General features: G+C 50.7%; 89 protein-coding genes across 89 annotated transcripts in view; 44 read left to right on the top strand and 45 right to left on the bottom strand.

Annotated features, from left to right (window-relative positions):
* Positions 1-1,129: 1,129 nt before the first annotated feature.
* KD926_006444 (uncharacterized protein) lies at positions 1,130-2,392 on the top strand (the record flags this gene model as incomplete). The annotated part of the gene is made up of 1 exon (XM_053099429.1): positions 1,130-2,392. One exon carries the CDS (start codon positions 1,130-1,132, stop codon positions 2,390-2,392), a length of 1,263 nt encoding a protein of 420 aa, XP_052956879.1.
* Positions 2,393-3,975: 1,583 nt separating this feature from the next.
* KD926_006443 (uncharacterized protein) lies at positions 3,976-5,360 on the top strand (the record flags this gene model as incomplete). Its single annotated transcript, XM_053099428.1, has 4 exons — positions 3,976-4,034; positions 4,090-4,208; positions 4,263-5,135; positions 5,206-5,360. 4 exons carry the CDS (start codon positions 3,976-3,978, stop codon positions 5,358-5,360), a joined length of 1,206 nt encoding a protein of 401 aa, XP_052956878.1.
* An 801-nt stretch (positions 5,361-6,161) lies between these two features.
* KD926_006442 (uncharacterized protein) lies at positions 6,162-9,286 on the bottom strand (the record flags this gene model as incomplete). The annotated part of the gene is made up of 2 exons (XM_053099427.1): positions 6,162-7,120; positions 7,183-9,286. The coding sequence occupies 2 exons, from the start codon at positions 9,284-9,286 to the stop codon at positions 6,162-6,164; spliced, it is 3,063 nt and encodes a 1,020-aa protein (XP_052956877.1).
* Positions 9,287-10,326: 1,040 nt separating this feature from the next.
* Positions 10,327-12,453, top strand: KD926_006441 (uncharacterized protein; the record flags this gene model as incomplete). The annotated part of the gene is made up of 4 exons (XM_053099426.1): positions 10,327-10,478; positions 10,540-10,834; positions 10,891-11,428; positions 11,486-12,453. 4 exons carry the CDS (start codon positions 10,327-10,329, stop codon positions 12,451-12,453), a joined length of 1,953 nt encoding a protein of 650 aa, XP_052956876.1.
* Positions 12,454-12,940: 487 nt separating this feature from the next.
* KD926_006440 (uncharacterized protein) lies at positions 12,941-14,005 on the bottom strand (the record flags this gene model as incomplete). Its single annotated transcript, XM_053099425.1, has 1 exon — positions 12,941-14,005. One exon carries the CDS (start codon positions 14,003-14,005, stop codon positions 12,941-12,943), a length of 1,065 nt encoding a protein of 354 aa, XP_052956875.1.
* A 1,377-nt stretch (positions 14,006-15,382) lies between these two features.
* KD926_006439 (uncharacterized protein) lies at positions 15,383-16,213 on the top strand (the record flags this gene model as incomplete). Its single annotated transcript, XM_053099424.1, has 1 exon — positions 15,383-16,213. One exon carries the CDS (start codon positions 15,383-15,385, stop codon positions 16,211-16,213), a length of 831 nt encoding a protein of 276 aa, XP_052956874.1.
* A 1,486-nt stretch (positions 16,214-17,699) lies between these two features.
* KD926_006438 (sterol desaturase family protein) lies at positions 17,700-18,699 on the bottom strand (the record flags this gene model as incomplete). Its single annotated transcript, XM_053099423.1, has 3 exons — positions 17,700-17,755; positions 17,823-18,494; positions 18,546-18,699. 3 exons carry the CDS (start codon positions 18,697-18,699, stop codon positions 17,700-17,702), a joined length of 882 nt encoding a protein of 293 aa, XP_052956873.1.
* Positions 18,700-19,305: 606 nt separating this feature from the next.
* KD926_006437 (uncharacterized protein) lies at positions 19,306-20,697 on the top strand (the record flags this gene model as incomplete). Its single annotated transcript, XM_053099422.1, has 2 exons — positions 19,306-20,266; positions 20,315-20,697. 2 exons carry the CDS (start codon positions 19,306-19,308, stop codon positions 20,695-20,697), a joined length of 1,344 nt encoding a protein of 447 aa, XP_052956872.1.
* Positions 20,698-21,037: 340 nt separating this feature from the next.
* Positions 21,038-21,683, bottom strand: KD926_006436 (uncharacterized protein; the record flags this gene model as incomplete). The annotated part of the gene is made up of 2 exons (XM_053099421.1): positions 21,038-21,500; positions 21,562-21,683. 2 exons carry the CDS (start codon positions 21,681-21,683, stop codon positions 21,038-21,040), a joined length of 585 nt encoding a protein of 194 aa, XP_052956871.1.
* Positions 21,684-23,840: 2,157 nt separating this feature from the next.
* On the top strand, positions 23,841-24,527 carry KD926_006435 (acyl-CoA N-acyltransferase; the record flags this gene model as incomplete). Its single annotated transcript, XM_053099419.1, has 1 exon — positions 23,841-24,527. One exon carries the CDS (start codon positions 23,841-23,843, stop codon positions 24,525-24,527), a length of 687 nt encoding a protein of 228 aa, XP_052956870.1.
* A 728-nt stretch (positions 24,528-25,255) lies between these two features.
* Positions 25,256-26,755, bottom strand: KD926_006434 (N2227-domain-containing protein; the record flags this gene model as incomplete). Its single annotated transcript, XM_053099418.1, has 4 exons — positions 25,256-25,830; positions 25,883-26,255; positions 26,316-26,573; positions 26,669-26,755. 4 exons carry the CDS (start codon positions 26,753-26,755, stop codon positions 25,256-25,258), a joined length of 1,293 nt encoding a protein of 430 aa, XP_052956869.1.
* A 5,418-nt stretch (positions 26,756-32,173) lies between these two features.
* KD926_006433 (phosphatase PAP2 family protein) lies at positions 32,174-33,508 on the top strand (the record flags this gene model as incomplete). Its single annotated transcript, XM_053099417.1, has 3 exons — positions 32,174-32,254; positions 32,328-32,833; positions 32,902-33,508. 3 exons carry the CDS (start codon positions 32,174-32,176, stop codon positions 33,506-33,508), a joined length of 1,194 nt encoding a protein of 397 aa, XP_052956868.1.
* A 5,124-nt stretch (positions 33,509-38,632) lies between these two features.
* On the top strand, positions 38,633-40,162 carry KD926_006432 (PLP-dependent transferase; the record flags this gene model as incomplete). Its single annotated transcript, XM_053099416.1, has 1 exon — positions 38,633-40,162. The coding sequence occupies one exon, from the start codon at positions 38,633-38,635 to the stop codon at positions 40,160-40,162; it is 1,530 nt and encodes a 509-aa protein (XP_052956867.1).
* Positions 40,163-40,510: 348 nt separating this feature from the next.
* Positions 40,511-42,393, bottom strand: KD926_006431 (homeobox domain-containing protein; the record flags this gene model as incomplete). Its single annotated transcript, XM_053099415.1, has 2 exons — positions 40,511-42,231; positions 42,318-42,393. The coding sequence occupies 2 exons, from the start codon at positions 42,391-42,393 to the stop codon at positions 40,511-40,513; spliced, it is 1,797 nt and encodes a 598-aa protein (XP_052956866.1).
* A 595-nt stretch (positions 42,394-42,988) lies between these two features.
* KD926_006430 (glycoside hydrolase family 72 protein) lies at positions 42,989-44,789 on the bottom strand (the record flags this gene model as incomplete). Its single annotated transcript, XM_053099414.1, has 5 exons — positions 42,989-43,701; positions 43,750-44,511; positions 44,559-44,584; positions 44,632-44,669; positions 44,715-44,789. The coding sequence occupies 5 exons, from the start codon at positions 44,787-44,789 to the stop codon at positions 42,989-42,991; spliced, it is 1,614 nt and encodes a 537-aa protein (XP_052956865.1).
* A 998-nt stretch (positions 44,790-45,787) lies between these two features.
* Positions 45,788-46,191, bottom strand: KD926_006429 (DUF2406 domain-containing protein; the record flags this gene model as incomplete). The annotated part of the gene is made up of 3 exons (XM_053099413.1): positions 45,788-45,900; positions 45,949-46,023; positions 46,071-46,191. The coding sequence occupies 3 exons, from the start codon at positions 46,189-46,191 to the stop codon at positions 45,788-45,790; spliced, it is 309 nt and encodes a 102-aa protein (XP_052956864.1).
* Positions 46,192-46,598: 407 nt separating this feature from the next.
* Positions 46,599-48,576, bottom strand: KD926_006428 (uncharacterized protein; the record flags this gene model as incomplete). The annotated part of the gene is made up of 7 exons (XM_053099412.1): positions 46,599-46,832; positions 46,994-47,087; positions 47,156-47,328; positions 47,397-47,583; positions 47,629-47,828; positions 47,889-48,265; positions 48,423-48,576. 7 exons carry the CDS (start codon positions 48,574-48,576, stop codon positions 46,599-46,601), a joined length of 1,419 nt encoding a protein of 472 aa, XP_052956863.1.
* Positions 48,577-49,244: 668 nt separating this feature from the next.
* On the top strand, positions 49,245-50,527 carry KD926_006427 (uncharacterized protein; the record flags this gene model as incomplete). Its single annotated transcript, XM_053099411.1, has 2 exons — positions 49,245-49,406; positions 49,487-50,527. The coding sequence occupies 2 exons, from the start codon at positions 49,245-49,247 to the stop codon at positions 50,525-50,527; spliced, it is 1,203 nt and encodes a 400-aa protein (XP_052956862.1).
* Positions 50,528-51,284: 757 nt separating this feature from the next.
* KD926_006426 (sulfotransferase family protein) lies at positions 51,285-52,349 on the top strand (the record flags this gene model as incomplete). The annotated part of the gene is made up of 3 exons (XM_053099410.1): positions 51,285-51,402; positions 51,494-51,773; positions 51,890-52,349. The coding sequence occupies 3 exons, from the start codon at positions 51,285-51,287 to the stop codon at positions 52,347-52,349; spliced, it is 858 nt and encodes a 285-aa protein (XP_052956861.1).
* A 297-nt stretch (positions 52,350-52,646) lies between these two features.
* Positions 52,647-54,416, bottom strand: KD926_006425 (class I SAM-dependent methyltransferase; the record flags this gene model as incomplete). Its single annotated transcript, XM_053099408.1, has 10 exons — positions 52,647-52,889; positions 52,950-53,335; positions 53,396-53,421; positions 53,473-53,591; positions 53,644-53,679; positions 53,743-53,787; positions 53,956-53,962; positions 54,012-54,065; positions 54,146-54,180; positions 54,261-54,416. 10 exons carry the CDS (start codon positions 54,414-54,416, stop codon positions 52,647-52,649), a joined length of 1,107 nt encoding a protein of 368 aa, XP_052956860.1.
* Positions 54,417-58,608: 4,192 nt separating this feature from the next.
* Positions 58,609-61,543, top strand: KD926_006424 (uncharacterized protein; the record flags this gene model as incomplete). The annotated part of the gene is made up of 4 exons (XM_053099407.1): positions 58,609-60,314; positions 60,380-60,631; positions 60,686-60,799; positions 60,871-61,543. 4 exons carry the CDS (start codon positions 58,609-58,611, stop codon positions 61,541-61,543), a joined length of 2,745 nt encoding a protein of 914 aa, XP_052956859.1.
* Positions 61,544-62,257: 714 nt separating this feature from the next.
* KD926_006423 (RTA1 domain-containing protein) lies at positions 62,258-63,293 on the top strand (the record flags this gene model as incomplete). The annotated part of the gene is made up of 3 exons (XM_053099406.1): positions 62,258-62,426; positions 62,499-62,741; positions 62,815-63,293. The coding sequence occupies 3 exons, from the start codon at positions 62,258-62,260 to the stop codon at positions 63,291-63,293; spliced, it is 891 nt and encodes a 296-aa protein (XP_052956858.1).
* A 361-nt stretch (positions 63,294-63,654) lies between these two features.
* KD926_006422 (uncharacterized protein) lies at positions 63,655-64,917 on the bottom strand (the record flags this gene model as incomplete). Its single annotated transcript, XM_053099405.1, has 5 exons — positions 63,655-63,974; positions 64,025-64,089; positions 64,176-64,549; positions 64,610-64,680; positions 64,734-64,917. 5 exons carry the CDS (start codon positions 64,915-64,917, stop codon positions 63,655-63,657), a joined length of 1,014 nt encoding a protein of 337 aa, XP_052956857.1.
* A 963-nt stretch (positions 64,918-65,880) lies between these two features.
* KD926_006421 (alpha/beta hydrolase) lies at positions 65,881-66,680 on the bottom strand (the record flags this gene model as incomplete). Its single annotated transcript, XM_053099404.1, has 2 exons — positions 65,881-66,219; positions 66,288-66,680. 2 exons carry the CDS (start codon positions 66,678-66,680, stop codon positions 65,881-65,883), a joined length of 732 nt encoding a protein of 243 aa, XP_052956856.1.
* A 1,015-nt stretch (positions 66,681-67,695) lies between these two features.
* On the bottom strand, positions 67,696-68,073 carry KD926_006420 (uncharacterized protein; the record flags this gene model as incomplete). Its single annotated transcript, XM_053099403.1, has 1 exon — positions 67,696-68,073. One exon carries the CDS (start codon positions 68,071-68,073, stop codon positions 67,696-67,698), a length of 378 nt encoding a protein of 125 aa, XP_052956855.1.
* Positions 68,074-68,756: 683 nt separating this feature from the next.
* On the top strand, positions 68,757-69,680 carry KD926_006419 (EXPERA domain-containing protein; the record flags this gene model as incomplete). Its single annotated transcript, XM_053099402.1, has 4 exons — positions 68,757-68,988; positions 69,044-69,207; positions 69,276-69,510; positions 69,595-69,680. 4 exons carry the CDS (start codon positions 68,757-68,759, stop codon positions 69,678-69,680), a joined length of 717 nt encoding a protein of 238 aa, XP_052956854.1.
* Positions 69,681-70,148: 468 nt separating this feature from the next.
* Positions 70,149-74,585, bottom strand: KD926_006418 (cytochrome P450; the record flags this gene model as incomplete). The annotated part of the gene is made up of 6 exons (XM_053099401.1): positions 70,149-70,600; positions 70,674-71,522; positions 71,597-71,779; positions 71,836-72,625; positions 73,276-74,231; positions 74,297-74,585. The coding sequence occupies 6 exons, from the start codon at positions 74,583-74,585 to the stop codon at positions 70,149-70,151; spliced, it is 3,519 nt and encodes a 1,172-aa protein (XP_052956853.1).
* A 7,924-nt stretch (positions 74,586-82,509) lies between these two features.
* Positions 82,510-83,856, bottom strand: KD926_006416 (uncharacterized protein; the record flags this gene model as incomplete). Its single annotated transcript, XM_053099400.1, has 1 exon — positions 82,510-83,856. The coding sequence occupies one exon, from the start codon at positions 83,854-83,856 to the stop codon at positions 82,510-82,512; it is 1,347 nt and encodes a 448-aa protein (XP_052956852.1).
* Positions 83,857-85,243: 1,387 nt separating this feature from the next.
* KD926_006415 (uncharacterized protein) lies at positions 85,244-86,747 on the top strand (the record flags this gene model as incomplete). Its single annotated transcript, XM_053099398.1, has 6 exons — positions 85,244-85,352; positions 85,419-85,588; positions 85,642-85,681; positions 85,740-85,897; positions 85,965-86,471; positions 86,547-86,747. The coding sequence occupies 6 exons, from the start codon at positions 85,244-85,246 to the stop codon at positions 86,745-86,747; spliced, it is 1,185 nt and encodes a 394-aa protein (XP_052956851.1).
* An 810-nt stretch (positions 86,748-87,557) lies between these two features.
* KD926_006414 (OPT family small oligopeptide transporter) lies at positions 87,558-92,708 on the bottom strand (the record flags this gene model as incomplete). The annotated part of the gene is made up of 19 exons (XM_053099397.1): positions 87,558-89,066; positions 89,487-89,709; positions 89,762-89,791; positions 89,864-90,014; positions 90,068-90,141; positions 90,191-90,321; positions 90,369-90,393; positions 90,439-90,541; positions 90,593-90,635; positions 90,681-90,724; positions 90,779-91,164; positions 91,209-91,331; positions 91,381-91,465; positions 91,514-91,563; positions 91,612-91,770; positions 91,822-91,927; positions 91,981-92,036; positions 92,081-92,091; positions 92,139-92,708. The coding sequence occupies 19 exons, from the start codon at positions 92,706-92,708 to the stop codon at positions 87,558-87,560; spliced, it is 3,879 nt and encodes a 1,292-aa protein (XP_052956850.1).
* Positions 92,709-93,323: 615 nt separating this feature from the next.
* On the top strand, positions 93,324-95,018 carry KD926_006413 (uncharacterized protein; the record flags this gene model as incomplete). The annotated part of the gene is made up of 1 exon (XM_053099396.1): positions 93,324-95,018. The coding sequence occupies one exon, from the start codon at positions 93,324-93,326 to the stop codon at positions 95,016-95,018; it is 1,695 nt and encodes a 564-aa protein (XP_052956849.1).
* A 2,192-nt stretch (positions 95,019-97,210) lies between these two features.
* On the top strand, positions 97,211-102,451 carry KD926_006412 (uncharacterized protein; the record flags this gene model as incomplete). The annotated part of the gene is made up of 10 exons (XM_053099395.1): positions 97,211-98,794; positions 98,841-99,083; positions 99,131-99,220; positions 99,268-100,013; positions 100,063-100,238; positions 100,285-100,482; positions 100,534-100,644; positions 100,693-100,938; positions 101,003-101,809; positions 101,868-102,451. The coding sequence occupies 10 exons, from the start codon at positions 97,211-97,213 to the stop codon at positions 102,449-102,451; spliced, it is 4,785 nt and encodes a 1,594-aa protein (XP_052956848.1).
* A 9,139-nt stretch (positions 102,452-111,590) lies between these two features.
* On the top strand, positions 111,591-112,992 carry KD926_006411 (putative histidine acid phosphatase; the record flags this gene model as incomplete). The annotated part of the gene is made up of 2 exons (XM_053099394.1): positions 111,591-112,205; positions 112,270-112,992. 2 exons carry the CDS (start codon positions 111,591-111,593, stop codon positions 112,990-112,992), a joined length of 1,338 nt encoding a protein of 445 aa, XP_052956847.1.
* A 1,453-nt stretch (positions 112,993-114,445) lies between these two features.
* On the top strand, positions 114,446-114,970 carry KD926_006410 (uncharacterized protein; the record flags this gene model as incomplete). The annotated part of the gene is made up of 1 exon (XM_053099393.1): positions 114,446-114,970. One exon carries the CDS (start codon positions 114,446-114,448, stop codon positions 114,968-114,970), a length of 525 nt encoding a protein of 174 aa, XP_052956846.1.
* A 2,256-nt stretch (positions 114,971-117,226) lies between these two features.
* KD926_006409 (inorganic phosphate transporter) lies at positions 117,227-118,912 on the top strand (the record flags this gene model as incomplete). The annotated part of the gene is made up of 1 exon (XM_053099392.1): positions 117,227-118,912. The coding sequence occupies one exon, from the start codon at positions 117,227-117,229 to the stop codon at positions 118,910-118,912; it is 1,686 nt and encodes a 561-aa protein (XP_052956845.1).
* An 880-nt stretch (positions 118,913-119,792) lies between these two features.
* KD926_006408 (flavin monoamine oxidase family protein) lies at positions 119,793-121,505 on the top strand (the record flags this gene model as incomplete). Its single annotated transcript, XM_053099391.1, has 1 exon — positions 119,793-121,505. One exon carries the CDS (start codon positions 119,793-119,795, stop codon positions 121,503-121,505), a length of 1,713 nt encoding a protein of 570 aa, XP_052956844.1.
* A 115-nt stretch (positions 121,506-121,620) lies between these two features.
* Positions 121,621-122,639, bottom strand: KD926_006407 (sulfurtransferase; the record flags this gene model as incomplete). Its single annotated transcript, XM_053099390.1, has 2 exons — positions 121,621-122,380; positions 122,488-122,639. The coding sequence occupies 2 exons, from the start codon at positions 122,637-122,639 to the stop codon at positions 121,621-121,623; spliced, it is 912 nt and encodes a 303-aa protein (XP_052956843.1).
* Positions 122,640-123,077: 438 nt separating this feature from the next.
* On the top strand, positions 123,078-123,407 carry KD926_006406 (uncharacterized protein; the record flags this gene model as incomplete). The annotated part of the gene is made up of 2 exons (XM_053099389.1): positions 123,078-123,094; positions 123,149-123,407. The coding sequence occupies 2 exons, from the start codon at positions 123,078-123,080 to the stop codon at positions 123,405-123,407; spliced, it is 276 nt and encodes a 91-aa protein (XP_052956842.1).
* A 1,046-nt stretch (positions 123,408-124,453) lies between these two features.
* On the bottom strand, positions 124,454-126,021 carry KD926_006405 (uncharacterized protein; the record flags this gene model as incomplete). Its single annotated transcript, XM_053099387.1, has 4 exons — positions 124,454-124,845; positions 124,900-125,042; positions 125,093-125,727; positions 125,782-126,021. 4 exons carry the CDS (start codon positions 126,019-126,021, stop codon positions 124,454-124,456), a joined length of 1,410 nt encoding a protein of 469 aa, XP_052956841.1.
* A 771-nt stretch (positions 126,022-126,792) lies between these two features.
* On the bottom strand, positions 126,793-131,554 carry KD926_006404 (P-loop containing nucleoside triphosphate hydrolase protein; the record flags this gene model as incomplete). The annotated part of the gene is made up of 3 exons (XM_053099386.1): positions 126,793-128,610; positions 128,658-131,156; positions 131,207-131,554. The coding sequence occupies 3 exons, from the start codon at positions 131,552-131,554 to the stop codon at positions 126,793-126,795; spliced, it is 4,665 nt and encodes a 1,554-aa protein (XP_052956840.1).
* A 2,532-nt stretch (positions 131,555-134,086) lies between these two features.
* KD926_006403 (NADH-ubiquinone oxidoreductase subunit B) lies at positions 134,087-136,019 on the top strand (the record flags this gene model as incomplete). The annotated part of the gene is made up of 5 exons (XM_053099385.1): positions 134,087-134,376; positions 134,536-134,617; positions 134,745-134,846; positions 134,920-134,982; positions 135,090-136,019. The coding sequence occupies 5 exons, from the start codon at positions 134,087-134,089 to the stop codon at positions 136,017-136,019; spliced, it is 1,467 nt and encodes a 488-aa protein (XP_052956839.1).
* A 433-nt stretch (positions 136,020-136,452) lies between these two features.
* On the bottom strand, positions 136,453-137,727 carry KD926_006402 (aquaporin-like protein; the record flags this gene model as incomplete). Its single annotated transcript, XM_053099384.1, has 4 exons — positions 136,453-136,542; positions 136,601-136,671; positions 136,739-137,293; positions 137,478-137,727. 4 exons carry the CDS (start codon positions 137,725-137,727, stop codon positions 136,453-136,455), a joined length of 966 nt encoding a protein of 321 aa, XP_052956838.1.
* Positions 137,728-139,898: 2,171 nt separating this feature from the next.
* Positions 139,899-141,410, top strand: KD926_006401 (FAD binding domain protein; the record flags this gene model as incomplete). Its single annotated transcript, XM_053099383.1, has 4 exons — positions 139,899-140,036; positions 140,087-140,888; positions 140,955-141,242; positions 141,298-141,410. The coding sequence occupies 4 exons, from the start codon at positions 139,899-139,901 to the stop codon at positions 141,408-141,410; spliced, it is 1,341 nt and encodes a 446-aa protein (XP_052956837.1).
* A 394-nt stretch (positions 141,411-141,804) lies between these two features.
* Positions 141,805-142,353, bottom strand: KD926_006400 (uncharacterized protein; the record flags this gene model as incomplete). Its single annotated transcript, XM_053099382.1, has 1 exon — positions 141,805-142,353. The coding sequence occupies one exon, from the start codon at positions 142,351-142,353 to the stop codon at positions 141,805-141,807; it is 549 nt and encodes a 182-aa protein (XP_052956836.1).
* Positions 142,354-144,397: 2,044 nt separating this feature from the next.
* Positions 144,398-144,952, bottom strand: KD926_006399 (uncharacterized protein; the record flags this gene model as incomplete). The annotated part of the gene is made up of 1 exon (XM_053099381.1): positions 144,398-144,952. One exon carries the CDS (start codon positions 144,950-144,952, stop codon positions 144,398-144,400), a length of 555 nt encoding a protein of 184 aa, XP_052956835.1.
* A 2,229-nt stretch (positions 144,953-147,181) lies between these two features.
* Positions 147,182-148,689, top strand: KD926_006398 (Zn(II)2Cys6 transcription factor; the record flags this gene model as incomplete). The annotated part of the gene is made up of 3 exons (XM_053099380.1): positions 147,182-147,221; positions 147,285-147,766; positions 147,838-148,689. The coding sequence occupies 3 exons, from the start codon at positions 147,182-147,184 to the stop codon at positions 148,687-148,689; spliced, it is 1,374 nt and encodes a 457-aa protein (XP_052956834.1).
* A 156-nt stretch (positions 148,690-148,845) lies between these two features.
* Positions 148,846-150,404, bottom strand: KD926_006397 (aldehyde dehydrogenase family protein; the record flags this gene model as incomplete). The annotated part of the gene is made up of 2 exons (XM_053099379.1): positions 148,846-150,264; positions 150,357-150,404. 2 exons carry the CDS (start codon positions 150,402-150,404, stop codon positions 148,846-148,848), a joined length of 1,467 nt encoding a protein of 488 aa, XP_052956833.1.
* A 620-nt stretch (positions 150,405-151,024) lies between these two features.
* Positions 151,025-153,594, top strand: KD926_006396 (GMC family oxidoreductase; the record flags this gene model as incomplete). The annotated part of the gene is made up of 4 exons (XM_053099378.1): positions 151,025-151,288; positions 151,345-151,416; positions 151,469-152,896; positions 153,370-153,594. The coding sequence occupies 4 exons, from the start codon at positions 151,025-151,027 to the stop codon at positions 153,592-153,594; spliced, it is 1,989 nt and encodes a 662-aa protein (XP_052956832.1).
* A 154-nt stretch (positions 153,595-153,748) lies between these two features.
* Positions 153,749-154,971, bottom strand: KD926_006395 (uncharacterized protein; the record flags this gene model as incomplete). The annotated part of the gene is made up of 3 exons (XM_053099376.1): positions 153,749-154,082; positions 154,216-154,703; positions 154,783-154,971. 3 exons carry the CDS (start codon positions 154,969-154,971, stop codon positions 153,749-153,751), a joined length of 1,011 nt encoding a protein of 336 aa, XP_052956831.1.
* Positions 154,972-157,546: 2,575 nt separating this feature from the next.
* KD926_006394 (OPT superfamily oligopeptide transporter) lies at positions 157,547-160,534 on the top strand (the record flags this gene model as incomplete). The annotated part of the gene is made up of 12 exons (XM_053099375.1): positions 157,547-157,784; positions 157,843-157,899; positions 157,952-158,028; positions 158,079-158,237; positions 158,299-158,429; positions 158,480-158,762; positions 158,824-158,999; positions 159,064-159,670; positions 159,723-159,977; positions 160,031-160,148; positions 160,199-160,285; positions 160,341-160,534. 12 exons carry the CDS (start codon positions 157,547-157,549, stop codon positions 160,532-160,534), a joined length of 2,382 nt encoding a protein of 793 aa, XP_052956830.1.
* Positions 160,535-160,826: 292 nt separating this feature from the next.
* Positions 160,827-161,712, bottom strand: KD926_006393 (class I glutamine amidotransferase-like protein; the record flags this gene model as incomplete). The annotated part of the gene is made up of 4 exons (XM_053099374.1): positions 160,827-160,951; positions 161,002-161,183; positions 161,241-161,356; positions 161,416-161,712. The coding sequence occupies 4 exons, from the start codon at positions 161,710-161,712 to the stop codon at positions 160,827-160,829; spliced, it is 720 nt and encodes a 239-aa protein (XP_052956829.1).
* Positions 161,713-162,199: 487 nt separating this feature from the next.
* KD926_006392 (amidohydrolase) lies at positions 162,200-163,843 on the bottom strand (the record flags this gene model as incomplete). The annotated part of the gene is made up of 1 exon (XM_053099373.1): positions 162,200-163,843. One exon carries the CDS (start codon positions 163,841-163,843, stop codon positions 162,200-162,202), a length of 1,644 nt encoding a protein of 547 aa, XP_052956828.1.
* A 460-nt stretch (positions 163,844-164,303) lies between these two features.
* KD926_006391 (major facilitator superfamily domain-containing protein) lies at positions 164,304-166,360 on the bottom strand (the record flags this gene model as incomplete). The annotated part of the gene is made up of 7 exons (XM_053099372.1): positions 164,304-164,534; positions 164,591-165,463; positions 165,521-165,592; positions 165,657-165,948; positions 166,003-166,073; positions 166,136-166,224; positions 166,282-166,360. 7 exons carry the CDS (start codon positions 166,358-166,360, stop codon positions 164,304-164,306), a joined length of 1,707 nt encoding a protein of 568 aa, XP_052956827.1.
* Positions 166,361-167,316: 956 nt separating this feature from the next.
* KD926_006390 (uncharacterized protein) lies at positions 167,317-170,166 on the top strand (the record flags this gene model as incomplete). Its single annotated transcript, XM_053099371.1, has 5 exons — positions 167,317-167,412; positions 167,532-168,161; positions 168,212-168,887; positions 169,138-169,746; positions 169,838-170,166. 5 exons carry the CDS (start codon positions 167,317-167,319, stop codon positions 170,164-170,166), a joined length of 2,340 nt encoding a protein of 779 aa, XP_052956826.1.
* Positions 170,167-170,502: 336 nt separating this feature from the next.
* On the top strand, positions 170,503-171,072 carry KD926_006389 (uncharacterized protein; the record flags this gene model as incomplete). The annotated part of the gene is made up of 1 exon (XM_053099370.1): positions 170,503-171,072. One exon carries the CDS (start codon positions 170,503-170,505, stop codon positions 171,070-171,072), a length of 570 nt encoding a protein of 189 aa, XP_052956825.1.
* Positions 171,073-171,628: 556 nt separating this feature from the next.
* On the bottom strand, positions 171,629-173,920 carry KD926_006388 (PHB depolymerase family esterase; the record flags this gene model as incomplete). Its single annotated transcript, XM_053099369.1, has 5 exons — positions 171,629-172,348; positions 172,401-172,568; positions 173,099-173,332; positions 173,399-173,497; positions 173,570-173,920. 5 exons carry the CDS (start codon positions 173,918-173,920, stop codon positions 171,629-171,631), a joined length of 1,572 nt encoding a protein of 523 aa, XP_052956824.1.
* Positions 173,921-174,882: 962 nt separating this feature from the next.
* KD926_006387 (ankyrin repeat domain-containing protein) lies at positions 174,883-176,463 on the bottom strand (the record flags this gene model as incomplete). The annotated part of the gene is made up of 1 exon (XM_053099368.1): positions 174,883-176,463. The coding sequence occupies one exon, from the start codon at positions 176,461-176,463 to the stop codon at positions 174,883-174,885; it is 1,581 nt and encodes a 526-aa protein (XP_052956823.1).
* A 1,249-nt stretch (positions 176,464-177,712) lies between these two features.
* Positions 177,713-180,105, bottom strand: KD926_006386 (haloacid dehalogenase; the record flags this gene model as incomplete). The annotated part of the gene is made up of 5 exons (XM_053099367.1): positions 177,713-178,157; positions 178,241-178,720; positions 179,317-179,450; positions 179,507-179,629; positions 179,803-180,105. 5 exons carry the CDS (start codon positions 180,103-180,105, stop codon positions 177,713-177,715), a joined length of 1,485 nt encoding a protein of 494 aa, XP_052956822.1.
* Positions 180,106-180,355: 250 nt separating this feature from the next.
* On the top strand, positions 180,356-180,733 carry KD926_006385 (uncharacterized protein; the record flags this gene model as incomplete). Its single annotated transcript, XM_053099365.1, has 1 exon — positions 180,356-180,733. One exon carries the CDS (start codon positions 180,356-180,358, stop codon positions 180,731-180,733), a length of 378 nt encoding a protein of 125 aa, XP_052956821.1.
* Positions 180,734-180,974: 241 nt separating this feature from the next.
* On the top strand, positions 180,975-185,270 carry KD926_006384 (ABC transporter ATP-binding protein; the record flags this gene model as incomplete). Its single annotated transcript, XM_053099364.1, has 10 exons — positions 180,975-181,279; positions 181,333-181,387; positions 181,467-182,068; positions 182,126-182,552; positions 182,609-182,764; positions 182,817-183,393; positions 183,444-183,622; positions 183,678-184,207; positions 184,255-184,370; positions 184,417-185,270. 10 exons carry the CDS (start codon positions 180,975-180,977, stop codon positions 185,268-185,270), a joined length of 3,801 nt encoding a protein of 1,266 aa, XP_052956820.1.
* Positions 185,271-185,683: 413 nt separating this feature from the next.
* Positions 185,684-186,885, bottom strand: KD926_006383 (uncharacterized protein; the record flags this gene model as incomplete). Its single annotated transcript, XM_053099363.1, has 4 exons — positions 185,684-185,940; positions 185,991-186,055; positions 186,118-186,503; positions 186,571-186,885. 4 exons carry the CDS (start codon positions 186,883-186,885, stop codon positions 185,684-185,686), a joined length of 1,023 nt encoding a protein of 340 aa, XP_052956819.1.
* An 811-nt stretch (positions 186,886-187,696) lies between these two features.
* On the bottom strand, positions 187,697-189,589 carry KD926_006382 (cytochrome P450; the record flags this gene model as incomplete). Its single annotated transcript, XM_053099362.1, has 5 exons — positions 187,697-187,914; positions 187,982-188,083; positions 188,151-188,453; positions 188,573-188,627; positions 188,804-189,589. The coding sequence occupies 5 exons, from the start codon at positions 189,587-189,589 to the stop codon at positions 187,697-187,699; spliced, it is 1,464 nt and encodes a 487-aa protein (XP_052956818.1).
* Positions 189,590-191,505: 1,916 nt separating this feature from the next.
* Positions 191,506-192,651, top strand: KD926_006381 (spherulation-specific family 4 protein; the record flags this gene model as incomplete). The annotated part of the gene is made up of 2 exons (XM_053099361.1): positions 191,506-192,285; positions 192,343-192,651. 2 exons carry the CDS (start codon positions 191,506-191,508, stop codon positions 192,649-192,651), a joined length of 1,089 nt encoding a protein of 362 aa, XP_052956817.1.
* Positions 192,652-193,610: 959 nt separating this feature from the next.
* Positions 193,611-195,262, bottom strand: KD926_006380 (MFS general substrate transporter; the record flags this gene model as incomplete). Its single annotated transcript, XM_053099360.1, has 3 exons — positions 193,611-194,078; positions 194,146-194,271; positions 194,333-195,262. The coding sequence occupies 3 exons, from the start codon at positions 195,260-195,262 to the stop codon at positions 193,611-193,613; spliced, it is 1,524 nt and encodes a 507-aa protein (XP_052956816.1).
* A 2,782-nt stretch (positions 195,263-198,044) lies between these two features.
* Positions 198,045-198,922, bottom strand: KD926_006379 (uncharacterized protein; the record flags this gene model as incomplete). Its single annotated transcript, XM_053099359.1, has 3 exons — positions 198,045-198,541; positions 198,609-198,683; positions 198,802-198,922. The coding sequence occupies 3 exons, from the start codon at positions 198,920-198,922 to the stop codon at positions 198,045-198,047; spliced, it is 693 nt and encodes a 230-aa protein (XP_052956815.1).
* A 953-nt stretch (positions 198,923-199,875) lies between these two features.
* Positions 199,876-201,896, bottom strand: KD926_006378 (uncharacterized protein; the record flags this gene model as incomplete). Its single annotated transcript, XM_053099358.1, has 2 exons — positions 199,876-201,036; positions 201,111-201,896. The coding sequence occupies 2 exons, from the start codon at positions 201,894-201,896 to the stop codon at positions 199,876-199,878; spliced, it is 1,947 nt and encodes a 648-aa protein (XP_052956814.1).
* A 341-nt stretch (positions 201,897-202,237) lies between these two features.
* On the top strand, positions 202,238-205,162 carry KD926_006377 (putative efflux pump antibiotic resistance protein; the record flags this gene model as incomplete). The annotated part of the gene is made up of 5 exons (XM_053099357.1): positions 202,238-202,875; positions 202,945-203,348; positions 203,401-204,021; positions 204,309-204,321; positions 204,448-205,162. The coding sequence occupies 5 exons, from the start codon at positions 202,238-202,240 to the stop codon at positions 205,160-205,162; spliced, it is 2,391 nt and encodes a 796-aa protein (XP_052956813.1).
* A 518-nt stretch (positions 205,163-205,680) lies between these two features.
* Positions 205,681-206,115, top strand: KD926_006376 (uncharacterized protein; the record flags this gene model as incomplete). Its single annotated transcript, XM_053099356.1, has 1 exon — positions 205,681-206,115. The coding sequence occupies one exon, from the start codon at positions 205,681-205,683 to the stop codon at positions 206,113-206,115; it is 435 nt and encodes a 144-aa protein (XP_052956812.1).
* Positions 206,116-207,720: 1,605 nt separating this feature from the next.
* Positions 207,721-208,235, bottom strand: KD926_006375 (uncharacterized protein; the record flags this gene model as incomplete). Its single annotated transcript, XM_053099354.1, has 2 exons — positions 207,721-207,777; positions 207,831-208,235. 2 exons carry the CDS (start codon positions 208,233-208,235, stop codon positions 207,721-207,723), a joined length of 462 nt encoding a protein of 153 aa, XP_052956811.1.
* A 2,510-nt stretch (positions 208,236-210,745) lies between these two features.
* KD926_006374 (putative TPR domain protein) lies at positions 210,746-211,423 on the top strand (the record flags this gene model as incomplete). Its single annotated transcript, XM_053099353.1, has 1 exon — positions 210,746-211,423. The coding sequence occupies one exon, from the start codon at positions 210,746-210,748 to the stop codon at positions 211,421-211,423; it is 678 nt and encodes a 225-aa protein (XP_052956810.1).
* Positions 211,424-216,893: 5,470 nt separating this feature from the next.
* On the top strand, positions 216,894-217,578 carry KD926_006372 (uncharacterized protein; the record flags this gene model as incomplete). The annotated part of the gene is made up of 3 exons (XM_053099352.1): positions 216,894-217,098; positions 217,156-217,203; positions 217,262-217,578. 3 exons carry the CDS (start codon positions 216,894-216,896, stop codon positions 217,576-217,578), a joined length of 570 nt encoding a protein of 189 aa, XP_052956809.1.
* A 537-nt stretch (positions 217,579-218,115) lies between these two features.
* KD926_006371 (putative 1-aminocyclopropane-1-carboxylate oxidase) lies at positions 218,116-219,402 on the bottom strand (the record flags this gene model as incomplete). Its single annotated transcript, XM_053099351.1, has 5 exons — positions 218,116-218,435; positions 218,492-218,640; positions 218,709-218,797; positions 218,863-219,185; positions 219,234-219,402. The coding sequence occupies 5 exons, from the start codon at positions 219,400-219,402 to the stop codon at positions 218,116-218,118; spliced, it is 1,050 nt and encodes a 349-aa protein (XP_052956808.1).
* Positions 219,403-219,923: 521 nt separating this feature from the next.
* On the top strand, positions 219,924-221,734 carry KD926_006370 (MFS general substrate transporter; the record flags this gene model as incomplete). The annotated part of the gene is made up of 6 exons (XM_053099350.1): positions 219,924-220,089; positions 220,145-220,170; positions 220,233-220,518; positions 220,577-220,997; positions 221,055-221,522; positions 221,575-221,734. The coding sequence occupies 6 exons, from the start codon at positions 219,924-219,926 to the stop codon at positions 221,732-221,734; spliced, it is 1,527 nt and encodes a 508-aa protein (XP_052956807.1).
* A 781-nt stretch (positions 221,735-222,515) lies between these two features.
* KD926_006369 (2-hydroxychromene-2-carboxylate isomerase) lies at positions 222,516-223,160 on the top strand (the record flags this gene model as incomplete). Its single annotated transcript, XM_053099349.1, has 1 exon — positions 222,516-223,160. The coding sequence occupies one exon, from the start codon at positions 222,516-222,518 to the stop codon at positions 223,158-223,160; it is 645 nt and encodes a 214-aa protein (XP_052956806.1).
* Positions 223,161-223,643: 483 nt separating this feature from the next.
* KD926_006368 (DUF3176 domain-containing protein) lies at positions 223,644-225,410 on the bottom strand (the record flags this gene model as incomplete). Its single annotated transcript, XM_053099348.1, has 2 exons — positions 223,644-224,916; positions 224,977-225,410. The coding sequence occupies 2 exons, from the start codon at positions 225,408-225,410 to the stop codon at positions 223,644-223,646; spliced, it is 1,707 nt and encodes a 568-aa protein (XP_052956805.1).
* Positions 225,411-226,070: 660 nt separating this feature from the next.
* Positions 226,071-227,621, bottom strand: KD926_006367 (glutathione synthetase; the record flags this gene model as incomplete). Its single annotated transcript, XM_053099347.1, has 1 exon — positions 226,071-227,621. One exon carries the CDS (start codon positions 227,619-227,621, stop codon positions 226,071-226,073), a length of 1,551 nt encoding a protein of 516 aa, XP_052956804.1.
* A 370-nt stretch (positions 227,622-227,991) lies between these two features.
* Positions 227,992-230,220, top strand: KD926_006366 (putative C6 transcription factor; the record flags this gene model as incomplete). The annotated part of the gene is made up of 5 exons (XM_053099346.1): positions 227,992-228,360; positions 228,432-228,721; positions 228,859-229,191; positions 229,246-229,596; positions 229,650-230,220. 5 exons carry the CDS (start codon positions 227,992-227,994, stop codon positions 230,218-230,220), a joined length of 1,914 nt encoding a protein of 637 aa, XP_052956803.1.
* Positions 230,221-231,204: 984 nt separating this feature from the next.
* Positions 231,205-232,549, bottom strand: KD926_006365 (Zn(II)2Cys6 transcription factor; the record flags this gene model as incomplete). The annotated part of the gene is made up of 2 exons (XM_053099344.1): positions 231,205-231,993; positions 232,055-232,549. 2 exons carry the CDS (start codon positions 232,547-232,549, stop codon positions 231,205-231,207), a joined length of 1,284 nt encoding a protein of 427 aa, XP_052956802.1.
* A 397-nt stretch (positions 232,550-232,946) lies between these two features.
* On the top strand, positions 232,947-236,468 carry KD926_006364 (unc-93 family MFS transporter; the record flags this gene model as incomplete). The annotated part of the gene is made up of 6 exons (XM_053099343.1): positions 232,947-233,051; positions 233,502-233,705; positions 234,368-235,018; positions 235,102-235,416; positions 235,473-236,095; positions 236,165-236,468. The coding sequence occupies 6 exons, from the start codon at positions 232,947-232,949 to the stop codon at positions 236,466-236,468; spliced, it is 2,202 nt and encodes a 733-aa protein (XP_052956801.1).
* Positions 236,469-237,457: 989 nt separating this feature from the next.
* KD926_006363 (uncharacterized protein) lies at positions 237,458-238,069 on the top strand (the record flags this gene model as incomplete). The annotated part of the gene is made up of 1 exon (XM_053099342.1): positions 237,458-238,069. One exon carries the CDS (start codon positions 237,458-237,460, stop codon positions 238,067-238,069), a length of 612 nt encoding a protein of 203 aa, XP_052956800.1.
* Positions 238,070-238,684: 615 nt separating this feature from the next.
* KD926_006362 (carboxylesterase) lies at positions 238,685-240,416 on the top strand (the record flags this gene model as incomplete). The annotated part of the gene is made up of 3 exons (XM_053099341.1): positions 238,685-239,017; positions 239,079-239,334; positions 239,392-240,416. 3 exons carry the CDS (start codon positions 238,685-238,687, stop codon positions 240,414-240,416), a joined length of 1,614 nt encoding a protein of 537 aa, XP_052956799.1.
* A 650-nt stretch (positions 240,417-241,066) lies between these two features.
* On the top strand, positions 241,067-242,924 carry KD926_006361 (uncharacterized protein; the record flags this gene model as incomplete). The annotated part of the gene is made up of 9 exons (XM_053099340.1): positions 241,067-241,312; positions 241,366-241,485; positions 241,563-241,728; positions 241,792-241,844; positions 241,907-242,123; positions 242,173-242,223; positions 242,286-242,309; positions 242,365-242,472; positions 242,533-242,924. The coding sequence occupies 9 exons, from the start codon at positions 241,067-241,069 to the stop codon at positions 242,922-242,924; spliced, it is 1,377 nt and encodes a 458-aa protein (XP_052956798.1).
* An 806-nt stretch (positions 242,925-243,730) lies between these two features.
* On the bottom strand, positions 243,731-244,981 carry KD926_006360 (pepsin-like aspartic protease; the record flags this gene model as incomplete). Its single annotated transcript, XM_053099339.1, has 2 exons — positions 243,731-244,816; positions 244,883-244,981. 2 exons carry the CDS (start codon positions 244,979-244,981, stop codon positions 243,731-243,733), a joined length of 1,185 nt encoding a protein of 394 aa, XP_052956797.1.
* Positions 244,982-245,882: 901 nt separating this feature from the next.
* On the top strand, positions 245,883-247,381 carry KD926_006359 (uncharacterized protein; the record flags this gene model as incomplete). The annotated part of the gene is made up of 2 exons (XM_053099338.1): positions 245,883-246,027; positions 246,096-247,381. 2 exons carry the CDS (start codon positions 245,883-245,885, stop codon positions 247,379-247,381), a joined length of 1,431 nt encoding a protein of 476 aa, XP_052956796.1.
* A 2,207-nt stretch (positions 247,382-249,588) lies between these two features.
* On the top strand, positions 249,589-250,614 carry KD926_006358 (uncharacterized protein; the record flags this gene model as incomplete). The annotated part of the gene is made up of 1 exon (XM_053099337.1): positions 249,589-250,614. One exon carries the CDS (start codon positions 249,589-249,591, stop codon positions 250,612-250,614), a length of 1,026 nt encoding a protein of 341 aa, XP_052956795.1.
* A 293-nt stretch (positions 250,615-250,907) lies between these two features.
* Positions 250,908-251,801, bottom strand: KD926_006357 (ribonuclease H-like domain-containing protein; the record flags this gene model as incomplete). The annotated part of the gene is made up of 1 exon (XM_053099336.1): positions 250,908-251,801. The coding sequence occupies one exon, from the start codon at positions 251,799-251,801 to the stop codon at positions 250,908-250,910; it is 894 nt and encodes a 297-aa protein (XP_052956794.1).
* Positions 251,802-265,397: 13,596 nt separating this feature from the next.
* Positions 265,398-266,777, bottom strand: KD926_006355 (phosphatidylserine decarboxylase family protein; the record flags this gene model as incomplete). The annotated part of the gene is made up of 1 exon (XM_053099335.1): positions 265,398-266,777. The coding sequence occupies one exon, from the start codon at positions 266,775-266,777 to the stop codon at positions 265,398-265,400; it is 1,380 nt and encodes a 459-aa protein (XP_052956793.1).
* Positions 266,778-267,431: 654 nt separating this feature from the next.
* On the bottom strand, positions 267,432-269,135 carry KD926_006354 (MFS general substrate transporter; the record flags this gene model as incomplete). Its single annotated transcript, XM_053099334.1, has 4 exons — positions 267,432-267,582; positions 267,641-268,582; positions 268,641-268,704; positions 268,868-269,135. 4 exons carry the CDS (start codon positions 269,133-269,135, stop codon positions 267,432-267,434), a joined length of 1,425 nt encoding a protein of 474 aa, XP_052956792.1.
* Positions 269,136-269,529: 394 nt separating this feature from the next.
* The window catches only part of KD926_006353 (uncharacterized protein), a gene marked incomplete at both ends in the record, with an annotated part of 728 nt that continues 38 nt past the window's right edge, over positions 269,530-270,219 (bottom strand). The window contains one exon of the mRNA XM_053099333.1: positions 269,530-270,150. Coding sequence (XP_052956791.1) covers positions 269,530-270,150 — 621 coding nt within the window.

Here is a 270,219-nt window from a genome sequence, read left to right as displayed (position 1 = left end):
ATGCCATCCCATTTGAGCTGTCCCTCAGCGGGTTTTAGAATTCTGTGCTACCCTGTGGTCTCCAGTCTGAGAAACCTGGCCCATTATCTTTCTCTGGGCTTTTGAGATCCTTCATGGGGAGGGCAGTTTCTTGATCGTCCAGCTACCGCACCTGTCTCACAGCGTGCCAGCAGCTTGGGTGAACAGGGTGACATCACTTCCACGGTCGTCTTCCGGACCCCACTAGGATCTGTTCACGTATCCTTGTTTCACCGTCCAGAGGCAAAATTGCCACATCCTTTTCATTTCCGTGTCTTTGGCATGCGAGACTTGGAATTGCAGCGAAGAACTGCGATTAGGGCAGGGCACCAAATCTTGGTTTCGAGCGAGCGCACATACGTGGATATGGACACGTCCGCAGACCGGATCATAATCATGCAGACAAGGGATATTTGCCTTGTTGCTTCGGCCGATGAAAGTAGCGAAACTATGAACAGTAACGGACCAAGTGAGAATATAAGGGGGAGAGTGAGCCCGCGAGGCTTGCTTGTATCTCAAGTCGATTCTTATGTAATCTGCTTTTTATTCTCCAGTTTCAGAGTCCTTTCTCTTTCTCCCATCCTTGAAATCGCATCTCTGCCGCCGCGTTATACACCAAAAAAAAAGAAAATCCTGATTCCCACAGTATGCTTCCTGCATTTCAGATAAATAACTTCAAGCGATGGACTTCCCTTCCCTGAAACCATTTCCACCACATAGAACACTCAACGTGTGCGCCCACAAGCCCTAAATCCTCCTAACCAAGAGCCCTGTCATGTTCCACTTCCAAGCACTTTGCCGCCTCCCAAACCTCACATCCACTGACCAGAATTGCTTTGCCTGGGTGGATTGTGAGTACTCAGCCACAGCTGTAGCACAGCCACAGCGTTTGGATGAACACTGTTCGCGAGCCACGTTCCAATCGTCTGTAACCAAGGGTGTATCTATTCCCAGGATACATCTGGTGTAAAAAGGTTGGTTGGCCCATGTATCATGGTTTGTGTTTGAGTAGTCGCTCAGGTGTCGGCTGCTGCAGGGGTCACAGCACGCAGCCTGAAGCATAGCCGCCCTCCCTACACGCGGACAACAACAGACACTCAGCAACATCATCATGGTGGAACCAGATTACAACTACCTCAAGTACGCTAAGACCTCAGTGGGCTCATGTGAGCCCTTCATCTTCTATATCTTTGCTCTATTTCCCGGATTCCACGGCATTGAAAGTGACACACCAATTCCCACGTTCTTCCTCCTACTACCAATCACCCATACCAACATGGATCCTGGAGCTTGTTTAATAATTGCAAGTCTCACGAGAGAGGCTGCTGCCGGGCTTATCCAACGGCACGGTTCGGAAGCCGTCATCGCCGCGTTACGGGCATGGGTACAATACAACAGCGGACGGTCGTCGAATCTGGGACACGAGGAGGCCATGAAACAAGCGAAGAACGCAATACCGAGCTTCTTGAACAATATCGAGTCGAATGACCTTCGTGTCATTCCAGGTGCTTTTAATTCCTCTCCCGAATTCATCGCCATGTTCCAGGCCGAGGCGCTGGTCGCGATCCCCGTGGCCCTGCTTGAGGTTAAGCAGGCGATTGATCGAGTCGGGTCAAGTCTACAGGGTATTCAACGTGAGCTTACGATTACCAACATGGCAAAAATTCAGGGCTGGGAACAGGAGGGCTTCGGTGCGCATGTCTATCGATTTGTGGAGTACGAGATGCTCCAGGTTGCGAAAGCCCGCGCGGAGAGCGGTGATCAACGGCGGCACTACTTCTACGTCTGGAACCAGGATACAGATTGGTATCCAGTCTTCGAGGCGAAGAACCGAGCTTTCCCTCTTGGCTCTGAGTTTGGCGGGTGTCATCATGAGCTTGATGCTATCTGTATGCGGATGAGGGCAGACAGAAGAACACTCATTCAAACTACGTCCCATGGACACACGGCGCAATTCCATCTCCTCGTTCCAACTCACGAGCCTTATGTTTTGGATCACCCTGTCATATTTCACGAGAGCCTCCTTCCGCTTACTATCACGGGCCAGCGGCATCGCAGTGTGGACCTCGTCTGGTTTAATCTGTGTTCGAAACCAACGGAGTTGCATCTTCAATGTATCGGAGTCTTGAGAGAGAGGAGAAATACCATTGTGGAGGCTGGAGCTCTTAGCTTCGCTGGCTGCTGTATCGGCTTCATGGCAGCTGGCTGTGCTGCTATGGCATTCCCGCCCTGCGCTCCTCTTGCAGAGGCAGTCATGTTGCCGCTCTGGTCGGGAGGAGTGGCTTCTTGGGGCACTGCGGCCGGCGCCGCTGCTTACGAGGACGCTAATCGTGGGGAGCTTTGCATCCTAGGGGATGATTCCATACTGGTCTAGAGAAAGAGATAGTTTGCGTTGGCTTGGGACAAGCGTCTTTGAGGGGGGGTGCCTTGATCATTGTCTTGTGCTCAAGAAGGCTCTTACTAATTCCGGGAATTGGCTTGTATTGCTCTCAGTCATTTTTTGTCCGTCGTTTGTCCATATTAATGGCTTTCTATTCTGTATCTAGTTTTTTCAGCCGCATCGCCAATTGCTATTCCAGTATTATATCATTAGCATTCGAAATCAAGCGTAAGCAGTTGATATCCTGCCACGCTTGTGCAAACACCTGCAAGTATGACAATATAATCCTCTGATAGATGGCTCTGTACCGTAGAGAGGTTTGCGAGCCAATGCTAAATAATAGTGCTATATTTGAATGTATATGCTTATTAGTGTCGTAAGCGCCAACGTTTTCCTGAGGAGGTACTTCTATCATCCGGCACTACGGAACAGACCGTTCAGATGATTTTGAATGACCTCTCAAGCGTTCCCTACACGTCCATCGGATTCTCCCAGAAGAAATGGATCTTTACGGCGACCCTGCCTGCAACTAATTCCCTGACACCCAGTCAACACGGGTGACAATTCTGCGAACAAGTCTTTTCACTATTTGCCCGGTATTGATATGCCTGGAAAACCGAACGCCTTTTTCGAAAATCGGTTATGAGTAGTTCAGTGCTTTGACCTGAAGGACAGCCTTTAGAGTCTGCAACGCTCTCTCGGACAAGTAATTCGTTGGTCCTTACGGAATGATTCTGTTTGTTTCATTTGACGTTTTATTTGGCGCCGGGCCCTACGCCAGCTAATAAAGTATTATGTATGTGTGGCAGAGTTCTAATGTGGTCAATTCATCGCCACGTCGGCGGCTAACCCTATGCCCCGTTCACTACGGAGCAGCCTTGAGCAGCCTTGTCCAGTGAAGCTCACCAGAATCAGCTGGTCGGATACGGCGAGACGCAGAACTTTGATTTAAGCCAAGGTTGCGTTGGATTCCAATCAAAGGATTTCATAGGGGACTGCCTTGTCTACCCTTGGAGTAAATCTCCATCGTTCAAACAGGCGATTGAAGGCAGCCCCGCCATGAACAAACTAAGACCCATGAAAAGGCCCAGCTATAATGAATCCTAGAGTGAGAAACTCGACACCGAAAAATTAAATAAATAAATAAATAAATAACTAGATGTCTTGACAGAGATGAGTGTCTGAGAGTAGGTAAACTGGATATGTCGCCAAGTGGCATGCAAAGATGCCAACGATTAGACGCCGAGGTTTAGGCCTCCAGCTAAAGATCCAAAATAGCCTAAGAGTCATGTCATGATCCAGCACCTTCTAAATTAGCCTTCTTGGTACGAACTATTGGTTCATAACGACAACTGTGTACCCCCCCCTCGTGCACGTCGTCGCCGCTGCGCCCTGCCAAGTGGAACACAGGTTTAAGAGAGGGCTGTGCTTATTGGGCATGATGGATGAGACCACACCCTATATAAGTCTCTGTCAATGCGGCACAACATGTCGATGCTACCGCCAATATTGAAGTTCCCTTTGCTCATCTACCGTGCTTCATACTACTTTACACTACACTCAGTATCAAACCATCCATGGCGTCCGATGCTGAACGAACCAAAGAATGTCTCGCAGAGCTGGAGGCTCACTTTAGGTTACTCTTCTGTCTCCTGTCAACTTTTATAACTCATGTAACTGACCGAGAGCAGAGAGAACAAAACCCCTTCTGACGTACTGATCATTCTCGGACGAACCGGGTCCGGTAAATCATCTCTTCTAGAGGACCTATCTGGTCTCACTGGCTACTCGCAACAGAGTGTTGACTCCGGTGAGCTTACTTCCTTCAGATTCCCTTGTTCTGAGGCCTAAGAGTCGGCCGCAGTCACAAAGACCATCCAACTCTGCAAAGCTATCGTCAACGACAAACCCTACTTCATCATGGACACACCGGGCTTCGACCCCAACGCCGAGGAGAAGACATACCGTGAAATCATCCGCGGTGTGAGATCCATCCTCCCCTTCGCCCTCATTACCGGGTTCCTATATCTCACCTGCATCCCCCAAGAACGGTTTGATGACTTTGACCGCAAGTTGATCCAGTTCATCCGCGCCTTAGGTGGACCGCAGCACATTCCCCGCGTCACGTTTATAACAACTTTCTGGACGGCAACGCCGGGACAGGCGGCATCTTACTGCCAGCGCCTTGTGTCCCTTCGGCGCAGATGGGAGGATGGTGTTAGTATGCGCGGGTTAAAGACGTATCAGCACGGCTGGGAGTACAACGGCGCTGGTGAGGATAGCGGTATGATTATTGATTGGTTTATCAACCGCGAACAGATCGCGCGACATGCGAAGGAGATGGTTGCGAGGCATTATAGCAGTCCAAGTATTGTTCCTTCGAGGATCGAGGAGGAACTGGATGCTAATGTGCCCATTCACGAAACGGACGCGGGAAGATTGCTGCTACCTACTCCTGCTCCGTCGCAGTTTACCACAAGCGCGCACGCAGCAGCACGACCGAGCCAAAATGCCTCTTCTCATACAGATGCCTCTAACCCGAAACCCCCGCTGGTCGCACATACATCTAGCAATACAACCCAAGAACAAACAGCCACCCCGCCGCTTGCGACTTCTGTTACTCAAGTGCTTCTCGAAGGATTCAGCTGGTTTTTCCGCAACATTAACCCTGGCAGTGCAGCTGGAGGCGCGGGTCCAAGACCGAGGAGGGTTAGCGGCGATCTACTCAGAGGTGGAGGTGAGTTCCCGGCGTCTTTCTCCATACCTTTAAGTATGTAGTAAAATCTTGCTGACTGATGATCCACTAGATCCACTTTCCCATGTCGATTTGATGAAATCTAGAGGCCTTGACGCGAGCAGGGAGGCCAGGGTGATATATGCTCAGCAACATGGAATTGGAGGTGTGCCTTTCTCTGCGTCGTGGGGGAATGCAATGCTGAGGCATCTTCAAAGGAATGGTTGATACATGGAGATTAAAAAATATGTTTTGGAGGGTGCAAGGAATATGATATGGTTAGTTGTTTATGAAGCCTTATTATTTCTTTGACGATGTTGCCCAAGATTTCAAGCACTCAAGTACCTCTGTACTCTAGGCTACGTTTTAGATAGAGTATCACTTCATTCATTTGCATTACCCTTATGGCTCAGGCCTCGTACAGCTCGGACCGATCAAACTCCACCATTCCTCTGAGCTTAACCACTTCATGGTCGACACTATCACCAAAGCGTGGTCATTGTGCGAACACATCCCGCTGTCATTGGGGAGTGTTGGGCGGTAACCCCCGGCAGAAATTCCGAAAACTCCCAGCCGGTTCCATCGAAGGGGCAGAGAGGGCTGAAAAAGATAGCAAAGCCGGGAGACTACTGCCGACGAAAGTTGCGAGAGAAGAAAGATCTAGGTAACAGTAGAGCAAGGTTAAAAAACCAAAACAAAACATACAACAGCAGGGATTCGCTGGTGGTCACCCACCCAACTACTAACCTGCCGGCGTGTGGCTTAAGTACGGCTGAGCGGACGGGAAGCCCTGTTCTCCACACCCTGTGGTCGTATGTGATTCTGCGGAGAAAAAGTAATTTCATATTGATCATTGTTTCTTCAAGAACAAAAAGCGCTGCAAGAACATGGGACCACGAGCACATTGAATTTTTTTTTTCTTTTCATTTTTTAATTTTTTTGAAAAAAGTAGAAAAAGAAAAAGAAAGAAAATAGGAAACACGCCGGATCGCTGACCTTCCTGTATCTTAGCGGATATGTTTTCCTGTTTCATTGATCCGAGTCATCGTCTGTTTCGCTGTCCTCGTTAACGGCAGGAAACCTAGAAGAATGGCCTTTGTGAGAAGCCTGCTTGCTTGTACTGAAAGGTGACGGTGAGTCTTGAGGACTCAGGTTCATAGGCGGTAGTGCAGTGCCCCTGCTGACACTGGTCCTTGTCCTTTGGGCCTGGTGCTGGACACCGAATTGCTGATCCGAGGAAAACATCCCTTGATAGCCGTAGGACTCATCATACTGAGTTTCATTCAAATGCCGTCGTTGGTCGTGGTCGTGGTCACCGCGATAAAGACCTGAGCTGGCACGGGACTTCTTCGTCCCAGAGGGGAATGGGTCGCCATAAACGTTATCAGAATGCTTCTGGCTGCTTTGGTGTGGCATGTAGGGCATCTCCCCGAGTTTCTCCGGCGATGAGCGTATATGGTCTGCCCTAAGCCCGCGTTGATAGGCATTCTCTCCGGCTGTTCGGCCTCTGGTCTCCAGTAAGTATCGCTCAAAGCCCATGCTAGCATCCGCTACCACCTCGAAATGCTTCGGCTTGATATCGAAGATAGCATCCGCAGAAGCGTCATCTGCTACGATCCGGCTGGCCGTCGGGTTATCTTTCTCAAAATGAGCCAAAGCCGAGGCAATGAGAAAGGCATTGCGGATCTGCCGCCCATTCCAGCGGCCTTTTCCATCTTCATTAAAACGGTAGTGTCTTTTCGCAAACCGTTTGATTCCTTTGACGTCAATTGTAAGTGGCGGTTGCTGTTTCGCTTTAGCGCGTTCTGCTTCGATACCTGCCAGGCGCATCAGGTTCATGTCCCATATCTTCAAGGTAGTCTCTTTGCTGAGGTGTGGGTAGTAAAGGCTGATATGGATTCGCGACTTGAACGCCTCATCGATACTTCCAGGTAGGTTGGTAGTAAGAAAGAGTATACCAGTGTAGTATTCTAACATGCGAAGAAAGACTATGGTTGAAAGAAAAATCTAAGTCAGTGCAAATGCGAGAAAAATAGTGATGACCACTCACCCGAAACCAGAGCATTCCTTTCCAGTGCTGCCGGGGTCCTCTCGGACAGAAAAACGTCCGCTTCATCAAGGAGGAGAATACAACCCCAGAGCTGTGCCAGTCGGAAGATGTCTTTCAGGTTCTTTTCCACATCACTAGGCAGAGTTCCCAAATCACCACAAGTGATTGGAAGAAGCGGTTTCTTCCACAAATGCGCAATATTCTCCGCCGTCGATGTCTTTCCTACCCCAGGCACGCCATACAGCAAGATGATCAGCCCTCTCCCTTTATTCGAGATGATGTCTTGATTAATGCCGTACACTCCCAGTGAGTCGTGGAGATCCTTCCTTTTGAAATGGGAATTGACGAGCGCACGAAGCATATCCTCATGATCCTTGTCAATGATCAAACTGGCAGACCGAGTCCAGTGATCGTCGACGTGGTTCAGACTCCGGATATCCACAGCGACGAATCTTCGGTCTTGCAAAACGTAAGAGAACAGCCTGCGTGGAAGGAGCTCCAGGTCCCCTTCACGTGGGTTGTAGGTCTTTCCTTGCTCGTTGTTCCAGCTTGATAAGAAAGGGTCTGCTTTGGTGCAATACTCGGTCTTTTGCATGCGAGCATATTCATGCTGCCAAAAGTTCTCCTCTACAGTATCATGTGTAGCATTGTCTTTCTCGGTGGCAGTCCAGGAGAAGATAGAATAGGTATTCAGCGAACGCTCTCTCGGCTTTACCTTCGGAAATTTCCAGTGCGGCTTCCAATTTGGATGAGCCTTAAGAGCTTCAGCCATGTCAACCACGACATCACTAGTAACATATTGCAATGGCGAATGCGACTCATCTGGGTCCGGGTCTAACGCCCAGCCATTGTGGGTTAACAGCTTTGTTTCCAAGTAGTCCAAGAAAGTCTCCCCTTGTTTTCGGCACTCTTTCTGAATTTGCTCTGCATTTTCTGCGTATCGGAGAGGAAACACTGGCAAGCTCGAGATCTCCTGCTCCCCAACAAATGCTGGGATCCGGAAAGTCGTTCTTATGCAGACATAGGACTCGCCATCATGATCCATGGCATAGCACTTGATCTTGAAATTGCCTTTGTCCTGATCTACATCTTCCTCGGTACGATACAGTCGCCAGAGCCGTTGATCGTCGCGTTGTCCCAGCATCTCCGGGTTGGGCTTAGATGACTTGCCTGCGCCGGGCACGTAAATGCTGTCTCCTAACTTGAAGATTGCCGACAAAGCCGGATATCTGACCTTATTATGTGTGCTGGGATCGTGGGGAATCACCTCGCTCTCCATAAATCCAATGTAAGTTTGAAATTCGCTGACCAGTTGCTTAATTTCTTCATCAGAACCAGCTTCGGTCTCCTCCTTCTCTATCACAGAATCCGCCTGTATCTTCTCGAATCTGGCTTTAATTTGGTCATGATGCTGGACCAACGGTGGGAAAGGATAGCAAAAAGTCAACGAGGTGCTGAATTCTTGTTCCGGGCTGAGAATATTCATAATCTCCTTAACGAGGGGGACCGAATTGACGCGAAGCCTTGCCATCCATGCATCCGGCTTGAAAGGGTTGGTTTCTGTTTTTGCTTGCATCGCCTTCAGCGCATCAGGCGCACTGCTGTTTGATAGTTTCTGTGTGAACACACTATCTTCCTCGTATGCTGCACTAACTGTAGTGTCCACCATCAGCGCCTCAACTACCGGAATTTCGGTCTGGTTGGGAAACCGATTCGTGAAATTGATGAGGTTGAGTTTGTGCGCCTTGGCGATGATGGATCGCTCAACCTCTTTCTTCTCCTCATCGTCTTGCTTTTCTTCATCTATTGTTCCTGGGTTTTTTTCTTCTTCCTCCGCTTTTTTCTCTTCTGATTCGTCGCTATCGCCTCGATTGCTGCTTGGGCTTCCGTGCTCTGATTTGTTCTCTTCAGCCTCGCTAGGATTAGTCTTTCCCGCCATTAGATTCTCAATCTTATTCTCTAACTGCAGTAGTCGCTCTTCAAGCAATCGGACGTACTCCGGCTGGTCGCAGCTACCGGTTAAAATCACATGAGGTGGGTTCTCGTCTTGCTCGGAGAGTGTGTGCACATCAGTGTCTTGATTTGGGGTATCTGCAGTCGCCATGTTCCTTGATTTTCAGATGAGAAGCTCTGTGTTGCATAGATAGGTGCCGCTATTTACGCTTAAATACCAGGGGTAAGACCAAAGAGAAACAGTCGCGGATTGATGAAGAGGAACTGCTGGACTACGGTAGTGGATGATTCCAGCTTATATGGCTTATATTCCACACCCACCATTCTCTGAGCTAACATAGATTTTGGTCGGCGATTACATATGTTCTTCTGACCATACCTCCGGGGACTGGTATCTCCAGATCTGCGTCGATTGGTTGACGCAAGGTATCCTATTATGGGGTGTGTAAACAGGGATATACTTTGGGTAGTCACTCAAATGTACGAGGAGCTGAAGGAACTTGACAAGCTATGGTCCTGTGGCGTCTTCAAGTCTGGGAAGTCATTGGACACACGTCAGCGAGCTGACTCCAGGGCCCTTTGCGGCCAGGCGGATAGGTCGCGTATGAACCATCAACATATAAGCGTGAAATACAGTGACAAGAGCCAACAGGAGACCAAGGAGGTTAAGGAAAGCAAAATACTGAAAATCAAATTAACTATGCTTGTCTTTTAAGGTGCGTGCTACCTCGGACCTAGAGAGTTATTTCTTTACTAGCTTCTCTCTATACTCAATGAGCGCGTGGGTTCTCTATGTAGACTCGTTACGTAGCTTAATGTCTGCCTCCGATGCAGGTCTTATGTGCGTAAGAATTGCCAGGATGACATCCCTGTCCCAGGGGGCCATTATTTACCCCCAAACCCCTCTTTTCTCGGGGGTCCGTGATCATGAGGGCAAAGCTCAGCCGCACGCATGCGTACCCGAACGGAAACGCCGGACTTTCGCAAAGACTGCATGTGCGAACCATACATGCATCGGGCAGGATTTTCATGTACTCTCAGTCTCTCGCTTCCATGATTTGTGATAGTTGTGACGGTATTCTCAGCATGTAAAGGGCCTGGTGAACTTGTGGTCTCAATGCAATATTAAGGATAACGTGCCCTGTCTATTTAGATTCAACTCAATAGGATATAGCTTCTGATGTTTGCAGAATGGGTTTTATGAGGCAAAAGCTCAAAAAGGAACACAAAAAGGCTGCCGCAACTTATCTTCTAGAAAACGGGTCAGATCTCCATGATGCCCTCAGCACGCCGGCTATCTATAACGAAGATCGCGATACCTTCGAGCCCCTTCCAGCCACTAGGTTTGAACTCCTGTCTCACCATCATTGCTCATTCCATTTTCAATTAATAAGATATAATCAGGGACTTAGAAGAATCTTTGGCCACCTACAATGAGTCTGTAGAGTCTAATTTCAGATTTGACGTGAAAACATGTACTTTCGATGATGTCGTCTCAGAGCTCGACCGAGCTCGAGCGACATATGAAGGAAAGGCAGAAGGGGTTCTAGGAATCGGGCGCAAAGCTTTACGAGGTGCAGGCAATTATTCCAACGAGATCACTCCATGGATTGATTTGGTTCCCTCGGATCATGGCTTGAGCTTTCTGAGCGCGGGATTAAAGATTATTTTTGGCGTGAGATTCTTCCCTTTTCTTTCTGTTCCTGTATAGGTAAGGGCTGAGGAGAAATTTCTCTCTGATATCAAACTCGGCAGATTGCGAGACGGAACACAGAAAACTCCGCCAAAATTCTAGATGCATTCGCAGATATCCCAGAGTTAATGCTCTCTGTCAAGGCGCGACAGAACCAGTGGGCGTCCGCAAAAGCACTTCGCGAAAGTGCCATTGAACTCTATGAAGTTTTGGCTCGAGCTCTAGCGAAACTAATCGTTATCTTAAACGGGAGCATGGACAACGCGCCTCGTCTAACCGAACGCGCCCGGAGGTGCATCAGACGAGTCGTTGGTTCTGGAAATACGGCCAACTCGATTGACGCTATCCTTGGTGAAGTTCAGAAGCAGGCCAAAAGGTTTGATCAGTGCTTGGACCTTGTGCGAAACCAACTCGCCATTCAGACAGCGATCGACGCGGCGGCGACAAAAACCATTGCAGGGCGCATCGAAACGAAGCTAGACAAAGTGAAGCAAGAGATAAAGGACGCAAATGCCGAGATGATAAACGACCTCCAGAGCAGAGAACAAGGCGTCTTTATCCTCAATGTTATGCATCAGAATCTAGTATATATCAACCCTTGTAAGTGCTCGCTCCGGGGCTTGGTATTGTCCAGACAACTAAGTTTTATCGCCATAGATTGTCCCCCCGAGATAACGTCGTCAATGGTACCTTCGACATCCAAACGCGCAGAGCCACTTCTAAGCGATATCGAGCTTCTCAGCAGCCTCGGTATCAGTTCACAGTTACCCTCGAATGATTTAAGAACGATAATAAAAGAACTTTCTCGGTTCGAAATCTCCGCGCAGACTCAAGCCCAACAGCTCTTCGCGTCACGCCAGTTCGCCGAATGGATGGCCTCGCATCACCCTGTCACTTTGATGGTCAACGGAAATTTCGACACCCCCGGACCAGGACGGACCACCGCATTATCCGTCCTATGTGCCATGTTTGCCCTGAAGCTGCTTGACAATAATGATGACTGCATCGTTCTACATCATTTTTGTGGTTTGCATGGGGCACGCTATCATTCCGATCCAGCTGCGGGTCCTAATGGGCTCATTCGCTCGTTGCTGGCTCAAATGCTACACACAGGCCGGGAATTCAACCTTGACTTCATAAACACGCCTCAGTTTACCGATGACATCCAGACACACTCACTCAAGATGCTCTGTCATACCTTCAGCCAGCTCGTAGAGCAGTTACCCCGGAACATCACTATAATCTGCATATTGGATGGGGTCAGTGAATTTGCTTCTCAGCAATGGAGTACCGAGTTCAGTGACGTACTCCTTATACTCAATCGACTGATCACGAGCCCCGCCCTGCGACCCATTTTCAAGCTCCTCTGTACAACCCCATTCTCTGCAGGAGGACCCTTGATTGATCGGCAGCTCAAGGTGCATTATTCCCTTCGGCTACAGCCTTCTGGCGTTCATGACGGTTACGCGTTCTCTGAAAGGTCCTTGCTTGATGTGACTTCGCAAGGAGCTCGGCTTGACCATTTTCGCATGCGTATGCTCGCGAATCGAGCGAATGAGGAAGATGATTCGGAATCGGATGATGATGATTTTGACTATACGGTGAGGTATCAGACAATGAATTAATTATTTTGACACCTTAATATCCTATAAACTATTTGTTGGCCGTCTCTCTAGGCGTAATTGCTAGTAATGTTACCCATAGGAATATCGAATGATGAAGGTCTAATTCTTTCAATCTAGCTGCAAACGATGGTTTAAATACATGAAGAATAATAAGCAATCTAGCCTAAAAAGGCAGTTAGAAGAGACATAACTTTTGAACCATGGAAATAACAGAAAACTCTGCATAATCCTCGGGGATCGGTAGTTACCAATACCGATATCCGGACTAGGAAGGTCTCCTATGTGACTAGTGGTCACATACGGTTGACACTATTCCATTAGAATGTAGGGATTTGGAAATGTAAGCTTACAGGCCCTTTACTTGATCCAAAAACTAGTAACAACAATCCATGAACAAAGTCTTGAAATTGAATAACATATTGCATTAAAAGTTTAATGAATGAAGATACATGATCTCGTGAACCATTATTTCCATCATACGGTTCGATTACCACAAACCCCAGATTATCATTTGAACCCCAACAGAAAACCCAAGCCTATATGCCCATCGACCCGAAGCAACTCCCACAGCGTTGTTCGGTACCCAGGTAAGGGTTTGATTTCCTTTATGAATCTCCAGAGCGTGGGTAGAATTCGCGGAATCGAATTGGCCAGTGAACGTAATTGTGAAGTTAGCCTTTACGTCTTTGTCCCTTCCTAAATACAGATCATAGGAAGTCGAATTCATGTCAACCAAGCCAGAGAACTTCAGCTCCATTGTTGTATTTGTTACAGACCCCTCCATGATAGTCGTATCTGCCCAATGCATATCGGTATCGTCGAGAAGGCACTTTTCAGCCCGTAGACGGAACAAGCCGTCATACTTGCTGACCTCCAACTCATGAACTGTTGTGGCATTTAAATGAACTGCATCCAATGTATTTGAACTTGGAGAGACATCCAGAGTCATAATATCCCAGGTGCCGTCCCGATTGATCGAACTCGTGCTAGTGGTGATTCGGAAAAGATCGGGTTCCGAGGAACAAGAGTCTCCTTCCCATTTGATGTCTGAATAGGACGAGTGGATCTCGCTCACGGCTTTATCTGATTTCCACGCCTTAAATCCTATTAGGAACGGGTTTTCTGCTCCCTTCGGGTAAGGTGGTTGTGGGCCGATCCACGCGTAGCCGAGCAGTCGCAGCTCTTTTGAAAGCTGACATCTGGAGCCAGTCCTCAGATTATAGGACAGATGCGCTTCTCCCTGAAAGAATGAACCGTCGTATATCGTTGGGTTCGGGGCCGCTCTTGCACCGCCCTGTGAGGTCCAGTTTGCGGCGTAGCTGGGAACCAAGTATGTGTTGCTCAGAGCATTGCTGTGAACTTGATTTCCACAACTGGATGTACTTGAGCTGTCGCCGCTCCCATCGCTTCCGCCGCTGCTACTGCCATCTTCGCTGCTGCTGTCTTCATCGCTGTCGCTGTCATGATCTCCTCCGCCTCTTCTCGCAAGGACGCCTTTGTCAAGAATCGCCAGCAGAAGGAGGAGCCGGGCAAGGAAAGCCAGAGGCACCATGGAGGCTGGCCTAGGCTTCAGAGACTTGTAATTGCACAACCTGACAGCTCAGAGAAAAAGAAGAAAATCTCATTTGTGCCATTTCAGGGGACCCTTGGGCTTGAATAAGGACCGCCAAGGGTGCATCCTCGTATTGCTTGGGTCAGGCCGTCAAAGAGAGGAGTTATCATTGGTGGGCTTCGTGACTACAAGCTGAAGATCGCATCAAAATCAACATTAATCTCCGTCTATCTCCTTGGCATATCCTGCTATGTATTAGCGCTGGGTTCAGGTCCAATGTTTGCACAATTCCCGTGTTGGTTCCTTCGACCCGAGTCTCCCTGATTGGGTTTCCCCGGTACCTAATATGTCCTGGCAGGCATGGATACGGGTTTAGGCCACAATAAAGGACCCTGCCCTCGGTCTCATGAGTCTTGACGTAAAAGGTTTGTGTTTAATATTTACAATAGAACCTGAAGGTTCCACTAGAAATAGTTCGTGGGGGTGGCTCGGAGGATCCTGAGAAACTGAACGTGGCTCAGTCAATGCCTATTTGCTGGCACAGACACTGAAGTCAACATTCCTTTAATTGAGACCTTGATATTCGACGCAATCCACAGCAAAGGTCGCCGATCGGTCGACACTGGAGTATTGATATTTATCAAAGACGTGATGGCTATAACAAGGAAATGGCGTTTTTTAGTGTGAATGCTCTAGCCCCTCCCGGTCTTGAAATCAGACTAGACATTACCGACCAGAAGCATCGCAACACATGTACATATTCATTCATTCATTCTCTAAACAGGAGATAAGATGGTAAGATCGGTAATCTGTGGTATAACATGGAAGTCCCGGGAAATCGGTTGTTATTCCCCAATAACCAACAAAGAATAAACATCATGAAAAGTATATAAAGTCTACAGGGATACGGTATTCATAGACTCTTTATCATATACCACTATTGTGATTGATGCCGGTATGTTCGATAAAGGCTTTCTTAGAGCACGTGAACTCACGTTCACAAAGCTTATTCATATGGCATATATTCAAAGGCATGTCCATAGCCTTGCCTCTTTAACTCACAGTAAAGATTATTTGTTTGAATTTTTCCATAAGATGCACCGACCAGAATATACCGTTTACTAGTAGGATTTAAATGATTGGGCGGTGATTCCCTTGGATGACTCGGTCGATTCCGGGAAATTTGGGAGCCGCAAGTGTATAAGTAGGGGACATGAAGTGCCTCCGAATGGTTTACTTCTACATCAGGAAGAGCTTTAGTATCGTTCCACTTCCCTGTGTCCATCCCTGGGTCCATTTATGTGCGAGTGAGATCTTGTGAATCCACACCAGTCCTACACACCCTTCAGAAGTCCAACCCCACAGGCCGGCTACAAAATGAGAGTTCAACCAAATAAGATAGCTGAACCCATTCTGACGGGCTTTGAGCCAACCGCAGCGGAGATCATTCAAGAGAACCCTTATGTTTTTATTGACACAAACCATGGTATAGCAGATTTGATTGAGAACTTGGAAGGCTTACCTGCAAGCCCTCCATCATTGTATGTCGACCTAGAGGGAGTCAAATTGTCACGATATGGAACAGTATCTGTCATCCAAATCTATGTTCTGCCCCTCGACATGACATACATGATTGATGTTCTCAAGCTGCAAGAAGAAACGTTCTCGCATCCGTCCTCTACGGACAGCACCCTAAAAGATATCTTCGAATCACCCTCTATTCCGAAAGTATTCTTTGACGTCCGCAGTGACTCTGATGCACTATATAGCCACTTTGGCATAAACCTTGCGGGTGTGCAGGATGTTCAGTTGATGGAACTTGCAACGCGCCGATTTTCGAAAGAACTTGTTCACGGTCTGCAAAAATGCATTGAGCGCGATTTCTCAATGTCCTTTTCCGAAAAACAAGCCTGGAAGACCAGGAAGGAAAATGGCCGTAAACTATTTGCTCCGGGCCAGGGGGGCAGCTATGAGATTTGGAATAAGCGCCCACTTCCTGCTGATATCATGCATTATTGCGTGCAGGACGTGAAGATCCTACCCCGCCTGTGGCAGAGATATAGGCAGATGTTGTCTTATCGCTGGTCGCTGCTGGTTGATGAGGAGGTCGAGAAGAGAATAATCGACTCTCAATCACCAGATTTCATCGAAAAGGGGAGATTAAGGACGCTGGCACCTCATGGCTGGAAAGACATTCACTTTCGCTAAGATGTATGGGTATAGACCTCGGTATTTGAGCTAATCAAGACATTCTAAACAGTCAAATCACTAGTACCATTTTGAGACTCTTGTAAACACAATTAAGTAAGTGAGGGAGACACTAGGGGACATTATTGGACTGCGCATAGACTAGTATTATAACCGAAAAGCTCTTTCAATGTTAATGACCAAGATGACGGAGTTTTTCTAGATTCCCAAGGCATTGGGGGTTTTAATGCGGAGAGGATATATCTTGGAGGGAGCATAGACAAAGTTTCTTGTTTGGACCCAATGAACATAATTCACCTGTACATAGTTGAGCAGTTGCGGTGACAAAGCACTCGGGGTTCTGGAGCGAAGATCCCAGCTTCGCGGTGATCGTTAATTGACCTCTAGGCTGGAGGTTCTTTTCTGCTAAAATGGTTCTACCTGTGGACCGAAGACTCCAGGATTTCCCTGCACTCGCCTCCTTACTTCATCATTGACCATCTTGAAAGCACGCGCTAGAGGAACAAACTTGTTGACCTCTCTTGCCAAACCCTCTATACACCCAGCTACATCTTGCAGAAGAAGTAGGTCGTCTTCTGCAGTTAGTGTTTTAGGATCCTGCATCAAACCACTAGCAAGATGGGCGTGCGCAATATATACCCGGTAGTTACCGAGGATGAGCGACATTGCCTCTGTTCCAGGGAGTCTCAAGTTGTATATCATATGATGAACAAGTTTCAGTACTCTTCTGGATGTCCTCATTGACAGGTCGCTCCTGCGGATTATTTCATCGTTTTCCGATAGCATTGAACGACGGTCGGTCAGTTCAGAGACCGACGATGCTTTCCGGAGCATGAAGAGCATGCAAGTATATCCCGAGAGTGCCAAATCTTCTAGAATATAACCGTTAATATCATCATCTGTGCAGCTCTCGAAATGAAGGTTTGCCGGGCATAGTGACTATCAATGCCGTTGGATGCATTTATTTTGATGCCAAAAAATGGGTAAAATCTTTCTACGATAACCAAACGAAGGCTCTAGGTGGCATACCACCTCACTCCGCAGGTCTCGTGTTCAAGAATCTCAATGCTTTTGGCCAAATGGCGATAGCGGAGCACCAGAAAACTATTGCAGACTTCCTATATGGCACCTTTGAGATAGCCCACCGCCTATTCGGATCAAGTAAGCAACAACGCGTCGACATATTGCAAGACCTCGAAGGCGTCATGGAGAATGGGGAGATGCTCTGCGTCCTTGGTCCTCCCGGATCCGGATGTTCTACCTTGCTCAAGACCAATGTGCTTGACTATTAAGATACCAGGGCGACAGAAATAAAATCGAATCATAGTAATTTTCCGTAGCAAGGGATTATTTGCATCGAGACGAGCATTTATTTCTCATCAAGCAGCATTACATTAATAATAAATCATCCAGGGACAGGTAATAGGATACAGAAAAGAAAGGGAAAAACAGCCATCGGCCATCACACGTCTCGAGCTGTTACATTCTAAGCCTTGGGTTTATTTGCCTTTCCTCGCGGACCGGCAACTGTTCCCATCAAAACTGCAAAACCGTTAGCTTCATGAACAAAGTATCTTCCAGAGAGTGAATCGGAGAAAAGGAAACTCACCATCCCAGTGCTTGAACGAGCTAGAATAATTCCCCACAAAGTAGCGATGATGATCATCGTGCCAATCAGCCCCACCCCAAAACGGTACGAGCCGTCGCAAGCTCCAGGGGAAATCGTACCCAGAGTGCGCGTCGATGGCCTGAATCTGCCGCAGAGTCATCCACACCAGCACCGTCATCAGATGCACTTCGCCAGTGACGAGTCCCATTATCAAAGGGGGTCCAATGGTTCCAAATCCGAGCAGCAGTGTTTCCCAGGGACTGGCATATTCTGCGGTCAGACCGAACGGGGCGGCGTATTGGTGGTGAATGCGATGGATGGAGCGGTACAGGGGTCCCCAGTGCATGGAACGGTGAAGCCAGTAGTGGTATGTATCTTCAACCAAGAAGAACGTGACGATTTGAGCGGCGATGGTACGCAGTTGAGGGAATGGGAGTGTGTATGAGAGGCCGCAGAGCTCCATCATCGGGTGAAAGAGGACGATCAGGGGCAGCTCGATGATGAAGTGGATGGCGAGGATGTATTTGACACATGTCCACTGGTCTTTCACTGAGGGTGACTTTTTGTCTTGAATCTTGTATTTTCGGAAGAATATGGGCAGGGCGTCGGCGATGATCCAGGGAATGCAGCGTCCGAAGTAGATGAGTTCGTGAGCAACGAATGCCATGATTCCTGACTCTCGTTAGCCTGGGACAGCCAAGGGTTATATTTAAATGAGCGTACCTGTCGCAAGAGTATCATTGTCCCAGTAGGCATAGTGGGCTTGCCAGAGACTCTCCATGGTAGACATATTGTGCTGTTGTTTCGCAACCTCGAAGAGCTGAGAGTAAGTTGCCGCGGGCTGGGCAGCACTAGAATTGAACAAGGACTCCATCATGCCGAAATAGTCACCAGCTCTCTGGAACTTTTCATTACCTCGAAAATAATTTTTGTTATTTTTCTATGTCTAATATATACGATGTAGTTAGCCCCCTAATGCAGGGGCCTCCCGGATGGGCTGATCCGGGACACACCACCTCGGATGCCGGACGGATCAACTGATCAGGCCAGCCCTAGAATCAGTCAACCATTAACCCTCTTTCAATATAACCGACCCCTCCATTCACTAGCGTTCCGGGGTCGCCGTTGGCGGCGACCCTGCCAGCTCAACGAACAGGTCATCTCAACGAACAGAGTTTTCATAGTTTGACCACCCTACTTTGACGCCTCATTATTCAACCCCACGATGGCTAGCAATTATTATGAGATCGAGTCTCGAATTAGTAGGGCTCTAGAAGCTCTGAGTCACCAAGAAAAACCTAATATCTCAAAAACTGCTCGTCTTTTTGATGTTCCTCGTCTGCGCCTTCGAAATCGCTTCTTAGGTCGTGATTCACGAATAACACGGCCACCGGGCAATTTAAAGCTCACTGAGGCCCAGAACTCTACTCTAATACAGTATATTGAATGCTGGGCAAGAGTTGGTCTCCCCCCAAGGCCTAAGATGGTACGAACAGCGGCCGATTCGATCCTGAAGGAGGCTCATGATGATCCCAACACCTTACCTCCTACTGTTGGCGATAAGTGGCTATCCCGCTGGCTTATACGTCACCCACAATACAATATGAAGAAGGCAAGGGCTATAGAGGTAGAGCGACGTCGTACTCATAATCGGGACGACCTGGAGGACTGGTATCGCCGTCTTCAAAGCGTTATTGCCGTACATGGGATCCTAGAAAACGACATCTGGAATTTCGGTGAAACAGGCTTTCAAATTGGTATTGGAAAAGACCAGTGGATCATCACCAGAGATCATCCAAAGACCTACTTAGGCCTCAACTCCAACCGGGAATATGTTACGGTTGTAGAGGCAATCTCTGCAGCTGGGGACCTATGCCCTCCCTTTATTATTATGCCTGGTAAATGCATCTTCCGTGGCTGGTTCGATAAAGCGTCGAAAGGGACCCATATAGGAGTCTCCGATAGTTGCTATATGACGGATTCCCTTGCTTTTCAGTGGATTCAGGGCTTTAACCTCTATACAAAACATCGAACTAGGGGGGATTATCGTCTCCTACTCTGTAACGGGTATGGATCCCATCTCACCTACGAGTTCGTCCAATACTGTGAGAAGCATAAGATTGTATTATTCTTTCTACCTCCTCATTCATCCCACCTACTTCAACCGCTCGATATAGGCGTATTTCATGCTTATAAGCATCATCATGCTGAGGCAGTATCCAACGCTACGTACGCTGGATGTGGGAAGTTCACTAAGACCGACTTCTTACACGCTCTATCGACTATCCGCAAGAAAACTTTCAAAAATACTACGATTCGCCATGCTTTTCGCCTAGCAGGGCTTGTACCCTGGAAACCAGCAGTCGTACTGGCTAATCTGCCAGAAATCCGGCCGTCTACACCTTCATCTACGACCTCTAGCGAGGCAGGGTCTTCAGTACTAAGTACGCCTAAGAACATCTAACGCCTTACCAAACTCGCCACAAATCTAGGATATGACGCCGTACAGGACGGCTACGGATTCACTAGGAGGCTCTCCAAATTCATAAAAGGCAGTATAGCGCAGGGTTGGCTTGCTGCAGGGTTGCAGCGGCAATTAGACGAGATAACCAGGGTTCAACGAGAAAAAGCAGAGCGAGATCGTGCCTCTAGACGGCGTGCCCCGGTTGGTGGAGTCGTCTCCAGTACTAGTCTTGCTCATATAGAGCGGAAAGAAGAGGAATTGGATGCTTTAAAAGAGCGTACTCGTCTACGTGCTAAATGGAAGCAGGTTATGGTCGAACTTGTCGACTACGCCATAGACCGGGAGATTATCATAAAGCGCCAGCGAAAGAGCAGGAATAAAGAGGAGACCTCCAGCTTTCCAACAGTATAGGAATTATTGCGATATCTTGAGTTTCCAATTTGTTATGATTTTTTGAATAATTTCATGAAAATTCGTGTTCGTTGAGATGACCTGTTCGTTGAGCTGGCAGGGTCGCCGCCAACGGCGACCCTAGAACGCTAGTAGGTGGAGGGGTCGGTTACAAGAAACCCACTTGAACTAAATTCTAGAACACTCTGTAATATTTGCCTCTTGTACCCACTTAGACTATACATATTATTATTTTCTACTCAACCCTATACAAGTCACATGTCCTTTTGCCCTGATACTTTCCATCTCGTTAAGATTAAAGAGAACTAATACAGACCATGTCCATTGTCCCTCTTCCTCCTTAGATCTGCAGGGCGGCCACACCCAAGGCCAAGCCAACCACCATGGACATCTGAGCACCGATCATTCCAGCACCTCCTTCCTCATCGGCACCGGTGGAGGATGCAGTAGCGGCATCGCTGGTCGAGCTGGCAGATCCGCTTGCAGATCCGCTCGATTCGCCCGTCTCGGCCGGGCCGTCGCAGTGCCAGTGGTCGCCATGAGGCTCACAGCCGACCGACTCGGTGGGGCTGGGAACCGTCGGAGTGGCGGTTGACTCTTCTTCCTCGTGATCGTGAGAGTGAGTCGCAGTCGAGGTGGCCGTGGCTTCGGCACTCGCGGGCCCGTCGCAGTGCCAGTGATCGCCGTGAGGCTCACAACCTACCGACTCGGTAGGGCTGGGCACAGCAGGCGTCTCGGCCTCAGACTCGGACGAAACAGAAGTGACGGTGGCTGCGGCATCGGTAGCAGGGCCTTCGCAGTGCCTATGGTGGAAGATTTAAGTTAGTCGCGATGTTCATAAACATCATTAGGGACTCGGCATACCAGTGATCACCATGGGGTTCACAGCCGACGGAAGCAGTAGGCGACGGCCCGGGGTCCTGGCTGGTAGTCTGGGCCAGGGCAGACGAGGCCAAAGCCACAATAGCAAGGATGGAATATCTCATCTTGTCGTTATGCGAGGGGCTTTGCGCGGACAGTGTATGTGTAAACTGAATTCCGTTGATGTCTGCGATGAAAAGTGACAGAAAGATGCAGGACAGATGCGAGCTTTATATCCACTCCTGCAGCAGATAATCTTCCACGGGCCCGTCACCACGTTGCTTTTTCCCTTTTACCCCCTCTGCTTGTGGACTCCTACGCCTATGATATCTGCTTGTTGCGATGCCAAGCGGAGTGGAATGGCCTTGGCGTCTCCAAGGTTCTCAGAGGATATCAACACGATGTTACATTGACTGAGGGGATATTTTGAGGATCGGGAGATATGAAATTGTAATAAGGACAAAAGTCCACTATCGAGGTTTTTCGATATCAACCGTGAGGCATAGTCCTTGGATTCCGGGAACTTATCAGCCAGTTATGCGTGCACCATTGTCACCCTTCCATCTGTCTCAAGATGCCAAGACCTGACCCTGTCGGACGCCAAGAGTGCTTGAGAACCTTGGGAGCTGGTGCATCTCTTTTACCGAAGGAGGTATTGCTCGATGTAGAATAGGCTGTGGCGGAGTTTTCCGTGGGATGGATTATCGTGCAGGGCCCTTGACCTTGATGGTGTTGGTGTCGGAGAAGCCGTCTGTTTGGGTTTCCTACCATATCACTTGGGTTTTCATTGATATCGAGGACATTGTCTATACTATGTTAGAGCACCGTTTGTCTTGCAGTGTATCTGTTCTAACATATGAAAAAGTACCCTAAAGACACAAAGTTGACACTTGCTTATTGGGACCAAACTATATCGTTCGCTAGTCGCGATTTCATAAGACATTGGTATACTAGTAAGCAAAGCCATATCTCAAATTAACTGTTCATTAAGCCTGTGTGCCTTGAATGGAACTCAAATACACGGGCCAGAGATCATTCTGGACTGTCAAATTCTCACCATGTGCAAGAAATCGGTTAACACTAGTGACTCTCCATTCATAATGGACCTCCAGGTGGTTCCTCACGAATTGCTTTTGGACCAGGCATACGGTCTTGGTATATTATGATTCCCACATTTGCGCCGCTCTTGGGAGGATAGTATTAACCCCACTTGATATTTTAAGGCTCGTAGGCTATGGTTCTGTTCCGTTGCTGGTGAATGGGTCATTGCACCATGTTCCTTCACTTCATATCTTGCAATTCCATCCTCATCCTTGCAAGTTTGTAACCCCCCACCTTTCCTATTGCAAACCAATATTCGGATCCCCCCTTTCTCTTTCAGCCTGTCTCTATGTTGGAGCTCGATGAATTCCCGGTCTCTGAAGAAAGCGAGTTCATTCTAGAGCTCATTGATTTTGGCGGGCGAGGTTTTTCTTTTTTCACATGATTCAGTCTATGACCGTCGAGGTCGTCTGCAATTACGTTTTTGAGTGGAATGTCGGTGCAGAACTTACCAGACCTATTCCTCTACCACAAATTAGGGCCAATCCGGTATGTTTGTCTTCTACCTTCCCATACTCTGTTCTTTCACTAACTGCCCCTAATCCAGGTTCCCAACCCCTTCTTTTTGGGAGGGGGAATGTCGCGAATAGGTCGTTGGACACTCGGTTCAGCGTGGAGTACGAACGGCAAAATCGTACATTGGGCTCTATGGCACATACAGGTTTACTCTATTCTCCACAGCACCGCAATCGACCACTGGAAATGGAAGAGCTTGTCAATATACTTCGAAAGACCTAAATTGCTGTGTAAGGGACCTCGGAGACCTTGTCAGAGCAAACCTGGACGGTAGCCCCAGTTAAACTCTTTGCACGCCTACTCCTAAGCCGGCATTTGAGGGACACTTAGCCAATAATCGCCAATGTACCAAACGCCCAACGTGAAATAAGCTAGGCCAGGCCTATGAGTCACGCAATGGCGACATTGAGAAATATTATTATTGATGCAGCCTAGTTGAGCCTCCGGAATAAATTTTGTTGATTATGTTTGGGGGCCAAATTCCATTCCGAGATCTTCTTTTTATTCCGCGCGGAATAGTTTGTTTCCTACATAAGCCAACATTTTGGACAAAAAAACGCAACTACAGCTCTTCACAACTTATATTTCTACAAGAACTCGCCTTTAACACATCAATCCGCTGATACAGATACCATCAACGTACCAAACCTACCCACACTGTAAAAATGTCTTATGCAATACAACCGGCGTTCCCCGCCGACGTGCCTGAATGTTTCGCCGTCGCTCAAAAAGCATATGTCGAATTAAACAGCCTGTTATACCATACGATACCTTTTTCGCCTGAGACAACGGCCCAGATGATTCAATCTCGCGTGGACAGCTTCCAGACGAACCCGCGAACACGTAACGTCAAGGCCGTGGATTCCGAATCTGGAGCCATAATCGGCTATGTACGATGGACCACGCATCCTGATGGCCAAGTCCTCGAACAGACCGTCGAAGAAGTAGTAGAGGCGAGACTCACGCCCCGGATTCCGGAGATGCGAGAAGGCGTGGCGAGGGCGATTCATACGATCATGCAACGAGATATGAGGGAGATCTTGGGAAGCAAGGAGGAGGGTGAGGATGAGAATGCGGAAGTAAGGAGGTTAATACCCCATGTGCATGTCGACGCGCTATTCACGCATCCGGATCATCAACGCAAGGGGGTGGCGAGGGCGCTCCTGCAGACTTGTTTGAGGGAGGCGGATGAGCTGGGCATCGTGACTTTCTTGGAGGCGACGCAGGATGGAAAGCCGCTTTATCTGAAATCGGGGTTTGACATCGTGCGGACGTGCGAAGTTGACCCGACGAAGTATGGGGGTGTTGGAAGACATGATCTCACGGTAAGTTTTGCCCTTATCCTCGGTTAATCTTTGGGTCAAAGATAAGTGCAAGAGAATAGGATTGCTAATGTTATCTTTTATCAGTATATGAGGAAGTTGCCGGAGAAAACCTCCAACACTTCACAATGACATCTACGAGGGATTAACTATCTCGTATGAACTAAGAGAGTTCAGTTCTAGGTCATATTGTTGTTATTCCTGTCGCAAGTAAATAAGCAAAGCTTTAGCATCGCGGCTTTTACCAGGAATGTAACGGATATTATTTCCGTGCTGATCTACAACTTGAAGCACTAAAGGTTCTTCAATCCTGATCCCAATTTGATTCTTCCGGTTTTATGTTATTCAAAGGGACTAGGCAGCTTATGCAAGGTGCATTCTCAATCAGACCAGCTAAACCAGATAGATGTCATTATTGTATTCTAGACTATGCACCGTGCACTTATACTTATCACACCGTATAGCAGGTTGATCATTAATCCGTGAAGTCTTACTCGATAATGGGAGGTCTGTGGCATTCTCCAGTCAATTGTTCTACATTCGAGGACCATCAGATGGACCCCGTAGCTGAAGAGGGGTTATTTCCATGAAATGCTCCACTTGGACCCATCTCGATTTGGACTTGTTTCTATCTACACAGTTGTCCTATTTCATTTGCACATATTCCCACATGTACTAACAGGGATCCTCCCTGAATCCGTGCCACGGAACCTTCTGTAAAATTACAACCGATTTCCATCCCATTCTAGCAGGAAAATTTAGAGCTTCGTTGCCTGCCAGAACTGCGCTTGATACGCATTCTTACTCAATCCCCGGCCATTACGGCCGTATGCCACTTCTAATCCTCGAACAGGACATCCCGGAAGAGTGATATCCCCACACGATGCCTCAGTCTCCTCGAACCGGAACCCAATCCGTTCACTAAGCGCAACTATCTCGTCGAGCGATAGTTGGAGAAACGGCGCAGTTCCATAGAGTAGCGGCCCAAGGTTAATCCACGTGCCCCCGGGGCGGAGTAGCCGGTGAATACTCTCGAGGTAAGAAACAAGATTGCGCGCAGTGTCTATGAAGAATAGCGTCACAAGCACGTCGTATTTCCCTGTGTCTTCAGTGAACGCCGTCGTGAAATCGCCTTCTATTAACAACACGGACGACGGATCGACCACTTGATCTGGGAAGACTACCGAGCGCTGAAGATCGCTTGTCGTGGCGTGATGCGACCACCAGTCAATGTATGGGTGGAAGGATGCGCTGTTCGGCGTCGACAGACTGGCCAGATATCGATATACGAGGTTCATGTACATCGACCATTCATTCATGGTCACTTCGAATCCTGACTGGTCAGCATCCCGCCGCTTCATCCAGGAAGATGGTTGAATTCTCACCTTGAAGCTGCTCAATCTCGTGCGCTAACCTCCCTACTCCAGCACCGGGGACCAGCACCTGGAGCGGCCGCTCACTTGTTCGGGGCACACGTTTCAGTGCGTCCAGGACGCATGGAAATGACTCTTGTCGTTCGTCGAACCCCTCGTCTGCCCAGTCGCGCACGAAATGCTTCATCGCCTGCGTCACGCTAGTCCGATCGGTCGACTGACCCTGGCGCTCCTGCTGTTTGATGAATTCATCCAGCTCGGCCCGAGAGATGTTGTAGAACTGTAGACCCTGCGCAACGATGTCCTTGGCTAGTTTCTCGTTCGTTTCAAGTAGATGTTCCACGGAATTGAGCTTGCGCGTGTACTGCACGGTGGATTCAACCAGCTATTTTCATTCCGTCAATAAGGCCATTCAACTGTTTACAGATCGAAGTGGAAAGCTCACCGATCGCTGCTTTTTCGACATATTCTTATACAGATCCCGCCATTTCTTCGTCTCTACTAGATGTCTCTCCTTGTATCTCGTGTATCCATGCAACGCAGTCAACAGTCTATGTCTTGGATGCGACGAGTCCCATTTCCCGCGCGACCGCTCGAGACGATGCTGTAGACGGACCTGTTCCTCGTCATGTCGAAGAGAGGGGGTCGTGTCGAGCAATGTGATGTTCGTGACGAAGACGTGAGTGATTTGCTGCTGTCGTCGCTTTTATTATTATGACTTTTCCACCTGCATATCCTAGATCTCATGACCCCATTTTATATAGACATGTCCATACCCGGAATGTAAGACAGACTTACATCGAATCGAGGTAAAACATCAACGGCCGGCTTTGCGCAAGCCAGGCATGCCAGGAACGCCAGGGACAGAGCTATCCAGGGCAGCATCGTGTATCAATCATTTCCGAAGAAAAACAGCCCGCCGGCCATGGGGGATTTCTTTCTTATTGCCTGTCATGGGAAAATTCAGGTGGAAGCGGAGACTAGCAAGGTCCTCACTCCAAGGTACTTGCCAAGTCGGACGGAGATGATGCCAAGAGAGGGGATATCTGATGGAGGGGATGGATGCCGTTCCTTGGGCATCGTCGTGCTGGTCGATCTCATGGCATGGGAGTCAGTGTTGAGATATGTCTAGGTTCGTTCAGCTTTATAATCATTGTTTCATGTCCTCGAGACTGCCATTTATGGATTTCTTTTTCGATGCTCCTATAATGTATCAGCATGCTCGGAGATGAATAGTCACGATCCATGGCATTAATGCCTTGAACCTTTTCTAAAACATTTTCGGTGAATTAAGACCAAGGTAAAGAAGTCCTGTAGTTTTCTTCGGTCGCCAGGGATCATGGTTTTGGAGCGCTTCGTTGTGTGCCTGAGGCTGCAAGGCACCCAGGCACGCCGCAATCAATTGAACTGCCCCACTGCCAGCATAAAAGCTCAAAAGGGGTTCCAATAAGCAAAAAATTAAAATAAAAATAAAAAAGCAACAATTCAAGCTCCGAACATCGTGCTAAAAATACTTTTGCCACTCTAGCTTCGGAGAGATGTGTCTCAAGATTTTGTCTGGAGAACTCAACGCCAAGAAACTGTTCTCATGCAACAAGAGTCGAGGGGAGCCGTTGTCAACAACAGTATCAAGCATATTATTTAACTAGAGAGAATCTTTCCCCTAATATTTGACTACTCCACAGTCCGCACTGATAGCGAACTCATTCGCTATCCTCAGATACACGGAGGTTACGAACATTGAGAGTGGATCTGTCTTCGAGAAACCGTGTATACGAATACGTAACCAATGAAGATTCTGACGGATCACTCATTTCATTGAACGGCGATGCAATGCATGCTATCTTCCCCACCTATCCCTCGCCATACTCCGTAGATGGATACTAGAGCGTTGTCCGGGTTATTTCTCCTGCATTCCGGCACCCCTTCGCAAGACCACCTACTGCGCTGTCCTGAGTACCAACAGACTCCGTGAAGAGCTCTCGGCAGAGTGTGTTGAGTTGATCAACCAACAGAACCACATAAAATTGCAAATCAAAATAGGGCTTAGTTTGGCCCGACCGTGAGTCTAAGTCCGAGCCCCTTAAGTGTAACAAAATGCAAATTGTAAATAACACCGTCAAGCGTGTAACCCGTGTAATTCCCGCCCAGTTATCGCCAATAGTCTAAATAGTGGTAATCTTAGCTTGACACGTTCCATGTGGAGCGACCAGGATCCTAAAAAAGCCCAAAACCCATCGAATACCGCACAGAGCACCAATCACCGGCTGCACCCCGTCCTGCACAATTTTTATTTGGCGGGTGCAGCTGCTCGGTCGTCGGGGGTCGGAGAATGGCTGTCCGACTATTGCGGTTCCACTCCGAGGAGAACGGAGCCGAAGATCTCTCTCTTTAATCTTATTGTTTTTGTGATTAGTTATATCGCCGAAGTACGGATTGTCTGAAAAGAGGTGGAAGCGTTGGATTGGGAAGGGTACTCCGGATGACGATATAGATCAGGAATAGTTGTGATCGTCACCATAGGTTGGGCAGATGAGATTGGTATTCCGTCCTGAATCTGCAGTCTAAATGTACACTGTGCCTCTGAGGCAGCTTACGGGCCGGCTGAGTAATTAACGGCCGGACGTCGTATGGCGAGGCTGAGAGACGTCGGCGGCCATCTAAACGGTGGTCTGATATCCCCTTGCCTGGCAGCGCTAGTCGTGTTTAGCGTCTTTTTTCTGCCGCAAATGACACGCCCACTTCATCTACCACTACGCACCTGTAAACCAGCATGAAATATGAATCCTTAAGCTATCTATGAGCAATTTATATCTTTCTCACCCAATGGAGGTCGTAGTGTATAGAAATCAGGCCAGCATAGCCTTATATCAGGTCTACATAAAGGAACTTTGCAGGCCTTACAGCAATATACTGTGTGGAATTGACTTGGAACAGTATAACCCCAAGCCTTCGCTCTTTGCACCTGTATAGCACAGAAATGGCACCATTTGCGAGGGTGAATCCTTTCAACCTCATGATTACCATCATAGGATGGTTAGACTAAGCTATATATTCGTTTTCTTTTCAGAGATTCCTCTGATGCTTGTTTGAATAACTCTCTATAAAGAGCTTTCCGAAATTCAAGATGAGTAATCTCCTTTATACCTCACTATCTATAAGCCATCTTTGCAATACAATAAGCATTGATAGTAGTTACATCAAGCGTCCAAAAGAAAATAGGCCACCAGGAGCGTAAACATCTTTGGTAAGTTTCATAACTTGCACGCAGTTAATTTGCTCGATCCATGCCTCCCATAGCCGGGGTATTGGGAGTTCCTTGGTAGGCTGGTCACCAAAAGGCTTACAGGCAACTTTTGCACTGGTTGAGGTCTTTGAGGGGCGTTTACGCAAGCGAGTAACCCAATCAGTTGGCTTATGTACAGTGTATACAGTTGATAAAGCTGTAACAATGCTATTATCTTGCCATGTAATGCATAGCACAGAATCAATGTCAGATTCATCAGTTGCGGAAGCTGCGTATAGGGTATTCCATGGTTGAATCTTCTTTGAATATTTTAGCATATGAAGAGCTTTTGGAAATAGCTTTTAGATGCATTTGGTCGGGTAGTACTACAAGCACCAATCCTAAGCTGCCGAAGATGACGGAATAGAGGAATAGTTGATAAGTAGTTGTCCATATAGACCGTATAGTTATTGTGTTGTGATAGCAGGCCTTCTTGCGCCAGTTGAACAACCATAGATCCAGTTAGAGTTAAATTTCCAGCCTCATGCTTTTTAACTTCAACAAGAGACTTATGGCGACTCGCCCATATCCAGTATAGAAAAAAATCTTGATCAGCAATAGCAAAGAGCCTATATCCTTGCTTTATTGGCTTATTTGGCATCTTGAAGGTATGCTGAGAACGCCCAAAGCCGCGAATCTTTGTCTCATCAATAGAGACTGCATTTTGAATAGGCTTCGCGAAGTCTGGATGCAAAAGGCTCTAGCTTATACCACCACCTCTGATTGGGTGTAAGATTAAGCCTTATAGCTTCTTGGCCTCTGGATCAGGATCCGCAACATGAAAGAATCGCTTAATTTGCTGGAATCGTTTTAATCCCATGAATCTGCGAGGCATATGAATTGGCTCCTCATCAGTCCGCCAATAATCTTCATCGCTAGGAGATATATGAACCCACATGTAGATTAGAGTTGAAGGAAATGTCTTGATCTCCGAAGCTGTAGTGTCATGCCATTCTTGTCCAGACTGGCCCGCATTCTTAGCCTTCGCATATTTGTTGGTGTTAGATGATAATGATGTAATCAGTTCTTCAGATAATATAAAGAGAATAGGCTGTATGGGCATTCAATATTCACTCCATCTGGCAATTTGACCGTAGGAGGGAAAGCTTCAGCCATTTCAAGAGGCTCAAACAGAACATCTTGGTACTGGGGTATCTCGCGAAGTATTTGTGTTAGATTTTGCTTTGCTTCTTCCTTCTTTGAAACAGGATGAGTTGGAGAAGCACTAGATAGAGCAATAGAGGAGCTATACAATAGGGGTTCTTCAACCTCTTTCAGAGGCAAACCCCAGGAATCCACGATATATGAAGACGCGATTACCACGCGTAAGGCGCGTTCTAGTTCATAGAATAAACATGCGTGCGAATATGAGGGTATGAGACTATTCCTAATTCGTATGGATGCGGTGAAGCTAACTGACCAATAGAGGTACATAATTCAAAATTACCGCTAATCGCGACCAGCGCAGGCAAAGGGATAGTTGCAGACTTGCAGTATTCCGCGGATCTACAAAGGCCAGATGAGAGTACACAGCACGTGCCGGCTTGCCTCAGGGGAATAAACTCTGATCTACTCGTATCAGATCGGCAGCGCACACGAGCAGATACTCAAATACTTGCAGGCGACTCTCTGTCTCACTTCTAACAAGAGTTGATCGAGTGTATTCCGTAGAAATCTGTTCTGCTCCGAGTATGCAGCGGAAGAGTACATGGGTCTTTCGTACGGAGTAGGGGCCAGTCAAGCTCACCGCTAGTTATTGAAGCCAAGAAGCGATGATATTGGCAGGGGCTAAAACCGTTTCAGGGTTGCAGTCAGGCGTTAAGCCAGACGAGGCTCTCACAACAACGCTGGAGAGAATACGAGGCAGAGATTTGAGACCAAGAGTCCAGGGGCAAAATTTCGATGCCACCGTGTATGCGCTAGTACCTTTATATGTCCTGATCGGGTTAATCCAGAGCTAGCCACGTCTGTACTTCCCAAGGAGGCAAGTCAAGCAGGCGATCGATGACCGTTCGGGCGGCCCCTCTGACTGAGTCGGGACGGGTCCGTACGGTATTTACGCGCCAAGACAGGCAAGGGATGCCTCAGGGGGACATCGATTGTCTACTCCGTCTGTCCAGTGCATAACTCCGTATAGGGAGTATGCCTATGGGCGCATACTCGAGAGTCAGGATCCCTTGGAGGTATGCTGAGGCGATGCCCTGGCAAACTGGCACCGGTAGGAACGAATGAGATCCAGCCTGATCGTATTCGTTTTCGCTATCCTCGCATCCTACTCTCTATCCAGTAATAACTACTCGGTCAGCTTGCCTCCGCTGACTAAGAGGATCGATGCTCTGGTTCGGAAGTCCCCAACGGTGGAGTCGGTTGAGACCAGGGGAGTCCCATGTCCGACCAAGAGGAATGTCTCAAATGAAAAGTCACAAATAATAATCACCTCGATGCTCCTCCACTCCCCAAGACTGGACGACTGGCTTCCATGAGGATTCTTTGACGGTGCACGCAGCAACCAATCTCGATACCGGACTCTGGATATCTCCCCGTCTGGCGGCTTGAGCGCTGTGTCCAAGAGTGGCGCTGGTCACTCGTCCGTGGCTGAGTCTGCGTCGAGATCCATATAAAACTCGCCTGATCACGTTGATCTTCTGGCCGGGGCTGCCCTTTTGACTCTTTGTTCTCCTCCCTTGGTCAACACTCAACCGGATCACGACTCGTCAAGCCGTGCGAACGAAAGATCCAGCATTCCAGGGCCGATACGCCCTATGGGAGAACTGAAACTACTACGACCTAGCACTTAGTAGTATCGGTGGACCCCCCGCGCCCGGATTAAATGGGTCCAAATTCGTTACGTATTGTCATTTCGCCTTCCTAACTCGAGCCAGGCTAGATTGGTTCCAAAGATCAGGGGAATTCTTATTCTTATTTGGATCGGGGATTCTAATTAAATCTGCTGGCTGCCGGAGCTCTGGCGTCTTCTCCCTCTCCTCTCCCCTCCCTCATCTCTCGAGCATCACATCATGGCGACCTCCGCGTCGCAGTCCCAGCAGCCCGACTTGGGTAAGCCTCAATTCGCGTCGCACTCATGGCTCGAACCCGTTGTAAGTCCTCACTCGGTTGGTAGCACCCGAACGATCGTCCCTATGTTAATCATCCATCGTTTCTCGCCCGCAGATTGTCGTGAGCATCATGATTGGCTCGCTCATCATGAATCGTCGTCGAAACTATAGTGTCCTGCGATCGAGAAAGACCTCCGGATTGAACGACCCCTACTCGGACGACGAGGGATATGCGGAGAATGGCTCGTGTGGGAAGACACAGACGGTGTGCGGCATCACCATCGACACACCCGACTCCTCGCGCTGGGCCCACCACGTCCACAGTCGCCTCCTGCAGAAATTCCCCTTCCTCGTCGAAATGTTCTACTGGGCCGTCAACTATCTCTTCTACTCCGTCACGAAAGCTACGTCGCAGTGGCTGTCGCCGGCCCAGATCGGCGTGGTGCAGGTCGCGCAGAACCACGGCGTCAGCATCCTCGAGTTCGAGCACAAGTCCTTCTTCAGCTTCTTCTTCAGCATCGAGGAGGCCGATTTTCAGCACTACTTTGTGGAGTACCACCCGGGCTTCATGACCTTTTTCAACCGCATCTACTCGCTCGTGCATATCCCGGGAACCGTGCTGTAAGTGCCCAGCCATTGCGCACCAGTGGATGGGATGGGAAGCTCACATGGATCATCGTATTCTCTAGGTTCCTCTCCTGGTACTACTACGCCGCCGAAGATCACAAGACGTTCGCCGTCGCCCGCCGAACCATGACACTCGGAAACCTCGCCGCGTTCATCATCTTCTGCGTCTATCCCTGCATGCCGCCGCGCCTGCTGCCCGAGTCCTATCGATTCTTTGATACCGTTCGCCAGGATCACGCCGAGAGCGTCTGGGTGGGCGGGAAATCCATCAACCAGTTCGCCGCGATGCCCAGTCTGCACTTCACCTACGCCTTCGTCATCGGGTGCACCTTCCTCTACCACTCCGGCATCCTGCAGCGATTCTACGGCCGACCCACGCGCCGGGCCGCCTGGAAGCAGATCATGTACATCACCCTCGCCATCGTCTACCCGCTGCTCGTGCTCAGCGTGATCGTCGCCACCGCAAACCACTACTGGCTCGACGCCGTCGTGGCCATCTTCACCGTCTCCCTTTGCTACCTGGGCAACCGCGTCCTGTGTCTGCTTCTGCCCATCGAGTACTGCATCTGCTGGGCCTTGCGGCTGGCCAAGCCAATTCCCACGACCGGAGACCGGTCTCTGGCCAAGTATTACGGCAGACGTGATGATATCCAATATAATCCTGTATAGGTTAGTACCGTTCGCTTCTCTGATCGTCCATATTCGCATACTAATGAGCGATCTTGAGACATTAGCGATTGTATCTCTTTGCCCTCTTCACTCCACACGCAACCTGACTCGGACAGCACTCTTCCTCGACTACGACCTCTCCATCCGACGACCCTCTCTATACCGACCTCCCAGTCAGCTTCTCTGCATACCCTACTCTCTACATATATAAATATACCCTCGTCTCTTGGAAAGCGAAACAAAAACCACCTCACAGTTGCAGGGCTAGACCTACAAAACCTCAGCCCTATATAGAGCTGCGTTCAGACAGCCTTAATCGAGGGCTTTCGTTAGGACCCTATCTCGCATCTATTGCATATATATACATAATTTTCAACGCATTCGATTAGACCTCCCTCGTATATATAATTTATTTACCTTTCATGATCATGTGAGCTTTTCGTCTCGGTCGGGCCTGTCGTGTGTTGTGCTACAGGCGTTCTTGGTGTCGGTGGTGGTCGTTTGTGAGTGATCACATGACCTCTTCCGACACTGGGGCGTTGGAAGGAACAGTCTTCGTGAATTAGAAGTAGAAGCTGTACTGATTATATATAACTAGACTATAATCAGGAAGTACATGGTACGTCGCATCTGATGACATCGCTATTAATTGCCTGTCAATAGCCCATGGCCTGTGCATGTGCACAGCAGTAGTGTCTGTTTATGATGGTTACACGCTCACAACTTTAATCTTATACTTATTTTCTATGCGACTGATCGGCAGTCTTTTCTGGATTGCTTGGTAGCACTCTTCTCAGCTTTATAGGACAGACATGGCATCGCTCGACATCCTCTTCAGATTGTGAAATGGCATATACCTACTCTGGTGGATGTCATCATGTATATATAGCCTCCATCTCTGGGACCCTGTAGTTAATCTGTAGTGTTTGAACACACTATAAACACTTTCCGGTTGACTGACTTGGGATACTAACCCTCTAGATGTATTTTTAGTTCATTTCCTTTCGTATCGCTAGCTTGTAAGCTATACATTCTCAATAGACATTCACGCATTGGGAAAGATGTTCGACTCGAGGAAGGTCTACATGATTTCTATATCAGGTACCATGTAAGCCCAAAGATCCACGATCGAGATAGTTCGAAGTATTTGTGCCTGTAGAGTTTGTTCATTTCTTTGGAGAGATGATCTTGAGAAAGACCGCAAATGAAAGTTCATAGTTACCCAACAGTAGAACCGTCATCGAATTCCCCGTGCCTCGCAAAAAACTCCAGATCTGGCGATGGAAGGGCGCTTCTTTGCATTATACCCTAGTATATGCGTTGGCAATGTCCCAAATGACCTATTGGAGCTTTTATTTTTCTCACTCATTTAACTGGGTATAAATGGTATTCGTACCTAATGTATCATTGTTTCTTCGAAATGTGCGTTGATATCTTGAGTGAGGTGCATTGCCTCTTAAGACTAAGCACAATCTTTCTCTTAGGATGATGATATGCGTTTGCTTGATCTCCTTCTAGAAGAAAAGAAAAGAAAAGAAAACTGTATTGTCATGTTCTGGTCCCCGTTAGATTGTTGAACTTGACATGAATCTGGATAGGTAGAAGCGGACCTGATGTCAAAGACGAGGGGAATTCCGCGGCGATTTCAAATATCGACATTGTCATACTAGCAACTCGAAATCTACACTATATAGACTGTTTAGTATATAGACAGAAGCACAGCAGGATCAATTGGATTGAACTGTCATCGAATAGATCTCGTCCAGACAACGCAGCCCTGCCGGCGGGTCATTCTTCCCTCTCGACATCTAGATCCAATTCACCGCTTTCTTGCTCAACAGCCCGAATCTAGGTCTTATTTAAAATATCATGTCAGGTGAATCTAGTACCTCGGTATGTATGGATGAACGTATGTCCAGACAGACCCTGGTGAATCCGTCGAGGTGCATTTGCCTTCACTATCACGAGACATGGCTTCGGATCCGGCGGCGTTGGAATTGTAATTTCCTCTGCATCTGGATCCGATATCAGATTATTCAATCAGTGACAAAGATTGATTCCGCAAGCCTATTAGAGTCAGAGAGTATGGTGTCACCGGATGGAAACGTGAATGAATCTCACCATCTCGATATTTAGCTTACTTCATTATTTCTCCTGACAGGGAGGGACGGAGACAGAACAAAGAAAACTAAACTAGAATTCAAGAAAAGTCAATTACCTAGCCACACCCGCCTTTTTAGACAAGCTACCGGCCCCGGCCTGGCTGTCACTCTTAAGCATATTCCTTTATCTCTAAATAAGCCTTCCCCTGACCATCCTACCTTACCTTTCCCACGGTTCCTACGGTCCCTATGGACGGTGTGGTACTAGATGCAACAGACAGACAGACCCGCGGAAATCAAAAAAGGAAAAAGTAACCATCAGTTAACTCAGTCCGAATCCCAACTCAACTCAATCCAACCTAACCCATCCCACCGTCTCGACCTAATGTGCATGTACATGTACGGCACAGTCCACCACCCTGCAGAGTTGTATTCTGGAGGTATTCACGACCATCACGAATCAGTCGGAGATGTGAATGTTTGTGTCGCACAGTGACTGGATAGCGTGGTGATGATGCACGGTGGGTGTTAGGGCTTTTTATTCCCTGTCTTGTCTAGTCTATGCAGGGAGGGAGTGGGGATACGAAGTGATTGTGATGGAATGGCAGTGAATAGTAGACAGGGCGTGAAGGAAAGAAGAAATATCGGTATGGGGAGTGAATTGTAATTTGACTTTGCTGGACTTTAGGGCTGATGAGGAAAGTATCGTTGCGGGAAAAGATGGTAGATGGTAAGGTAGGATGAAGGTAGGATGGACCATGTACACCGGACAGAAAGGTAGCAGGAAGTGTGAAAGTGTGAATGAAAGTGAAAAGGAGGGCAGGGATCGGGGATCAGGGGGTTTCTGTCTGTTTTCTTTTTTCTCGGTTTCCTTTCCTTTCCTTTCTTTTTTCTTTCAAGCCATCTGATGATCCATGATCTGACGAAGGCTTCTCTTTCTCTGACTTTCTTGATTTATCGCAGACTTTGCGTTCGGTCATTTCCGGGTTTCTTTTCTGTATAGACTTTTCGTCCTTCACTATACGTATGCATGTAACACTTGGGATCTACACGTCAATTCACTGCTAGATGATCACTAGACCGATCGATCTACAATCTCAGATTCAATAATCCGCTCCATCCGGCCCCTTCCTGCCCATATGTCTAACTGTACTCCGTCCATCTCGAGCTGAGGCTATCGGACATGCGCGCGATAGTGGGGGCAATTATGGGTCGTGGTGCATGGATTTGCAACTGGCGCGGAGGGGTTCGCTCGATCTTTTACCCCTCCGAAGTTGCATTCTATGGCGGCGTGACGGCGACGGTTGGTCATTGGCCGAGGGGCTCAGAATTTCAGCCAGATTTTAGTTCAAAGGATCTCCTAGATTTAAATAGTACGTCGACTCAGCTGGATGGATGGACCGACACAGCCGTAAACCGGTTCGTGGCCGACGGAGAAGGCAGTTCGGCTCAGCGCGTCATGGCGCATTGTTCCTTGGCTTGGCTCTATCATATGCCGTTGTCAATGCCTATGTTCAGCGAACTGACATGATCGGTGCGAACGCCGAGTTGATATCCAGCAGGTTTAGATCCGAGTTCAGGTTCAGGTCCAGATTCAGGTACCGGTACCGACCGACCGACCAGGTCCTGACCCTGGCCGGGGACCCAGAAGGCAAAGAAAAGAAAAGAAGACTGTGATAGCCAAGAATTTCTCAAACCTCGTTCTCACCTGAGGCAAGTCAAGCGATGTGATTGGATTAGACCCCATTCGAAAGGAAACTGCCCACGAACAAGTAATCAATCAGCGTTGATCCGAACGGTGCCTATGCCTTTGCATCGCATCGCAGCGCATGGAGACCGAAATCCGACCAACGAAACACTGTGCACGGAGTTAAGGCGGGGGGATTAGAAATCAAGAAAGCTAACGCTAACGGGCGACAGCCACAGTGACGAGATGACAAGATGACAAGACGACAAGATGACGATAGCATGCACAGACACCGACAGAGGCACGAAAAGACATGGGTACAACAATCGCATTGCCACGGCTAGTCCAGCCAGCCTAGATGGAATCAACGGACATGATTGACCAGCATGGATTGCCTTAAGCTGAATCTCGCCCAGCGCTTATGAAGTGGGGAGGAGGACATGGCATGGCATGGCATGGCACGCGCCGAAGCGGACGAACAGGTTCGTTCTAGTCCGTAGCAGTTCAGGCCGAGATGGATGAGAACCAGACTAGACAAGACGGGATTAGACCAGACGAGGTCAATCCACTTAGGATAGAGGGCTTAGATTGCGAGACCAGGCGCTGCGTCCCCTTCGTGTCAATCTTCCCCGCCGTCCGTCTGGGGAATCGGATTGGACGAGGGTCGAGCGATCGGGATCAGCGCCCAGCTGGCCATTGCATCGCATCGTCTTATTGTTCACCTGCCGGGATAGGTATGGTAGACGTTTGTTTTCCAAGAAAAGAGAACAATCTGATTATCTAGTCTGATGGTGGAGGAAAAGGGACACCAATCCGACGAGGTCAATCGATGTTGGAGACCTGCGGCACCGCCTGTTCGGGAATAGTTCCTAGCAGGGGTTGAAAACCATTGCGAGGCCTTCGCTTCAGATGACTGGAGAGACTAAAAACTAGATTACGGCTGAGATGTGATTCCATGGTAGGTCAAGTGGCGGTGCGTTCGTGGTGAAGGAGGGGGGATTGAGAGAATCCACTATCAGGAAAATGGAACTCTCCATTTTCCAAACAGACACCGGAATCTTCCACCATTGGCGCCAAAAAGCTAGGAAGCTAAGCAAAAAATGAAAAATGAAAATAAAATTTAAGTGAAAAAAAAAGGAAAGGAGGTGAAGGAAGTCTTTGTTCCTCAAGTGAAAACAGAATCAGCAGGGGTCATGGTTTCCCTGGGAGTATAAGAGCCGCAGTCTTTCTTTCTACTTTGATCTGATCTGAAAGCAATTCCTTCCATCCCACTGCCTTCATTGATGCGAAGGACAGGCATCTTTGTTCAAACCTTTCAGCATCCCTGCTATCATAATGGTTCATGCTATTGAAGACGAGAAGGCGGTCCTTTGTGCCGCCGAGCAAAAGTATGTCGGTCACAGGACCATGGGTGGTATCCTGGACTCTTACCCCGAGTATCAGAGCACCGTGGTGCTTGATAAATTGCGGGAGACCGAGTACAGTTACCTCGACGAGCAAGACCATCTGTACCTGGACTACACCGGCGCCGGACTCGCCGCCAAAGCACAATACCATGAGCACGAGGCCCGTTTGACCAGCCAGCTCTTCAGCAACCCGCACTCGCTCAATCCCACCAGCGAGGCGTCGACACAGTTGGTGGAGAGGGCGCGCATGCGCGTGCTCGAATACTTCAATGCTTCACCCGAGAAATACACCGTCATCTTTACGCAGAACGCAACCGGTGCCGCGCGCCTGGTGGGCGAAGCATATCCCTTCCGGCGCAACTCGAAATTCGTTCTCACCTTCGACAACCACAACTCGGTGAATGGGATCCGCGAGTTTGCCTGTCGAAACCATGCGCGCACAGTGTACGTCCCCACCCAGGCTCCGGACTTGCGGGTCGACCCGACAGCGCTGCTGTCAGCACTTGCAGGTTGGTGGCCCTGGAAGCGAGACACCACGAAAAATAGCCATCGTAAGCGTGGTCTCTTTGCATATCCCGCGCAGAGCAATTTCAGTGGGGTACGTCATCCGCTGGAATGGGTCGACCTGGCGCAGAAATGCGGCTACGACGTGCTGTTGGACGCCGCCGCTTACCTACCCACAAAAAAGCTGCAACTTTCGGACGGGAACCCGCAGCCCGAGTTTCTGATGGTGAGCTGGTACAAGCTGTTTGGATATCCGACGGGTGTGGGGTGTCTGATCGCTCGTCGCGATGCTATCGCCCGGCTGTCGCGTCCATGGTTCTCCGGAGGGACAGTGTCGGCCGTCACCGTCGGCATACCCTGGCATACTATGGCGCAGGATGAAGCCGCGTTCGAGGATGGCACCCCCAATTTCCTGTCCATTCCCGACGTGCATTTCGGACTCGACTGGCTAACACGCGTTGACGTGGCGGTGATCGAGACCCGGGTGCGCTGTCTGACGGGCTGGTTCTTGGACCGCCTGAAGTGCCTTCGCCACACCAATGGAGCACAGATGATTGAAATCTATGGACCACAGGACAATAGGTCGCGTGGGAGCACGGTGGCTTTTAATTTCATCGACGTTACAGGCAAGGTGGTGGACGAGCGACTGGTGGCGTCCGAGTCAGCCGCCGCGCGAATCTCGTTGCGCACCGGCTGCTTTTGCAACCCAGGAGGTGGTGAGACCGCGTTTGGCCTCGGCATGCAGGCGCTTCGTCCTCTCTATCGCATTTCGAAGACGATATCGGTGGACGATTATGTCAGATTAGTCGGCCTGTCATCCGCCGGGGCAATTCGTGTTTCTTTCGGACTGGCTTCCACCACCACCGACGTTGATCGATTCATGTATTGGGCCGAACACACTTATCGAGACCGAGAGACTCCAACGGCAGGATTTCCCCCTCGTGGTCATTGTTAGGAATGTTTGGAGGAGCAAGGTCGTTTGTTTTATTTGCCTAACTGGATGCTGACGACGAGGGAAAAATGCTTTAGTGTAGATAGTTATTCCAGTGCGTGAGATTCAACAGAATGAACTTCGTGAGCAGCTCGTCAGTACAGAAGAACTCGTATTTAGAGTTCCGTCAGAATGCACGTGATGTGTCGAGTATGCATGGAGCTCGTTGCCACCGGTTGAAGATTACTCAGATCACTCTGCCCTGTAGCCATATCCTTTGTGTCGGAAAAACATATCCGATCCCTTGGGGCAGGGATGTGCGCAGGACGCAAATATAGTCATTAACAGTCCCTCTGGTTCATGTGGCAGACATCAAGACGGATGAGTGCTCACTGGAGCGTCGGCAGGGAGATTCCCAACCGCATATATCCGAGTGTCGTTTTTCACGATATTCAACCAGACCAGATTGTCGGCTGAGGTTTGATCCCAATCATCTTCGCTCCCGTAGACGAGTCTCCGGGCTTCGTTCTGAATCATGTGGTCAGACGGGAAAAACCCGTTCAGTTTCTGCCGGATAATATACTCGACGAGGTGATCGTGCAGCAGCTGAAACGCCTCGGGGTGGTTATTCGCCCACGAATTGTGCCCGAACGCCAGTTGCGAGTCCTCCGGGAGGAAGGTCGGTCTCCAAGGCTCCAGAGTCACGGATTCCTCGCCGATGAGATACGGCGGCATCGCGTTCTTCACGAGGTCCTGGACCTGGGGCTCAAATCCCCAGTCGCCGTGCCATTGGAACATATCGCAGCCGGCTTTGAAGTGGGTGGCCAGGTGATCGTTGCGTTCTTTCCAGGTGGTGAATACCGAGTCACAGAAGCCACATCGGGATCGCACCTCTTGTGTCGATACGCACCAGCTGTCCATGTATGGTTGCAGCTCGGTGCTGTGCGTGAGCTTCAGATGCTGCGCAAGATGGTCCTTTCGGTTGAACATTCGGTCTTGTGGGCGTTTGCCTTGGCAGATGCTATAGTCGTGAGACTCGGTGTGGTCCAGGTCGGGGTCGGTGATACCGCAGAAGACGCAGATAGTGACCTCGTTGACTACCATGGTGGCCCCGTGGGGAGCGCAAACCCACTGGTCGAGGTTCAAGTGGATGGACTTCTCGTGTCGCTGCCAGTCATATTTTGTGGTGAAGGTCTGTGTGCAAAAGGTGCATCGGAATGGTCGCTGTTTCTTTCCCTTCACCTTGTCCTCGGCCGGTTTCTTCTTGTAGCTGCGGCGCTTCGAATATCGCTGTCGACTTTTGCTCCGTGGTCGCGACTGGCGCGGACCGATAGATAAGTGATCCGTGAAGAGGCCGGAAAGCGAAAGATCCGAGGCCGAGGAGTAATTCGAGTCCGAGCTGCGGGCGGATGCAGCGCGTGTCATGCTAAAGTCACTATTAAAACTCGAAATGCTGCTGGACTTGCGATGCGCATAGCCCTCGGACGGAGAGCCCACGGCGGGGTTCGATCCCATCTCGTAGTCGCTGGGTCGATCAACCAACGCTTGGTAGACATCCGACAGCGATGCGGGCTCATCCTCCGGGGGTGAGTTTTGCCATCGTTCCAGCGGTGTCCAAGACAAGTTGTTGTCCAAGCTCGACCGACCACTGGAGGCTTCGTGGGACTGCACGTCCGAGGACGCGGAGGAGTTAAGGAAGCGTTTCCGTTTTCTGGCGTTCGCCAACCAGTTGCGAATCTGTGTTTTTGACAGACCCGTCTTCTCCATCAGATAGAGATTGTCGGCCCCCGTGGGGTAGGGATCATCTGAATTATTGGCCAACCAGCTGCGCAAGACCCGAACTGCGTGCTTTGGCAGTCGTGCGCGGCTTCTCTTGCCCGGTCCCGAAGAGTCGACATCCTGGTCGTCATTCTCTATGCTGGATAGGGAGATTTGATCATGCTGCGGGAAGCAGATGTCCCGAGGCTCCGAAGTCGGAATGTCTATCGCCACGGACGGTTGGTGTTCAGAGTCAGATGCATCAACAGAGCCGCGGTCGACGTCCTTGATGTATGCTGACTGTTCACTGATTCCAGGGCCATTAATGTTCCCTCCTGGGATTAAGAGGTCCGAGTTAGTGGCATGTTTAGCTACAAGGTGCACGCGTCCGCCCCGGGCGTGTTTGCGGAAGGCGTCTTACCGGAAGCCTCGCCTGAGGCATCAACCAAATAAGCGCCTGAGTCGATCGAGGCGGCCTCGAAATTGAAGAACTCCATGACCAGGAACTAGAGAGCGCAGGCAGTACGCTCTAAAAGTCAACCGGAGAATGTGGGGCGGGTTCAAGGCGCATTGTGCGAGACAAAAGATGAGTCAAGTTCGAGCATTTCGATCGGACTGCGTATACTTCCGCTGACAAAGGGCTGGGCACGTGAGCTGACGGGCGGAGCCTCGGAGGAATGTACGACCGAGGTCACGGGGTGACTGCCTTCTCAATTGGGATACTCCTGATTTGGATTAGTCTCGCCTTCCGCTTTGGGATTGGACTGCCGAGGATTTACCGAAATTACTTAGAGAGGCCTCTTCCATCAATCAATTGCATCTTCAATATCATTAAGGTTTTGATCATTTTCACTGCTTCCAGTACCTTAGATTCTAACATTATCTCCAAGTTAGTATCTAGATGATCGAATAGTGAAATTAGTGATATATATAGAAAAAGTGCATTGGTATCTCTTCATGTTCGGACCTATTCCAACCCTTGTCTAATAATGGATATTTAGCCCATCGGACCAAGAAGAAATCTCACAGAATAATATGTCTCCCTTCGAAAGAGGAGTTCCAAGTTCAGCACAGAATCTCTGACGATGGAATCTACAGCAAAACCATTATCACAGCCGTCATCACAGCCATAACGGCATACAAAGCAAGCTGGAAAGATCCAACGGCAACGGCAGTACCGGCCGTGTTGGGCGCAGCGCCGGTCGATCCAGATGCACTGGCAGAGGCCTTGGAAGAAGATCCCGAGCCGGCAGTAGCGGTGGGCTCCGAAGTGACCGTTCCGGTGCCCGCAGTGCCCGCCTGGCTCATGAGGGACTTGCAGCTGCCGGTCTTGCTGGCGGCCGAGGTCGTCGTGGCCGATCCACCGAAGCTACAGGCCGAGGCAGCGGAGTTCTGTTCGCCGTAGTACTTGTTCAGGGCGAAATTCAGCTGCTGCTTCGAGTTGCACATGCCGTAGGCGCCGTACTTGCCCGTCGTGGCGTTGGCAGTGAGTCCGTCGCAGTCGGTGTACCCGCAGACCACGCTGAACAGGTCAGAGTATTTGGAGCTGGCGAGAGAGTCTTGGACGACACAGCCAGCAGAGGCCGCCATGCAGTCACACAGCTCCTCGTTGGGGGTAGGGGGGAGAGGGGTCTGCTTGGCCATCCAGGCGGTGTTGACGGCGGGGCAGCTCTGCAGCGCCGAGTTGGTGGGGGTGTAGGAAGCCTTGTTCGTGCCGGAAGGAGTGGCGCTGGCGATCTCACTCGAATAATAGGTGAAGTCCTTCAGCTTACTGACGCTGGTGCTGTCGACGACGGAGACAAGGCCTATTCCTCGTGAGTATGATTGATGACCACCGGGGTCACAGCACTTACCGTAGTCGTTCTCCTCTTGGAAATACATATAGACGATACCACCAGACCACACGTCGTTCATCTTGTCACCGAACAAAGCCTTGACCTCGGTGAACTTGCGAGGCGAGACGGAGTTACAACCGTACTCGGCGAAGAAGACAGGCACGGAGTAGTTGCGGAATTCGTCGGTGCGGTCCTTGTAGCCGGACTCCTGGTAGGTAGAGTCACCACACCAGGAATAGATGTTGTATCCCCAAAAGTCAATACTGTCCTCCTCGCTCTCGCAGTCAAAGTAGTTAGCCATGTGAACTCGGATACTCGAGTCGTCATTCGTCGCGTATCCCACGCCCAGAGAACGGTAGTTCTTGCGCTTAATGTACGACTTCATGTCACGGACGGCGGCCTTAACGAACGCACTGGCGTCGGTTGTCTTGACGTTGTTGGAGACTTCGTTGCCGGCAAAGAAGCCCAGAGTGTTATTGTACTGAGCCATCTCGTCGATCACGCTGGTGTAGCGGTTGTACAGCGACACCTCCCATCGGGGATCGTTGCGGTCGATGGACTGCGAGGGGGACGACAGGTCCGAAATCACGTAGATGCCTGCGTCGGCCAGCAACTGCATGCACTTCTTGTGGTCGGCGGTCGGGTCGATGGCGTAGACTCGGATGGTGTTGGTGTTCAGCTCCTGCATGATGGGAACGTCACGCTCGCAGGCAGTAGCATCGGCCAGGGGATCTTTGTAGGTGTTGCTGCTGTCGGTGGTTCCATTGCTGGAGTAGTCCTCTGCTCGAGTTAGACGTGGGGGTGAAGCTGAAGTGAAGTTGACATACGCTGGTAGGCAACGCCGCGAATGTAGCTTGGGATGGTCAGTATAGAATGAGGTAGCCAGTGAAGAGAACTTACAATTGGGTATTGTTGCCGGAGTAGAAGAATTTCGAGCCCTACGCAAGTCAGACAGGTTTCGTCCACGTAGACGACGATTCTACCTTGATCACGATGGGATCGATATCCGCCAGAGCAAGGCCCAGAAGGGTTGCTCCAACGGCGAGAGAGAGCTTCATAGCGAACACGACTGGACTCTTTACACCCCAGCAAACTTGAAAATGGTCGAGAGAAGGAAACAAATCTAAACGAGCGTCGAGTTGGGGGAGAATACGGAATGGAACAAAGAACGATTGGGAAACGGAAGGTCCAATGGACTTGCATTCAACAACGGGGAACAGGCCATATAACCGCTACGAAATGACCTCCTCAGGAGCCATGCCACCATGATTCCACCGTGATTCGGTACCAACAGCCACCGTCTCATTATGCTTTCTCCGAGAGTTGAAATGTCTGCCTGAAGCCCCGCCGCACCGTGGAACGCGTCACTAGCCAGAAGGCATAGACGGTGGTTGCCAGACTACGTAGACTTAGACCGATACGAGAACGCACTAGTAAAGGGAGACGAACAAGCCGGTATCCGTCGGTGTGGCAGATAGCGGACGTGGTTGTGTGGGTTGTCTGGGAGATTGTGGGACGAATACTATCAAGTCCAGTGTGGTTTAGTCGAGGCACTTGGGAAGTCGAAGAAAACTAGCCGTGGATAGCGAGTGGATGCCTGTGGATGCCTTATCTCCGAGCAAGAATCTTTATCCCCTCGGATATAGCCCGGTGGGGACACTCATTTCGCTCGGCTCCATTATCGTGGGTTGTGCAGAACCGGTTGGACGAAAGAATGGCTGACGTTGAATCTAAACTTACTCTCCAAATCAGCATCCACTCGGCTCATGCTTAGTGCTCCTGGCGCAAGAAAGTTATATACCAAGCTTTCCCCCATGGACTGGGAGCCGAATCGATCGGACCAACCTGTCAGGCTTTACCATCGGTCTAGGCTACGGCATATGCATGATGTCGTCGTGGTCCATCCAAGCAGAATATCTTGACATTGAAATTGACATCGAGATTGACATCGAGATTGAGATTGACAAAAGAATCCGCAAATTTACATCGCTGATAAACATTGCTAATATCACAGTAAACCATACCCATCACGCCCTTTTCCCGGTCGGTAAACGCATTACGCCATCGCGTTCTCCTTTCGTCGTCGGTCGATGGCCGCCTCGAAGTTCTTGATGGTGTCTAGCGGGCGCTCGAATCGGGGACGCGTGGGATTCGTGAGGTCGGGCTCAGCTGGGTCCGTTAGCTGGGGATCATGAAGGTGCGCGCAGTCCAACTTACTGATGATTTTGCCCTCGGCGTCGCGGTGCTGCATTGAGCGCAGGGAGAACAAGTCGGAGGCTCCGACATTGGCCACTGTGTTGATTAGACCCAGTCCATAAAATGGGAGGAAAAGGACCTACTTGGCTGGGCTTCGTTCAGGGCCTGGTTGGGGTCGGCCTTGCTGGAGAGCGAGGACTTCTTGTAGGCCTCGTGAGACCCGATGGAACCGGTGCGGTCGCTGGAAGCGCGAGAGGAAGGCATTGTGCAGGGAGATTGGGAGGGAGTGTATGTGACAGGAGTCTATGAAGTAGTGCACTGTAGGTAGTCTGCAGGGTGCAGGATGTATCCTGTGGACTGTATCTGTACTCTGTAGGAGGTACTTGATCTAGAAAAAAATGTGGGGACGAGAGAGAAGTCCGTGGTCGACCAGGGGTATATAAGCAGAAACGTAAGCAGTCAGCAGTCAGCAGAAAGCACTCGCTGCACCTGAATCCGACCAGCTCCCGGGGGCTATATGTAAATCGATTGGAAGCCATCAGCAGCCACCGTCCGACACTCCGGATAAAAAAAGAAGCAGCCAGACCAATGGCGATCGGGACTCGTGCGCTCACCATTTCTGACGCGGCCGGACCGTCCGGCGTGACGATAGCGGTCCACTGGTGATGCTCTCACTGGCCACCCTCCCGCCAAGCTTCGACTAATGCAGCGATTCCAAGGCTTAGCCACGGGGGACTCTCCAATGCGAGGGAAGGGCCGCGCAAGCCCTGGAGCACCTCGAGGGGGGCGGAGTTCCGTGGCGACTGCATGGCGTTCTGAAACTTTAGGCTGCCGTGATTTGGATTGGTTACGTTCCTGTCCGTTCCTGCAGGTTCCTGGCCCAGACCTTCTGGATGCGGCCGGACCTTTCAGGGCATATGATTATTATTATGAGTAATACACAACCCTCCAAGTCTGGGCCGCAACGGATCTATTAATATCCGTCGCAGCACCCAAGAATGAGAATGAGGCTGGTCGCCGTTCTGGGTTTGCTTACGGAGTGTCCCTGGCACGTGAATCCCCTGACTAATTCGACCATCTCGGCCTTCAGATGGTTCTGTCCTTCAAAGGACTCCAGATTCTCAGATTCACCTTCTCCATCCGTCACGTCAATCCCTGCCCTACCGAGGTCCCTCCCGTCCCGCCGATCTGCCGTCTTATGTCACGTCCTGTCGTCATGCCATCTCACGTCTTGATTGCAAGCGTCCCCCCATCGACATGGCCAGTTGATCGATCCAGTCCTCTGAGGTGATTGTGTGGCCTCTTCTTGGCCTTCTTGGCCGTGACGGTCGTATTCCAGCTCCTGGATGCTGCGGACGGCCGGCAGAGTCCACGAAGGAACGGCAAAGTCGGCCGCCGATCCTACAACGCGCCGCCAACTGCTCCCGAAGCGCAATCGCCAACTCAATGCCCTATAGGGATGATCTCACAATGCGGTGCACAAAGTCTAAAGGAATCGGCCCTCTAATAATAGTATCCATGCCTCGTCGCATGGGCTCTTCCTGGTCCTGATCAGCCGGCAGCGTGCCTAGCTGTCGCTGCAGATCTCGCAGCCGATCGACGCTGTGACGCAGCTCCAAGACCAACGCGTGTCGGGACGAAGGATCGTCCCGTCCCCTGTCCCGCCGTCGCTCTCGTCGCGCGATCGCAATGAGTTATGACGTGCGTTGGAAATATCCCGGACACAGCACCGTCTCGTTAAATGCCCGTTCTACGATCGCTCCCAACCGACTTCCTTTCCCCTTAGGAGTCGGGCCCAGTCCGTCGAACATCTCATATACCCCCAGCATCACAGCCGTCGTGAGCACCGTGTCGGAGGCAACCATCGCCGGATTCCCCAGGAGACGCCCCAGATCTTGTAACTTGCGGTTATAGAGGTCTCAGCTGGTGGCTAGCATGGTCGGGTCGTTCTGTCGTCGCACCAGGAACCACGTGTTGATGCAGCGCTGGCACCAGATCACGGCCGGAGAGCGCGCAGCGGGATGACTCCAAATGAAGTCGGTCCAGCTGGGCTCACATCGTGGGCCGAACGTGGCGTACGTGCCTGGGAAGGTGGCCTTCACGACCCGTGTGAAGACGTCTTTGCCTTGGAGACTCAGGGCTGCGGCCGTCAGGTTGGGCGCCAAGGCTTCGTCCATGCTAGTCTTGTGGGGGCGTCTGGAGATGGCGTTCGAGGTATGCGATGCCGACGAGGGTCGGGCATGTTGAAATGCGACCGTGTTAGGGGTTTCGTTGTAGAATTTCAACTGCCGTGTGTAGCCAGGATATTCCACCCCCCAGCGTCGACAGCGAGTGCATGCTGGGCGGGTTTGATTGCACTGTCGCGTAGAACTCTTCGCTTAGCAGCCACCCAAGTCTGCTTTCAAAAGAAGGCGGAAAAGGGAGAATAGGGGACCATTTACCTTGACGCGTCGGTAAACTCATGCATGGCAGCCTCTATTGCGTGGCGCGCCTACCATGGAGCATTCGACTGGAGGGCAGAAGAGGGTAAAGAAGGGTCTCGGTCGCGATAGCCTTGATTAATGGGAGGAGCTGTAGCAAGATTGGGTGAATACGAGGTGTCTGACTCACTCCAGACTTTGGATTTTGGACAAGTTGTGCATGGTTCATCTGGGCGCCAAGACGGTTGGAGGGATGAAGTTACTATTTAGGTAAGTGATAAGAATTCCCAGGTAGGGGCGTTTCTGTAGTTCGATGCTTGACTTTGGAAATTTTTGAATATGCATAGTTAGATGGAGCAGAGTGCATTGACTGTCCGAATGCGGAAAATTATTTCTCATATCAATGTAGGCTGTACACCATTATGAAAATTCTATATCAAGCATCTCAATTTGACTTTCAATTCTTGAATGTTTGTTCATTCCTCCCTATATCACCTATAGTTAGCTACTCGAGCTTGTTGTGTTACTGTATGTCATTATTACTTCCAGTGAACCCTTATCTAGATCCATAATAGGCAGTCCAAATCCACAGATTCACGGAAACGTTGGCTGCACGTCCCATTGTTCGTGAAGATGGCCGCCTGATAGCTACCTACAAGATGATGTAGAAATGTAGTCATCTACCGCGGAATTTTCCTCTCACTCGCCGGAAGGAATCATGAATCGCACTTGCTTCACCTCACTTCTCAGACTGGCGAAGTCCACCCAGACAGTCGACGCTCACATTCACAAAAGCTTCCATACCATGTCTGTTGCTAGGACCATGCTTATCATGCACCTTACCCTTCGCATTCATATCCGATCTAGTCCCTACTGCATCACCTTCCAGCCTTCACCATGCCACCTCTTAACGAACGATACGATCTCGCCGGCATCCTCCCACTATTTACCTACCTCCATGACATAGACGATGCCATCCACCTGGCCCGGACCTGCAGGGCGGTTTACACCGTGTTTGACGAATACTACACTCGAGCTTGGATCTTTCGCTGTATTATCGTATGTTTACTCTTCCTCTCTCTCTTGCTTTCTCTTGCTGTTTTCACACATTCGATCACCTCCAAACTAATCCCGTCCAGAGAAACGCCTCCCACCACGAACAAGACGCCCGTCTCTCCGGCATCCAAATCCTCCGCGACACCTTCCACTGGGGCCGCATCCCCGCCGACGCCTACCTCCTCCGCAAAGACTTCCTCAACGGCTTCGACTTCGAACTCGATGCCGAGAACATTTTCGCGATCGTCTGTCGCTGGCACGCCCTCCGCACGTTGTTTACGTTGTACTGCGACAAAGCCATCCACCGGATGTACACCACAGGATGGAAAACTTTCTGGGATCAGGACTCGCTCGTCAAGGAGGGTTGTCTCGGCGATACAGATCCGTTACCGAGGTCGCCATCGACGACGGCAGGATCTCAGCGCAAGATTATTCGCATCTCACACGATCAGCGCCGTCGTGGGTACCGTCGTTTCTACAAAGCCTTGATATCGCACTGGTGCGCCCTCGAGCATTTCTACCTCTCCCGTGTCTTCGTCTACCCGGACGACCTGGAGCGAAACGCATTTAATAATCTCGCGTCCATGAAATGGCGATATAACCCGCACCGCCGGCTGTCTGATAAATTGGACATTCTCGAAGTCACGGACTTTATCTGGGAGTTTCTGCCTAGGAAGGTCTTCGATAGCGAGTCCCCGGATGCGTGGAACCCCGACGATCCCACGTATCTGGTCGAGCGCATGTATCTGCTTCGTCCGCCGCAGATCATCCAGTTCGTGGATCTGGCGCTTCGCGTGACGCCAAGGCCGTTGCCGAATCGGATCGCCTTGTTCGATGACTTGATTACGGAGTATCATCGCTTTGATGGGCTGAGTGAAGGGCTTGAGGCGGAGAGATACTGTTTGATGGATTTGGAAGACGAGGTCGCGCATTATATTTACCGGTCTGGTGTGAGGGGGAAGGAGTTGGCGTTTGTGGAGGAGAATAGTAGGGAGGCCGTCACCGCTTGGTATCGGTATCGCGGGCAGGCGTGGTGGTTGGATTCGAGAGGATGGATTCTGTTTCGGGCGGAGGGGCCGAGAATGTTGATGACGAGGATGTTGGAGTCTATCGATGTCAATTAGTACAGGTACGGTAGATTTGTGGTCTTGTTTGGTTGTTTTTGTCTCGGCGTTTGAGCTAGGCGTGCTGGTGGTTATTGAGCGTTGCTTTTCTTGTGGTTGTTGTATGGCACTTAAAAAGTCTCTAGATCGTTGATTGTGTGCAGTATTGCATACTGGCCAGGAATTAATATATCGCAGGAATGAAAGTTAATGTGACAATCCAGGCAAAATGGCGTAGGTAGAATCCAAGAAAGCAAAGGTCACAGATATGAAGATTATTCTATCAGCGAGAGACTATATGTTTCCGTGATACTAAGTCGCATCCAGACACGAAACACCCACCCCTACTATAGACGTAAACTCCAGGCTTAAACCATCAGCCAACCAGTAACATATCTCGCAAATATTCGTCGGTCGACTCGTCGAAAACAGAGCCCAAAAATAGATTGCATCGTTTGCAGCACACAACGACCCGATCCGGCAAGTCAATGGAAAGGGATGAACAGGACCGCAAGGGATGACCGATGGAAGCCTTTATTCATATAAACGAGCGACTAGAACAATGGAAATCCAGCGCTCATTGATCGCCCTTACGTTCCAGCCTTATTGGCATTTGGAGTGCATTTGTTTATTGTGTGGGTGGTATATGTCGCTTATAGAGGGCGTTTGTCGCTCTTCATTTCGTTCCGGGTATATTTTTGTACCTAGGTATATTACCGAGTTGATTAGGTGATCGACAACTAAGACTGGATTGGATCGGATTTGATCGATTGAAAGAATGTCCATCCAAGTCGGTCCCCGGACCTTTCATGTCACGGATATCGATCGCGAAAAATGCACTCGCGTCGTGCCCATGCGCGTCTTGTCATTCGGCCTCTTTCGGACCGGAACTGACTGTACGTTCTTCCTTCTTTGCATACCAGCTCTCTTGGCACTCAACATCCTTCAAATCATGAATTGGCACTGATGCATCATCAACTTCTACAGCATTAACCGAAGCCCTCCGCACCCTAGGCTATCATGAAGCATACCACGGATATCAGCTAATGCTCAGTAACCCGCGCGACGGGGAGATGTGGATGCGGGCGTTGCGGGCGAAATACGACGGCATCGGAAAGCCGTTTCAACGAGAAGACTGGGATAAGTTGTTGGGTCATTGCCAAGCCGTTTGTGATGTTCCGGCGCTTTGCTTCGCCGAGGAGTTGATTCAGGCGTATCCCGAGGCGAAGGTCATTTTGACGGTGAGGGATCCCGTGGAGTGGTATGAGTGAGTTTTTCTTTTCGTCCTTTACCTTGCCTTGGTTGTTTGCTTGTTTGTCCTCTCTTGATGGTAATATGGCTGGGGCATTTGGTGGTAGGATGAAGCGAGTAACGGATTCTCAGATCTATTCTTGAGATCACAACTGTCTGCGAACGTCACCCTGCTCTGTACATCTTCCTTCCGCTTCTCTCAGCCATCGACGCCCTCTGTCGAAGTCGCTTCCGCTGGGTCTTGCCTGTGATCAGCCGCTCCGGGCGCGAGATCCTCCGCGACCGGTTAAAAGAAGACGGTCCGCGCATCTACGAGGAACATTATAAGAAGATCGAGGCGCTGGTGCCGCCTGAGCGATTGCTGCATTATCATGTGCGCGAGGGCTGGGATCCGCTGTGTGCGTTCTTGGAGCAGCCGGTTCCTGACGTGGAGATTCCGCGGGGGAATACGAAACGGGAACTCAGGCTGAGGGTGCAGGGGTGGATGGTGTTTGATTTGAAGGAGTGTGCGGTGAAGGTGGTCTCCGTGGTGGCGTTGGGGTGGTTGGGGTGGGGGGTTTATAAGGCTGGGGTGAGGGTGGTTGGGAGATGAATCTATCTCTGGCTGGATGGATGGTGTGTATAGCTTTTGAGGTGAAGGGTCGGGTGATTTAAGGTTTGTATATGAATCCTATTGTTTCTGTCAATTTAATAAGAATAAATACAACGAAGATGCCCATGATTAACAACATCGGCAGACACATGCAAGGCTAAATCAAAGGCAAAACGGCACAAAAAAAGATACCCGGGATATAGGTCCATTCATTAAAGGATCAATAGATGGAATTCATTTCATTAAAAGGTGTCGTTGGCGTGTGTGGTTGGTTGGTGACGGCTGTCAGACGAACTGTCAGGGCGTCTCCGCCGGTCGCTGTCCATACACAATGTGCACGTTGGAGTACAGATGGTTTGACAGGTCGCGCAGTTCGTTTCGCATGCCGGCTACCAGCGCCTCGATCTCCGGTCGCTGCCAGCCTAGCACTCGCGTGAACAGCGCGTAGCAGTACGGGCCCAGCGCCTCGAACATGTTGACTTGATGGTACCGGCCGATTTCCTTGAGCTTGGGGTTTTTGGGCCAAGGGCTTTGAGGGACCTATACGATGTTAGGTTGCGGTCTATTGGCGTAGGGAAACCGAGAAAGAGGAGGAAGTACCTTATACACATCCTCGTGGACGTTGATAAACCCCGCCTTCTCCATCATTTCCTTCCAGTGCACCACCGTCGTCATATCCTTCCCGTACAGCTTCGATGCTGCGTGCATGTTCTTTACGCCCTCGAGCAGACACGGCGCCTTCAGGTGCGTGTCGTCGTCCGAATATGTGTTGACTTCCAACGAGGCGATCTCGAAGTATCCGTTCGGGCGCAGGCTCTCAAACGCCTGTCGGAACAGCCGGTCGTGGTCGCCGATGCAGCCTTCCAGTTCGCGACCGTGGATGTAGTCGAAGTGCTGGCTGTAGGACCAGTCCTGTTCGAAGTCGTCGACTTCAAAGCGACAGTTGGGCGGGATCCAGGATGGTTGGATGGGACTTAGGTCATTTCCTGCGGGTGGTCAATAACTTGTCATAGAATGATGGCACGAGTAAAGCCGAGGTGATGTACCAATTACTTCCGAGTCGGGGTGTTCACTGCGTCTGTCAATATGGCTATCCCTAAGGGTGGGAAGGGTTGTGACTTACTCGGCAAAGTCGATCGCCCATATCCCCGTGCCGGTGCCTATGTCCAACACACGTCTGGGGTTTTTGATGGGCGCACGACCTAGCTCTCCTTTCAGTAGCATGCGATAGATATGATGGCTCTGGATCATATTAGTATCCACACGGATCTTCATGGATGCACGAACGACGTACCAAATCCAACCGATCCTGCTCTTGTTCATCATTCGGCTGGACAATAAATCATGTTAACCACAACTCCACTTGAAACCTAGACAAACACCGAAAACATACCAAAAGGTACACTCCCTCATGATAGGAATGGTATCGGCGTCCGTTCTGCGAGAAAGTAGGGTCTTAGCATTCCCGTGACCTGGGCGTGACTTGTCCTCTGCAAGCGCTCATGTGACATGCGATCAGATCGGAGCAGATCGGATGAGATCAGATGTATCACATCGTGGAGCGTGGCAGAGTATGACAGGAAAACGGAAAGGTAATAGTAGATACCTCATATCTGTCTACCGGTCAGTATTGAATTGGGAGTTCGGTTAAAATTGACTTACTGGTAATTCATCGCGCTGGACGTGATACTTGTCGTGTAGCTGGCATCGCCGAGACTGTCGCCAGTATTAGTTCGTCCATTTTGCTCATTCCCAGGATTTCTGAAGACAGGAAACGAGGTGAAAAATAGACTTACGAGCCGGCATAGACGGAATCGCCATCGGTCAGGTCCTACAGTTTGAACGCATAAACAAAATAACCCATTTTGGACATTGACGGGGGTATTTAGTGGGGAAGAAAGAAAGACTAACTTCAGGTTCGATATAAGCGGGACCATGTTGTTCCTGGGATGGCTGGCGCGTGACCTCGACCGATCTGTGTTCTTCTTCTTCCTCTTCTTGCGGTTCGTCTTCTTCGTGGTGTGGTTGCTGTGGTGGTTGCGGTTTTTCGTGCTCGTCGGCGGTCATGGTGATGAATTGATGATGTGATCCTTGTCGAATGCGAAATCCGGGGAAAAGCAGAGGCGGGGAGAAATGAAAGGGAAAGGGGAGGCCAAAGTCAAAATAATTAAAAAGTCAATTGGAGAATGGGGGACCCCGGAACAACAACCAAATGGTTAGTTCCGATCAATAGTGGGAATGCACGATGGTATCACTAGGAATTGGATATTAAAATCCAAAAAAGGGGGGGGGGGGGGGAGGGAGAGAGGCGAAAAGGAGGGAAAGCAGAGACAAAAAAGAACCTGGACGGGCAAACGGCAGGGGGATGGAATTATATTAATTAACTCAGCTTGAGCCAAAAGGAAAAAGGTCAAAGCAACAGGAGGAGAAAAAAATCCTGCAGAACTGCAGCGCAAGAGCAAAGCAACGAAACCAAGAAAGGCGCAACTGCGGGCTGACCGTTTTCTCAGAAGATGAGGAATTCCGATGAACAAATAACGAGAGAAGCAGCGAACAGGCCCACTACCGGCCTGCTAGTGCCGGCTTTCTATCGAATGCCTCGTTTAGGCGGACGCAGCTGCGGATGCCGCGGGCGTTGATCGCTCCTGGTTGGGGGCTCGACAGGCACCGGTGGCGTTAGTCTTTGCTCTAGCAGTGCTGTGGATTGGCCGATCCTTCCGTCCTGATTCTGTGGGCTTTTTTATTCCTCGTCTTTTGTATCGTTTCCTCGGATTGACCTTGGGGGTGCTTTGTTCGGAACTTCGTGTCTGGTATGGACCACCACGGATAGAGCCATGTTCATCCATACTCCGTCCGGTGCACCGTGTACGGCTATGGCCCTCGGGGAGGATCCTCCACTACCCGCTGTCAACAACTCAATTCAAGATGCTGCCCACGTCACGGCCCGGCAAGGATCTGAGCGAGAACAAGAAAAGAGACGGGACGAGACCCCTGAGATCATAGCGCCGCAAAAAAACATTTTACGTACTTCCTACTATTATAGTAAGAGAAAAAAAAGCGGAGGATCCGTGCCGATGCATCCTTCCTGTCCATGTGGCAGTGGGGGGAGGGGTTGATTTTTTCGTGCCTACTAGTACTGTTGCGACTTTCTTCAGGGATTTTTGTGGTTTAGTCTGATTTCCCAAGAGATTTGCGGTGGATGATGTGCCTATCATATGAACGTGGTGGACGACCGCCGAGGGTCTCCCTCGCCTGTAGCCTTGTTTACACTTGCCAGGAGCAGAGCAATTACAGTGTACTTCCATTCACTTGTTGCATGCCAATGTAGTAAACCAATTAATTTAGTTCACTGTCAACGTCAATCCGTCCAGGATCCGCCATGGATTTGAGGAACTTCCCGGAACAGGCAACGGACAGCAAAGGAATCTGATCAGGTGAACCGAACTGGCCCGTTTGTCGACTGCACGGACCTTTTTTTTTGCGTCCAAAGGTACAGCGCCAGGGTGCCAATCAAATTGGTCTGCCGCGCGGAGTGTCTCGGGCACGTTGCAGCGGTCAAAGGTACCTGCACGACTACTCCGGTACGGACAGCGGAGTAGTATATCAATTATCAAATCTCAGGAATTTAAGAAGTCCACCAGGATCGGCCGCGTCGGCTATGACGGACGGCAGTGGACTGGGCAGCCCGGGCTAAGCCTGCTAGAAATGGGCTCGTCCTGTTCGAGCCTTCGCTGCGGGTCTGGCTTTCCCTCCTTGTTCGGATGTAGCTCGGCGCGACGACGAGCGACTTGCGACCGGGCGTTTTACCTGCACGGAGTGAGGAACGGACAGAGAATATTCAATAATATCAATAATCATAATCACTCCGGTGTAAATGGCGACGGGTAAGGCTACGGAAACCAGGGCTTCCGTAGGTGCGTGGCGGGATATGGGCGCTATACTGGGGTCTACTATAGTTGTACGATAGTGTCATAAGATGGACGGCGGGATATAACTCGCAGTGATTATATTTATACGCTCAACATGTTTTGATCGTGGCCTCAAGCAGGTTTAACAAAGACATCGCTAGTGCTTATGCGTCCAGGGATTCAACGGCTATCGAGACTCGTCCCGTGCAGGGGTTTGCCCTACTTTAACTCCCAGCGTCGGTCAGTGCTGAGTACTCCGTACATGACTACGTGAAGACTGTAGAATGCAGTCAATCAATCAGACTCGAGTCTCAACGCGGAAATAATATCCAAGCGACTCCAGGCCAACAAAAAAAATCGCAGGTGATACATCAACTTCGCACAACACCTGAACATCCAGAAGCAGGAAAAGACCACGAAACCCCCACTTCCGAGCTTCCACGCCTTTCCAGAACCTCGACAAGATCGAACAACAACGTGGACGGAAGAGGAAGGTCGATAGGACCCACTGCCGACCGTGAATTTTGGATTTTGGATTGTGGACTTTGGCCTGAGCAGGCGACGCCATGTGTGCGACTCGTTCCGTCTTATTTCCACCCGCCGGACTCCACTCGCTAGACTGCAATTGTCGATCTTGACGAATGATCGGTGAATGACGTGTTGGTCTGGATCATACTCTGTTGTAGGAAGGCTGTATATGAAATATGAAGGTCGGCATAGAGGAAGCAGAAAGAGAACTGGGATTGAAGGCATTTACCGCATCAGGTAGGAGGCTTTCTGGAATGACTCGCTCCCTCGCAGTATACAGACTATTTCCACCGAGGGATCAAGTCCAGGAGAAGAACAACCGCCTCCACCGAACACGGGCCGCCAATCAGCGGGAAATCCCTCGGTCGGAGCGCAGCGTCGAGCCAAATTGAAGTCTTTCGAGGCCCCCGGAGGAAATCCGACCCGCAGAAACCGGATTGCTGACCGCTACATTGATTGATGGTTGATGATTGATGATTGATGATTGATAACCAACACTCGTCCTTATCGCTGGTTGACATGCAGCAGATCGGTATGCTCTGCCACCTAATCTATGCTCGACAACGTGCATCCAGCTCAATCTCGCATTCGGTTTCCCTCTGGGACATCTCACTGGCCTGAGATGTGGTTTACGACCCGACTAATAGTATTCAAGGTGCTGGATCAAGACAGAGAAGTTGAATCACAAACAAATCGGGGCTAATGTGACTGAGTACCCCGACCGACATGAGAAATTGTCCAATAAAGAGACTCGGTGCCAGTCAATAGGATATAACAGGTATCTAGACTGGCATGACAGCAAACATGGACTCCCTTACCCAGACATATCCCGAGGCAAGAAACCTCAGCCCACGACAGGACCTACAAGGCTACGTGACATACACCGTAAATATGAAAGCGAATAGGTAATTGGAGTCACTCAACTATGCACCATCCCGGTCAGATTATCTATTCAAAGTCTCTCATAGGCCGACGGGGCTTGAGGGTCTCATGTACGAAGCAAACATTTCGGGTATTGGCTCAGGTAAGTGACAGAAACAGTAGACTGAGCGAGTAATTCAAAGGGGTACAGGGCTCTACATCCATCCTGCACTCGTACAGTAGTTGACTAAATTCATCGGGGAGTGAGGTCTGAAGAGTCTCTTCTCTCCTAGCTATACTCCACTAACACTAGGCTAACCCCGATCGGCACGAAGAAGTGTCTGAGGAACCGGCCACAGCGCCAGGAACCAAAGCTTGTTCTCTCTCCATTTCGAACCATGGCTATGCAGGAGAATGTCCGAGTCCATGTAAAACACAAAGTATGAGACCTCAGATTCTCAGGAACCAGGCTCATACTCAACCACCAAGGAAAAGCATCCATTTACCCGGGTTAACCGACACAACAGCACATTCGACCGAAAATAAATGAACCAGTTACCTAAACCAATTCATCTCTAACATTCTGCAAATACCAATGTCTCAAATCCCCGCATGAGTAAGCCCGGCGATCATAAGATGTGACCCTGAATGCAATCGCGCGGAAGGAATTTCTCCGCCTCGTTAGGGTTTATGGCCTTGTTTGTCTGCAACAAATTAAGTATCTCCTGTCGATCACCCGGTTGATTTCCTCTGCTCCGTCGGTAAAATACTCAAAGTGATATGCCATGATTCTGATCCCTGCAAAGATGATGCAACGTTTCTTCTTTGCGTCTGTTGTCCTGCGGGGTCTGTTGCATACATATATCAGGGGATCTGCTCGGTCTGAGCGATTGATCGTGTTCGCGGTACTGCGTTGATAACGGCGTCTCAATTCTGCCATCGAGATACGAGGCATACGAACCATGCATCTTCTTCACTCGTTGTTCGCCACGGGCATCGGGCTCCGCCTAGTCGCTCTCGTAGCAGGACATACCGATTTCTCGACGGAGCAGTTCACCGGGACGTTAGACGGCACGTCCGGAGTTCTGCGCTCCTTAAAACCGAAGGGTACGTCGGAGACATTCGACTTCTCGCCGGCCGACGTCTTCGATAAGCGCAATGGGAACGGCAACTATCACACCGGCGACTTGACGCTTCGGTACCGCGTCGGAGACTCCGGGGCCTGGACGGATGTCGACACGGCGACGGATCGAGGAGCGTTGAACAGCAAGAAATCGACTTCAAACTCGTCTCCTAGCGCGGTGATCGCGTCTTCGGATCTTGGAGGTATCGTCAATGCGTCTCTGGCGGACGACCTGTCCATCACGCGCTCTTGGGTCGAGTATAAAGGTGACCTGGCGTTGAATTTCACCGTCACGAACAAGAACTCCAAGTCGATTGAGCTGGGCAGTTTGGGGTTCCCCATCGAGTGGAATACGATTTTCTATGAGCGCACGGGGGAAGAAACGAGACAAACGTGCGTTCTGGTGGATCCGTACATCGGTTTAGATGCCGGTTATGTGCAGGTTACGCGACTGCTGGGCGCAGGGCCGCATTTGGTGATTACGCCGCTGGGCGAGACCAAGTTCGAGGCGTGGCGCTTTCTGCCGGAAACTGGCGAAAGCAAGCTTGCGTATCAGAGCCAGGTGTTTGAAGGAAACTACGAGTGGCAGGTCTATTCGAAGGCATGGGCGGAGAAGGAGTGGGATGGGGTCACGCCGTGGAATAAGCCGACTTCGTTGACCCTGAAGCCTGGACAGACCGTCTCATACGGATTGAGGTTTAGTGTCGTCGAGTCGGTGGAGAAGATCGAGGACAAGGTCGCGTCGCTGGGGCTTCCGGTGGCTCAGGGCGTGCCGGGGTATATCTTGCCGAGGGATTTGGATGGGAAGTTATTCATCCGCACGAATGAGACGGTTGAGAATATTGATGTGTCACCGGGCGGTTTGACGGTGAAACAACTTGATGATGTGAACGACGAGTGGAAGGCCTTCAGTGTCACTCCCCAGGAGGACGCCTTCGGTCGAACCAGGATCGAACTGAAATACGGTAGTGGCCTCACCCACAGTCTACACTTTTATGTCACGGACACGGGCCCCAAGTCGTTATCGAAACTCGGAAACTATCTGACTGAAACCCAATGGTTCGACGGGACCGACCCATTCGGTCGATCCCCGTCGATCATCACCTACGATCATTCCGCCGACGCTCCAGTCCTTCAGGATAACCGAGTCTGGATCGCCGGCCTGAGCGACGAAGGCGGCGCCGGAGCGTTCGTCACCGCGGCCATGAAGCAGATCGCACAGCCCGTGGCCAAGGAGATTGCGAAACTCGAGACCTTCGTGAACGAAACCGTCTGGGCCCGACTGCAGTTGACCAGCGGCGAGAACAAGTACGGCGTGCGAAAGAGTTTGTTCTACTACGATACAGAAGCGATGCCGGACTTCAAATATGATTCGGACATCTACTGGCAGGGAGCCTGGGATAAAGAAGGCGCGAATCTCCTGGATAGAGCGTATAACTACGTGCATGTTACGTGTCTCTACTGGGCACTGTATCGCGCCGGACGGTCGTCCAGTGTGTTGGAACGACAGAGTGCGCAGTGGTATTTGGAACAGGCATACGAGACGTGCGTTCATTCCTCCTTTTCAATTCAACCTACAATTCACGGGGCGAAAGAACTAACAAGGGCAGAATCCGCTTCGTCTACGGCACGCACAAGGATGGAAGCAGAAACACCTGGTATAATGACCTTGGATTAATGGGCGAAACGGTCTGGAAGCTGGTCCTGGACGACCTGAAGCTGGAGAATTACACCACCGAAGCCGATACCCTCGAAGGAATCTTCAAACCACGGGCCCAGGAATGGACTACCCAGGAGGATCCGTTCGGCAGCGAACAGGCCTGGGACTGCACCGGCCAAGAGGGTGTCTACCTGTGGACTAAGTATGGTTTCTTCTCTCGCGTTTCTCAGATAGCTTCTTCTAACCACAGAGATAGATACTTTGGATTCACCGAAACGGCGCAGAAAACCATCCAATCGATCCACGGGTTCATGCCCACCGTTGCGCACTGGGGGTGGAACGGCAACGCCCGACGATACTGGGACTTCGGGTATATACTACCCTCCCTTCTTTTCCTTTTCTTTTGGATCTACGGTTTACAGCAAGCTAACTCCCTTCCAGAACAGCCGGTAAAATCGATCGTATCGAACGACAAATCCACCACTACGGATCCAGTCTCAACGCCCTCCCCATCCTCGATAACTACCATTCTTCAAGCAACCCAACCTCCGATCTCAGTCTCTATGACCTCCGTATTGGCTACGGCGGCAACCAAGGCCCAATGACCAATATCCATCAGGACGGTTTTGGGTCTATGTCGTTCCACTCGTTCCCCGAGACGTTGGACTGGGACCCGTACTCGGGCGATTACGGATCCGGATTCGTTGGACATGTTCTCGGCGCCGCGACGTATGTGCTCAAGCATCCGACTTTCGGTTGGTTGAGTTACGGCGGAAATGTGGTTTCGACGGAGAACGGGCAGGTGGTGGTTGAGCCGAAGGATTCGGTTAGACAGAGGATTTATGTGGTTGATGCTGGTTTGTGGGTTGGTCTGGATTCTGGGGCGATTACTCAAGTCTCCGTGAATCTTGGTAAGAAGACGGTTGTTCTGGATATCGAGAAGGGAGTGGAGGGGATTGAGACGGTGGATGTGGAGAGGGTGTTAGTCAAGTATTCGGTCACCAAGGGCATTATTGATTCGGAGGTCAAGTTAACGAAGGGCGCGAAGGATGGAAAGTATGGTCAGGAGGTGAATTTCGCGGAGGGCAAGGCTAGCTTGACTTTTGCTTGGTGAGCATGTATTTGGACCGCGATGTTATTCATAATGTTAGTGTTGTCGGATTAATGGACAAATTAGTATTGCTCAGTAGCTTTCGCATAATCAACTGGAGAGATTCCAGAGTGAGAGCTAATTGAAATTTCCCTCCTCTTCTCTTGAAGATGAATCACATCAGGAACCGCGCACAAGCATCAGAGCGCACAGCAGTCTTGATGGAAATTAATCGGATATGTCCCGGTCTGTGGCAAACATTTTCAGTGTAGTCGGTCGCCCTCCGCATTCCGGATCTTGAGACAAGGAAAACTCTGTCTAATTAAGATGCCTAGATTGCAAGATCGCGGGGAAGGTCTCCGATAACGTGTTGCCTAGAATCTCTCGAGGCCCGGGGGCTGTGATTAATTTATAGAAATAGAAATAGCCTCCGTGCCGATACGGATACGACTCTCCGGACTCGAATACGGACACGTGCGGGTCCAGCCGAAGCGGGTCAACGTCGCTTAACCGTCTATACTCCAATGAGAACATATAAAAGCTGGACATAGTGGAGATAACAAGTTTTTCCCCGGTCACGGACACGAACACGAACACGGATACTGCCTCCCAGGATAGTGGCGTCTCCCCGATGTGGAGTTGAATCGTAGCAAGCCTGGGTTCGTGACACTCATATAAGGCTGGATTAGTCCCCTTTTCTTGGGGCTCATTCTGGAAATTTAAATCCAACGAGTCAACATGGGATCCGGCCACGGAGAGATCGACTTCAAACTCTACCGGTATACGCCATCGTTGGCGGCCGCGATTCTGTTCATCGTCCTCTTCGTCCTGATCACGGCATACCATCTGTACCAGGTCATTCGGGCGAAATCCTGGTATTTTCTGATATTCGTTGTCGGCGGTGTTTGTAAGCTCTCCCTGCCTTTTGCATCTTCTTTTGGTTGCCTACAGACTTAACTAACGCTCAATGCTCTTTTAGTTCAAATCATTGGATACATCTGTCGCGTCCTCGCTCACTCCGATAAAGAGAATGTCCCGATATACGCCATTCAAACGCTTATGATCCTGCTCGCTCCACCGCTCTACGCTGCCTCGATCTATATGACTCTCGGTCGACTTATTCGCTATTTGAACGCCGAACACCTTAGTCTGGTGCCGGTGAAATGGCTGACTCGGATTTTCGTGACGGGCGACGTCCTCTCCTTCTTGATGCAAGCATCCGGTATGGCCTTCCTTCTTCTCCATATACTTCAAGTCAAATATAGCATAGACTAACATGTCTCAAACCGATTCAGGAGGTGGAATCATGGCCTCCGGCACCATCTCCGCCATGAACACCGGCGAACACGTCACCGTCGGCGGTCTCTGCGTGCAACTAGTCTTCTTCGGCGTCTTCGTCATCGCATCTATCATCTTCCACCTGCGGATTCGAAAATCGCCCACCTCTGTCTCCCTCGCCGCTCCTCCTTCCGCCTCGCGCATGCCCTGGAACGACGCCACCTGGACGGGCACGATGTGGGGTCTTTATACATCGAGCGTGCTGATTCTAATTCGGTCCATTTTCCGGCTTATTGAGTATGCGCAGGGCAATGATGGGTATTTGATCAGTCATGAGGCTTTCATGTATGTTTTTGATGCGATGTTGATGTTCTTTGCGATGATTGCTTTGAGTATTTGGCATCCGAGCAAGGTGTTGAAGGATGGGAAGAAGAAGAAGCTTGAGGAGGGGGGAGAGGAGGGTGAAGGGAGAGAGTTGAGGGAGGTGGATTCTTGATTTGATCTTTCATTGGGCTTGTGGTGAGGAGTTTGGTATTTGGTTCTCGGGTTGGCTTTGTTCTAGATCGTCATGTTTGTAGATCGTCTCGTTGGGGATGTATATATGTTCATTATTTCTATGTAGATATGTTTAGAGCTGGAATAGGGTATGTCAGAGTTATTGGTCATATAGCTTTTGAGACTACTAGCTGCAGCTCTGGTCGAATTTTGGTTCAAAAATATCAATTATTGTCTGTGATTGTATTAACAACAAGCACTCACAACAACAGCACCAGATATAGACCCATCATGATGCAATACTCCAGAAATGCTTTAGCATCCTCTAGAAGTGTTCTATAACTCCCATAATCATACAGAATCTAAGAGGCCCCATCTGATCGAACCTCTGATCGAACACGTACTCCGGTTCCTGACTCCGTCTCCGCTTTTGTCAACGGATATTCATCATGCAAACGATCCTGGCTCCACGATGTATCTTGCACCGCCGCAGGCCGTTTCGCATGACTAGAAATCCGGCGCATTCTGTAATTCGGCCCCAGTGCTCCCTCCGAGTCCTTGCTGCTCCAATGCATGTCGCAGCATAATGTGCGAACTAGCGGTCGCAGAGTTGGGAGACAGGCGCAGATGATGCCCACGCAGGGCTCGACGAAGGTCCATGTTGCGGCTTCCATTACCGAGTCTGTTCTCGTTAGAGAGATTGGTTGGTTTGGGGGAACGCAAGAGACGTACAGGAAGTATCGTTGCTTTCGAAGATTTTGAGGGTAACGACGCGCATGATACTTGCGACGCAGACACTATTTTGATCAGTTAGCTTTGCACATCCAAATGATCCAGGGTAGTGGATTCAATGGTACGAGAGCAACAAAGCAAAGGAACATACAATCCACCAAGTAAAAAAATACCCAATATAGTCAACTTCTGCGACGTCCGTAACTGCAACTGCAGGACCATCGGGATGGGCATCATCAGAATCACGACATCAATGAGCAGATTGGAGATAGCATTGCCGAAGAAAAACTGTTTCGAATCGATACACGTCCCTGGCTGCGACTTATCCCAGTTCAACGAGATCGGTCGACATTGGAGCAGCACGGTTATGAAGACCGCGAGGCACCAGGTGCATACAAGACCCCCGACAATCCAGCTGGCGATTTGGAATTTGCGAACCGGAAAGATGCGTCGGTAGAGGAGGAGGATGGATATTTTGATGGATGGGACGAGGAGGGTGTACGATATCTCGTTGGCGAAGAAACACTGGTTTCTATGGTTAGCTACATGGAATGAGATACTTGTGATGTGGCGGGATGAGTTTACTTTCTGGAACATGATCTTTTCCTCCATGGTTAGGGTCGACAAATGTTTTCCAAGCCCGCCATCTCGGGCCCCTATCGCGGTCAGAATCCATACTCATTGTTCTTTGAGGGGGGTTTAGACACACAATAAACGGCCTCTCCCAGCATGCTGTACGCGATCACAATTGAGATACAAATGACATAGTCATCCCATCCCAAAGTCGACTTGGCCCATCGTGCAGCGACCCGAACAGCTACAATCACTGTTGAAAGGGCCACCAGGACCGAGGAGACATCGATGTACGTCTTTCCGCGGTCATTGGCAACCATGGTGACGATGCGATGTCGACAAGAACTTTTGCATTACCGGCCGAAGCCAGCACCAGCATGTAACATTGAAGGTGGGAAAAATGGAACCATTCTTAATAGTTCCTCTGTCAATTAAATTGAGCGACAACCCCACTGAAAACCCAAATCTTCGTCCTGCATGGGCTCATTGCCTCATCCTGGTCGTTTCTATTCTGTAGGCGATGACCCACCGATGAGATCCTGTCTGCGGGTGGGTTGGAACGTGAGGCGTGGACTCCGTGCCCTGGTCCGCCCTGGTGGTTTGATCGATTGACGATGGTTTACTCCGTGCTCCGTAGATTAACAGAGTTGTGGAGCGATATACCAATATCCGTTTGGGTGCTCTCGTTGGAGGAGCTGGGCTGTCGACTGTCGGTTCGCCCTCGATCTACTCCGTAGTTTTGTTTAGACTGTGGGGTGAAGGATCAGGGCTATTGAGGCATTTTTTAGTTCTGTGGTTTATTATTTAACAATCATTTAGCGCAGAAATGCTACCCGATCGCCTAATTATGTGTCACTTTCTGCACGGATTGCAGACAGAAAACGTTCCCATTTTTGAATGAATAACCTATATTGGAGGCTTGATGGCGGTAGGTTAATTCTCGGCCGGCGCCAGCGATCGACACACAATTTGTTTTGCACCCGCCGCCCAGGGGCTCATTGCTTCATCGCATTTCTGGCACGAAGGATCAGGATCGTAGCAGGTGGAACCGCTATTTCAACCACGGCCAACGATTGGTACATCTGCAATTGATGGATGTCCTAGTGTCGATTTGACTTTTCTAGCGACTCCTTAACAAAGTCAATGGCTCCTTTTTTAGTGGAGGCGGTTACATCGCTTCATTTCTGGTGCCGTTCGTTTAGCAGTGACAATTTATTAATATATTTGAATTTACACTGAACGGGCCTATTCCCCTGAACCATCCCTGCTGGTGCCTAGTCAATCTATTTTGACGCGATCCGGTGCACCAGCGCGGCTGTTTTGTCAGGCATACTGAGAAACGGGCTGTGGCTGGCATCTAGTTTCTCGACGTTCATTTCCACGCCCGCTTTCTTTGCGTTAGAGATCATCAGCTCCTGGATCATGGGGATTAGCGCCGCATCCTTCTCACAAAGAATGTACGTCGACGGGATATCGCGGTACGCTTCGTGCGAGATGGGGTCGAATTGCGTGGACTTGGGATGTACAACGAGCCTACCCGCCCAGTGAGCTGCGTCTGCCGAGGGGAGGTCGTTGAAGAAGAAGGTAGCTGGATCGGGGACTCGTAGAAGGGCATTCTCTTCCTGGGAGCAGGTCAGCCTCTGTCCAGCTTCAATCCTTACAGTAGATTCGGTGAAAAGGAACCACGTACATCAATCGTAATAAAGGGCGGCAGCATCCCTCCAAACATACCTGCTAGACTCTTCCCGCTCGGGGGCACAAACGCAGTCATGTAGATCAGATGCTGGATCGGCAGACCGTGCAGAGCCTCGGTGCCCACCATTCCTCCGTACGAGTGCATGATTGCAACAACCCGCTTGCCCTGGTCGAGGAGGGTCTGCGCGGTGGCTCGGACCAGCGCGACATCGTCCGACAGGAACTTCGTCGGCGGGATAGCGTCATTGCAACTTGGGAGTCGAGGACAAACGACTTCATGGCTCAGCGCCTCTAGCGACTTGCAGAGTGGTGCGTAGAGCTCGGGATAATGCCAGGCGCCGTGGATCAGCAGGATAGTGGGCGGAGAATGAGATAGCGAGGACGACATTTTGAGGCGTTGATCGATTTAGTTTGGATATGGAATCGAACCCCTGTCTTTATTGATTATTGCAAGAACTGAGCTGCATCCATGAACCCTGTTCGATATGGGGCTGGGAATGAGTGCTATTTAATGCACTCTAAGATCTGGCTTTCGGGGCACGTCTGCCATTGACTGATGGTGCCAGACGGGTTACATTTGACCCACTTGGTTTCCTATGATGGTGGGGATTTGGTTCAGTTAGTGAGGGGTTGAATGTGTCTTCTATTCCGTATTTCTAGTCCGTTTATAATCCGTCAATGTCGTGAATCATTATTGGTTGTGTCGAGTGTAGGGATAATATTGACTTCGATGACGCCCTCGAATACGGAGATGGGAGAGTGAGGTGTTGCCGGGGTGGAATTCGAGCAATGACGCCGCGTCCGCATCGCGACTTATAAAGGGGGTGAACAGGCCTTTTTCATGTGAATTATACTTCTAGCTGACCCGAATAACTCGTGGGAATTCAGCCTGGGAAGTTTAAACCCGGTATACGGAGTCGGTCAAACTGCGAGTCTGGTTGATAGAAACAAGATATTCCTGGAAATTTCATACTAGGGAGTTGAACGGGCATCTGAGTATTTCCAGTTGGTCTCACGAGAAGAGAGTTCATTCGATACCATCAGACATTGCTCTGGTGCATGTTGGACCGTGGATGGCAGGCGAGGATGGGGAAATAATGATTGGGGGCCTTAGGCACCCTATGTCCCCTGGACGAGTGCGCTAGTCCCAATCTGGGAATAGGCGTAGACACGTGCCGATGACCTCCCCGCTAAGCCCAGAGTGGTTAGCCTCCATCCTCAGGCACCTTTGGTCATTCCCGGAGAACGAAGGCTTCAAGGCAGACATTCTCGACACCGTCGGGGAATTTCAGTGCCGACCCGCCATGAAGTTTCGCCTCCTTCACGTCGCCCTTACTTTGCTCTCCTTTCTTCTACTAGCACTGGGTGCGTTATGAATCCAAACCTTCCCAGTTCATATCCCTTCAACATGCCCTCTGGACGAACGGGTGGTTTTCGCTGACAGCCTGCCAGGTATCCTCCTCTACTCCAAACACTGGTCTGTCCCAGATCCAGATCCGGTCGCTTATTGCGCCGATTGCCTCAACTACGCCAGTCGCATCAATGACATGATCGTTCGTGTGCCTGATGTGCGCGGCAATAAGCAGTTCTTTCGATATGCCTGTGACTGGTCCTGTCGGAATCAGTTGCTGACGTCCGGCCGTTGTCCGAAGTACCGGAGGGGGTTTTTGGACCGCCCTGACAGGTATATGTTTGAGGTCGAGGATCCGCCTGAGGCATGCCGGGGCATCAGAGCTTGTCCGTGATTTTTCCGTTTCGGGGAGAGCTTTAGGGTCATTCATTCGCCGTGGTGTTTGGTTCTGGATAATTTTCCACTACATCTTCGTTATGATTTTGGATGGATTATATGATGCCGCGGCGGGCCCCAGTATAGTAACTGCCAGTACGGAATGCATATGCACTAGAATTTATAAGGAAGTTGGATTTGTCAGACACTATCTTTCTAGTTAGTGATATGACATGTCATGCTCTAGACCCCGATAGGCGAATAGACCAAAGCCCGTGTATCCCAGGCCAGAGGGGACCGCTGCGCCTCCATCGATGAACCATGTCCATTTGCTGCTAATATCCAATGTGAACAACCGCAATAGGGTCGATGACCATGATCCTCCCCATCCATGGAAACCCTTACCCCACAACTGCCTTGCTCAACAACCAATCCAGGCAACGATATTCTAAGCCTTCTCCATAGAACATCGAAAGAAGGGGCCAAGCTTAATGTGCCAAGATCTCGGCTTCGACTTTGCCGTCGAAACTACTCTGTACTCCGTACCTTATGGTCTGATCCGGTTCCTGCAGCGTTCCGATTACTCTCGGCTCCCGCGGACTCCATCCTTCCCTGCCCTAACTCGGATTACCATATTCGGCAAGATTCTATGGTATTTATATCTTGAAATCGACTTTGTGAAGAAATAATTATATCTAGCTCAGTTATATCTTGCTCGGGAAAACACAGTAAAACATCATGCCAGAAACAATCCGGTTCGACAACATGTCCAAGTCAGTTTCTCACGACTACTATCCCCTGGACCTGCCTCTCCCGAATTTTCTTCCGAACAAAGACTCGCCGTTTTCTTTAATCTTCCAGTTTGCCATCCTCTGGTTATCGGTCTTGGGCGCAGCTTTTATCACGATCCGATGCGTTCGTCCGACAGCGACTAAATCAGACCAACTGGCTTTTCTTTGGATGTGTTTGAGTAAGTGGTTCTGTTGGTTGCGCATGTCAAGCAAGTCTAACAGAAATGATGATAGCTGGCTGCATCCACTTCTTCTTCGAAGCATACTTCGTTATCAAAAATCCTAGCTTAGCCGGTTCAGGAACCCTCTTCGGCCAGCTATGGAAGGAATACTCTCTGTCTGACTCTCGCTATTTAACCTCCGACACTTTCCTGGTGTGCATGGAGGCTGTCACGGCCGTAAGATCTCCGACAGCCATTATCTCGCACATAGTGCATTGCATAGTATGAAACTAACAACTGATAAGGGAGCATGGGGTCCTCTATCCTTCCTCACTGCATACTTCATTCTCAAACAGCATCCTGCTCGCCACGCTTGCCAACTCATCCTCTCCACTGGCCAGATCTACGGTGACGTGCTGTACTATGCTACTAGCCTGCTGGATCTATATACGGAAGGTGTTTCGTATTGTCGGCCTGAGGGATATTATTTCTGGTTTTATTACTTTTTCATGAACTTTATCTGGATGGCTGTCGGGACTTGTAAGTTTTTTGTCTTATTCTTCTTAGATGTTGATTTTTGTTGTGCGGATTCGCGTATGGAACTGACGTCGTTTCACTGGATAGATTATGCGACGCAGAGTGTGAAGGCCATTACGAGGGCTTTTGTCAGAGTCGCACAGGCTGATGGTGACGAGAAGAAGAAACGCTAACAAGGTTTTGGGGCGTGACAGGTATTGCATGAAAGGGACTTGGGTGCAGAGGAAGCAGGGTAGTCTCTGATGTATGTCTAAGATAGACAATTCATTCCTTCGTGTGGAGATTTTACGGGAAGTGGACTCTGAGAACTTGATACACTACAGTGTGAAACAGTGGAAAAGGAAGATATTGCAAAAGGCAGGACTTGACATTAATATAATTATGTGATTTTCGAAGTGATTAAAGCCTCGCGCAACCATGCGATTGGTCAGCTAGAATACATTTTTGCCTAGTATGAGCAATAATAGAAATCGCGTCCGTACGGACGATGTCATAGAGCAAACATTCTTAATCTGATCCATCTGCAAACGTATAAATAAAATTCCATAAAAAGTTCCAAAAAAGTTCCAAAAAAGAAAGAAAAAGAAAGACCAAGTCCGGCAACCCAAAACCAAGGACATGGAGGGAAAGTAGAATCAAACTCAAGAGAAGGCTGTCTGAAAGCGACGACGCTCCTTGGAATGTGACCCGTTCTCTCGCTGAAGCTTCTTCTTAAACTCATCAGCCCTCTTAGGAGTCCTGGGAAACTTTTTGCTCACTTCTTCGTGGACAGCATCGTCGGTTGAAGAACGTTTGTCTCTGGGCGTGAATTTCAATTGATGGGCCGGGAACTGGAGGATGAATTTCTCCACTGGACCCGGGTTCCTGATTATGTTCTCTATACCGATGCGGTTTTCCTCTCGAGATCGGAGCTTGAAATCATACACGACCCAGCCGATGAGCATGCGGATCTCCATCGTAGCAAATTGTTGCGCAGGGCATCCGTATGGCCCGGTCAGGAAGGGGGCGAAGGCTTCCCCCTTGAGAACAAGATCCTTCCGAGTGGTCCAGCGCTCGGGAATGAATTCGTTCGGGGCGACAAAGTAGCGTGGATCTTTTTTGTGGGCCGTTAGCTTTACTTAATCGAGAATAAACGATAGGAAAATCCTGGAAAGAGATAAACTTACCACGATGCATGCTCCAGATTGGCGTAGACACGATCGTATTTCCTGGAATGAATCGCCCTGCGATAGTCACGCCTTCGGGAGGAGTCAACCGCTGAATCCCGCCGGGAATAACTGGATACAGCCGAACGGTCTCGTTGATACATGCGTTCAGATAAGACGCACTATCCTTGGTGTAATCGAGGTGAAGACCGGACCCGGTGGGTGGAAAACGACGGATCTCCTCATGCAGCAACTCTTGTTGTTTCGGATGCGTTGCGAGCAGCCACATCAAGGCCGAAAGGGTGTACGCGATGCTGTCGGTTCCGGTCGAAATAGCGAGATCTGCATCATCTAAAAGCGAATGACGGACGGAAGTATGACTCTTGTTCATAGCCTTCGCGTAGCTGAGAAGCGAAGAAAAGAGGTCTGCGCGTTGCTGACCTTGCTGACCTTGCTGTGAATTGGTCACGAGGCCCAGGTCAGCGATCGAAAAGGCAAAGGAATGCATGACAGGGGTAAAATAAGAAGAGCGTACCTTAAGCCGCTCGTCGACCAAATTGGCACAATCTTCGAACCAAGCAGCTCGTAAGTCTCGGATGACTGATATCTGCTTCAAGAGAGTAACCAGCCACGGAGCGCACTTGAACGATCCCACAAAGTCTTGTATGAAGCTTTCCTGCCTTAGAGACGAATGCATCTTCTGAGATTTGACCATGCCAAAAGAGTTACCCAGAGCCAGATCACTCATCACGTCGTAGGAGAAAAACCGGAGTAACTTGGTGATGTCGAACTTGGAATAGGATTTCGCTTTGAGGCACTCAATAAAAGTTTCGCAGTGCTTTCGAACGATGGCTTCGTAACCTTTGAGGCCTATCAATGGTTAGATTCAGTTGGGTTAGAGAAATTTCAATGTGTATCGAAGTCCAAGGCGAACAAATACTTACAATCTTTCTGATCTAGTGATTTCTCCCACATGGTTGTTCTCGCAGTTAACATTGGGTTTTCACGTGTAATATGTAATGTCCGTTCCATGGTGCATTCATATATTGGAGCCTTGACGAAAGGCGAACCAGGCCCATGGATCTGATGGAAGCCTTCAATGTTGTTGATGGAAACTTCTCTTGGGCCTAGGCGAAGATTAGTGCGAGCACTAGTTAGCTTGTATGAAGGAAGAATAGCTCACCGATGCGAACGAAATCACCATACCAACTATGATCAGCCCAGACAGACTTGAACGTAGGCCTTCGCCACATCACGGTGATGCGTGCCAGTAATGGGCCCGGAAACTTGTGCAACGGGTGAAGGAAGAGGCGGTAGAACAAAGTGCTCAACAGGATCCCGGAAACATACAAGGCGCAGAGCTTGGAGAATAAGATGAGAGACCATCCCTGGAAGTTGAATAACAACAACATGGACACGATTGCAATGGCACCGAATGTCACGGCAATCTTGGGCGAGGAACGATCCCATTCTCCACGCCTGAAAATAACCAAATGTGTCACCACACCCGCTAGAAGACTTGTTAAACGTACTGGATAAATGACCATGAGAATCAAAGGGGCGAGAGCTTTACTGAGAAATGTGATCAACAGATAGAAGGGGAACGGAAGTGTCTGCAGATATTCATCAAGTCCAAGAAAGGCGGAGTGGAGAGATCGAATGTAGTCAAGGAAGGACAGATGAAGGTCTTCAAGAAACTCCGGACGTCCGAAAGCATTGACGAACTGATGATATCCTTCAAACTCGAGAGACGGGAACGAATCGGCGAAACTGGGAGGGGGAATGGTCTCGGAAGCTCCGATTGTGAGAGGGGGTTCACGAAAGAGTTCGTGGAGAGACCGGACAAGGGGATCAATAGCTTCCTGAGCATGGGCTTGGAGAATGTGGAGAATATAATCCAGCTTCGATATGATCTCCTTGATGTGGGAATGAACATACTGTTGAAACTGCATGGATGGCATTTGTACTGGACTCTGTCGACCTGTTGAGTCGAGAGAGTGTGAGAGAGGGTATGGGATGGGAAATGCAAATCAAAGCAACTTTGATTTCTGGGATCGAGATCTGGATTAAATGGCCCCAGACTAGGCTTTAAATAATAATGGGACTTTCCGTGAAGAGCTGGTCTTTACTGCTGGATTTACCGGAAGTCTCAGGTAAACGCCGCATCTTTGCTGACAGGCTGATGGTATTGGACAAGGCTGTTAGTCTGTGGCATCATTCTTTACAGATCTATAGGAAAACTCCGTTTAGGAGCCTACTCCCTTCCCCTCTGTTGTATGACAGGGTGTGTAAGGCAGCTGAGGAGCTATTCTCCCAAAATATTCTTTGTTGCTCACTAATATCGCTGGCGTAGACTGACTGCTAAATAACATGCTCAAGCTCGAGACATTCGCCACATTTAGTTTGCTGAGGTGGTGATAGAGAAAAAAGAAACTACTAGATAAAACCTCCCGTCATGGATATAACGAGACGTCAATATCCGCAATGGCCACAATATCCACATGAGGACGCCGAACAAGCCGTAAAATCTTCATCTGACTCACCATCCGAAGAGAAACCATCACATCGGTCATCGCCAGAATTAGCGACATAGGTGGCCTCATGGCCGTCTGACCAAACGCACCTTGAGCCCGTCGGGGATCACGTGGTTGACGCTGGGCGTGACCTCTCGCAACTCCAACGCATCTCCGCATTCCTCATGCACAATCTCAAAGCGTCCATCCGGCTGCCCATGGGCAAAGGAGATAAGCTGCACAAGCAGTGAGTGAAATCGACAGAGAGCCTTTGACTCCCTTTTTTCCCATGCCTGGACAGCAGATTGGAGGTCTTGAATCCGGATATCGTCGAATCGGCCGCGCTCGTGGAATGCGAGCAGAAAATTCGGTGTCTGTGAGACCCAAAGACGAGGGAGTATTTCCGCCATGATATCATCATCCTTGCGCATGCAAGATCGGGTCTTGAGGTCGAAGATCGCTGATTGAGGTACATCATGTCCGCCATCCTGGATTTGGAGCGATTCAGTATCCTCGGGTTGATGCGAACTGACCGTAGCTTGTCCCAGAAGCGAAATAATAGCGGATTCTTGGGGCCCAGGAACACCATCTGGATCACTGCAACGATCACGAAAATAGCCGTCTGCTTCGAAGCGTACCAAACATTCCACATCGCCGAATCGATATTTGATTACGCGTTGATGAGATTCAGAGCCCCTGACATCCCTGTCCCATGTGGTATAGGCCTCCGGAAATGTGTGACCGAACCCACGCATATCCGGAATGATTTCAGTAGGGGAGTTTTCGTGACGAAGGAAGAAAACTGTGGACCCAACCACCTCAACAAGGATTCTGAACTTCATGTCAGGGTTGCGGACGAAACGAAGAAGGTTCCCTAGGGTTCTTGAGCAGGCCACAACGTGAACTGAATTCATATCGAAGGTAGGCTCCTGTTTCAGGACCGCTTCCATAGCAGGCTGAAGGGGGTGCGAGGAATAGCGCGCGGCATTTTGATCACGAAAGTATGCCCCGCTGTCTTCTGATAGCTGGCAGGGCTTCTCCAGAGGAGTCCAAGCTGGCGGACAACCTATTTTCATTGCTCAGTCGCCTAACTATAGAATGTAGTATCGTGAAAGAAAGTCTGTATCTTACCTGGCACGAGAATGGTCGGCCTCGCTCTATTAAGCCAGTTGTATGATGCCACCGTTCTGCATCCTGTGATACATGGAGCTCCATCGTTGGCGTTATCATAATTCTCATTCAACTGTTCTTTGCCGATTTGGGCGATCAGGGCACCCAACGAAGGCTCGCGTGGAGCAGGTAGATTGATTTTTGTTCCGCTCGAGCCACGGAGACGACCTCTGGCCCAAGAGGAGGAGTAGGATGGTCTATCGCCGTGGCGGCGAGATGGAGGAAAACTGCGCTTTTGGCCGGAAGACATTATGAAATCGATGTCAGGATGAAGAAAAACGAAGCTGAACATTCATGTTGAGCAAGGACGGGGGTAAGACTTTTGTCTTTATGTGAGCCCCCGCTGCGGCGCAGCGTTTGCCAAGTGAATGACAACACCACAAAAAATGCTTCATTGGGTGGAAAAGGCGAGGCATACTCACCAGGGTTGGTTCCAGGGCCTAGCCTTGTTTTTCACGGAATTTGCCTGGTTCTAGGCACCAGATCATTGCTTCTATCTTTGTTACTTCTCTCAACTTTCCACCCTCCATCTTCAAACATACTATCTTTCCCAAACCGTCAACATACCCCACGATAAGAATCCACACGACGCTCTTAGCTGGCATTTCGAAATGAGTCAGTGTAGAAAGACCAGACTTGCGAGGCTCTTCTCACTTGTTGTCTCTGGAAAGCGCAATGTGACCGATGAGGAGGGTTCAACATTACTCCTGGAAGCGATCCAAGAAGAAAACAACCGTGCCTCCTGCGTTGAGCGGATCATTGCGAGCCCCTCAGCACGCAGCGCGATACACGCTGCCATACGGCTCAACGTCAGCACCAGCTTTATTAATCAATTTACCTCTAAGTTTGTTATATACTTGGCCGACCCCACCGTCAAGCAGTTGTGCAACGGTCGATTCCTGCAGGAGCTCTTGATGATCATCGTTGATCCACGGACTCTGTGGGATGCGTTCTTGCAAGGCTTTCTGTCCAGGCAACTAGACCCCATCTCTGTTCTCGCATTTTCATGGATCCTGGAAGAGCTGCTGTCTTTTCCATCTGCTACATTGAGCCACATAAACATCATTGACGATGCTCAAAAGGTCGTCGCTGATGGCTCACTGTTGCAGTCTTCTTCGAGTAAAACGCGGAGCCACGGGTACAAGATCAAGCACTATCTTGAAATGCGATCTACAGGAGGGTTAGAGATACAAAACGCCCATTTCTCCCCTGGTGGTCGTCATGACAATGACTTTGCGGACTTTCGTAAGATCGCCATATACCCTACAGCAGACGAGTTTTTATCCGAAGCGAAGCCCTTTTATCGGCGCGCTGAGGAGCTCGATGAAGTCGCGTCCGAAAACCGTCTGGTCGCTCATCTCGACAATCAATTTCGCCTTCTTCGCGAGGACATGTTGTATGAGATAAGAGAAGAGTTCCAGGTTGCTCGAGGCAGAAAGAAGGGCCGACGGGCACCTCTACTATCTGATCTGTCACTCCAACAGATCCAATATGGCGACAACAAGCGTCTTCGACCATGCACGTTAGGAATATCTTGCAACTCAGGACTCGAAGCTCTCACTGGTAAAGAGCCGACCGAGAGGAAGAAATTCCTTAAAGACAATAAAAACTACCTTCGCCATCAAGCCTTTGGATGCCTGATTCGTGGCGTGGAAATAGTTTCGTTCTGCGTACTAGACCGGGACATCGATATGCTCTGCAAATCTCCTCCCTTGATCTCATTACGAATTCTTGGAGACGAAGCCCTGTCGAAAACATTGTTGCACCTTCAGCTTTATAACGACCTTGGCTTTTTCTTGGTTGATGCACCAGTCTTTGCTTACGAACCAATCCTACGATGCCTCCAGGACAAGATGGAATTATCGCTGGCCAAAGAGCTTCTCGAATACAAACAGGGCGACGCAGTTCCAGTCTCTAAGGTCATGTCATCTGTAGTTGTTCAGAGCATACGTGAGATGGGAACCGATGCTGGTAATATTCAAGGACTATTGAACACTCCAAAATCGGTTAATCTGGATTCTGCTCAGTTGGAGTCGTTTCTTTCTGGTCTGACGCAAACAGTCAGTCTAATCCAAGGCCCACCAGGTAAGCCTCTATACTAGTGTCTCATTAACAGGTATGGTTAAAGTACTGATCGCATGCTCAGGGACTGGAAAATCGTTCGTTGGCGCCCTTCTTGCCAAGGCCTTCCGCAGTTACAGCGAGGAGAATATCCTCGTGATGTGCTACACAAACCACGCACTAGACCAGTTCCTGGAAGACCTTCTCGATATTGGAATCGACCCATCGGATATTGTTCGCCTCGGCTCGAAATCAACGACCCGCACATGGCAGTTGAAGATTTCTGAACAGAAATCTGCGTTTAGACGTACCCAGTCTAACTGGAATGTGATTAATCATTTGGATGAAAAAGCTGCGGAAATCAAGACTTTCATTGGCGATTCGTTGAAAGCCTACCAAGAAGCAACTCCGGCGACTAGGGACATTCTTGAGTTTCTGGAATTTGAACATCCTACATTCTACCATGCTTTTTGTCCACCGCCAGCAGAAGCGGGAATGGTCACCGTCGGAAAACGCGGGAAACGTATCACCCAGGACTCTTTGTACAAGCGCTGGGTATCTGGCGGCGGCCATGGTCTTATATCAACCAATCATCTGGACGAGGAATCCATGCTTGTATGGGCAATGGAGAAGTCAACACGCCAATCTCACCTCGAAGAATGGGAGAAGGCGCTGGTGAATGAGCGGGTTGCTGGCCTCCAAGAAAAGGTCACGCTGTTAGACGATTGCCAACGCCAGCTTAAAAATCTCTGGGATGAGAAAACACGCTCGGTGCTTAAATCAAAGCGCATAGTAGGCTGCACCACCACGGCGGCCGCCATGAATGCTACGGCAATCAAACTTGCATCTCCTGGGATTGTCCTTTTGGAAGAGGCTGGCGAAATCCTCGAATCACATGTCCTTACAGCACTGGGTTCCGACACCAAGCAATTGATTCTCATTGGGGATCATCAACAACTGCGGCCCAAGGTCAACCACTATGCGCTCTCGGTGGAAAGGGGCGATGGGTATGATCTGAACCGGTCCTTGTTTGAACGTCTAGTTCTCTCTGGCTACCCTCATTCCACTTTGGCTATTCAACACCGCATGTGCCCGGAGATATCATCTCTTATCCAAAATCTTTCTTACCCGCTTCTTCGCGATGACCCGACAACTAAGAACCGCCCAGCCCCGCGTGGCTTGCAAAATAGGGTTATTTTCGTCAACCACAATAACCCAGAGAAGCAATTCCAGCACCTTACCGACAGTGGGGACCAAGGCGCTAGAGGAAGCAAGCAGAACAGGTTTGAAGCCGAAATGGTTTTGAAGATTGTTAGATACTTGGGGCAACAGGGATACGGTACAGACAAGATAGTTGTGCTTACGCCATATCTGGGTCAACTACATCTTCTCCGGGATATTCTTTCAAAGGAGACCGACCCTGTTCTGAATGACTTAGACTCCCATGACCTTGTGCGCGCCGGGTTATTGTCCCAGGCTAGCGCGCAGCATACGAAGCGGTCCATCAAGCTGTCGACAATCGGTAGGTTAAATAGTGACTCAGGCTGGAATGTCTCCTCGCTGATTTAGTATAACAGACAACTACCAGGGAGAGGAAAGTGACATTGTTGTTGCAACTCTTACGAGAAGTAACGAGAATGGTGACATTGGATTCATGGCAGCTCAACAGCGACTAAATGTCTTGTTATCCCGCGCTCGAGATATCTTGATTATCATTGGAAATATCGAGACCTTTGCTAGTAGCAAGAAAGGAAAGGAGGTCTGGCGTCCTTTCATTGATCTGCTTCACGCAGGCCATCATCTGCATGACGGGCTACCTGTCAAATGTGAACAGCATCTTCAGCAAACAGCAGTTATTTGCGCCCCGGAAGATTTTGCCACCCATTGTCCAGATGGAGGATGTCACCTGCCTTGGTATGCCTATAACCCAGCTTTTTTCTTGACCACGCTCGGCACTAACGGATACAGTGGCGTGAAATTGAACTGCGGAGTTCATGACTGCCCATATAAGTGCCATCAACTGTCGGATCATTCTCGAATGGAATGTCGGAAAATAGTGCAATGGCAGTGCCCGCGCAACCATCGCAGTTCTCGGGCATGCTCTCAAATCCAGGGTGTTTGTAATAGATGCGCAGCCGAAGACAAGGCCAAGGAGAAGCGACAGAAACGGGATGCCGATCTAGAGGCTAGGCGTGAAAGATTGCAAAATGAATACACAGCCCAGTTGAACGAAATTCAAGACGAAATCGCATTCGAAAGGCAGAAAAGAAAGGAACAGTCCGACCGGGATGAGCGGGAACGTGTGCTCCAGCAGCAGAGGCAAGAGCTCCAGAGGCTGAAGATCGATTCCGAGCGAAGCAATACACAAATCCAGAGTAACAACCGAATCAACGAAACTGAGCCGGGAAAGAACGGCCTTTCTGCGCAAAAGCCAACTGCTACTGACCAATGCACTGACGATGCTCCGGATGATGTGAAGTCAGCTCGAAACTTTAGCAATGGAGGAACTGATGACAATTCATTACTAGCTGAAACAGACTGGAGAGATCAGAAAGAATTTGAAGGAGCACGAAGCAATGAATTAGATACGCTGATGGGGATGGTCGGCTTAGAGAGTGTCAAACAAATGTTTCTTGACATCAAAGCTCAAGTGGACACAGCGATCAGACAAGGAGTTGACCGCAAAGGCGAGCGTTTTGGATCAGTCTTACTGGGAAATCCAGGAACCGGTTAGTGGGCTGCTCCCCCATTTTTCAGACAAGCTAACCAGAGATAGGAAAAACGACCGTTGCTGGTCTGTACGCCAAGTTTCTCACCGAGATGGGCGTTCTTCCTGGAGACTTTATTTCCGAGACGACTGGATCACGGCTGGCGAGCGATGGTGTCAAGGGCTGCCAGAAGCTGATCGATGAAATTCTAGCTAACGGGGGCGGTGTCCTCTTCATTGACGAAGCCTACCAATTGGCTCAAGGAAATGCTTCAGGATCGCAGGTGATTGACTTTATCCTAGGGGAGTCAGAAAAGCTCACCGGGAAGGTGGTCATTCTGCTTGCGGGTTACCGGAAACCTATGGAGAAGTTCTTCGCGCATAATCCTGGATTGCCGAGTCGCTTCCCGCGGGAGTTCAGCTTTGATGACTACAGTGACGAAGAACTTCGTCAAATCCTGGCGTATAGGATTGACCAGAAATTTTCCGGGAGAATGAAAGTCGAGGCGGGGCTGGATGGGCTGTACTGTCGTATAGTCGCACAACGTCTTGGACGCCAGCGTGGAAAGGAAGGCTTTGCAAACGCCCGAGCCGTTGGAAATACCTGTTCCCGCATCTTCGAGCGGCAAGCTCGCCGTTTGAAAAAAGAAAGAAGAGGCAAAGTGCCGGTTGATGATCTTTACGTGACAAAAGAAGATTTGATCGGCCCCGAACCTTCAGCTGCACTTGAAAGCTGCAATGCATGGAAGAAGTTGCAGTCTATGATTGGCCTCGGTACAGTGAAAAAGAACGTCAAAGCCCTACTTCAGAGTGTGCAATTCAACTACCATCAGGAATTGAAAGAGCAGCCGATAGTGGAGTTCTCCCTTAATAGAGTCTTTTTGGGCTCACCCGGCACTGGGAAAACAACGGTTGCAAAGCTTTACGGCCAGATTTTAGTGAATATTGGTTTCCTGAGCAATGGTGAAGGTCTGTTAAATCTCCGTTCTCTAACTTTCTGCGTGTTTCGTTCTTTCACATCCAACCTTTTGTCAGTCGCTTGCAAAACGCGATAGCTGATTGTTTTCCCCTGCAGTCGTTGTCAAAAATCCAGCAGACTTCGTTGGCAGTGTTGTTGGCGAATCCGAGAAAACTACCAAGGGCATCCTGGCCTCCACAATTGGAAAGGTCTTGGTAATTGATGAGGCTTATGGACTCTATGGTGGAAGTAACTCCCACGGAGGTGCCCAGAGTGACATCTTCAGAACTGCTGTTGTTGATACAATTGTAGCAGAAGTTCAGAGTACACCTGGTGATGATCGCTGTGTTCTTCTTCTTGGATACGAAGACCAAATGAGAATCATGTTCCAGAGTGTTAACCCGGGATTGACACGTCGGTTTCCGCTGGACTCGGCTTTTACATTTGAAGATTTCACTGATGACGAGATGGGGCAGATCTTGGACATAAAATTGAATCAACAGGGATTCAATACTTCCGCACAAGGTAAAAATGCCGCATTGGAGGTTCTTGCGCGGGCTCGCAATCGGCCAAATTTTGGCAATGCTGGTGAGATTGATATTTTACTAAATGCTGCCAAATTGAGCCACCAGCGCCGGCTATCAGAGAACAAGGGATCCAATCATTCTTCTCAACTGGAACCTGAAGATTTTGACGAGAATTTCGATCGTGCAGATCGCGAACACAGTGATATTCTGATGCTCTTTTCTGGAGTGGTCGGATGCGAGATGATTGTGCAGCAATTGGAAGGCTATCGTCAAACGGTGAAGAACATGCGAGAACTAGATATGGACCCACGAGAGCAAATCCCGTTCAACTTTCTTTTCAAAGGTCCACCAGGTATGACAAGACCACTGCTTTTCGAAGACCTAGAGACTAAACTTACTAGGCACTGGTAAAACATCTACCGCCCGCCGAATGGGAAAGGTCTACTATGACATGGGCCTCCTTAGCTCTGGCGAAGTCATTGAAACTTCAGCAACAGATTTCATAGGGCAGTACGTTGGTCACACTGGACCCAAAACCCAAGGCCAACTAGAGAAAGCTCTGGGGAAGGTTCTCCTCATCGATGAAGCCTATAGGCTGGGTGAGGGCCAATTTGCTACGGAGGCCATGGACGAGATTGTCGACTCTATCACAAAGCCCAAGTTCTTTCAAAAACTCATTATCATCTTGGCAGGTTACGACAAAGACATCAATCGCCTTATGATGATCAACCCTGGCTTGACAAGTCGATTCCCAGAATCAATGGAATTCAACAGTTTGAGCCCGGAAGACTGCAGCCAGTTGTTGACGAATCTGCTCAAATCTCAGAAAAATTCCCTCTCCAAAAAGGGGGCCAATCTCGAGATGAGCGTCTTGGAGTCCCAGACGGCAAATTTCAAAACCGGCTTGCGTCAGCGCTTTGCCAGCTTGACTAATATCGAGAATTGGGCAAATGCACGAGATGTGCAGACATTGGCCAAAGGGATTTTCGGAAAGGCGATACGCAACAAGCAGTCTCAAGGAATCGTGGTAGATGAATGCCTGGTCAATTCTGAGTTGGATCACATGATCAACGAGCGGAGTGACCGTCAGAGCGCAAAGGCATATGGGAGAAACCCTCCTTTACTCTCAGAGAAAGTCGCTCATCTTGATGCCCGATCTTCACCCATAAATTCTACAAAGCTGGAGACCAACACGAGCAGCGATACGGTGAGCGACGGGATGCCCCAAGATGAGCAAATTCAAACATCAAAAGCAGGTGCTAGTATCAGAGACCAGGGAGTTTCAGATGCAGTTTGGCACCAGCTCGAGCAAGATCGACTTGAAATGGAGGCTCGTGAAAAGAACTGCCAGGGGCTGATTGACCAGGAGAAAGAATCAAACAGAAGGCTTAAGGAGCTTGAAAACAGCGAAGCACCTTCAAATGGCCAAGGAAACAACGATGATGATGGCGAGAAGCAACGTCGTGAGCAAGAGCGCATTTTGCACGAGATTCTCCGTAGAAAACGTGAAACAGCCGAGCTCGAGCGCCAGAAGGAGCAGCAGATCCAGCAGAGGCTTAAAAGGATGGGTGTGTGTTGTATGGGGTTTCAGTGGATCCGGCAGTCCAATGGATACCGATGTGCCGGAGGATCTCATTTCATCTCGCATGAACAAATTGGAATTTGATCGGAATTTTTGACATTTACGGTGGGCTATTGCGGAGCCGAGTCTACGGAAATAAGTGCACAAGGTCAAATTGGGAATATGGATAGTAGTGTTATGAAGACATTTAAGCCAGACTGAAAACGGGGGGCAAATTGACTTGAAAAATTAACTCAATTCTAGAATTATGAGGTATCTCTACATTGCATCACACTCGCATTCAGATAAACGTCCCTACACCTTGCCCGAAAGCAAGACGAACCAGGAAGACAATTTATATTATAGAAGAGAAAGCCGCTCCACAAAAAATGCTCCATCAATCCTGCTATACCCACAAACACCCAAGTCAACGGGTTGATTTATGTCTAAAAGCTTCAATTTCGAGATATCTTCGGGAACGGCGGGTTTGGCGAAGGTTATAGTTCGACCTAATGTCCAGTATTCTGCAAGTTGGGCTATGATGCGCTTCGCCAAATGAGTTGGATAGTGAGAGTGCTCGTAGCCACGCCCCTTGCTTTCGAGTTCTGGCCATAAGAAGTCCAGAATATACTGAAAAGTCGAATCGGATTGCCACGAAAAGACAAGTTGAAGCAGCACCTCTGTTAGGCTGAATGTATATACGTCGAACGTAATGGATGCATTGAAGTCCAAGCCGCTGGCAATTTGACACACGGTGCTCGCTACACTTTCCATAGACATCGTGGGCTCTGGATAGGTGGAATTCGTTTCTCTGGATTCCTCGAATATGAGTTCGCAGAGTAGAGAGTATAGGGCGTTCATGGCATCCCGATGTGTGGGGAAAGTCTGTACCGGACACAAGGAGAGAGAAGAGTCGGAGTCGACTGGTGAGAACGCACTCACAGGAGATATCGCGGGCAGCTGCTTCGGTTCAAGTCTTGATCTCCAGACCTTCAATCTGTCCTCTTGCACATCCAACAAACCGAGCAGATGCGAACGTTGCATGAACTCTTCCCGCGCTTCCGTATACTCATCTGGTTCACATTCGCGGCCTGAAATATTATTCCAGACTTTATGAGCAAGACTGCCAATCTCACTTGACTGCTCCGAGACCTGGTAGGCTCTGGCCGCACAGCGAAACAGGACTAATTTCGTTCGGATTTCCAGGGTCTTAATCAAGATATCGTAGATGAGGTCATCGGAACTCATACCAATGATACAATGTAGGTAGAGCTGATCCGTCGCGGACGGCAAAATCCTCGGTCCAGATGATGTCGCTCCTTCGCCTTCCAACCCCAAAGCAGGCGGCTTGGCTGGTCTGTGGGATGTACACATCCGATACCACATTTGCAGTACATCGGCCCCACTGGCAGAGTTGAGCAAATTTGATCTATTCAGAACAGCAAATAACACGGCCTCGCCCACTGCTAGTCGGAATCTCAGGTGATCTGATGACGCGTGATGGTAGTAAGCTAGTAGGACTCGCGTGGCGAGATAAGCGGGTGCTTCTAAGCTTGTTTGCTCAGCGCTTGCGTTGTGACAGTGCCAGAGGGCTTCATCGTAGTATCTCCGGGCTGAATCATGATGCCTCTTATTCACTCGAGGGCTGAAGACAGATCTTCGAGTGCTATGGGGCAAGAAGCGGGATTGGACTTCTGCCTTGAGCATCGACAGGTTCGAGGCCGAAATGCAAAGGAGGGCGCAGCGAAGACTATTGGATCCTAAGAAATCGGTGGAGAAATTCGGGGATAAGGAGGGGAGGATATGCCGGACGTGAGAGTGAAAATGGCTCGTGTAATTTATCTCAAGGTCTGCCTCCGAACTGATTCCCCGTGGTAATTGAGCAGCCACAACTCTCTTAGGCCACAAAAGACTGGGCTTGGAGCGCGTAGCCGAGATTGTTGGGGCCCTCTTGGTCACTGAGTGTGACTGGAACTGCGCTTTGTTGACGATTTGAAAGCTGAAATCCACGCCATAGCTGCATTCAAGCGACAGCCTTGTGCATGCTTGACAGCGCGGTTTGGTCTCGTCGCACTACCAAGGATCAGAGAATTTTTCACGGCAACATTGAGGATAGCTGACCTTCTTGCCTCTTCTGCGACATGATTTACAGCCCGTATGGCTTCGATGGATCTTGCGTGGTTTCTTATTGCCCGTGGAGGACAATTTTGGGGGCATCTTTGCTCAGGATGAAGAAGGAGAGTTGACGACGACGGACGAATTTGGTCTAAACTTACGCGATGGTACGCCAGCGATACAGAGATACATGCGATCGGCGACGTAATTATTCCCTTTAGGTAATATTATACGCTCTCCGAGGTATTCCCTTTACCACTCCTTGTATGTCGCCCGATTCTCTCGGGAGTTCGCCGGTCGACTTGATTGTCTGATTGCCGCAATGTATATTGAGTCAGATCCACAATTGAACCTGTCTTTATAGTAATAGTTGTCTCGCTATCATTGCTCATCTGTGCTCGTCGGTGTGGAATCGAGGCATATTTTACGCTGACCGAGCCCGGCTGATTGTCATGCACTACGTCCCCCATAAGAATTGTCGATGATTTAGACCATTTTATAATCAAAATCACGCAATCATTTCTGGAGGAGTTATAAAATTGGATGATCTACAAGTACTTTGCTATTCCTGAATTAGGCAGAGACAAATGACCGAGGATGGCTTTTCTTTATTGTATCTGTTAACATACATTCCTTTTCCATGCCCATAACCACGTGCAATTCTTTTCTCTCTCCCCATCCTGTTTTCTTTCCATAATTTTCTATGTCTCTATAGAGATCCTATCTCAGAGCTTGGAATATGTCTCGACCTATAGAGGCCGACGAGCGAACGCCTCTAATAGTTGATAATCCACATACTTCCTATACGTCCGACTTGGGTTCATTGCCGGAGTATGAACAGGTCGCACAATCCAATACGTCTTCATCCATCAAACATTGTTTATACACGTCCCATTTCTTGTCAACATGGAACTCCCGTGTTTTTGAGTTTGGGGCTGTATTATATCTGGCTTCGATTTATCCCGGTACCCTTTTGCCCATGTCAATTTATGCGCTGTCCCGAGGCATAGCAGCGATTCTCTTTGCTCCTGCGATAGGACACTATATTGACGTTGGGAACCGGTTGCAAGTCGTAAGAGTCTCGATTGGTATGTTGAATCTGTCATAAAAATGGACATTGACAAACTGATTAACCTGTTGGCGTGATTGCTTAGTCCTTCAGAGGATTGTGGTCGCGATATCATGTATCGTCTTTTATCTCTTAGCTATTGACATGCCGATGCAAGGTGCCATTGAGAAAGGTGCATTGGCTGCTCTGGCGCTTTTAGCTTGCGTTGAGAAGTTATGCTCGATTATGAACCTTGTTTCAGTCGAGAGGGACTGGGTGCGTTTGAATCATTGTCTCACCATAGATCGATAAAGTAACGAAGATATTAGGTTGTTGTGGTTGCCGGAGATAATCCTCGGAGCCTTGCAAGTGAGCTGTGCTTCTCTTGTTCCCAAGACTTCGTCTTGCTAACGCCCACCAAAATTAGCCCTGAATGCAGAAATGAGACGGATTGATATGGTTTGCAAGCTCATCGGACCGCTCTTCATCGCTCTGCTTGATGGCATATCGACGGAGACTGCTATACTGGTCAATTACGGAATGAACATCTGCTCTTTGGTTGTCGAATACTTTTCGATTGCGAGGGTATGTATCAACTTCCTGATCATTCTACCTATTTCAAGCCTACGGTAATCTCTGACGAACTGTTTAGGTTTATCGAAGAGTGCCTGAACTTCAACAACCAAAGCAGATGTTAGACTTCATGTCCGTACAAGATTCTCTGTGGAAGCGCTGCGGCGACCTGTTTAAGAAGAGCGTTCTTGATTTTAAGTCTTATTTCCATCATCGTGCCTTTCTCCCGTCCTTCGCCTGTGCTCTGCTTTATCTGACCGTACTGTCATTTTCGGGTCAAATGGTGACCTGGCTCTTATCAACGGGCTATGACTCAATGCGTATTGGTCTTGCACGGACTATATCTGTTGTCTTTGAGGTTCTGTCTACTTGGACTGCACCCTGGCTCGTTGAACAGATCGGCCCAGTGCGAGCCGGCCTTTGGCTAGCCAGCTGGCAGATCATTTCGCTTGTGGCTGGGATGACTACCTATTGGGCCTTCCAAAGCCGACCTACAATCTCTGCGTCTGGTCTGGTTGGAGGTACAATTGTCAGTCGACTAGGACTAAGAGGATTTGATCTGTGTGCTCAGATCATTATTCAAGAAGTGAGTTACGATTCCATTCCCCCGTACTAGCATTCCCATAGTCCCACATTGCACGTCCGCTAATGGAAACAACAGACCGTCGAGCCTGAATTCCGAGGCTCATTCTCATCGGTTGAAGCCGCATGGCAGAACGCCTTTGAGATTTGCTCATATATGTCTACGATTGTTTTCTTCCGACCGGAGCAGTTCAAATGGCCTGCTCTTATTAGCGTTGTTGCTGTCGGCCTCGCGGGTTTGCTTTATGCTGTTTTTGTTCGTGTCCGAAGGGGCATCTAGTGCATCGGCCCAAGGGATTGACTTTCTGAAGTGAAATAGCGTGCCATGGGCCTTGCTTTGAACACAAAATCATGATTCTCGATCCTCGAATATGCTAGGGGTGTTATGGAAAGGTTATGCAAAGATGACTCATTTATGCATGCATAAAAATGGACGTGGTCCAAGTTTTTTTCTTGCAACAATTTCATGACATTCTTGACATTCTTGACATTTGTGAAATTCTCCCTCCACAAGGAGTTGAAGGTGAAATTAAATGTAAATCCAGTGAAATTCAAATCTTCGTATCATTTGGGTATGGTTAATGCCATGTAGTCAACATGCGAATGTCAACTGCTACCATTGCAAAGGCCATGAAATTTCTGAAATTTGAAATTTGATTTGACATTCTTGGCAGTCTTGGCACTCGGGACAATTTCGGTCCCTTTCATGCCGACATTTGCATTTGCCGGGGATAACAGGGAAAACGAGACTCCAGGTCCGTCCCATTGAGTCACTTGTCATCGAATTTGTGTCTTGGGTATTCGAGCGATCGTTTGTAGACTGCTCATTTCCATTTCAGAGCTTTCTAATCCGCACAAGATATTGCGATATGTTATCCGAATCCACGTTTCATTTCGTAATATATAATTTAAGTGCATGCCCTCAGTCGATCAATCATCTCGCGACCATGTATTATCCCCAGGGCCCCAATTTCCTTGTTCGATTTGCTCTCGCGTCAGCTCCATCGTCCCTGTGCATTCCCCTCCCCAGCCCATGACCAGCATGTGACGGATCTCTCCAGCCCCATGGAGGAAATAGATTTTTGCCAAGTCAATCGAGCCTAGAAAGACAGGCACGGCGGACCCCTGCCTTCCGTAGGATGCGGCAAACCTGCGCTTCGTGAGAGACTTCTTCCCACAGCCAAGACGTAGTGCCTTTGCCCAAGACAGTGTAGCCATATTCTATGCAGGTTAGCTTGAACGGAGCGCCATACGAGCCACAATGGCCACAATGGCCACAGGGAATGCAGCGGTCTATATTTTCGCCAAGCTGGGCTTTTAGCATGTTCACCAAGTCCTTTGAAGATATGGGATGCCGAGTAAGGTCAACTTGGCCCAGGCGATGGTGTGCTACATTTGGACAAAGGTCGTCCAAAATACCCCTAGACTGCAAACCGAGTAAGCATCGCTGTGTACAGAACTGCGTGAACGGTGAGGGGATGATTTGACTGTATCTGCGTTGCTGACCAGTTGCCTGGTTTGCATCGGAGCCGGAAGATTCTGGAGGCCGTGCACAGCTAGTTTGAGGCTGTGTAGGCACCCGGCATTCCTCTGATGGAGATTGTGGCGGTGGTGATGATGATGGCTCATAGGGTGAACCAGATCCTGGACTCAGAAAACTTGGGTTTCTACCATCGAAGTGGAGAATCTGCTGTAAGTCTTCCTTCGGAATCTGCGAATCTCTGTGCTCAAAGTTTGTCTGCCAAATAGGGATATCTTGGCGCAAACGGGTTCTCCATTCTTGCCCACGAATAGGTGAGCGAAATGCCATCAAACAAAGGCATAGCACCCGTGCAACCGAAGTCTTTGATAGCTCCGAGATAGATTCACTGTCCAGGTTCACTTCGCTGTTCGGATCACAGAAGTAGTAGTAAAGCGTGCTTGGCTCACCATGCGGGACACGGAGTAGAACTCGAGTAATTCCATTTGTCAGATAGGAGTATTCTAGACCTTCTTGAATCATCACGTGGTACTCCTGGACGATAGCAGAGCAGGCCAGCCGTTCTGCGTTGTCCTTCAACTTCGCTTCCTGGTCTGTGGATATAATAGTTGACCTGACCATGTCCTTCCATAAGTCCCTTGGCCGAAGACCCATGCGAAGGGCTGTAACAGGAAGTTTATGAGGTGGCTTATACCCAACGGAGGTAAGAAGGGCCGCGGTATTGCCGTCAACCCGGTGAATACAGGATTGATCAGGCCGTGAGTGACCTTCGGCCTCTCGCAAGGGATTTGTATGGCCGTTGAATTGGATTCCATCGCCGAGGCCGAATTCGTTTCGAGCCGCTGGGAGTTTGCACAACTCGGCAATTACGTCTTGGACATAGTCTTCCACGGCAAACCGCTCGTAGGCATTAAGTTGCCGCTCGCTGCTGAGTGGATCGCGAACCAGGCATCGGCCTATGCCGTTTAATACAACCAAAGACGGAAACTGTCGAGGCGTCGCTCCTGAATCTGAGTGAAAGTAGTTGTAGACAGAGCGGTAAACTTTCGAGAGTTGTCTTGGGCAGTCGGTCCAATGTTCCAACCGAGTCGGGCAGTATGTTCCGGTGGGTGTAGGTATCTGATCTCACGGAATGTTGTGGCATACATATACAAGGCAGGACTATAGAAGACCAAAATCTTCCTACGCACGAAATGCTTTGGCGGGTTGTTCCTGTCCCGCTTCTTACGAATCCACCTTCCCGATTAGGAATCGTATTTTGGTAGAGCCTGATTCAGACTATCATATTGTCAAAGTGAAAACTTGATATCAAGGTATGTACTCGCATACCCGACCCGACGTCCCCAAACGCGCTGTAGTGAGAATACCAACCCGTATATGTGATAAATAAATTAACATCTGGCATAAGATAATCACCACTTAACCGGCCCAAACTGCCCCCCTTCTCCAACAGTCTTCCGATAAGCCGTATACAACGCGTCCTGTTTACCCGTTAGTGCCTGCCTTCCCAATGCTACCTTGTCCCCAGTCAATACGCACCGTAGTCTCATAAACGGCCACATTTCCCCACCAATTCGGAATCGACACGTTGGGCAAAGTGATCGCAAAGAATATAATGATGGTAGAAATTACAAGTCCTGAATCAAGCCCTGCCGCCGTGATGTAATTGTATGTGTGCCACCAGCCGGGCCAGCGACGACGGATGAAGTAGTTGAACAACAGACCGAACATGGCCCAGGTGGAGAAGCTCAGAGGGGTTGCTCTATTTATTCTTGTTAGTTGCGTAGACTGGAATACGGGGCGAGGATACGTACGGCGGAAGCCAGGCCATTGCGCCGAGCATTCTTTTCGAGGGGTTAGGCTTGGTTAGTGATCAGATTAAACTGCGGGGAGCTCGAAATGAAGAAGATACGTACACAGGAGCATTCAAGAATCGGAATGGAGAACGAGGCCAGAATCTCATTAAAATATAAAATGCAATAGGGAGGAGAGCACCGAGCAGCCAGAACCATTGGATAGAGGTGTAGATTGCTCCCGTCCCAAACATGCGTTTGGGACCAATGACACCTGACATCCAAATTGTTAGATGAGATACGTGTCCCGAGAATAGATGAGCTCACCCCAGACAATGCTTGATGAGAAGAACGTCTTCCCGTTCGGACAGGTGAAATGTGCGGATTGGTCACTGCTCGGCCTTGATTAATCGCGGCGACACAAGAGTCCAAGACGGAGGTAATACATACGGAGTGCAGACTTGGTCGATGTTTGCAAGTGTCCAGTTCATGACGGCCACCTGAACGAAACAGGCCCAGATTGTGGCCGCGACCTGGCAGGTAAATACGGTTCGTGGTGGGATTTTCATGTAGTGTGCCAACTGGGAGGAGTCAGACTGAGTTCGTATAGGAAGCTGTAGAAACAGACCTTGAGATCCTGGCAGTATGATTGACTGTTTCTGTTAGAACTGAGCCCCTCCTTTGGGAAAGAGACCTACGCTTGTCCGAGGGTGATTGTGCTAAACACTTTGAAGATCATCACACCGATGGGCTTCCCGGGGATCATGAACCCGGCGAGGAAGGGTGAAATGACGTTAAGTGCTGTCTTATGTATTAGCAAGAATGAACTTTGGGGGGAGACGAATAACACACAAAGTGTGATATTGGTGATCGCCATGATCATGCAAGTCGGAATCTATCAAGTCAGCACATATTGGCGTCAAATAGGACCGTCACATACAATAAATACCACAGCAATGATGATTGATACGAAGAATGCCCACCCTATAGTGCCAAGGTTAGAGCTGCGCACTGTTTGAGCCAGAGGGAAATACATACACGGAGTCTGTGCATCGTAGGACAAAATTCCAGCCAGTCCTAGAGCAATGGACAGCAGAAACAGTGCCGCGTACCACCATTCAGGTGCTTCTTTGTAGTTCTTCATCAGACGAAGATGGACATCCGGCTCTTGGTTCTGCGCCGTCCTGAATCTATACCATATCTCCTTGTGATGGAATACAATCACATGAACAATTGCTGCGGTCAGCGCCGCGAAGGAGAGACCGTAGTTCAGAGCAAAGGTTGGCGCCAAGAACATAGGCGAGTATTCTTTGTATTTCTGCTCGTCGAAAGAAAATCCTGGTCCAAGAATTCGGGACACATTGTACGTTTGTTGGGTGTTATCATACGTGGTTGAGGTGTTTATGGGAAGATAGTCGGAATACCTTTGTTGTTAGATGTTTTGACGTGGATAGAGGGGGTGACCTACAAAGCACCTGTATAGGAAATGCCTATTGTGGCGATGATCACAAATACGACCAGTCCAATGAGCGTGTTGAGAAGCGCGTGGACTGGTGCGAGCAATGGATCTAGAAGGTACGCAGAAACATAGCTGATCTGTTAACAGTATCCTCAATATTGTAGCCAAATCGGGTACTCACGTCCAGTCAAAGGTGATTGGAATCAACGATAGACCACTGAAGCCTCCAAAGAGTTGATTGAGGACTACATGGTTTGGTTTGATCCCTATTTAATTAGTTCAATTAATCTTTTGGCGAAAGATTAGGTGCGTACATGTGACGAAAGCGAAAACCGATAGACCTTGCCAGAGAACGCCAGGAATCCTGATCTAGTAAGATAAATACTGGATGGAAATTAGGCAGTCAACTTACCAGTACCATGCAAAAGCCCCAAGCATGACGTATAAAAAGTACCGATATCGCGACACAGTCCACCCATTGGTTTCGGATGCATCCGACGTACTCTTGTCGTGGAGAGCGTAGAATAGCGAGGAATTCGCGAACATGCCGGGCCAGATCATAGCGGCAGGCCTAAAAATTTGAATTAGCAGGAATCTTATGAAACGAAGAATCGACACGTACCACACCAGGAATCGACGGAAAAGACCCGCTAGCGAAATACCGATTAACTGGCTGCTCAAGGTGAAGAGAAGCTGGAAACCCCAGCCAATATCCAAATTATACAACGCTACTCTGTCAGCAAACGTAGATTGACCCGACCGGCTGATAGTGATTGCTTACGTTTTGCCTTGAGAGCCAGAAGAGCATCTGTGCTATATGCATATCCGATGGAGACACTACAATGGTCAGTATTATTTTCCACGGCGTACTAACGACATACTTTGCCATAATCTGATAAATGTTAGCGACTATTATCAGATAGTATTTGCTATACTCACCGTGATTACTGTATGCTCCTTGATTGTAAAAGGCCCCGTGTTTAGCGTCCATTTCAAACCGAAGGTATTGAACACTCTAGTCGGCATCACTCTCGCCCATAAACAGGCAACCGGATACACAAGCAATTGTACAACAATAGCCGGAAACGAGATTGCAGGACTCCTGGTTCTATTAGCTCGGGCCCGAGCCATTCCCTGCAGCAGAACACACCGCATGCTTAAAAACATATTCAACCCACTTCCCAGGGTTACGAAGATCATCCCCAGCACCCACGCGCGCACCGTGTTTGCCACCTGCCCCCCGTCTGTACTTCTGACGGCTGCGCGAACAGATTCATATGGTGAGTCCTGCAGGAAAGACTTGTCCACTTCTGCTGCTTTTTCCTGGTCGTCGGTGTTGACGGCCTCGTTGATGGCGTCGACCTCTTCCTGTGGCAAATTGGGATCCCATTGGTGGGAATTTTTGATTTTGGGGAGATCCTGGATTATTTCACTGAGGGGATGCGAGGAGCTCGTCACAATTTCGGCTTGGGATTGCCCAGGGATTTTGTTAGACGGGGAGTTGGTCATCTTGCGCTTCAAGCATTCACATTCGGGGATAGAGACAAGATTACGCCGCGGCGTCTAGGTTCATGTCTTATCCTTTATACTCTCCGTTTATATCTCGAGATCAAGCCATGGCTCTACGCTATCTTGCACCGAATACTCACTTATCTGCTCAGGCCAATGTAGCATCGAGCTAACACTAGCGCCAGCCTTAGCACGCTTCCCCCGCACGGCAAGGCTTGTTTATCAACGCTTGACCCCTCCGTAGCTTCATTCCTTGGCTCCTTTCTGGCCTCAGCAGCCATGGATCGCTTTTTTATCCTTGATAAGAGAAATGCCCTGATTCGCCTGGCGGATAATCCGACCACCGCGTGACTCTGCGCTCTGCCAACCACGGAGAGGGGGTTGATTTTATCCCCTAAATTAGCCGAAAGGACTATCTCGTTGGATTGACTTCTGGAAGAGCGGGGATTGTTCCAACCCCTTCACGGATGTTACTGTAGCCGTGAACGGGGGCGGTTTATTCCGTTGTGTGACGTTTATAGCGTGTACACGGTGCCTTTTATCCCTTGCGTTGGCCGCTAGGAGAGAGAGAGCAGATGTTCATACTCCCGCCTCAATATTAGATCAATTGGCAGCATGGTGTCTACTACCTCATTCCGCAGACTCCCATTTCATCGCGCTGAAACTGTCCAGATGCGCGATCGCATCGAACGGGTTACAGAGGATCTGAAAGAAATTCAAACCATTCTGTCGATAGGTATATCTTCGAAGCGAACGCGAAGATTAAGAGAATACATAACCACCGAACTGGGATCGCTTAGTGAGCAACCATTCGATCTCTATTACCAAGAAGAAAAAGTCGACTATCTTCTTCTCAAAAATTATCTGGAACGACAGCTCCGCGACCTTGAATTGAATGTGGAACGGGACGAGAAAGCGACACCCCTACTGCCGTTTGCTGCAGCATTGGTCGAATTATGCGAGGCACGGGAGAATGTGGTACCAATGATACCAAAGGATGTTGCTGGCATATTGTTTCGGACGCAGAAGGATGTCGCCACCGTTATAGGCACGGTAGAATATACCCCGGAGAAAATAAGCATCAACAAGTCGAGCGCCTTCCGGGCGGCAAAGACCGTCGATGACCTGCGCGAACATCTTTGCGAGTGGTTTGACTTTTACAAAGGCTACGACCCCTTGTTTGACTGGTGGGTGGCCAGTCCCTATAGTGAGATTGACGACTCTTTGACACGACTGTCATCGGCGATCCGTGAGAAGCTCGTTGGTATCAAACCTGGCGATGAGGACGTTATCGTGGGGGAGCCAATCTACCGCGAGGGATTGCTCGCCGAGTTGAAAGCGGAAATGATCCCTTACACGCCAGAAGAGATCATCGCGATCGGAGAGAAGGAGTTTGAATGGTGTATTAAAGAACTGAAGAAAGCAGCGCAGAGTATGGGATTCAAAGATGACTGGAAAAAGGCACTGGAGGAAGTCAAGAATGATTACGTCGATCCAGGGCAGCAGACACAATTGGTTAAAAAGCTAGCGCACGAAGCAATCTCCTTCGTCGAGGAACTTGGCCTGATCACCGTGCCTCAGATCGCGAAAGAGACGTGGCAGATGTTCATGATGTCGCCGGAGCGACAGAAAGTGAATCCCTTCTTCCTGGGAGGGTCATCGATCATCGTGTCTTATCCGACGGAAACTATGGACCATGAGGCTAAGCTGATGAGTATGCGTGGAAACAACATCCACTTTGCTCGCGCGACTGTCTTTCATGAACTGATCCCCGGCCATCGCCTGCAATTCTACATGAACGCGCGGCATCGACCGTACCGGCAACTGTTCGACACTCCATTCTGGATTGAAGGGTGGTCATTGTATTGGGAAATGATTCTGTGGGATGACGATCGGTTCGCAAAGACACCGCAGAACCGCATTGGAATGCTTTTCTGGCGGTTGCATAGATGCGCCCGGATCGTCTTCTCAATCAACTTCCATCTCGGGCGTATGACAGCGCAGGAGTGTATTGATATGCTTGTCGATCAGGTTGGGCACGAACGAGCCACGGCGGAAGGTGAGGTAAGAAGGTCACTGGCGGGCGATTACTCGCCGTTATATCAGGCTGGCTACATGCTAGGAGCCTTGCAAATTTATGCGCTGCGAAAGGAAGTGGTCGAGGGCGAGGGAGGTTTCATTCGGGAGGTGGATTTCCATGATCGGTTTTTGAAGGAGAACCGCATGCCTATCGAGCTGATGCGCGCGTTAATTTCTGAGAGCCCATTATCCAGGGACTACACTCCGTCCTGGAGGTTTTATCGGGTATAGGAGCTCGGAGTCATACCGAGACCCCTAAAGGTAAAGCGATCTGAGGACCAAAACAACAGTGCAATTCCTGCGGGTGTACGTGAAGCAGGAAGGCTGTAGAACTGAATTCGATTCGCGCGTCTTGAATACTTGAACAGGTAGCTAGTTTCAGTATTGGGGAAAAGAAACAAAGAAAGAACAAGAAAAAGCAAAACCCACATAGAACAACGTTTCAGATGCCACAGATAGCGAGTATAGTGCAGTAGTGAAGTTAACGAAACAGAAGCGTTACCGCCATTGACTCTGTAGTGACATGGACCCTTGGAGACTCAAGAATTGCCAGAGAAAGCAGTTGAGCGTGTTCAGAAAAGATAGGAGAATTATGGGGCAGCACCTTCAGGACTTTGGGGTCATTCGACGACGAAATAGAAAAATCGTTTGTGCTAGTACTCCATTGAGCAGCGATGGATAGAGGCAAGGTAATGCCGGTTTTCATGCAGCCGATGACGAGCACTTAAAACAGTGCGTTTTATAACCCAGATGATTGAATTCACGGGGACCTCTTTCATGTTAATCATCTTGGCCTATCATTCATCTGATCCACAGTTTAAAAGATGATAATCATGCGCTGCCAAGTCCTAGGGTGTCTCGGATTAGCAGACAGTGAATGGAGTTTCTGACTTGGCAGCAGATGGGAAACGCCTAACAAAGAAGATTGATACATCGAATTCAGCCTTGGAAGTAGGAAGTTATTCACATTCTCCGTAAATTCTACGACCAGGCCAAGTTATACTAGGTCAAAGAGGTCGGAGCTTGCTCGACAATATTTCAGAGTAAATTATGAACGTTCAATTGAAGATTATTGACAATAATACTGTGCACTCTGTATGGCCAACATTGGACAAAAGGGGCACACACCTTATTCAACATATAAGGCTTTTTTGGCCCCAAATTCTAATATTAGAGCCGCACCCACGTCATCTCTTAATTCCTCTTGTTGCAAGGGTAACCTGTTGAGTTCCAGGCTACAGAAACCTCAGCTGGCCACGACTGGCACCCATACCATCAGGAACATACACCTCATTAGCCTCTAGTCTGCCTTGGCTTGTAGACCAACGAGCACGTGAAACAATGGTGCACCTGGACTTATCGATAGAGCCCGAAAGCAATCTCATCTTAGAGGAGCATTGAAGCCACAACCATTCAATGAAGGGGCCATGGCTTGACGGGGATGCCGAGCTTGTACTGTCCAAAGGAGTTCACGGAGTACTCACGGAGGACTCTGTACTCTGTACGGTGTAGGCAACCGCCAAGAGCTGTCTCACCCACCTGAAACAGCCAGGAGCAGCTCAGCCACCAAGCGTTGACTATTATTGAGCCAGGACGCGGGAACAGGTGGATCGTAGGAATAAGCACCCAGGTTCCTGGATCCTTTGCCCTTTGCTTGTCACCTTAAATTTGACATCCACGGGCCACCAATTGAAAATTTAGTGTCGATCTGTGGGCATCCTTATGCGGCTGTGGAGCTAAGAAATGGAGTTTCAGTACGTTTGTCAACTGAAAATAGAAAAATCCGTGGTGCAACTCTGGTCAAATGAGGACATCGACGTTTTCAAATCGACATCACAGTGTGCCTGATATCCAGTGTCTTATTTATAAGAAGTTGGAGGAAATGATTAAGTTCGTACAATATCTCTTAGTTATTCAAAAGAGAAAATCTCGTGGATGGGGAGGAATGGGTAATTTGTGAAAACTCATGGATGCACGTCCTCGGGAAGTTGTGGACCATCGTACACGGTAAACTAGCCCGTAAAGGCATTCTTTGTTACAAATGGGAACTGGTACCTGTTTCAGATCGAAACCCGTCCGTCTCCCGATCTAGTCATTGGGAGCTGTTATAGGGCAACAGGGCGACGCTTCGGTGGGTCTTTCTCGGTGCCTATCTGCCAACACAGCCAACGATCGGCGAGAAAGCGCCTGGGGAAAAGGAAGAAAGGAATTTTAGAAGAAAAAAGGATATCTGGTCCGCCAATGATGTTGTGCATATGCCAAAACTGCCAGGGTTCAAGTTCGTGGATGCACGGAATTAGAGCGTATTAATATACGGTGTACACAGGAGTAGGACAGCTCCGGGGCCAGCTCATACTTAGTACATAGGAAGACCAGAGACAATTTCTGAATCGTCGAAAGATCCAACTCATCTACGTTCTATTATGGCTCCTCTAATACAATCGCGTCGTCTATATAATCAAACCCTTACACTCATTCATAAGAATCTCTTGATATTCTTCAAATCCCCTATCGCGACATTTGTCAAGACACTTCTTCTACCAATTATCATCACGATCATTTTTGTTTACTTGAAAGAAATTCAACCTGACATTAGTTCATCCAATGGAATCACACGCACCGGACAGCCTGTCCTGGACCTCGCAGATGCCATTGACTCTAGTTCCTCGAAACGACTGGTCTTTGTGATCAATGGAATGAGGGAGAAGCGACTCATCGACATTTTGGAAAATATTCGAGACTCACCTGATATGAAAGGGCGTGACTTCAGAATTCTAGATGATCCCAACGAGCTCTATGAAAACTGCAGACAGTCCATTCATGGAACCAGCGATTGTTTTGCCTCGGTCATGTTCACCACCTTCAACGCAACCCATGTCGAATACAACATCGGAATCGATGAGGATGTTATCAAGAACACACCTTACAGCTACAGACCTGGACAATCTGCCCTGTCGAGACGCGTTCTTCCGATCCAGTGGGCCTTGGATTCCCGGATTGGGGGGTTCTCCTCCACTAAGAAGCCAACCGAGAGAATGTTTAGTGGATATTTCGACGAATCTGGCTCCAGTACGACTGATGTATCAGGCGAAGTATACTGGCTTTCCATCGTCAGTTATTTCGCCGCCCCTTTATTTGTCTTCCTCCTTCTGGTTGCAACCTACCACATCAGCAGTTTCGTGGCAGGAGAGCGACAAAACTCTGTCGCGGAGCTTCTCATGGCGCAGGGCGTCGGCACGATTCCTCGCATTTTGTCAAATATACTCTCATTTTGCATTCTCTATGTTCCAGGGGTCATCATTTCCTCGCTGATGCTTGGCGAGCTGCTTTTCACACGCACCTCGACTGGGCTCATTTTTATCCTCATGCTTCTCGCGTGCTTTTCGTTCGTCGTTTCGGCTCATTGCATGGGCTCTCTCTTCGCGAAATCTTCGACAGCCGGTCTGTGTACTTGCATCCTCACATTCATTCTCGGAGTTGTGACAGTCGCGCAGAGTATGACTTCCTTCCGAAATCCAAGCGAAATTGCCGGCCTATCGTTCGTCTTTCCTTCCTACGCCTGGGCGACCCTCATCCGAGATATAGCGACAGCAGAGTTTACGGAGCGAGGCTTCCCAGATATGCAAGCACAGGAGGAGGATCAGGCCATAAATGGATATCTGTTCCTTCTTTTCTTTTCCTTGCAAATACTCATCTACGGAGCCGGCACGCTCCTCGTGGAACATTTCCGATGGGGTGTACCAAAACAACGCGAATGGACGGAGTCCTCGAATGACGTGGCCCTTCGATTAGGACGCCTTTCAAAGACATTCAAACGTGGCAAAAAGGCTGTGAATGATTTGAGTTTTGAGGTGCAGAAGGGTTCCGTTACCTTCCTGTTGGGTCCGAATGGAAGTGGGAAGACCACTGCGCTGAAGTGTATATCCGGCATGACCAAGGTGGATCAAGGCTCTAAAATTCAATTCAGTCGGGAAGGACACTCATTTGGCTTGTGCCCGCAGAATAATGTATGTTGTTACACCTCTGTATTGAGTCTATGTGCTAATGATTAAGGTTCTTTGGGACGTTCTCACCGTGAACGAACATGTTCGAATCTGGGCGAAACTTAAGACTGCCGGCGGCGATGCGTCTGTCATTAAAAATGCAGATGATGTGATTGCTGAATGCGATCTGACAGGAAAGGCTCATGCAGCATCTGAAACGCTCAGTGGTGGGCAGAAGCGTCGACTGCAGCTGGCTATTGCATTTGCCGGGGGATCGCAGGTGTGCTGTATAGATGAAGCATCCAGTGGACTGGTGTGTTCCCTATCTTTGATTCTCATAACCATCACTAAATCACTCAGGACCCATTATCTCGACGAAATATCTGGAATATTGTCCAGGAAGGGCGACGTCATCGCACCACTGTTCTCACTACCCACTTCCTAGACGAGGTATGCATCGTGTGCTTTATGCAGGTCCATCTGCTAACAATCAATAGGCGGACGTTCTGGCCGACCACATTGTGATAATGTGCAAGGGGAGCCTAGTCTGCCAGGGCTCTAGCACTTTCCTCAAGTCTCAATACGGGGATAGCTACAGAATCCGTATGGACGACGACGACGACGACGAAATCGCTTGCAAGGCTGCGACGTCCGCAGAAGCTACTCAGAAAGTTCTTGAACTCGAGCGGATACGAGATGGGCTTGCCTGCCATATCACTTTCCCTACTCTTGAGCAAGTCTTCTTGAAAACAACGTCAGAATACGGTACCGCTGTCAACGCCATCGGTGGTGATGGAATTGTCGGCGAGCAGGAGATACCCGATGACTCGACCACGGCTGTTGAAGATAAGATCCTCGCTATGGAGAGTGAATATGCTGGTCAGGACCTAAGCTTGGATGTCGGACGTTCAGTGGGAGTGTTTCGCCAGATATGGGTGCTCTTCCGAAAGCGCTGCCAGTTACTCATGCAGTGGTCTGGACTGACTGTGTACGCGGTCAATCTTGTCATTCCGATTTTAGTCGGAGTGGCCTTGACCAATGCCATGTATGATTGGAAGGCCCTCGATACGTGTGAGAATATGTATCAGAGGTATGAACATCCCCGTGGGGCTGAATTCCCTCCGTTGATGGAGGCGATGACACCGAATATTCCGATGACTACAGAGCGAGTTTATGCGGGTGTCCTAGGACCACAAAGGCTATTTTCTAGTGATACACAGGATATTCTCTATCTCGAAAGCTTGTGAGCCTACCTTTGTTCAACTATAGGCTTCTAGTGCTAATCAACATAGTGCGTCGATGTTCTCCGGGTCCAAGTCACAAACTTTGAAAGACAGGATGCTCGTCAACAGCCAAGATGATTTTGAGAAAGCTATGTTCAAAAGTTTTGGAGATATTCCTTTCGGCATATACGCTCCTACCCCAGATAACGCAATCTTTTACCACGATGCAAGCTATTATTATGCTGGTAGGTTTGGCAACCTGATGAAATTAACTTCGGCTAATTTTCACAGCAAACGGAATCAATGCCTTCAGCTTCCTGACAAATCGACTTGCCAACTCGACAGCGGACAATCAGGCGAGGTTGGTGTCGACGACACTGCGGACATTTCGCCATGTACAGCCGGTGCATGACTGGAGGAATATGCCGATCTCTATTTTAATAGTAGTTGCATTCATGGCAGCTGTTTCGACAACTGCCATTTATCCAAGTACTTTTTTCTTTTAATGAGGATCTCAGAACTATTTGCTAATATCTACAGTGTACGAGCGAATTTCCAAGGTACGCGCGCTGCAATATAGCAACGGTGTCTCCCCATTTGCGCTCTGGACAGCGTACCTCCTATTTGATTTCCAATTCATTCTTGTCGAAGGTATTTATTTCAGCACGTTTTCTATCCTCGGTGACTGACTCCGTCTAGCTCTGGTTGTCTACGGACTCCTTTTCGTCAACCCGATCAACGATGTCTGGTACCGACCAGATTGCATTTTCGGCGCTTTTATTCTCTTTGGAATAGCATCTTATCTTGGTGCATATCTCATTTCTAACATGGTACGTCGCGGAGGGTTCTTCGCGGCGTTGGGAATCCACATTGTGCTCTTCGTTCTCTACTTCATCTCCTACGTTGCGAATCAGTATAGCGGCTCGGTTGATTCTCAGCAGGACAGTATGTATTCCATTTTACTAAGCCCCCTGTTCCGAATGTGTAACTAATCAACTAATTTGTGCAGTCTACGACTACCTCCAAGCCGGGCTCGGTCTCATCGCCCCCGCTGCAAATCTCGCTCGCGCTCTCTTCGTCGGCATGAACACGTTTGACGTCCTGTGCGGAAAGTTCGGAGACCGGTATACGGCTTATCCCTTCGATTACGACCTTTATGGCGGTGTCTACGCAAATCTGACCTACCAATGTCTCTTCCTCATCGGTTGTCTAGCGCTCCATGAATACGGTAGCACAGACTGGTTCGGACCCTTGTTTTTCTGGCGCCGAAGGCTTCCCGTCAGAGTGCACCACAGGGTGGACGATACAGAGATGACTTCCTTCGAGAGCACGCGAAATATTGTCGGCGAGGAGAGATCGCAGGCCGTGCCAGAAAACGCGATCCTCGAAGTCGATCGCGTCAGCAAGCACTTCGGGAGCTCGTTCGCTACGCAGAATGTCTCACTTTCCATCTCGGCGAACGAGACTCTGGCACTATTGGGTGGGAACGGTGCCGGTAAGACGACCACTATTAATATGATTCGCGGGGAGCTGAAACCGGACTACGGAAACGTCTACGTGAATGGTATTTCGATGTCTCGGCAACCTGGACAAGCGAGGTTGAATATCGGAGTGTGTCCGCAGGACGATGCGGTTGATAATTTGACCGTACGGCAAACGCTGGAATTTTATGCCGCCGTGAAGGGGCTGCAAAGGGTCAAAGAGAATGTGGATGAGGTCATGAATGCGTTGGATATCACGCAGTACCAGAAGGTGGCGGCCAAGGCGTTGAGTGGTGGAACTAAGAGGAAGTTGACAGTTGCGATCGCTTTACTTGGTAGGTTTTTCAGGAGCTCTTATTGTGAATGTGCGCGATGCTAATATCTTTTCTATAGGGAACCCGTCTTTAATCCTCCTTGATGAGCCTTCTACCGCGCAAGATGCCGGCGCGAAGCGGATTCTATGGCGGGCACTTAAGAGGATCCGTACAAACAGAGCTATCCTTCTAACAACGCATAGTATGGAAGAGGCCGAAGCTCTGGCTTCAAGTGTTGCGATTATGCGAACCAGGTTGCTCGCTTCTGGGACGCTGAATTCGCTCAATGACTCCTATGGCGGTGCTTTTCGACTACGAGGTGTGCGCTGCGAGGATGTCGGTACCGAAATGGCCAAGCACGAAGTGACGAGGTCCTTTTCGAAAGCAGGTCTTCATGCTATGAAGTACTCTGATATGAAAGGATTGGTTGAATTTTTTATTAAGTACGAGAAGCGGAACTTGGGACAGATCATGTCCATCATGGAGGGCTTGAAGGGGAGTACCGCGACCATGGGTAGCCAAGCTTATGCTGGTAGCGCTGGATCTTCGGCTCCAGAAACGAAGACTATGAAAGTGTTTGAGGAGTATACCCTGATCGAACCAACTTTGGAGGAAGTCTTTATGAATGTTGTTCAAGAGGCCGAAGCTTCTGAAGGACTATGATTATTCCAATTTCTTCTCTGTCACCATTCTACACGCGACCTCTTGGCGCCTATCTTGTCATTAGGCATTGCAGTTCTAGCACGTGTTTAACCTAAAACACGCCGGTCCAACAATTTCCGGTCATATCATCTTGTTCATAAAATATTATTATTATTATTTAATCAGGTTTATTGTCCATATCGAGCCCTAGAGCTATAACAGACCGTATTTCATGAACCTGAGCCCCAACATCCGCCCCATGGTCTCTTGTTCCAATAAGTTCCTGGGGCTCGCCCCCTTCTATAATCATTCTAATCCTTTTCCTCGCCCCAAACCGCCTGTGTGCGCAGGGCTTTTGAGCCTCCCGGGAGTGCTCTCCTTGTCAAAGCAGGATAGGTATAGCCTAAACTGGCCTAGCCAGCTTAGGCTACCCTTCTTGTTATCCTTCTCCTGTCCTATCCGCTTCTTCTAACGCCTCTAGGCCCCTTTCGTCATCGACACGGGCTCTTTCTGCAGTCTTTTGCAGGTAACCTTGAGTAAGAGCTATTTTAGTGTTGGCTAGGAACTGCAGCAGAGCTCCCGTGGCCTTGGGCTCCCCAAAAAGTCTTCCCTCCGGGCAGCTTTCTGCAGCAGTAGGTCTCATCATTCTTGCCTTTTTCAGGTCCCTGTAGAGCTTGCCCCGCTGGTGTCGCCATTGTCGACATTCAAAGAAAAGGTAGTATAAATTTTCCTTTGATACTCCGCATCCCTAGCATTCCATGTCCTCCCGGGCCTTGATCCGGTGTAAATATACCCCAATAGCTGCATGTCCTGATTTCAGCTGAAAGTAGCGGCTTAACAGGTGTTTGGGGGCCACTGCGGTTAATGGATCAATTTGCCAGGTTTTGTATGGCCTGTAGGACTGTTGGGCCTGTTGGGATCGCTGATTGAGCTCCTTGGTAAGCCATTCTTGTCTTTATGCCTGAATAGCCTCTGTCCGGGCTCTGCGGGCAAAGGCCAAAGATATCTCTCTTGGACCAGCTCCTGGAGGTCTGCTAGCGGCCAGTTTTGCTGCCTGATCAGCTCTTTCATTTCCTTCTATCCCTGCATGCCCTGGGACCCATTGTATAGTGGGTTTGCGACCCTGGGTTTACAGTTCCTGAGCAGCTGTATGCGCCTGCACTGCTAGAGCCTGTCTTGGCCCTGATTGGGTATGCTGCAGCCTGGCAATGGCAGCCTGAGAGTCTAATAGGACTGTTATCGGTCTCTGGCCTCTTACCGTCTTTGCCATCTGTAGAGCTCGCACTACTCCTAGAATTTCGGCATCAAAGACCTCATGTCCTTTATCCAGTGGAAAGCTTCGGGTTTTCTATATCCCTACTGGGTTTTGCCATACAATTCCCGCTCCAGTTCTACCGTTTTCTAGCCTTGAACCGTCCGACCAGATAGCCTGTCCAAAGGGAATAGCCTGTGCAGCTTTCAGGGCCTCCTGACTAGGCAGGATCTTTATAACACCCGGGAAACAGTTGCTGGTTGGTTGTAACAGGCTTTCAAAGCCACTGGATGGATCTGTTAGCAGGATGTTAGCTAGTTGTCGGGCTAGGTATTATTCTAGTGACTATAGTCCTCGACTACTGCTTTCTGCCTACTGTCGATTCCCTGGGGTCTGTTCGCTAGGCTGGGCGTGTTAGTCTCTCTCTCGAAAGCTCACTGGAAAGATTTTTTTAGCAGGATGATCTTCTGGTAACCCAAGCAGTCGGTTTGTATATCCCAATTGCTGGGCTTCTAGTAAGACCTCAGCTGATATCAATCCCGTTTTACGGACTAAGGGGCTAACTGGAGTAGTTTTCAACATGCCCGTAATAGCTCGAGCTTGCCGATTGATCATCAGCTGTATACCTTTCTGCCGGTCCCTCTGACCTTGCCACCAGAGCTCAGTCCCGTAAAGAGTTATCGACTGTACTGCCGCAACCTGCACCTGGCGTGCCAGTCCTGGGGCGAGTCCATGACCCTGGCATAATCGTAGCACTCGGGCCTCCGCAGCTCGGGCCTTGCGCATGCAGATTTGATAATGCGCCTTAAGATTTAGACCGGAATTAAGCTATACCCCAAGCTATCTGGTAGCTTTTAAGTTAAAGGGAACTAACTGCTTTCCTAATTCCATGCGGGCTCGCTGAATCTGGTCCTTGAGTGTACGGTCACGCTTGCGGGTAAAGAGAACTGTTTCTGTCTTTCCTGTATCAAATTGGACTATATTCTTATATCTTTACTCAATAGCCACCCGGGCTGTATCTTGCAGTTTGTCGCAGATTTCTCTAACAGAGTGTCCTGAGGCTGTCAGACCTAGGTCATCTGCATATGAGATACACTGGATCTCTGGTACTCTTCTTTCTATTACCTCAAAAATGCCGCTGAGGTATATGATAAAGGGAGATACCGGTAAGCCTTATGGCACCCCTGACTTAATAGGCTGTAGTAGACACTGTATATTGTCAATCTGTAGCTGAACCTACCGGTCAGTTAAGAACGACTGTACCCATCGGATCAGGTCCCCATCTAAGCCTAATTCAGCTAACCATTTTATCAGCTTGCCCGAATTGACATGATCAAATGCTCCTTTGACATCAAGGAATAGAGCTCCTACAAGCTGCTGTAGTTTCCAAGCTTCATAAGTAGTCTGTATCAGACATATTACCGCATCTATAGCATTTCGTTGTTTGCGGCTGCCCATCTGTCCTGGATGCAGGGCTCCTATTGTCTCACAATAACTGGCAATTGCATCTGCTACTATCTTTTTAATGACCTTTCCCAGACAATTGAGTAGTCTGATTACCCGGTAAGCCTTTACCGCTGAGTAATCTGGCTTGTTAGGTTTTCTGAGCAAAATGCCTTTCGCTATCTTCCATGTCGGCGGGTGTAATCCCAGTCAAAAACATTGTTAAGCGAAAGTAACTATTCTGGAACTATCCCAGTCCTATAGGAGCCGGAGAGCCCGAAAGTTAAGTCTGTCAATTCCTGGTGCCTTCTGGACAGACTGATAGAATAGAGTATGTCTAACCATCTTCTCATCCACTTAATCGTGCCAGGACCCTTGAGAGACCTCAGGGACTTCACTAACTTCTGTTGCCCGGGGGAAGGCTATTTCCCGAACCAGAGTCTCTTTCTTATCAATTGAGCTAGCAACTTGTCCCTGCGGTCCGCGCAGAGTTAGGATTATTGTAGTAATTCTTGGTTTCGTATAGTGCAGAGCTTGCCAGTACCTAGCAATGTTCCCTGGGCCTGGCTGGTCTGCTGCCCCTTCCGGGAAGGCTTCCCAGCAGGTCCGTTTCGCTTGCCGGATAGTACGGTAGTAATGATTCCGAACTTCTTTTAGCTCTGTTATAGAGATTTCCTGTCTCTGCCATACCCGTTTTGCCTGGCTGTAGGTCCTGCGGGCTTCTTTAATCTCTGAACCTTACCAGCGTTTAGATCTTGGGGTTACCCGTAACTGGTTTGCATGTCGGTTCAGTACTGCTGTTAGGGTCTCCTGGATCCAGATAGCCTCTCCGGATAGGTCTTCTGATGAGCAAGTATTTTTCAGAAGGGGCCTGGTTTTTGCTTCTATCTGCCAATCCTGTTTCGCTTTCTCCAGAGCTTGTGTGTTAGCCTGAAGTGCCTGAATTTGCTACCCTATTATCTCCTGCAAGGGTGCTGTCGAAGCTTCCCCTAGGGATGCCCATTCTATAACCGGTAGTTTATGATCCGAGCCGGTTAGGTGTTCCTGGTCAATTGTTTATATCTCTAGAGATCCCATACTAGCTGTAATCAGAGCCAAGTCTATAATTGAGATCCCTGGGGTTCTTTTCGGCCTAGTAGGGACCCCCATCTCATTATTGATATAGAGACTTGCTACACCTATTAATTCCTCCAGTGGTCTCGCATTCACTCGGGCTCTTATAAGAGGGTTCCATAGAGGGCTATAGGCGTTAAAGTTTCCGAGAAGCAGATATCTTCCCTGAATGATCTGATCTTAACTAACATTTTCTAGAGCTCTTCTCTGTCTTTCACTATACCCCTGCCAGTAATGGCCAGGTCCCAGCCAGTTGTCGTAGCAGTTGACTATCCGGGTTCTTCGGGTTTTCTTTCGGGCTCGATTCAGTTCCCATACATCTAGCACTATAAAGTATGGGTAATTGAGGAGGTCTGTTCGCGCCTCCACAATTACTTTACTCATTAGATCACGCCGGATTACTATTGTCACCCGCCGGTCCTTGAGGGACCCTGCCTCTGGCCAGTATACCTGATATCCTGCATGTTAGAACTCCATAGCAATATACGGTTCCTGTAGGCACGCTAGTCCCACCCCTAGCTCCAGCCCTGCCTCTAAAGCCGCAATGGTGACTGCGTAAGTCTTGCGGCAGTTATGTTAGAGTAATTGCATTAATGGGGCACTGACTCTTCTGGGGTATCACTACCCACTATCTCAGTGTCCCCCTGACTGGTATTCGGCAGCCCAGACCCCGTATTCTGCTTGGTCTGGGGGCTGTCGGGAGCGGAGCTGTTCTGTAAATGTGATCTATACCGGTCTCGGTTAACTACAGTAAACTATGGCGAGTTTAGAATGGCCGGTTCCTGGTTGATTATCTGCCGGGAATCCTCAGTTACCTGAGAATTGTTTTTAGGCTCTGTAGCTCTTTTTCTCAGTTCCTTCCTCGCTGCCCGTTTAGCTGGACAATTCCCCGCTGTTGCTGGATGTGGACTACCGCATGTGCCACACTTGGCTGGAGTGTATTGGTAGGAGGCTCCTGGTTTAGCCGGGCAATCTACTACCCAGCAGACATGTTCGCTGCCTTCGTGAGGGCCTGCGCATATAAAGCAGCATGGTGGGCGGTCCCTGCAGGCCTTGAAACTGCGGTAGCCCAGCTGGCAGCATTGGGGGCAGACTGTATCTGCTCCTATTTCCCAGTATTGCTCTGTCCTGTACCGGGATCCTCCGAAGCGAATGCCATTGATTAGAAGTCTCCGAGTCTCTTCTAGTGAGCCAACTGTGATAACGATAGTTGATCCTTTCTGACCAGTGTCCTGTAGCTCCTTGGAGCTTCGGAACCATGTTGGATTCTTCTTTAGTTGATACTCGGTACCCAGCTCAATTTCTTCGCGAGCTAGACCCAGCCCACCGGTAAGATATCTTCTGATTGGGACCCTATGGGCCTTTATACGATGCCATTGTTCCGGCAACTCAACAGATATCACTGCTGGGTCTGCCTGCCGGGCTGCAGTGACCAACAGATCTTTATACCCGGGTAGTAGCATCGAGGCCAGAGTACCTCTTTCCATGAGAATTGTAATCGCTCCTGTGTTAGTGTATCCTGCATCTACCGCCCGGATAAATATTGGGAGGCCTTTCTCTGCTACTGCTCGATTGATAGCCAGTATAATGTCTTCCCTTTCAGACCTTGGGGCGTCTTTGTTGCTATCCCGGCGAAACAGCAGTCTCCGCGCTTCTTTCAGGGAGTCTTTGGCTGGCTAGAGTTTTGTAGAGTCAGGTTGGCTGACTGCTGCAGTTATCTTTTCTTGCTGGTATTTCTTCTTTTTCTAAGGAACTTCTTGCCATCCCTGCCCTCCCGGTTTCGTAGAGAGTAGTGCTGCTAAATTTGCAAATGTCGGTTTTTGTCTTGAGCTCAGGCTTGCCGATCCTTTAGCCCTAGGCCTCTAGTTTGTAACGTGTCGATTTGCCTGTCTTAGCTGCGTGTTAATCGTTGGTGTATCTTGATTGGGCAACTTGAACTGCTGGATAGTATATTGGGCCTCTTTAAGTTCTGTGCGAAGCTTGCTGACTTCTATTTCCAGTCCTGTAATCCGTTCTAGGTAGATCCCTTCGTGGGCTTGTTGCTCTGCCTTCCAGCTGGATAGTTCCTCAGCCAGCTGTGCCTGTAGCTGTTCCCAGATAGCCTGTTACGCGTTCTGCTGCTGGTTCTGGGCCGCCTCAACGGCCCCTGCTATCATCTGGGCCTGTGCGTTCACGTTTAGGAGTGATTTCTGATGCTGTGATCTACCCATTAAGGCCTTCTGTAAGGTCTTTCTCTGCCTGATTCCGCTCCGGGCCTCGCTGGCCCGGCTGGGGGTCTTGCTGGACTCCCCGGGTCGCCGGTGTCCATAGCTTCGATTTTCATCCAGCTGTGTGGTTCCTACGCTACTGTCACTGGGCAAGTTTATCAGGTCCTCTGAGCGCCAGCGGCTCGGTGTTGGGGTATCTAGCATATCCAGTTCCTCCGTGGGCTAAGAGGCCACGTTGCCCGCTCCGGGGGGTGACGCGTGCGATACACTACCACCACGGGGTCTCAGAGCCTTAATGGTGGTTTATAGGGGCCAGAAGACCTCTACTGTTGATTGGCGCGTGGAAAAGACGTGTTTTTTCTGGGTGCTGATTTTGGTGTTCCCGGACCGCCTTTTACTTTGCTCAACTTGCTCATAAATATTCTATTCCATATAAAAAAAGTTAATTCACTGGAATCTATCGTAAACTTAGTGAGCTATAAAGACTCAGTGCTTCCTTCATTCCCGACCAATCTGTGAATATCTAAAAATTATAACAAGATGTCTCCCGATTCACTCCTGTTTTCATCATGGGCCTGTCCCATTCGAAGGCTTGAGTTACTATAATATCCCTTCTCTTGCCCCCATCCCCAGCCTCTTGAGCTATCGTTCTCATCTAGGTGGAGCATCCCTTGAGCAAGATCTTCATAGAACATTGGACTGTCCTTGAATCATCATGCCGCTCATCTTACTTCTTCTAGGACTAAATCCATGAAAGCCTATACCACACCTTTCCATTATTATTCATTAGACGGACAAAGACAACAGGAAGTTTTAGAAATGGCCCCTTACCAACATAATCAGATGATACTGGACAACCATCGATCTGCAGATCTGTCAATCATATCATCAGGTGGACAATTGCAGCCGCGCCTTCGAAGACCCTGTGCCAGGTTGGGCTTCAACCCAGGAGCTTTGTCCCCCCCAACACCACTGGGGGGAAAAACATAAATATGTGAAGTCAAATGCTGGTGGACTGTCTGTTTGTTAAAGACCCCCGTCCTTCATGGACGATCATCGATCGATTTTACCGCAAGCCGCTTCGATCCACATACAGGAAAGCAGAAGTCTTCAGTGGATACTGCTTGTTTTGTTGTCGTCAAGAATTGCTTCACCTCGATTAATTCCAAGATTTAATCCACTCGTTGTAAGCCATTTGTCCTTTCTCTTACAATAACTTTCTCAACTGACTCATGCAGGTACGTTTACAACACTTTCAATGTTGCTGGATCCGCATTTTGCACATCAATTCTGCAACCGTTGGCTCGCAGGTTTTGCTTTTTGGCCTGATTTCTTTCATCCATTTTAAAACGGCAGCCGTACCCTTAGGTATCTTTCGTTTTGGGCCGTGGTATCGAAGGCACCAATCTCGAGACGACATGATCGGGAGGACCCCCAATCACGCCAAGGGCGGCCAGTTTTTCCCACCGAAGATATACGCCGGTAGTCTCGCACCTTGAAATCGCAGTCTGGAATTGAGCATTTTCCTCGGAAGGAGCTAAAGGCCGCTCTTGTCCAAGATCATTTTACTACCAACGCGGCACCGTGGTGATCCGACACGAGGCAGACAGTGGTCTTCTTTCTCATGTCTGCATATATCTGGATCATCGCTCGAAGGAACTTTGACACATTCTCTCAGAAATTCGAAAGCGGCTATGAAGTCGGTTTTGGATGATGTTGCGTTCTTCTCGCCACCGTTCACAAGAAACGGGCAATGGCAGCACCAGACGATAGCACCAGACAGTTTGACAAAGCCACAGAGACATTTTCGAATGGAGGGCTGCCTACTGAGTACTAAACGCTGGCTCATGGGCCAGGTTGCTCTAGACAATGCAACTTTTATTGCTCTGGCTATGCGTAAAATGTTGAGGTATTCCGGGATGATCGGAAATACAATGGACCCATTGAACCGTTTGTCCCACTTCCTTACGTCAAATCTACCTGCCAATGTCTGAAACCGACACAATCACAAGTTTATAAGTACCTTCTCTTTCCGAGATACTTTGGGTAGCGACTTCCCGGACCAAAAAGCATTTGAAATAAAGCACTTTTGCAACCTCACCGAACCTATAAAAGCCGATACCAATTTATCATCAAGTCCCAGCAACCCCGGCTAACTTTTATCCCGGAAAGGTTCACGCAAGGGGAAATCATCTTTACAGCAAAAAATTACAACATAGCGATTCATTTTCATGAAAATGATACAACCCGTCTCATCAACGCAAACAAAAGAGAACCACAAGACTGGCACGATAATTCCCACTCACAACAACCTGTTATGCCCGTTTCCGGTCAAAGCATGCCAACCGGCGATTTGGGATGTTTAGATTCAAAAATCATCTGATCTAAAAACAATGGTTATTGTCTTTATGCTGGAGAAATATCTACTAGCCTAACCTACCGCCTAAAGGGACATACTAGGTCTTTGTCTGCATAAAACATAGCCGTTGTCTACATATCCTAGGTAATTCAGGCCAAGCAACGTAGTCATGTACATATACGAACCCCAATGTTGGGCATAATAATCGAATCTCTCTACGGTCGGACACCACATGTATGTATGTACGTCATGTGCATACACCGTGTAATTTCCTTTATCCCTGTTTAACGGCCTTAATTAATCGTTCTTCCCGGGGGATCCTAAGAATAGCGAGCCGGGCTGTCGGTTGACATCATCCGGGGCAACTTGCAAACAAGGCCCGAGTGCATCCGCGCATCACGGGAAAAACATCAAATTAACCAGGGCACGATGACGGCAATCGACGGACTCAGGCGTGGATTCTCCCGACCCGCCATGACGGCATGTCGCTCTTTAGGGCTTGTCGATCGCCAACTACCGCTGGGCAGCGACTAATCACGGCCGGCCTCCCTGCCTTATGCCTGTCCTGCTCCACTTCGTTCCAAGAACCCAGAGGGCCCTCGTCGAGTCGAAGCTGTTTGTTTATCCTCTTCTTGTTTTTAGGCTACGGCCTCAACACCGATCATGGCATCTCGCATGGTTGACCAACTGGATCGTCGAGGGTATATAAGGAGGTAGCTTCAGGGATAGCTTTTTTTCAGTATCAAGCTCATCCAGTCCATCCAGGCCCAGTCCACCCTCCGAGCCATGCATTTCCAGCTGCTTTCTTCGGTCATCCTCCTCGGCGCTTTGTCGACGGCTTCGGCAGAGTCCAAGTTCAACCCCCTCGAGCATCTCACGGGCATCGCGCCCTACTATTTCCCCAAACACCCGGCTCTGGACGGAGCGCCGCCCCAGGGATGCAACGTGACGCGCGCCGCGTACCTTGTGCGACACGCCGCGATTTACGCCAATGACTTCGACTACGAGTCCTACCTCGAGCCGTTCATCAATAAGCTGCGAAACACCACCCAGGACTGGTCGTCGGTCCGCGGACTGCAATTCCTGAGTAACTGGTCGGCGCCCGTGGACGAGGAGCATCTGGAGAAGATCACCCGGGTCGGATACCAGGAGGCCAGCTCCTTGGGTTCGACCTTGCGGAAACGTTACTCTGGACTGAAGGCGCCCGAGAAGGTCTGGTCGTCGAGCGCCGACCGAACGGTGCGCACCGCCGATGGCTTCATTGCCGGATTCACCAACCAGAAAAACAGCAGCGTGCATCTCCAGCAGGTCGAGGAGGGCAAGGACAGCGGTGCCGACTCGTTGACCCCGCACAAGAGCTGTCCAGCGTACAGCGGATCTTATGGAAGCGATCAGTCCCAGGTATGTCCCTTCCTTTCGCTTTTTCCTTTGTCTCTGGGCATCATACTAACGGTGAGGTATGTAGGAATGGGTCGACCGCTACACCAAGCCTATCATTGAGCGCCTCAACAGCCAGGCCTCGACCTTCAACTTCACCGTCTCCGACGTCGTAGCCATGTTCGAGCTCTGCGGCTACGAGACCGTCATCCGCGGATCGTCGGGCTTTTGCTCGCAGAAGCTTTTCTCGCAGGACGACTGGCTGGCCTTTGAGTACGGCGAGGATGTCCGCTACTTCCACAACGCCGGCTACGGTCGCGACTTCACGCCGCGCGTCGGATACCCCTGGGTCAAGGCCAGCACGGATCTGCTGGACGACTCGGCCTCCGAGCAGGATCTGTACGTCTCGTTCACCCACCGCGAGCTGCCACCCATGGTCATTACCGCCTTGGGTCTGTACAACAACACTGCCTTCTCGGGCGCCAACAACATCAACGGCACCATGCCGACCGACCGCATCAACTACAACCGCGCGTGGGTCAGCAGTCGCATCCTGTCTTTCCTGACGAACATCGCCATCGAGAGAATGGAGTGCGATAGCTTCGGCTACGACGAGGGTGACTACTACCGCGTGCTAGTCAACGCCGGTCCCCAGCCGCTGGCCGAGTGTCGCGACGGCCCTGGAGACAGCTGCTCGGACGGGAAATTCAAGGACTTTGTCAATGAATTGGACAGTTCTTACGGTGGTGATTTCGACACCTTCTGCGGCACCAGCAGCAACATTTCGCAGAGCTTGAGCATTTACGAATAAGCAGGACTGGATGATATACTCTTTTTTTGGATGACGTTGATGACATGCTTGGATGATGTATTGCATTGCCATTTCTCTTGTCTTGTCTAGCGGATCTTTTCGGTATCTTGTTTTTAGATCTACATATTGCATTAATTAGGGTAATTACTCGCTGGAGAGCCTAATACATGGATGAATATCTGGATGAAATTGATCCGAGGCATGCGAACAATACTAAACTGTCTTCTCACCACCCCCTGTAGCCATCCTTAAATCTCCTCCCTACACACACGATAGAACTAGAGCCGGATCAGCTTGAGCTTCCTCCCCATCATTTCGACCTCAAGGATGAGAACAACTCACGTAATCACACGTTCCACAGGACGATGACTGAGGGCAATTCCGATCGGTGCTACAAAAGTCGCCACATCTCAGCGTCTAGCAGGACAGTTAGCATCGGCGGATTCACGCATTGGAGGCCCGTTTTGTACCGCATTGTAGGGGATGCGACTTGGAATGCCCACGGCGAGGCCGACCAGCGCTAAGAGGAGGAGGAGATGCATCTTCATTCTGTCTGGTGACGGCCGGTAGGACGGGGGCGCGGAGTGGTGTGCCTGAGGAATGTGGCTGCCAACTGTGTATACTTCTCACCCTTGATACAGATAATCACGCAGGGGATGTCGCCGAGAGGGCGAGGCTTGACGACATTATATGTGATCTTTCGGTGCTTCGTATGTCTGTATGCTATAATTATGTATTTGTCAATCGGGTAGCGGAATGTCCGTTGTACGCGAGGTCGACGGTCCAGAAAAGGTGCTGTTCCTGGTGGCATATTCACAGGTGTAACATCTCACCATCAGAGCACCTGATGATGCCATTCTGTACCTGCAATTGTGAGATGAACGGAGGGTCTGCGACTGCAGGCACCCGAGATCAAGACCCCATACTCTGTTCTAGCCAGGTACTCACAGTCGCATACTTTCTGCTGTTCCCGCTGATCGGATGAAGCCGAAGTGGAGTACATATACCTAAGATATATATAGAGCCCGTACAGTAGGTAAGGCTTGCCTGACCGGAAGAACCAATTCCGCGCTCTCCTCCCCTCCCCCACCTGCAGCGATACGAGGCTCATCCGTGGCAGCGCAACGGCCAGACCACCGGCGACCGCTGAGTCAGCCATCCCAAAAGAGCTTATCGCAACCAAGTCCACAGGCCCTAGACCCTCTCGGGACTAGGGCCAGGCGCCTGCGGTGGGCGGACCAACGAGAGCGGCGGGCGGGGATGCAGCCAGGCATCTGTGCATTTGTCCTGTACTGTAGACGTTTACTCCGTACCCCCAGATGCATCGAGGTGCCTGCTGTGTAACCCCAACACCTCCTTTCCTTCCTTCTGTCCGGCTCTTTCTTTTCCTGCGTCTGGCATAACCACCGAACCGCTCATCTCTCCTCCGAATGCCCGCGAATCTACGGTCATGATGCGCCTTTCCTCTCTACTCTGTTTGTGCCTTCTCGGACCAGCAACCGCTGCGCCGATAGCACCTGCCTGCCACCAGGGGAGATTGACCCACGCGCACTGGATCAATCTCGATTCTCGTCGCCTCTTTCCGTTGTCCGATGGAAATAGCGTCCGCACCGTGACGGACGTCGACTCCCGCCATACTACCACACTCCTGCGATCGCCGTTTCACGTCCTCTCAAATACCGACTGCAACTCCCCGAACGGCTTTTCTTCCTCAACGACACCCCTGAGGTCGCTCCGTCCGCGGACCGACACCGGCAAGATGGCAGCCCCGTTTCTCTCTTGCGCCTCCATGGCCATGCTTGGGTTCGCTTTCTTGGCCCTGTTGCTCGTCAGTCTATATGCTCGATACGCGCAAGGGTCCAGTCCGAGACACGACCGGGTAACTGACGCCATGGCGACGAAACCGGTGCCATCCCGTATGGCGGCGGACGGGGAAGTGTCGGATGATTTCGACGACACGGATTATCCGATGGGATAAGGAGGGATCGAAATTGGGGCGTCCGGGTGAAAAGACGACCGCATGGATAATCCTTGCGCGTGCTGCTGTTTGCTTGTTTTAATCACCTGGTCTCGTGACCCTCTATTTGGCTTTTCTTCATTTCCTGCACTCTAGTCTCCCCGTTTCCCTTTTGGTCTCTTTCTATTTCTCTCTCGTATCCACTTTCCGTCTGTCGATTGTCTGCGTTCGAACCAAGCGTCGGTGTTTCATGGCGAGGGAGCTTCATCATGACTAATGTGCAACGTTCGAATCACTGATCGGGATACTCAAGCTGTGAACTACGTAATGAATGCCTACTTATCATCTGTTCCGGTCTACTTTGGCTCTACTTTACGGTCACACACAATGAAGCTGACAGACTAGAGGTAGCACTATCGTTGATTCCTCCCTGACAAACTATCGCAACCTGCTGCTATTTGACTCCATATTCCCTGCCTTCATCCCCCACGTCAGAGCATACGAACGATGGTGATGTTGAATACCATCGGGAGTGCACCTATTCCTCCGACTCCACGCCGGTCCTTTAATCCACGCACCGATGTCGACGCTGCATTCTCGATTAGCGGGCGAAATGTGATGCTAGGCAGAACTCACTCGGTCACAGTTGTCACAACGGCCGTAGCAGTCCCTGTCCCTGTCACAATAGTCTCCGCAGCGTGCCTACCTTGATTAGCATTTCTCCAAAAGGCCGAAGGACCTGAGATAGAGCCTACCAGCGCTGGGTCTGCGTTCTCCGTCGCGACCGCCACGCTCAAGAGCGCAGCGAACAGGACAAGGATGAACCTCATGATGGTGGTTGTCTCCGGAAGATCTTTGATTTTAGTTTAGCTTTTGGGTTGATTGAATGGATTCTGTTCTGTGGAAGAAGACGAGGTGGAGTCGGTCATCATGCCCATATTTATACTCACACCTCCTCCCTCGATCGACATCTTCTTACCACCGTGTAATCGACCCCCAGGTGCGGGCACAAATGGGATCCGTAGGAATTTGTTCTTTCAGCGCATGATGTGAATCAACGTCGTCTTGTCTCAAGCCGCCACATCCGCTGTATAACGCGACCAGGCCATTAGCCGAGATGACTGCAGTTGAATGAAGCCATTCGCATCGAAGCAAGCTGACATTCCTCTCAGCCCTGGAGCTAGAATGGGGATTCCCCGATGCTCTGTCCTACCGATGTACCACTGTAGTTGGACCAGGTTACAATTCTTCGTGCGGGGAAGGAGGTCAGCCTGAGGAATCGGGGGAGTCTTTGCCGCATTTGTAGAATGAGGTAGGCCTAGGTGGTGGTCGGAATGTTAGTAGTGCTCGGAATATGTGCCGCTCTCGATGCATTGGGAATTTGCCTGGCGAGAGAGGAGGCTTCGGATGTTTGGATACATGCGTACTGATTGGGCAGTCTGTCCGACATATCGGACATTTTCGCACGTGTGGTCCAGGACCAGACGAGGTTTATTCTGCGATGGCTGTCCATCCCCGGCCGACAGGATCGCATTGCCAGAAGTCAGTCGATGGGCGAGTGCGCCTGAGGCTCCCAGAAGAGACAAACATGCAAACGGCGCCATCCGGTCCCACGTGCCCCTCGCCTCTCGCACTCTCCGGAATTCCCTCACTCACACACTCTCTCATGCATCTCTCTTCTACCCACTCCGACCCATCCAGACCAGTGGCAACGCTGCACTGCCCCTCGGTCCACTGCTGGAAAAGTATACCAATGACCGGCTGGTGATGGACACGCGAGCAGAAAAAGTCTTTCACTAATACCGCCCGCCAAGGGCCTTGGCGATACTCCCCAAGAATCCCAAGACAGACCCAACAGGCCTAAGAGCTGCTCGGCGATGGGCGACAACCAGCAGCTCAGGAACGTGCTCGTTTGCTCCCTCTGATTGGCAGTCCACGGGTCGCATCTTCGTCGACTCCTTGGCGCCAAGTCCGCTCCTCTCGGCGGAGGCCAGGGCCCAGGAACCAATACCATCCCCTGCTGCGCTCACGTTCGTCGACCATTCCAATCGGTCTGGATGGAGATGACCGACGAGAAGAAAAACCACGCGATGCCTTGGCACAGGGTGTGCAGCCACCCGGTCATGGCATCAATATGATACTTAACTTGCTCGCGTGCTCACTTTTTCCTCCGATTCTGTCCAGCAGCACGTCTTCCACGCATCTTTCTTTCTTCTCTCCTCATACTTTCTCCCTCTCTGAAAGCTCGAGCTTCCAGCTCGGCACCTCTTGCCTATCATGATTCCCCTCGAGACCGCCCCGTACGACTGGATCCTGGCCTTGACTTCTATTGCCTTCGTCTTCAGCGCCTTCGGTAACGGTGCCAACGATGTCGCCAACTCCTACGCTACCTCCGTCGCTGCTCGGACGCTGAAAATGTGGCATGTCGGTATCCTGGCCATGATCACGGAGTTCGTCGGTGCCGTAGCGCTCGGCAGCCGTGTCACCGATACCATCAAGTCCGGCATCATCGAGCCCGATCGGTTCATGGGCAAGCCCGGCACTTTCATGCTGGCCATGGGATGTGCCGAGGTGGGTAGTGCCTTCTGGTTGATGTTTGCCACTGCCCGTGGATGGCCGGTGTCGACCACTCAGACCGTCGTCGGTGCGCTGGTCGGTGTCGGCTTCGCTTCCCAGGCTGAAATCACCTGGGAGTGGAAGAGCGGCAGTGTCTCTCAGATTGCTGCATCCTGGGGTATTGCTCCCGCCATCGCCTGTGCCTTCTCGGCCCTTATCTTCGGCATCCTCAAATACACCGTCCTTGAACGCCAGGATTCATTCAAGTGGGCCATGCGCCTCATTCCCGTCTACCTCTCCTTCACCGGTGCTATCCTGGCGTTGTTTATCGTCGTCGAAGCCCCTACTGCTCCCTCCCTTGAAGCATTCGGCGCTGGCAAAGCCGTGGGTATTATCCTCGGTGTCCTGGCTGGTTGTCTTGTCGTTTCCTATGCTTTCTTCATGCCTTACTTCCACCGTCGACTGGTCAAGGAAGATGCACGACTCCGATTCTACCACCTCCCTCTTGGTCCCTGGCTACTCAAGGACAACTGCCCTCTATACTTCCCTGGCACCGGCGAAAACTTCGTCATCAACTACTACGAGGATGCCTACGGGGAGACTCGTGCCGGCCAGAAAGACGCTGAGAAAAAAGACGGCGCCGCTGACGGCAAAACCATCAACACCGACATCGAACAGCGTGCCACCACCTCCCCCGAAATCCAGCCCAAGAAGCCCATCATCGGCCCCCACGAGCGCTTCCTCCAGCCGGTCGAACATCTCAGCTGGTTCAACCCCATCAAGTACTGGGGCTGGATCAAGTTCATCTTTCTACAGGGTGTCACCCGCGACGTCATCACTCACGACTCGGATCACCTTCGTGCTATCCATGCCCGCGCACACCGTTACGACGACCGCGTCGAACACCTCTGGACATACTGCCAAGTTGTGTCGGCTATCATGATGTCCATCGCGCACGGCTCCAACGACGTGGCGAACGCCGTGGGTCCCTGGGCCGGTTCCTACGCGACCTACCTCTCCGGTAGCGTGAACACCGAGTCCGAAACCCCCATCTGGTTCCTGGTCATTGCCGGTGTACTGCTCGGCGCTGGTTTCTGGTTCTACGGATACCATATCATGCGATCGCTCGGTAACAAGCTCACCCAGATGTCTCCGAGCCGTGGTTTCGCGACCGAGCTGGGTGCCGCCATCACGGTGCTCCTTGCCTCGCGTCTCGGTCTGCCCGTCTCGACGACCCAGTGTCTGACTGGCGCTGCGACCGGGGTCGCTCTGATGAATTACGATCTTGGTGCGGTGAACTGGCGCCAGCTTGCGTTTATCTTCTGCGGTTGGGTCTTGACTCTTCCGTCGGCTGGCTTGGTCGCTGGGTTGATTTGTCTGATGGCGCTGAACACGCCACATTTTTAAAATTTTGTTTTGTTATGATTTATTTGTATATATAGACTTTTCTTTCTGGTTTGGTTGGCTATAATACTATACCCTAAATGCAATTAATTGATTTCGAACTGTCTTCGTTGTTTTTGTTTCCCCACTCTAGAATAGGCAGGATGTTTGCTCCCAGATTTTAATTGACTTCAAACCCAGGTGTGTTTTGTTCTTCAGGGATCGTCTATTTTTTCCATTCGTTTCTTTTTCTTGTTCTCCTTATGATCTACTCTTTGCCAATAAAACCAAAATCCTAAGATTGAGTCAATGCTCCGACTTGCAGGTCGATCGTCTTGAGGTCACACCGGTCGGAAAATGCCATGCTTCGCCAAGTGCTACACGTTGGATTAGCTCTGGTACCTCGGAGACATCCAGGAAGATTTACACACGAAATGGCCTCGATATTCTCGGTCATGGTGATCAGTCGATCGTAATATCACTGTCACTTCAGGCATGAATATGTGGCTCGCGGACGGCGAGAGGGGATATACGAGGTAGTTCTTCTTTCGCTACTGTGGGACTTCCTCCAATCGCTTGTTCATGCTTTCAATCGTGGTATGGGATGATGGTCAATACTAATCTCGCCGTGACGGAGATTCACCGGATACCACTTTGTTGATTGAAATTCTATGCCGCTGGATCGTGGCGCGTAGGCCTACGTCAAATGGCACTTTGGGAGATCTTCATTTTGCTACCCATCTAACTAGCTACACCCAAGTCCGGCAATGATGATCACGCACCTTGGAGACTGCAGAAAACGATCGACACGAGCGCAAGAATATCATCCTCAAGGTTCCAACGCAAGGTCCTCATTCCCTCTATTTATATCATCGTGGTCCGAGAGACATGATGAACATCAACAATGAAGCCATCCACCCTTCTCCCGGGGCTCGTGGCCCTTGCATCCGGCTTGCCCAAACTTCATGAATTCGACGCCCTCGGTGCCTGGTTCGACGGCGTCAATGCCATCAACACCAGCTATCATGTCGCACCTCATGGCGCCAAGAACAAAACCATCGCTATCGTAGGCGGAGGCATTACTGGACTTGCGACCGCGCTGATGCTCGACAGCGTCGGCGTTCATAATTGGGAAATCATCGAGGCGAGCGATCGCGTCGGAGGAAGGTTCCGCACCAAGTTCATGGGCGATACGCAGGAATGGGCCGAGATGGGACCTATGCGGTTGCCTGTGAGGGCGCATTATGCGGATGGCGAGACCATCGAGTATTCGGACCATGCGATGGTCTTTCAGCTTGCCACGTTGCTGAACGATATGAATGAGAATCATACGGATTGGAGGATCGACTTCATTCCGTGGATTCAACATCATCCGAATGAGTTGCTGGCTCTGGGGACCGGGCGGCATTCAGACGGGCGGATTCCAACTCGCGCGGAAATCCAGCAAAACTCCAGCTTGGGTCAGCCTGATACCATGGCCACGGCCGAGTTCAAACAGACTAAGACTCGCATGGAGGAGATCCTCTCGCGCAAGGAGAAGCTGAAGGCCATGCAGAAGGACGTTTGGCGTCAGCATAAGATTGCCATGGACGACGGTCTCGACGACTGGAGTGAGCAGTCTATGATGCGAAATGCTTTCAAGGCTAGTGAAAACGTCACAGACGCGATCTGGACGGACTCTGACTACGACGTCTTTTGGGACGAGCTGCACCACAACTCCAACCTCGAGCTGGACGGCTCGCCAAGCTCCCTCGGAAAAACCGAGTGGACATGTATCGATCGCGGTTTCAATCGTCTCTCGGACGCATTCCTGCCTCATGTGCGTGACCGACTTACGCTCAACCGAAAGATCCGCAAGCTCGAGTCTGTCACATCCCCTGTCACCAACCGCACCATGACTCGGCTGTCCTGGTACCCATCCACGACCAATCGCACCGCTCAGTCCCGCGAATATGACTACACCATCATGGCCGTCCCCTTTACCATGACCCGCTTCATGGATCTCCCGTCGTTCTCGTCTGTCCTGTCGCGCGCCATCAGCGAGGCCGGCCTCCGCTTCAAGTCCGCCTGCAAAGTTGCTTTGCTTTTTTCGGCACGATTCTGGGAACGCGGTCCCCGCCCTATTTTCGGTGGAAAATCCACTCCTCCCAGCTCCGCCATCGGCGCTCTGTATTACCCCGTCTACGGGCTCAACGAGTCTCGCCCCGGCCTCATCATGCACTACCGTGGTGGCGACTGGAGCGATCGCTTCGTCAGCTTCCCTGAAGAAGAGTACGTGCAGACGGTGCTAGACGCGGTGGTGGATCTCCATGGCGAGCAGGCCAGGGAATTATACACTGGTGTTTATGAGAAGCTGTGCTGGTTGGAAGACGAGTATACGGCGACAAGCTGGTGTCGGCCCGATGTCGAGCAGCATAAATTGTATATCCCCGCGTATCATCGCACGGAACATAATACCGTGTTTGTGGGCGAGCATACAGCGCCCACTCATGCTTGGGTTAGTAGTTCTTTGCATTCGGCGGTGCGAGGGTGCGTGCAGATCTTGCTGGAGATGGGGTTGGTTGAGGAGGCGAAGGTCTTGAATAGACGGTGGATGGGGAGGTGGATTCAGACTTGATATTTCACTATACATACACAGACTTGTTGGATATACCTCTTCTTGGCGATATATAAAAGGGTCAATATACATATGTCACCCGGTGTAAACCCATCAGGTGTGGTTCACGATGTAATCATTCCTCCTCCTTTGCAATCAACTCTGCCGAAGAAACTTTCCCCCATTCCATCCAACTTCCATCATACAGCCGCTTCGGCATCACATACTCCGACTCCGTCAATGCCACATCCACTACCGCCGCTGTAACACCGGAATTACAGCTCAAGATCGTCGGTCGCTCGCTGACCCCAGAATGTTCAAACAATGCCTTCAACTCTGATGGCGTCTTGATCGCCCCATGCTCGTTCAATACCGTTGATAACGGGATATTCACAGCGCCGGGAATATGACCTCTCTGGATACTTGGATCGGAGTACCCTTCGGACCCAGTGAAGAGCGTGTTCGTGCGTGAATCCAGAATTTGATACGTTGAGTCGGTTGAGTTCTCGTTCTGTGTAGCGAGAAGCTTCTGAAGATCCGCGCGAGATATCACCATTTCTTGATCAATCTCGGGAATAGGATACGTCTCCGCATCTCCTAATTCTCCAGATGAAGATAATACAAGAGAAACTATATCTCCCGACTCGGCAGGGAAGTTCAGTTGGTGGTAAAGTCGGAAGTTATTCAGGACGTGGACATTCTTGTGGCCGAACACGCGGAACATCCACGCCACCCGCGGCGCGTTGTAGGTTCCTATCTCTGCGGCATCGTAGACCACGACGATGTCGCTAGGTCGGAGACCGAGTTTAAATAGCTCCGTTGAGAAGGTGCTGGGGGTGGGGAGCATTAGTGGGTAGGGGGTGTCTGGGTTGCGGATGATGTCCATGTTGAAGAAGCTGGGAGTTTGTTACTTTTTTGAACTATGTTCGTGCAAGAAGAGAGTTTCTTTTTGGCAGGAATGTTTTCTGGGAATGTGAACGTGAAGACCGAAGTGAAAACATACACTGAACCCGGGATGTGGTTGGCGTTGAAAAAGGGAATGTGTGCGGTGCGGCCCGCGGCGACTGGAACGATTCTTTTGAGGTCATTGTGCGGTCGGGATTGGGAGTATGCCTCATGGAAGTCTGGAGGGCTCACAAGCGTGGATGCGAACATGGTGCGGTTGATTGCTCGATAGAAGATGTTGCAGGAAGAGTAATGAAGGTCGATGACGGGGAGAAATCGGTCAAATTTCTGATTGATGGACTAGATTATCGGAGACCCACCGCCCTCAGTCTTGGGTCTTTCTACGGAGTAGACTTGTTCTCTATCTAGAATCTGTTTACACTTAGTTTGGGGATTTAAGTTACTCGACCTATTACCCATCACGATTACTGAATTAGACTGGGGCTTTCGCGCATGGAATGACGTTGTGTTTACTATCAATAGTCTTTTTTATCGGGATTTACTGAAACTCAAACACAGGGATTTCCCCTCACATATAAGCGCTATTTCTTCCTCAGTTTTGTTGTTATAAACACACAGTATTTCAAAGATGCTCAATTTCCCAGTAGCAAAATCCTACGCTAGTCCGAAGGCTCAATTCCGTTCAACATGCCAGATTATACGAAGTCAGTTGGTCATAGTTGTTTCCCTGTTAGCTACTAACGTCACCAATGTCCCAGAGTTTGCCTTTCGTCGCAGTTTACCTTCCTCATCAGCGAAGATAAACACTCTATGAGGATCCACTCTGCCATAGTCGTGGAGACCTCCAAGCCATTGAACGCGAATGGCATCATGAAGGAATCTACCTCCAAAGTCGCTGTCCTTGCTGATGTAGACCCCGAGACTTTCGCCGCGTCTTGCGAATATGCCTACACCGGGACTTATACTTCGCCCTTCGTGCCACCAGGCGAGGATGACAAAAAGCCGACTCTATCCTAGGTACTTGATGAGGCCAAAGCACGTCTACCGAGTATCATTTATCAGAGCTACCAGGCAATGGTAAACAAAGACCTCAACCTGATTTTCGAGCGGTACAAGATGGCAACTGCAAAGGTGTTCAATCTCTGTATGGCTCTTTGTGGAAAAGCTGTTAACAAAATTCGAGGCTTTAAAATACGGCGCCGACCCGTCCCAAACCCACGGGAGACTGTGCACTCTTTTCCACGCAAAGCTATACGTCTCTGCCACTAAGTACTTGGTGGAGCCGCTCCGCCAGAAATGTCTGCGTTCGATTCACATGGATCTTACCTATTACTTGTTGAAGACGGACGAACTTTGCGATCTTCTGGAATATGTTTACAGGGAGACTGGGCCAGTTGAGCCTGATGGACGGTCGTCATTGCGCAGTGTGCTATTCCTTTATGTTGCTGCGCGTTTGTGACGGTATTCGGCCCATAAGAGGTTCTCGGATATGCTGCAGTCAAATGGCGAGATAGGCGCGGATCTTATTCAGAAGTTGACTGTGTAGTGTGGGTGCTCGAGGTTTACTCTCGATGCTTTTTTTTCTAGGTATCATTTAGCCTGGCATTTGAACTTCTATCCATTTAGGGATGCGGTGATGGCGGCGTTGATGTTTGATTCATTAATCGTACTCTTGTTCTACCCAACCTACCTCTCATGCGGATGGACACATTTGGGATGGAACTAGCTTAATGCAAGCATGTTATATCTTCCAATAGCAGGGCTAGATTTAATTGATGAACATTCCAGTGTTGCCAGAAGATCAGTAGAGACAGCTAAATCTCGATGCAAATGGCAGGTGAGAAAAGGTGCCGTTTGTGCTGCCCTGTTGTCCGAGTGACTGGCAGTTTTTCTATGCAGCGAGATAAAGCATACTTCTTTCTATAGCACTTCCCTCTTTCTATTCTCTTGCTTTTTACAATGTAATAATCTTGGACATTCAATACCTGTCTTTAAAACGAGAACGCACCGCAAGAATTAGACACATGACCTCCTGATTGACCCTCGCGCCATTCATGCATAAGTCAAATCCTGTCAAAATGATCTCTGTCAATGATAGTTCCCACAGCCTCATCACAATCAAGGAATTCAGAGCCAAGCCTCAAAACCTTGCCAGTCATATCTACCTGCGCCCAGTTCTCCGGTATCAACATAAGCAGAAAGAAGTCATCTCTATCGAAGGCTTTCACGTTTATGTCCATACACGCTCCCATACGACGGCCAGGTGGATCACGTGGCCAACATATCACTGATAATCTCCCATTGGATGGACATTCCTTCTCCTCACCACTCATGAGCCATGCAAAGCTATAATCATTTAACTGTCGGGCTCTGCGAATGCACCAAGTCGGGTCGTCTTTCGGGCATAATGCTTCCAGGAACGGGAAGAGGGATGATAAAGAGGGCATGGTAAATACTAAAACAGATCCTTTAGTATGTGGTGCAAAGAACAGACATGGAAACTAATTACCATCAGGGCGATGCATCACCTTGAGGAGAATGAGCTCCAGTTCTTCGGCTTCGTCTAAAAGAGAAGAAAACATCCCTGTAACCGCGTCAACGCTCACCTCGAATGTATTCGCAATATGATCACGAAAGTCTCTTCTCTCGGCTCTATTATTGTTAGAATATCAAAAAACCATTCATAGCGTTTGGTGACTTACCGCGCAAGGACTTGCTTTGCAACTTGGCCCTGTTCAATCTTCCTTATAGCTTCCAGCCTCTGCGGTCTGCGACGAATGGACAATTTATACGGCCACTTTCTAGAGAAAGTATAGGCTGCGGAAAAGTCATAAAGTACCTTATCATAAAAGTCTTCTGGGAGGCGAAAATGACGATCTCCTATGTCACTATGCAAGATGCCAACATTGTGGAGGGCATTCACTCTACGGAGTCGGTTGTCCAAGAGAGACATATACCAGTTCAATTCAAACTGCGTGAGATTTTGGTTTTGAAGTTGCTGTGGGAATTCAAGAACTTTTTGGAAGTCTTCACCGAACTCGGGCGTGCCTAGGATCCGACGAGCTGTTTCATCACGGGTCAATGATTCGAGAACGACGGCTTGATTGCGTGGCTGGAACCGCCTGTCGAATTTGGTCCGCTCAATTGGAATGAGAACCCCGTGGTATTGGGGAAAATAGATCTTTTCGCCCTCACTACACGCACGGGTGATACGTTCGAATGCTCGAGCCTCGTTGAGGAAGTTGTCAAACTCGTCTTGGATGTCCTGCGTCGTGAACCATGTCGAGGGGATGCGGTACCATTGCGCTTGGGCATCATCAAGGGTATATTCTGGAAACTATATCCACTCTGTCAGGTTGGGCTAAAGCCAGGTGAGTGAGAGCTTACGTACCATCTTTGCAGCATAGCTCCGCTTCACCCCGCCCACCTTGCTGTATAGCCGAAGGACCACAATCGGGCTGCCATTGTTCTCGGATAGTCGTCGTCCGAATATCCAGTTTTTATCGGGCACAGGAAAGTGGCGGAAGGTCGAGAGGCCTTGGGGCTTTGAACAGTAGTTCTCTTCAGAAGGAGGTTCTTCGCCGGAGAAGAAGGTCTCGGTCCAAGAGGTATCTAGAGGGGGGATCGCCATCGTGAACTTGCTTCTCGGGAAGCCAAATTATGAGCAGGATCAGTAAACGAGGGCCTTAGGGGTAGATCAGAGGACCCAGGGGATTTATGTTTTCGAATATCTGCTTCCTGCAGGGGGCCGAACCTCTCTGAGCGGGAGTTTCCATATGGTTCATCCAATGGCGAGAACATGTCAGGTCACATTGCATGTACCAAGAGAAAGGCGGTAGGGATAAGACCTAGGCAGCAGCGTGTCTGGATTCCAGGTCTCCGTGACTGCCTAGCTATTGTGCATGATAGTGTAGAAGATTCAGGGTTATCCGCCAAACATTCGCTAAAAGCAAGTTCCGGAGATCTCTATACGAAGCGGAGAATTCCATGAATGAAGCGGAAGATCCCATGATATCGGCCATGAAGATCACGTGAAATATGAAGATAAAACGGCCTATCTTGACCCTTAGTTAGTTGATCAGTCAGTCATGCATTCAATCAAGCAGTCATTGCTTTATTCGATCAATTCAATCATTTTTGACCATTTCAGCAGCCTACCCCTGGCATCCAATATTCCTACAGATGGTTCATCCTAAAGATCACTATCCTAGATATGTATGCGGGAGCAGTTGGATGATACAAGAAAGCCTCAAAATTGTCAAGGGAAATATAATTAAAAATCCGGTTCTCATTCTGAAAATGTATCAACATCAAAATTATCTGCGAACGCTAAAACGGCAGTTATCCCAACCCAGAACACATGAAAATCATGTACACACAAACTCCCTATATAACGGGTGAATTACTTCTGCTTGCCAAGGATTATCTCCTCCAGCACTGCCCTCTCACCGCTACTCTCCACTAGGTTCCTAAAGACGCCGGTCTTGATCTGCATCAGCTCCTTCGGCGTCCCAAATTCAACCGCCCGTCCGGCATCCAAAACGAGAATCTTGTCAAAGTCCGCGATTGTGCTGAGCCGATGTGCGATCACCATTAGAGAGCTGTTGCGGCCAAATTCTGCGCGAATGGATCGCTGGATCAGCGCATCGGTCTCCATGTCCACGGCGGAAGTGGCCTCGTCGAGGATCATGATCTTGGGTTGTGAGACGATGGCCCGCGCCAGGCAGAGAAGTTGGCGTTGGCCTTGCGAGAGGTTATATCCTCCTTCGGAGATGGGAGACCACAGGGAAGCGAAGGCGTTGGCGGGTTTGGGTTGGGTTGTCGTTGCGGTTGAGGAGGCGGAGGACGAGGAGAGCGTATCGCTGCCGCTGAGGGGATCTTGGCTACTGGACTGTGACCCCAGGGTGAGTGTGTCCTCGAAGGAGAGGAGGTGAACGCGTTCGAGTGCGTTGTAGAGCTCTAGGTCTGTGTGCTCGTGGAATGGGTCGAGATTGGACCGAACGGTTCCGGAGAACAGGACCGGATCTTGTGGGATGATGGCGAGCCGGCTGCGTAGGGCTTGGAGTTTGATTTTAGAAATATCTTGTCCGTCGATCGTGATACGGCCTTGTCGGGCTTCGAGGAAGCGGAAAAACGCGAGAGTAAGTGAGGATTTACCGGCTCCGGTGCGCCCAACTACGCCGACGCGTTGGTTGTGCTCGATGGTGAAACTGAGCCCATCCAGGACAGGAGGCAATTCAGGGGCATAGCCCACTTGGAGATCTTCAACGTCAACGTGTCCCCGGGTCGGCCATGCCGCGGGTGGATCGATGCCTCCTTGGTCTTCGGTCTCCATGGCCGTGTATTCGAGAACTCGCTCGGTCGCATTCATGTCCATTTCGACGTTGGCGTAGAAGCGCAGCCCCATAGCCACCGCGTAGTTGTACTGCAGCGCGAAACTCATGGCAAAGCCAGCGAGGGCAGCGGATATAGAGGGAACGTAAACAACGAAGGCCGCAGTGGCGGTCGAAAAGAGGGCTCCCACGATGCTCATCCGGAATCCCAGCCATCGGTTAAACAACCAGAGGTTCCATGCTGCCTGCGCATGTCGGTCAATGCGCTCGTACATCTGACGGATGTATACGTCGACTTTGTTAAACGCGCGGATTGTCGTAAGTCCAACAAGGCTCGACCCGAATTGCTCCATGACGGGGCTTTTGGCGGTGCTTTCCAGGCGTTTCACTTCACGCACGCCACCGAGATAGGTCGAGGACATCTGAACACATACGACAAGGAGCAAGCCAGCGAAGACCATGATAACCGGCGAGACCATAACGCCTGCCACGATAATGCCCACAAGCTCAAGGATTTTGAATACCAGATTGCCCAGGTCGTAGGCAAGTCGCCAATCAAGCATATAGACATCTCCCGTAAACCGATTCAGAATGCGACCGAGAGGAACGGTGTCCAGCCATCGAAGAGGCGCTCGTAGCACAACGGCGAGAAGATCGTCAAACATCTGTCGAGACGAGTGAAGCGATGCAAACGCAAGGGAGAGGGTTCGAAGAGTTCCGACTGCACATGCGGCAACAGAAATCCCAACATACACGCTGAGATAGAAGACAAGGTCGGGATCGATAGACGACTTAGTGGTGCTCAGGGTGTGATGCCAAAGACTGACAGTGTGCACCGGATGCGACGACGTATGCGACGAGCTCGTCCACAGACTCACCCACCAGGACTGATAAATTAGCCAAATTCAGCTCGTGGTGGAATTTAAATACTTACACGGCCGACCAGAAGGGCAGTGAACACAGCATAAGCCAGAAAGGTGAGCGCCCACACGGGCAGGCGATTCCCTTTGCTCACATACGCCTTATATACCCCCCAAGAGATGGCTCCTGTCTCTCGCTTTTCGTCCTGCGTAAACTTCCGAGGACTCTCATCGCTTGCAGCCGGGGGAGGACCAACAGAGGAACGTTTTCGTCGCGAAACTGCATCTTCTTCATCTGCCTGCTGCCTTTTAGCCGCTCTCTCGATGGCCAAATTTTGAAGGACGTCAGTAAGTCCTTGCATCTTGCCCAGGTCTTCCACTGTGCCCGCATGCGACATCGACCCGTTCTCCAGAAGCACGCAGTAGTCAGTACGCGGCAGACACAACCCCACGTGGTGTGTCACCAAAATTCTCGTTCGATCTCGGCCCAGTTCTCCTGTTAAGGCATGCTCGTAAACGTGTCGACCGGTTTCCGCGTCCAGCGCGCTGAAGATGTCGTCCATGACCAAGATTCCTGCGCGAGAGTACAAAGCACGAGCAAAGGACACTCGCCATCGCTGGCCACCGCTGAGGTTGATTCCATTTGCCCCGATGTCGGTCATCTCGCCGTCCGGTAGCATCGTGAGATCTTTTTCCAGGCCAGATGCAAAGAGCACCTTGCGGTATCGAGACCAGTTGTAGGGTAGTCCAAACAAGATGTTATCCTTTATCGTGGCATTCTCGATCCAGGGGTTCTGCGCTACATAGGCGATGGCGGTGTCGATAATCCAATTGTCACACGTGGCACGGTGGTCGAATCGTTCGTCCAGAGCGGGAGCATGTGGTACTGAGACAGATCCAGCCAACACATCACATTCTCCCAGAAGCGAGGCAAGGACAAGACTCTTCCCAGAACCCGTCTTTCCAGCAATCACACTCAAGCCTTTCTGGGGAAATCGCATAGTCAGGTGGCGAAGGACAAATCGGTCGTCACGCTCCCAGTCCTTCTGCTCTTCACTCGACTCATCTGCGGGCCATGAAAGTGTTGCATTTTCGAACGATATCTCTTGGACTTCTCGTGTGTGTGGAGCTTTTTCGGTGGATGTGAGGAACTTTTCGATACGGTCAGTGCTCACCTTGGCCTCCATCGCTTTGGAAAGCAGATCTGGCAAGCTAGCCAATGCGGACTCAAGATTGCCAAATACGGACAATGCCGTGAATGCGACTGAGGCAGACAATTCGCCATGGATCAGTGCGTATACCGTTAGGGAGACTGCCGAGAGCATCAATGGTCCTAAGATCCACACCGAAACCATGCCGGTAGTGTAGAGACTGGTTTTCCACAATAACTTCAGCTCAGTCTCTCGCTTCTGCGTGATGTGGTTTTGCCATTCTTTCTCCAGGGCGGCGAATTTAATCTGGCGGATACCCTGGAGGACCTCCGTCACGGCTGACGTCCGTTTGTCGCTCGCCTTCATCAGGTCCTGCTGCACAGAAGCGTACCCTTTTGTCAGAAACGCGTTGACCGGAGTGACCAAGATAGCTATAGCAACGCCTGCTAGTAGACTGCGCCATCCGATGAGATGCACCAAAAACGCCGAGGCAATGCCGAGTCTCATGAGACACGATGGGATGAGGTAATTGAAGGTGGCGAAATCCGCAATGCGTTTCGAGTCCACGGCAGCCAAATTAATGATACTCTGTCTACTTTTCTCCTGCTCGTCTTCGACTTCCTCATCTCCATCTTTCGTTGATGGTTTCAGGTGCTTGGCGTCTTTGCACCGCATCGACTTAGCAAACACCAAGGCCGATAGTCCCTCGTAGATTGGGATCCACAGTTGGGAGTAGATCAGCCACCATAGCCAGGACTCGATCCCTAGAGACAAGACCAGCAGCAAGCCAAGGGTCAACACCCAAAGCCACGCGGCAGTCACCGGGCCCGACTCGCTTGACCTCCCCTCCAGCGACGTCAGGATACCGTACAAGGCCACCTGCGGTCCAAATCCCAGCACGCAAGTCACCACGCTGAGAATAGTCTGCAGAACCAGGGGGCGAACATTTCCCAGCACCAATGTCTTCCACAATTTCAGCGTCCCTCGGGTCTGTTCCAAACGCGCGTGCAGTGTCTGTGCACGCGCTGCAAAGGGTAACTTCGGCAGATTATCGATGTCCAAGTTTTTGTTCTGTCCCGTGTAGTGGAGTAAAGTGCTGACGTATGTGTAGGTGAAACGGTTGAACGCACTGACTGTGAACTCCTGATCGACCATCTGGCCTTGGAAGTAGATGTTCGGTCGACGCGGGATAAGGGTGCAGCAAAGACCGCGTATCGTTGCCACAGCTGCTTGACTAACAAGCAATCCCGTGGATGCACGGCTAAAGTTGATGTCGTTGCCGTAGCACCACGGGATGAAAATGTTGAGGCCGCATACACCCAGGGTGAGCGTGCTGGCCCAGAACGCGTAGAGACCAAGCGTATATCGTTCCACGGTAGACGGTTCAATAAAGAAGGCTGTCGACTGGACGCATTGTATCATCTGTAGTCGGTCAGCAATTGGCTTCGTCCGTAATGGATCGAATAACCTACCCAGCCTCCTGTCTGCAGCCAAAACGGCACGGCTAAGAAGCTCTGGTTCTTGGACTGAAGTGAAAGAATCGCCAGCGCCAGCGACAGTTCCAATCCGGTCACGGAGAAGATAGTGATGGCGACTTTCTGCCAGGTATCCGAGTACATCTGGAGCGATGCCTCCGACGCCTCGCCGTCCTCATCCTCGTATCCCGATTTGGCGATTGGCGACGCATCCAGGCGGATGAATTGAGAGTCCCTTTCCAATCGACGAGTAGTCTTGACAAATGCAGGCACACTGCTAATGACTATGAACACCAGCACCACAACACCCGTCACGACGGACAGGACTTCCGGATCTGATGCCATTCCTCATAAGGTACGGTCTGGCATTGGAGAAAAGGTGAAGCAGCAGGCAAGCCGGTAATAGGAGAAACAAGGAAAATGAGAATTAGGGAGGGAGCGCAGGGGGGCAGCGAGAAAGCCGGAGAATTGCAGGAAGTCCTGCACATTCCTCACTTCCTGCCGCATTCCTGTGCACCCCTGCCTCAGGCCTTTCCGCCTTCCCGCCTTGATGCCTTCCGCGGCAGAACCGTTGAGAGCCCGCTGATTGGCTGCGGGCGCGTCACCTTGACGCGCCGGCCAATCACCGTCGACATGCGGTCCATTTCCGTCTTGGCCTGAGGCCCCCAAGCCGCCACTTCCCGTGACTCCCTGATTTTGCATCTCCGCATCGCCAGTCGGTCAGATCACCTTAGTTGCACCGTTGTAGCCGTTAGTGTCATGCATGCACATCATCTGCAATCTTTATTGGTAACAGGCTTTGCCTACTTTAGCTGCTTCCACGGCTCTACTCCGTAATCACGCATAATGGCCCACTTCCGATAGGTTTGGCTTTAGTCCCCGTCCGAATCTACCACTTCATGAGTGGCTCGGATGGTTGCATGCGGTCCGATTTGTAATGGCCAGCTGGTGACTGGCTTCAATGATGGCTTGATCTCTGGTGTGTCCTGCGTGGGCCCGTCATCGGAGCAAGGTCCCGGCACGATATATTTTGACGGCCTGGATTATATACAGTCTAGGAAAGAAACTTATTTGGGAATGCTAGATTTGTGATAGTAGTGGGCCGGTTAAGTCAAATCACCAATAATATGTTCTGATAAACACACATGCCAGTTTTCATGGTTGTACCGCTTTATCCGCCTCCTCATCGGCCTGTTACACTTCGTCGGAGTCATCTAGCATTCGAATCAAACTGAGCTAGTTCGGACTCACCGCTAGATTATCGTAGCTTAGTTTCTGTCTTCATTGTCAATATTTGACGTTTATACTTGTCGCAAAACCATGGTACCTGGTACTCATCAGACTAACACATATGGCTGAAAATAATTGTGATAAATAGACAGTAGATAGTCGACTCATCTTTTACTTTCCCTAGATCTCTGTTAGAGGAACATCTTTGATCTTTCATACCCGTGAACATAAATCTGGGGACAGCTGCAGGTGTCCGGGCACAAATCGCTTGGGGTGGGACAAGAAACGCATCTTGCCCATGGGGCGTGACCTGATGTTTACCCTTCATATCCAATGAGGAGCGACATATTACATATCGGAGCCGGGCTGGAGAATGGCCTGATGATGAATGATCTCAATACTTTGATTCCTAGAGTGATTTACCGAATGTAGGGTTCGGTGGCTCAGGTGACCATTGCATGCGACGCTACCTCCATTGCCGTCATTCAATAAACATAATCCATCAATGTTATTCCCCTTTGAGACAAATGAGCGCTAGAATCGTTTTTCGCTCTCGGTTTAGACTTGAATCTCGGTAGCAGCTCGAGTCAACGTTACGTATGTGCATGCGATAAACCTGCTGTGCATTCTGTCAGCCCCGCCGCTGCTTTGTTGGCAGAGCGAAGTGTGCAGGAAGCAAACAATGTCGTGTAATTCGTGCGCCGTGGAATATAGAATGTGGGAAATCGGCTCGATCACTATTCGAGTATGCCATGACCGTAGCATTAATTCGCTTGTTCTTGGTGGTGACACGAATGCCAACAGTCAGACCAGGCCGAATGAGTACCCTCTCCCACCACGTATTGGTTAAGATGTTTAGGGAAGCAATTGGATCTAGAGAAGTGTTATAACTCAGTGACCACATTCCTGTAGACTTTGGCTATCTGTGGTTTTCGAAGGTCTGGGTTAGAAGGTGAATGAAGGGTTGCAACTGAGGATAGAGAGATGATTAAGCCAAAGATAGTGAATAGCGTACAGAAGGAATGAGGAGAGTATATTATAGAGTAATAATATAGTGTATTCGAGGAAGTATCTCTGCCACCAGTAGCCCAAAATATCAGGAATCAGACCTCCGTGAAATAATAGTAAGGTTATGTCGTCTCATAGTGAAACTGCAAGTTGAACCACTGAAAACAAGACAATTACCTGCAATTAGTGCTTAAAGACATAACATTAGGGCTGCCTACGCTTGTTCCAAGGTCGTCGATGTATTTTTGGAGCTCGTTAGACGAGGCCAATGTATAAATAAGGGTCGCGATCTCTAGGAGGACGAGCGATGTTTGGAAGAAATCGATCTCGGAAACTCCGTGAGATATAGTCGGCAAAATATTTCTACACATTCATTTTCGAAATTTCTTTTTTGCCATCGCGCACCAACCTTACTCGGGGATGCAGAATCTCAAATCGTGGCCCATGAACTGCGATTACTAACGGTAAATCTCGTAAGATTTGCCCGAATAAGATAGGAAAAGGGAGTGTATTGTTGTATTGGGAGTGTATTCGTAAGAAATAGAAACTGTAAGCTGCTATCATCGACAAAGTCGTCGGAATAAAGGCTGACAGTGATCTAATCTATAAGACCAACGATGGTGCTCGCACCCGACACATATGACAAGACAAGTGGCTTTGCAAATTCAAAGATCACAACATTCCCTGACTGCTAGTGGGAAACCTCGAGTCGAAGTCGCCCTACCCAGTCAGGCTGCTCCTACTGGTGTGGCACAATACGCGCTGTTTGTATTCCTGGAGCATGCCATTGCTATAAGAGCTGACAAGTTCATGATCCATAGAACAACCCTCGATCAGATCGCAAATTGGGCCCGACAGAGCTCCTTATATCCGATGACATTCGGTCTTGTTTGTTGTGCGGTGGAAATGATGCAAATGGCTGGCCCGCGGTATGATGTTATCGCTTGGGTCTTTTGTTTTGAGCGTCGCCCAGGCAGTCAGACCTGATGATCGTGGCGGGCACCTTGACCAACAAAATGGCACCTGTTCTGGATTTTATTTGCATATCAGTTTGATATTCCATGACTAACCTTGTCATGAGTTCAAAGGTCCACCGACCTCCGAGGCTTTGATATACGGGATTTTCCAGATTCAAAAAAAGATACGGAGGAAGCAGACGACGCGTACGTGGTATGGGCGATAGGTGCATACACTCTGGTTGGCTGTGTGTGTAATGATTGAGCCAACATCGGCTATATAGCGCGTATCATGTTCGATATTGAGTGTATCATAGCATATTTCATTCTGATACTTGTAGTTTCGAGACTTAGGATTCGATCAATTCACGTACGACGGATGTTGGCCGAGCGCCAAGAAATGGGCGGATCAACAGATCCTCCGCATTTTTGGCCGCAAGGGGGTCGTGGCGGCAAAAAGTCCACTTTGTTATTCTTCTAGCCATTTTGGAGTACAGAGTCGCACTGAGCTTGCAGTTGTATCCCAGGCATGGGGGTATGGGGCTTGAATCACGCATATGGCTCATCGAAAAGCCACGCGTAAGTCACGCCATGGGTGTCTCCAATGTAAGCGTAGAAGTGTCAAGGTATCATCTCATTTCCGCGAAATCCCGGCCGTAGGCAATCTCAATTGATGCGACACTTAGTGTGATGAGAAGCGACCCAAATGTACCAAATGCGAAGATCGCCTAGATGACTGCCAGTATGGTTCTTCCGGCCCGTGGCTCTGGACGAATCCTGGATCCGCCGAGCACAGCTCTACGGCTTACTCCGAGGTGGTCTTCCACTCGAATACATCACCTGCGAGTGATTGTATAAATGGGGCAGTCCCTCAAGCTGTTCCATCTGCCGGATCCGCTGCCGGAGATTCAAACCATCTTCACTCTAGGCTCCTCATGCATTGGAAGACAGAAACTGCCCCTCCATATCTAGAAACGACTCGGACCTTCAAATATGTAAGACAGCAGTTCCCAACGAGGCATTGTCTAACCCATATCTGTTACATGGCATTGTTGCCGTTTCAGCAATCCACCTTACGATTGTCAATTCTCAAGATATCGAATGCGAGCAATGGATCAGAATGGCTGAACATCTTTGTTCTCTCTAGTCTTTTAATCGGCTTCGCTTTCGCTTTCCACCTCGCCGTCTCTGGGCCAGGTCACGAAATATCCGATCCTCTCGGCGAAATGACTCAGATCATCACGCTGATAAAATCAACCATGAATTTCTCGGCTCCGTTACTTACAGATGCCAAATCTGACGAAATGGGTCAGTTGACTCATGTTGAAGAAGCCAGTCCAGGCTTATCCGAGATATCTCGATCGGCAATATCGAATTTATACGGGCTCAACACTACACATGTTTTTGAGGAGGAGAATCGTCAGGCTTTTCACTCAGCCATATGTCTTCTAGAAGACCATTTTGCTAACATAGACGGCGGCGCGGAGCCGGTTTCGAAGACCTTCATGTGGATGGATGAAATTGCATCTAATTTTTCTGATTTATTGCGGGAACGTCACCCCTTTGCGTTAGTTATATTCGCACATTACTGCGTTATGCTTCCTCGACTACGATAGCTATGGTGGATTTCATCATGGGGCCAGAGGGTGCTTCTTGCGATCAATCGGGCATTGGATCAGGAATGGCGGCCTCTGATAAAATGGCCATTTGACGCGACTGGAATCAATTGGTTGGAACAATAGAGGATGTTGACGAATGGTGTCGGGCCCTAGCACATCAGCAATCATTGAATGGTATGGTCGAAACGATATCTGATCTCTTGCAAATTGAAACCCCGATATATTAACTATTAAATTTGATGCAGACTAGGTGACCTCACCGGCTTGAATTGCCTCTTAAGCCAAAGGAAAGACAGTTAAAAAGGAAGAAAAATGTATTACTCCAGATATCCACAAGATGATAAATGCTCATAATCTACACTATATACACATCATATTTACACCATTGACACGCAATGGTCAACCCAATTGGCCCGATCTTGACAGGCAATTAGGAACTCGAAGGCGTCCGGGGGTCTTGCCAAAGCGGGTCAATAAAATACACAAGGCCATGAGCCACTGCGGCCGCCAATGGACCGACCTATCCTTTTGTTAGAAAGAATTGACAATGAGCTGCCTGAATAAGAGAATGAACGTACCCAATGGATCCAATGGTACCCAGGAAAGCTTGACGCCACGTAGGCACCGAAGCATCGGGCGGGATTTACACCTAACGTTGTCAGTCCCACTTCAACTCCATTGAAGAGATAGAGGCAGTGGTATGATAGAGTACTCACTGGCACCGATATATCCGTCTCTAGTCCACGCTGTTCCCCATGTCACAACACCCAGCACGACGCCCACGAACCACGGCGCGGTCGCATGTCCAAACACCTTTGCCTGTCTCGGATCTAGCGCTACTCCAAATGCCAAGAAAATTAAGATCAAGCACGCCATGAACTCAATGATCAGCGCATCCTTCACGGGAACCAGCCCCGTATCAATATAGCATCCACCCACGGTGAACGTGCGGGTGCCGTACGCGCTATGAAGAGCAAAGCCGGCCAGTGCACCGCCCAGCGTCTGGCCCACCAGGTACAGAACCATGCGCGGAAAGGAGATGATGCGCGCAAAGAAGGTGGCTAGCGTGATGGTGGGACTGATGTGGCCACCACTAGACGGGCCGAAGGTGTAGATTAACAGCGGCGTGAGGAGCAGGTTGGTGATACCGCCGAACATGGGCGAGAAGAAGGTGAGGGTGGCGTAGATACCGGCCTGCGATTTAGGGGCGCCGTCGTTGGATGGGGCGTGCGTGGTTACCCACGCTGTGATAAAGACGTTCATCATGCTGGCTGATTGGGCCGTGTTAGCCTTCATTCTTCACTATCTGCATGCCTGCTGATAAGAACGAACAGGGGCGGGAGATAGGGTTTGGTAGTTGCATTTGCATTGGGTTTCAGGTTTCAGATGGTTATCTCGACGGGGCGATTCCGTAGAGATAAGGAAATTGGGTATAAAAGCAGAAGGATTCCTTACCGACACATTCTAATAGTGCAAACTTCCATAGATCAGCACTGAGGAACCCTCGGAAGTCGAAGACCTCTCGCAGTGTCATACACGGTGCCGCATCGGGCACCTTTTCCAACACCTTCTCATTCCGAGGATCGTTCCTGTCAACGACAAAGTCCTGGTTTCCTCCCAAGCGTCCGGCGAAGGGTGGGATCGTCGAGGGCGTCAACGGCCCCTGCTGCTCTTCGTGTTCGTACTCAGGCAGATAAGCCACCATGATGGGAAGGTCAATTCCGGCGCTCGAGATAAGCTGGCCGCGAACTTAGGGGAAGGAAGAAGGAGAGAGATCGATAGCCAAAGCTGACATGGCAGATAGTTATCTCACGATATAGTCAGACACGTCGGGACCGCCCGGATGGGATTCTCTCATCGCCAGCAGCGTGGCTTCTCGCCAACAGACTAGATTCACTTGGTATCTCGGACTTCGTGATTTGCTTTCTCGGCTCGGCAATCCGACTTTCAGCGGGTCTCTCCTCGAGTCTTGGCGAGATAAAGCTGACCTTCTAGAAACCGTTGGCAAATTCAATTATGTCGACTGAAACTGGGTGGCCAATAAGGGTGGATCAGGTCCGAAGTTATCGTCATTCCCAAGGATCAAGGTTGCGCCACCCCGAGGAAAAAGGGCTTTGCCGTCCTCGGACCATACTTTAATGCTGCAAAAGCCAGCGTTACGGCTGATGAAGACCATCGATTCTACCGAGTGGACTGATTACCGTGGTTGTGAGCCATATTCCCTCACATTGTGGCGGCTCCTCCTCCGGTTGTCTGGAGATTTCGATGTTTTGAAGGGATTTTTTTGTGACCTCTGAATCTCTCGACCGAATGGCGAATGCGCAAAAAATGGAGCCCGCTTATTGTCTTTCCCTCCAAGCAATCAACGAACGGGCCAAAGGATCCAGACTGGAAAAATGTGGAGAAATTCATCATTGACCGGAGTCAGGGGTTTTCAAATTGAGAAACCATCCTGAAGGTCTATGCGTCCAATCCAGGAACGAGCCCTATCGACCAACCGGAACACGATAAGCCTAGGGGAATACTGTAATACAACATATTATTTGGTAAATGACAGTGGTTGCCATCATCTCATCCAACATGTCATATTGAGATCGCGCGTTCCTCTAGGGCTCGGTCGGTCATGCCTGCCTCCCGCTCCGGTTTCCGGCTTTCGGAGTTAACCGTCGATCTGGCCATGACGCGGTTGAACGTCGCTTACGGGCTTGGAGGCTTGGAACACCGGTGGTTTGCGTTCTATTGCGCCGGGGATGTGATACGCATTGAATTTTCCAAGGGGGATTTGAAGATTGTCTCCCTGGCACGGCTTGAGATGCCGGACATGCCGCTGTTTTGGAGACACCTGACGATCGGAGAAGCTTGTTTGGGGAATATGCATGGATTAGAGACACCGGCCCTGTTGGAGATCCACTTAAGAAACATGATTCAGGGCGCCGTACGGATTCTTGTCATCCGGACTCCTGGGTCGGGTTGATTCGGAGGACTCACTACGGTTTGGTACTTCGTGCTTTACGAGTGCGAGGAGAAAATCACGGAGTAGGTACTGTACATTGGCTGTCAATTAGTATCCCTAGTCCCTACATTCTTCACCATTTTCGGAAAAGACGTGGGGGTATTCCAGTCAGGGAGGCGTGCACCAAGTTCCAACCCCCTTGATTTGACATTACTCACAGGTCGCGCGCGAGATCACAGGAGAGATGATTGGTGATACATTTTATGTGTCATTCTCGCGGATTCATGAAAAGCGATGAGACTGAATTTTACGCTCTGAACAAGGGCCAATTGACCCAATCAGGCGATGAGATGCGCTTCTCGGCCGATAAGGATGCCTGAAATTACAGGCGCCGAGGTGAGAATATCGTCGGATATTTCTAAATCAAAAATTCTAGTAATTATTAGTCGTTACATTTAATATCTCTATTAAGTCTCAAAGTTCTTAAGATAAAAATATACAGTTAGCGGGCTTAACCTGACTAGAAACTATTATCTTCTTTTTTCATGAGGCCTTGGCTTGTGCAAGTCCTTCGCCAGAAACCTGTATGGCCCGTCAAGGTTTGTATCGAAGAAAACCGGGCACATCGCCGGGACAAGCATGAAGGTTGGTTCATGTGAGCGAATGCACTCGTTTACCACTTTCCATGGTTAATAAAACTTGATTGCTTGATGTGGTTGGCATATTTGGCAATCTGCGTTTCACGGCCTTGAAATCGGAAACTTTTTTTATGCCATAAGAAAGGGTTGTTGAAGTCATCCGCGGCTTTTCAAAAACCTGATTATCCTCAGAACATTTATTTTTTTCAGACTGCTGGTCACAACTTTCTCAAAATATGGTAGTGGAGCCTCGAATTCTCGTCAGGGCAGTGATCTTTTCTCAAGATGTCGGGCAAGATTTCTAGTGATCAAATTGAAGCCTTGAAGCTTCATCTTGGCAAAGGTACGGCCGTCATCTGCCCTGAAGACCAAGGGTATGAAGAAGGTCTAAAGAGATGGTCTGACATCGCATCCAGACCAGCTGTATGTCTCTGTATATTCTTCTCCAAGTGCGCTGTGCTGATCTTAACTAGGGCGTTGTGCTTCTTCCCGATAACGCCGACGATATAGCAAGAGCCGTTCGCTTCGCCAAAGACAATCATCTCGACCTCGCTGTCAAATGTGGGGGTCATTCCACCGATTCGTCCTCCTCGAGTGATGGTGGTGTATCGATCAATTTTGCGCGCCTGAACAAAGTGCGAGTAGACCCGCTGGCAAAGACTGTCACTGTGCAAGGGGGTGCGCTATGGGAGGATGTGAATAACGCTGCGGCCCAGTTCAACTTGGCTGTAGTTGGAGGAACAGGGAGTCATATTGGCGTTGGTGGCCTTACTCTTCGCGGGGGCAACGGGTTTTTAACCCCACAATATGGAATGGTCATTGATAGCCTGCTGTCTGCACAAGTGGTCGTCGCAGACGGTCGACAACTGACGGCTTCTGAGAAGGTAAACCCAGACCTATTCTGGGCTCTCCGTGGAGCGGGTCAGTGCGTTGGGCTCGCCGTTGAATTCACGTTCAAGGCTCATCCTCAGGAAAATAATGTCTGGGCAGGGATTGTCACATTCCCGGGCGACAAACTCGCAAGCGTTGTCGAGATGCTGGATATCGTTTCGAAGCACCCTGAAGGCAAGGCGGCTCTCTTATGCGCGATCGCAATATGTCCAATCAGTCATGAACCGGTTGTGAATATAATTGTCTTCTTTAATGGAAGCGAGAGTGCCGGTCAACGGCACTTTGCACCACTGCTTGACCTGGGATATATTGCCTTCGATGTCAGTATGAAACCCTACCGTGACGTTCCGGCAATGCTAAACGCCGCTGCCCCTGAAGGTGGTCGTAAGTTTTCCGGTGGGATCTTGTTCAGCTCGCCCTTAAAGCCCTCACTGGTATGTAAACTAATAGATGAGCTCAAACGCAAGATTGAGATTGAGCCAGAAATGGGCAAAAGCTCCATACAAATGGATTGCATCGATCTATCTGCCGCTGTTAAGGTTCCTATAGCATCAACTGCGTTTCCTAGTCGCCATCTACTGGTAAACGCAGCTCTGGTGTTGCAGTGGACAGATGAGAATAAGGATGCTGAGATGATAAAATGGGCGTCCGAAGTCAAAGAGATGTTTGACATTGAATTGAAACGCGAAAACCACGAGACATCAAGTTTGGTGTCTAACTTTGTTAGTTATACCCAAGGTAAGAAAGAGAACCTCACATACAACGCTCTACGTTGTCCTAATCATTCGTTCAGAAACGAAAGTGTCCCCGGGAGAAATGTTTGGAATCAATGCCGAGAAACTACTCGAAACCAAGAAGCAGTATGATCCGGAAAATGTGTTTCGCAAGCTGAATCCCCTCTTTTAACGCACATGACCTTTGTAGCTATACTGGGAGTATTGAAAATTAGGATTGGAAGTATCTTCAATCTCCAGTGTGTCAGTATTGTGTCAGTCTTTATTGAATCGCTTCTTAATTATCACCCTTTCTTGTCTACACTTCCAAATCGCAGCGGATATTAAACACATTAGATGACACATAAACAACCAAACCTGGAACCCTTACAAGAATGCTCCTATTGTCCATGCCCAAGTTGACATTCTAAGCGGGAGAAGAAGAAACAGAAACAAAGAAACAGAAAGAACAGAAGAGAACAGAAGAGAACAAAAAAAAGGTCTGATTCAGTTGGAATTGGAATTTGATGGAAGGTCAGGGAAAAGGTAAAGTCGGTAAAGGAAGTCTATTGATTATGGTGAAATGGTCAATCTTCACTTGACCATGGATCCTCAAATGGTGCCACGTCGAATGGAAGCTCCTCTTCAGATGTGAACTCGTTGTGAGATTCTTCTGGCGCTTTGTTAGTGGCATTCCTGGCCAGGTAGAGACCGAATTCGTCGCCTTCAGACAAATAGGGAAACTCTATGGGTTCGTCGCGGTCAGCTTGCTCGAGGGGCCGGATCAACTCCTGAGCCATTGCATGCGCTACCTTTTTGATAGTGTCATCACAGAGATCGGGAACTCCACAAAAGTCCAAGGCCATAACCAATATGGTATACGGCACACCATTGCGCGAATCGGCCGCATCTTCCACAACAGGGCGCTGACGCAGCTCAACACCAATAGCCTTGGAAACTGCGCCTAGACGGTTAAGCGGCACATTTGGGTCCAAATATAAGTTGATATCGATGAGATAGCGAACGTCGTCAATCAGCGGTGGGTCCGAGCCAAGTTCGATCTTCTCGGCGTTCCTTTCTTCTAGCTCTTCGGGCGTTAAGTTTCGTTGTTCATAGAAGATCTCGACGGCAGACATGACAAAAACCCGGTTGTTGTCGAACGCAAAGAATATCAAACGAACTAATCCAGAAATTTAAGTGACTTAATGACGTCGATCGGAGGAAGCACACGGGGCTTGCCTAAGATAGGCACAGTCCATGTGACTGATGGGCTCTATATATGCTTGTGAGCGATTGGAAGAATTCGGGTCTATCCGGTACTAAAGTTACAAGGGTATGAGACTAAAAATGCCAAAACTACACGGATATTTCGATTTGTACTTCTCTTTGACATATGCAGACCATAATATCCTCTAATTCCAGCCCATAACCTACTAATTCGAACTACCAAAATAGGCTTTGCATCTTAGCTGTCTACAGTATGTAGCGGAGCCTCCCTTGAAGAGGGCCGGGCCGGAAGTCTGAGTCATGGGAGCCCCAAGCATGGGCATCTAAGGGAGACTATGAGGCCATGTATGGCAATCTCAATGTTCTGTGATACCTTTCCGCGATACAGTGTCCGACAGGTTCTCTTTTTGGAATTTCAAGAACAGGGACTAGGCTATTCTCCTCAAGGCTGCCCGATTTTGTGGGTTCAACCTGTGCAAACAGCCACCAAATGATCTCTATGAAAGAAAAACGATCCCACTGCACGCAATTCATAGGGCGTTCTTGAAGGTAAAGATGGCTTTTATAGTGGGCCTGACATTATAAAAATGGCATAGACTGGCTTTTAACAACTTATTTAATTATTTCAGACGGTAGACTTATAGCCCGCTTATGTTCAAGTAACCAGTACCAGAAAGGAAAAGGCCCGTGCTGAATCTGTCTTTCGCAGACGTAAACTCGTACCCACAATCATGATAGAATCCATAAGTAGGGCATCCCCAAATCGTGCATATATCTCTGATACTCACGGAAGAAGCTCAAGCCAAAATCACCTGCATTGTATGGATATTGAACATTACCTCCTGTGTTCACTATACGATCCGCATAGCTATTCGTAAACTCATAGCTCCTGTTTCCGCAACTTTCATCGCTCATCCATCCCTGGACTTGGAAGCTGAAATTCATGCAGATAACATAACACATGTGCTGGTGATTCTAAGGACTGGGTGGAGCGACTACCCCATTTTCGGTCCGCCGATTAATCAATCGCAAGATCTCCCGGCCAACCTCCCCCAGGTCCGACGTATTAGTATGACGGTCAATGCAGAAATTGATTTGCGCGAAGATAATATGCACCTGGTTGTTCTCTTCGTTTCCACCACGTGCAGTGTTGCTCGTGACGATGTTTGGACGCCGTTGACCCTGGGGATACAGGAGAACTCTCTGAAGGGAAACCTGTGTGAGGGACATTTTGGACGTGGTAGCTTTGTGAGTTTGGGTGCAGACTCAGAGATAGCTCTCAAGACTAATGGGGTATCTAGAATTCAAATGCTGAGTGTAAAATGAAAGTCTTCTGTGCTGGCAACATCCAGTATCGGCTAAATATGACTGTTGAGTCGTGTAGCTTATCGAACCGGAGCTTTCCAATTAAAAGACAGATCTTGAAATGTTCCAATTAGGATGAGACTGGCTGATGACCAACCAAATTTATCAAGCCATTGAAAAGAAAGTCTACGATACTGAGCATCATGGAAGCGAGTAGATATTTATATCGATTCCAACGGATTCAACCAGCTGGTTGTTGGATTCTTCTTTTCAATTCGTTTTATATACTATGCTTAATTTTAAAGAAATTCAAAAGGTCCTACTGCTGGGCCAATTGCAATATTCTCACGTCTTGAGGCCTAGCATCAAAAGTTCAACTGCTTATAAGCGCTTTCTATAGGTAAAAGCAAAAGTCGGGAATGTACGTTGCCAAGATGCTTTTGTGTCTAGGAAAGAAGCATCCGGATCTACAGGCTATTTTGGGGTGAGCACCATTAGGTAGCTTACGTCTGGGATTAATTATTAGAAGCTATCTAGTGCATAGTACAACCAATCTAATGACAGAATTCAAAACAATCAATTTTCAAAGGCAACAACTTGACCAATGCTCATTTTCAATGTTCGCTAACTGACATCATATGAGAACAATTAAATATCTGGATCGGAGGTGGGGAGACGGACAAGCCGATTGGGTCGAGGATCACGATTCTGAAGACGGACCAGGGTTAACATAAGACCAGTTGTGACGAAAGGATACTGGATTCGAAGATCTGGATGACATTGCACCAATCTGGAGTTGACGGCCTCAAGCGCCCTTCGGTTGAGGTGCCCTTGGAACTCACGCGATCTTGACGAGTATCTACCGTCATCCTTAAGAGCAACTATCATGGCACGACATTCGTGAAGATGGTTTTCAGGCACCGCACGGGGGATGCCGGTATAAACACGATCCTCAAGAACGTGTCGAAGGTATCGACCAACTTCACGCCGTATGTTGACGTTGAATCTAACATTCTCAGGATAACAAACCGAGATACTGACAAGGCTGCGTGGTGGCGAGAGATCTTGGGCCAGCAGACGTTCGGAGGCAGCCGTAATGAGGTCTCGCTGGCGTTGTTGGCTCGCCGCAGTGCGGGCCTGCTCTTGAGCCCCCTCTTCCTCTTCGTCGTGTCTAGAGCGACATGGACTACAGAGATCTACCATGTTGACTATTGCGGTCAAACAGCGGAAGATATCTAGGCAGCTGATGACGGAGAGTGAGACTTTTTTGGAAAAGTACCAAGTCCAGAGAGGCTCTAGCTTTTAAGTATATCTTTGGACCGCTAAATCCCTAATAGATCATGGTGAACACCCAGAAAGAATACAAGTAAATGGAAGACGTCGGTTGATCTGAAGAGTTGAGACCTAAAGCTCGGTCTGTGAAAGAATAAAGCCCTGTCGGATAAGAAACAGGGTTGGTTGGTTTACAAAGGTGTAACAGGAATGAACCGGTTGTAGGACCTTACGCTTTGTGATATTAGGTGCCACCTTCCTGGAATAATATTTGATATCGTAAAGAAAATGTCTTTGAGAGGCCAAAGAACAAAGTACGGAGTTCACAAAAAGGAATAATAACGGGTACCAAATTTCTCAGGTTCGTGTGTCTGTGGACTAGCCTATCGTAAACAACACCCCAGTCACGAGATAGAACTGCCTCGCTTTGGCAATGCTAAGCTATCATTCACAATGAATGCCATTACCTTTGGAACTATCTCTACTATTTGTTTCAGATACTTGAAAACCGTCTGCTAGAACCTCATGAATAGGCTGTGACGCGTTGTGGTGTGGTGTGTTAAGGTATCTCGATAGCGTATCGAAATGTCTATCAGGTAAAGTTGACAGACTCTAGATTAACTCCTAGTTCGATAATAATATGAAAAGTCGTCTTTGAAAGATCACACGCGCAATTGTGATTATGGATTTCCTGCGCAGCCGGTCATAAATTGTCGAAGGTCTTATGTATTGTAATCAATGTGAGTTTTTTCCGGTCTCCACGAATATGCTAAGGGAAGTAATTAATTTATTGGGAGGGTTGATATACCATTAAACGATTTTGGGGGCACTTCGCTTGCATATATCGGTTCAGAAAGACAAGTCTAGGCCAAAAATGGCGTTCCATGCTGCCGCTAACTGCCAGACAGGCAGCTTTACAGGGGTTTGGCGAGTGCTGGTACCTCTCAGGAAAATTAATCTCAGCTTTTCAGTCTGCCGCACACTGTTCATACGCAGATTTGCTGTCTCTCGATCCTCATCGAGGCATATATGCGAAAGCTACTACGGGCCTTCACAACTATATATAATATCAAGATACAGGAAGAAGTCATTGTGACCTCCTGAAGCCAGGGAACTTCCCAGTGCGGAGGAACGTTCTGGTTAGTTAGTATAGGATCGAGGGACCCTCCGGTTGGCATCCAGGAAGGTTCCTGGATGCTCTGCAGGCATCATATAGAGGCTCTGGATCCTCCCTCCTAGATAGCCTTTCTTCCCCATGGGAAAATTCTTTGACTACGAGTCATAAACAAACTTGTCTTATACTAAGCTCCTTTTTAGACCGCCACAAAAATAATCTTTATTACAGGCTAGTTACGAAACACTAGGTTGAGGAAAGAAGAAGAAAAAAACAACGATTTACTGCTTGAAGTAGTAAAAAAACCCATTATATAGGACAAACGAATCAAACAGTGCAAACTATGCAAATACCCTGAGAAGGGTAACGCTCGGAGCGCAGGTCGTCACAATCTGCTAGTTTCTCGCAACTGTTGTATTGTCAGATCATTTCTTACTCTCTTTTCCTTTCTTCCTCATGTTTGAAATTCTCGTTGTCAGCTGCCTAGGTCAGGTTAGTTGAATATAACGATCCTAGACTGAGCCCTTCACATTAGATATATATTATGAATTTATGATCATGTGGAGTAAAATCGGCATATTGTTAAATAGCTAATCCTAATTAAGTAATTTTGACGATTTGCCGATATGGTATCGTCAAAATGGGCAAATAGGCAAATCGTGAACAGCCCTGATTGCCATGGCAGAGCCATTCTATTCCAGCACACATTGTTGAGAGAGAAGTAAACTGTCAATTGACGTGGGAAGTCCTCTGGTCACTACAAAGCGTTGTTGACAGGAGCATGGACGAGAGCCTCGGCACGGCCCCCGGGCACGTGAGCGGTGTGCCCGAAGTGGTCTAGCGCGGGCACGGGACGGGAAGGCCGTTAACCGGCGGTGGGGCTCCGCTGATCTCTCCGCATTTCACCGACTCTTCCCTCCCGGATCCCAACGGGTCGTCAGAAACACGGTACCGAGACCTCTTCAGCGGCTTGTGAAGGCGGCTGAATACCGAAGAACCCGAGGGAACCGAAGCAGCTCTGCAGTGTGCGCCATCAATTTCCAATCATGCCGGCAAAATGGAGAACCAAGTCGGGCTGCTTGACATGTCCGCCCTTCCCCTGACCCTGCCACATGTCGTGACCGACAGCACTGACAGATGTCCATCTAGGTCGCACGCGGCGCAAGAAATGTGACGAGGAGAGCGGCACTTGTCGAGCTTGTCGTCGGAACCTCTTGACCTGTATCTGGCCATTGAAGGGGGCTGTGGATACCGATTCGACAGCGATTGTGAAGAACACGTCAAGCATCGACATTGCGGCCCATTGCTTAACCACGTTTCATAATCGAGCCGAGGAGTCACTATTCACATACTTTGCTTCAAGTGTATTACCACACCTTCTCATTCCGGGGACGCCGCGGGCATCGCGTGATGACCTACTGGCGATGGGCATGGCCAGTCCTCCGCTCCTGAATTCGCTCCTTGCCTGCGCTGCGTTGTTCCAGTCGGGGACGGAGGAAAGCAGAATGCGCGAAGCTCTGAAATACTACTCAAATGCGCTCGGAATCACGCGATCGATGATTGAGAATTCAACACTGGAAGGAACAGAGGACTGGCTGTTGGTTGCAACGTTAGCCATGTGTATTTTTGAGGTGAGTTTGAGGATATTGAAGCAGCTATTGTCATTAAGAGGCTTAGCGCTCTGGTACTAATATTGTTAAAGAGAGCCCAGCCTGGACCATCCTGCGGTGCAAGCAGCCACTTACTTGGCGCGTCGCGCATCATGGCCATGAAGATGGAAAGGGCCGCTGAATTTGAACCAGATGAAGAATCAACTAGGGGAATGACTTGTTCTGCATCCTTAATATACCATGCCTCGACAATGACGCTCATGTCTCCGACCACTATGTCAATTGCCGATTCGGTATGCTGGGACCAGGTCCAAGAATATCTCGAGACAACTCAGCAGTCACCACTAGCTATGCCCCCGGCGCTATGTCGCATAATGCTGGAAATATCCCAGCTCGCAAGCCGAATCCCGCTCAGTTATGATGACAGACTGCTGGTGTGCTCCCTGCGGCTTGAGCTCAGTGCGTGGCTGATTCCGCAGTCTGGTGCTGACGGAGAGAACGCGGCACCCGGGACGGATATTCAAAAGGCAGCGGAGCTCTATGCACTGACAGCCGACATCGTCCTTATGAAGATAGCGCAACCTGACGTCGGCGCAGGGGACAGCCGGATTCAACAGCGGGTCAAACAGATCCTGAGCAATCTGAAATCGGACGTACAGGGGATATTTTGGAATCAACACTATTCATGGCCGTTTACGATTCTCGCCTGTACTGTGCAAAAAGAGGCCGAGATTGTGTTTTTACTAGGCCGACTACAAAGAATGTGGGAATGCTCACATTGGGGAGACATCAGACGGACAATTCATCTTTTGGCCAGTATTTATCGACGACGAAAGGCATCTGGGCAGTTTAATTGCCCAAAGAGCCCAAACTCAGAAAACACCGTTGAGCCGTTTGATTTACTGATTCGACCCGAAGGTATCTCGAGTCTTATAGGGACATAAAGCGCAATTCTTGTCTACAAATCAACGATACCCCCACGGCGACCCCCAACGCAAAGACCACGAGATTCATTCTAATTATGTGAATCGTTCAGTGTGAACCGAATGCTAGGCTATGATACCGTGAGTGTGAGTGGGTAATGTACAAATCACATCGCCTCATAGCTTGGCCGCCGGAAAGTTGATGAGAACAGCTTTTGCCTGCAAATAGCTCAACACCGCTGCCCGGCCACCTTCATAACTACCATTTCCGCTCTGCTTCCAACCTCCTAAGGGCTGATCATAATCCGGCTGGTGATTGGAGTTGATCGCGACCGCCCCGGCCTGAATACGTTTGGCAAGTCGCAGTGCCCGGGGGATATCCTGGGTGAATACGCATGAAGAAAGTCCATAAGTTGTTTCGTTCGCCAGGCTGATTGCCTCGTCTTCCGTTTCAAAAGAGCGAACGCAGACAACTGGACCGAATATCTCTTCCCGCCAGGCAGCCGAGTCAACAGGTGGATTAAGCAGAATGGTTGGCGTCACGAAATTCTTGTTAGCTTCGCCCCCGGTTAGAACCACAGTCGGGCTTCCGCTTTCCGTTCCCTTGACGAGGGAGACAATCCTGTCTTTTTGGCCGGCATCGACGACCGGGCCGAGGAAGGTGGAATCCTGGCTGGGATCGCCTGATGCCCCCGCGAGCGCCTCGAATCTTGCCTTCAACCCAGTTACAAAGGAATCAACTATAGATTTATGCACCAACACCCGCGATGCGGCCACGCAAATTTGTCCCGAATGAACGAGGAAGCTCTGCGAAGAGTGCAATAAGGCATTTTCCAGGTCGGCGTCGTCGAAGATTATCGACGGGGACTTGCCGCCCAGTTCAAGCGTGACTCTTTTCAAATTGCTCTGGGTGGCCGCGACCTGAATCTTCTTTCCGGTCTCCACTGAGCCTGTGAAGCTCAGCCGGCCGATGTCCATGTGCGACGCTAGAAGTGCGCCCGTCTTTCCGTCCCCGTTCAGTATGTTGATGACGCCGGGCGGGAAACCCGCTTTGACGATCAATTCCCCGATCTGCAACGCTCCCAGTGGAGACTTCTCCGACGTTTTGAAGATGAACGTATTCCCCGCCGCGACCGCGGGCGCAATCTTCATGCTGAAAAAGAAGAGACTCGCATTCCAGGCCCCGATCCCCGCACAGACGCCAAACGGGTCGTGTCGAACGATCTTGTATACGCGATTGTCCCCCTCGGGCACAAACTCTCCCGGGAGCTTGTCACAGAAACCGGCATAATAGCGCCATATCGTTCCGATGAAGCCTGCTATACCCCGCGCCATGGTGATGGGCAGTCCGATCGCACGACTCTCGAGCGTTGCTAGCTCGGCGCCTTGAGCATCGAGCAAGTCTGCAAGCGCCAGCATTCGTTTGGCTCTTTCTTGCCCGGGCATGGACCCCCAGGGACCATTGTATGCGTTTAGAGCGATTGACACGGCGCTGTCAACGTCTTCTTGACCGGCATGGTGGACTGAATCGGATACGAGGGAATCGTCGTAGGGATTGCGGACGGCGAAGAGGGTTCCTGATTTAGCGGGTACATACTGGCAACGGTCAGCATTGCGAATTCACCCAGCTTTTTGAGTACTCCGACACCAGATTCGTGCAAGGAAACAAAATAGAAACCACCGCCTACCTCATTGTTGATAAAAAGCCGTGTGTGAAATTCCTGGGAAGTCGACATGGTGCGATCGTTAGGTCACTAGGTAAATATAGCTCCCCTGAATGAAATGGCAGTGCCAAAGACGGTCTGGGCCAGCAACGACTATTTCTATTTTGTAATCTCTCCGAGTTCTCAGTTCACAAGAGGCGCGAATCCTGCTGCTCTGCTCGCGCGGGGACAGCTGCCATCCAGACCTCCCTCGGCCAATGAGCGTTGCGAAAGGCAACACTAAGCATGCACGAGAGTGGAGAGCGCGCAATGCATGATGATTGGCTGTGACTGATCCTGTGATTCAGAGTCATCTGATGTGTGCGCGCAGGGAAGAATACGGAGTATACCGTCTGCAAGTGATTTGTGTCCCGTCCTTCGAAACACTGTTCTGAAAATTGGGAACCAATGGCATATGGCATTGCGGGGGGTTGAACGATGGTAAAACCCCGTCAAAAGTATGGAGTTGGGGCCCGTCGGACCCAAATTACGGCTCCGGCCGGGGTGGAGCCTTGACGTCCCCGAGGGTCTCGCCGGAATAAAAACGCCTGTTATCGCCGTCGTGGGTCCATCCTCTTGAATGAAACCAAAATTTACTTCGTGATCTCTCCTTCTCAGCTCATACGGAGTCACGTTGCTTGGATCTATACCCCATGGCGGACCCTCAATCGCAAACGCGAGGTGCAATCTGCTCTCTCGACGAGTTCCTCCAAGTCTCCTATGACTATCTCATTGTGGGCGGTGGCACGGCCGGTCTCACCCTCGCCGCTCGATTGAGTGAGGATCCTTTGGTCAACGTGGGTGTCATTGAAGCCGGGAAAGACCAAACGAGAAATGAGTTCGTTCGCACCCCTGCGATGTTTCCGCAGATTCTGGGAGTTCCCGAGTACGATTGGATGCTGGAGACTGTGCCTCAGGTGAGAGATACCGAACCCCGTCTTGTCAGTAACACACCCGTCTAAAAAATGCCCAGAAAGCAAATGGCAACAAAGTTCATGCTATGACTCGGGGCAAGATGCTTGGGGGGTCCAGTGCAACCAACGGCGTAAGTACTTAACATCTACCCTTGACAGAAGAAAACCCATTAACAAGCCCAGATGATGTATGTTCGTGGATCCAAGCAAGACTACGACGACTGGTCGGCGTTTGGGAAAGAGTGGTCGTGGTCCTCTGTCGCCCCGTACTTCAGAAAGCACGAGTCGATCGAGGACAACAGGGCCGGAGAACCCGGTGACTTTACTTTTTTGAATTTCGGAAAATCATCACACGGACAATCTGGACCTGTCTCCACGAGTTTCAACGATTGGAGAAACCCGTTAGAGCGCTACTTCATTGAAGCTGCCAAGACAGCCTCCGGAATGTCGAATAGCCCGACTGATCCGTGGGGAGGGGATCATTTGGGCTTCTTTTCTTCCTTGTTGACCGTGGACCGGAGCAAGGATAAAGGCACGCGTAGTTATGCAGCGAGTGCCTACTTGCTACCAAACATTTCTCGGCCAAACCTGAAGGTCCTGACTGAGGCGCTTGCATTGAACGTGATTCTCGAGGAAAACTCTGCGCAGGGCGTCCGTATTTCGCACACGCGTCGAGAATATGACATCCGGGCCACAAGAGAGGTGCTTCTCTGCTGTGGCACGTACAAGTCCCCCCAACTGCTTGAGTTGTCCGGAATCGGCAATCCGTCTATTCTAAGATCCGCTGGAGTTGAATGTGTCGTGCCCTTACCGGGGGTTGGTGAATGTTTACAAGACCACGTTCTCTCGGCAACAGTGTACGAGCTCAAAGAGGGGACGACATCCTTTGATTCCCTTCGGAAACCAGAAGTTCTCCAACAGCATTTGGATCTATACTCCAAAGAGAATTGTGGTATCCTGGCAGCAGGAACCAGCTGCATGGGATTTCTCCCCTACTCATCTCTAGCCTCACCACACGAACTCGCGACGACCTGCGAGAAGGTTCAGCGAACCCCCAAGGCAACTCCCTTCCAGCAACGCCAGCTGGAGCAGGTTGCAGCCCATTTTCAAAGCCCTTCGTCTGCGAATATCCAATTTATCATGTTCCAAGGCACCATGAATATCGAGGAAGTGGTCCAGGACCAGGGGAAGTTTGGAAAACCCGGCTCTCCAACCGATCCCGATGGCTTCACTATCGTCACTTGTCTGCAGTATCCGGCCTCGCGAGGAACCGTCCACATTATCAGTTCAGATCCGACAAAGAATCCCGCAGTGGATCCGGCGTATCTCACGAATGAAGCGGACGTTGATGTTCTCGCCGCGGGTATGGAATTTTGCGATAAGATTGTCAATTCCGCGCCGCTGAAAGACAAGATCCAACGGCGCGCGCACCCGGCGCCAAGCGTGCAACTCGGAGATAGGGAGCAGGCCAAGGCAGCAGTGAGAGACTTCTGTATGACGGAGTATCATCCATGCGGGACGTGCGCTATCGGTCAGGTTGTAGACGAGAGACTGAGAGTAAACGGAGTGAAAGGATTGCGGGTTGTTGATGCCAGCGTTTTCCCAGGGAATGTGAGTGGGAATATCTTGTCGAGCGTGTATGCCGTAGCGGAGAGAGCGGCGGATCTGATTAAAGAGGACGGGTTACGGGCCAAGGCGTCGCTCTAGGTAATATTCTGCTTACTATTCTACTTTTTCTCTGTCCTGAGCGGCATTCACTTCCCTCTTTCTCCAGAGAGTGACTAGAACAAGATGTCACCCCGTTAGTAAAAGTAAAACGTCGGATCGTGAGATGCGCTTGCTCCTTCCTTCCTTTCTCTCATTTCTGTCGGTCTTATGAAGAGAAAATCATCCAGTATCCAAGGAGAGTCCGACTACCGGGTTACTCTGTTAATCACATTGAATTCTACATCGAAACACTGCTACCTGCTTGAACAAAAGAAATCTCCACCCTCCCTTTGAGCCTCACTGACATTTTGACCCAAATATACCCATCATGTAAAGTGAATCTGCCCAAGATTATGAAGACAATCTGACCTTCCAAGGTGCCACTGGGAAAATATCAGATACTCCTGCGGGTGCGTCGCCGCCACGCGATCTTCGTCCAGTGTGAAGCGAAGCAGCGCACAACCGCGCGCCGTCATCCACTGCAGAATGACCACGTCGATGAACGCAACTACTACTGCTACAATCATTTGGTTGACCCAAAGGCTGGGGCTACTGTCTTCACGATTCGCCGCGTCGCCTGGTCCCCACACTGGGCGAGCTAATGTGGAGGCGAAGTCGAAGGACCAAGCAGACTGTGAAGATTACAACCAAGGGCGCAATATAAGAAGGTTTTTTGTTGAATCGAAAATTTTTTAAAATCAGAGTTATAGATGGATCGGATAAGAGATACACAGAGAGGAAGTCCGTCTTGTTTGGTCACGACCACAGCTGCTCCTGGCTGGTACTTCGACCACCGCGACTTGAGCCCTCCTTGCGGTAGGAATGAGAGACGATCGGAATCTCCTGTCTTGTTATGTCGCCTGCCCGTCCGAGTGGAATATCGTATTGGTGGGAGTCGGTTTGGTCGATTTCCAATACTCGCGGTTTGAGCATAAAGCCACACAACCCTTTCAGAGCCGGAAGGGACAAGGCAATTATGGCAGTGGATATTTCGGCGGCGGTCCATATGACGACGTCGGGAAGGTACCATGTGATATCATCAGGGTGATCGATCGTGCGAAATACAGCGACAATGCGGCCGGCGGAGGTTCTAAGGTATAACTAGCGTTAGAGCAATGAATGCACCTGTATATCCTGATAAGCAGGTTGAGCCTACATGATAGCACTAGTATCTGGTCAGCTTTGACGTCTATGGCATCATTCTTTTATTGGGCGTAGCTCACAACATCCCGAAGGACAAGATAATCCCCAGCAGGATTTTACGGCTCAAGGTCGCCTTCAGCGAGAGAATAATGTTTGTCGGTAGAATCAAAACCAACAAATCCGCGGATAAGGTCAACGCAGAATTGTAGCTTATGGTTGCTGCTCCAAAACACCTTTCACTGTTCTCCTTTTTCTTCCAGATGTCCGCGATTGGAAGGCATCGAATGATCGTAACCACGACTTGGACGAGGAATGCTGCGACCACAAATAGGCAGGTTAAGCGCAGATAGAGTACAAACCGTGGCATTGAGTTCAGTCGAGCGTAGAAGAGAATGCCCGATATTCGACAAACAACGAGATTGATGATATAGATTGTTGAGGAAATGCCCATCCATAGAGTCAACTTGTCCAGCGCAGCGGGATCGTCGTTGACCACTGCAATCAGATGTCTCCCACCTCCACTGAGTACAACCATCACTAGAGGGGGCACAAGAGCCCAGCTGAAAATCTATTCCGGGATGCTTTGTCATTGCTCTGTGCTCGTAAGGCTGAGGAAGTATGGCTCGTCTCGTCTAGGGATTACTCACCATAGCAAAGACTATAACCAGATCATCCCAACCAAATTGCCGAATGACCATGGCCCGCGCATATATTCGGACAAAAACAATGAAACTTGATATAAGTATGGCTATACAGATTCCGATAATTGCCCCTTGCTGTCTGTTTTCACCAAGGCGTTCCGAGGGAATCTTTTGAATCGGTCGCGATTCACCCATAACTGAAGCAAGACCGGCAGGAATCAGCACCAGAAGAGACGACCATGGTAATGATGGCTAACGATTAATATTTCCTCCACCTCTTGCATCTCATGACTATCCCTGTAAGCAGCTATAGCCTTACTCAATTTTCTACAAGGACCTCGGTTGGGTCGTCCCGGAAAACAAAGAAAATACGCTTTATGTTGCGGAATCCCACCTCAAGCCAAGAGGCATTGAGCCAATCCTTCCTCGCTTCAACGGTCAATAGTCTCCAACGACGTACCTTTATCGTGGATTAATATTCCTACGCGCGTTACAGACAAAGCGTTGGTAACACAATGCATCCGAGGCCCCTTGAGGTTGCCTGAATTTGCGGGTTGGGCCGTTATTGCCATGTCGAAACAACCAGTTACCCCATCCCATCTCAATCATTAAGTGGTCCGAGAGCTTTTACTTGGTTCGAGTAAGTCGATGCTCCATTAGCCTGGTTTAAACGGCGATAGTGTAGTAGTAAGGAATTCCAAAGCGCCACGATGGACGCTGCGGATGGATGCAGATGTGACGAGATACCTGACGGGCGTGTCAACACGTATTTGGCCCAATTTCACGCTCAGGATATCCCTCAGCTGTGAGTAGTTACGCCTGTCTATATTTAATTATGTAAGTGGCTCTAAATTGTGGCCACTGATCAATTAGTGCGAACCATCCTAGAACTACCTAGAACTAGAACTTTCTTTGGCTGACCGCAAGGGATCGTCGCTATGTTGATTCTCGCTTCAACGATTTTCCTAATAAGTATCTTAGAAAGGAACTAGCAAAGCAATTATGGTAGTAGAATCTCACATTTTGTAAGGTCATATGCTGCTCAGGGTATCAGTGAATGGTGATCCTGATTGACGTTTTTTTTATGAGACAACTAGCAAGGGACTTGAGAAGCTCGTTATTATAAATAAGCTAGAAGAGAAGATGGCTAGATCTCGAGATCTTTCTCGACCGTGAATACCCTTCAACAGTGATCAAGTATTCCCCCCCTTCTTTATAGTTGCACTATATAAAGTAACTCCTCGACATAAGCCATTTGGCCACCTCGAGTGGCTGGGTGGTTCCATTTTGCGGTACTTCTCCTAAAAGTGCCAAGCCCAATTCTTTCTATTCATCTCTTCATTTGAGCTTCATGCCAGCAAGACCTTGACAGTTCATCCCTCCGTACAGGTTGAGTCGGCGGTTGGTAAAAATTGCATTGAATCCATTTGTGTTGCTAAGTCGGTATCTGAAACAATCAAATGAGATAAACGTCACACAAAAACCCCCAATTTCGCGATTTTTACTCAAGCCATGCGCACTAGACTTTACCAAAAAGAAACCCACGCGACGAAAGAAAAATGACTTTTTATTATCGTTAATGATGGCCAGACTGCACTCGCACGAACTACATGTGAATGATCTCCATGTGTGATCCGATGCGTCTGAAACCTCGCCAAAAGCCACAGCAGTTGGAGACTGTAAGCCAAGTGCATTCTTCCCTCACTTAAAATTTCCCAGTAGCCTACAAGCTTCGATCCTTTTCTTTCAACAGGCCAAAGATTGCGGATTACGTTGCCACACAAAATTTCAATCCGACTCCTGCTCCGACAAGGCCCCGATCAAACGCCGATTCAATGTAGGCACACCTGATGATGAGAAGGATAATTCCCCGGCTAATGAACATGTGAAGCAATGCTATAGGAGCTTTTTTCTATTCCTCCGTGATTCTTCTCGGCCGTCCATGCATCCAAATGCCGTCGAAACTCCCCATGATATGATCCATTCGGAAGGCGTCGTATCATCTCGAAGGGTACTTGATAAGCTTGTCCAGATACTAGTTTACTGGCAGTTCGTGGTCGGAAATCCCGAAGATAAACACTTCACGAGGAAACGGATGGAATCGCACCATTGCTACTTTTCCCAGTTGGAGGGAGAACAACATCGGCCCCGTCCAGCACGCAATTGATGGGCCGAATCCTTAGCGTTTGCGCCGGGGTAAACCCAATAATCGCCATCCAGCGTACTGCACGCAAGCAATGGGCAGGATGGCGTTTTCCGACCTTATTTTCTCGCCGGTCTACTTAGCGTCTTGGATCCCCTCGCCTCTGCAGCAGTAGTCGACCCACTTGATGCTTGAAAGTCATGCAGAAGTAATCTGGCCTTACGCAGACCCCAATTATCAAAGCCTAATTTCCTCTACTTCATCTGGTAGTAGGTGGAATATCCACACGTCTTTGTCATTTTAGTCCCGAAATTAACCTGATAATTGCATTTTCCAACCCAACGGAGCCGGTAACGGTCGTTAATCTCGCCCACCTGACTCTGTTGTCGTGACTTCTATTTCGGAGTACGTTCATCTCCTGGAGTATGATGCCATCGGGAATGTTAGATACGTGATGGGTGTCTTGCCATCGTCGGTGGGTCTATGGCCTCCCTTGCATGGGGTCAGGAGGTGAAAAGTTCGGTCGCTGTATAAGTATGACAGAAGCGAAGCGATCAATTCCTACTTGAGAAAATTTTGGACAGTTTGGTGTCTCTTTTCTTTCATCTGCCTTCCTAGAGTCCAGAAATGGCTGGAGAACGCTCCATTCATCATGCGTCTGCGAGCGATCAGGCCATAGCGACGGGAATCGAACACGACCACAAGGACAAGAATTTCGTCCGAACCAAAGCAGCAGATCTTGAGGCCGAGGCGCACGGTGACGGTGATAAGGGATCCGACGACTCTTTGTTTGGGGAATTGGAAGGAAAAGAAATCACCCCAGTCGAGGCATTCAAATGGAGCGTTGAGGGGGACCAGTCTCCTTGTCAGTTGCCACTTGACCGGGCGGAAAAGAGGGATAATGTATTGACTTCAGTTCGCAGTTCCTGAGGTCGCCGCGTGTGTGTCCAACAAGGATGATCCTAGCATACCCTGCAATAGTGAGTTTATAATATGACTCGCACGTCCTTGATAATGACTGACCATTCTTAGCTGTCCGTGCCTGGATACTCCTGACGATCTTTGTCACTCTCTTCGCGGGTGTTAATCAGTTCTTCGGTCTTCGATATGTGCGTTCCTCCACTGCGATAGCCAGCGACAGTATACTAATTCAAATCAGCCAAGTCTCTCAATTGGTTATGTCGTGGCACAGTTGCTCGTCTATCCCATTGGGCGCGCCTGGGAAAGGCTTCCACGGTGGAGAATTCCACTGGGCAAGTTTTCCTTTGACGTCAATCCCGGTCCGTTCAGTGTCAAGGAACATGCTCTGATCGTAATTGTCAGTTGTCCAAATTTTCAAGGTTTAGGCTAAATTCAGCTAATGAGACCCCGCTTAACAGTGTGTGAATATTAGCGCAAGCACGGCGTATGCTCTGGGCGCTCTTGTTGCTATCGAAAGTCCTGTTTTTTGGAACCGTGATTATGGTGCAGGATTCGGCTTCCTCTACCTGTTAACTACTCAGATGCTTGGGTAAGATGGCTGAATTATTGAGCTTCAATTAACATTGCTGACCTCCTTAGATTTGGATTTGCCGGACTTGCCCGTCGATGGCTGGTCTATCCGGCTGCCCTTGTCTGGCCGACTTCGCTATCTTCCACGGTTCTCTTCCGTGCGCTTCATGAGCCCGAATCGCGCACCCCAGCCAACGGATGGACGATCACACGATATCAGTTCTTCAGCTACTTCACACTGTTTGCGTTCGTTTTGTTCTGGTTTCCCGATTATATCTGGACGAGTCTCAGCACATTTTCCTTCATTACGTGGATTGCGCCTCACAATCAGAAACTCAACACGCTCTTTGGCGTTAGTAGCACCCGCGCATCTGGCTTTTAATGAAATAAATTCTGACCCCGTCATCTTGCAGATGAACTCTGGTCTTGGACTGCTGCCAATCAGCTTCGACTGGACCCAGATCAACCAGGCCGGAAAGCCTCTTACCACACCGTTCTATGCTACTTGTAATGTGTTTGCAGTTGTGGTTCTATTCTACTTCTTTCTCGCCCCTATACTATACTACTCAAATATCTGGAACAGTGCATAGTGAGTGATCTATTGCGACGGACAAGTATAGAACCTTTAGCCAGGTACTAATCGAATTCAATAGCCTCCCTCTCCTATCATCAAGCACCTTCGACAACACGGGCGCAACTTATAATGTCACACGCGTCGTCGATGAAAGCCTCAATTTCGTCGAAAGCAAATACCAGACCTACTCGCCCATGTACATCTCCATGTCTTACGCTCTTACCTTTGGGCTCTCCTTCGCAGCCGTCACTTCCATGATCGTCCATACCTATCTCTACCACGGCTCCGAGATCTGGGCTAAGCTCAAGAACTCGCGGTCTGGTGGTGAGGATATCCACCGCCGGCTAATGCACGCTTACAAAGAGGTGCCGGACTGGTGGTATGCTGTGCTCATGGTGGTGATGGTGGGATTGAGTATTCTCACCATACGATTCTGGGAAACCGGGCTTCCTGTCTGGGGATTTATCGTTGTTTGCTGCGGTCTTCCGGCGATCTTGACTATCCCGGAAGGCATTCTTGAGGGAACGACCAATCAACGAGTTTTTCTCAATATCATCACGGAGCTGATTGCTGGGTACGCTTGGCCTGGGAAGCCCATTGCCAACTTGATGGTGAAGTGTTACGGTCATAATTCTATCAAGCACGGCATGGACTTTGCGCAGGACTTGAAGCTAGGACAGTACATGGTAAGAGAATTGTATGGCTACCGGTAAATATCAGGCACTGACTTCTCTTCAGAAAATTCCCCCACGTGTTCTGTTTGTCGGCCAAATCTATGCCTCCGTGCTATCAACCATGACTCAGACCGGAGTCCTGCGGTGGATGTTTGGTCATATCACTGATCTTTGTCAATCAACCAACACTCAACGATTTACATGCAACGGAGCTAAGGTGATGTACAATGCCTCGTTGATCTGGGGGACTATCGGTCCTCAGAGGCTGTTCCAAGCTGGTCAGACCTACAACGGATTGATGTACTTCTTTTTGATCGGAGTGAGTGTGCCTTGTGATTTCGGAAGACTATCCATATTCTAACATGGTCACAGCCCGTCGTCACCGTACTGGTGTATCTCGTATATCGGCGCTTCCCTAACAGCTGGCTGCGCTATGTCAACATCCCGGTCTTCTTCAACGGTGCCGGCAATATTCCTCCTGCGACGACAAGTGAGTGCTCCGCTTCCTTGATTGCAGTCACTCGATACTAAATCCCTTAGCTCAATACTCCCTCTGGTTCATCTTTGGGTTTATCTTCAACTATCTCATTCGCAAACGTGCCTTCCCATGGTGGAAGCGATACAATTGTGGGTTACTCTAATACCGGTTATCGTCATGTTATTTCTCTAACATGTTGTACAGATCTTCTTCAAGCCTCCATGGATACTGGCACAGCCTTGGCGACTATTATTATCTTCTTTGCCCTAGGCTATCATGGTGTGAAGCTCAACTGGTGGGGAAATACAGTTGGATCAAACACAGATGATGCAAACTCTGTCCCTTGGCGTACAGTTTCTGAGGGAGGATATTTTGGCAAAGGACCCGGCCAGTTTTAGACCTGGTGCGTTGTTGGTCATTCTCTCCCCGGTTAATCTTCTTCAGTACATCTATCTTGGCACTGGTGCCGGATAAATTTAGTATTAGAGATGAAACGTTGTTCCCATGGTTTTCATATGCTTTGTATGTACCATAAAAGAATACTTGACAGTAGTCCTTTGTTCAAGATATCAAATCTCCCTTTTCTTAGCCTACGCAGTTCCATACTTATTACCATTATCATTCCTCCAAGAAGCATTATAAATTAGAAAGCGGACTTTTAGGCGTCGGTGATTCGCGACGTCTTCATGTTTACAGAGACGCAAATGCCTTAACCGATGCTTCGGCGGTAACATGGGCGCTGGCCGGGTTTGCTCCAGTCACAATTCGACCATCGGTGATTGTGAACGCATCCCACGGTCCGGCAGGAGACACGTCTGTATGTTGTAAGCGCGTGAACGAATCATGCCAAAGTGATGGTACTTACAAGTGGCTCCAGATGAGGCAGCTGACGCCTCGATCGTAGGTCGGTTCCAGCTCTGAATCGTGCTGAGCACGCCTTCTTCCTCTTCGCCCCGGGTGGTGAATCCAGTGACCTTGCGGTTAGCGATAATGGATTTTCCCGTGCTTGGGTCGATAATTCCTGGGAAGATCGCGCCTCCGTGGCAGCTGCATGATGTTAGTTTGCCATGGCTGAGAGACCACATTGCTCTTTTTGTCACGTACACTGCAGCAATAATAGCACCGGCACTGTACATTTCCGACGCAATGTCCTGTAGACCGTTGGCGTCCGGGTAATCAATCAGTGAGGCATGGCCCGCTGACGCAAAGAACAATCCATACTGGAAGATGGATATATTAGTGGTCTATTTCAACAGCATCTACCAAGCGACAGACCTACGTTGCTTGCGTTGACCTCACTTGGTCTCAGCAAATGGTCGAGTTTCGACCGAAACTCACTTGAATGGTCTTCCCACACGGCTCGGTCTTCGTCGGGAAGCCATTCTTTCTGTTGAGACAACCAGTCAGGCTGGTATGACCCCGTCTCTGACACGAGGTCAACTTCGAACCCTGCCTTTCGGAAGACATTGAAGGGATGCAGGGCTTCGGTGATGAACAGCCCGGTCTCTTTGCCCTCTGGGTACAGGGGGGCGTGAGCCGACGTGACGGCGATAAGAGCTCGACGGGGTGGAGACATTGTTGGAAATGAAATTTTTTGTTGTAGATTGAGAAGAATGTTTCGTAAATAAGGAGACAATTTTGAACGCTGGATAAAAGCTGTCGCATAGGACTGGTGACGTCATGTAGACATAAGTGAGCCCCCCGGCTTCCACCCGCAGGCCTTTTCTTTCATATACTCTCTCTAGCCATGGTTGGAACTGATAAACCCAGGCAGGTCGAACAAGCGGTGATCCGTCGGTAATGGCTCGACGCAAGGGAGGCTCATCAGATTCCTCATGTCGCGGACTGCTGACCTCGCAGTGGAGACGCGTAAGGATTTAATTTCGATTCACTTTCTCACTGGATCTTGAATATCATCTTGATCACTATGATTCGGTCTTCTACAGTTATCAAGACATGCTGGGAGTGCAAATTAGACTACTTACACTGTCGCCGCTAAGGAATCCACCCCTTTCATTGATTTTATTAGATGATAGACTCATCATAACAGTCAACTGCCAGGGTCATCGCAACTTCGTGTCACTCGTTTCTCCCTCGTACGACTTCCTCCCTCGTGCCCACGTTTGCTGAACTTTCGCTTTCAGTAAACTCTCCGCGTCCCACTCCATATCCAGAACCACAAAGTCCGCCCGATATCCCCTGCGCAGCCTGCCCGTCCACGTATCCGCAAACCGCGAATACGCTGCTCCGGTGCTTGCCGCAGTCACTGCCGCCCCAAGGGAAATACCAAAATGCGAGTTCACAGTCTCGTCGCACTCCGGCTCGATAGCCGACCGGCGGGTCGTCGCATTATACAAGTTGGGCAGTGAGAGATGATTTGCCGTTGGCGCGTCGGTCCCGATGGCGACGGGCGCGCCTCCATCCAGGAAGTCCTTATAGGCGAATGCGCGACTGCAGCGATGCTTGCCGATGAGATCAGGCCATGCTCGAAACAGCGCCGGGTCGGAATGGACGGGCTGAACGGAGGCGGTGATTCCCAGTTGGCCCAGGCGTTTGGCATCTTCGGGTGCCGTCAACTCGAGATGCTCGATGCGATGTCGGTGACCCGGTTGAGCGTGCGAAAGTCCATCAATGGCTTGTTTTACTGCCTGGTCTCCGATGGCGTGGATCGCGCACTGGAGGCCAGCTGCGTCCGCCTTCTTGACCACAGCCTCAAGCGCGTCTGCAGGCCAGATGGTGGGAATAAGGTCTGTCGAGCCATCGTAAGGCTCCTTCAAAGCTGCGGTGCATCCGTCAACAACTCCGTCAGACATGAGCTTGATCCCGACGATGCAGAATTCGGGGCATTGCGTCGGGCTGTATTCGCGGTTCCGGGCGATTGCCGTATCCAGATGCCGCATAATTTCGTTTAGATCCTCGGAATAAGGGATCAGCCAATGTGCTGCAATGTGAAAAGGGAAGCTATCGCCGCATTGCTTTCGAAATTCCTTAAGAACATCCCATTCCATGTCATCCATGGCCATGTCAATCATTCCAGTGTATCCGGCGGCACTATAAGCAGCCGCCGCGTCTGTCAACGCAGCCAACTTGTCCTGTTTAGAGGTCGCTTTGGTGAGAAACGGAGGCACAACTGCCAGGTGGGCAGTTTCGCTCAGCAACCCCGTGGGCCAACCGCTCTCGTCGCGATGGATCTTTCCTCCAGGCGGGTCGGCCATCGTCGGTGCGCCAATCTCCTCCAACGCAGCCGTATTGCACCACCCCGAATGCAAATCATTGGCATGAATGTAAATGGGACGAGGATCCAAATCGTCCAACATGCTGGCCAAGGCGACTCCGCCCGTGGTTGATTGAATCCAACTCTTGCAGACGATCCGGGGCTCGCTCGGATGTTTCTCGGCATATGCCCTGATCTCACGCCGAATGTCGTCTAGCGACTTGCAATGCAGCAGATCGAGCTTACGACGTGAGAGTGCAAAGTCGACGATGTGCATATGACTGTCGATAAACCCTGGTACCACAATTTTATCGGCCAAGTCGATATGTGTCGCGCCAGCCGACAAGGCACCTCGCACGGCGTCGTCGGTGCTTCTTCCAACAACATGTTCGATACGGTCGCCCACGATGACCATGGCTTCCTGGAACACATGTTCGTCCGGTTTATCGCCGGGGGTAAATATGCGACCGTTCGTAAAGACAGTGGAGTCCATGATAAAGGGGGCACTAGTTCCTCCTCCACGACTCGATCAACGGGTTCAGCTAAGTGGAAACTGAACATGGAAACTTCAAGCAAGGGACTGGTCTGTCACCTTCGAAACGCTGGGTACAGGCTCTATTTATACCCCATGGAAGTTATTCCATGTTATTTGATCTGTTGGAGTCCGGAGCGCAAAATGACACGATTTGTCGCCCCACGTCGCCCGAGTGGATCCAACCTGCAGCTTCTTCAGAGTCAAGAGTGCGCCTTTTCCTGATGAAGGAGGTCCATCAGCTTGTCGCTGACCGGAACGTTGGCGGTCATTTCACCATAGAGCTGACAGGATTATACCACAAAATAGTAAAACAAATTTTAACGTGTCTTCTTTTTTTCGTCGCAAGATATGGTGGACGCAAGATCGTTCTTCATTCTTCATTCTTGAAAACTGTTTAGAGCTACATTTTACTTCGTTATTATCCCTGGGCCACGATATTGAAATATATCTCGGCCGTACGACTACGCAGGGATCGTCCCCAGATAATCATCGGGATTGCGATGACTAGAATTCCAAAGCAAATGCAGCCTGCACTGACGAACATCTTCTCCACGCCTAGACCATTCATCCAAGGACTAATGGCAAATGCCGCAGCCGTAGCAATACCGTTGCGAATGTACGTTATGGCGACTAGCCCTTCGGCAACGAGCTGGCAAATTTTTCAGCTCCAAGCCTCGGCGGATAGACAGCGATAGTAGCACTTACCTCGGGGTATGAGTCTCCAAAGTAGGGCAATATAATCGACGTAGATGAGCCCAGACCAAATCCTACCAGGCCAGAACCTATTAGAGGGACGATCCAGTGTTGTTCCTGTGATTCGTAAGTATGCATCAAGAGCTGGACAGGGGTTAGACAAACATGTGCAATGCTGATACCGTATAGAAAGAGCCCCAGAGGGGTGAGAACCAGCGGTGCCAACAACATATGAAGTCGCATCTCCGGGTCGTAAACCCCCGATCGTTTGCTCGCCATTTTCACCACATAATAGTCATTCAAGGGTCCCCCGTAAACAGATCCCAAAAATGCCCCCAAGAACGGAGAAACGTTAATATTTCCCACCCCGACGGACGAGAAGTTGTATGGGGCCGCGGCAAAGAGGAGAGGCTGCGTGGTGGCGAGAACAGCCACCCAGCAAAGCATGATGGAATACTCGATAGCCACGAATGTTACCGCTGGGATGCGGAAGAATAGAAAAAAGGGCCGTCGTAAATGTCGCCAGTACGTGTCAATGCTGAGATCGGATGGGGGACCGCTGAACATTACTCTCTCAAAGTACTTACGGCGATGAATAACCGGTCGCTCACCAGCCGGCATGATGGGGAAGGTCTCTGGTCTTGATGATTGTTGTTTCTTTTCGCATAAGACCGGTTCTTCAGCTTTCTTCCCCTCAAGGCTCTCGGCGAACTGTACGTCTTGTCCGAGAAAGCAATTCTCCTCCTGTCTTGAATATCTCGTCTCCTCGAAGCCGATGATTATGAGGACAAGGACCACCCCATTCAAGATGGCACACCACCACCAGACCCAGCGCCATCCTTGAGTACGGATGATGTATCCCGCGGGGATCAAGCTGAGGTAGGTCTAAATATACGAATCAATTTGACCAGTCTGGTTTCCCATAGAATGCGGTGAACTCACCCCAGCGACAACCATCACACAATAGATCCCATTAACTGTAGCACGTTGATGAACGAAGAATAGATCTATGATCTATACTCATACGCAAAGTCTCAGTCAACACATTCTCTCTGCCAGCAGTAACGAGAACACTAACCGTCATCTGTATGATAGTGTCGTTGACGGACCCGGCTAGCCCCGCCAATACTTGCAGAACAATGTACTGCGCCTTGGTCCGGAAAAGGGCCTGTCCAACGTTGACAAAAACCATTGTTAAGGACGCACACAGGTATACAGGCTTCCTTCCCAGCAGCACTGCTGCGGGAATGAACAGCACGCATCCCACCCCCAGTCCGGCCAGTCCAGCTGCGTAGCTATAGGTGAGGTACTCGGAGTCATATCCGAGTTCAGCCGTCAAGGAGGGCCATGTCACGGTGCCGACGTCAAGTCTATATTCCGGGTCAGCTAGCGTTGTAATGATCGTAGATCAGTGAGTACAGTACGTAGCAAAGACCATCAATGTGAAGAGACAGCCAAGTGCATAGTTGATCGCCTTTTGAAGTCTCGACCAGTTCTATAGTCCCATCTCGGATTAGTCTTTTACTGACAACCAAACATGTTTGATGAAAGACAAACCAAAGGCTCATTCGGATCCGTAGAGGGTCGCGGTTGGAGCATCACTTGACCATCAACGCCATGCTCAACGCCGTCTAAGTGGACGATTTCTTAACAAAATTAGCCCCAGCCGTTGAATATCCTCCTTCCGATTAGCTAATATATACCATTCCCTAGATAAACGGTTCCTGGTGGCATTTGACTCCCCGAAGGACCATCCCTTCGCTCGTCTCCTACTCTGCTCATCGTAGATATTGGTCCCACGGCGTGATCGGTTCAGAATCGAAGTATCAATGGAAAGACAAGAGTTGTAATAGAGAATGCTCTAGTATAAGAGTGTGTCATTCGTGATGACATTTGCAGGAAGCAATGGATATAGTTTTGACAAAGTCGCAAATCGGGGATTGTTGAAATACTCGTCAGGCATAAGCTTTATATATCTGCTGCCGTCATCGTTCTACCTCCATCGATATTCCCCAACGCTGGCAGTCGAAGACTAATAATGACCAAGGGTACAAGACCACCACGAGTGCCCCCCCGCGAGGAGATAATGAAAGAAGAACGTTACTGGTCGTATGGGGTGCTATTCGTAGATAGCCGTAACCTTGGACTGTTTATCATCTCCCCGAGTTACCCGATCCGGAGGAGACGGCGCAAAAGGACGCGATTGGTCCAGTGCTGGAGTGGAGACTCGCAATGGGGTTCGCTTACAGAGACTGGGGAGATTCGGTCGCATCTGATTGAGAATTGCAGGAAATCAGTGCTAAATTCTGCTATCATTCTTCCCATTATTCGACCGTTACCCCCTGTTCCGGCTTGTTTATGTTTATCAGCCGGATGCCTTGCTGCAGTGCTGCCTGACTGCCTGGGTGCTATCCGCTAACCCGGAAGGGGCAATGATCGTCAGGCCGCCACCGGGGAACTTATCGCTGCCTGAGGCTTCCCCTCGCGCGTCCCTCGCCGTGTCATTTCCCCGGATCGTTTCTCCACGTCAATTGCTTCAAAACTTATGGAGGGATTGTGGTCCCCAACAACAGGCGCACTGTCCCATTTTCCCTCTTTACGCACGCGTAACTCCAATCGCCGGATTCTGTTTATCAGCTCTGACCGCGACGGAGCCTCGGGCTTAGCAGTGTGCCTATCTGCCGACCGAAGAGCAAGGGAATAAATAGACCACACGGATATGCATTCGCTTCAAAGCCATGGCCCTGACTCTAAGTCCCCCGGGTCAGGGAAACATTATCGTCGACCTCGAAGGAGACCGGCATATTTACGGACAAAGACCGGGTGTCTCACATGTCGGTAGCACATTCCTCGTGCTTTTCGGAGAAATCGAGAGCTGATGAACCTAGGCCGAACGAGGAAAAAGAAATGCGACGAGGCGAACAGTCCTTGTGGGAACTGCGCGCGGAGACAGTTACCCTGTCACTGGCCGGGGGACAAACGTGCAGGACAAGACGATCTCGAATATTCCACCGCAGTCTCGGGCGCCCACGCAAGGCGACCAAAGCTACAGCCAAACACCGATTTAAAAGTGATCCAGTTCAACCCGGTGGACATCGATCAGTCCAGTACGTCTGAATTACGCTCTAGTTGGTCTCCAAAGGTGGTGGCTACTTCGACGCCGGAATCCTGGAATGCAGAGTTGGGGGACGTGCAGGCCTACATTCCCACAATTGCACCTCCTCTATCATCGATATACTCAGATGCTATCACATCGGATAGTATTCCACTCTTTGATTTCCTGCGAGCCGTGTTTCTGCCGCAGTTGATTCGGCCAACTGCCCAGAGAACGCTGATCGATCTCTTTAGTAATGAATCCTTGGCTATCGCTCTGCGCGTTCCGTTCTTCATGCATGCTCTTCTCGCATGCTGTGGCGCTGAGATTTTGGTAGAAGGGCGTCATATTCAAACGCATTACCAGCAACTGGCAGAACGGCACTACACAAAGGCTGTGGCTGGGCTTCGCGCTAACCTAGACACCAATTTGACCGACCGTGATGGCACGGTGGTCCTGCAGACAGTAATCATGTTGTGCATTTATGAGGTGAGCCGACAACCTTCTTCGGGGGTACGATTTTTTAACAAGTCCAACAGAGATCCAAACCATATCTCTCCCACGGTGTGGATGCACATCTTCTCGGCATGGCACAGATAATAAAAGTTCGTTTCCAACAATCCAGCCAGAATATGCATCGGTCAGCTACGGACCTGGCCATGGACCGTGTCATTCTCGAAGCGTTCATCTTCCACACCTCGACCAGCATTCCTTTCCAACAGCAGGAGGCGAGTCCAGTGGACATAGACCTTGCCTTTTCACTAGCCGAGGAAAAGCTGGAAGATGAGTCTCATAGAACCATGGTGGATCATTCTCATTCTCCTATCCTCGGAGTGCCACCCCGTTTATTCGCACACATTCGGGAGATTGCGCTCATGTACCAGGGCTCACCACGGAATGTGGATATCTTGAGATGTTATGAGCTGATGGAAATAGTGTCTGAATTGGAGACAGATATGCATGGAAGTCACCAGTTCGTCAGGGGCAATCTATCGCAGGGCAACCTAGTTTATAAAACAGCCTCCGTTGGCCCGAGACTCTACACACTCGCTTCAAAGCTTTTACTTGATCGCATGATATGTATAGTATCGGGGAGCTCTCCCGCAACCGCACCCCAGCTTCTGGAAGAAGCATTCGATCTGGTAAATCAGTTACAACCTTCGACTGATTATTATGCCGAGTATTACGGCTGGCCCTTCCAGGTGCTTGGCGCATGTACAACTCTACCGGAACACCGAATTTCCCTTCGTCGAACAGCGACTACGTTTTGGAAAGCCACCAGAAATGGAACAATGGGGAGATTGGTGAGGACACTTACTTGCTAGAGTGATTTTAATGATAGACTCTCATCCCTCGAACTCGAGGCTTTGGAAAGAAAACAGGGACACTAGACTTGTTCGCACTAGACAAGCAGCATGTGACGTGCTAATGTGATGCTATTTTTATTCTCCTTGCCGAGTACGAGCCCCACCGTTCTGGAATCTGTTGGGCGAGTATAAATACGAGTTCAGCCTTGCAGCAAGCCAAAACACCTGGAAATATCCCATTCACGTCAAGCTCACGATGGCAGCGACCTCCCAGAAATCTAACTTGGCTGCCTGGCTTACCACGGACATCCGTGAGAGTCTCCCCGAGGAACTGGTGGCCCACACCATTAGCATCCCGCCTTTCGTCTGCGTCCCAGGTACCTTCAACGTGCGCGATCTTGCTGCCCCGGGACGGACCCTACGATCTGGACACATCTATCGCTCTGGGGCCTTGACAAACCTGACTGAAGAAGGTAAACGGGCTCTGGTACAAGGCCTAGGCATCACTACGATATTTGATCTGCGAAACTCCTCCGAGCGAGTCAAATCGCCAACCCCGGAGATCCCCGGCATAGACATAATCTGGATGCCGTATTCAGCCGAGCCTGGAGAGATCAATCTAAAAGCCTTTGCACGAGGCGAGAATGATTTCACGGGGTTCGTGGACCTTTATCATAACATTCTAGACATTTCTGGGCCGACATATCGGAGGGTATTCGAGCATATACGGGACTCTCCGGACGAATGCCTTCTGTTCCATTGCACTGGTATGTCGATTTTGCTTTGTTCATCTTTCATTGTGAATGTTTAGGGTGAATATTCCATTTGAAGGACAAGAAATTAATGCCCTGATTGTAGCGGGAAAAGATCGTACTGGCGTCCTCGCCGCCCTCATCCTGCGTCTCGTGGGCACGTCGCTAGAGGGCATCGCTCATGATTATGCGCTTACTCGCGTTGGCATTGAGCCCGTCCGCTCGAGTCTTCTCGGTATGTTGAAGAGCCATGTGGGCGATTCCGAGGAGAGTGCCGGACTGTTGGGGCTGTCGAGCCTAAGGACTGGTGCTATCGTGGCGTTCATTAGAGCCTTTGACATGAATTTTGGAACCGTCGAAAGTTATATGATCTATAGGTTGGGGCTTACCAAGGATGACGTGAATATAATTAAACAAAATCTTCTCTCTTCCTAGCTTACTGACCCTCAATGGATACACTACCATCTATCATCCCGGCTCATTCCAAGAAGGATGGGATGAAGGCTTTGTACTCAGGGTGAACACTGGGTTGTCTCGATATTGCATTAATGTACATATACCATCATATCGGTTAGTAAAGGATAATTCCATCGTGAATCATTTTGACTTAGAGTATAATTAGGATGCGATTTGGCGACATCATCTCCTGTCCACACTTATACTCATAGAAGTAAAATAGGGGATAGGGGAAGGAAATCTTTCATTCTGTTGGCACTGGTGGTTGAGTAAATCATCCTTCCCAGCCAAACCCCCTCTTCCCTTGCTTCCAAAATGGTGAGGACAATCGTTACCATCGACGAGGACATCATCAACGAGGACATCGAGGACATCACCGACGAGGACATCACCGACGAGGACATCACCGACGAAGATTTCACCGACGAGGACATCGCCGACGAGGAAACCACGGACAAGGCCATCACCGACGTGATGGACTTTGATACCGAGCATGGCGTGCCGCCCCATAATCGTCCGTATCCCAACATGAACCCCCCTCCTGGTCATGACGGGATGGATACTCTCTGGCCGGTGGCGATGAAAGTTGAAATGAATTTCTGCATCGACCGGAATGTGAATGTTAATAATCGACAGGAACTGGCCTACGCTATTCGCGGCCAGGCCTGGGGCCGACTTATTAACAATCGGTTCGAAGATGACCCCACGTTTCTGCCTTATAGATACTATCGCCTTAAATTTATCTTCGCTACGCAGACTTCCTCGGTGTCTTGGATACACGTTTTCATCCTACGCATGATGACCGAGATGGCGAAAGCATCGGGTCATGAGGAATTGACGATTCCATTTGACCACCCTTTCTTTCGCTTGCAGATATGTGAATAGGCTTGCAGGATCTTGCTTGGCCTTAGAGGGAAGCTCCACCAGGTCTAATGTTAGCCTTATCTGGAGTGTTTTCTTTTCCTTTCAGCTTCCACCTTGTGCTTGTCATGCTGTCGAGCTCGATGCTTGCAAATCAATTTACCTTTTTATTTCTACGTCTTCGCGCACTCTAAAATAACATTTAATCTTTTAATTTATAATAATCATGCCCTATCCGTCGTATGTAAACCTTGAAATTTAGATCTCCAGAAAGTTGTACCTCAAGTGTGGAGAACCTACAGAATCTAAACTTGTTTAACTATCTAGAACCCCTCATTTCATTCTTCATTACTAGTATTCGTCATCACTGGCGCAGCTCTTGGGGCACTCGGTGTTTCATAGTCATGAGCCCACGCCTACTATCCGGCGAGGCTACCTTAGCAGAGGAGATCTGTCGATAGCCTAGCCAGGATTGATAGATAGAGAAGTGACTTTCGATTTTGAGAGTGACCGCTGACTGGTCTCACACCTGACAGTCACGCGACCACGAACAAGACGACAACGAAGCAGAAAAGGTTTCTCAGATAATTCCAAACCACTTCAAGATCGAGTCCACCTGCGTTGGCACAACGTGGCCCACTCCCTTGGCCGAATACGCTACAAATTGTGTGCCGTCACCGTAAACATACTGCGTGTAGCCGGACTGCGGCGTGTCGCTAACGCTTTTACTGAGAGAAACCCCGAACACGCTCGACCACTGCTTCTGCTCTTCTGCCAGGTTCTGATGCGAAATCACCGTGTCCGCCGTGCCATGCCACACCTGCAATTTCGGATATTTCCCGTCCCAACCCGGGTATGCCTGATCAACAAGGGCGGCCCATTCCTGGCCCGTCTTGATCACCTCGCCGGCAGCACAGGCTGGATCCGAGGAGAAGGGACTCGACCCCGGCGAGCCCTTGAGGCATCCGTATGGCAGGCCCGAGAAGGCGGCTCCCGCAGAGAAGATATCCGGGTAGGCGGCGACCAGCGTTTGGGTCATCATGGCGCCGGAGGACGAGCCGGTCACGAAGACGCGAGATGGATCGCCGCCGTATTTGTCTAGCGTATACTTGACCATGTTGACGATAGAAAGAGAGTCGCTACCGCCATTGTGCGTGAGCGAGAGCTCGGTGTTCACATCCCAGCAGTTAGAGTCGCGCGTAGAGCCGGGGTAAATGGCAATAAATCCGTGCTTATCGGCGGCAGCGGAGATGTCATTTGAACGGTAGTAGCTGGGAGCACTGCCCAGACAGCCATGGAGCTAGTTCCATTAGATATCGGACTGTGTCGGTCCCGGGTGAAGGGGTCCTTACGGCGACCACAATGGCTGGGTTGTCAGACACGTCATTAGGAACGTAGATGTACATCCGATCCTGACCAGGGTTATCACCAAAGCTGGGCACAAGACGCAGAATGGCAGCGGAGGCTGTGCCTAAAAGGCAAAGCATGTAGCAGAGAGTATAGAAGGGGGCCATGGTAAGCTGTGTATGAATCGATCAGTACTTCACAGTATGAGTTGTGTTGTTTGCTTCCCGATCGAGGTTCTTCATCGAAGGTCAACTTGACGAATAAATACTGCTGGCATACCCTGTCCCTACGGTAAATGGACATTCTGAAACTCCCGAAATCATCTTTAAAACACGCCGAGCCTGCCAAGAAGTCGGCATCTAAAATCGACCGAGGTGGATGATCGCTCGGAGTGGATCTCATTCGTGGATGGAACAGGGCGATCCCCATGGAAGATAATTCTCCTCGAACCCTAGGGCCTGTCGATCCCTGATTGTTCCCCTCTACGGATCTGCATCTGATCAGCACCGAGGTCGACAGATTTCGACCCTGAACTGCCGGTTCGCTATCCTATCCTTGTTGCGATTACTGGTATGTGCACTGCAGGTGGGCTCATATCCAACATTCTTTTTCCTGGCCTAGACTATGAAAATGGTATCAAGCTATCCTGTGTCCTGATTTCCGTCAAATCGCACGGTTTGATCTATCCAGAGCAAGTGCCGACCTTCTTGGGCTCGCAGCCACCAGCACATCCATCGTAGAGCACGCATGGGCTCTTGGTATCGGTGCAGACATTCTTGAGCGTGGCAGTGTCACCGTAGTTTGAGTTGATGCCAACGAGTTCGCCACCGTTGCGAGCGGTCACACCCTCCACGTAGACGTTGCGCTTGCACTGGCTCTTGCAGTTGCCGCAAGACCGGTAGAGCTTGCCGTAGTCCTCAACATAGTAGTTGATGATCTACACGCCGGCGGATTAGTATCTCAGAGTAACATGCATAGCGAAAGAGGGGGTTAGAAAGCTTACATTAACGGTACCACATCCATTGTGCTGCACGATCTTGTCGCTCGCATGGTAAGCTCCTCCGCCGATGATCCAGGTCTCCTGGCCCGCTTTGTCGTTTTTCTAGTTCGGGATGCGGGTTAGCTCTGACTCTCATGATACTTAAGACATGACCAAGGAGAAGAGGGAACGCACGATGGAAATTGCGTCTTCGCAAACATCCTCAAACCAGACAAATTCCAGCGTGCAGGGTCCGTTGCAGTGCACGCCCTCTGCTTGGTTCTTGCCGATGATGACGTTTTTCAGCGTTGCGCCGGATTGAAGGTAGAAGACGGCGTCTTTCCAGTCACCTTCAGTCTGCGAGTTGCAGGCACCCGAACCACGGTCATACCTAGCCCAGCCACCGTCGAAGGTCTTTCCAGCGGCGACCTCGATCACGGCGCTGTTGGAGTGGGAGGCAGTTGCTTTAGGCACGCCACCCTCGTAGCCCAGACAGGCGAGAGCGGTGGGCAGGAAGAAAGCGATGAGAGGAAGTTTGGAAAGCATTGTGGTGCAGACTATGCTTGATTACCTTGAGGGTTGGATATGAGGTGCTGGAAGGGAACTGATTGCGCGATCATCGAGCACTCTTTATATACCATTCTCTCTGGTCCCATCCAAATAAGGACCAGAGCCATTGGTGGAGCATCTCATCTTCCTGGCTCAGTGATACCTGTCTCATTCAGGAGAAATGAATCCCAGGAGTTGCATCACACGATATCGCCACCTGGAACGGTGATAGAAACACATCTCCTCCAATCAGAATAGAAACTACACACCTGGGAACCCTCAGTCTCGCAGCCATCTCGCTTAGCAAACGGTCACTATCCACCGAGTAAGATTGTCATCCAAGCCATCGTGGCATGGCACTCCGGTGGACAAGTAAGGACAGCGACAGCATCAGGCCAACGAGCGTGGCGAAGTCAGAACTGCCCAGAGTCGTGGCGCTCGGAGTAATGCTCTTCGACAATTTCGGTTTGTCAGGGCCAATGGTAGTTGACATCCTTGTCCACCAATTATCCGGGGTGCAGCTATTCACAGCTGCAACCAGGGTCTGCCTGGTGTTGATCGGGGAAATTGCAGTGGGCTTGGGTGGTCAAAGAGCACGCTCAAGAGGGAAATGGTGGAGCAGAATATGTTGCAGACTGAGACATTGCCCTTTGTAGTAGCTCTTGGGGCCAGTGATGCGAGGTTAGGGAGCAGACTAGGCCGACTAGACTGGCTTCTATTGGTTTCTAAGGCTCGGCTCTGTCGGTGAAGACACTAGTGAAGCCTTAGTCTGAGAACCTCGAGGGCACTTTGGCAACTCTCCTCCGAATAGTGAGGGCTATTATCCGAGTTTGACTGCATGGAATGCTCCGAGTGGACAACTCCTGTTATGAATGCATGTGAGGTAAAAGCACAATCTACGTCGCTCCTATGGAAGACAAGGCCCAATATACACAGTACAGAGGAAGCCACAAATCACCCTACTCCTCGGCCACGATTTCTTCCGGCACCACCAAGCTCATCATCTCGTCTAGTAACTGCTCGACGTCCGCGGCCCCTGCCTTTGCGGCCAAGTCTCGCGCCGTCTGTCCATTATCATCTTTCACGTCGGCGGCCGCTCCGTGTCCCAGAAGAAAATGGACATCCTGTCGTAGTCCGGCGGAGGCCGCCATGTGCAGCACCGTCTGTCCAAACATGTCGCGCGCAAAGATGTCTCCCCCTTTGTTAACGAGAAACCGCAGGACATGGCTTTTGGCCCGGACAGCCTTGTGCAGAGGTGTTTTGCCGTAATCATCTCGCGGATTCACATCCGCGCCCTTCCGGATCAGAAAGTCGACCATCTTGCGAAGGCCATTCTCGGCGGCCTTGTGCAGCAGCGTTTCCCCGGAATGGTTGGTCACGTTGATGTCCGTCGCACTTTCTAACAGAAGCTGCAGCATGTTTCGATCTCCGTTCGCAGCGGCGAGATGTAGCGGCGTGTCGCCGGACTCGTCTTGCGCTTCTACATCGGCGTCATTGGCCAGCAAGAGCTCGACGAAGCGATCGTGACCCAGCCGTACGGCGATGTGTAATGCAGTCGTGTCGTCCTTTGTCTCTGCGTCTACCTGAGCCCCCATTTGCAGGAACACCGTCGCCAACGCCACATCGTTCTCCTTCGCAGCGAAATGCAACGTCGTCAGCCCAGACGCATCCTTGGCGTTGACATCGGCTCCCTTCTGCAGGAGCAGCTGCATCATCTTCATGCGATGTTTACCTCGCTCGTACATCACCAGGGCCAGCAGCAGCGGTAGCCCTAACTGGCCCGACGGCGCGTTAATGTCGGCCCCCTTCTTGATCAGATACTTCACCACGTCGCCGTGTCCCTTCCGACCGGCTTGATACAATGGAGTCCCATCAGGTCTCTTCCCCCCAGCCTCCGCATTTATCGGGGGTTGCAAATTCATGTCGGCGCCATGTCGCAGCAAGAGTCGCACAATCCCCATGTTCCCATTTCTCGCTGCCCACCATAACGGCGTACACCCGGCATCGTCTGGCTCGTCCACGCCCACTCGACCCGAGCTGATCAGCAAGAGCAGGATCTCTTCATGTCCTTTTTCCGCCGCCCAGGCTAACGGCGTCCGTCCATCCGCCCCTTTCACCGCAGGATCCGCGCCCGCCTTCAGCAGTAACAACACCAGCGTCGGGTCCCCCTTCTCCACGGCGTAGCAGAGCGGCGTTTGTCCGCTCGCATCGGCCACATTACTATCGACCCCCTTGGCTAATAGCGCCACCATCACGTTCTCGTGCTCGTTCTTCACGGCCCATCCTAGCGGTGTCTGCCCGAACTTCGTGTCGCGGGCGTTGGCGTCCACTCCGTTTCCCAGCAGCAGGCTTACCACCTTCTCGTGGCCTCCCTCGGCGGCCCAGGATAGCGCGCTGCGACCATTCTCGTCACGACAATCCAGGTCCACACCCGGCGTGCTTAGCAGCAGTTGCACGATCGAGTCGTAGCCTTTGCTCGCGGCCAGGAAGAGAGCCACCTCGAGGCGGCTTTTGGGCGCTGGCGGAGCGGATTCGGCCATTCTTCCATCAACTCAATTCCTCGGTTTGATGTGTAATATCCAATGTCCAATGTCTACTCACTATCTTCGCTCACTTACGTCCACGGGTGCTTGAAGGTGGGGGATAGTGGTACATTGAGACACCAGTCAATTGGGGGGTGGACGGGGATTAATGAGCTTCAGTTAATTCTGTCCTAGAAGTCCGAAAATTGACTATCAACGGTAATCAGTCACGACGTATTGAGACAAAAAGAAGGGGAGAAAAAAAGAAACGCAGTCAGTGGAGTGTGAACAAGCGCGGACGGAGAACAAGAGACGAACGTGTGGAGGAAGGGGAATGTGACAGGTATTTTAAAAAAAAGGGGGGGGAGACGGGGGAAAGGAAGGGCCATGATACAACGGTGCATGAGAGGCCACCGACTAAGAGGAAATGGCCCGACGGAGGATGCAGCGTTAATGCAGAGAAGACATACTGTACGGAGTACAAAGAAAGCATACGATGTTTTCCCCCCGCGAGCGACACGTGGGAAGCCCTGACTGGCCTGTCGGAGCCTGAGGCAATCCACCGACGGGGATTCCCCTTCAACCTTTCATTTCTGCCTCTTCGTTCTGATGATTTACGATGGTCGGGAGTCTGATATCCTCGCACTCGCCAACCGGGATCAGGGGAGTTGCGCTGGCATGTTTGCTACCCAATTGGTCTGTGAGCTGGTCTGGTTGCTGATGGTCGACTCTCCTGCGAATGAGACCGAGCACATATCAAGGGCGCATAACAAAGAGACTGGCACGCGACGCTCGTCTCCTCGACGTGTTTTCAACTTCTGGGTCTGGTTGGCCGGAACAGTGTCGAGGTCGACGTTGCCTTCGTGCTTGGGCAGCAGTACGAGGGCGATGTAGGGCTGGATCGGGGCCTTAGGTGTCTATCCATCGCTCGGGGATAGCAATATAGCATCCAGAGGGGCGGAATGACCAAGTAATAACAGATGGTAGGCTACCAGCAGCGTCGGAATGGCTTGATGCGTTGTACGTGAAAGTTCTCGTGCGTCGCAGAGCTTCACAGACCTACATCTCTCCTCTGTGAGTCTCGTGTGCAGACTTTTGGTGTGCCTTAGACCATGATATGTACATTCACCTCTATATTGCAGATTGGCATGTTGCGGGGCTTCAGGTAGTCCCATGCATGCTGGATACTTGCCCACATCAGTCCGGAGACCGTTGGATGCTCCTCTTTATACATGCAAAATCCCACCAAACACAGCCTTCCACTTGTCTATAGCAGCACCATCGCCGCGCCCACAAACATCGCCGCCGTCCAAATCCCCAACAGTCCGCTGATTCCTCCCTGACTGGTCATCTCGGGTCTCGATCCCGGTGCCGCGTTAGAAGACGTTTCCTCCGTCTCCAGCGTCGGCTCCGCCCCCGCGCCGCCGGTCTTTGTATCTGTGGGCTGGTGCACTAACGTGAGCGGAGCCACTACGCTGACCCCCACGTAGAGCGAACTATCGCCGGTCGCGATCGTCGTTCGCGCCGTCGAGGTGATCGGCGAGGTCGCGTTGATCGACCATGCCAGGCCCGTCACCGTGAAGTCACCCTGCGTGAAGGTGGCGTTGACTTCAGTCAGGACTTCCATGGGAAACTGCCGTTGACAACCCGACGTGACGCTATGTGCCGGCAGAGTGGAATGGCAGCCGCCGTCGGTGGTGAGGGTCATTGAGCTGAAGTGTACGTGCTGGTCAGCTTGTCCGTTGCGGACAAGGGATGTACTCTGACGTCGACGGATGGTTGTGGGCGGACCTACCTGGGGCAACATACAACGGCCGTTTCGCTGGGATCGAGCAGCTGCACCAAGACGTCCGACGCTCGGTGAAAAATGGGCAGGTTCGCCGCAGTCGGCCGGTTTGCACCGCCGGTGAAAATGCCAGAAAGGCTCGGTTTGCTGTCGCCGTCGCGTCCGGCCACGCCGACCGTGGCCCATCCCGAGGGACAGTAGATCCCCGGTGAGTAGTACGGCACTTGGAATCCGTACAACGGATTATCCCAGGCGACCGAAGAGCCCGTTGGTGAGCTCGCGACCGTCGACGAGGGCGTACATTGCTTGGTGTTGAGAGAGGCGCAATCGGTGAGCCACTGAATGGAGGCAGGATGCTGCGTGCGAGCGAGTCCGACGTATCCTGTGCACGAGGCGGGCGGCGTAAAGGTCGTGGTCAACGGTCCCCAGTTGGAGAAGGTGTACTGGTGCAAAGACGAATCGGTGGGCATTTTGACCGCACAATTGCCACTAACTGCAAGGAGGAACTCTCAAGTTTCAACGGGGCCATTATGCTACCGAAGATGCGGTGGCCGGTCTTGATTATAGGCACGACGGACGAAAGCGCCAAACTCCTGAGCGCGAAATGAGCGAGGCGCCGGGACCAGAGCAGACCCAGTCAAGGGGGGCTTCATTTCACTAGTCGCTGCACTTCGCCGCAGCATTTCTTTCACCCGACCTGCGACGCCCAATCATAATCTCTTCATGATCCGGGGTGTTTATATTTGGATCCGCCGGTTGGAATCTGGAAGATACCTATGCGCCCAGCAGCCGCTGGCCAAGAAACCAGTGTCTTCTTGGCGTGTACGAGGAGATGATTGGAGGTTTTGGTCGTACCTTGCTATATTCGCTTAACTAGTTATAGTTACCCAGTTCATATTAGATAATCTGCTAATAGCAAGTCCGCCAAATTAATCAAGGGCCCAGGACCCGGACTATGGTTCGAGCCGTGATCTAAGAAAAGATCTACGTCGCGACGGACCGCACCCATGTTCTCGTCGGTATCTTCCGTTTCTCGGCGAACATATATCGTTTTCATGCCTCTGGTTATATCAGCTCAGGCCTACCTAGAGAGCCTTGGGAAGGAAACATGCACTTGCTTTGCTGCTCGTAAGTCGTAGGCATGTGCAGCGACCATAGCGGCCTCGTGCGGGGAGAGTTGTAAAAGTTCCAGGGCCTTGCGATAAACGGCGGGATCCGGCTAGTTCACTTGCATTTAGGGGCACAGCTACGTAGAGCAGCAAACGGAAAACATACCTTGGTGAGCCCTAGAAGCTGCGAAGAGAATAAGGTATGGAAAGGGAGGCCAGACGATCGGATGATATCGAGCTGCAGTCGCGTAGTCCCATTGGCGAGGACGACCCTGGTGCATTTAGCTACCTGTCTGACAGAAGGTCGCAGAAGACAAACACCGTATATTTCTCCTTCAGACGAGAGATGGCTTCCATCGCGTCGGGCCAGGCTAATCGACGTCAATTAGGAACCCCCCGAATCCGAAAAAAGTCCGATATATACTCGCCCACTTGCGAGTGCCAACTGAGCACCAATCTCACCCTCTCCGTCTCATCTACGAGGGCATCATCAATCCCATATTGTTGCAAAAGACGATCCAGAACACGACGATGGGTGACATCGATATCCTCCGAGCCCCCACCCGATCGGAACCGAGCGTGAATCTCATCGAAGAACCCTCCGCGCCAATCCGCGGCGAATTGTGCATGTTTCGCTGCCAGGCATGGGCCGAGGGACGGGGACTGGGACAGGGCGGTGCAGATGGAGGTCATCCAGTCGGTACAAGTGCCCATCAAATCGAAGATGAGGGCTTGTGGATGGGCATGAGAGATATCAGAGGACATTTTGGCGACACATCCAAGGAGAAGAGACATACAGAGCAAAGCGAAGTAAAGCGAAGGGGAGGAAAGAAGAGGAAAAGGGAGCAGCGACCGCGATAAGATAATGAGAGATAGGATAGGATAAGATAAGATAAGATACGGGGCGATAAGCGGAGGCTGACAAATCCATCTCTTTCCCTTTCTTCTCTCCTTTACGATGGAGTTGTAGAATCTCTCCTTGGGATATTCACTGTTACCTTCAAATCACTCTACCATGTCCTTCCAGCAAAAGGAATTCTCCGACTTTCCTCCTCCGCCCCCTGTCGGCATCCCGACCGACTCCTCCGACGTCTACCCTTGGTATTCGATCGGTCCGGGCATCTGTGAATTGCTGCTGAACGGAGATAAAGAATCCCACCATGAGTCCGTCCTGCAGTGGTTCGAGTCCGGCCAGAAGTCTCCACAAACCGAGCCGATCACCCACTCCTATGTGGAGGAGGTGTGCTTCCTCCAGGGCGGGCTGCGAGACCTCACGCTGAATCAAGAATGGGGACCTGGTGCCTACGCGTACCGGAGGCTGGACATGAAGCATGGGCCTTATCAGGCGTCTGAACAGGGCTGTTTGGAATTTGTCAAATTGAGCCCGGTCTGACTGATTCACAGATGACTCAGTGGAAGAACAATATCATTCATATCTCGTCGCCGGATTCCGCGGACATGTCCTTCCCCCGGGGTCCGCGGATCCCGAGACTATCTCGTATTTGATCCTGTAATTGGAGCACGGAGTCTTGGACTTAAACCGTCAAAGTTTTTTGCGATTTTTGACGATTGTTTAAAAGCTTCCATTCTGTGCTCATCATTGGGACAACGCTCCAACTAGTCATTCCAATGTAATGGCGACTCTCGAGAAATCCGTGGCCCCCAGTCCAGAGGGCTCGCTGGCATCGATACCCGAAAAGCCCAGTGAGCCCAACACCCCCAAGAAGGACGGGGGTATGAAGAGCTATGTCAGAATATTCGGATATACTGATCGGTTTGGCTGGTTTCTTAACGTCCTGGCCTTGATCGGGACCATTGGCGCAGGTAGCGCGTTGCCTCTGATGGATTTGCTTCTCGGCAAGATGATCACAACCTTCAACAGCCAGGCTACTGGCGCCGACTCTGGTTCGAAATTCCAGTCCGAGTTGAACAGATATACGTAAGAAACTCATTCAGTCGCGAATGACAGTCTCTGACGATAGTCCTCCCCAGCCTCTACTTCGTTTACCTGTTTATTGCAAAGTTCGGGTTGGTGTACATCTGGACTGTACGTGCATCCTTACTGATCCTGTCTCGTTGTCCTATTTTGTTTATTGTGCACGGTGTAACTCAAATTGAACTCGCAGCTATCCTTATCAGTCTCCTCGCTCCGGACTACCAAAGCCGTGCGCATCGCCTTTTTGACTCGCTTGTTGCAACAAGACATCGCCTACTTCGACTCCAACCAGGGCGGGTCACCGGTTGTACAAGTCACCACGAACGCCAACCTCGTCAACCAAGGTATTTCCGAGAAGCTTGGATTTGCAATACAGGGAATCGCTACTTTTGTGGCGGCCTTCGTCGTGGCCTTTGTCGTACAGTGGAAGTTGACGTTGATTACGATTTGTATCGTCCCGGTTATCATCGTGGTCACGTCTGTATGTGCAGACCTCATGGTCAAGCAGGAGAACAACATCCTGCGCGTCAACGCCGACGCCGGTTCTCTGGCAGAGGAGATCCTGGCTAGTATGAAAACCGTTCATGCCTTTTCCGCGTTTTCCAAATTGACTGCCAAATACGACGAGCTGGGGCTGGAGTCCAAACGCCTGGGTTTATCCCAGTCCTTGAATATGGCCATTCTGTACTCAGCGGAGTTTTTCTGCGTCTATGCAGGGTATGGTCTCGCCTTTTGGCAGGGAGTCCGCATGTATGCGCGAGGAGAGATTGCCGAACCTGGCACAGTTGTCACGTATGGGCCCATCCCGACCATGTTGAGGGTATGCTAATTAAGGATGTCTGCATACAGAGTTATCTTCGCGGTGATTGTGGCTGCCACAGCCATGACCCAGATTGCACCGCAGATTATCCAGATCACCAAAGCCGCTTCAGCTGCTCAGGAAATGTGGGCTGTTATCGACCGGGAACCTTCGATCGACGGGCTTTCACCCGAAGGAGCCCGACCAGAGACCTGTGTCGGAGATATTTTGTTGTCGAATGTCTCTTTCGCATATCCCACTCGGCCACAGGTACCAGTCCTTCGAAATGTCACGCTAGAAATTCCTGCAAACAAATCAACCGCCCTAGTCGGGCCCAGTGGTTCGGGCAAAAGTACCGTCACCGGCTTGTTGGAGAGGTGGTATAACCCACTGGAGGGTTCAATCACACTTGATGGACGAGACATCAAGGATTTCAACATTCAGTGGCTGCGGACTCACCTTCGCATCGTTCAGCAAGTCGGTAACCCTTTTACCAGGCTGGCCAAGTTGACACATACTAATAAGCCGCTTAGGAGCCGACGTTGTTCAACGGCTCGGTCTTCGAGAATGTGGCGTATGGCCTAGCCGGCACCGAGCATGTTAATGCGTCTCGAGAGGAACAGCTCCAGCGCGTCATTAAGGCATGCAAAGCGGCATATGCCCACGACTTCATTGAAGCACTCCCAGAGGTAGGCATTCCGCTATTCTTTACGAATGTTACTAAACTCACATATGAATTAGAAATACGATACTCAAGTCGGAGAGCGAGCGACCATGCTGTCGGGCGGCCAGAAACAGCGCATTGCCATCGCCCGAAGTATCGTCTCTGACCCCAAGGTATTGATTCTCGACGAAGCCACCAGCGCCCTTGATCCACAGGCAGAAAAGATTGTGCAGGAAGCGCTGGACAACGTTTCTGCATCACGCACGACCATCACCATTGCCCATAAACTGTCCACCATCAAGAGAGCCGATCAAATTGTGGTCTTATCGCAGGGCGAAATTGTCGAGAAAGGTACACACGACGAGCTTGACAAATCTGGTGGTGCCTATCACCGTCTCATCCAAGCCCAAGACCTTGGTCGAGTACAGAGCGATAATTCTCCGGCGCGAAAGGAGGAGCTGAGCGAAAGCGAGCGGATTGTGACAATCCCTTCTAGACGACGTGATAGTGTCAAAGACACTGGCGTGGTCAATAACATCGAAGCACCTTCAATCCGTAGCAAAAGCTTGATTCAATGCTTGTACGTTCTCCTGTCGGAGAGAAGTGATCTTTGGTTCGAGTTTTTTGTCGTTTTCGCTGCCTGCGTTCTGGGAGGTAAGTCCATCGGTTCTCTACCTCGCTGGCTACCGATTAACCGCGCACAGGCGCAACGTATCCAATTTTGGCTTTTCTATTTGCCAGAATCTTGAGTGTGTTTCAAATTAGTTCCTCGGACCAGATGGTCAAGAAAGGCGACTTCTACGCTCTCATGTTCTTTGTGCTGGCCTTGGTTGTACTTTTCGTCTACGCGATTCTAGGCTGGGTCACAAATGTTATTTCAACCGTGAGTCCCTTCCCATGGCTCGAACTGAGTCATATCTAACGGGTTACAATTTCAGTGCATTGTATACATCTACCGGCTGGAGATGTTCAGAAGCTACATCCGTCAAGATATGACTTTCTACGATCAACCAGACCATGTCACCGGGTCTCTGGTGTCACATCTATCCACTAAGCCCACTAGTCTCCAGGAGCTTCTTGGATTCAATGTTGGTATCATCATCGTTGCATTGGTGAACATCGTCTCCAGCTCTATTCTTGCTCTCGCGGTGGGCTGGAAGCTGGGACTGGTCGTGCTGGCCGGCGCCATGATCCCCATGGTCTTCTGTGGTTACCTCCGAATCCGCCTTGAATTCATGTTGGACGAAGGCATCTCCAATCGTTTCTCGCAAAGTGCGGCCTTGGCTGGAGAGGCCGTATCTGCTATCCGTACCGTTGCCTCGCTGGCTATTGAACGAATAATCCTGGAGCGGTATACCGATGCATTGGCCGGAATTGAGCGACGGTCGATCAAATCATTGATTTGGACAATGTTCTGGCTCTCATTGACGCAGTCGCTGTCCTTCCTCTCGATGGCACTGAGCTTTTGGTATGTTCTTCCGATTAATATTGAGGTTAGATGACTTACTTGAACAGGTACGGCGGGCGTCTGTTGGCCAGCGGCGAGTACTCCTCGACACAGCTGTACATTGTTGTCATCGGCTCTATTCTATCCGGGGAGGCGGCAGCATCTTTTTTCATGTTCAGTACTAGTGAGTATCCTCCCGAAGTTATTTAAACCAAGCTCATGAACGACAGGCTATACGAAAGGTCAGGCCGCCTGTAATTACATTTTCTGGCTTCGATCCTTGCTTCCCGATGTACGCGATGGTGAATCCGACTATAACCCTGACCAGGTTTCTGGTGCAGCGAAAGTGGCCCTTCAGGAAGTCGGATTCCGATATCCTACACGTCCCAATCGTCCAGTGCTGAAGGATGTTGATGTTGAAATCCATCCTGGCCAGATGGTCGCCTTCGTTGGGCCGTCCGGCCACGGCAAATCCAGTTTAATCTCACTCATCGAGAGATACTACAATCCCACATCCGGATCCATTCAATTTGACGGGTCAGAGATCGCCAAGATGTCTCTTTCCTCCTACCGAAGCCATCTCTCACTAGTTCAACAAGAGCCGGTACTTTATCAAGGAACCATCCGGGAGAACATTGCCCTTGGACTAGAATCAGAAGCAACCGATGACCAGATAGAGGAAGCCTGTCGGCAGGCGAATGTCTTCGACTTCGTGTCCTCTTTGCCCGACGGACTATCCACTGTGTGTGGTTCTAGGGGCAGTCTCTTCTCGGGTGGCCAACGACAGCGACTGGCGATCGCCCGGGCGCTGGTCCGCCGGCCTCGACTGCTTCTCTTAGACGAAGCAACGTCTGCACTAGATACGGAGAGCGAGAAAATCGTACAAGCTGCACTGGACAAGGCCAAGGAAGGTCGAACAACAATTGCGATCGCACATCGTCTTTCGACCATCAGACATTCAGATCGAATCTTTGTCCTCGTGGACGGTCGCATGAAGGAACAAGGCACACATGAGCAGTTGCTGCAGCGACAAGGGACTTATTATGAGATGTGCTTGGGACAGGCGCTCGACAGGGCTGCCTAACTCTCTTCCCAGCACTATATCTTCTACTTAATCTTCGCTCAATTATTCTTGGGACTCAGCGGGATTAGACGCGTTCATCTCTGGGAAGCTTCCAGTATATTAATACCACTATCTAGACATAATATTACGACTCATCTCATCTTTCAAGGAAATGAAATGCTCATGGTGAAGGCGATTTGAACAGCCCACGTGCAGGGTAAACACATAGGGCGTGATGTAGCTTGCGGTGTCCATGTACAATGTAGAATATTTCTTTCTATTCAAGTGATCTACTGATTGACAGGGAGATAAAATAATGTTTTATAAAATCAACTTGAAGGTCAACATAATTCGGATCATAGTACTGCCCGTGATCACAATGGGAGTACAACTAGGTTTAACATTAGTACATCGTGCAGTATTGTCACTTTTCTTTAGATATAAGATTGTTGATACGAGGCAATTGTCATTTGTAAAGATCCTAGAGTCGCTCTTCTACCAGGCATAGATGGCCGGGTCAAACAGGGGCGTGTTATTTGGCGCTCATCGCTCTCGCCATTTTCCTGGCCACTTGACTCCGGTGACAACGCGCGAAGGGCACGAAGGAGAGGTCGGATGGTCATCAGGCTTGCGGCCGTCAGACCGAGACTGGCTTCCACGTGGGACCAGATTGCGATTTGCGTGGTCTGGTCTGGACAGGTTAGTTCGTGACTTGGTGTCCAGCAGACGGAGAACGCGTACAGAGGAACTCGTGATCCTTCGAAAAATGGAGAAATGGCATGCGCACGATCACGGCTGAGCTTGCCCTGTTGGCCTATGAGTTTGTTTCCTATAGCCCTCTAGAACGGGGCTAGGGAAGGTAACTGACACGCATCCAATGCCTAATAAACTAGCTACCGCAGCCTTAGTCCGTCGATGCATCTTCAACTGCCAAACCATGAATGCCGGTAGAAGACCGATCGTGAAATCGCAGATCGTTGCAACTACACTGTACATATATACTACTCCCAGGAGAAGATCCATATCCAGGCATTTCCCTGGGGAATCCATGTGGTTCCAGTAGTAGTGTACCGGTTGGCACTGGAATACCGTGAAAAAGAAAAATATGAGACCGGCAACGATAGACAGAGCTGTGGCGCTATACAGCATGAATGAGTGAATCCGTTCGACGGTAAGGCGGAGCAGAGAGAGTGCGATAGAAAGTCTTGCGAGGACGCAGGTAACGACGTAGAACACTTGTCCGAAAAAGAAACACTAGGTTGTTGCTTGGTTAGGTCAAATGCCAAACAGAAGAGACACGTTAAAAGAGGACACTACCCACCAGCATTGCCCATCGATAGTGGTCCGGACGATCGGCGAAGTGGACCATCTTCTGTCCCATGCCATACACAGCCCCCAGGATACCACAGACTCCGAATCCAAAGTTGAAAATCCACGGTGTATCAGTGTCGTTTGATCCGCGAGAATCCAAATTCCGAGTACAACTCACCATTGCAACCAGCATAATCCAATCATCGGCTCCAAAAGACTGCACAATGCGAAGTCGAACGTAAATTCGCAGAAGAGCCGTTACTTGCGATATGCCCAGAAAGACCGCCGTAACGACTAAAATGGCCTCGCTTCTTCCACTCACCATGATCAGCCGCTTGCGGGCGCCACATTGTATGGCTTCAAAAATCGAGAGTCGACTGATATATGTGCGTCTCGATCGTGTTTACCTTCTCTTCGAGGTGATTGAGCCAGAGTTTCATTTTGTACCTGGCCGAGTTTGTCATCCAGTCGACCTGATGCGACGTCGCCTTGACGTCATCACTAAGGACCGAGAAGTTTCGAGACTCTCGGCCGGTCGTTGGGTTTCTGGAACAACTCCATGTCTGGCAAGAGCTGCAGTTGGTGATGGTTACGGCGTTCAGCTGTTTCTCAGTTAGGCCGGTGCCTTGTCGCGGCACATCATAGCTCTTCACGGCCCAGCAATGTAAACAGATCAGGTAACACACTTGACAGACAGCTCCTCGTTGCTTTCCAGATTGTTCGAACCGGTCTTATGTGATACGGATTCTTCTGCAGAATTGCCCTCTACTCCGCTACTTTTTATATGGGAATGACGTATAGACATTCCTAGCATACTTTCGACGGCTACGTTATATCGCATCCACAGTCTACACCTTAACCAGGCAGACAATTCACCGGCGCTTTATTCCAACCAACTGATCGCTTGATCGGTTCTACTCGGTCCATCGCTGCGGATTATTGACACGAGAAAACGGATAATTATTTCCATTCTTCGGTCAAGCGAAAAAAAACGGCTAGTAATAAACAAGAAGTTGAGTGAAAGGCGCCATAGCTGTCAGAAAGACAGCACATAAGCCCATCAACCCAGAAGCTGTATTAAATTTCATGAGAATAATAAATCTACTCATCCTCTCCGCGACTGGTTGGGGCTCTCATTAAGTCGTTGTAGTCTGGCCAATTTGATGCCCTTGGCGCTTTTTGAAGACAATCATCAAATCTCCCAATGTTGTACTAAAACCCTCGGTCATGATATCATCGACTAGCATATTCTCCTCGCCCGGGGCAAGAGCAAAATCAAATGAACTGATTACTTTTGCGATGGTTGTGCGAATGTTCAGAAGTGCAAGTGGTTTCCCTATGCAATTGAAAGTTCCTGTATACGAGGAAACATTAGCGTCCTCTGATGACACCAGAATGAGGCGTAAAAGGGTGAGACCTACCAGTCGAGAATGGAGCAAATGCAGTTTTATCTCTGACCATCTCGGGGTATATCGTCCATCGCTCCGGTATGAATTGATCCGGCTCCTGGTAAGCCGATTGGCCTGTGTAACAGTCAACAACCTGTTTTCCATTTCATATTCACAATGTAGAACGTAGGTCAACACTCACTGCGGCCGATGGCATAAAGAGGAGTCCATATCGACGTATTTCCAGGGATATGGATACCTTCGACTGAGATCCCTGCCGGTGGCGTCTTGCGCTGCATCTGCGTCGGAACGGGCGGATATAACCGGAGAACCTCCATGATGACTGCTTCCAAATGCTCAAGGTGTTGAATGTCGCTGTTGAGTATTTCCTCTTCGCTCTCAGATACGTACGGCGCGAGCTCCTGGCGTAGTTTCTCGAGGTGCTCAGGGTGACGAGCCAGTTCGTAGATGACGAGCGAGAGGACCACCGCAGTAGTTTCACTGGCTAGAGTCAGATTTCGCCGCGAAATTTAGAGCGTGCAGGATAGAAAACGTGCCTTCCAGCAACTATGATTAGCTGTCCGTCTCCTCTTAGAAGATCTATGTCCGCCTGCCGAGGCTCACGGCCTCTCAAAGGCGATGCCAAAGCCGACCCGATGCTTTGGAATTGAGCATCCGTCTAGCTCAGTTAGCACTCAGTTATTATCCAGGCTACAATAATGGGCAAGGGCTTGCCTTTATCTGCTCTCGCATCTGTTGCTCTGCAAAATGAATGAGTTTTTCCCAGCCTGTCGCCACTCCCGGGACGCTCAGTAACAACCGAAACAGCCAGGGAGGGAAGAGGAATCCTAAGACCTGAACACCCTCGTTGATCATCGTGACGGCCCAATGCTCCCGGCCTGTCTCTAGCATGTTGAATGACTTGCCAAATGCGAGGTCACCCAGGACGTCGAAGCTATATGAATAGAACCATTTGGTAACGCTCATCGGCTGGCCCTCGTGGGCGACAATCTGGTCAAGGAGCTGCTTGCGGTACTTGTGCAGGCGCTGCTCATAGCCACGTATTGCGCGATCGCCAAAGGCAGTGCTCCAAACACGCCGTCGCCGGTCGTGGTCGACTTTGCTGCGATAGGTATGTAAAGACACCATAGGCCTGTAGCCGTCGTACCACGGGCCCTTGGTGCATTCTGTGCCGAAGCCATGCACGACCTCCACCGCGCTGGGGTGTGCGATAGATAAATCCGTCGGTCCGACTCGAACGATCGAACCATATTGATTATGCAAACATTTCACCTGTCGAAAACCATCTCTACGGCGGACTCTCCAGGTGAGCCAGAGACCCGACAGTCTAGCCCAGATAGGGCCCGGAAACGTGCGCAGCGGATGTAGAAACATGCGATAGACCACTAAACTGAAGAACACCCCAACAAGGTAAGAGAAGATAGTGTTGAGGGTTTGACGGAGGGCATTCTGAATACTGTTGCCCGCTCCGTGACTCACAAGCGTGAGGGCTGTGAAGACCAAGGCGAAGACTTGGAGATACGGCGCCCCGGATAGGTGGTGTTCACCGCGGGCGAAGTAAGTAATGTGAGAGAGGACACCACCGGCGAACAAGATTAAAAACTTCATATCTTTCCACATGTTCTAGTTTACAAAGGAGTAGGTCACGTATATCCGGTGTGCTTCAGCTTGCGAATGCGAATTTTGAGTCTTTGACGTTTTGTAGGAGGTTAAAATCGCCACAAATGATGTCAGTAGTCCTCCTATGTTGGACGCTTTCGGAAGAGTTCGAACCAAAAGATCTTTCCTTTTCTCCCCTGTGGCTGACCGGAATTCAGGACTTTAGTCTTGGGCGTGCACATGATGCGCATGCCAGAAATCCGAGGCAGCGAGGCAATAAGGCAGCAGGGCAGCAAGGCATCCCTCCTAGGGGCTAGCTAAACCCTTCTAGGAAACCGTCGCTTCATCTACTGAGGGTGTCTATAGTTCAGATAGCTAATCCCTCGTTCGACCTCACCTGTCCCTCTCTGGCAGGACATTGTCTGCACCCAGGATCTTTCCCACTAATCGGGACGCGCAGACCCTGGTAAGTTGGTTTGACAGGTTACATTGTCACCTGCTGTGGCTGCTTACAGACTGCAGACCCGTTCAGCCAGGGATGGCAGCAAGTCAGACCCCAAAATACCACTTTACAGATTGACCCTGGATGGAGTTGCTATTTGAAATAAGATGACCCCGGCTGACAAGTGCTTGTTCTGCCCCGGGGTTTCTTTTTTTTTTTTTCTGCTTATAGCTAACATTCTAATCGCCCGGAATGCGTACCGTAGTGAAAGGTACAATTTCCTATGTGCTACCGTTGATATTAAGGCAAATCTCGCCCGGCGAATGAGACGAGCCAAGACGCCCTGTATGATTGCTGAGGAGGTCATTTCAAGCGAGCCAACGTGATTGGAGCACTCTTGCTACAAACAGGGCGTTCTTCGATCATTATCCATGACAAACTGATCTCCTTGGCGACTCTGATTAATTTGTCCGGCGGAGAAAGCAGGGTACAAACTGCAGATGGGCCTGCCGTCATGAGATCACTCACAAGCCTCCGTTCATTCTCCAGTCTGGATATTGGTTCGGTCTTTCGTTCATGCAAACTTTCCACTCCCGAGTCTGTTCCAGGATGCCGACCAAAATCTCCGTGGCCTTCCGGGGACAAAGAACACCCATTCACGCTGAAACGAAAGAAGAATCACGGCATCTACCCTTCATCGAACCATTTTGCTTCTCGGGGATATTTAGGCTTCGCCCCAAAAAGGATGCCGCCACCTTGTTGGCCAAGGGTGCCCTTAATGACCGCTGTAACCCCACCGAGTGACCTTCATACTGATCGATGCTGATCGCTGGTGATCAAATGGCCGGGAGTTGTCGAGCGTCGCAGTCTGTCGCCATAGGGGTCAGGGACCAGCGCTGATCCCATAGGTTGTCGGCAGGTTAACGCTGTGGATGGTGCCGCGCAGGGAATGGCATCAAAGCCCCTCGTCCGATCCCTCCAATTGTCCGGCGCTTCCGTTAAGCAACCTGGGGAGTGGAAGTAGAGTGGCCGGTGGGGGTCGCCAAGGTGAGGGATCAGATATCTTGGCCCATACAGACGATGTCGAGCAATGAGACGCAGATGTCACTCTGTTGGTGGCGTCGCCTCGCCCAATCCCCATTGACGCTGGATTTAATTTCCACCGGCGTCGAAGGAAGGGGCGAAATTCGGGAGCGGAACAAAGCCATCTAATCGGAGATTCGCGTTGCTGCCGTTTCACTTTAACTGCCGTTTCTTTGGCGCTTCCTGACGCCTGCGGTGTAGATGCTCCCCAAGGAAGCCCAGCCCTATCCAAGGGAAGTATAAGTATATTAGGCTCCTGGGTACCGAAATCTTCAGGGTTTTGTTCATTCACCAGCTTCTGCGAAGCATTTCATTCCTTTGCCCGTTTTCGTCGTTTCTTGCATTCTTTGTCATTCCTTTTCTTCTCTTCACCTTTAGGTAGTTAGTCATTCCTTTATCTTTCATAACCACCATGTTTCTGGATAAACATGCTCGTCTCCTGGCTGGAGTCCTCGGCCTCATGGCTCTGGCTCCCCAGACCTCTGCTGCCCCTTGGGGTCATTGGCACGACCGTCACCACGGCCCTGGAGACCGTGGCGATAGCACCCCCAGCGTCACTCCTACTCCCAGCTCTCAGCCCACCGGGGTCTTCAGCATTCAGCCCGTCCAGCCGACCGACGTCTCCAGCGTGATTCCCACTCTGGGCGCCAGCTCGACTCCTGCGGCCACTCCCTCAGCCTCCTTTGCCACGATTAGCTCGAGCTCTGCAAAGGGCGAGGTCATGATCCCTTACTACCTGTACCCCGAGGCCGGCAAATGGGAGCCTCTTGAGAATCTGTCGGTTCTACCAATACTATCCTCTCCATGTTACCTGGATGCTAACCGTGACAGGGTCACCTCCAACCCGGACGTGAAGTTCACCGTCATCGTCAACCCTGACAACGGCCCGGGCGGCTCTACGACTCTTCAGGATCAGAACTTCCTCACCAACATTCCCAAGCTGGCTGCACATAGCAATGTACGCCTGATCGGATACGTGGCAACCGGGTGGGGCGACCGTGACATCTCGGAGGTTCAGGCCGACATCAAGCAGTACGCCGAATGGCCTTCTTCCAGCGGTGACTCGTCCTTCGCCGTGAAGGGTATCTTCCTGGACGAGGGAGCCACCGCGTACAGCGAGGCTACCGTCTCCTTCTACGAGCAGGCGGCCTCTCTGATCAAGGAGAGCTCGGGTCTCGGTCCTGATAACTATGTGAGTATCGCTGTGCTTTTGCGGCATAGAGATCTCAAGAATTAACAATCATAATAGGTTGTCGCGAACCCCGGTACGCCCCCTGATGCTGCCTACCTCAAGATGGTCGATTCGTCCGTCATCTTCGAGTCTCCGTACGCCGAATTCGAGAACGCCCTTTCCTCAAGCACCTTTTCCAGCCTGCAGGACACTACCGGCATTGATCGCGCCTCGATGGTTTACAATGTTCCTGAGAGTGTTGATTTGTCTTCGGTCTTGGAGAAGGTGAAGGGCATCTCCAACCAAGTCTACATCTCCAACGTTAACAACTACGCCACCTACGATCCCGCTTGGGAAACGGTTGCCCAGCTGCTTACCTCCAACTAGACTTTTAGAAGAGACAGGCTGAGTGAGGTCTTTTGGAGCGTGGCGGTGTCTCACATTGAAAACTTGGGCGGAGTAGAGTCGATTCCAATTGGTTGACCTTCTCTTTTCTTGTATTTATTTACTCTATACGATCTACACTAGATGTATTGTAGACCATTATATCGTTTCTGGCGCATTGCGTCTATTCTTAGTCATACACGAAAGAAGAAAAGAACATCAAACTGCAAAAGTTTCAACCATGAATACTTGCAGGAAATATGAGTTTACAACATTATATAAGATGATACCGGCTTACATGACCGATTTTCGCTCGTTCATATACCACAGCCTCGCGGTCCCAACGGCAACTAAGCTTGAATCCTTCTGACTTGGGGACTGGCTAGGATATCTTTTTGCGGTCGCTCATCTCGCATTCGTCCTCGTTCGGTCCCAATCTCTTCAATACCCGAGAGGTAGCCCTGAAGAGCTGCGAAAGCGTGTGGGTAATATGCAGGATCAGGCTGCACCGTCTAGACCGAACTGATAAGATGCGCCCGAAGTAAGAATAGACCATCACATGGATTTGCTCCAGCAAGGTGGATTACGCCACTTCGCTGGTGATGTTGGACTGGAACCTCAAGGCGCCTGACTGCCGGGCTATTGTACCGAGGAGGTAGGTAGATGATATCATTAATTAGTTGGCAGGCCAGTCACGCGCAACAACGCAGGTGCCATGGTCGCGCCGCAGAAGCGCAATACTTTTCCGAAACAAAGACTGCATCCTGCTAGTCGGGGATCGGGTCAATGTAGCTGCAGAGCAGCGGACTACGTGATAATAAGCTACGCGGCATCGTGTAAATAGGCACCATTGTTTCAGAAAAGTTGAATGAAATGTATATGTACGTCTCTTCTTCACACATGTCGCGTGCATGTCTCTCATGAGTCGGAGCAAAAATAAGTAAATGTATAAACGCCGTGTCCTAAACCAGGTACCGGAAGCCCTTGGCAACCCGCAGAGACTCGTCCTGGTCGTCCGCGGTCGCATCCGCCGCGCTGGGGTTGGCATCGCTGGCGGCATCGCGCGCCTCCAGCTTCTTGTTCATGTTCACCAGGATCATTCGGAAGAGCCAGAAGCCGACAACGGACACGCCAAACATGGCAGTCACGATTCCGTAACTCTTCCGGTATCCGTTCTCTGACAAGTCCCAGACGTACATACCGGCGACGTTACCGAGCTGCGAGAAGGCGTTGACCAATGCCAGCGCGACAGCTCGCTTGGCGGGAGGACGGGGGAAGGAGGAACTGATCCAGGAGTAGACGACGATGAAACCAGCGTACGATCCCGCCTGAAGGAACAGGGCGACGTATCGGGCGGCAGTGTTGAGGGTGGACATGCAGATGATGAAGCCGACGAGGCCCATGAGGATGGGACCGTAAATGTGCCAGAGCTGTTCTCGCAAGGTTAGTGAGATGGCCTATCGAAATGGAGAGAGAACTGGAATCCATGTAGCTGACCTTTTCTTGGGTTCGATCGGCGTGCCAGGCGTTAATCAAGGAGAAAATACAGGAGAAAACCCAAGGGGGGGCGCTCATGAGGAGAGTCGGGACGTATCCGAATCCGAGGGTGCCGGTAAGCGTAGGCTATAGAAGCGAAGGGTGTTAGTCCAGTAGTCATCGATGCTCGTGGCTGGAAGGCACTTACGAAGAAGGCATTGAACGACAGCCCAATCACGTACGCGGTGAAGGTGAGCATCAACACGTAGATCTTGTAATCCTTCAAGGCCATCATCAAACCCGAAAAGGCACCTTGGCCGTCGTCGCTATCCGCCTCACCGACGTCCTCGATGATGCGGAGCTGTGCCACGAGACGCTCATCTTCGGTGAAACCACGGGTATTAGTGGGCAGGTCCGGCAAGACGAAGCCCGAAATTATGGCGATGGTGATGGTAGCAGCACCCTCAATCCAGAAGAGCCAGCGCCAGGCGGCATGGCCCAGGGTGCCCTGCATGTTGGACAGGACGCCGGCGGCCACCAGGGAGGAGAAGGCGTTGGAGATGAGGTTACCGCAGAACAGGATGGCGTTGCGGGTGGTCAGCTCGCGGCGAGTGTACCACTTGGACAGGATCAGCAGCGCTCCGGGCAGGAAGGCGGCCTCGACGAAGCCCAGCAGGAACCGAATGACGACCATATCCTTGAAGTCCTTGGCATTTCCGGAGAGGGTGGAGATGACACCCCACAGGGTCATGGAGACGGCGATGTACAACGAGGGCCGCGAGATGCGGTTGATGATCATGTTGGAGGGCACCTGCATGAGAATGTAGCCGACGTACAGGATACTCAGACAGGTGGAGAACTGGGTGTTTGTCAGGCTCAGATCCTCCTGCAGACCCTTGAGACGAGCAGCCGAGATGTTGTTCCGGTCGAGGTAGTTCATGATATAGATCAGCACGAAGATGCTGCATCGCAAGTCCAGCTTCCACTTCAGACTCTTCTCGGCGGCCGCTCGACGAGCCGGATCCATCTGGGGCAGCACGGTCTCCTGGACGGTGACATGCTCGAGGTTCTCGGTTTTCATCTTGTCCATATCCACCTCGACATCGGTGCCGGCGATGGATGGTTGATTGAACACCATGATGGGCAAGTTGGAGGGTCGAATTCTCACACGCAGAACCCGAACGAGACGAAGAGAGAAAGGACAGCCGGCATCAGAATAGCCAGCAGAAACAGGCCAGGCCGGGGGGGTTTATAATTTTCTCGTGGAGGAAGCCCAGTTCCCAGTCGGGGTGCAAAATTTCCCCAACGCAACCATTGGGTTGGACCCCCACGCCAAAATTGCGGGTCGGACGCGGGGGTTCACCTCCTGCAGTGGGGTTTTTTTTTCACTTTTTTCTTTTTCCCTTCTAGTTTTGTTTGCCTCCCACGGCATTTCCCACGGGGTGATGCGGGAGAGAGTTCTGGGCGCTGGAAGTCGTCCGACGGTCTTTCCTAGGGGGTGCTTGGACTTGAAAAATGCTGGGACTGAAACCTCAGTGGCTTTGTATATAGCTGAGCCACTACTGAATACTGAGTACGGAGGACTGGCATCCCGCGCTCGGGGGGCAGGAGGAGCATCGGATCTGAATCTGGCTGCCGATAATCCCCGGCCCCGGCTAAGCACTAATTAGGGCAGGCCGAGCCTCGTGCTCTCCCCGTGTCTCTCGACGCTTTCCCCCCCCCCGAAAAGCATCGGGAACGACGTCAACCGAGTGGATCGTCTGACACACTCACCGTCTTTTTTACCCGAAATTGTCGCGGACGGGCTCCGGCTGGGTCGGCTAGAGAGCTAGTCCACGCCCATCCCCGCGGATTCCCCCTTTGCACGCGGGGTTTGCTGGTTCGCCATGACATCACGGCCACTACTTCGTACGTTGGACTGAGGCCTGACGATGCGACGCAGCTGCGACTAACGGAGGTGTCAACTTGACTCTCCCTCCCACTCCCCCGACCGACCGACCGACGTCAGCCTGAAATCACGGGCTCAGCCGGTCAGGTGATCTCGGCAGACCAAAGCGGCAACCCCGCGGGGGGGCAGTTTGCACCGTTTGCACCCGCCCGTCAGCTGATGCGAAAATTCGACCACTGTCACGTGTCATCCCACACGGGCATACAGCATACACAGCGGGACGGAGTATCGAGTAGTTCTCTCCAGCTGCAAAGAAATCTCTTCCCTGCAGGGTCGGTTCCATACTTGGGGCCGCCCAGTCTTTGCGGTATTCGAGAAATTCTTGGCTTAGGTTAATTCAACGCGTTCGCAGCCAGGCACATGTACTCTACATATGGTAAACATGCTCCTGCATGCACAGATATATTCCGGGTTATGGGAGCAAGTCCAACATTCTTCGTCGCAACCAAAATAACAGGAACCACCCAACTACTTGGAATGTCTATAATTTTCGCTATCTGTCTTACGATATTTTCTCTTGATTGAGTATTTATTGACCTATTGACCTACTGTTTCTAGAAGTCTTTATCGATCATATCACCCTCGCCGGGTCTTCCTTTCTCCTCCAGGACGAGACGGCCCGACGGATCGTCAGCCACTCCCTCCCTTTTGAGCCCAGGGTCCACTTCCCCGGCTTTCCCAGTACGTAATACTAGAATAATTCGAGAAAGCCGAGTCAGGCCATCCGCTACTCGGCACTTTTAGGCTCTGTTCTTCCAGTCAGTCAAATGCCATGGCAAAATGCAAAACGTGCAGAATATGCCCGAACTGTCTCCACCCGTCGCTAACGGGCACCTAAGCCATATACATCTTGCTTTCTTGCACCACTAGAAGAGCAGTCCGTCATTAAGGGGAGGCGGAGGAACGCTCCGCTGATCTGCCGGTTTCAAAACCAGGCCTGGACCATGATTACAAACACCCCTTCAAGCCGTTACGGCTGCTGTTATTGTTCTCCAGCTCAAGGTAGAATCTGCGTCTCTGGTTAAGACAAGTTGACTTATCTGAGTTCCGACAACTGATCGAATCCTCTCCGCTACTAGCTTTGCAGGTTTAAGGGTACAACTGCACGTCCGCGGAGAGAACTGTCAACTGCGTCTTTGACCCACTTGCACCCCCGGCACTCAGTTGAGAGTTGAGGCTGGAGATGCGCATGGGGGCCGATCTTCACTGGGCTTGTAGAATTCCGATGCAATTTGAATGCGTATCTATTCCGGGAGCCTCGAGAAAGAATCCAGACCCAGTGTCAGCCGAAAAACACAAAGTTTGATGAATAGTGAATTTTATGATTGGTATCAGAGTTGGTTATCCTATCAACGCCGCTACGAAACGAGCCAAAACACAAGATCAACCTAGACAAGCCCCTTCATAAGTCCCTTGCTTTATCGGCGTCCAGCGGGCTCTTTGACCCTACTCAAACAGCAGCCATCCCGGCATTAGACCCGGTAAAACGCAAGGGATCATTTAGGATTCACCCTTTTCAGACTCTTGGGCTGCTAATGTCATCCGGCTGGGCTTATCTGCGGAGGCCAAGTTACGCAATAAATATCCCGCGCGGAATGAGCCGAAAGTGCGCCCACCCTCTCCGGACTAGAGTCCGGGGAGCCTGGGGGCCGAGTTGTCAGTTTTAGATGAAAGGCGGGCTGTTTCTACTTTGGCCACGGAAGATGCAGGAAATGACGCTTATTATGCGCCAAGGTCACATTTGGATTCTGCCGGTGAGATGCACACCCTCCATTCCTGGAAGGCCCGCGGGGATTTCAGATGTTCCAGGCGATCCCGAGAAAAGGGCCCATATTGGATGTTTGAAGACTGGATTATCGGAGCGATAAAAAAATGTCAACCCCGATGATCAGAGTTATTCTTTTGGACAATGAGCGAATGCCCATTATGCACTGAGTAGGCTTAGGAGGACTTGGATAAGCCAGTACGAGGTCTAAATGGGTGCCATTAGAACGCTCAAGGGATGCATTATCCCCATCCTGTCGACCCGGAGAATCATGACATGAGATCTGATTTGATCCCTGATCTTGCGCCCGTGCGAGCCTTTCAAACTCTGTTCTCGAGATCCACCACACCAAGAATCTTCCAATGGTTTAGTGTTAGTAGGGTTGGGGTGCCGGGATCTGCCAAATGATTCCTTGACCATCTGCTTGACCGAATACGGTCGCACGGAGGGACGACTGTTCTTCCGAGCAACGAAGAAAGACCGGAATGAGACGGCGGAGGCGAGAAAAACAGCCGCCTCTGCGTTGAGTAAGTGCCAGAAAATCAACCAATTTATGTCGACCACCCCGTGATGCATGAGACCCGAGGCTTGAGTAATCATAAAGACGATGATAATGACTGTCAGGCAGAGGGAGCATGTGAGTACGACCTTTTGCATCCAGTGAACGCGAATATTCCAGATGATAGCGATGGGGATGGCAAGAACTATGATCGGGCTTAGCAAGACCTCAAGGGACGAAGGACGGTATTGGGTGCCCACTCAATAAATCACCAACGATTTCCAAGGCGGTATTGATGGCTGTGTGGAGGACAATAATCTTCTTGTCGGGGCCGATTTTGCACAACACTAATCCCCGTTCAGCAAGCCACTACGTAAAGTGGACATAAGTCACTTACACTCTCGGGGATCATTGAAATATGGACAGGAGACATATCTCGTCGCGAACCCGTAGCCCATTACACACCTGTTGTGTAGGCAACCACGGCCCACCAGAAGATCATCCAGGTTGGCAAGCGATCAATAATCCTTTTGAAGAAGAAAAGGAAACTGAACTTGATCGCATTGAAGGAGGCCCATCCCAGCATCGAGCAAATGGTATAGAACTTATGATATTGGTATGACATCTCCATCAGATTTGGAATTTCAACGGCAATTCCTTCCTACAATGCCAATAGCTTGAACATGCGACCGAGCACCTCGCTATACATAACCGCACTGTTGGCGATCAATGAACCCAAGGCGAGGATGATGAGCACGTCGTCGACTTGAATACCTTGACTTTGGATGCGAAAACGGATGATAAAGCGGACCACTACCCCGAGTACTGCCAGTGCAAGACCACAACCGGTTGTAATCTAATATCTGTCTCTTAGCTCTGTACCCCCACGGTCCATTCATGGTGCTCGGGGTATCTAAAGGAAGGCCTACGACAAACGCGTGCTTGTGAATACGCTCCACGCCATCCTCGGGTTTCATTCTGGCGGGGCTAGCTCTCTTGAAACAGATAAAGGCCGGAGATTTTAAGTTGAGAAGTATGAAGTCTTAAAGATAACCTTAACAGGACCTCGGGGATTGAAGAATGGATCTTGTTATGAGGTTGGGAAGCGCAGCCAGCAACATTTTATAAGGCCAATACTCCCTCCCCAGGCTTGGATATCATACCATCACTTTTCAAACCGTAGCTGAACGCAGAAGGCTGCTGGGCTTGGCACATGTATGGCTTTGGTGCAGACTATCATGTAATTGTGTAAGAAGTTGGGGGCTGGATGCTCTTGGGTTTCGGTCAGCTGAAATTGGTGCTGTGCCGCAATCATCTTTGCAATGTGTTATGCAGCTCAATTTCAAACTAAATATGACCATGGGAAGATTATTATGCTCGCAACCCGGTCTCTTTGAAACAGATGCTGTACAGGGCGATATAAGTGCCCAGCTTTCACCACAGTCCTTAGAACCGGGCAGCCTATTTTCCGACCGTCTCATATCAGCGAGAGAATCTTTACAGGTGATTGGGGGGACTGGCCACTGTGATGTCTCTGTTCTAGAATATACTATCATAATTCAACCACTCATCCCCAAAAATGTTGCCTATATTGCCCAGTGGAGGACGATTGAGGTCATCGCCAAACACAAGGTCGGATTCCTGGTATGTTTTCTGTGACCCTGATGTCGGGTTCTGTGGAAGTTCCACCGTATTTGGCCCAAGTTGTTGTTGTAAGACTTGAATAAGGTCCGGTGGCGCCTCAGGAGTTGCGCCCCTCGACGCTATATTCTCTTTTCGCGTACTCCATGCATCGAGTACAGCGTCTCGAAAGGAAGCATGTATCGGGTTCTGGATATGGCGGATGAACTTGCGATGTCCATAATTCTCGCAGATTGCCCTCCAGGCCCGATCATCGCCATCGGTGAACGCGCCGCGCCGCAGATTTCCCACCAGTATCATATACCCCTCTATCGGAACAAACAATGCTGTATACCAATGAAAACCAACTAGAGATTCATGGGCGTGGATTTCTGTGTCATATTCGAGCATTCGCGTGGCACATAGCAACAGATCGATGCAATCTGTCCCTCCGAGGGAGGGGGATCTCTTACCGACACGAAGGCCGTCGATGAGTTGTACTTTGCAGAGGCCGATATGTATTGTCATCGAAGCCATCTTATGCAGGGGTATTTCGTCGTTGCAATGATTGAGATAGGTCGATTTCATGTAACGTTTGAAGCTCTCTAGATCTGCGAATGGTGGGTATCTCGAAGAAGAACCACCAAAGCAGCCCATATCGGAGGTAGCCCTCGGGGACTGACCATGTTCAACAATCGGAGGTTCAATCTTGGAATGAGTGGAGGCAGTCGCTATCATGACCTCCATGCGTGCTAGGTAGAACAGCATCTCCGTTGCCCCGGTATGTGGAACCGGGGGTTCTTTGACGTCTGGATGCAAGTCCGCGTCATTCAAATTTGAAGGAAGGCGGCAATCCGCGCCGGGGGAGGATAGAATTGTAACAGTCGAGCCGGTGATCTCCGCTATTCTCTCGTCTAAAGCGACTAGCTGCCACCAGAGTCGTCTCCGTTGCTCGGTTTCAAATGGCGACAGACCAAGAAGGTACCCGTCTCGATGAAGACTAAGATGAATAGCCATGCGTACAGCGATGCCCATCCAACAGGACAAGGTTCGTGTATCTACTTCTCGACCCGCGCTGAGCTATAGTAATCAAAAGTTAGCGAGAAATGCGATGCGGAGCAAACCATGCGGAAAGTCTGGGTGGTGGCTCTTACAAGGTAAAGCATGAAAGCCTGCAACACCATGAGGTCATTTGACTTCATCAGCCCGGCGTTTGATAGGGCTTGTTGACAGGCTTCGTTGAAGCGAGCCACTAATAGTGCCTTTGATTCTCCCAAAGTGGTCGTGAGCTCTTCATCTGCCATGGATTTCACAGTTATGAGGTAAATACAGAACATGAGAGCCTCCAACGGTCTGCTGGCGCGTGCAGGATCGACACTTGCTTCAACAATCGAAGATTGTAGAGTCGGGATATGAGTGAGTTTCAAAAGGGGGTTGACGTTATTGATATAGACCTGCCAAAGCTGGAAAATCCGAACACCCGGTGGATGTAGATGTGTGATGGTCGACGCCGAGGAGCCTAGCATGAAAGGAAACCCATCGCTCTGGTTAAAAATCAAATCCAGGACGTGGTGGTTGCTCTTGTCGCGTCTCTGGCAGACACACTCGCGTGGCCCTTCTCCCTCGGACACCGTTACGCCGGCAACGTCGGGCTCTGTATCTGAAGAGGCAGGCTCATCCTCATTCCCTGTGACGGACTCGAATTCGACTCCGTGCTTAGTTAGAAGTGCCTCATATTGTCGGACCCTTTCTATTAGTTCCCGTCTTCTCAACTTCTTTTTCCTCCTTTTGACTGGTTTGGGAGGCGCGACTTTGCACTCCGCCTGGGCGCGAATACAATTGGTGCAGGGTTTTTGCTGATCACAGCGAACTTTCCGTTGTTGACATAGAATGCAGGAGTGGCCTCGTGTCAGCGTCATGGTCGGGCGATGCTCGTTCATCCGGCGGCGACGAACCTGGAGAGATTCAACGACGCGTCGGGGAAAATGAGAGAAAAGTGGCTTTTCGGTCCCGAGCCGATCCTTTTCGGTCCCGAGCCCTAAGCCCGGCCAAACCCAGTGGCCGAGACGATACAACTCTATAAATCGTGGGATGTCGTCCACATCTTGCCGGCATGGAGAAAACTGCTTCTAGCAATCTGTTGGCTTCTGATTACATCGTGCATTGGTTGGGTTCCCTCTCTGAACCCACTGAATAGCTTTTTCTGTCTGCTGATCTCTGACCGCGCCTAGTCATTTGTCCATAGAATCGACACCCCTTGCGAGAAGCTATACCGGGCGCAATGATTCCAAATAAATCAAAGAATCCCAATGGTGAGGAACGAAACGACACGGAAGGAGTGGTCAACCCCGGCGCGCTCGACATTGAAAAGAGCGTTGGATCCTCACCGTCGGGATCTCAGCCCGAGTCAGCCCGCAGGACAGACATCGAATACCGGCCTATGTCGTTCAGTTTCTGCTTGATAATGTTCTGCAATTTTCTGTCCCTCTTCCTCGTGGCTCTCGATCGAACCATCATCTCCACCGCCATCCCTCGCATCACGGACGAGTTTCACAGTCTGGGAGACATAGGTTGGTATGGATCAGCATATATGTTGACTGGCGCAGCATCACAGCCTCTCTTCGGCCGGATGTACAAAATCTATAACACTAAATGGGTTTTCTTGGCGAGCGTGGTGGTTTTCGAAATAGGCTCGGCCATATGCGGTGCCGCCCCTACTTCTAACGCATTGATTGCCGGGCGCGCCGTTGCAGGATGTGCTTCGGCGGGCATCTTTTCCGGATGTATGCTTGTTGTCATCGGCCTGGTACCGCTCCATAGCCGTCCCATGTTCCAGGGTTTGTTCGGCGCAGTGTTTGGTATTGCATCCGTGATAGGCCCTCTGATCGGCGGGGGATTTACCGGCAACGTGTCGTGGAGGTTGGTCCATGAATCCATTAATAACCGTCCACCAAAGGCATAGCGCCGTACTGACTAAACACAATTTAGGTGGTGCTTCTATCTTAACATCCCCATCGGGGTTGTAAGTATAGTTCTTATAGCCCTTTTCTGGCATCCACCCAAGCCGAAATTGGAACCGGCTCCCATCCTGACACAGGTCAAACGTCTGGACCCTTTTGGCACCATATTCTTCCTTCCCTCCATTACATGTCTTCTCCTGGCTCTTCAGTGGGGCGGATCGACATACCCATGGGATGATGGTCAAGTCGTTGGGCTCCTGGTGGCGTTTGGAGTTCTCATCTTAGGATTCGCTGGGACTCAAGTTCTAATGCCGGAGACAGCCGCCGTTCCAGTGCGAGTCATCAGGCGCCCAAGCGTTCTCTGTGCATCTCTCTTCACTTTCTGCGCTTCGGGTGCGATGACGATGATTCTTTATTATCTTCCAATCTGGTGTATGACTTCCTTCTCCTCTGAGCCCGTTGAACTGCGACTAAAGATTGCCAGTTCAAACCGTCAAGCAGGTCAGTCCGATTAAGTCGGGTATTTATACGCTCCCACTAGTTCTGAGCTTGGTCGTCGCCAGCTTTGTATCTGGCTTAGTCACTCAGAAGACCGGGTATTATGTGCCGGTCATGTACCTATCGCCTTGTCTTTTGTCCATCGGGCTATGCCTGATGTCCACTTTTCGGCTTGACACCGGCTCCTCACACTGGATTGGGTATCAATTTCTCTGTGGCTTCGGATTGGGGCTCGGTATGCAGAGCTCTGGTCTTGCTGTGCAGACAATCCTTCCACCGTCTGATATTTCAATCGGGATTGCCCTCATATTCCTTTGCCAGCAGCTCGGCGGTTGCATTTTCGCCACGGCCGGCCAGAGCATTCTTAGCAATCAGCTGGTCTCTGAGCTTGGCGGGGTCCCTGGTGTGGACGCGGGACAAATCGTTCACGAGGGTGCGACAAACCTGAAATCGGTGGTCTCGTCAGACCATATGCTCGTCGTGAGACAGGCCTATAATTCGGCCGCCACGAGAATCTTCCTGGTTGCCTTGGGTTTGGCCCTGGCAGCATCGTTGAGCTCATTCGGCATGGAGTGGAAGAGCATCAAGAGAGATGGGGTAAAGCAGGGTGAACAAACCAAATAGCCAGATACCCAAGTAATAGAAGAGTCAAAGTCTGGTACAGATGGGAAGTCAAGGGGTTGACTGCGATTGTCGTCTGCGCCAAAGATGCCACCAGTAGATACGAAGGACCCGTTGTTCCATTTCCAATCCAACATCTGAGAGATGGATGGCACCTGAGCGAATCGATCCATATGTAGATATCCTTCTAAAAAAAAAAAAAATGCAAATGATAAGTTACTAAATCTGCGTATATTTATAGTAACTAAAATATAACTAACTAACAATGCAAAGCCAGAGGGCTGACGTAAGCAGGACCACGTGGGGCCACAGAAGATTTGTGCATTTCCTTTATCAACATTCATCGGCTTCAACCTCATCTTCAACTTCACTGTTACTCCCTCCAATCTACATCTAACGCGGTCTGAACAAGACCCGGTGGCCAGGGCATGGGAACCGACAGTCGACCCCAATTCCAAGAACTGCCCGGCCAACCTCGGGGTATTTTCTGGGAAGATGACTTCATCTCGCCCGAGCACGAGCAGCGTCTTCTCTCAATCTTTCACAATGAATTAGAATGGGCCGACCGTCCCGGTCGTCTCTCACTTCACTATGGCTACTCTTTCGACTATAAGACATTTGGAGTCGATCCTGATATCCCTTACAAGGAGTTCCCCGACTGGTTGAAGCCGCTCATTCCCACGACCGAGTCGCGACCACCCGACCAGGTGTGCCTTCAGTACTACCCGCCTGGCGCCGGCATTCCGCCACACGTAGACGCGCATGGTGCTTGGGACCAACTGTACGCACTGTCAATGGGCGCGCCGGCTATCATGCAATTCCGGAAGGGCGAGGAGCGTGTCGACTTTGATCTGACTCCTCGGAGTATGATGCAAATGGCGGGCGACGCCAGACTCCATTGGACTCACGGTATCAAGAAGCGCAAGACCGACACGCTGCCAGATGGGACGGTACGGACGCGCGCGGATCGCTGGAGTATCACATATCGATGGGTCCGGGAAGGGGAGTGCGAATGTGGAAACCTGGAGCTTTGCGACGTGGCTCAACGACGGAATGGTACCGAGAAAGAAAAGCGCTCATTGAAGGAGCTGGAAGCGAAGATAGATACCCAGGAACCAGGCGCATGAGAGGTGACTCGCTTGAGTCGAACTGCATCCTGAAACGTCCGTGTCTTTATCAGCACGTGTCTATACCCCCAACTGCCTCGGGTGATTCCCCGGGGGTTTCACGAAGCTTTGTCGAAACCTCTTCAACTCGGGGCATTCGTACCACGGTTATTGCGAAAGGACAACGAAAATTGCCATTCTTGATGTCATCGTCGCATAATGGAACACGCCGGGCATGCTTGTCGACGGGACTGATTGACCCTCGTGCTCATGCGGATTCTTCCATAATCTCCAAGGACATTCTTTGTAGATAACTGCCTATTCATTCTGTCCAAGTGGGCTTGGGCATCCATAAACCTGTCTTTCATCAACAAAAACCCCCTCCAGGTCCCATTTGATTGAAAAGGGTCAGTGTCGAAGTATATAAAGGGAGCTAAACCCACCCCCTTTCAGTATAGTGATTGTCATTATACCGCACCATCTAGCCAGAGACAGAGATCGCTCGTGAAAATATCTCACTCTCAGCTCGTATTTTGTACATGCTAGTAGACATGGCCCAGGTTCTGAACTGGTACGATTGCTCGGAGGTTAAATTCCCCACTGTGGCAGGGGAGCGTATTGTGGAATTGGGGCCTCACACCTCATTAACCTACCTTGTGCCGCCGACATGTGATCCGGAGATACCCAACACGTTTGTTCTCAGTGTCTTCACACCCCTACATGGCACGTTCGTGGGATTTATTCCGCTGGTGGAAGCTGCGCTCGAGGTCTTGCGCGAAGGACGCGCCTTCGCCTCCAACTACAAGGAAGCTGGGGGTATCTGGTGGAATTTTATATTCCAGCAGCATGGGACAGTGCCCAATCCTGCAGACCTGGTTTCAATGGCCCTGGTAGCTCTAGAAGTGCACCACGAGGGGCTCATCCGCCTTGCGAAAACCCACCGCAAGTTCTCGCCTGCCCTGCAATTTCGTTAGTAACCATTTACTGACTAACTAACTATATAACTCGATGAATATATGCCCTCAAGATTCCAAGTTGACTGTTATAATGATTTGTAATTTTCTGGAAGGATCCCGTAGCGTTGATTGACCTGGAAGACAGCCTGGCCTGCCTATGTCTACCGTCAGCCACCTTGTCGGCCTTTGCCTCTCTCTTCACTAATGATCTCTAGAACCGGCACCGTCTTGGAAAGACAGTTCTTTCGACCATATGGGGTCTCGTCTGGCGTGTGCTGAAAGAGCCGTCCTTGATAAATGGCACAAGCGCCATACGTTATAGCCCGTTCTTCTTTTCGGTTACTAGGTACTTCAGATGCCCATTTCCAGAATCATTCTCACCCCCTCGAAGCTCTATGAGTAACAAGCGGATATTAATGGTCTATTGCGAATGTCTCTAGGAATTAGTACAGCATGGATCGAAATCAGTTTCACCACTTTATTCTCTGGAATTTTTTCCCAAACCCTTGTCTGAAACACGCTATGCTATATTTGATCTAGCTGAATTTGAACTCCGAAATAGTAACTATTGTAAATGAGTATCACATAACTAACAGTGGATTCAATAAATTACTTGAAATACTACTACCATCAATACTCACATACCCTCTCATAGCTCACTCCTTTCGCTATTTGGCCACGTTACTGCCTTGACTCCCGTGAGAGTAACGTTCGCGTTGAAGTGAATTATCAAACTGAAGTTAAAAAGAAGTGATTACTTTCTCACGGTCTCTCTCAGTGCCCCTTGATTCCTATCGGATTCCTATTCCCTAGTATTCATCCTTCTGCGCGCGGCTACTGTGTTTTCTATATCTAGAGATATATTTAACATTACAGTCCGAAATCTCTTCCTATGGTCAAACGCTGTGTTACGAACTACTAATTGGTCACGGTGAGTAACGTCCGTAAAGGTAATACTTCTCTAGGAGTACTGCGAGCCTCAAGCCTATCCTCGACTATCCTATAGCCACGCGGGGTATTGCGCTAGTTAGGTCCCGGACACTTACAAGGTATACTATTTAGAACGTTAAGTAGGTCAGCCACTAAGGAACTCCCCTAATTAGCGTTCTAAACTATACTTAGCTAGATATGGCCACTTTACCCACGATGCGACTCGACATAATTCCGGAAAAACCGAAGTAGATCATGGACGCTATAATAGCACTTATCGATCAAATATAGACGGAGTACTTGAAGGAGGATACGGAAGGATGGCAGTATAGGGGTAAGAGCTTCACCGAATTAGTTACCTCACTGGAGAAAGAGGTGAAAGAAGAACTTAAACCTCAAAATCTCTACGTGAGTTAAAAAAAATTCTTCATTAGATAAGAGCTGCTAACTATTTAGCCTATAGGTGGACTTCTGTACTGCGCAACATCTCTTTAAAGGCTAACGATATGGTTCACCTGGCTACCAATGACATGACGCTATTAGATACACCAGGGACCAGAATAAAAGCCCTTGCTTCGCCGCTCCAGTTGCACAATATGTACGTGCTTCAACGTATACTCCTTCCCGAAATAGTTGCAGCCGGGTGCCTCTATGCTTTCTCCCGAACCACGGGAAAAGTGCGGTACATATTATTTAGATGAGCGAGCCCAGAGCGACGCAGGGAATAGCAACACCAATCAAGTCTCCGTTCTATGAAATCGTTAGTAATGGGTTAATGGTAGGGTTCGAGGGCAAGGACGTACAGGTTGGGAGCCGCTATTCTGGCAGCAAGCAATGTTCTGTTTGCACTTCTGGTTGACGAGCTGGTCAACGCCGCCGCCGACAACATTCAAGACGGGAACGTTGAGACTGAGGTCATTGCATTGGCCGAAGAGACCTAGACCGTCACCACCCGGACCGCCTCCGAGGGCGGTTTGTATAACACCGGCGAGAGGGCCTGTGTTGGCAGTAGTGATATCGTGGGTGTAGGTGGCCTTGTTGCAGCAGGAGACCTTGGCGTCGTAACCGCACTTGGCCTGAGCCTGGCTGAGGGTGGTCTCGTGATCGACGGGGAATTTAACCGTGCTACCGCTGTCGACATCGTCGCCAGGGGAGGGGAGAGCCACAGCGGTGGCGGCGAAGAGCAGAGCAGTGGCGAAGAACTTCATGTTAATGATTGGGATTGGAGTATTCTTGGTGGGATCACAATCGAATGACTTAGAAAGAGTCCTGAAGAGAGAAGAGCCGTGGGGATGAAAAACTCAACCCCGGAAACCTCAATGCTTTTATAGCCTTTGGTCTACTTTATCCAACCTCGCCCGTCTCCACCGGATTAAGGGGATCCAGGAGGCAGACAGTTTCTAGCCGTCCAGGAAACCCAGCATCATACGAGCCCGAGAATCAATAGACTAAGTGGCGAGCGAGGATCATTACTGAAGCTAGGCATCGAACGCGACGTCGGCCAACAATATAATGCCTAGCACTGCATAGCGTGATACATATTCAACATGCTTTACTGCAGGAACAAGTCACATTTTTACCTGGTTAAGGGAAACCCGGTTCCACCACTAGGAGCTAGTAGAAATGGATCTCAGCTCTCGGATATTGGCTTTGGACGCTAGGTGGCGTTCCTCGACGATCGGCGATTTAGCGTCGGGTGCATCATAGACAGCAAATCGCGTCAGTATAGCCTTTGCTCGTACACGCTCGCTAGTCATGAACAGTAAGACTGAGATTATGCTGTCGAGGGCTAATCTGGTAGGGAAAGATGGGCTTTCAATTTACTGGCTATTTTGCTATCTATGACGTGTCCTGTTCGTTGCCAGCTATAGAGAATTGTTGGATGTGTAAGTGCGACTGCACTAAATATCCAGGCGACTACAACTTCGTACTGCTACATGCTCTGCTTCAAACACTATTTGAGTTATGGCCTACGTACTGGCCGACCACTAAAATACCTTGAATGCTGGTTTCGGGCTAAGCACTGTCGTTCTGAAATAGACATCAAGACACTCATGCCGGAGATCAGTTCTTAGTTCCACAGAACGAAGCCTTCACCGAGATATTCCTACAGAGTTGACAGTACGGTCCTTAACCTAACAAAGGGCCTTGTGACTAGCTTCATCATAGGTAAGATCTTCGGATTCCTTAGATTCTCCCTTAGCCTCCGAGCAAGACGTCTTAAAGTTCGCCATATTTTGTTTAAGCGTAATACATTCAAAATGGCAATACCGCCCTGCTGCAGCCTCGCAGACAGCCTGAACAAAGCTAAATTTAGACACGTCACGGGGATATCACAGCGCATCACTTTGTAGTCTCGAGTTAGGGAATCGTTTTTGTAGCTGAAAAATACTTCATTTTGGTGCGATACAACATGATATCTGCCTCCTTCATATGATTTTGCACATTCAGCGCTGTCACCGCAAACCTGATTCGCTTTTAATGAAATTATACCGGACACATGGACGAGAAGGTAAAAAAGCCGCATTTTGCTAGATTAGATGAAAATATCAGAATCTGATAAGTACAAAAAGCTAATAGTACCCACTAGATGATGTTAATCTGGTAAGATTCGAGAGAGCGGCAGATTGTGGGCAGACCGGGGCTGGAAGGAGATAAAGCGAAGAGACACTAATGCTGAGCAGAGAAAGAACGCATCATATACTGAGCTCCTTATATCGACTTACGCGTTAATAACCAAATGTGCCAAGCCCATTGCTCCCCTTCCAGTTCTCTCATTGTTTTTGTATCAGCATACTTCTTGCCAACCACGCCAAGCAACGCGTGCCGAGAGAGATCGGCAGCACTATTGTGTGTAACAGGCGGTTCCATAATCCGAATGGCAGAATTAGTGAATTCTCAATATCGGGTTGCAGCAGAAAGACTCATAGCTCAAAAAGCCTTCTGACTCGCAGCAGTCCCCCGCGACCTTCTATTGAGTGGTATCTAGGGCCGTCTCCTATAGTACAGTCGCACCCACAAATTTCTCCGAAAAACCTGGCTCCGCTTACGGCATGATTAACCACAGATCTGCACCGCTATCGAAGATCGTCCGTCACTCCGGGGATCGTCCCGAACTGCTTGAACTTGTCAATTAGTGATCAAAGTCCCACTAGCTCATATATTCAAAAGTATAATGTATGCTAAGGCACTGTGCAGAACCTTACAGCTACGACGTATAGTGAGACACCGAGTTTTTCCGAAGCTAGTATGTTCTACGCAGCTATATCAAAATGATGGATAGTCAACAACCGGCACAAGATCGAATACCCCTAATAGGCAGCTACAGACTAACGTAAATCCCAAGCGAGTCGCGCCCCCCAAAACACAGACGAGCTTTTGAGATAGCTTAATTTCATCACGACTTGCACTTTCCGGATTTATTTTTCCGAATCCAAGAGGAAAGAGTGTAAAGGTATACTGTACAAACTCTGCAGCCGCCAACTAGCTGAGGACCCGCAACTTGCTGAAGGATCACCGTGAGCCAACCCGTTCCCCAGAACTACGCCCTAATGTGATCATGTGTATTTCCCAATACTCCTGGACCCCCCAAGGCCTTCCATGAAATAAATTTCATCCGCTCACTAAGCAGAGGGGTAACTACGGTGAGCACAGAGAAAGGACTTTCTCCACTTTGCATCACCAACGCCCTTAATCCCCTTCTACAGTCGCTCCGAACATGGCTCCTCGGCTCCCTCCATCCAAGCTGGAGATGATCCGTAATCTGATATATAGCGGATCGCTGACTACGATACAGATGGCCGACGCAGCAGGGTGTAGCAAGCGCCCAATCGCTAATGTTCGAAGTAATCTCCGCCTTTTCGGAAATGTCAGAGCTCCCTCAACCCGCGTCGGCCGCCGACGAAGCATCACGCCTCCGATGATCCACACCTTATGTGACCATCTTCTCGAGAAGTTCGGGTTATATGTGGATGAGATGGTGCTTTTCCTGTGGGATGAGTTCCATACCTGGGTGACTAGTTCGAGTCTCAAGCGGGCTCTTGTTTCAGTCGGCTGGTCGAAAAAAGTCGCTAAACATAGAGCAAAGAAACAAAATGCCGATTTACGAGATTTTTACTTACATAACCTGTCGGACTTCAAATCTCATCATCTGGTTTATGTGGATGAATCTGGATGCTACAAGCGAATTGGGTTTAGACGCACGGGCTGGTCTCCGTTGGGCCTGACACCACTGCAGGTATCCAAATTCTACCGTGACCAGCGATACCAGATCCTGCCCGCATATGCACAAGACGGCGTTATCCTGTCTCGAGTATTTCAAGGCTCGACCGATGCTGCCGTATTTGAAGATTTTATCGAGCGGCTTCTTAAACACTGTGAAGAACGAAATCTGTAATTATTATGGACAATGCTTCCTTTCATCACTCTGATCGAATAAAAGCAATGTGCGCATGATTTGAATCCCATCGAGGGGTTCTTCTCCGACTTGAAAGCATTCATTAGGTGCCACTGGCAGAGATATGAACAAAGCCCCGACCAAGGATTTGTTGCTTTCCTCGAGTGGTGTATTGAAGCTGTCGGGTCTCGCGAACGGAGTGCAATCGGTCATTTCCGACATGCTAGGGTATTCGTTGAAAATCATCCTTGAATGATTCGCGGTACAGTATGACCCAATGTCAGCACATGTACTATACTTGCTTTGACATTTTGAGGCAACAGAGCTAGGAGTATTAGATAGCAATGAATTACTTCAAATCTATATCAAGTAATCAAATGCGAATCCTATGTCTAATAATAGTATAATATCTTGCCATGCATTCGCACTGTAAGCTTGCGTAGTTAATCCTTGATGTCCCGCGCCCATCTACCGATATCGCCAACGAAGCGCCGTGCAATACCTAACGCAACTCCGTTTTCGATGAAAAAGGCTGCATCCTGATCCTCATAGATCTGTTCAAGATCCAGACCGTTGATCTGTGTCACATCACAAGCTAGCCGAAATTGTGCCTTGAGAGATTCATCGACGACGTTTGTTTCTTGCCATGCGCTGTATTCTCTCACAGCCACACCTCGGGGCCCGTCGATCCTAAGCTGATCTACCTCTTCCCATGCTTCGCTTCAGACAGCTTGGATGCTGCGGTCAGACCGGCCGCTGGTAGCTGCAGAGAAGGTTGCCCTCCCATGAAGTTGAGATTGATGGGTGGGCAGCTTCCAGGGACGACCGATCTATTGCTCTTAGACCGTGAAGTTTCCAGCCTCTGCTGCTCTTCCAGGTAGATATCTTCACGGATAGTGTCAGAAACATCATCTTGGCTCTCCAAAACCCCATCCCCTTCAACATAGGCAATCAGGCGTTTTAAATGATGCGTCCTTAGCTGATAGTGTTTCTTCCCGCGAGGATCCTGCCCGCAATGCGGACCCAGGTGACAGGATGGTGACGGATAACGCATCAAGCCGTAGACAGCTCGCCAGATCGACTGTTGCCCAGATACATGTTCTTCGGCGTCGAGCTGTGCATCCCGCTCCTGGACAGATGACCTTCCTCTTTTCTCGCTCCTACCTGTAGCGCCTCTGGAAAGGTCGTCCTCTATATAGTTGAAGACAATCACGAGCCTCAATTCCTTGCACCTGGTATAAAGTTCACTCCACGCAAGTAGTTGTTTCTCCACAACCGCCCAGTCAATTTCCAGAGTTATACCGCTTTTTCAAGTCCCGCTGCTTGCGATCGTTGACCGACACAAGTATGGACGTGTCATCTGATCTAACCGTTCGGTTACGAGAGTCTCTCTTGGAGTACCTTCTCCAACTTACCCTTCAGGACCGAGGGCCAATAGGCGCCTGGAGTGAGGGCTACATCTTATTCCGTGTCCTCCGACTTGAAGCAATTGTTCACCTTCCACTCGATTGTGTATCGGATAAGGCTTGGCGGAAGCTCGTCATCCGGTCTACTCGCATCCCACTCACAAAGCTGAAGAAGCCGGGGAGATTCGCGCTGGGTAGAGCTCGGGGCTACGGTGCCGTCCTGGAAGAAACAGTCCGGTGAAGGACTGAATCCATATTCAGAGGGTGGTAGCTGAACTAGGTATCCTGGTGTGGGGGCATATTGCGAATCGTGGTCCGAGATAGTGGGCGTATGACCTTGACAATCCTGCTGGGCATAGAACGAGTCGTTAATCATGTTCAACGATTTCCTGATAAATCCAACGACGTTAGCATACCTTCCGCTTCTGGGGTTCAACAAACGGTTCAATTAATGAGAAATCCAGCATTTTATGGCGTGTATGATAAATTGGTTGTAAAGAAACACCTCACCAGTTTTGTATCCGTACACGTTCTTTCGCTCATCCACAGAATTCTGTCCGTGGGTGGGTAGTTCAACGAAAGTAGGAGAAGAGGTTGGAAAGGAGGTCAGCGCTTCACATTTCCACCTGATGCGTTTGGCTTGTTTGCAACGAGGTGTGAAGCTGATTTCGAGCGGCCCTGTACTGTACCCAATAGTCCGCTCCTCACGAGAGGACTTTTCCTCTCGTCGAATCCCCCAGGACCCTCCCCTCCCTGTATAGCAAAAGGTCCAGACAAAAGGTCCAAGACGATATGAATGGTGGTATAATTTGGCAGTTCTGTGCATGGCCCAAGCTTTTGTCACTTTCTACATGCGAAGCATAGTAACCGTCGATCACATCGTCACCCACCAAGTGCCGGTTCGTATAGATAGCTCGCCGTCAACTATGTAAATGCTGTATTGATTATAGTCGCTGTTTTGTTTACAAGAGATAAATTCTGCATTATATATGATCGGATGACGCGAAATTTGGTGTTGTCTCAATGAACGGCCTCCACTGCTCCTCACACCATTCCCAGGACTTAGCGGCATATCCTAATCCTCCCTCCCCGACGGGTGTCATGGCATTGATTATATCTTTTCAAGGGCAGTCCTCGTCTGGTCGTACTCTCCCCCAAGGAATGACGTAGGCACCGTTTTTCCCCTCTGATTTCGGGACTGAGGCCACAATACCGTTCCGTGCAGGCGCCAAAGCGGGCGTCATGCAGCAAAGGCCGTACGAGACACATAGTCAGGGCCGGAGTGCCTTCGTAAGAACCTGCCTTCAGGTTTCCTGGGTTTTGCACGATGCTGAAGATGCCGTCCGCCGCGTATCGACGGGCCATCTCCCGACCTAGCATCCAGGTGCCGGCCTTGGACACGGCGTAATTGACAACGCCGTCGTCGCTGCCTTTCGCGAGCGCGGCGAAATCGATACCGTTCACTGGCGATCCGCCCTCGGTCAGAAAGCTCGACGTCCAGACGACGCGTTCGGCGCCAGGCGACTGCTGCGGACGCAGAAGATCGGTGAAGAGGAGCGTGGCAATACAGTGCATGCCGATCATGGCTTCAAAGCCTTGCTTGGTTCGCGTACTGGGAGCGATGTGATTGGCAACCCATGCAAGCGTTGTTCCATAAAATGCCGATCTTTGTCTCCTGAGCTGCAAAAGTGGCGGCGGCCGTCTTGACGGATTCAAGATCGTTGAGGTCGAGTTGCAGGAATAGAATGCGACCGGGATTTGCAGGAGCCGGCGACGAGTCTATGATCGACCGGATCGCTTCTTCGGCGCGTTCCTAGACCCCTATGTGTCAGTCCTCGGGTTCAGTCTTCGCGAGTGCATGATCTCGAGTATTTATCGTAACCGGTGGGAATGGCGGCGTTGGCTTTGCGCCGTGTCGCATCTTGTATGGCACCGGTGCCACTATTTAGATGGCGTCCCGGTCCAAGGTATGTCGACCGGTCTATGCCGGGACATTCTTTTCCGTCAAGCTTGGACTCGGTGGAAACAGCTGAGTCCACGCATTGCATACCGTTGCGATGACCATGATGAGAGGAGTAATGATCTAGAAGGCTGTAACTGAATACAAGCCCCCGTGCTGCATTATTCATTTATAAAGACTTGCCTGCCAGTGACACTATGTGGTAGGGTATTCCCTCGAGAGGTTCGCATTGCCGTGTTCGCCAATCATTCGAGGAGGTTCAGCTCTAGTGACTCGAGGTGTTGGTTGCCAATTTAGCGCCCAGCGCAAAGTCCTACTGATCTGTAACTAAGCACAGCTTTTGGATTAGTCACTCCGTCAGTAAGCATTTGTAATAATCATAATTGTAGTCAGTTAACTAGTTGGTTGGTTGGTTGGTTAGTGTTGTGTTATTCCCTCCCAGCTGAACCAATTTACCGTACACCGCGCTTTCTTTTGCGTGGCTTTCGATGTGCGCTGGTATACATACACTCTACATGCCCCGAGCCGCTTCTCAAAAATTACACGACCTACATATCGCCAAGGAAACCTTTAAGAGATGAATGTAGAATAGTCCGCATTGTTCATTCGTCCATCGTCAACAGATGACGAGTGGTATTAAGAAGAAAGCAACAACTGCCACACTCCACCAGCGATGCGGCGGCGCGGCCCCCATAGCCAACAGGCCGGTTCGCACCGCAGGCTCCACTGTCCGCGATCGATACTGGGAGATGCTTGGCAAGGAGGCTATCTTCAACATCGATCGGATCTGTCGAGTGGGTATTCTCGGGAGTATATCATTATCACACAATGGGTAGTGTTTGGGGAAATCGTGAGGGGAAGAGTCCAGTCCTGAGCCGGGTGTGAAGAGTGAATGTCTCTGGGAAGTTGCCTTCGGTAAATAACAGCTCAATCGGCTACACCACTGAAGAACAAAGCTGAGAGGCCTTATTTAGTTGAAATACTAGGAGACGGTCACTGGCCTAGATGATCACGGTCTGATTAGTCGAGTCGAGACCAGGCTTCTATTTGTCTTTGTCTGAGACGGGCCCGAGGAAAGGATCTACATCAGTCTCCCGGCGTACTCCGCACCTTCCACAGGGTATATGAGTCTCTCTTCAGTACAGAATACACATGTCACATACTAAGTACGGAGTGCGGAGGACGGAGTTGTCGTCGATTGAATGCCAATCTAATCAAGGCCTGGTCCCGTTGCCAAAGATAGATTTCCGAGTGGACTGCACAGCCCGTGTCGATATGGACCGGCATCCATACATTCTCGAACAAGCAATCAGACCGATTCGACGTTGCCTACGCGGACCCGAGTCTCCAATTGATTGCACCAATACGTCGTCCAAGCGTCATGCAAAGTGAGCCAGGAAGTCCTCGGTGATCGTCCAGCAAATAGATTCGCCGAGGCAACCCCGGAAGATGGACCCTGAACGTGTAATCGGTGGCTCAGCCCTGAACCAGACACGGAGCAGCGACTAAGGGGAACGCAGAAGAAAAGAGGAACCTGAAACCATGGGCAGTGCGGTGGCGGATCGGCCGAAGGACAGCGAGCCCGTCACATCGTGGACTGGTCAGTCCCTGGGCAAGGATCGACAAGACCCCGTCCAACCGTCCGCGCTAAGAATAGAAAGCCGGTAAAATTTCCCCACGTCGCGGGCCACTCTGATGTCATTCTGGCCACTCAACGCCCTCCAGTGCGGTGGCATTCCGTGGTTTTGCTCTGCCTGGAAAGACGGTTCGACCCGATCACTCGGAGGCGCAAAACTCGAAGTCCGGCAAGGGACCCTGAATGGCACGGGAAAAAAAAAAAAAAAAAAAAAAAATCCTACTATTAACGAAACGGGAAGAATCAAGAAAGACGGCAAGAGTAAGACATGTCTCATTTCCCGGCAATGATCGACACGGCAGAGATCCACAGGCCCTGAGGGTTTCCCTGTACCTTGATGCCCAGGACTTTATAAAAACCCTCAAGGCCTCTCTACATACCCTTTCTCTCTCCATCCGTTCACTTTCGCTTTGGGAATTTTACTGTTATCACTCACTTTTTCTTCACCTTCACCTCCAATCTTTCACGATGAAGTTCTCCTTCGCTGCTATGACCGGCCTGGTTGGTGCCATCAGCGCCTCCGCTGTGCCCTACGCCGCCTCGTCCTCTTCGGCCATTCCCTCTTCTGCCACTCCCTCGACCACCCCCTCGGGCACTCCTACCCCTGGAGCTTCTCTCCCCGACGCTTTCACTCTCGTTGCCGAGGGTGGTCTCACCCTCCTGACTGATGGCCGTAAGTAGTGCCTAGACGGTCCTCGTGAAGAGACATGTTGCTAACGATTGACGACAGAGTACGCCTACTTCGGCGGTAACACCACCAGCAAGGAGATCCTCATCCGTATGTCTTCCAGTCCTCAACCGCGGACAAGACCCACCAGGCTAATTCTTATTTCTAGTCCACTCCGCTCCCAACGGTGCTGTCTCTTTCACCTCCAAGGACGGCGTCCCCACTGCTTTCCAGAGCCTCTATGTCGTCGACCAGGACACCGCTCCCCTTGGTCTGACCATCCCTCACTCCGGCGCCGTGCCCACCGGTGCCAGCACCCTGAACTTCGGCGTCAACGAGCAGGGCTACTTCACTCACGACGGAAAGCCCTGGTTCGCCGTTGAGGGCTACGGCTCCAACCCCGAGAAGACCGTCTACTGGTACGGTCGCCACAGCTCCACCTACCGCGCTGCCAACCTGTGGGTTAAGGAGTGCAAGGGCTGCTAAATCAGTCTCCACAAGACCTTTCCCCTTGTACATACATTCAAAGAGGAGGCCATAACCCTCGTTTGATTCTCGTTACCGACGACGTGACCTGCGTGATGCAATCGGTCGGATCTGACTTAGACGTTGAATGAAGTATCGGATTGTCCGCGTTTTGATACCCCGAGCTGTACATTAAGAATTCATTTTAGACATATGGTGGCGGCTAGCCGCGTAATTATTATCTTGTGATAAAGTATTTTCCTCTCTGTCAACACTTCGTAAGGCATAATTATTAATTATGCACATTGAAGGATTTTTAAGACGCGTCTACTTCAAACATTGCTCCATAAGCTTAATTAAGCGGCCGTCCCGCTGAAACATGGCATGTGTCAGCCCTGTCATCCACTTCGTCCTGGAAATGTCCCTCGTGTGTGACCCTGGATCTAGAATTTCGATAATTCATTCTCGAGTCAGGATCTCGAGGTTACGGTGTAGTCTTGTCCGGATATTACAGAGTACGCTCAAGGCGACCATCAGTCCGGCCAGTGAGGATGATCTTTAATCGAAGTACTGCACACTGACTCCCTTGACGATTTCCACCTGATTCACTTCATTATCCCCGTCGTCTGCGGCTGTGGTGCTCAGATTTTTGATCACTCGCTGCTTAACCCATTCCCCAGCCTTGATAGGATTCCCATCACCGTCAACCACGCCGTCGCCAATCAGCCCGTGGTGGCACAGAACTGGCGACTCTTTGATAGGGACCAGATGCGAGTCATCCTCAATGCGCACCATGTACAACACGCCTAATCGGTCAATATGTGCTTGGTCTTTCGGGGGTGCGACGACCCGGTGAATGCTGGATTTCAGGTACCCGCCTGCCATTCTGTATCAGCCTACATATCTTCGTCGGAAGGCACAACTTCGGACACACCGGTTAGGAAATGGAGTGCATCTGCGAGATTCACCGTCAGGGCGTCCATCTGCGGTCGAACGTACCGCCACGTTCCGTCTTTGCTGAGCACCTGGAGAGCGGCCACGGGCTGGCGGAAGAGCAGAGTCAAGCTGCCCATGTCTGAATGTCTACTTGGCTCAGTCAGGCCGGTCAGCCACGGTGCAATTTAGCGGTAAAATAAGAGGTACCGCCTCACCCTTTCAACCAAACCCCTCCCAGTTTCAGGTTCTCCTCCTCACTGCGCGCATAATATTTCATGTACCGGAGATGGTCGCCACTGGTCTTCTCGTACCGGTGTTTTTTGACGAACCATTCCTCATCTTCGAGGCCCAGCGCGATCGCAAAATTACCAGCAGCTTGGTCACGATCTCGTCGTGAATATGCCTGGAAAACCTCTCGATTGTAGGCAACTGCTGCCGGATCACGTCCGGGTGCGCCCGATCGGCATGCTCCGGGATAAACTTGGGAATGTTATAGATCTCGAAATTGTCCTTGACGCCGGGGATCAGGTTGCGCGTCCCCGCTGGTTTCCATCCATTGTAGCCACCTTGTTCGAGAGCTGCCCGGTAAGGGGACTTCTCTTCGTTTGAAAGGGCGAGTGTCGAACTGGCGATTGCGAATTGATTGTCAACGTCCTCTCGACTCAGGCCGTGGTTCTTAACATAGAAGAATCCTGTGCTTAAAGTTAGATATACCCATGTTGACAGAACATAAAACATACCGACGTCTTCGATGGCTTGGATGAACTCGGTGGCGAGATCATGCTTCCCCCCGGGTTGATCAAATTTCGACAGGTCGAGAGTCACTAGGTCAGCCCAGTCCAGAGACTCTGATGTCTCGGGGACTTGAATATATGAAAGGCTCGGAGCTTCTACGGTAGTGGTCGTCATCTTGAAAGACAATGGGATCCTTCCACAGTTATGCTCTCTGTGCTCCATTACAGCAGAAATCCCGCGATTCTTGTATGTATTCGCATTCCATTTTCATGCGCCATGCATCCAGATGCCGATGGACGTCATTCTAGCCCCCATCACACCATGACTGGCAAATCACATCACCAAGTCGCACAGCGAAGTCGGCGTAGGGCTTCGGCCACGCTGCCGCCCAGAGATAACCGACGGGCTAACATGAACGGGGAAGAGTACCTGCGGGATCTGGTTCGACCCCAGTTATGAATGGAGGGGGTGTCATTGCTGAAGGAAACTCCATCCGACTACTATAACTCTTGGGTTGGTGCCATTCTTAGGGCTAGTGATGCCATCCATCTTGCCGCATGAGGAAAGTAGGTCGGGGTTTGAATCCTGCGCGATATGCCGGTTGATATCCTTCTTCTGTGTCGTCCTGAAAAGGATAAAGGTCAACGTTGATTCTATTCATCTAGAACATCTCACCTAGAGCTTTCGGCCTCATTATGTCCACCCGGTCGGATTTACACGAAACAATTGCCGGCCGCCAAGATGCAAAGACAACAGCCAGCTTTGACATTATGGGAGAAGAAGCCATAGAAATCGACCCGCATACTTCCAGGCGCGTCCTCAGGAAGATCGATCTCTTTTTAATGCCTGCCATGGTTATTGGTAAGTCTCGTTGTGCCTCCTTCAGCGCTGAGCCTGATGTGTGCGTGTACAAAAGGATATGGTCTGGTTTACTACGACAAGGTACGTACCTGGCGCGTGATGATGGAGGCAGATGCAAGTTATAATCTAACATGCTTCCGTAGGCAATTCTAGGTAACGCGGCGCTTTTTGGCATGACCGAGGATTTGCAGCTCAAGGTCGTCGACTCGTCGGTGAATCCGCCGCAATCCGACACCACCAGACTCAGCTGGGCAACGTCCATCTTTTATTTTGGTCAGTTGGCAGGCTCTTATCCCATGACATACGCCGTCCAGTACTTTAACACGCGCTACGTTCTGGGTCCGGTTGTCATGCTCTGGGCCGTTATTTGCGCCGCCACGGCCGGCGTTACAACGTGGCAGGGCTTGCTTGTCCAGCGGTTCTTTCTGGGTGTGTTAGAATTTCGCTAGAACACCTCGGCCCCAATGGCGGCGATACTGATTTACAGAAAAAGGGTTTACGGAGGCGGTCATTCCCACGGGCTTCATGATCACCGTCAGCGGATTCTATACGCAATCTGAACAGGCGCTTCGGCAAAGCTGGTGGTTCTCAGGAACCGGATGGTTCACGATTATTGGCGGTGCGCTAAACTATGGGTTTGCACAGATTGACGGTGGGTCGTTAAAGCCATGGCAGTATATCTACGTCCTTGCCGGGGGGTTGACATTTTTGTTTGGACTGTGGTGCTTCTTCATCCCGAACTCGCCTCTGAATGCGTGGTTTTTGAGCCCCGAGGAGCGAGCTGTGGCGGTAGAGAGGTTGCGAGCCGGGCAAACCGGAGTCAAAAATCACCACTTGAAATTTTCACAGGTACAGGAGGCAGCTTTCGACGTGAAGATTTGGCTGGTTGCAATCACAATGGCCGCTGCGTAAGTTTTATGGCACCCCAACCCCTTGCAAAGCATACTATACTCACCATATATTAGGTACACTGTCAACGGGGCTGTCTCTGGTTTCGGCCCGTTGATTGTCTCGACATTTGGCTACTCATCTCTGGAAAGTATTCTGTTTCAATTTCCTCTCGGAGGGTTGTCAGCGGCGGGCATTATCCTGACTGGCTGGTTGTGCTCTCGGTTGCAGAACGCTCGGATCATCAGCCTGTTACTCTGCTGTCTACCGGTCATCGCGGGTTTCGCTATGATTTGGAAATCGACCTGGGGTTACCAACCAGTCGTTCCGGTGGTCGGTTACTCCCTCATTGGATTCTTCGGTCCGGTTGTCAGCTTGACCATTTCCCTCGGCGCGAGTAACATCGCAGGCGAGACCAAGAAGAGTTTCATGGCTTCAGCGGTCTTCGTGGCTTACTGCGTGGGTAACATAATTGGTCCACAGTTGATCCGCAGTGAAACGATGAACGAGCACTATCCTGAGTTATGGACAGGATTGATTATCTGGTAAAGTTCTCCACGTGTTTGAGACCACGAGATCATATGCTGACGCGCGCAGTTATTGTATAACAATTTTGGCGGCCTCTGCGCTGTACGTGCTCCTGTCGCGCGAGAACGAGCGCCGTGATACACTGGGACTGGAGGAAAGTGAGAGAGATCGACATGCGTTCAAGGATCTTACCGATAAAGAGAATTTGCACTTTAGATACGTTTACTGAGCAAGGAGAGGAATAGATGGGGTATGAAATAAAAGTGTCCAACTCAGAGGTGCGCTGCAGAATCATGCTTCACCCGAAATCGTCGATTTAGTCACGGCGTCTATCAGGTACCGATGCACATCAGGCACGTTGGGAGCAACTTGCACTGCAAAACTCGAGAATCAACCCGGTCCACCCCGCTATTTCGTAGCCGATATGCTACCTGAATCCTTCGGGGTCTGCGAAAAATTCACGCGGGGTCTGAGTCGTCGCCAAAGCAGAGCAGGAGTCAGAATGCGTTGCGCCTTGAGTGGAGATCATGATGCCATTTTAGATCCCCAGTATATCTTGTTCAATCTTAGGCCTAGCGCCCACGTGTTACTCGATCCAAACAGATGCTTTCTAGTCTTATTCCGTATAGCCGGACACAACATCGGTCACGTCATTGCCGACTAGCTTCCCGACGGTCATTAGCATAAGCTATTACGAATTCGATTTGGAGGTGATGGTCAGTGCAATGTATCTTGAGATCGCGGGTTATGTCAAAGTTCTCATGAAGATAGCTGGCCTCAAAGCGGATGGAGTGGTGGAGGGAAGAGCACCAGGCGGCCAGTGACTACAGATCCAGAGGATAGGCACCGATGCCAGCGCGTCTCACGTAGATCACGACCAGTCGCCGATATCGTCTGCAGAAGCCGGTTCGGAGTTGCTACATGCTTCTCCTTCTTGCAGGCCCATAAATATCTCCTTCCTCTCTCTTCTCCAAGACTCTCTCTCAAGTCCAGGCGATCCGCCCGTCAAGATGGCTCCCGCGATCGAGTACTACTTCTCCTTTATCTCACTTTGGTCCTACATTGGCAGTCGTCGCTTCCAGCGCCTTGTCCACGACCACGGCGCTCAGGTGATCTTCAAACCAATCGATCTGATGCATATTTTCTCCGTCTCAGGCAGCCTACCCGTCAAACAGCGCTCGTCGCAGCGTCAAGCGTACCGACTGCTGGAAATGGAACGTTGGCGGCGCATCCACGACATCCCCATCGTGACGCATCCGAAATTCTACCCGGCCGACCCTTCCCTGGCGCATCGGGTTCTCCTCGCAGCCATCGCGGAGTTGGGACACGATCATGCGTCCGTGCACGAGTACGCTCGCAAAGGCTTGAAGGCCGTCTGGGCGCGGGAACTCGACATCGCCGACGAGAACACCATTGCTCTCCTTGCCGACGAAGCCGGACTCGATAGGAGGCGATTGCTGGACCGAGCGAAGGGGGAGACCCACTGGGCAGAACAGGAGGTCGCACTGACGCAGGAGGCGGAGGACCGACAGATCTTCGGGGCGCCACTATACTCTTATCAGGGCGAGTTCTTCTGGGGGCAGGACCGACTCGACATGCTAGACGAGGTTATTCACAGTGGCAGGGGACCGATTGTCATTTCGGATCCAAAATGACGTGTTCTTGGCGGGTTGCGTAGGACGGAGGAATGTCCGAGTAGTGGATTGAGGAATATATATCGCGGGTTGCGGTCGATGTGTGCCTCTTCAATGAGGGACTATTTATGGTAGGATGAAAATATTGGGCCTATGCACACGCCACAAGGTCATGGGGATCTCTATTTGGATCGAATTCGAGCTGGTCGCTGCATTATTGGCGCCCTCTCCGAGGTGTTCATCGACGATCGACTTGAGGCAGCAAGGCAGCAAGGCAGCAAGGCAATCAGTAAGGCGGCAAAGCGCGAAAGACCCAAAACAGGCTAGTGGGGGCTTGACCCTAGGCTTGACCCGAATAGGAAGGAGCCAAGGGTCGGTTGTGGCTGAAGCGGGATTTGGCAGATCAACACACTCATCCAATTCGTGCAGGACCAAGTCGATAGACTATTATTATTATTTGTATTATATGGATTTAAGGAGATTAAATAGTAATATTAACACGCTTCAGCCCGGAATCCCCTTCAGCCGCACCCCGGCGTTCGTCGTCTCCAACCACACATTCATCTTCTTGGACGTGTCCTCCATTCCGCTCAAGCTGGGACTGGCCCGAATCGAGTGCGGCGCATCCACGCTGAGATCCGAAAACAGGAGAGCCAGCGGTGAGGACTTCCAGATGTACTGGTTCTTGGTTTTCACGATCGTCACGACCAGGAAAACAAAGCCCAGGGCCACGAGGGCGATGGGCAGCACCATCCACAGCCAACGCACCTGCACGAAGGACTCCATCGTCCACGTCTTGCCCGTGACCAATGCGTGGCAGACCTTAGACCGGGCGTGGGTGGTGAGTGCTGACGAAAGAGAGTGGAAGACCGAGCTAACGTCCGTGTAATTGCCCTGGGTGCCGTAGACCGCCTTGAGCGTGTCGGACGACCAACTCGGGCGGTTGCTGATGAACAGCGACCCATTCCCGTGGAGGAGCGGCCGGAGGGAGTTGGACAGCGCGAGCCCACTGAACCAGTTGACATGGTAGGTACAGTCGTCGGTCGACTGGTGCCTGGTGCCGTTCTTGTAGCAGGTCTCCGGGGTTAAGAAGAGATCCTCCGTAATAACCGACGAGGTGGCATTGGACGAGGTCCGCGAAGATACGCGGGTCTCGTTAAACGAACCCTGAGTCACCGACGAATGGAACGTATTGACGCAGAAGTAGAGGGCACATTCCGTGGCGCTGACAGACGGCGGGACCCCATACCCGGCCGCCGAGATGGCCGTGAAATTGAGAAAGGAAGGAACCCCGCCGGTGTCCACTCGAAGAAGGGGAAGGTCAACCGTGCCGTTCATCAGGTATATCTCATTGCTGGCGGTTTCGAAGTGAAACCCATTTGGAAGTTTGAAATCGTATTGCATGAGGGTGCCAAATGAGTTCGAGGAATTCGCGAGCTGGTCGGTGATATTGGCACACCGCGTGCAGATGCCCAGGGACTGATAAGGGTCGAAGGTGCAATTCCCCGTGGGACAAGATAGGGTAACGGCGTTGCTGTGGGGGCTAGCGCTCTGGAAAAGTCCCGTGTAGATGGCCCCGGCCGTGGAGAGGGGCACTTCGTTCATACCGGGACCGGCACCTTCGTCGTAGTCGGTATAGGTGCTGGAGTTACAGACCTCAATAGAGGATACGCCGGAAGAGGGAACGGGGCGGAGATTGATAGCGATAACTTGCTGCACGAACGGAGCAATCGCCGCCCCCACGACGAGAATAAGGCACCCAATGGATACCAGATGGCTAGAAAAGTTGAACTTTAGCGCATGGTTCGCCAAGGGACATCCGGACACGAATACCTACCGAGGTAGAAAGCGAAAGAGAATCATGAACGCGCCGATGGCTCCGCGGCTGGCGGCGTCCAGCGCGGACAAATCGCTCAACTTGTTGCCCCGGTTGAACCACGACCACTTGAGTTGGGACAAGGCCTCGGTGATGGGGAATGCCAGGGCCGCCTTCATGACGGTGCTCAGCATCGAAATTAGGGCATTGAGCGTGATGCTATATGGCCAGTCGGGTATAGGTTTACCGTCATAGATATATAGCACGGCGATAATGGCGACGAGAGCAGCTACGGCGACAACGCTACTTATCACCTCCAGCGCCCAGCTGGAACCCCAGAATCCAGTGCTTTGGCTCTGCAAGAGCACCTGTTCGGAGGCCGTTGGAAGTGCCGGCTCCGGCGGGTCTTGCATGCGGCGGTAGGAGAGCCGGTACTCTTCTTTGAGGTTATCCATGATGACCGTGAGACCTCAGAACAGAACAGAGCACTCACTCGCTGCACTCACTCATGGCGGTTTGAGACAGAGTGCGGAAGGCCGGCGGGTATATAAGACATTCCCAACATTCTGGGTGGACTGCACAACGGGAATGGAAAAATCCTAAACCTAATGGAGAGGTGCAGTGGAGCCCAGATTGAAACTAGGGCGAAATTGACCGGAAATAGCGTTGGCTGAAGAAAGGTGACTGGCACTCTTCCTCCCCACAAAGCTTCGCTCGTAAAAGATTCTCATCCGAGTCAGGGGTTGATCAGCGAGATCTTCGTGGCAACCCTATGTGGCAACTGTAAATCTGCCCGGTTCAGGGACTATGCGGACTTGACGGTCAGCAATCTCAATCTGAAATTTGGATATTCAGGTCAAGTGGCTTGTGCTTGTCAAAATTTTCACGGTGACCGCGCGGTATGTACTTGCCGAACTACAGAGGAAATTCCAATGGGGGTGAATTGGCGAATGAGTTTCTACGGTCGTGGAAAACCCCATTGGAGTATGACGTCGAGTCTGTGGCGCCGAGCGACGACCCAAGGAAAGTCGGCCAGGAACATGCTTGAGACAAGGTCAACGACCGACGGATCCCCGGTCGTTTACGCCGATCCCCCAAAGCCCCCGGGGGTCACGCTAGATGAGTAGGGGGGTGTCGAAACATCCGTATCCCTTCACCACGCTCATCTCGTCCACGTAGTCATACTTCGTTTTGAAAGACCATCCAGCAACTGTATTTTGGAGGATGTCGCAGGTGACACCGTCCGGAGCCCTTTTCCACAAACAGGTGCCCAAGACACCTAGTTCGGAAATCACGCCCCCGATGTCGAGGCCCGAGGCCGACAACAAGATATTCTGCACGCGGGGGGTCGCAATTCGCTCCATCAAAATGTATGCGCACCAGGCAGAGGAAGGGATCGAGGACAGGAACGCGGGAATGGCCGGGCCGAAAATGTTGTGGCCGCCGCCTTCCAGGGATGGCTTTAGTATATACCCATGGGCAGTTTGCGGGTCGGTTGCCAGACTGCGACCGTACAACCCGGCTTCGGATTCATCTAGTGGATAGGCCCGAGCGAAGGTAGATCGAACCAGAGCGGCCTTGTCTGGGGACAGAAAGCGCTCCAGCTCTCCCGGGGAGGTGAGTGCTTGTTGGACTTTCTTGAAGGTGCAAATGTGTCCGAGCAGCGACGGGCATTTGACGGCCACAGATAGCTCCAGCCGCAAACGCGCCTGCCTACCGACCTCGTCATACTCCTGCGCCTCGTACCCGGCCCGCATATATACCACCGAAACTTCGAGGGCTGGTCCTTTTCGGCCTAGAGGATGGAAAAGCAACTCGCGCGACTCGGTCAGGGAGGTACGTTGGAGAAGATCGTCGCCATAGTCAGTCCGATAGACCGGGATTGAGGGATCTCGGTTCCACAGCGCATATTCCACGGGTCGCTCGTCGGCAATGTTGAAATTGTCGGGCTGAACGACAAACAGGATTGCCGTCTCGGTCGCGGTTCGGCTTCGTTTCGGTCCGTAGGCAAGGTGAGCGGCCGACAGGCAGGCTGCTAGCGACTCAATATTGGCGTTTCGGGGAAGGGCGGACACGGCGACAGGATTCTGACGTTCGCGTCCCTCATTGTAAGCGCCCGTCCGGGCCAGGTAGCGATGCATGTCCGCGACCTTGTTGGCGTGGGCGGCCCCCGCACAAGAGAAGGTGTTGAATTCAACTTGCCTGAGACTCAGATTTGCAGGCCGGTCAGAGCCCGTGCCCAGCTGAGCGGTTGGACCCTGAAGCATGTAATCGGAGCGAAAGATTCCCGCCGAGAGGACAGTCCCCGGAGGAGTGGCTTTCTTCACTTCTTGGTGAATATCCCACAGCGTCGCAGCCAAGGGATCGACAGGGAGCAAGTCCCGGATGACCCCAGAGATCCACCCCTCATCTTCAGCGACCCGGCAGTAGAGTTCATTGTAGATGGATTGTAGGCGCAAGGCATGGTCGAACAGACGGCGCGGAAAGAGGGTGGGGAAGACGGCGACACCGATGGGGTAGGTCAGGACGCTATGGTCGGTCTGCGAGTCGATGCGCTTGAGGAGAGAGCCATGGTTGATCTGCCAGTCTAGGATCTGCGAGACCAGCGACAGACCGGCTTCCTCGGACAGACGCGGAGGGTATTCGAGGTCGCCGTCGAGGGCCATGGCGAAGTGGGCGAAGTGGGCGATGAGTCCGTCCGACGAGCTGAGAGCACGGGACCGGCACGTGTGGCTGAGTCATCCCGCCCAGTCGATGACATCAGCATGTCTCTTGGCGGCGCGCTGATTGGCGGGGGACCTTCCGACTTCCGCCAGAGGAAAGAAAAAAAAAAAAAAAGAGAGAAAGAGAGGCAAAGAAAACAAGGAAAAGAGGGAAAAGAAAGAAGAGAACTAATGTAAACCCTAAAGCAAATCCAATGCCGTAGCGCCGCCGGGTCTTTCTCCCCGTGGCCTCCCTGGCCGCCTGCCACCCCCTCTCCTCTCCTCTCCTCCCCTCCACCCCCTCGGTGTGCTCCACTTGGGGTGTTCGACCATTATGACCTTGCTGGGCACGTCTAGCGATCCCTCCGGTGGAGAGATCATCCGGGACAGACAACCGCCCCTCCCCTTGTCGCTGTCTTCTGCGTCGGGCCTGAAAAAGCGAGCCATCCCTCGCAGGCGGCGCACGCTTCGGGCCTGTGTACCGTGTCGGGACCGAAAGAGCAGATGCGACGGGGCCACGCCGAGATGCAAGCCGTGCACCCAAACCAACACCGCCTGTTCCTACGTTCGGTCCAAACGCGAGAATCAGCAGTGGCAGCTGCAGTCGATGCGCCAGAGGATCCACACCTACGAGGACCTACTCCGGGAGATCCTCACTGACAGCAACGGCCAAGATCGCCGCTCTATTGAAGATATCGTTGAGGTCTGCGCTACCTGACGGAACCCCCGGCCGTCGGCGCCGTCGTCTGCCAGCGCTAACCTCTCGCCCTACAGAAACGGTTTCCAGAGGCCCTGGATGCCTTCGCCTCGCTGCTCACGACGGGCTCCCTTCCCGACCAGCATGTCTCCCTGCCCTACCCCGGACTCTCGCTGCGTCGGATGCAAATGGCATTGGCGTCCCAGCGAGACCCCACGAAGGTCCAGCTGCTTCGCAAAGACCCCACGGTGCGCGTTAGTCAAGTGCATGCGTGGACCTCGCTGGTCGACAACGAAGTAGCGAGCCACCTCTTGTCCCTCTATTTCACCTGGGAGAATCCGACCTGGCACCTGATCGATCAGGACATGTTCGTCCATGACCTTGAACGCGGTCTTACGCGCTTCTGTTCTCCGCTGTTGGTCCATTTACTTCTCTTTTTTGGCTGTGTACTACGGGACGCCCTATCCGCCCGCAGAACTCTTGACGGCTAACGGGTCTCTAGAGCTTTTCTTACAATCTGACTCGCATTACGGATCGCCGCGACGAGAAAGGCCTAGGAGAAAAGCTGTATGCGGAGATTCAGCGTCTCTGGCTGCTGGAGCGCGAGACCATCGCCCTCCCGACCGCTCAGTCGGGCATCATGATCGGCCTTCTCTGCTGCACCTTTGGTATCGATCGGTTGGGCACGAGATACATCATGCACGGAGCCAGGCTCTCGCGCCAGCTCGGCCTTCACCAGGAGTCCTCGACGTATTTTCAAACCCGACCGGGCGATCCGTCCCTCTCGATGATGAAGGCCCATAAGATGCTTGCCTGGGCCATCTTTGACGTTCAGGCGTGAGCAATGCCCCGCCCCATCCGGCTTCATCCGGCCGCTAATCGTCCGTCCAGGTTGGCCTCCCAGGTCTATCGAAAGACGCCCGCTTGGCCCCAACCGCCGTTGGTGAGGTTGTCGGAAGAGGAGGCCACGATACTCGACGAGGGCAGAGAGTGGAGCCCGTATCCCTTCCACACTCCGGTCCATCTCCCGTTCTTCTACACGGCCGCCAGGATCCGCAACGAGCTCGTCGCTGTCGTAAACGAGATCGCCTCGTTTGCCCTCACCTTTCCCGACGCGGCTCGACGTCACGACGTATGGAATTATGGCTACGTTCTCTATCATAAACTCGTGATCTGGAAGGGCAACTTGCCATGGGCCGTCATGCCCCGACACAACACGACCCCTCATGCTCTGTGCCTTCAGTATGTATCCTGCTTCCAATCTCACCCGTATGCCTGGCTGAACCCCCCGGAAGCTTTTACTACCAAGCAACGCTTGTATCGCTGTGCGGAATCTATCTGACCAATTTCGATTCCGTTCCCCCGGATGCTCGGTGGGACCCCCTGGCCGTCAAGGACCAGGCTATGAATACCATAGGGTCCCTAGTACTTCTATACCGTCACAACCACGGATGGAAATCGGTCCCGATCGTGATGCTGCATTATTTCTGTCTCGCCGGAGTCGACTCAATCTCCAAGTTACATCCCCAGGAACCCAAATGGGGGCTTGTCCTGGAAAGTTGCGTCGTCGGCCTCTGGCACATGAGTTTGGGTTGGGGTCGACTCTGCACGGCATTCCTTCGCACGATCGAGCTTGTATTGAAAGCAACTCGCCCCGAGCCCTCTCTCGTTCCGCCCAAAGTGCATGCCATCTTCCAGCAGTTGAACAGCAGTCGATGGACTACCAAGGATGTTTCTTCGCTGGCCGCGGACTACATAGTGCACCACGTTCCTAATGCTGCAGGAACGCCGAGCAATACCAATGCCGGTCCTCGCGCCCAAACTCTGGAAAGTCTCATTCTATCGCTAGAAGGCTTGTCTACGTAGTCAGTGGTCTCCTGTATCTGATTGGTATAAAACTGCTAGTTTTCAGTGAACTTATTAACAACTACCGCATTCTGCTGTCCTTGTGCGCCCGTCCCAACTCAAGTCTTGGGTAGACACAAAGAGTCGAATTGCCGCCATATGTGGAGGCGGATTCAAGCCCTTGCGACACAGTGGAGAACAATAAACTTCATCTAGCCCCTATTTGTGAATTGACATCGCCGGCCCAGCAGCGGGCAATCATTGTACTCGGTACTGGCGCTGGCATTGTACGCAGTGATACTTGCAGCTGTAATCCTACTCACCAGTCGGGAAATCCCCCTTGCGTCTATGACCATCTTCACATCATCTTGTTCACCTTCAAATATGAACGCTAAGACAAGGATGTGTGTAATCACGGCCGCCCAGATGTGGCTCGTCGCTCTCGGGTTCTTGCAAGACCACCGCACGCATCCATGTATGCGAACGTACTCATGGGTCACAGCCCGATCAGCAGTGTTTCCTGCCTGACGAGGGGCGCAGTCACCAGTGGGAATAACTTTCTGAGGTTTATGGGCCGACTGCGTCGCAGTCTGTGAGATTATTATGCTTGAATCTTCCACTGCACGTCCATGGCAACATACGAAGGGGAAGGGATATTCGCGTCTCTCCGTCGGACTCGCGGAAACTGGCGAGCCTGACGATCCAGGCATCAACGGGTGATGCCTGATCGGGATGCGATCGGGATGCGATCGGGATGCACTGGGGTGCCTGATTCAACAGGCATCAATTTATCGGGAAGCCGGGCCAACCAGCGTGTCGCTACCCTACGTTGTACAGAGAGAGGAATTTGCTTCATTAGAGTCACAAAGACTGACCGTTCAATGGCCTATACGAGTCTGTCATGATCACATCAACTCCCAGGGCAATACGAGGAGAGAAATCAAGAACAAAAACAAAGGACCGCGCGAGAGATCTGATAGGGGACCGAGACAGCCGCGAACCGTTCTAGAGCATCGCTCGATACCCACACGCCGAAGCCGGAAAATCCAGGAACCTTGCGATGCGTCTGTCGCCGGATGCCTCCAGATACATGCAGATGGCCTGGCACTCGGACCGAACTCGCGCGTCGATCCACCAGTCATGGACGGAACACATCACGGCCAGCCAGTAGCCCAGCAGCAGGAGCGCTCTCGCGTCCCTCGCTTGCACCAGACGCAGGTACTCCGGCGGAAGTCGGCCCATAAAGCTCGAGATGCGATTCGCGTCGATCTTGGTAAGAGGCAGACGCAGCAATGGGCTCAGCATCCGCAACGGCCAGTGGTACGGATTGGTCTCCTCAGTCGTCGTGTCGGAGATTTCGCAGAGGTCGGCCAGCTCCTCGTCGAGACCCTCCCGCCCCGTGCGATGGTCGTCGTACAGCTCGTAGGCGCTGGAGATCAGAAACGCATCGCACCAGATGCTCTCGTTGATCCACGGCATGATGCAATCGATGAGAGAGGCTAGCCCGCCCTGGATGAGCAGCCAATTCAAGGCGCCAGGATCATCCGAAAAGATCCAGGAGTGACGGGGGGAGACGCTGGGTGCGGAGAAGGAGAACATGGCGACGAGCAAGCAGGTGGTCAGAAGCACATCCATGGTGTGACGAGTGATCGGTTCCTGCAGCTTGAGCCGGTAGATGTGTACGGACGCCTGGCGAAACCGCGTCGCCACCAGGCTTCGGTGCGAGTCGCCGGGGGTGAGATTGGCTTGGTGCGTGCTGGCGACCGCTAGCATGGCGTTCAACAAGCAAGGCTCCTGACGCGAGGCTCAGTACTTTGCGTGCGGGCGGGAGGTGCGTTCGCTGGTTCCCACTTACCGTCAACGCCAGCGGAATGGTTCGGTCCCGCAAGACCTGTTTGATCGGGGCGTACGCCGTCTGGCGCGCCCCGACCATCTCTGTAAAATGAATCAAGGTGGCCAATCCCAGCGATCGGTTCGACGTTGCGACGGCCGGCGAGCGCCGGTCGCTGTCTAAGACGTTGTTGACGTTGGCAGTCATCGCATCCAAGGCCAACGCGCCGTTCCGCTGCGGTGACGTCTGCGGCGGCGCGAAGTCGCAGGTGATGCCATAGATTTGGCAGCGGCGACACTGCGGCATCGTTTCGTCGCATTTGACCCGCCGTTCTTTACAGATACGACACCCGGTGCGAGATTTCCGGTGAGATCGTCGACGATTGGGTACCGACCGGCCGGTGCTCGATAGAGCATCCGTTTTCTTGACGGCCGGTAAGGCCCCAGGTGGCGGCAGGGGAGGAAAGATCAGCAAATGTCCCCCTCGGGGCTGCTTCTGGCTGCTCGGGCGCCCAGACATCGTAGGTGCGGTGGTATGAATGACACGGAAAGAACAAAAAACAAAAGGAAAAGAGAAATGCCAGATGTGGAAGAAAAAGAAGCAACACGAGCGACCAGGCAGGCTCGTATTGCACTAATATATTGCCTGGTTGATGATCGCCAGCTAAACTCAATCACGTAACTCTGCCCAGACTCGTATTTGCCTTGGCACAGCCTTGCGCGACGCTCCATCGGTCTGTTTATAAAGAGTTCATAACGGGGCGGGAGCGAAGTCTATGGTCATCATCGAGGTAGCTTCCCATTGCTCCCATCTACAGCGAAGACAGCATGATTGCCTACGTCGCCGCCAAAGATCAGGCCTGGTCCCGTCGATGGATTCTATCCTCACCTGAGTAGGGGCCTCTCGTCTCCATCGAATGTCTACCGAGCGGCCGGCCCTGGCTGCGTCGCCTAGGGTTGTGGACTGGCAACGAGATGGCGTTCATCAGGTTGCGGGCCAATTGGACGTCTCGGGCGGTCATGTTCGTACCGCCCGAGGAAAAGCGTACATTGGAGTGGAAATATGACGAGAGGAAGATGGTGACCACGATCGACGTCGGGTTGTGTAGGCGATGGTGATCGGGGCGGCGGGCAGCTGGGTTCGAGAAGTGAGACTATTTTTCCTATTAATCGAGTCGAACTGTCAGCGCCCGAGATCTAACCCGGAATGATGGACTTGACGTGGGTTGAGCAAGCTCAGAGTTGCGGCATTGAAGAGAAGAAGAATCGAAAGAGGAGGAAGGAGAAGGTCTTTCCGAATCAGGCCGGTGCGCTCGGACACTCCCGGACTCGTTGCTTCAGAGACGCATACCTTGATACACAGGTACTCTCCTGCCTTAATGACACCCGATTACTCGGGTGCACTGCCAATGCGCATCGATGTAACTCGGAAGTGTATGAGCTATGTCTCGAACTCCCGACGATACCTCTAGACCGAGGCCAGACAGGGGCACGAGGGCTATGGGGAAGAGCTTGGCAGTGCAACCCCTTGTCCCCCGTCGATGCAACACCCCGGAGCTCTGTCGCCGTGGCCATCTCCCTCTTCCCCGGGGATCCACGTGTTGATCTGGGGTGGCGGGAGCCCCACCCACTGGGACGGGGAATACGAGCTGGTGGTAGGGAACGGTGGTAGAGTGGTAAACACAGGTCGAACCAGTCTCCCCAGCTCCAAGCGACCCGAGGACCGGAGCTCGAGGATGGACAGGTTGCACCAGATCGAAGACCAGTGGGAAAATCCGGGGATGCTGACATCAGCAGGGCCAGACCCCCGCACGTGGCCCCATCGCTCCACTTCTCTGTCTCTGTCTCTGTCTCTCTCGCTCTCGCTCGATCTCTCGGTCGCATGTCGATCGCCTGACAGGGAGGGGGATATAATTAGATGAAAGGAGGCAAACCTTGAAACCAGACCTTCATGCGGTATCACCCCCTGTCGCAGGTCATCGTGATTCCGGGAAGTCTGGGGCTGGAGGGCGCGTGGGTGACAGGACCCACCGGTCGGCATGACAGATGGCCAGTACCCACGATGCCCACCGATCGAGCGATCTCAGTGGAATGGACGATCCCCCGGATCTCTCTGGGAATGTAGACTGTAGAGGCCGGTCAAGGAACCGATGCCGTGTAGACAGGCCCTCGAGGCCGTCTGGTCAACCCCGAGATGGCCTTCTCCCAGCAGAGCAAAGCGTCGCGTGTTTTTGTTCGGAGTCAGAAATTAAGGAACTAAAGTCCCTAGATAACGACCCCTGTCACCGTCACTGTCGGGTTTCATCGCACCGTCACGCCGTCTGCCCCCTAATGGCAGGGTGATATCCCCCGTCGACCTATCAGGGCGCCTGCCGGAGACCGGGGGGCGTCCAAGCGGCTTAGCGGCCTGATAAGACGCATTTTCGCTCGCGTTTGTCTTCTTCGAGGCGACTGGAAGCTTGGCTCGTCGCGCGGATTTCTCCGCCCGTCGATAAAACCGCGGTCGCTCCCTTCTCCCTTCACTTGCTCTCTTCCCTCCCCCATCTCTCACTTCCTCCCTCTCCTCCTTCCTCCCTCCTCTCTCCCTGTCTCTCACCGTCCTCTCCGGTGTTTTCACGCGAACTCGACCTGCGACGCAGACTCTGACCCCGCAATCGACAAGCTCCGTCATTCCCACGCCATTCCTGCATTGACCGCCGATCTGCGAGATCTCGCCTGCATGGAATCCGTCGATCAGAAATCCCCCGGCATGGCCACTGCGGAGAACCCTGTCACCGACCCCGTCGCCGACGCCGGTGAGGTGCCCCGCCCGCGCGGATGGATGTACAAGTCATTCAAGATCGGTCCCTGGAACACCGGCTGGTACGCCTCGCCGCGCATCCAGCTGGGTATGGTCTCCTTTGTCTGTTTCATGTGCCCCGGCATGTTCAACGCCCTCAGCGGTCTGGGCGGCGGAGGTAAAACGGACACCACCTTGGCCGACAACATGGTATGTACTCTCCCTACCTTCTTCCCAGCCTTCGATCCCGGGCCGTGTGCCATGGCTAACGCGCTCTGTGTCTGCCCGCTTAGAACATCGCCCTCAACAGCACTTTCGCCGTCGTGGGTTTCTTCGCCGGAACCTTCGTCAACCGTATGGGCATCCGGGCCGCCCTCTCCTTCGGTGGCACCGGTTACACTCTCTACTCTATCAGTCTCCTGGTCTCCGAGCACAAGCATGTCCCCGGTTTCAACATCTTCGCCGGCGCCTACCTCGGTGTCTGCGCGGGTTTGCTGTGGACCGCCCAGGGCACCATCATGATGTCTTACCCCCTCGAGGAGAAAAAGGGTAGCTACTTTGCCTGGTTCTGGGCCATCTTCAACATCGGCGCTTGCATTGGTAGTCTGGTACGTCGGACATCTTCCCCTCCCCAGTCTGGCGTCCGCAGTAACTAACTCGTCAGATCCCTCTGGGCGAAAACATTCACATCACCACCAACGTCACCGTCAGCGACGGCACCTACATCGGCTTCATCGTGCTCATGTTCTTCGGGGCCGTGCTGGCGCTCCTCCTCTGCGACGCCGACAAGATCGTTCGTCCCGACGGCTCGCGCGTCATCCTGAAGCAGTCCCCCAGCTGGCGTACCGAGTTCGTCGGTCTGTGGACCACCGTGCGCGATAACCCCCACATCGTCCTGCTCTTCCCCATGTTCTGGTCGTCCAACTGGTTCTACACCTACCAGCAGAACGCCATCAATGCTGCCCACTTCTCCACCCGCACCAAGGCCCTGAACGGCTTCCTCTACTGGTTCGCCCAGATCGTCGCCGCCGTCATCATGGGCCCGCTGCTCGATCTCGAACGCTTCCGTCGCAGTGTCCGTGCCAAGGCCGCCCTCATCAGCCTGTTCGTGCTGACCATGGCCATCTGGGGCGGTGGATATGCCTGGCAGAAGACGTACACGCGCGAGACGGTCGGCGACCCCAGCTTCGTGCCCACCGACTGGACCACCCCCGGCTTCGTCGGCCCCATGTTCCTGTACTTCTTCTACGGCATGTACGACGCCTTCTGGCAGGGTATTGTCTACTGGTGAGTGATTCGTTGCGGTCCCGCTTTCCGTCGTCGGAAACAGTCTTACTGACCTCTTCTCTCGCGCAGGTTCATGGGTGCTTTGGGTAACTCCGGCCGTAAGCTGGCCAACCTGGCAGGCTTCTACAAGGGCTTGCAGTCGGCCGGCGCCGCCGTCATGTGGAGTCTGGACCGTGACAAGCTGCCCTTCATGTCCGAATTTGCCTGCACCTGGGCCTTGCTCTGCGGATCGATCCTCGTCGCGGCCCCCGTCGTCTTCTTCAAAATCAAGGACCACGTCCCGGTGGAGGAGGATCTCAAGGATACCGGCGAGACGGTGGACGACGTGCTGCCGGTGGGTCACCCCGAGAAGCGCGAGGGCGCCCACGTGTAACGAGCTGCTGGACGCCGTCAACCATTTTGGACGATGGCAATTCTGGCTTTTCTTTCCCCTTTCTTACATCTCTTTGGTTTTACTGGTGGGACTCGGTGTGCGAATGTGATCGATCCCCGACCCGGCTGGCGTGATGTGCCCTGTCCACAATACCCGGATAATACTAATAATGAAATCCTCCATCTTTTTGATCCTCGTAGTCTGTAATGATTTTAATGATCCGAGGGGGTGACACGACCCTTCCCCGAGTCTTCGTTTCACAACGGGCAGTTGCGTGCTTGGCAGGGGCCGCTGCTCTCCGTGTTGATTTCCCCAGTACCAAGTCACTTTTGTATTCCTGGGGGCCAAACTGTCGGACTCCGCCTTGCAACCACGATGTTCTCTGGGGAGATCGAACCAAGTGAGCGAGTCATTCTCGACACTTCAGCACAATGCGACCAGCAATCATCCGCCTCCGGGGCCAGGTCAAACCGGTGCATTAATGCCAATGTAAACCACCGGTTGGGCCGTCGATCGGGTGATTTACACGGGTTGTTTTTAGATGCTCTCTTGTTTGCACTTCTCTCCCGCACGGTCCGTTGCCATTCGTATCGCGGCTCACTCTGTCTCCCCGCGATGCTATGCAGGTTTCTGGGGAAGCCGTCGTGCGATCACACGCCCACCTAGTGTTGATGCTATACGAATACTCGAAAGGGGAAACAAACTGCGAGAGAGCAGGAGAGATGATGGGATGGAAAGACATAAATAGTTCCTGGATGGGATGCCACCGAGGGGAGATTCATTCTCGAATTCACTCATCTTACACTGCCGACGACCGGACACCATGAAGACATTCTCATCTCTGCTGGTGTGGCTGGCAGTCGTGACTTCCTTTGCTCGAGCACATCCGCTACAAGAGGCGAGACGTCCATCTATTCGAGAAACGGTTCATCAACACCTTGGACTATTTTCTCGGCAACGACACCGTCAAATTAGTTAGGTTCAAAGCCATGCGCATCCCATTCCATGAGCTCGGCGATCTGACCGAACACTACGACAATAACCCGCGTGAATGGGCCCAACTATCCAACTACTTCTACGACCGCGCCTCCGGCACCCTTCGAGTCTATTTCTTGGTGGAAGGAGCGCTGGTGGCCCACGACGGGACACACCACGAGGCCAACGCCCTGGGCAAGCTGAACCTACAGCAGGTGAACGGGGACTACGCCGTGCTGGGTCGCAAGCAGACCGACTGGGTGACCGGCGTCGAGGGCAATATCATCCGGGACGGTATCATCTTTCTCGCCCAGGCCCCGCGGCCCCTGAGACAGTACGGACGGGTGTTCGTCTACAATTTCGGGGAGAAGATGATTCTGGACCACGATCACGGCCATCAGAAGCGTAGCGACAAGAAATCTTGCATGAAGAACCATGGCGGGCCCAACTGCAGCAATAAGTTCAAGATCCACAGCAAAAAATGCAAGAAGCGAAACGACCTCTGCATGGACTACAACGGATACTTCTCCACCTGTAAGAAGAACGGACCGACCTGGCGCAACTTCCCGGGCAGTGACTGCGACAAGGCACTGGGTCGCGGACACTGCTGGAACGAGGTCATGTAACTTGGATCTTGGAGGCCGGGAGAGTACTGGAAGGGACTAGTGATGGTCTGGCTCTGAAATTTCTTTGGACCTTGGTGGACTATTTTGACTCTGTTTGGGGATAGCTATAAACAACAACAGAACCACGTGGGCGGTGGAGTCCGTCGGGGCTTTTGGTTCCTTCTTCCTTTTCCCTCCACAATTCTCCCGATCCACTTTCTTCCTCGTCGCTTCTCGACGCCTTCCTCGTCCTCCCACGCAGCCAACCACGACGGCGGGCCTGAAGGGAAGCCCTTCGCGTACGGTGAGAACGTTCAATAGTCGCATCTCGCAGGGTGGCAGCGGCCAAGTTCCGAAGCGACGGACTCGGACGCCACGTGGGAACCGGTGGGCCTGAACCAACTTTTTGCCCTCGAGATGAAAGCGGACGGAGAAGGAGCAGGAGTGGGAGCCAAATAATATTTAAAAAAAATAAATAAAAAAAGAAAGAAAAATTGCCGGTGACATGGCGCCTCCCGTCTCTCTCCCCTATCGAGGATTTTGGTTAAATATCGTCATCCCTGCGGACTCTGGCAATCCGTTGATCGGCACGCTCTTTTCCTCTTCTCTTCATCTCCCCTGCCTCTGCCATCCGCCATGGGCATCTTCTCGCTCATTGATCGGGCCTTGTGCCTGGCCGTGACCGCGCTGGCTCTGCTGCAAACGCAGGCCGGAGCCACTTGCAGTGCTGTCCCGACTGTTTTGACCCAGCAAGGGCTGGTCTCCGGCTTCACCCAGGGCGACGCCAACGTCTTCTTGGGTATCCCCTTCGCCCAGACCACCGGCGGTGAGAATCGATGGAAGGCGCCGCAGTCCCTTACCCAGTCAACCACGGCGAAATTCGATGCCACCTCCTACGGCCCTTCGTGCGCCCAGGTCATGTCGGGCGACGCCATCGTGGCCCAAAGCGAGGACTGTCTGAACTTGAACGTGAGAATCACCCCCGTTGAATCGGCCCTCGGTCGACGCTTGGCTCATAGCAGAATCCCAGATTTGGACCCCTTCTAGCGGAAGCAACCTGCCCGTCTTCGTGTACATCTACGGCGGTGCCATGGTCACCGGCGGCAACAGCAACGCGCAATGGCAGGGTCATAACTTTGCCCGCAAGGACGTGATCTACGTCAACGTCAACTATCGCGAGTCGGTCTATGCCTCCCCCAATGCGCCCGAGCTCGAGGGCCAGTCGCAGAACTTTGGCATCCTCGACATCGAGATGGCGCTGGAATGGGTCTATAACAACATTCAAGGTTCGCTTTCCCGGAGAGGAAACACCTGTTTTTGGATTTTGGGCTGATCAGTTGCAGGATTCGGTGGTGACAAGACGCGCATCGTGCTCGGTGGCCATTCCTCCGGCGCTGTCCACGTCGATCACTACCTTTGGAATCACCCCGACACCTTCCTGGCCGGCGCGATCGAGATGTCCGCCAACGCCGAGTCCGGCCCGGCCGTCACTCCCAGCGGCGTCGGTTTGGCCCGCGTGGCCCAGGATATGCAGGATGCCGGCGTGACGCTCAACTGCGATGCTGCCAACCCGACCCTAGACTGTCTGCGCGAGGCGGACACTTATGCCTTGCAGACCACCTACTTCAACTCGACTTCGAACACCTGGTTCTCGCCCGTGGTGGACGAGATCACTCGCTTCTCGGACTACGCGGCTCGCTTTGCGGCCGGCAACTACCCCAAGTCGCTGCCGCTCATCGTCGGCAACTCGGACCAGGAGGGCAAGATCTTCAGCGTCGTCTACGGCGCCGAGAACGGCGACTTCGCCTCGTGGATCAACACTTTCGACGCCGATCTGGCCTGGATCCCCGACGACGAGCTGCTGGAGGCCTATAATGCCTCCGACTACGACTCGGTCGCGCTGATGAGCGGTGCCTCCTACGGCGACGCTCGCTTCCTCTGCTCCACTGACTACCTGCTGGACGTGCGCGCGGCCGAGCAGCCAACCTGGATCTATCGATGGTTCGGCAACTACGACAACGTGTTGGGCATGAGCGGCATGGGGGCCTCGCACGGCAGCGAGGTGCCCTTCTTCCACGGCGGAAATGAGTGCTTCTCGAAGCTCTCGGGCGTAACCGACGCGCAGCAAGCGCTGGCTGACTATATGAACAACTGGTTCGTCGCCTGGATCAAAAACCCCAGTGCCGGCCCCGGCTGGGACCGCGCCAAACCCGTCAACGGGCCCCTGGCCAAGGTCGGCGTGCCGGGCAATGAGCTGGCCACCGAAACAAGCACCACTGGCGAGTTCAACGCTCGTTGCCAGTCGGTGTACAAGCCTCACTATCCCCAGTACCCCGTGGTGCAGAACCCGGTGACTATGTCGTCCTGAGACGGGTCGTTCATGTTCTTTGATCGTTGTTCACGTTCTATTCGTAATAGATAGTTCTCCTATATTTCTTTTATTTCTTCATATAAACTAACGAAATAATACCTCTTAATTGCCGCCGGGAGATCGTGTGTTTTCTTTTTCTTTTTCTGTCTCTCTTAATGTGTTATCTCGGTGTGTTCGTTCTGGTCCACCGTTTCGCTCGGAGGCAATGTCGCCTCCGGGACTAGGGGGCCTTCTTGAAGCCACTAACTATCGAAATTCAAAAACTCCAACACGAGATCCACCGTCTCAGTTACACCGAGTACACCTCCAACATGTGGTAAGTTTCACCAACTGCGTGCACGAATGGGGACCGTGAGCGGACATTGACCGACGATCGGTATCAGGCCTGCCCCGATCTGGCCTAGTGAGGGAGCTCGATATCGGCCTCGTTCAGTCGATTTTGTCTCACACAAGTGGAAACCGTTTAACTTTAACCGCCAAGAAGGTGCCCAGGAATGCCGAGTCTTGGCCGGTGACCGGGATCACGGGATCGCAGGATGCAGGGCCCAAGATGCATCTAGAATAGGGCATCAGACGCACGCTCCCTTATCCATTCATTACTGCAGTTTGACACCAGGAACATGCCTTCTCTTCTTTTCCATATCCAGATGAGCACTACGAGCATTAAAATTTGGAATGACCATCATCAGCGCGAGGGACCGGTGTCTCGGAGCCCAGTCGCACTGTTCCCAAGATGGACTGTGGACCCATCCCGTTCCACGGTTCGGCTACCAACGTGTTGGACACTATTGCCCGGTATCGAACGACACTGGCCACCCTTGTCCGATCCGGGGGAACATCGGGAGCCCTTCCAGACGAGGTCTGGAAGTGCTGCGATCACAACTACGCTTGAGGTGAAAACTTAAATCATGCCAGCCCAGGAACAGGAAAACGGGCCGTTCTTTAGTCCCTTGAAACTCGGGACAGGACGACGATATGCTCGACGGCTCTCGCTCCTTTTCGCTTCCTGATCACAACTGCAGGAACAGACAGAGTCATCATGGCTCGCCCTGATGTTGGCCAGGTGGTATGGTTGATGCTCTTCCTGATCTCAGGAGCCTCGGGGTTCGCAGCCTGTTTGCTAACTTTTTCTTCCCGCAATAGGTCGCATGGTATATTTGCACTGTCGTAGCCTGCGCTTTCCTCGTGGCCCGGTTGGTCATTCGATGGGGATTATTTAAACGATTCTATGTCGACGATTTCCTGTTGACGCTGTCCGCCCTCTGTCTCATCGCCGATCTGGTGATCCAACACTATATGTTCAATCTCGGTAGGTGCAAAAACGACGTTCCTTGAGCGCACGATCCGCCGACTAACCCAAACACCCTCATAGGCATGTCCGACATGGGCAATGCGGCCAAGGACCAGACAGTCGCGATGATGAAGGTGAGCGATCGTGCTCAACCAGCAATTGACCCGTGTGGAATCACTAACACGATCGATCGCAGATGATCATCCCGGGCTCCACTCTGTATGTGACTTCGCTTTGGTTGATCAAAGCGGGTATGGTCCTCTTCTACAAACGTCTGGCCGATCGCACCAGATACCAAATGGTCTACAACATTACCTTGGGCTTCCTCGGCGCTACTTGGCTGGCCATATTTCTTAACATCATCTTCAAATGCTTCCCGCCGGACCGCCTGTGGGATCTGGACCATCCCGAGAGTGGGTGCTCCATGGTGTCTGACTGAGTCGCGATGCTAACTCGGTACAGGAGCCTGCTCTGATAAACAGACGCGAATTAATTATTGGATCACGATCTTGTGTACGTGGAGTCCAACATTGCGTTTACCTGATGCGATTCGTGCTGACTCTTCTCTACCGCAGTCAACATCTTCAGTGATGTATTCAGTGAGTCTCGACGTCGGACCGAGTCCAACTGCCTAGAAGCTAATCCCCCGGCCAGTCATTTGCCTTCCCATTTCTCAGGTTCTCAAGTTGAAGCTTCCAAAGAAACAAAAGATTGGAGTTCTCAGCATCTTCATGCTTGGCTTTCTGGTGGTAATTACGAGCAGTATGTTGAACGCCGGCACCCCGCTCATCTCGATCGTTCGCTAACCGTGTCCGTCAATAGTCATTCGTGCCATTTACTCCTATCGGAACGAGCAAATGATCACCTGTACCGTCTCGATGATTGAAACCGCCATTGCTATTATCGCCTCCTGCCTCCCCGTTATGCGCACACTTTTTTTCGGATCGAGGTCCCGCACGGGGACCTACAGCGGGCGACGGGGATACGAGCTGTCTAGTTCTGGGCACATCGGCGCTGGAACCAAGCAGAAGGCAACCGTCTCGGCCTCTCGTTTAGAAAGTCGGAGCAAGACGCAGCTTTCGCGGCACGATTCGGAGGACGAGCTGGTGCGTGAGGGCGCGTCCCTAGCGGTGGATGCGCCGCACTCTGGCATCTCGGTGACGCGGGAATATTTTATCCATGAGGGAACACGAGATAGTCGGAGCTTGCGATGAATCTAAATTGGCCTTCGGTCAGTCATACTTGATAATACACCAAAGAATAATCACGTTTACGGCACAAGTCAATTGCATCCTATTTTGGCCCTGGAGACCACATTTGCGAGTTGAGAAAAGGATGCGGGTGAGAAGGCCTTTACGCGAGGGGCTTTGAAGTGACCCCCAACCTTCACCGGGCATGTGTTCTCCTTCAGAAAGAAGCGAAACTGGAATGCAGAACCCAGAAATGCAGCTCCTGTGAGCCGGACACGCCCCCGCAGTACTCTATATATCCGCCGTGGCAATGGTGACATGGTCAACGGCAAGCAGGGCGGGAGAAAGCTTGGGACGAAAGGGAGGTATTCCCTGCTTACTGTAATTTTATTTCGAGGCTAGATATCAGCAAAGAATTAATATAAGTTTCCACTGTTGTTACAAGCACTCATTTTCGCGCGTAGGTTGACATGGAGAATATACGTCGGCGCAGCAATCGACGACGCCTATTTCTAGCACTGAACTCTGACTGATTGGCCCATCCTAATAGAAGCCTCAGTCATGAAGCCCACAGGCCACGTAAAAAAGAACCTGTAAAGGTTCCATGGCCGCCTGAGGCTTATTGATACCCAAATCTGCTACTGTGCCGGGAAAAAAAAAAAAAAAAAAAAAAAAAAAAAAAAAAAAGGAATTTGACTATAGTAATTGGATTCCTTTGAATACGTGCGAGGTCAGAACCCCTAGTTTAATGGATAATGAAATTATAATACGTGCAGCGGGTCAAAACTCGCACGTCCAGCAATACAAACTCATGCGTCCAGTCTACCAATCTACCCCGAGCGGGCAAAGTGCGGCCTCAACTCCTCTTTCAAATTCCCGAATCCGATCCGGGGGCTATAATTGGCGACCTCATTGGCACCAAAGTCGAAAACGGTGTAGAACTGATGGAGTAAGGGCGTTCCGATGAGGGCCAGATCCACCACCTCGCTGTCGTCGAAGGGAGGGAAGCAGGCGTCGTCACGATGGGCGAACCCGGGGCGGGCCAGCTGCTCGCCAGTCATGGTCACCTTGGGGTCCGTCTCGGATTTGCCGAAGTTCAGGGTCACCGACCAGTCCGAGGTGAACTCGGCGCACAGCGGAATATGTTTGCCGTCCTTAATGGCGGTCCAGTTCATGCCAATCGAGTCATACAGATCGTCAATGATGTTGCTAGGGACCTGGAAGTAGCCAGAACCGGTGTCGAACACGGCGCGACCATAATCCCCAAGGTGGCTGGTGGCCGACTGGCTCTTCTGGCCGGCGGTCTTGCCGGTGCCGGAGATGGAGGATAGTTTCGTGCGCCAGACCTGGAACTCGGCTTCCTGCTGCAAGGGGACGTAGGTGAGCTCGCCGTCGACATAGCGGTCCTCGTGTGAGCCGCCAATGGTGAGCACGCCGGCCGGGTCGGAACCGGTGGTCTCGAACTCGGTGCCGTAGTAGATGGCAAACCGAGGCTCGTCCAGCAGACCCTTCTGCATCATGGTTTCCACCAGGGTGGTGGCACCGGCCTCGGCGATGCTGCTGAAGGCCAAGCCCAGGAATCCATCGGCCGGGATGAATCGCCACGAGCTCTGGTCGGCCGCCATGAAGGTTTGATTCCAACGGAGGCCATCTTCCCCCGTGGCCTCGGCGGGCAGGCCAAACATATCGGCCATTCCGGGCCCCGAAGTGGCTCCGCCCGAGTAGTCGATATATCCGTAGATGCCGATGTTCACCCCAGTCGAGGAATCGTCGGTGCTGTAGCCGACACGCTCATATCCGCTGCCGTTGGGACAGTTGAGGCAGCCCTTGCCCACCACCCACGTCGTCGCGGAGCCTGTATCGAAATGGAGCAGATAGGTCTTGGCCGGCGTGCCGATGGAGGCCTCGACTTGAGCCTGTGCGAGGGATGAGTCAGTTGAGGGGATCGTTTCGCACATGGTTCGACGGGGGCAGGTACTCACGTAGCTGTTGTCAAAATGAACGGGCAGATTCAGCACGGCGCCTAAGGCAGACGGCAGCAGCGCCGCGACCGCCGCCAAAGACCGCAGTTGACAAGACATGTCGAAATGGGAGAGGATATAGCGAAAGTGCCGGTTTCAGGAGCGACCGCTGAATTGGGTTGCAGAGTGCAGTAAGTGACCAGAATGGAACTACCGGCTCATGGGGTCCCTTTATATATCCTCAATTGCCTCGGCGTAAGGCTGTTTTGACAGGTTCCACAGACTCCATCAACCGTTCAAGAAATTTCCCTGGATCCGCCGCCATTGAGCTAAATTTATCGAGGTCGATGAAACATTTTAGATTAGATTCATTACTTCACTAGCCCGGTCGGGCATCGCATCGAGTGAATACTGAAAGTGTGGGATCGAGACCGCTCCTCCGGCGGCGACCGGGCGTAACCAAGAACTGCTCCATCCTCGGATTGATTAATGTCTTGCCCGTTGAGACACGGACAGACGGAGTATAGTATAGACTACAGAGTATAGACACAGTACGGAGGATGGACACACTACTCCGGAGTGGCCGAAAGGGAAAAATCAAAACACACCCAGCCCAAAACGGAAGGGCGTGGAGGCCCGAATTCTCAGGCTGCAGTCTTGGCACCAGGTCTGGCCTGAGGCAGGGGTCCGTCGCAGCGGCCTGCAGGATCAGGCATCGCGCGCCCTCTCCTCTCCTGAAGGTAACACTTGGCCTCTACGCGGCACGGAAACGATCCATCCTCGATCCAAGGGACTGGCCGGATCATATGATGCTCGACCTTCCTCCGCACTACTCCGTAAACACGAACAATGCAAAACCACAATTCCAAAAAAAAAAGGAGGTCTCACGGTGGATCCTCCGACAGGCCGAGCTCCTGACGGCCCGGAAAAAGGGTTTTTAAGCCCGACATCAACGCTTCCCCCTCGACGTCCAGAAAGGCTGATATTCCATCCACCAATCAAGCCCTCTTGAATCGTGATCATGGATCCGGCCTCTTTTATCGATCCGAACCTGACCCGGTCCGATCTGCTGGTTCTCCAGGATCTGCTGGATGACGCCGACCGTCAACCGGGGAAAGGTGGGTCGACAGAGTCGCAACAAGGGTCGGGCGAAGATGCAAGCACTGGTATTTGCCTCCTCCCCTGCCTCCGGATCTTCCTCGTGAAGACTAACTCGGTCGCTTCCACCGTCCAGTGCGACGTAGGACCGCGCCCCCTGGGGATCCCCAGGAATCCGAGGTTCCCCAGGACGCCTCGAATGACAGTGCGGCCACCCTGGACCAGCTGCGGGCGCTCAATGACCCCCAGCACTCGGACTTCGTGCCCACCGTGTTCGTCACCTGGGACCTGCCCGATCTCAAGCGGTCGCTGCCCGCCTGGCTGCAGCGATGGGTGCTCCAGCCCTACGTCCGGGCCGCACGGCGACTCGTCCGCGTGGAAACGGACGTGGTGATGCTGACCCATCTGCTGCTCTACTTCACCACCTCCGTGCCCAGCGCCCTCTGGCTGTTTCGCCACTTTAGCTGGATTCACGGGGTCCTGCACTGGATCATGCAGTCCTACTATGTCGGCACCTACACGCTCATGATGCACCAGCACATCCATATGGGCGGCATCCTGCGGCGATCGCCCGCCCTAACCTGGTTCGACAAGCTGTTCCCCTACCTCACCGACCCCTTGATGGGCCATACGTGGAATACCTACTACTACCACCACGTCAAGCATCATCACGTCGAGGGCAACGGGCCCGACGATCTGTCGTCCACCATCCGATACCAGCGCGACGAGCTGGTCGACTTCCTCTGCTACGTCGGTCGCTTCTACTTTTTCATCTGGCTGGAGCTGCCGCTGTACTTTCTCCGCAAGGGTAAGATCAACATGGCCGTCAAGGCCGCCCTCTGCGAGTGCCTCAACTATGCCGCCATCTACCTGCTCTGGACCTACGTCGCCTGGAAACCCACCTTGTTTGTCTTTCTTCTGCCCCTGCTGCAGCTGCGCGTCGGCCTCATGGTGGGCAACTGGGGGCAACATGCCTTTGTGGACGAGGTTGACCCCAACTCCGACTTTCGATCCAGCATTACCTTGATCGACGTGGCCGTGAGTGACCCCCAACTGTTACCCCCTTCGTACATGTCAAGCTTATCCCCCCCCCCCCCGCAGAGTAACCGATTCTGTTACAACGACGGATATCACACCTCTCATCATCTCAATCCGCGCCGACACTGGCGCGAGCACCCCAACGCTTTTCTGCAACAGAAGGACCGCTACTCAGCTGAGCATGCCTTGGTCTTTCGCAACATTGATTACATCATGATCACCATTCGGCTGCTGCGCAAGGACTATCGGCACCTGGCCAAATGCCTAGTTCCCATGGGAGACCAGGTGGGCATGAGTCTGGATGAACTCGCCGCAATGCTTCGGACCAAGACCCGGCGGTTCAGCGAAACTGAGATCAGAGAGAAGTTCCCACCCGGCCACTAGATCAACGCGTTTTCTTGAAACTCCCGTGAAATTAATTGCCATGCGGATGATGCGTCGCTCCTCAGGCCCGGTGTTTCTTCTGTTCCAGCGTGTGACCCCTTCACAATCGTTTCATGGAAAGTGTACACGCATGTGTATAAATACATATTGATAGACAGATACATACCTGGAGCTCGAATATCATTTGCTAAGATAATGCCGTCAACACGTTAAGTTCTGGGTTCTTGTCCGCCGTCCGTTCGCTGATCGGTCCCATACCAAGTGTTTTCCTTCACCCGGATCAAGAGGAAGCAGAAGGCGAACGGGCGACATCCACAGAAATGAACCCAAAAGTAGAAAAGGAGAATGAGTGAATTGTTCTACTATTAAGCTAGGACCCCCTTTTCCACCCCTTTTCCCTCTGACTTAGGATACTACTGAGTAACTACTATATTATGCTTATGTGATGGTACAAATACGTAACTTGATGCTCCCTGAAATTTTATTTCATACAGAACTGTGCGCCACTATATAATTTACCCCCGAGCACCATGCGGAGATAAGAGAGTTACTTATGAGCAGACAATTCAGTCCGAAAAAATGGGCCGTCGAGGTCCCGAAACTTGATATACGGGCACGCCACGTCGTTCAGTGTAGAGTACGATAGAAATCGCCGGAGGACCGATATGAATAACACGAAAGCAATAATCCGTGGTGTCACCTCCATTTTCGTACATGTTGAGAAGAATATTTTTCACGATGATCTTGTAGCCTCTTCTGTCCCAACACGCGGTGTAAATCTTCACAACCAACCCATGAAGATGGTGTGGAATATCGTCACGCGCTTTATAGAAGCTAGTACAAGGATGTAGGTACAAATTCTGAAGGGCTTGCCGCAGCTCTCTCTCAAATGTCAAACCGTAGGGCACAGGGATCAGCGCGTAGTGTTTCTGCATGATGGCGGCGAAACCTGTGCACTGTCCACGTTGGCACGTGGCACATGCATGCGTAGGTATGTATTCAGAGAGCGACGCCCGCCAAGGTATTTATATCACGACTGAACCGAAGAAGAGTCCAGGGCCGTTCCGCATGTTACGGCTTATAAAGGAAAGTCCTCCAACTAGAAGACATGGCTCCGCTACGATACAAAGATCAATCACAATGCGGGAAGGGATTTTCAAGAACAAGTCCTTATTGCGTACAGAAATGCAACCGGTTTTATGATCCTCTCAACTGGATCCCGCGGTCCCGCGAGGAGCACGAGCTGTTTTATAACCAAAGGGCGACTGGCCATCTGCACCCCCTCTGATGCCCCGTCGGTCCTCGTCAGACACCGGGGAGCCGTCCTTCTTAGGGGACATGGCTATGAAGGTGAGATAGGCTCCCCCGACGACGCCGACGACGCTGAAAAGTGCCTGCCGTAAGGTGCTGGTTCTGGTTGTTCATGTCAGTCGGGTATTCGTGCCAGATGATTCGCAAAGTTATTTAGTCAATATAGGGGAACGAGCGCACCGGACATTCATGACTGGGTTTGGGGAAATATAGTAACCAACTTGGGTAGTGAGTAAGATCTTATAGATTATTCAACCTTGTGCTTAAATATAGGGAATGTGGTTACATCATGGCTACGTTTCGCCACACCACAGCATCCATGGGTGTGGCAACGAAAATTCATGGATTCTAGACGGGGGTTTGTGATAACTTTAGACCGACACATGTTCACGGTTCATATTTTCAACAAGTACGAAATGTGGCGATCCCCAAGCGTCGAGGATAATCCCGTCGGCGCGCGACAGGATTTGGACGTGGTTAGCCACAACGCCTCCGTAGTCCCTAAATTGTGCCATTTAGATTCCTACCAGATGTGCATCTTTTCTCCAAGCATTCTTCGTACACTTGCAGGGTCAGTCCACGTAGAAGTGTTGCACTTCCTTCAGGTCATGACCTCAACGGGGAGAAGAGAATGCAAGCGTGGATTTGCCGAATCCTTGTCCTGATTCCATATCTGCCGAAAAATCAAAGTCAAACGCAGCGGCCGGAGTGACACATGTACGGAGTATGACCCTAGGACGCCAAAAGAGATAGGTCTTGATCTATCTTAGACCCTTCTACGGAGTCATCACCGGTGGGTCTGGCCCCCACTACTGGTGTCTGACGGGGGCTGCCCGAGAAACCAGAAAACAACAACCTCTCCCCCAACAAGCTCGGTCACAGAACAGCATATCAAGATGCCGCGTCTCCCCAATGAACTGATCATCCATGTCATTCGGTGTCTCATTCCGCCCAGTCCACCGGTTGCCTTCCCGTCGGGGCACATCGTGACGCGCACACTGGTCAGCCTCATCCTCGCATCCAGGCTTACACGCGCGGTTGCAATCCGGCTTCTCTTTAGACACTGCCTATATTTGGATTCGGGAAAACGTCTGCATGAGTTGATTCAAACTGACAAGAACTGGGTGCGAGATGACAATACCGGTGGACATGGAGCGCTGCGCCAATCCCAATCGCTATTTCTGCGTCCGTTCCCCGCGGACACCCTCGAGGAGCCGCAAATCGTGAAGGAGGTGGATCAAGTGTCGCTCGCTCTCGCCAACACCCTGCGACGACTGGTCATTGACATGCCGCTGCGACTTTTGTATCCGGAAGAGGACCATTCCGGACTACGGAGGATCTTGCGACACGCCTTTGGCCGCTTAACGGCGCTGGAGGAATTTTGCTCGGTCCGGGACGAGCTCTTCTGCGATACCCTAGAGACATGGTCGGAGCCCGACGCGGCGTCAGAGCCCGAGGTGTGGTCAGGTTGGCCTCGACTCCGATGCCTCGCTCTCTACAATCCCTGCATTAACGACGCGTTTGTGCGGGCGCTGCAGCGTTGCCCAAGTCTCACCCACCTTGCGCTTACTCGATCGGACGGCTTAACGGAGCCTCTCTCACTATCATCGTCCCGGGGGTTAGCCTTACCGTCCCTGCAGCGCGTAATTGTCATCAACACTTGCCAAGGACATCGAGTGGAGTGGGAACGCCGCGAGCCGGGGTGGGAAACAAGCATCTGGGCGCGCTTGCTGCCTTCCCATACATCTCCTTCAGCTCCGAGTTCTCAAAATCCGCCCCAGTTAGTGTATGCTTTCGTGTCCGTACCCCGGAACCGGGGGGATGAGGATATCGAACTATGCCAGGAATGGGTTTGCGAGCATGCTGTGAATGGCACACTGTGGGATATTCCAGGAACCCCGTGGCAAGTGGAGGACCCATGATCTTGCTGTTCCCCGGACGCAGGAACAAAACCGGGGTGTAACCGGATGTGAAGCCCACCAGAATTCCCCAAAACACTTATCGTACCAAAGGCGCCTTGGTAACCCTGACAGATTAGATGCCTAACAATAGGATCGATCATTCTATGCGTCTGACCCAGCAACAGAACATGCTTCTTTCATTCAGTAAAGACAAAACGCGGTGATTACATGCCGGAGAATTGAAGGAGAAAAAAGAGTAACAATTGTCGGGCCCTTGCAGGACCTAATACTTCGAGCGTCTTCAGCAAATAGGTTCAGACAAACAACCCGCAGACCTCCTGGAAGTCTTCTATTCTCTCCTGGGAAGCAGCGTGCCTGGCATGATGGTCGGCATCCGTATTCCACTCTCTTGGGACACGCCAGAATGCAACATCCAAGCCCTGCTCGTGCCATCGTTCGATTTCGCCGAGCAGACACTCCCAGAGGTCCCGATTTTTGACCGCCGTCCCCATTCTTGTCATCCAGCCTCTCCGTATCCACCCACGGACCCAGGAGATCACGCCCTCCACGACATATTCGGAATCCGTCGCAATCACAAGATTATTGCACCCCTCACCGGGCCAAGCCCGAAATCCCAGAGCGGCGATAACGGCGCGCAGTTCTGCCCGGTTGCTTGTTTGTCCGTACGCCTCGCCACTGGGCCCTTTGGTTTCCAGGGGCTGGCGCACGTATCCCGGGCGGTCTTCCGTCGAAGGCTTGAAAACAAAGCTCCAGCCAGCTCGGGGGTTCGCTCCGCCGTTGTCTAAGCATGCGCCGTCCGTGTATATGAGGAATTGTCTCGGGTTGGTGGCATTGATGAACCGACAGACTGCTGGTGAGGAGCGACGGCCGATGGTGGGGGGGAAGAGCGACTGCGGAGTCGCGTGAGTGCTGGGAGGGCGGAATCGGGTGGGAAGGACGCGCCCGGTGCCGACTCGGGGAGGGCTGGAGATGCGGGCACGGGGTGGCAGCTCCTCGATCGTAGAGTCCTCGTCAAAGTCCTTGCCCGGGGAGATGTCATCTTCATCCTCATCCTCGCATTCATCCACGAAATCCTCCATGAAGCTGAAATCCACGGTGCAGTCCGGGCAGACAACGAGCCCATGCGGGGCACACACCAGACAACCATTGGAGAGCTCGAGAGGTGACGGAGGGGAAAATAAAACCATTTTTGAAGCAGGTGGAAATCACGACTCGCGGCGTGTAGGACTGTTGGAGAGAGGGAGGAATGGAAGACGATCCATATTTGTATCACGCGGCGGTGTTGCGATGTTTGTTTACAATGAAGAAGATGGCCGAACCTTCCGGCGGCGGGAATGGCAACCTAGGTACCCAGGGACCGGCGCGGCAGATCAGTTGGTCAAAGATGCGGCAAGCCCAGGCAAAGCACCCCCCTTCCGCCCTCTGTTTGCAAGGGAAAAAGCGGCCATCCGCGACAACATCCGCGCTCAGTTGCAGCAGGTGCTCATCTGCGGAAGATGACAGCAATCCAGCCACCTACGGAAGAAAGCTCTACGGGTATTTGCGGGCGTACCTGTTGACCCAACCACACACGGGCCACATTTGGTTTGTGGCAGAAATAGGTGAGTCTACCGAAGAAGTGATTATTCAACTGATTTATATGATCATATTCAAATGAATGAAGGTCTTAATTCAACTAACTATACGATAAAGAAGCCGATATTTATGCAATTCGAGAGGCTTCCTAATCGTCAAAACAAGCGACATATCACGATAACACTGTCCCGAAAAATGCCGTATAAATGCAATAAAATTGCAAATAAAACGCAATGATAATGCAATATTCATGCAATGAATCAATCGGCCAAGAAAGGCGATGATATAAGCGGTTTAGTCATCTCCCGCGGCCACATGGTTGTTTACATACGCCAAGACACGCGGATTCCGCGACGACGACCACTGCATCTGCGGCGCCCAAGAAACAGTCGCTGATATTCTGGTAGACTGTCCAAAATTGGGCGAATTGTGGAGGGAATTAAGGAGGAATGTCGGAAACGCGTTAAACAGCATCTCCAGTCTGCTGGGAGGCGCAAAAGAAGGTGAGAGAGGTAAACCAGACAGCATGTCGCATTCTGGGACAGTCGAGGCCATGCTAGGCTTCGCTGAGGCGTCATATCGGTTTCAAAGTCATGCGCCATGGAAGGTACGTACATGGATATATCGTTTCGACGAGGGGTCGGGGTAAATGGATACTACTATTACTACCGACTGTAGAGTGAATGGCAAACGAAAGAGAAGTGCATGGTTGGCTGTTACTTCACTGCGCCGTTTGTTGCCCTTCCACTTGTTTCACTCTTTCTTACGCGCCGCGCCTCCAATGCAGTGTGACCTCCTGAAATCAGGGAACTTCCCGGTGCGGAGGAACGTTCTGGTTAGTTAGTATAGGACCGAGGGACCCTCCGGTAGGCATCCAGGAAGGTTCCTGGATGCTCTGCAGGCATTCCTGCCTGAGGCCAAGCCTCGGGCAGTATATAGAAGCTCTAGATCCTCCCTCCTAGATAGCCTTTCCTCTCCATGGGAAAATTCTTTGACTACGAGTCATAAACAAACTTGTCTTTTACTAAGCTTCTTTGTAGACCGTCACATGCAGCCTGGCTGAACAAAAAAAAAAGACAAGGCTGAATTTACTCTCATTTTTCTTCCTCAAATATCCCGCTCTCCCTCCATCTCCCCTCTTTTGGACTTCTCGTTCATGTCTGTCCCCGATATTGACTAGGCGTCCTGCGCTTATTTCTGCTACCAGGCCGTTGCAACTCGTCATATTCATCAATATCTGTCTATACGACACCTCTAAATCTATCTCCCACTCTCGCTACGTCTGTTGTGTCCCCAGTGACCTCGAATGCTCCCTTAAGATGGCTCCGGGGTTGGTTGCAGTTCCTGTTACGTCTCACACTTGCTAATGGTATCGGCAGGATCTGCTACGAATTTTCCGAGAAAGGAACCTGCAAATTCGAGAATTGCAGTTTCCGTCATATCCAGAATGGTCAAGGGTGGCCTCGCGATGGAAAAGCCCCAAAGACAAAATCTAGCAAACCACGCGAAGGCTTGTCCAACTCGGAGAGAGAATTTCGAGCATGGAGAAGCAACATTCCATTAAATATCCCTACTACCCAACCGCTACGTGGGAAACTCGCATTCCTCTTCCGGGAGGCCCGTCGGCTGGTTGATGTTGACGTCGGCGTTCGCCAGTCGGTCATTCAGACACTCTCGGGTGAAGGTGGCCTATACTGTATCAAGGAGCTGATTGAACAAGATCTTGGACAGTTTTCTACAGCTAGGAAAGAAGGAGTGTTCAAAGCATCGATAGTTCCATTTTTAGAAATCATCTCGCATCAGGATGTTCTCTCTTCCCTGGTGCTTGAACAGGCTGTGGGGACAATCTACAACGTGCTATTCGGCATCAACGGTCTCAGAGCATCAAACCTCTTAAGACACATTTTTGATGTCCTCATTCACTGCGAAAGGGACAGCTCTACCGTGGCATGGTTGGAGCTCTCTCTCTTGGTCTTCTCTCGGATCGTGGATCTGAACTCAACAGCCTTGGTTCAGGACTCTCTTCAAGAACAGGCGAAGAAATTTGAAAAATCTTCATCCAGTGGAATGCTACTGATACAGAGAGTGCGCTTCATCAGTCTCAAGCTCATCTGGAACGTATACTCTGTCGCCTTGAAATTGGTAGCTCACTACCAACGGCCACACTCAAAGCCGAGTGTCAGGCGCCCAAGTTAGCTGGAACCTTTGTTACCAAGTGTGGACCTCCTGGGGGCCGTCATGACAATGACCAGCCGGACATCTGTCAGGTCTGCATCATGCCAAGCTTTGAGGAGATATCGAGCACTCGAGTCGAATACCTCCCTGTGAACGATCCCACACAGTGGCATATCAATGGTCTTGATGGACTATTAGATCGCAACTTTCGGCTGTTGCGGGAGGATACTGTTGGGCAGCTTCGTGATGCTATTCATTCGGTGATCCAGCCATCACGGAATCTGCGCAACCAAAAGAACCAAACATTAACAAACGCATACCACCACTCGAGGATTTCTCGGCTTGGCTTTAACTGGATGAACGGACTTCAGTTCGAGGTTGAATTTCCTCAACTAGCTAATGTAACCACAATGCCAACTACAAAGCGTGAAGAATGGTGGAGAATGTCCAAGCGACTACAGGGCGGCGCCTTGGTGTGTCTGGTCACGCAACGGAGATTTGTACTGTTCTGTACTGTGGTCGAATCGCAATGTCAAGGATCTAACCGGCGAGACCAAAATAGAACCAAGGAGCAGCAAAAGGAACAGGACCTGCTTTGGAAAAGTCCTCGGATAGCTTCAGTTCTTTTGGAGTTGACTGATAGCAGAAACAGAGACATTGAAGCGGTTCTGAATCTGTACCATCAGGACCAGCAAGCCTTTGTTTTGCTGGAATTTCCAGGCGTTCTCTTACCAGCATTCGGGCCGACATTGAAAGCACTTCAGCTGATGAAAAGAACTGGAAATCTGCCTCTATCCGAGTTGCTTATCCCTACTGGTACTGAAACAGGTGGACTTGTCAACATCCCTCCCCCGTTCTATGCGACAAAGCCTGGCTTTGAATTCAACCTTTCCTGTCTGATGAACGACGGCAGCAACTTTTACGTCCATCCTAGCCGCCCAGCCGATATACAAAGACTACGGCAAAACTCCAGTCTCGACTCCGCCCAGACAACCGCCCTGGTCGATAGCCTTCAACGGAAAATCGGCCTCATCCAAGGACCGCCTGGAACAGGCAAAAGCTACACAGGCGTCGCTCTCATAAAAGTCTTGCTTGCGAACAAGATCCATGGAAAAACGAAGCTTGGACCCATCATCTGTGTCACATATACCAATCATGCGCTGGACCAGTTGTTGGAGTCTCTATTGAACAATAAAATCACTACGCAGATTGTTCGAATCGGTTCGCGATCTATGTCAGAGATACTGGAGCCTTACAAACTACGGGCTATTGCCAAAGGTAGCACGAGGACCAAGATTGAGAAGGCTGGGCAGTGGAATGCTCATCGGTCTCTGGAAGCGTGTGCCGAAGATTTTACTGGCATTGGATGTGCGCAGGATATCTCGCATATTCGGTTGATGGTACATTTGCGCAATAAACATCCAGCTCATTATCAACAGTTCATTGGACCGGACGACGATGAGTTCGAAATGGCACGAAGCGATGACGGTAGGAAGATCATGAATAGATGGCTGTACTCTGGTGCACGTGGTACTCGCGAGGCTCGGCCGGTGGATGAGCTTGAAACCATCCATCCCGCCGAAATGTCAAGTCCTGAGAGAAAGAATCTGTATGCTTATTGGAAGATGGAGATCAAAAATGAGATGCGAGAGAGTCTTCTTCATGTTTGCGAAGCTCATCGCGATGCCAAGCATGAATTCAGTAACATTCGGGACGAGGTTGATCTCCGCTGCCTCAGTCAAGCTGATGTCATCGGAGTTACGACAAGTGGATTAGCAAGAAACCTGAATATGCTCCGGAGGCTGCAGTCGAAGGTTGTGTTGTGTGAAGAAGCCGGAGAAGTTCTGGAGGCTCACCTTCTTACCGCATTGCTGCCATCAGTGGAGCATGCGATTCTTATCGGTGACCATCGGCAGCTCCGACCTCAAGTCCAGAATTATGATCTCTCACGGGAAAATATGAACGGCGGCACAAGATATTCATTGGATGTTTCTCTGTTTGAGCGACTTGTCGAATCTAGTGGCCCTATGGATTCCGGGCTGCCCTATAGTACTCTGGAGACACAACGCCGGATGCATCCATCCATTGCTCAGCTCGTTCGTGATACACTATATCCACAGCTTAACGATTCCCCTTCGGTGCATGACTACCCAGAGGTCATTGGGATGCGCAAAAGGCTTTTCTGGCTAGACCACCGCATGGAAGAAGCAAACCCATCAAACGCGGATGCAACAGCTACATCACGATGGAATGACTACGAGATTGACATGGCCGCCGCACTTGTTAACCACCTAGTTCGGCAAGGAAAGTATGGTAACCGTGATATTGCGGTTCTTACTCCATATCTCGGCCAGCTTCACAGACTGCGGCGGAGGCTTGGTGAGTCGCACGCGATTACCTTGGGGGAACGTGATCAGGATGATCTCGACAAGGCGGGCTTCCAAGAAGAGAACGTATCATCACCGGCTGTTGTGAGATCAACACTCCTACAGAGCCTACGAGTTGCCACCATCGATAACTTTCAGGGTGAAGAGGCTGAGGTGGTGGTAATCTCATTGGTCCGCAGCAACCCGCAGAATCGATGTGGTTTCCTTCGCACTTCGAACCGCATTAACGTCCTCCTTTCTCGCGCAAAGCATGGCATGTACATCATTGGCAACTCAGCCACATCTATTCACGTCCCCATGTGGGCAGAAGTCATTGAGATATTGCAGCAGAACGAAAATATTGGAACGAGCTTAGAACTGCAATGCCCACGCCACCCAGACACACCGATCGCTGTTTCTAAGCCAGATGATTTCCCAAGAGTCTCACCCGAGGGTGGGTGTGATCTTCGCTGCATCAACCGTTTGCCATGTGGCCATGCGTGCGTACAAAAATGTCACTCTGAAATTCTCCACAATGCCGTCTACTGTCTGGAGCCATGCCCCCGACCACGCCAAGGATGTAGTCACCCGTGCCCGAGGAAATGCAGCGATGGGTGTCCACAAAAGTGCATGGTCAATGTTTTCCAAGAAGACAGAAAGCTTCCTTGTGGCCACTTGATGCAGTCCCTTCCGTGCTGGCAGAGCCAGGACCTGTCGACTGTACGTTGTCCTACACTTGTCAAGAAGACAGTTCTGAACTGCAAGCATGAAGCCACTGTTGCATGCCATGTTGATATCGACTCGTCCCAATACAAATGCAATCTCCAATGTCGAGCATTGCTAGGTTGTGGACATGAATGCAAATGTCGATGTTCCATGTGCGTGAAAAGGTCCGATTCAGGTGAAGTTCAGATTGATCACGGGGTCTGTCGACAGTTATGCGGCCGGAATCAGAATACGTGCACCCACAGATGCAACACCCCATGCCACGGTGAACAGCCTTGCCCTCCTTGTCAATCACCATGTGAGGTCGATTGTGGCCATTCGAAATGCGCGCAAAAGTGCTCAGACCCTTGCACTTCTTGTGCTGAAGACTGGTGCTTTTCTTCATGTCCGCACAGTACGTGTACGATGCCCTGTGCTGCGCCCTGCTATCATATTCCATGTTCCAGGAGGTGTGGTAGAATGCTGGACTGTGGACACCAGTGCCCGTCAGTGTGTGGAGAGAGGTGTCCACCCGCGACGTACTGCCAAATCTGCGGGACTGACGACATCAAGAACCACATGGTGGACTTTATTCTTGGGGAGACTTACAAAGAGATAGACCTGGACAAAAACCCCTGCATATTTCCCAAATGCGGTCACTTTCTTACGATTGAAAATATGGACGCACAAATGGATCTCAAGAAATACTACATCCTTGATGCGCAGGATAGACCCGTTGGCATTGCAGCTTCGTTGGATCCCTTTTCAATTAATGACATTAAGACATGTGCCAGCTGCCGTGCGTCATTGAGAGATATCGCCAGATACGGACGCTTGGTTCGTCGTGCTATTTTGGATGAGTCGATGAAGAAGCTCATTTTGTTCATCAACCGCGAATATTTTCCTCTTGCGCAGCAGCTTCCTGTTCGCGTTCGACAGCTCCAGGAGACCAAACATAAAGGAACAATCAACTGGCCTGCTCATATCGTGATCAAAGGTAAACGAAATGCGCAAGTCAATATCATGCGAAATATTATCTCTTCTACAGAGGACGGGCGATGGAAAGAAGTTCTCGCTCTTCGCCAGCAAATTGTGCACTACTTGAACCGAGTGAAGCCCGAAGAACAGCCGTACAGTAGGGTTCGCAGTATGGTTGAGAATGCACGCCGTCGGCACAACACTCCCAAGAGCGTTGATTTCGGTGACGAAATTCTCCAAACAAAGGGGCTTCTGCAGGCCGTGGCATTGAGTCTACGATTAGATATTGCACTGTTGGCAGATTTCCTCAGACACCGCCGCGATTGTCCGAAAGGGTCCCAAAGTGAAGTTGACATCGACTTATCGGCTGTCAAAGCTGAGTGTGAATTGCTAATTAGGGGAGCAGCCGAGAGCAAGCGCATCGCTTATCAAACCGAGGGATATATTTTCCTTGCTGAGGTACATGCGCTTGAACTATCGCATACGAAGTCCCCCGAGGTGGCGGAAGAGCACTTGAGACAAGGATCCATAGCCATTGACCATGCCAAATCACTAAGTGCTGAGTTTCCGGGTCAAACCCAGGGTCTGGTGGACGAAATCGAGGGGGCTGAGAAGATGCTCAAAGGCTCAACCTTTTACACTACAGTGACAAACGAGGAACGGATGGCAGTGATCGCAGCTATGGCAAGTGAGTTTCGTGGCACCGGCCACTGGTACTATTGCCGCAATGGACATCCATTTACGATCGGAGAGTGCGGCATGGCGATGCAGAGATCTTCGTGTCCCGAATGTGGATCACCGGTGGGAGGACAGAATCATCGCAGTGAAGAAGGTGTCACGCATGCTCGGGATTTGGAAGGTGACTTCGCTCAAATGAATTTGGAATAGATGAGTTGATTGGGCTGTTTCCCTCTAAATTGCATAAGTATGCCACTCCTGTTCTATTTTCATTCGTCATTTGAGCTAACACATTGGTTAGGATCATCAAATTGCGGCTGTCAGTGGTAATGATCTAATGAATGACAACGGCTTAGAATAAAATCCTCCCATGTCGTAAATTCCAAAAGCATTTATTTTTCGACGCAGCTCCCGTAATTCAACCGGTATATTCAACTCTTGATGTATAGATGCGGTGGGTAGCCTTACTTCGGTATTATATTTAGGCAACCGACGAGTAGCTAGATGTATCACCAAGCCTACTAGGACTATAAAACTATCCTGCTGCTTCTCGACGCCCATCCCATAAAAATGTCGGTCTGTTGTAGAATCATGGCTTCGCTGATGAACTAGCAAACTCCCGTGACTGGAAATTATATTTCACCGAGTTTCTGAGAACGCGAACTATGTCTCGTGAGGGTTGTGTTCGAAAAGAATCATATCATACGAAAGCATATGACTTGGAGCGGGAAAAATGGGTATCTGCCCGTGAAGTCGCTTCAAGCTAAGCCGGTCAAAATAGAACGCGAAGGACATCGACCGCTATTACAGCCATCTTCTGATAGGCCGCTCGGCTCCAGCATACTTGGGTAAATATGCTAAAAGATATACAGGCTCCCTTTTCTTTTCTCCGGCTATTCTGTTATTGCTCAGTGTTACTACTGTTCTGCTGACGCCGCAGTCTCTTGATTTTCGGATTTTGTAGAGGGCAATACTCCATTTGAAACTTAAGAGACCAGGCCTGACTCAATCGGATAGTGTTACCGTCAGCAAGATGACAACAAGGCAATAGAACACGAAGATCAATTGTATAAAGTACAATCCTTTGCTCGGGGCGGGACTCGAGAGCGAAGGCGGTAGGTAGGGGCTGGATATCAGTAGCTAGTCTTGCTATTTCTATTTACAGAACAAAGGTGGTATTGTGACATGCGAAGAGATTATTGAAGCAAGACCATTGCGCCTTTGATACGAATCTATGAGATTACGTGATCTAGCGGCTTGGCCCACACACTCGAACCCCTGAGGAACTTACCCCTTGATCTATCCATAGAAAAGAATGGTTATGCAAGAGAATTAAGAGCCCTATCATTTAGAAAGCATTCGATCCTCAGTAGGCTAAGTGCGTATAGCCGATACAGTGTCATTCTACCCTCCTTCCCCTGTGCGTTTCATAACAAAAGTAGACAGAGAACTGAGGTTAGTGGGTATATAGACGACTTGGGGAACCCTGAGCGAATGCCCAAGTGGAGCCAAACCCTTGAGTTAAGCAGACATCAGGGATGTAAATAAGTATTATTAATCGCTTACAGGCGGCGGGGCCCATACACATCGACTATGATAGACTGGGACGGCGAGTGAATAATACTGATACCGATACCGAGCTGATCCAGGGCCCCCATAAATTGCCAGATAGGGTCAATGCGTATGTGATACTATGAGCGTAGCTGGATTGGTTAACTGACTCCAAGGCCTTCATATATCCTAGTCCAGTTTCCTGAAGCGATCGATAGATGCAAAACGTCGCACGCTAAAGCTACACTGATGAGTAGAATACCACAAGTAGTTTTCTAAATCGGGACTGGGATTGAAAAAGAATTCCCTTGGAAAGGTGCCCTCACAAGACCTCGCTCTTGTGAGGGACATAGACACGGGACGGCCGACTTGGGACTGAAAAACAGACGAGAGACAGAAGATCATGTAAGTCACTTCATCGCAACATGTAGCTTCTGGTACCTTCACCCCATATTCAAGACGATCATAATCCATGCGTAGATGGCTGCCGTTGGCTTTATCGGCCGTGCTTGCCAAATGAGGTGGGTTTCTATCGGTTGGAGCAACCTAGGAGCCTCTACGGACTGCTGCGGACCAACAAAGCCCTGCGAATACTGGTAAATCCAAGATCTTTTTTCCTATTTGAGTATTGCAGCAATCCCCTAGATTCAGCCCTCGACATGAGTCCGAAAGACAACCTATCCGGAGATTACCCGACCACTATTCCCCTGTTGGTCTCAGTGCGGAGTGTGCGCGTTGCATACGCAAAAAAAGGGTTACATCGCAGTTGTAACGCGCGCTTCTCATTGGCCAATGTCTATTTCCCTTTTGCTCTAGAGTAGTTTGGTATGGTATTATTGCATGTAGACCTCACAATTGCTTTTTTGGGTACCCATGAACGTTGCCAACAAACCCGTCAAGAACCAAAAGCTCCAAGCTTTACGGTTATATTTACGAATTATTGTGATATTAAAAAGTTAAGGGGTTAATCTTTAATACGGGTCGTCGTCAGAAGAGACATAATATGGATATAGTAATGAAAAAGAAATATTTACCTAATAACAAGTAAAACCAATGCTTTTTATTAAAGCCTACTTTGCATTACCCTTTAGAGAAGGGTGGTTTGCGTGACCTTGTAGCCAACTTTGTAGAATATTACTATCTAACTTAGTCCTCAGTCTGTATTACCCGCAAATCCCTTGTTATAGGTGTCATCAATACCGGAAACATCATTTCGCATGAGGTTTACGAACGTACATTTACAAATTCGCAATTCACAAGGCTAGTGCGAGAAGTTAGACATGTGCAGGCCACCGCAAATTAGACAATACTACAGGTGTAGATTTAGCCGGCTCATACAAGGTTCACATAAGATTGGAGACTTACGGACGCAAAAAGAATCATCAAAAAGTTCGAAGGAATTAAAAAGTATATAACTTTACATGCATGCCTTATGGATCTCAGATGAGTTATAATTATGCCCTTTAGCTGGTCTACAGCTGAATGATGCGCCTGTTAGGAGTGAAATGGCACTGGCCTAGATCATATTAGTACTGTAATCCATAGTTATAGAAAAATCGTGCAATTACAACTGATCATTAGCTGGTCAGAATTCCCGCTACCGTAAGCAGCGTTATACGGGAATCGTAGGCATAATTCTAACATTAAATTATAGTCGACTGGCTCGAGATGCATTGTAAGAGAGCACCTGGTCTTCCACAGCTTGTCCATTCCTATTAACCGCACTAAGTATCCAACACCATCAGGGGCGTTAACGGGGGTGGTGGGCACGCCTGCAGCCGACCCAGGGATTTGATAATACCATAATCAATAGACAAGAATTTAATTACTTATTCATTCCCAAGGCCGGAAGTCCCTGGGTAACTTGGAAGGTTCCTATCCAGTGGGGCTCCCTCGTTCTTATGGGTAGCTTTATGTTTGAGTCAGGCCATGTGACCTTTGTGACATACTCCTCTCCTTCCATCACCTCAACATCAGCAACTTCCTCTTGTTGTGAATCGAGGCTCGATCTGGTAGACAATAGAGCTTCCTATACGGAATTTATTCCGCATTGAATCAGACTGATTGGAAATCAATCTGATGTTCCTCTTGTATATAAACTCTCAAATTTTCCGCTGTGAATGATAACTATCAACCTTCTTCTGTATCACAACGCCTCTCACCATCTCCTTCCTCCTAGCGAAACCTATAAACCAAATATCGTTTCCATCATCTTCCGAGACAATACTATTCAAATCCATTCCCTGTCACTATGAGCCAAGAAATCCTCGTTACGACGAATGATTTGGGGGTCCCGACTCTCCGCACGTATCGTCCTACCAACGACGAAACAACTTCCTCACCCATATCACCTGATGTCATCGAAAAACATCCATCTCCATACACGTTCGTCTTCATCCATCCAAATCACTTGATGTCCGTCTTCCGCAACGCCGAGACCCACGAACAAATCGCCAAGCACATGCCGAGACTCCGACTGGTCATCCTAAACCCAATCGCGAATGCTTCACTCACAATCATAGAGGAAAACGGGGGACATCGACAGCCCAAACATCTCTCCACTTGTCGAAAAATGGTGGGTCGCATCTCAAGCTATCCCACGGGGTCATGGAATCGAATATGTGGTCTTTGACATGGCCTTTCCGCAAGAAATCAACAAACGAGAGATCGTCAGGGTTTTGCAGAGGTTGAGCACTACGCTTTCAATAAAGGTCAGTGGGAACTTCGGATGCTGCGTTGAAGCTTGTGAGAAGGGGAGAAAGGAATGTCTGGAGAGCTGCTTGGTCGCTCGGAACAAGTCAGGAGAGTGGGGGTCGAGCGACGTGTTCCCGTCTAAGCGATGTTATGGGCTCTTTCACCTACTGCCATTGAATATTTAATTTAGTCCATTGTTTCATATGATTTTGATCTGTTGGTCTGGTGCATTTTGATGAGCTGCTCCTTAATCATGATCCGCAGACACATTTATCTCTATGGGTTAACCATAACGGCTTTCTCAATCCAATAATAAGTTTTCTTAGCTTCTAGCTGTCCATCGCTTTCGGTTATTGAATCTTCGAAAATTAACTGATAAACCCCCGCAGGATAGGTGCAACCAAAACCTTACTCTCTGGGGAACATTCTCGTGCATTCTAGCAGTTTTCCTGATATTTACCTGCGCCTTGTACCGCCTTTAGTATGCTTCACTCGGTGTCTGTACGATTGACCTTGAGTTATTCTGCGACTATTCAAGCTCTGAAGCATACTGGTACAAGATACTACAAACTACAAGATGTATAATTGAAGGTACATACACATCTAATAAATTTGAATAGCCCACTTTTCAGTTCATCTTGAAGGACCTAGCTAAGACAATCTTTCCTGATCTGATATAATACACCTCATAAGCATGCTGTACTTTTCAAAAAATTTAATCAGTAGTTTTTTCGTAGTGTCGTTCTCCAGCCAATTCCTTAATTTTCTTGACCAAACACGACACTGAATAGTGATCCTCACCACACAGCCATTTATAGTCATCCCGCCTGCACCATTCTTCCCCGTTCACCCGGATCGTACAGCTGAAGTTAGCTCCTACTGAGACGCTGTGATGAACGCTTTCTATCAGCAGCTCTCGACCAACATTGGAGTTGGCACATTTCTTGATGTATTCATGGTTTAAACCATGTTCATTTGCACATTCTTCGATCATCCCTGGCTCAGAAACACGTTGATAGTCGGATAGAACACAGCTGGCGAAACCCAGGGCATCGCCGTCTGTATTGGACAGCTCGTCAGCACACACGAGCAACTTGTTTCCGGCACATTCGTTCCATCCGTGTTGGCACGTCACGTCACTTCTTGGGACTTCCCATACTCTGGATGGCGCAAGTTGCATCAGCACTAGGCTAATTCTATAGACGTGAATACGAGTAGGTGGTCATACTCCCCAACATGATAGATCCCTAAGGCAACCTTGTCTTGCACTTGCCAGTATGCCGGCACGACTAGTTTCTGGAGACAGTCCCGCGCATCTGGACACATGCTTTCGATATGAACATCGAGTGGGACCCGCCGGGAATTGCCCTGAGGGGATTCCTGCGCCTGAATAGGGTCCTGGATCCCAGCTTGTCTAGCGGCAACGGAGCTTAATTGAGATGGAAGATACAAGAGGCCGGCTCCGGCCAGGACGAGACATGTAACAAAGAAGCAGCATTGGAGGAAGAAGGGAAATCTTCTCTGTCTTTGTGAAGTGAGGGGCTTGGATGAGACTTGAGGAATCTTCTCGGTAGTTTCTACCATAATTGTTGACGTTGATGTCAGATAATATGCTGAAAATTTTAATCGATGGCAGCTGAGACCCTGTTAGCCATTGAATAGTTAACTGAACACTGATGGTCTTTATATTTGTAAACGGGTTCGTTAGCTGTCGAATGCTTCAGTAGGTGGGGGAATTCACCTCTTACATCACGATGACACATTACGAATTCTATGAAGTGGACCATGTTCAATGCATCCATGGTGCATCCTTGCCACTGCTCTTCAGATTTCTATCATGACATTGATATTTATGAACGAAAGATTTCGCAACAGGTTAGATCTAACTAAATTAAACTTTTAGAGTCGATTGACCGTTTTTAGCTTGTTCTTGTCTTGACTAGGAATCTCTTCCAAGTCACACTTTCTGCTTTTGCCTCCAATACCTTATTTTGTCCATAAAAAACACAATTGCGGTTAGGGCTACACCACAGCAAAGAAGCTAGAGCCACATCTGCTCCTTCAGGCCCTTCCCGCGTAAGCCAGCCACGCATTGACTGGAATAATGGTATGTTGGCCAAACTCGACGTCACTGTATGGCGGTTGCGCATCCCTGTTAAAATCCAGCTTGACTTCTGGACGGAATATCAAGCAATGTGTGGACCCTCCTAGATGGAATGTACCCAGCTGGTCTCCCTTCATGATTCTCTGGCCTTTTTTTACTAAGACCTCACAACTGGATATTTCATCCATTCCAACGGCAATGAAACACATGAGTCCGATAGTGGGATTATCGGCCTTGATAAAGATAAGAGCCCGCGTAGCTACGGATGTGATATATCGTTGGGACAGGTTCGGGCCCGAGGGATCAGGAATATTGCGGTTTCCAGACACTTCAGGGAAACCGTACTCTCGCAGCCCCGAGAAGTACGTTCCTGGCACTATTTTGACTTTCTCCACGGTGCCAGATACTGGGGAGTGCCAGCGATGATAACACTCAGCGGCCAGCCAAGCTTGGTAGACGGTGCCACCAACAAATTTGTCCACGTCCTCGTCAAAGTCCAGCATATCGGATAGTGAGTAAGGCTGACCCTTTAACCAGAAGCGATCTTTCCTCTGCACGTTCTCCTCGCATCGGTAGACAACTGACTCGCATGCATTCGTGATAACCGCCTTACTCGGCTCCTGCGGATCGTGGTTCTTGTCCTCGTGATTGACCGGTCGAACAGGCTCGCGGAACTGACGAGTGAAGAAGTCATCCCAGGTTTTGAAGCCCTTGTATTTTTTATCGGTTGAGACACAGTCGTAGATTTTATCGAAGGACTTCTCTTTGCCGTCGGGCCAATACGGGGATGCTTTCTCGGTCATGATCTGCAGCGGCTCTTCCTCGAACCACCCCGGGAGAACTTCCTTGGAGGCCTCCCTTTTGAGGTATTCGCCATGTGCATCTAGGATCTTCTTCAAGCAGGTATTAACCCTGTCGTCTTTGAAAAACTTATATCCGCTCTCTGTCGCCAGCGGCCAATTGAAAAGCGCGTTGAATGGAACGCCAATGAGCCCGACCTTGTAAGCATCATGGTCCCAGGGTGGCGCCTTGTGGATAATATCGTTAAGACATTGCACCATGTGGTTGTAGTCTGTAATGCGGCAGAACTTGCCGGTTGGGTCGAAATCGTATGTCGGAGTGGGGGGAACTTCACTGAGCATTTTGTTTGCCAGAGCCCCCAGGTCCTGATTTTTGTTGAGGAGATTGAGGAATTCCTGAACACTTGGATCCAACGACGATGGTGCGGTTCGGGCCGCGGCTTTTTCGATGGCTTTGACGCGCCATTTATCGATGGCTTCGAAGTCCACGGATGACCATGGGTCGCGGGCGGGCACCTGTACGGCTGTGGTGGCCATATTTGTAAAGCTTATTGTGTATGCAAGAGAAACAGGACAATGATGATGGTCAATTGTAGAATAGGGAGTTATGGTAGGTACTCCCTGGTCATCTTTATAGATGGGTGTTAGAGTACGCAGATATACCTAATACGTTGATTTCATCACCTTTGTATTAACATAGTGGCAACATGCCGTTTGCAGCGATTGATCCTGAAATTTCCCAGGTAAGACTGGATATGTGAGGTAATGCTTAACGTTCCATGTCTTATCCGCAGAGTCAATTCGCGTTCGAGCCATGGCTGTGACTAGGCTGCGGCATATCGTCATTGCGGATATCCGCAAAGTATCCGCACTAGCATAGAATTCGCTAATATATCCTATTCTGACCGGTCAGTTGATAGTTAGTTATGAAGCTGACAAACCATTTATTTTACATCCGAATTTTTATACGTTTGGTTATGACAGTACTCATTCCTTATCTCTCTCACCAGTCCTTCGAAATTATAAAAAACAATATTGTATTTGTAAATAATTGTCGTCTATATAACAAGTTGAACTTTGATTATATTGCGACTTCCATCATCCATCATCCATCATCCTATCTCGGACGAGGAATTCATTACTTGTGGTTCTCCGACAGATCTGGCATCTCCACAAGGTATTTTAAACCAGTCACTCCCTGTTGATGAGACGGTACTCTTCTGGACGAGTGCCAGTCCTGGAAGGTAGAAGATAGCACTTCATCGTCTCGCAGGGAGGCAATTGATCATTTAGTGCATTTTCAGAGCACTTCCGCAGAATACGGATACATGTCGGGTCTTGCCTTCATAGAACGCATATCTGTCTCTCTTGAACGACAAGACTACTGCCCAGCCGCATACCTCGACCACCCTCTCACCTTCTCGCCATAGAACCAAAACACCAGCGGCGCCGGAATCCCTAACCCAACACTCGCAAACCCCAGAACGCTATTCCCCCATCCATACCCCAGTCGCTCGTACAAGTACGGCGCAAACAGCGGGAAACCAAACCCCGCCAGACTACGCAGCACCACCGCCGCTGCCATTGCACTGGCCGCGAACCGCGTGTAGCTGTCTACGATGTACGCCTGCATGCACTGCAAACATACGATGCATCCGGCGCCGAAGACGGCGACCCCCAGATTCGGCACGATCCAGTGGCGCCGCGTCTCTACGCTCCAACCGTACCAGAAGATCCCCGTCGAGACAAGCACCGAGCCCCCGAGCATCAGGGGGATGCGGAACTCCGGCCGTCCGACACTGGCGTTCCTCGTTTGTAGCCGCACGTATATGGCGTCCGTCAGGCGGCCGCCGACCTGAGCGCCTAGGATAAACCCCACGCCCAGCGAGATGTAGCTCAGGCCCGCGATGCCGATGCTCTCGTCATACACGCCCTGCCAGACGCCCGGGAAGGTTGATAGAAAGAGATAGAACAGCCCATAGACGTACGCCATGTATAGCGCGATCATCTGCACGACCGGCTGCGTCGTGAGCAGTCGTGTCGGTCGAACGAGCGAGGCCCCCAGGATTCTAGGGACCGACTGGACCTGCTGGCCCTCATACGGCAACCCGAGTCCCTTAGCATATCTCTTCAAAATCACCGGCGCGAACGACTCCCACAGAAAACAGAATCCCAGCACTTGCACGCACGCGGCAACCGCGCTGGTCGACCAGAACACCCACCGCCAGGTGGACTTCTCGGCGATCCAAGCCCCCGAAATAGGCCCCACGACGGGGCCCAGGAGTGGCGCCAGGCTGTAAATCGCAATCGCCGTTCCGCGCTGCTCGGGCTCCCAGCAATCACTGCCTCGGTTAGCTCAGAATGACACTCCAGTCCCACAACCCAGAGAACCCGGCCTACCTCAACGCCCCAAACCCAATCGCCATCGCCGCACTCCCACCAATGCCACTTAGGAACCGAAAAACTAGGTAGCATCTGCGGCTTCGTCCTCGCGAACCCGCACGCCAAATTCCACACCAAAAAGAACAAATTACTACTCTGCAGCAGCGCCCACCGCCCATGCACTTCCGACAGCGGCGCTAGCACCACCGGCCCTACCGCAAATGCCAGCACGAAGATCGACATACTCAGTTGCCTCTCGACCACTGTCGTCATGCCGAGCTCGCGGCCGACCTGTCCAAGCATCGGGGCCACCATCGACGAGGACACCGAGGAGAGGAAACTAAACGCCGACACGATCGACGTGGCGGCCCATTTTTTGAGGAAGGGCCATGCCCGCGGGTGAAGGGGCGCGTTGGGGCTGGTCCATGTAAGTTGGGGTTTCGAATGGTATGGACTTGCCGGATTCCTCTTGGATCGTTCTGTGGTGGTGATGGGTTGCGCGGATGACTGCATCTTCGACGGTGATTGTGATCCCGGTGTGGTTCGAAACGTCTTATAAAGGACATAAAAGTCCTCTTTACGCGAGAGAAATTGAACATACCCCTTGCTGAGGCCCCCTTGTTAGCCCGGGCAAGCAAATAAAGGCAGGACTGCAGGATAGCCAATCCGTTACCTACCTTCCACGTCTTTCCGGTTTGCTAGAAGAATTGTTTACACTTCTACACATCACATCCAACTCTCTCTCTTTTTTTTTTTTTTTTTTTTTTTTTTTTTTTTTGTGTGTGTTTTCCGAAATTGGAAATCAATATTCTATCTGCTATATCGAGAAACTACGTCTATGGAATTTTCCTGAAAAGGAGAAATAAGTAAAGGATAACCCTTGACTCACGCACTGTCAATCCTCAGCTCAGATCGCACCAGCATCAAACAACTGGATCGTCCTACAAAACCGGTCCACAAGAAATTCTACCTGCTTTGGGCCCAGCACATGGCTCGAGATCGTAATGTCAACATGGATCCCCGTCGCCGAGGGAACAATATGCACATTGGCCGACGGGGACGGCTTATTGGGAATGCCATAGTGGGTGGCCTCGCAAGGGACGCCTTCAAGCCAGCAAGGCGGCGTGAATTGATAGTTGCGGATGCGGAGGAAACTCGGCAGTTTTGTCCCCTTGGGCCACGTCGTCCTGTTCTCGCAGATGTCGTCAAAGCCGAGAGTGGTGTAGGGCATGGTCTCGACCATTTGCTGCTGAATCTGGCGGAGAAGGTCAACCTGGGGAGCCGCGTGGTCAATGTTAACTCGCACCGGAACGATGCTGATGCATGGTCCGAGGATGCGATCCTCGTGTGGTACGCCGACCCCCCGGCCGTGGACAACCTGCCCAAAGACAACTGCGGGATTGGCTTGTGCGGTGGCTGGGTCGGGCGATGCAAAAGTCTCGGCCAAAGTCATCGCCCAGGCGGCCTTCAGCAAACTAGACAGTGTGAATCCTGCGGGCGGCGACACGGGGGCAATCCGTTTTTCCACCTTCACAAGATATCAATCAATCAATCAATCATCAATCAAAATTCTATTAACCTGGTGAAGCCTATCTAT

The sequence above is a fragment of the Aspergillus affinis genome (genome assembly GCF_023601865.1).
Source record: "Aspergillus affinis strain CMG 70 chromosome Unknown NODE_33_length_288726_cov_88_254756, whole genome shotgun sequence".
NCBI lineage: Eukaryota > Fungi > Ascomycota > Eurotiomycetes > Eurotiales > Aspergillaceae > Aspergillus > Aspergillus affinis.
The sequence above is the reverse complement of the archived record's forward strand: the minus strand, read 5'-3'. Positions and strand labels throughout refer to the sequence as shown.